The following is a 288,358-nucleotide window of genomic DNA, read 5'->3' on the forward strand; positions in this document are numbered from 1 at the left end:
ACTTGGTCTTCTGCTGGCTTCTGAAGAAAGGTATCAGGGCCACTGAGCAAGTGCCAAGCTAAGTCATATCCCAACATTTCTAAGAAAGTCCAGTACTATAAACCTTAACTCTAGAACAGCCACAAAACTTTGTCTGAAAATGTTAGGAATAACTCAATGTTAAAAATTGAAGACCTCAGGACAGCCTCAGTGAGACAGACGTGTAGCCAAAACAAGCACCTTAAAAAATGAAGTTAAATAAAATTCAGAATCAAAGAGTTAAACACATACTCCCCTCCACTGTCCCAGCTCTGCTGACAAAAATGTCAGAAACCCATTCACTGAAAAAATGCCCTCTGTCCTCTAAAGCAAGGTAACAAGCTAGATATGGAAGACTGTGCCAATGAAGACATCGCATCCATATTTCAATTATTTTCATGACTGAAGATGAAAGGTCCTTTCCTGGCTCTGAGCAGTATGTGGGTGGGCCCCAGAGGCTGGGTTATGGGAATTGGTTGTTTGTAGAGCTAGAGTGGTGTTGATGCAGTAATTTTTAGAGTTGGTACGAATTCTGGAGCTGTTTGGTTTAGTGGGAGTGGACATGTGTCTAGACAAGGTTCTAGCTCACTTGAGGGTTCTAGAGCATGTTCTAGATAGGATTAACAATATATTGAAGGTTCTAGAGCTTGTTCTAGACACTATTCCAGATCACATGAAGGCTACAGATTTGGTTCTGGATCACTTGAGGGTTCTATATTTTTTTAAATCTTCTAGATTGGGTTCTAGAGTGGACATATAGTTCTGGAGAGGGATTGTGTTCTGAGAGTTAGTTTTAAATAGTATGAATATTTTCACAATGTCTTTTATCACTACTCTGAATGCAAACACAAGCCCTTAGACCTTCTTGGTAGTGAAACCAAACAATGTTTTGGGAATGTCAAATCTCTAACTGAAAGACAGCATACAATTATTTTGTCATTGTTGTTCTGTGGTTGGTGGTTCTTTTTTTTTTTCTTTTGTTTGTTTTGTTTTTGTGAATTTCTGTGTGTCTCTGAAATGCTCTGAGGTTCAATTGTACAAAAAAAAGTGACCCATGCTATTCAGTATGGAGGCTTTGGGGAAACATGGGAGTCCAGCAGACATTGTCCACATAGTTCTTCTCCAAATAGGTTGTGAAGTTGGGCAAGCAGTCAGAAAAGCAAAGGGAAACCTTTTTTAGCTTCCTCTGAAAGATACATCAAAAATTATGTTTTCATGGAAAATCTTCCTTTTAAACAAAGAGAAGTTTCTTTATGTGGGAAAGACCTTCTGTTAACTAGGCTTATTATATTGTTGAAATTATTATATTAGCAAGTATCATGCTGACTTGATATCATGAAGAGAAAACCAGACATAAAGCAATTTCCTCCTATGACTGTAGGTCAGGTCTGCAGATGCAGCGGGATGCTGAGGTCCAGAGGTAATAAACTGAAAACTCCCTTCAGTTGTTGGAATTCCTGCTGTACGGGGTGCCACTGAAAAGTGGTGCACAGCCTGACAGTACGGCTTCAGTTTTAGACTTGTGAACTTTTTGTTATCTACCTGTGGCAGTATTTGTACCACCAAAACAGCAGTTAACCATGTAATTTAGATAACTGTCTGAACACCAGGGCCTATTGAGAGTTTTCCTCATGTTGTTTTTTGGAGAATGTACAGCATTTATTAATTTACTTGTTCAAAGCTGCTCTGGATCATTTTGTCACTTTGAGATAATCTTCACCCTAACTGAGCTAAAAAAGGTTTATGAAAGCTGAAATTCCCAAACAATGCAGGAAAAGTCATGATAGTTATGTTGTGTATTTATTTTACTGGATCTGTGTTGCCCCTCTTAGCTCATTTCTTTTTTTTTTTTTACTTAATTCTGTTTTCACCTTCAGTTTTATTGCGAATAGTATTATGCCTGAACATGCCTCCCACACCTCTGCAGCAATCTGTTTGATACATTTTGAATGGATATATTTTTCAAATATTATTTAACCTCATCAACATGCTTAAAGTGCATGTCTTTTCATAGATGACACTGTGCCATCTGGGTTTCTGTTCAGATAATAAACGCCCCTTTCTTTGTTTAATCTAACTTCCAAATTTGCTTTTTAATGGCTCACCACTATTCTTTCATCTTTGCCTAATTTCCTATTTCTCTATGTGTTGACTCATTAATGTAAAAAAAAAAAAATTATATATATATATAAAATATGAGGCCAATTCCTTATGTTGATTATCTCCTTAGCAAAGAATTTGATTTAAGCTACATCAGTTTGACTTTCTAAATTGATTTATTGATCCAAAAATAAGAAAATACCACCCGACTGGTTTACTTTTTCATTTTTGCTTGTTTGTTTTTAAAAGCAGTGATATGGAATATCAACATAACACATGTATGGACTATCTGTTGTTAGTATTCATTTGGAGTTGTGTGAAGAAACAATAGAAAAAAACACCAGAAGCTTATGAGGTCACCTAAAAACTCTTCAAAGCCATGAGGATGTTTAAGATGGTTCATTGTAATGAAAGGTAGATGTTTCAGCATAAATAAAGCAGGACTTACAGCATTTTAATTTACAGCTGCAATATATTGAAGTAGTTTTAACAAGCACACAAACTATGTTAGAAAACAACAGTGTGACTATTACTATGAGTATAGAAAGCTTTTTTTTTATAAATAGTGACTTACCTTGACCTCTGCATGTTTACCTGCCAGGCAAGGACCATGATACTCCAGTCCTTCTGATTGGAGGATCCAGTTTAGTATAGTTTCAAGAGCAGCTTTTATTCACATACCCTAGCAGAGGGAGAGATTCAGAAGCCAGGCACTTCTCTTTGCCTCCCTGGGTTAGGCCTTTCAGGGGTTAATTTAAATATCTGTTGTCTCAGATGACAGTGTATTTTAATATTCCAAATAACTTACACGATGCTTAAATAATTACACAAACTGTAGAAGACCTTTTGGAAAAATCTTCATTTACAATCTCTCCTGGTCATGATTTAACATTTTTCTTTACTAAGTGGAAAATTATTTGGAAGCCTCACTTTTTTACATTGTTTGAAGATAATAGTAGTAGGTCAAACACCAATGTCATTTATTAATGTTTTCTTACAACTGAATGAACACACAAAAGATCAACTCATTCTGCAGGAGGAAGAGCTGTTGTTTTCAAGGCTGAATTCAAAATAAAATAAAACCTTTGCAAAAGCATTGGAAATGTTTCCTTTGGCATCCTCTTGGAATACATTTATTTTCTTTGTTGTTTAAAACAAAAACCACAACTTCATTTTCAGTTAACTGTGCAGTTAACCTGCAGCTTTGTAATTTCAGGAATTTGTCACACATTAAAAATGTTGAGTATGTCCTTTAGGGTAGAATAAAAATTACTTTCTCACAGAAGAGCGCTCTTTCCTACACAGAAAAGTACTGTATTAAATAATTCATATTTCACAAATGCTCCACAGACTTTCTTTTTTTAATCAAGGATTAGTGAGTGGAGTTTGTTTTTTGTTTGTTTGTTTAACTGTTTTCTGTTAGAGTGAAATGAAAACGCAGAAGAGAAAACAGACTTGTGTGTGTAAATGCGTTACAGCATTTTATGGTATGTCTCAGGTCATATAAAGTTGATTGAAGAATTCTGTTTGAATTTGCTGCCTTGGGCACTCTGACAGAAAATCAGCTTCTATAGAACAAATCAAAGGATGCATCACATCACCTGTAGCTCCTAGAATGTGAGCTTAGAAGCGCAGCACTTTAACTGGCTGCTTGTGTAAATAACTGCTCAGAAGGAAAGAATTGAACTTTGGAGAAATGTTTTGATATTTTTAGTTGTCTTTTATAATGAAAGCTGAAATACTTTTCTAAATAGACTTTTATGCAGTATTTTCTTCTAATTCTCCTTGTGACTTTTGTTTTTTTAATGTTAAAGTCTATGAATTCATATTAGACAAAATAAGATCTAAAATACTGAGCAAACCCACAGCCTCCTGTACATCAGAAAACAGTTCAATGCCACAGATGAATACAACTTTACAGTTGTTCCACTTACAAGGGCATATTTAGAGCTTAATAAACATGGTGTGCTAGTTTCTATTATGGGATAAGTTTCCAAATAATAACAGAAAATTAGGTTGCTGTTAACATATGATGTGAACAAGCTGCATTGTAGTGAAGGCTCTAGAATGAAATAGTCAACTAAAATTGAATTTAGGGCTGAAAACCTGTACTGTTACTCATCATTAGTTTATCCTGCCCTCTCCATTTTAATTCTGTGGTGATCTTTGAAAATACAGCTGTCATGAGAATGTCAGATGAACAGAAGTACATGATGCACCATTCCACTGAGGACACTGAAGACAATGGCCTTCTTTATGTAAACCCTTGTTCTATTTCAGTCAAATATGCCATCACACCACCTATATGTTTACAACAGCTTCATAAAAAATCAGTGGTGGCATATATGGCATATTAGACCATCCTGCTGAGTCAGCTTACAGTGAAACAGGACTCAAGTGTGGGTGAAAATCATCAAGTGATAACAAGCATATGGATTGATTAGTTTGCAATATATTGATTGGGGAACAGTGCAGCTATGGAAAGTCAGTATGCCTGTATAGTGTTTTTCCAGCTGGATAAATGCACCTAGGGTCTTCTCGTTACTGTAATTACAAAAGTAATCAGTTTTAAAAGGAGACCACAGCTACCCTGTAAATGGATGTTGACTTTAGCAGAGCAGCACTGTTATAGGAAAATAGGAAATTAGGATTTCAGGCCTATATCAGTGTTATAAGCTGTGCTGCTAAGGCTGCAAGTCTCAGCCTTGTCTCCTGTATAGCCCTTTCCCAGAACCACGAGCGTGGTTACCTTATGCTTGCTTTGTATCCTTAGACATTGATAAATGCTATTCTTAGGTTTACTGATTTTGTACTAGATTGATTTTTGTACTAGATTGATGAACTATGGATAACAAATGAGGCAGGTGGAACTTCAAAGCTAGCCCTGTAACCGAGGACTTTCCGTTCGGTACTTTCCGAAGTGGAACATGAAGAAAGAAGTGAAACATGAAGACCACTGGGACGGAAGGAACCTGAAGACATCAATAGAAGACATCAATAGTGATAGACAGTGATAAATTTTGCTTAGTTGCATAATACTTGTTAGAACCCTATATAATGACTAGCTGTATTACTGTATGATTGTCACTCTCTGAGGAGGTGATCCAACCCTGCTGTTCCTGCGAATCTTCTACAATAAATACTGCTCAGAGTAACCCACGAGAGTTCGAGTCTCTCTCCAGCGCCTTCCTAATAACCTTTTTCAAGCACCATTTTTTACCTTCTCAACATAATCAGTTTTGCTACACAAAGCAAAACCAAAAAATTCTATCAGGAAGGCTGTCCTAGAAGGTTTGTTCCATAGAAGTGTTTAATAATACAATATTAAAAAAAAAATAAAATTAAGGAGTCAGTTTCAGAAGGGAAGCGAAATAATACAGAGACACAACTACATCTGCCAAAACAGGTATATTCAAGAAGCATGTAATCCCAGTATTATGGCAAATTCAAATAATCCTATTAGAAACATTTCAGGTTTGAATTAGAAGACTTCTCGTTCACCCAAAGTAAACAGAATTCTTGACAGTGCAATTAACCTTCTTAGAAAAGCAACAGGAGAGGGTGAAGTGGTGGTGGGAACAGAACATAAGCTGTTCAGGTTTACAGCATCCATCTCAACTTCTGTTGGGCATACTACAGATACTTCTGGTATGAAAGAAAAGTTTATGGCTTCAAAATGAGTGCAGCTGAGAAAATTAGTTTTGCTCTAGGCTTGCTCTTACATGTTTGTGGCAGTATCAAGAAGAATCTCTTCTAACAAGACTTTTTTTTCAGAATAAAGTGCATTCCACCATCCTTTTAAAAGATTCCCACCTCTGTTCATGCTCTGATCCCTACAATAGGGAGGGTAAAAAGCCTGCCTGATGCTGTAGTGACATAGTGTATGCTGTTTCAGAAAAAGTGGTAATAAAATCCTTCATAATGAAGAAGGGATTGCACTCTAGAAGGCAGTTTCCTGGCACAGGAAAAAATAAATGTGCATGTTTTTCTTTTTTTCAGGTGAATTTTTTTTGGGGTGATGTTAATTCATGAGCATAAAAAGACATTTCAGCCTTTTTTTCCACAGCTAAGAAAACATTTTGTATTTTTACACTTGTTTAAAATAGTTAAGTGGATTTTCTCATCAGGCAATGTTCAGTTTTAGGTGGAAAAATATAGGGATGTCTTAAACTCAGAGGAATTTTTATGAGAAAGGTAGTTTCATACTTTAAACATAGAAAATACTACATTGAAAATAAAAGCAGCTGTTTAGAACAACTGCCCTTATGTAGGTAGTGGACATTTTTATTAGTGAATAAGTAGGGCAAAGGGGAAACTCAAAAAATTCCTTACGTGACAGCTTTCCTCTCAAGGAAATAACATAATTAAAATTTTCATTATTTTCCTTCTCACTGCATAAAAGTATATATGCGCATGTACGCCAAGGGGAGGCTGTCTGCACTCTGAAATACAGACCTGGCTGCTCTCATCAGCTCTTCTCCAGCTCTAGTCCTTCTCTTTGCAGTGTCTCCCATTTCATATGCACCTCTGTGCTCCTTATATTTCTCAGGACGGGCCAACACACAAACCCTCCCTTTCAGTTTGCATGAGTGACACAGAATCAGCTGAGACAGAGAAAGAAATGCTGGTAAAACAGAATAAAGAAAAGAGATAAGACTAGCTATGAGAGTGAGTAAGGGACTGGAAGAGATTAAACACAGGAATAAAGAAAGCTGCCCTCAATGTTTTCTACCTGAGATTCAACACCCAGGCTTAGGCTTGCACATTAACTCTGGGCAGTGCTGTATGAGTTCCTGCGCTTGTCATAGGTTAAAGCTGCTTGATGATATTGGTCAAGTGGCGTCTCCTAGCAGCTTTTGAAGCTTCTGAGAGTGGAGATGATGGAAAGCCAGGGACAGTTTGCCTTTGGGTTCCCATCACATCCCCTGAAGAGGAGAGCTTGGGTACTCCTGTCTGCACCCTTGCTCATGCTGCTCTTACATAGTGTAACTACATGAATGCCCATCAGGATACTCTGAGCTGCCAGTCATACAGAGGAGCATAACCTGTCTCTTCTCCTCCCAAAGGTCTGATAAACTGCACTCAGCTGTCCAGGCGCCAGATACAGGTAATCTTACAATAGTGGTGCCATGTGGGTTAAAATCTTACTTTCTTTTGAGCCAGCAACAATCACTGGAAATGTAGAGACACCTCTTCATGTTTACATAGTACCTGAAAATACATTGGAAGGATTACTGTGCTAGATCTTCCAGATCTCATTCACGTTAATGCGAGCTGTGTTATTATTGCATTCACATTCTCTCAGAGCTTGAGGTCTGATTTGGAAGCTGGACTTTTCAAAGTGTCAGGTCTATCTGTATCACAGATTAGTCCCTTTGCCCTAGTGTATTAGTGTAACACTGAAAGTAAATTGATAATAGGTATAATAACAGGTAAAATACACTGGTCTGTACTAGGTAAAATGTTTTGGTTGGAGAAACGTTATGGTATGAATCTGAGTCATTATAGGATTTGCATGCAACTGCATGTGCTTTTATTTTCTGGCATGAGATGTTACCCCCCTTACCCCCTGCCCATTACAACTACATGAAGTGTGTGTCTGTATGTGTAAACAAGATAACAGTACTTGGGACTCCCTTTTGTTAAACTATATTCTGTTACCTTTAAAGGTGTCAGTGTTATATGGACCAAATATATGCTTAGTGTGTATTTTTACAATAGTATCTGCCTCTCAGGATTAATTACATTTGTAATAATACTTGTTAATTTTTTCCTTGGCTCTTGGTGATGAGGAAGGTTTTATAAAGAAAATTATTGTTCTATCTGTCGTTATATCATCCAACTTTGCTTTCTCTGGCCTGTCTTATTCCACCTACTATAGTCAGCATCCCTGCTCCTGCTGGTACAAGCTGTTGTCCCAGTCTGCTCCAGACTTTTAATTTGTGAATCTTGCTGTTTATTCTAAGTTCTCCTTTGCTATAGTGTCCCTATGAGTGGGGGGCTACAACTGCTATTGACTTTTCTGCCCAGTCAGTCTCCCAATTCCTTTCCTTTTATTCCCAAATTTCTATTCTCCTGCTGCAGCAAAGTAGATTGTGTTGCTGATGTTACTAATTTTACTATTTTTTGTCAGCGGCTTTATGCTTTTTACACTTTTTATTTTATCAGTTAACCCCAACATGGTTGCTGCTGCCTGATGAGATGTCTGTGCTGACCTAGTACACAGCAGCAATTCTTTCTCCCTCGTGCATTGCTAGTTTTGTCTCTTGCCATTCTAATCATTACTAGTTTGTTTTGTTTTGAATCAGCTAATGCTCATTCATGTAATTTTCTTCATTACATCTCTGTCCTAAGCATCTGCCACATTTGATTTGCTCTGCCATTTATTTGACTCCTCAGGCTTCACATATGTATATACACCTGTTTTATGTGGACTTTTTTCTTTTCTCCCCAAAGACTTTTGCAAATGCAGGCAGTTTCAGCCACACCTTAGAGAAGTAAAGTTATCCATGCAAGTTAAGTTTCTACTTTTTCTGTGAAAACATATAGTATTGAAAAAGAGCACCACTGTGGGTGTTCTCATGTGCATGTTGGACACTACAGCTGCCAAGCTGCAGAGAACGCTTTTGAAGGGCTCTAAGGAAAGGCGCACGTATGATGCACATGTATGTGAAACAAAACTGTTTATATTTGTTTTATTTGCAATTTGCATTACTCTAACAGAAGGCAGATTTTAAAGAAGTCTCACTAATGTATGTCTTTTTTAGTTGCCTTAGCTATGGAACTTGTGTACAATTGCAGAGGAAGATTCACCAAGTTTGATTATACACATTTGTTTTTTAAAAAAATATATTTACTATGGTGAAGAATGTAAGATATAACATTTTTTTCCTTGAAGACCTGTTTACTTGACAGACTTGTATTTCTGCCTTTATTGCACGTACTCAAGAGCTGCTTTTGAGACCTTTTTTGCTTTCTCCTTTTTGGGCTTCACAAGCTGCTGTTGGACAATTTCCTGCTGTCATAAATGAATCATGCCCATACTTATGTATTCTGTATGACTTTTTTTTTTTTCCCCTGCATTTACCATGTGAGTTTATTTTTAGTCTTTATTCTTTTGAAAGTTGCTGTTTGAATGGAATGTCTCTTCTTTGACCCTATCTTTTTTGCCAGAGGTTATTCTACTAAGACTGTCAATGGAAATGCGTGAAACCAAAAAATCTGCAGCAGCAAGGATTGCTGTAATCCTTTAGTATCATTCCACAGTCGATGAGGTCTTTTAGGGGTAAAATAAGTTCACAGTTCAGTCTCTAACTGTAGCTATATCATGTATCATCCTTGGGATATGTTAAAGGATTATTTCTGTTTAAGTATAGATTTCCTGACATGGAGGGTTAAGTGTTGGTAGGGGTGAGAGCATCCGCTTGATGGCTGTATTTCTGATTTCTGGAGCTCTTCAAAATAGTTACTTTGAGAGTTTCTGATATGGAAATTCATATTTTTGCTTTGCGTCATCCAGACAAAATTCCCTCTATCATCCCTTACTTTCAGTGATGATTATCTACACAGAAACTCTAATGTATGAGTTAGAGCCTCTTTGAGTACAGCTGATCAAAATAAAATAAGGCATCAGTGTAAGGTTGTGCAATGAAAGGGCCATACAATCCAGGGGTCTTGCAAATGGAGGAGATGATGGCTGGCAGGGGGTATGATGCTTATGAGGAGCAAACCTTATTTCTACTACTAGGCCTAGGTGTTTTTAAGTGGTCTGTTTTGTTCATTTTCCTTCTCCTCATCTGTGTTAGGAGCAAATGAAAATACATGTCTTACAAGGTTTCCCACTTGACATTTCAGGCAAGAGTGAAGAGTTTGACATGGTACCTGCGGTAACACGTTTAATTGTCACTCCCTGCCTCTGCCAGTCCATACCTCAATCCATGGCCCAACCACTGTGTTTAACCTGTTAGTTGCTTTCCTAGCTTTGCCTCTTTGGTGAAAGATAATCCGCCATTACTGAAGATGGGACCTTTTCAGGTGAAGTGAAATAGTGGACACTAACAATTAAGTATTTTCCGAATTGTCGATAAAAACATAAGTATTCTTTCCATCTCATGTTAGGATGCTTTCTGAAACCAGAGAATTGATTGAATAGGTTCTTCAGAATTATTGTGCTGGAGAGAAAGATAAAGATGCCATTGAGTGACACTTACCTTACCTAGCTTTGCTAGGTGCAAATGAAGGAGCTACTTCCCCTCCTCCCAGCCCCCAGTCTTGAAACCTTAACATACTTATAGTTAGGCTGTCTTTCTTTAGGAAAGGAATTAAAGAATAAAAATAAAAGAATATAATAGGTAGCACCTGACAGTGTGACTTCAGACTCTCTGAGAGGGATGTTCAAAGACTCTTCAATGAATAATATTAATTTTTATAAATAATATATCAGTATTCTACATTCTTCCACTAAGTAGTATGGTAGAGACCTAACAGATATGTTGACCACTGTAAATCCTGTTTTCCCAATCAACAGCTAGTTGCAGATAAGTTCTTGATGTTATGACAGACAGCTTCCAGCACTGATGCATTTTGATCCCCAGCAGCTGATTTGGACATGAAGTTGCTCTACTGACAGAACTCCTGTGAATGGCAGTCACCTGCTGACTTGGCCCAGTGTTTGAAGGCCACCTCCATTTGACTGGCCACAGGTATGTGGTCTGCTAAGACCTAAGAATGCTTGTCTAGCTGTGCCACAAGGATGAGCTGATTCATGTTGAGGGTCACACATGAGAGAGTGCTTTGGAGTGCTAAGCAGCAATAAGGATATGAGGACCAAATTAAGGAGGTAAACTGAATGTCACAGGTTCTCTGAAGAAATTCCTGGTTTTGAGAGAATTATTTTTGTCCTATGCTGTAATAAGCAAGCTCCCTGTTTAGGCCTGGATACAAGTTATACTCAGAGTGTTGCAACAGCATTGTCCCAGCTGCAGATACAACTTAGTTGGCTCAATGGAAGAAAGCCAGAGCACTGAGAAGGACTCTAAGGTGTGGAAGATTCTTCCAGGCACTCCCATCGAGTGAGCTATGTGTGCTGTGAAGGACTTGCATATTATTGCTAAGTATTACCCAAGAAGAAGCAGACTGACTGTGTCTTTGGGTAACCAAGAGAACATGTAAAAAAATAAGTTGCCAAATTACAGCTGAAAACTTTCACATTAAAAAAAACCCAAACCATTTGTAGTGTGTTATGTGTAATTTGAAAATAACTCTTTGAAATTGAAATAACTATTTGAAAATAAATCTTTGTCAGGATTTTCACTGTATTGTGGTTCAAGAGACAGCCAGATGATAATTAAGGGATAGATGGTATTGAGTTGCAAGGCTGAAGAAAGGAAGCAGAAAACCACTTGATCAGGATGAAACAGCTCATGGAGCATGGAAGTAACCCTGCAGCATGCAACTTGCAACCCTTTTAACATATGATAGCCAGTTTTTGTGGTTGATACATAGGGAAACGAAATGATCTGACAGCGTATCTATGTGTAAGTAAAACTCAGTTGAAATCTAATGACTAGGATATGTGAACAAAATATGTATTGGTGGTTCTGCAGAAAAAAAGTAAATATGGGATGCCTATCTTTTGGTAAATGCAAAGTCAGCTGAAGCCACTTACTCTTCTTTTTTCTTTGCATTAAAATATAAGCTACAAGTAAGGAAGAGCAGGCACATGGCTAACTGGTTTTGTGTAGCTGGTATGCAGCAGCTAATTTACATTCTATTGTCTAAGCCCTATCTGTTTAGTTCCAATATTTGAATCACATGTGTAACCTAAACCAATTTTAATCAAGTGTTTTAAATTACTTTAAGGGGTTGATATTAGTATTTTGTATTTTTTTAATGGATTTATGATCAATGTTTTTTTAGTATAGGGAAAGCCTTGGTTTGAACGCTGAGGTTCTAAAGTTCCTTTTATTATCCTTGTTGATCTGAACCTTCCATCGAATACTCAAATACTCTTTGAATAGTATTTGGTTGTGAGAGAGAAATGAAGTAATTTGACAGAACTGAGGGAGAATGTATCACTAGTGGAGTCGCATAGTACACCAAGACGTACAAATGGTATTTCTGAGTATGAAATTGTTTTGAGAACAAAGAAGCTTCTCATTTTGTCTTGAACTTTGTGTTGACTGTCAAAAATATTTCCCAGTGCATTAAAATTGATACTTACTGGCAATGGCTTTAGTGAATTAATATTTTTTTTTAAGATTTCTCCCCCATCTGCCCCGAAACCAAAGAGAATGCAGCCCAAATATATTTTGTCAAAAAAATCATGACCACATCAATCTGACATAAATTGTGTTCAGGAACTGATACATATAAACAAACGTTGATATCATTGTCACTGAGCTGTTTGAAAACTGGCTCAACATCTGTTACTGTTTGGCAGAGGGGCACAGAATGTACAGATTAAATTTTTAAAGCCTTGTAAAATGCTTTCATATTTATGTAATGATTGATATTTCATTGCAATTACTAACCTGATAAAATTCTTCACCAGAGGTAGGAGGATGAGAGAAGTTAAGAGACAGGCACATCTGCTAGTCTTTTGGAGATCCAACAACCTTCTAAATGAGATTCAGACTTTGAACTCCTTTCAAGTTTATTTTTGGCCTGAAACCCAGAGAGGATAGTAATGAGCTGAAAGGAAGCACACTGTATTGCAACAGAACCTGTCCCAGAAGAGCCTTTGTGATAGGTCTCTAACCAGTTTCACTAGTCAAATGTTTTCCTTGGGAATATGAGTGAGAGAGAAACGGAAGCTGGCTGTTTTCCTAGCAAGTGAATACCACTATGTCTCTGACACTGCTAAGCTTCTAAAAATTATGAAAGGATACTTTAAAATATCCCTCCTCACAAATGATAGTAATTGTGTAGTATTAATTAGAATGGAATAAGACTTCTGAAAACATTGCCTATAAGTACCATGAGCAAGAAGAATACTCAAAAAAATATAGTTTGTTAAAGGGCATAAAAGTGAAATTTTGAAATGACTGAAGATGACAGTTGTGATTTTAAATGTTGAAGTGACTTATTAAAGAAATTCTGAATTTGTTTAAGTTTGAGATAGGTCAGTCTTTAAAGTGAACATTAAAACTATAGTCTGACTAGATGTTACCCTCAATAGGTTTTGCAATATCAAAATCTCTATGGGCACATCTGTGCTGTACTATATGATGCAAAATAGGTATCCCCAAGCTGATGTTAAAAGGGTTAGAAACAGAACAGTATAGTCACTTCACTTGCTGCAGTCAATTTGTTCCTTAGCCTGGAAGCAGGTGTTTTAACATCAGTATATTATTATGATATGCATATCAGTTTATAAAATCAAGCAACCAAAACTGGAAAAGATGGAAGTTTAGGTTGTCTTTGAGCTCTCATGTACATGTATCTTCACACTATCTTTGCTCTCCATAAGACCTCTCAGTCTCTATTAGTCCCAGTAAATTCTTTTATGGTTTGGGCACAAATAATTGAGCAAGCAGCAGAGAGAATCATTCTGGTTTCCTTTTGTTGGAACAATTGCAGGGGAATTACTGTAAAAGTCTGTGCTAGAACAAACCCAGTATAAAGCAAACTTATTGAGAACACAAGTGCCAGGCAAGCCTCTGTTAATCATGTGTTAATTATAGTGTGGTGTGGGCATTCTTTTTTTTCTTCTTCCCTGGGATGCCCTTAATTGTACCTATTTGAATCTGTTTTGCTATTATATGTGTTTCCTCTGTTTTAAAGAATAAATGTCTTAGTGAATTATGATACAAAGCCTTCCAGTTTGAGAAGGTTGTAGAAACATGGCTTTTCAACCTTGTTCTGGAAAACCACAAAGCCTCTCTCATAAGATTATCCTAAGTGAAAAAATAAATTTTGACACGAAACAATAAGCAGAGTTTGAAAATTTTGGTATTGCTGACCCAAATTTTGAATAATTCAATGACTGAAAACAGAAGTGTTGGAGCTTTTTACCAAGCAATGATATTCACACTTTTTCAACCCTTGACTATATCTGTTAGTAGAAATGCTATTTAATCTGTCATTCCTTTCCACAATCAAATTCTTTAGTAGAATAAAACTGAACATTCGCTAGATATTGCCACTCTACAATGAAATAAAAAATAAAATTAAATTGGAATATTCTGATTTCAAAAGCAGACACAGTTGGTGTTAAAAGTAAGAATCATCTTTCCCAAACATGGCACACATCAATTTAAGTTTAATTAATGGTTTCAGCATCAATACCATCTTGGTGTTCGTCAGAGTATTTAACAGTTGTTGGCAGATGTCTGGCAATACAGCAGTAGTTATGAATCTTACTCTGTTGTATCATTTCTATTTAATTCACTTTTTTAATGGTATCTCAGTTTATAGGCTCTTCAGGTATGTTCAAGTCCACAGTCTACGGTGCAGACACAGCACAGCATATGCCAACCTCTTAGATTAAATCAATGCAAGTCTAAAAATAACTACGAACATATGTACTTTGAGGTAACCTTTGTTTTCTCTCAACATAATGTAATAAATGAAAACTGTAGATCCACGCACATGCTGTTGCAGTTTCTCTTGCACAGTCATACATCACTTCTCCGTGCAAGAAGGAAATTGTGGATATATATAATCTGCAGAAAGTACTTATGATAGGATTTTTAAAAGGAATGTAGTATTAGAAAGGAATTTACCCTCCACTACTATTTCTTCTTCCTCAAAAAAACCCTCTAAAAAATGGGATGGCTGATAGAAGAGTAACTTTCTATAGAATTTTTTTACCATTTTAAGGTCTTTACACTTACAGATCACCTGCTGGGTGATTACTGACTGTTCATTATCTTGTGGTTTGTGTTAAATGAGATCAAGGGCTGTTCTCCAGAAGTCTGTCTCAGAGCACCTTGAATAATATATGGATCTCACTCACATACTTGTGGGTTTTCCTCAAGACCCAGTAATTGTTGGTGGGAGCTGCTTTTATCATCTGAGGAGTAAAGCACATTGGTATGAAGCTGAAGAAACATTGCTCTGTTTCGGCATGCCACGTGTGCTCTGTTGAGTGGGAAAATGTTTTCAGATCACGACCCACAGTTTTTACAGTGTCTCAGTCATTTACAATGTGAAAGCAAATTACTCATGGAAAAGAAACTAAACTTGTGACTCTTAAGAAACAAACAGCTCAGAAGGGCTATGAAGCTGGTGAAGGGTTTGGAGAGGAAGCTGTGTGAGGAGTGGCTAAAGTCACTTAGTTTGTTCAGCCTGGAGAAGAGGAGACTAAGAGGAGACTTCACCATGGTTACAGCTTCTGGTTACAAGGGGAGGAGGAGGGGTAGTCGCTGAACTCTTCTCTTTAGTGATCAATGAACGGACCTGAGGGAATGGCAGGAAGATGTGCCAGGGGAGGTTTAGGCTAGACATTAGGAAAAGGTTCTTCACCCAGAGGGTGGTGGAGCACTGGAACAGGCTCCTCAGGGAGGTGTCACAGCCCCAAGCCTGACAGTGTTCAAGAAGAGACTGGACAACACCCTCAGACACGTGGCGTGAACTCTGGGGTTGTCACATGCAGGTACAGGAGTTGGACTCAATGATCCTTGTGGGCCCCTTCCAACTCAGGACATTCTATGATTCTATGCTTCTATGACTGGACGGAAGGAGGAAGGGATAAGGAAGCTGATATCAGCAGTATAGAGAAATGTCAACAAGGCAAAAGGAGAGGCTGTACATGGAGGTTTACACATAAGCAAAGCTGACAAAAACAGCACCTAACCCTTCAATGATCTGCATCTCTCTAATTAATGAGTATTAATAGATCTTAGAACACTTAGAACAGCAACACATAGTTTGGGAAGGGTGTTATCTTTTTTTCTGCTTTGTGTGTTTTGTTTCTTGGCATGGTAGAACTGTGTGGCAAGGTGACATTCAAGCCCTCAGTTATTTCAGTGGGGTTTTGTCTGTTTGTTTGGAACTGCTTTAGGCTCATGCAATGCCCTTTCTGATAACACCATGTCTTTGTCAATTTAAAAAGAAAATCTAAATCTACGATGTGACATTTTTCTGTGGGTGAGTGAAGGAGCAGTCATGTAATTTAGATTTATACCTTATAGTTGGTTTGCCTCAAGCCAGCTGAATGAGATACTGCATTTCCTCTTAAGTTTCTTAAAGATAGTGTTTGTTCTCAGTGTATTTTTTTTTTTTTTTAAACAAGGTATTTTTATATTACTGTTTTTGGTTATGAAATGCTTTTGCCACACTAGTGTTGGAAAGTATGGCTTATGCTGATAAAATACAGGTAACTGAAAATTCATCAAGATACATTTTGGATAAAATAATTTCTAACAATATATAATAAAATAAATAAAGGCATGATTTATATTCTTTGTATAATGATCAGCCTGCAAATTAAAAGTTTTGGATCATAATGCATATATTTGAACAATGGTAAGTCTTTGGTATTAGACTGATTCAAAATCTTGTTGTGTGGGATTGACATTGTGCAGGTTTTTTTGGCTCACCTTCTCGTTAATTTATTAATTCTTTGGTTTTCCAGTATCCCTAATATGTGTGGGGTGGTGTTTTTGTTTGGGTTATTTTTTGAGAAGGGAAATAGCCTTAAACATTTGACCACTGAGACCTCTTTTTTATAAACTTTTTTAAAAACTTTTTTAAAAACTTCCAAAATACAAGGTTTCTTGTTATCATTGTTATTATAATGTTAAGTGAAAGCAGTCAGAGTTGAGCAAGCTGCTCGTATCACTTAGATTCTCAAACTGACTTTGTTTCTGGGAGTTTAGAGAGACTCCTGTGAGGGAACTAAAGGTAATGATTGGTAATTAACTGCCCATTGGTTTGTGGCAGTCCCAAACAGCCTTTTCAGGTTGGTTTTCTTATGCTGGATTCTGAGTTTAGTACATACTCTCAAGTGGGGTTTACTGCTAGTCTGAATGATGAGGCTGGTGCCTTGAGGCCAGGCCAGATCAAACCCTGCTCATTTGCTTCTGGCTTAGCGGGGTGCACAGAAGACAGAAATATCGTGGGGTGAGACAGACTTTTTACCTGTGTGTAGTAGCAACTGAAAAGCATCAGAAGATCAGTCTTTTGCCTCACCAAGAGCTTTGACTGAAGGCTTCAGCTTCCTTAACCAAAGCAAAACACCCATTCTTGGGATTGATTTTTAGTAAACCCTGGTCAGCAAGCAAATAACTAGGTCCATGGTATAATAAGGAAGAGGGGGGGTTTTTAGCTTTATTGTTCACCTGTTGGAAGAGTTACCTGAAGGGAGATGAGAGTGAAGAACCTTGGTGCGGTCTCTTTGACAGAACTGCTGCTGATCACAGATGAAGAAGACAAGCCATCTCTATGGGGAGTGTCAAAATTGGCAGGTCTTTTTGTCTCCTATGAGAAGGTCACAACGTAGTGGGTGAAAGTATTACGTACAACTGCCATATGGCACCACTTGAAACACTGCTGTAATTAAAAATAACACCTGAACACTGTAAGACTTACTGTGGATTTCAACAGTATGTGCTTTTCAATCTGTCCTATTTGTAAGTTTCCCAACATGTTTCATCTGACTACTTTCATTGAAAAGAGATGAGCTATGCTTTTTACAATATGTACTCTACAGTAAATCACTGGAAATACTCAGATACCAAAATCAGAAGGTAAATAAACAAACATATCTCTTTTTATACAGCAAATAATCCCTTTACTGTAAATGCTGTCAAGCATAGCAAGAGACAAGGTATTCCACTCAGAGTATTTAATCCCTTTCAAGATGCCTTTCTTAGGTTAGACTTAAATGCAGTATGTAAAATGTTAATGCAAGTAATTCTGCTTTTGTTGCCTGTGAATTATTCAGATCTGAATATCTGTCATGTGTAGTCTGCAATTTCACAGAAGAATCTTATCTAACTACTTTCACAGTCAATCATTAGAAGGCTTGAGCAAGTATAACATGCTCAAGTACTGTAACTCAGCTGATTATGCTAACACAGCTCAAAGAGAAGTGTTTGCACTACAAAGGCCAATAAGAAAAAGGCAGTTGTGTGTTGTCAAGAAAGGGATGTTTGCAAACCACAATTACATGCAGTAAAGTAGATTATCATGCAAAATATATAGTATTGGAGTCTTCTTTCAGTGATAGTTTTCTTTGTCTCACATGAAACAAATACTTTTTTCAAATGGCATGCAGATTTAAAAACCACTCATCAACAAGCAGTCCTTTAAGAATTAGATAGTAATGCCTAGATGCTGTACAAAATTATTAAAAGAGTTTAACAATCCAGGACTTGACTTGGCCCAAGAAGAAATAGTTGGGTGGAAATAGAAGTGAGGTGGTGTTGGCTGGGTCTTGTACCACTTGGTGAGGCAGTGTGTTTCAGCTTTCCTGTCTTGAACTCCCTTTGTCTGCTTGTAGTTTTCTTTGGTATAGGCACCATCTACAACTGCATGTGTCTTGTAGTAGATGACATTGCATGCCAGGGTCTTGGGGTGGGGAATGCATGTTAAGTCATGCCCTTGCAGTAAGAGTATAATAGAGATAGTAAGGGTGCTAAGTGGATATGGATGTCATAATGTTGTGGAGGGTTGTTTTTTTTTTTGTTGTTGTTGGTTTTTTTGGAGGTTTTTTATGTCTTGTAACAGTCATTTGTATAACACAATGACAGGAATAATTTGGCATGTGGATGGATAGATTTCTAGGAGAAAGATGTGAACGGGAAAGAAAAGGCAGAGTGAAGAGAAATGTAGGTTATAAAAAAAGAGCAGACCTGATACAAGGACTGTGTTTCACATGGAAGGAAGAATGACCCTGAAATTTTAAGGAAGTTATCTTCAAAACTTTTTCATATCATTACTCCATATTAAGGATGGGCCAGCTGAGGGGGAGAGCAATACCAAGTTGGGGAAAGATTTCAAAAAGAAACAAATGATTTGATCCACTTCCAAGCCTAGTATCTTAAGTTTTATTTTGAATACATCATTGCAAGTGACATGCTTATAAAAGAGTGTGGTCATAATGACTTGTCTCAGAGTAGGAAACAAGCCTTTTGGGCAGCTCTTGAGACTTCCAGAGGTCTTGTGACTCTAGCTATTTGAGGTGGCTCAGCAGTCTGGTTTGCTGCTCTCTTAATACCGCTCTCCATGCAAGCCTGCTACAGTCAGCCCCATTATAGCAGGGTTCAGCATATTATGAAGGCAGAATTTATTCACTTTTCAGTACAAATGAAGGTCTCAGACCTTTCAAAGGGTATACATACTATTTAGTGGCCTGCATCCAAGCCTGCCCCTGCTTCTCTGGAAGCATGAAGGTGTTTTGGTTAGTCAGCAGGAGACAAACTTCAGCCTCAGAGAGCTGGAGAGGCTCCAAATATGAAATATAGATCACATTGTTTGAAATTGCATTCAGCAGTCTATTAAAAATATAATCTGTACACAAACCTTGTTTTCACTGCATCTTTAGTTTACTGCAAGAACCTTTCCCATTAATTGTACACAGTATATAGGTACTGGATTCAGCTACCAGATTTCTATTTCTCATGTGTTACCATACACAAATCTCTTTATGCATGCAGGCCCAAGTTTCTTGGTTGTAATTTCTCCATTTCTGAGTCTCTATGAATAATTAACCAAGGCAGCAATAGGGGAAGAGAACATCGCAACTCTGTATGAGGGCTTTTTAAATTCAGATACTAAGTAGCTTGAATGTGTTTTCTGGAAGCTCCTCATTATGTTATGTTGCTCCATCTACTGTGCATTTATGGTTCATGTAGTGATTTTATGTGTTGGTTCTCTTGGTAACTGGAAGTAGATCTTCAGGAGCAGATTAAAGGTAAGTAAAATTATCAGAGAAATATGCAGTAATTACTTTGTTCTTCAGAGAGCTTAAGACAAGTGGCAGACAGTTAAAGCAGAATCTTCTTATCCAGAATTTCCTATGAAAGTGGAAGATGAAAAAAGGGAGTAAAATAGATAAGTTCCCTTTGAAAACCACTCAAAAATGCTTCAGTGCACAGTGTTAATAGAAACCACTATTACAAGTCATTTGCTAGGGATGCATGAGCGAGCTAGAAGTGTTTTAGGACCTGAATTATTCCTCTTGGTAGCATCTGCTATTCAAAAAATATTGGACAGTATTTGGATGTGATAAATTTATAATGAAATACAGAAATATAACAATATAATAAAATTGTAGTAATGGTGTAGCAAAAGCGAGAGAACTAAAGGGAGGAAAGGTCATGGAGAAGACATAGTTATTATTTTTGCTATTTTTTTTAAGTTTAAAGCCTCTCAAGGGACTGACAGAAACATACAACTTCTTTAAACCACAACATCATCCCTCTAGTACAAATGAAGCAAGAGTTTATTGTGAAAATGAGCGTTCAGTTGCATAACTAAAGATCGCATGGATGTGGTTTAGACTCTGGATGACTCTTGTAATGTAGTGCATGAGGGTGTATAAGGTTTGGAGGACTTGAGGCTGTGAAGAGGGCAGAAAGCTAACAGCCACCAGGAGAGGAGCAGAGGCTGGAAACTTGTGTCAGGGTGTGTAAATCTTCTGGAGTATGAAATGTGTGTAAGTTTTCTTCTGCAGTGTCAACGAGAGGCTGTGAAGTACTATCTGAATGTATCACTGAGCAATCTGTTTATGTTAGGCTGAAAAAGAATCTTCAATGATAGCTTTATAACTTTAATGAACTTAGTCTTCATTTACAAAAGAAAAAAGTTTGAGCTTAATAAATGTGATATCACCAGTTTTTGTACTTCAGTTAGTACTCACATAAGCTTCTGCTTCTGCTTTTCCTATCCCAATCATCAAACCCATATACCCCATGAAAGAAGATGCTGTCATCTTACGTATTCTGTGGTATTAAAAAATAACAATACCTGTCTCTAGATATATTGGACCTTGTTAAATACGCTTGTTTTATTTCAACAGTTCTTATCACTGTGTAGCTTTCCTACTTTTTTTCCTAGTATCTATGTATTGATAGAGACACAGCCTCCACCTTGAGTGTCATCTGGCACTCAGTGCTGTGATCTGGTGCGCTTTTCAGCCATATCACATAATTCTTGAGCAATTTAATGGCTTGTACAAACTAACAGGGGAGTGGACTGTGGGTGTTGGTGGCCAGCCAGTCACTCAATGAAATGCATGATGTAACCTTGTACCAAGGTGGGATGAGGCCAAGTTGCTATGTTAAGTACTTGGCAAAGTTTGAGAGTCAGTTTGGGCTGTTGGAGGGGACCTGGCCCATGACTCTAGAGATCTCCTGCCCATTACCTGTTTCACTTTGGGGAAACTATCACCAGCAAGTCACTTTTCCTGCCTGTGCGGCTGCTTCTTTGACAGTGTATGTACCTGCTCTAATAAAAGGGAAGATTTTTGAGGTTTGGATTGTCAGAGACTATGCATGTACACAGTTCATTTGTGCCTTACTGTCAGGTCCTGTGATGCTGTTAGCTGTCAAAAATCCTAGGGACTTTTAAACTGTCAAAACCTCTTGTAATTCTCTGGCAGAATAGGCAGAATACTTTGCTGTGACCATTCCTGTTTCAGGGCTTCTGCCTGTTTCTTGCCATTCCCTGCAATTACTGGCTCTGCTGCCTCATTCTCTCATGAATGTTTGTTTTACTGAGTCTCACCTGGTTTTCGTTTCACCTCTCCTCTTGGAGTGGAAGTGTCTCCCTAGAGGTTTGTTGCTGGTGCTTGCTACCTACTCCTGTGGCTCTTCTTTTGAAAGATTATCACAATTGAATAGAAACCTTTTGTCTAGGAAGCAAATCAAAATGGTAGCCAAAGACAACCCAGGGCATAAAGTCCTTCACATCCAGGTACATCCACATTCCAAAGACAAAATCTGCTGTGTTGGGAAAGGAGCTGTTGAGTCTGAGTCAGAATAATTTGATGGAAGTTTGATTCAATTGTTAATGGGCTTCCTGAGGAAATTTAATTTGGGGGATGGTTGTCTCCTTCATGAGTGAAATGGAGTGTGGTGTGAAATGGAGTAGACAGAAGCTAGGTAGGAGAATAAGAAGAAAGTAGGAAAGAACTTCAGCTCCAGCTGAGCAGCTTGTTTTGATTTCACTTTGAGTTATCTTCCCCTGCACCCTCTTCGGTCCTTTCTCTCCTTAGGTTGGCTCAACTTTCCAGAAGCAGATTTTACTCTAATCTTGCATTATTTGTCATTTAAATGTATTTTAGTCATCATCAGTTGCAGAAGTACATAGAATACAAAAATAAATAAATAAATGTGGTTTAAGTTCACTGATAATGTCAATGCTGGTGTGGGGACTATCTCATTTTGAGCAAGAATGAATTAGTTTCGCATTTTTGCTGAAATGGAAGTTCGAAAATAATTATCATTTGGGTAGATGTGCAGTGTTTTGCTTTCAGGCTTTTAGCACTTGATTTTAAAATGAATGGAAAGGAACTGTTGAAACAGCAAGAAACTTGTCTTAACAGCACAGCTATATGTTTGGTAAAGCACTGTAGACTTGGAAGCCACTTCTCTCTTGTCGGAAATTGTAAATCATTCATTTTACCTGAAGTGGTGAGGAGTACCTCAGGAAACTTTAGATTCCAGTTATAATGCCATTTATTAGCTATTCAAGTGACTGCTCTCTCCATTTGATGCTTAATGCTTCCCTAGAGAGTTCAGGGACAAAGGTGAGAGGGTTCAAGTTTTTTATTGTTGTTGTTATGGGTCTGCCAAGCATGGAATCTGGTTCTTTCCTTAGCTAATCAAATACTCTGCTGTGACAGTTCAGGCTTCCCAGGGAACTGCACCTGATGGCAAACTTATTGTATAAACAGACAAGCAGAAAACTGCCTGCAGGTTGGAAATCTGTGTTGCTGTCCCTACAGCACACTGCTACAGAAGTAAAAGGCAAGGGATAATTGATGGAAAGAAAATATGAAATTGATAATAACACCCAAAGTATTAGAAGTATTTGAAAACAGTTTTTCAGAATCATATGAAAAAGTCTGTTCTGGCAGCATGTTGACGATATGTGTAGAGGAAAGAGAGATTACTTACATATTATAAGGCCTTAATTGGCAGCCATCTGAGTGAAGTATTCCATTTAGAGCTAACAGGTATAAAAATGTCCCTCCATAGACAATGGGTTAATAAAACATTTCAAGCATCCTAGAAAAGTTGCTGCTTGTAGAGTGGGCTGGTTATGACTTCTGTAAAAGACAAAAATGCATTCTCCTGCTTGGACCAGAAGTTAATAGGAAGGTGGTATCTGTGGTGTGCAGGCTGGCTTCACTTACAGAGTGAACGTGTCCTTCCTTGACCTTCAAACACCCACCTAATTGAAAGTACTTGCAGGAAGAAAATGGTCTTTTCACAACAGATCAGGCAAGGATGGTAAGTATTTTGCAGTCATTCTGTAGTGGTTACTAGTGGAAAAATAACAGCTCAAAAACAAAAAAATGCATAACAAAGAGGGACTCATGCATTTATTAATTTGTTGAGGTAGTATCATAAATTACATATTATTAAGATACTTGACCTACAGTGGTCCAAACCTGGAATTCTTTTTTATGGGAAACCTGGGGAGTTGGTGTTTGAGCTGTATCTGAAGCATACAGCAGATTTTTTTGAAAGCTTTTTGAAACCTTTTTTTGTTTAGTTACTTGAAATGAAAGCATTTAATAATGTACATAGAACATAGGTTTTGAAACTTCAAAACTGAGTTAAGAAAGTCCTTGAGATTAAGAATTAAGGTTTAGGGTTCAAATTTCCAGAACCCCCACAGTTTGGTATCACAAAGGTGGAAAGCTGTGGTATTCTGTACAGCCAGGACTGCCATGGAAAAGCAGACTTGTAAAGTCCAAAGACTAATTGTCTGGGAGCTGTTTGTATTTTGTTAAACATCAATGGCAACTTAGATATTTTTAGAAGGGATTTCAGGTTCAATAATTCCAAATTTTCCAGTTAAATCTGTTTCACCTGATAATTCCCAGTGAGCTGTACTCAGCATACTTCTGTAGAATGTGAGTTTGTGAGAACTTCACATTTTATGACTACATAAAATAAATTGCTGTATCTGTCTTTAAGTTATTAGTGTACAACTTTTTAACCCACCAGTTTGAGTGGAAATCTGATTCTGGTGTTCTGGAAAGTTGCTTATAACTATTTTTGAGGCACATCAATTACAACACTGTTTCAGCCTAAATAATTACAAGTCAAAATTTTCTCATTATAGGAAGCAGAGGCTTTAACATGGAAACCATAAAGCCTGCTGATGGATAGTGATGTTCCCTCTTTGAGATGGAGAATGTACAGTTAAGCAACTTTTATTCTTATGGGCAACAACTAACACAAAGGAGAAAAATGCACTGAAGGTGTGGAACAGAATAACTCAGGATTTAGGAGAAAATGTAGAAAATGCACAAAACTACTTTTAGAAAAATGTAAGTTAACAAACTGGAATGTGAATTAAGCTTGAAAATAGTCTAATAGGCATGGATTCCTCCTGAGGAGCTCCAAGTTGCCTACAGGTCTCTTTAGTTCTCACACTGTTTTGTGGTAGGCATTCTTACTAAGGCAAGTTGGGCTTTTTACAGGAGAAAAACTTTCCTATGAAGATTTCTAAAAAGCACTTTAATATAGATTTAGCACATAGACTTGGTGCCTGTTCAAGGGGAATATATGCCTTACAGATATTTGAAAATACTAAACAAAAATAATAAAGAAAAAAATACTAGAAATAGATTATAAATAGGATTTTTCTGAAATGAAATGATAGCTGAACACCAGCAATAATTTTTCTTTATGGTGACCACTACTAGACAGTGGCATAATTCAAATGAAAATAGAAGAGTAATTACTATGGAAGCTCACAAAAGCATTCTGTCTCACATTTAGGTCATTGCACTATGGTGGTGATATTTACACAGTAGAACTTGTGCAGAAAAATAAAATGAGGATCCAAGATCAATAAAATGACAACCTGGGGGGAAGAATCCTTTTCAAGTAGTTGTATTCTAATGCACCCTAAACCATTAGGCAACTTAAGGTGGGTCCTGGTTTTCTATCATTGCTTTCCTGAGGGTCATTAGCTGAAAACAAGGATGTTGGAGTTCTTGTCTGTTCAATTTTTTGTTACCAATGCTAAATAGAAAAGAATTCAGCCTTAAAAACTTAAGTCCTGAGGTTCATCTTGTATCACAGAGAGCTCTTGTATCCATCCCAGCTTCAGGATAATGTGCACAGATCGCTGTTGAGCTTTATAGCTACTGGGATTTTACACTCCTCTTCCCTGGGTGGTGGTGATTCTTTCCCCTCCCTTGCAGTTAGTCTCTGGCTTTGGTGGTTGTTACATTGGTTTTTCCTGTTAAATGTTTCTTAGCCAGCAATGAATCATCATGTGCTACTTGTTCTGCTTTCCACTGTTCTGAGGGCTTCTTTATTTATTAATAAGAACAATAGCAAACAGAAATGCATGGCTTTTTCATAGTCATTATTTACAGAGCACTTTGTTCCAGGCTACCTTGCACCTGTGTCATAAATTAAGTCTGTAACAGACACTTCACATACATACTATAAATAATAAAACTAGTGTTCTCTTGGGGCCAATTTAAAAATAATATATTTACATTCTGTGTGGATCAGTAGCTTTAATATTTGTCTGAAGCTCTGAATAAGATAATGATATCCTATTATTTTGTACTTAAGCCATTTATTTTATGTTGATGTTACTTACATGACAGAATTTACACAAGAAAAAACAAAACAAGCTCAGGTTCAGAGAAGCTGTCCCTGCAGAGAGGAAAGAAGTTATTTCTAACTCACCACATTCTGATTTAAACCAAACAATTGCAGGAGAGTAGAAAGTGAAAATAGATTCACATCAATATTAAGAGTTCACCCAGGAAAGTTCAGGCTGGATGAAAGTCATAGCCTGGCTAGAGGACTACAATAAAACTGTAGTTAAGGAAAAAAAAGATTTGTTTCTGCCACTGACATTTATGACTGCAAAAAAAATTAAATGTTCTTCTACTCTGCAAAACTCAGAGCTGGCAAGGGACCGTAGAAATATTGGGAACATGTTGTAAACTCTCTAGGCTAAACTTTGACGTAGCTGGAAAGTTCAGTGCTGTTATTAGTGATACAGAGAGAGAGAACTGGGAACTGTTTCATTGTGGGAAACTTTCATTTCCCAAATATAGTTTGGACAACAAATGCCACTAACAGTGGTAGACAAAAAATGTGCTGGAGAGATGACAGCTGGCAGATTTAATCACCAAAAGGTCTCTGAAAGAACAAGAGGGAGGTCCTGTAACAGGTCTATTTTAGACTTTTAGTAGGGGCATTGCAGAAGGTAACCTTGGACCAACTGACCACATGTAGGTAATTTAAATTAGACAGAAAATAGAATTCTGAAAGGACTTGCATATGACAGTCTGAAGTTAGTTGAACCTAACCTGACAATGAATATGAATACAAAGGAGGCTTTGTTTTTATTCAAATAAAAAAGAAATTATCTAAACTCCATATTCCTAGAAAGAGGACAATGTTTTAAAAGAAAAGTTCTGCAGTATTAACATCATTCATTTGTACAATAAATTCTGAGTCTATTAGCCTATTCATCACCATCAAGCAAAATAGATAAACAGTGAATTATTAAACAATATTGGATTTATTCAAATTGTAAACATGAAAGTTGGCTGTAAAAACTATAAAGGACCTGGAGGGAACCTGCTCCCATTCCCAAGGCTGCCAGCTTTTCCTTATCCAGGTGAGTGCCTTGATGTACATGAAATCATATGGAGGTTAAGCTCTGAGGCAACATTGGACATACTCTTCTTTTTTCCCAGTCTTTCAAATTCTGACTACAGTATTTCCCAAGCTATAGATTGTTTTTGGTTTCAGATAGGTCCTGGGGTCTTCATGTTCCTGCTTGTACAATGACTGGGGGAGAAGCTGTGGATGAAGTAGAAGTGCAGGATGTAAAATGTCTCTCAAGGTCTTGACTGCCATTGCTTGGAAGGTTGACTGTAGCAGCAGTGAGGCTTGGGCAGCTGTATGTGCAGAGTCAGCAGGTGTACTATGTATTGCTAGAATACGCTGTTGCCTTCTTGCCTCTGACAATACCTGACTGAGGCAAAGTTTATCCTCACAGGCACTAAAATGCACATGTATTGTCCAGATGTGATTTTTATGCCTGATAGCAGGGTAAGGAAAAGGGCTGCTCCTGCTGAATTAGTCTTGCAGGTGTGGTACAAAGCTTACTCAAGTTCTTCAGAGGCTACATTTTTTTCCAGCTTGCATGGATGAAAAGGCTAATTAATTATCAAACCAGCTGGCATGTTTCAAGCACCTGCTCTCAGAAACTTCAGCACTCTTAAGGAAAATGCTGTGCTATATAGCTCAGACCACAGACAACCCTCCCATATGTCGTTTGTAGTTAACTTATTTTTGTACAAAGCATAATGCTGGGAATCCTTCAGTGTCAGTGCTTGGAAACAGCTTTTGCTTCCTGGGGCTCTGTTCCCTGCTCTCCTGCCTGCTGCTCCCACGCTGCAGAGTCACAGGGCAGGTGGGGAGGCTGCTCCTGCCCGGTGCTGCCAGGTCCCTGCCCAGGCAGCCAGAGACTCTGCTCCTTCCTCCCCACAAGCCATTGCCAGACCTTGGATAAATTTTTCATGCTCCTTTTTCTCCCTTTTTCTCCCCATAATGCTATTCGTTGTTTTGTTAGGTTGAAAGCTCTTTGAACTTTGTATTGTCCCCGTATACTGTGATGAATACAACAGACCCCTGAACTCTTTTGGGTACTCCAGGTTCTACCATGATGTTAATAATTGCTTAACTAAGCTCCCTAGGATGCCACTTCTTTTCCAATACAACTTCCTTATTCAAGTGAAGAGCCAGCAATGCTTCAAAAGACTGTGTGCTATGGCTCTAGTGAGCATATTGTTAAACGCCCCTGAGAGTTTTTACAATTCTCCTGTTTTGTTGTTTTTTTTTTTTTGTTGTTAAGTAACTATATAGAAACAAGCTTTTGATAACAGCTGGTTGCTGAAAGGCTCTGTTCTTACCAACAGTCCAAAGAATACTTATGTTTTCTTACCGGTTTGCATCAGAAATAGGCAGCTTCATCCCTTGGGTGCTCTGTAAGTCTCATATTGCTGCCGTTTATTAAGATAATTTAGTCCTAAAAAGGCATGAAATAAAAGTATAATGTTTTATGAAAGACTAACCAGCAATTTTCTTTTTTTTAAAAAAGCTTTGCCTGTTATTAGAGAGATGGTGAATAAGGAAGATTTGAGTTATCTCTGATATGGTAGAAGTGCCAGTAGCTATTAGTGCACTGTATATATAAATTCATCAGAGGTTCTGTGGCATAATCTGTAGTGCAAACTGGCAATTTTCTATAGGGAAAAATAAGTGGGTGATCACATTTCTTTAAACCCACAATAGCTGTTCGACAAGCATGACCCAGTAACATTTTCAAATGCTATTGTGTAGCATTCAGAAAACGCGTGTGTTAATTTATTTCTTTTTCCCGCCACATCTATTAGATTCATTGCAAACAAAGGAGCAGAAAAGAACTTTGCCATTTGCTTTTGGAAAACAATTTCAGACTGATGTAAGAGTGAAGAAAAATATTTTCATTTGTCTCATTATAATTTTCCTTGCCTATAAGCAAGTTTAATACAAGAAACCCATACATTTATCGCATACTAGAGGCTTTAAGAATCTGTTTAGCAGCCATTTGCATGGTTACTGAAATAATGCTGAAATTTTCCTTTTAAGAATTTGAGCTGTAATTCTGTGGATCATTGCTGTGCAGGGGTGGAAAAAAATCCAGCAGCACTAAGATATATGTGTTAAATTACAATATTGTGGAAGGAAACTCAAGAAGTAAATGATTGACAATGCTGACCTTTAAGAAGGCATAGTTAAACTGTAAAGTTACTGCCTATTGAGACTTGTGGTTCCAGTTTGTCTCATGATGCTGTTGTTTTTGCCCTGTTTCTGCAGAGTTAAAAAGAAACTGGTATGTGGGATTTGATTGTTTGTACATAGAGGGGTTAACACTTTTTTTTTCCTCTCTTTTTTTTTTTTTTTTTTTTTTTTTTTTTTCCCCTTGAAGGAAGCTTAAGGTGCCTCATGAAGAAAAAATTCTCCAAATATGTGGATTTGAAGTAACTACACAGTTATTTTCTACTAGGGCAAGCAATGAACTAACTAGTCCATTTAGTTGCACAAAGAGATCAGAGGTAGAATATACCTAAAGTAATCAGAATAGTTACTATGTAGGTCAGGATGAATATATACATATCCTGTCACCTCCTATATATGAAATGTTGAATTTAAGTGCAGATAAGATGGATTATACATTTAGAAATTGCACTGACTGCCCTAAATCCTTAGGATGTGTGAACTGTTAAATGTGAAGTACTGTGAGTTTTTAATTAAAAAAAAGTCTTTATCTTTGCAGGTCTCCCTGAGAAATCTTCTGCCACTTTTTGACTTACTTAATAGTTCCAGTATTGTTTATTAGGGCCCTAGGATTCATCTGCGGAAACTCTGGTCTTGTGTGTTTCTGAGCATCTTCGTGATGACCGAATGTCCTTAGTGCAGTAGTTCCTACAGTTGTGATTTACGATGGTGTTAAGTAACTCTTTTGCACTGCTCTGGCCCTTATATTTCTTGGGGAAATAATCTGCAATGAGTCAAAGGCAAGTTAAAAAGAGAATGAATTTAAATAGTTCTCTGAAGCTGTAACTTTTAGGGACCTTATCAGAGTATTTTGAATATGTGAGGTTGATAACATCTAGGATAAAAAAATTAGAAAACTGAGGAAACATGTTTCTTTTCAATGCTCCTCATAAGCCAGTTAGTGGAAGCATTTATTCCATGTGAGAACAGTTTTGTTCACCTTTAATCCTATGGTTAGATAAATACCAGCCACTTACTATTATAATATATCATTTGTATAGTTCTGTGTTATTGAAGATGTTTACTATTCTTTTTTTCTACCACATGTCTGTTATACTGGGCTGTTTCTTTGTTGTGGTTAAGACCTGTTAATTTTTGCCATGGTAAATCTGAAGGTTTCTGAAGAGCTGTGGAAAGAAAATAGATTCAGATGTTAATCTCTTGTACATAAATGCAAAGACTTAGAGCATACCATCAAGATGTAAGTGTAAGTTTATATACTAAATCTTGAACATTAAAACAACTTGGGAGAGAAAGGGACCACTTCTCCTCTTGCACAACTCAGAGGTTTTGAGTTCTGATTGAAATGAGTCTTTCAATTTTTAACGTTCATTAACTTGGTTCTTTGAGAGATTTCTGAAGTCTGGGAGACTTGTGGCATCAACGTATATACAAAATAAAAATATATTTTCATCAGCCAGTTTCTCTGAACAAAAGGATCAGATCTGTGGCATTTATTTGTGTTTTAGAAGCAGGAAATTGCTGTTTCTTGTCATTGTTGCTACTGACTGTGCATGGTAGGAGAAAGGCAGGGACCCTGGGAAGAAAAATCTATGCAGTACCGAGGAGGTCAGTGATTGGTGTGGGAATGATGAAATAACTTTTATGCTCATTTTGGAAGTGATAAAATTCATTTTGTCCATGTAATCATCTAAAAACCTTGCAATTATGCATTTTTCTTGATAGGATTTGACTGTTTTGACTACTTACAGATACTGAGGGAGATGGCCTTAGGTCTCTTGTGATATTTTATCTGATTTTCTGAGTAAAGAGTCAATACCATGTAGGCTGCTGGAACAGGTGACTGCTGTGCAACTTCCCCTTGCTAAGTCAAGAGACAGAGCCAGGAAACCAAGCACCAGCCTTTTCACTGTTCTTGTTGTTTGCTCTATTGCTGCCTAAATTTCCAGCTACAGCCTAATTCTTTTAATCTTGTGGTAAATTGTTAGAAGCATTTTTCTGGAAAATGGGAAAGTGACTGTGTACTTTCTGTGGTATGCCCAAGAGCACTAAATATCTGCAATGTGTCCCATCTAGAGGGGTGTTGGAAGCCAGTACTTTTAGGTTAAGAAAAGAAGATGCAGAAAATGCTGAGAACAACATTTAATTTGCAAAACACAGGATCTTTTACAAACTATCAGGTGAGGTTATTGACACAGTGTGTTACAAAATCACTTCATAAAATAAAATGTTTTGAAATCTCATGTGCAGTTAGCAGATGGACTAATTAGAGAGTGAATTATTTGTGGTAGATAACCAACTGATGGGTTAAAGAAAGGTTATCACAAGAGCTGGGTATGACTTGTAAAAAAATTTTGAGTATTTTCAGATTTTGTGATAAGCTGTGTTTCTTAAATTGAATTTAGTAGTTACCATGAGCACAACACAAATAGATGTCTTTAAAATATAAAAGACGCCGTCAGAAGAAAATTAATCGGGGATCCTAGTTTTTTTTTTTTTCTCATTTTTACTTCAACACCTTTATTCCCATTGTCAGTGGAGGCAGCTGCAGCATCATGAGCAGGTAACAATGCATGAGATTCTGATTAGAGACTGGTGGTTTACTACCTGAATCTTGACATAGACACAATCTTCTGTCCTGCCTCATGACTCAGTTCTGTAGCCATCTTATTCGTTAGTGGCATGCCTAGGATGTTTCTTTATAGGGAAATGACCAGGGAATAAGGAAATAAATGGTTGGGTTTTATGATATAAAGGGGATATAAAAGAGAATGGATGAGGAAAAAAAAAGACAGGGAAAATAAATAAATGGAGATTACAGTTACTGTACAGGAGAAACTATCTGTGTTGGAAAATACAAGAAAGTAAGAAAATATATCAAATTTAAGAAGTAAACTGATGCAGAATTAGATGGGAAGAACAATCCTGAGACAAAAATTAATTTTATTTTTTATTTTTGTAAAGCTTAGTGCAAAAAGAATACATTAAACTGTCTGAGCTGGGCTGCTGGAAGTCAAGGTGTGGGATGCTTCACTGATGTTCATAATGAACACATTTTCAGGGTAACGCCTGAATTTTACAGTGTTTGTTGCTTTAAACCCAAAAATCCTCAATGGCCACTCTGTATGTAGAACTATTCTGCTCATGGAAATCCTGTTTGGAAATTACCATTCTGTTCCAAACATATGTGCCTTCCCATTTGTCCCTATAAATTGTCATTTTGCCTGCAAAACTGAAATCAGTTGCATCTGTTGCTAGACACTTTCCAGCAAAGGTGCTTGAGAGATTCTTTTCCTGAGGTTTTCGTAACATAATTGTGTCAGAGAGTTTAAAATAGAACCACTCTTCAAATCCAGATTTCTATTTTGCTGACCTTCCCCTTTCCTTACTTGAGTTTGGCCTGGAATTAACTCTTGTCCTGTTCTAAGTTCTTTGAGCTTTTCCCTGGGAGGCAGCATGCTCACCTGTGTGATGTCCATCTTACAGACACTCTACAATCCTGGTAATGGTTATGGATGTTCTTTGCCACTATAACCAATACAAATGCATAGTGTTTGCCACTTTGTTTAGGACATATTTGACACTTGCAGAAACTACTTAGGAGAGATATCTTGGTGCTATTTCTTCTCAATTGCCACACATGCATTTTTTTATTCAATAATTAATTGTACAACAGCAAATCTATGGCTGTTTCTGAAGAGTGGCTTTTTGTTTCCATTGACCTTTTTATACTCTTATATAAAACTAACACACAAACTCCAAAACAAACCATTCATTTTTAATCTCATGACACCAGTGTTTATACTGCAAAAGAAAAAGAACAATGCCAAAACTTTAAAGCATATACATAATTATTTATGTATTGCTTATAAAATGAGAAAGAAAACATGCTCCCAATTTATATACATAAGGGAAATTATTAAATTGTATTGGGAACTAGGCACGGTAGACAGATAGTGTATTTGTGCAGTCCCAGTTGAAGGCTGGGGTACAATGATCTTAGACTAGCCTGTGTATTTCATTAATACAATAGTTTGAGGGCAGGTTACCTTGTGTGGCATGAAGAAGGTAGCAGTGGAGAGTCAGGCCACCAAGCTTTTGGCTGCTCTGTCAGGAACTCATTCCCACCAGCCTACATTATGCAGCTCCTGACTTCTGGCAAGTGGGGCTGCCCTGGGTGCGGGTGCAGGCAGCTGCAGTGGGGTGGGCAATGGAAGGTTGCTAAAAATAACATAGGTCTGTATTTGCTAGTGTTTGTTATTGATACTTTTTATTTATTTATTTATTTATTATTCTTTCTGGGTTATTCCTTATTTAATCATCACTTCTCTACTCAACCATAAGCTAAATATAAACTGGAAGAGAGGGGAAGTAAGGAACCTTGTATATAAACACTCAGGTTGAAGTTTAGACACTGACAAAATTCAGGCAGCTTAAAATGAGGGATGAGACTTTGTCCTTAATTTGTACCAGTGGGAGAAAGGATGTGAAAGGATGTAAGTTGGGCACAGAGTATCAGCTGGGATTTGTGTTCCCATGCACATCCAAATGTTAACAATGAACTTAGTCTTCGAAGTTTTCAGAAAAAATAACTCTTAAGGAAGTTAAACAGAAATCTGTTCTCTGTAAAAAATTTAATTTGATAAATATCATCAGCTTGCATGAATTATTAAATAACTTAATTTACTTCTCCATTTTAGACCATTTATTTTGGGTTGTAAACATGCAAATGTGATGCATACTATGCATCTTTAAACATATAAATCAAAATTCCAATGCAAATCCATAGCTCTGATTGCACTGTAGCAGTATAAGTTTCTAATACATTAAATACAGAAAAAAGACCCTTAAAATTTGCTTTGGTCATTAAATCATATTCTGAATTAAATAATTTGCTAAACCTATAGTCTATTTTTTTTTTTTTTTGACCAAAGGTCAAAGCTAGTTTTTACATATGTAAGCAAAAATCATCAGACAAATAAATTTAAATTAATTTCTTTGATTCTGACTAAACCATTGTAATTTTTCTCTTTTAATATTCCTCAATTTGCTCAATGGTTTTCATCCTTCTTAATTTTCATGTCAAGATACAAAATCCCAAAACAAGGATTGTGTAGTAAAACGTTGACTTGCTCTTATCAATAATAGTGCCATACTTAGACATAAACCAAGGGTACTTAATGTTATCAGTATAACATTTCACTTTCAAAGTAGTAATAGCTGACTTAGTATAGGATTCAACATTCCAGCTGTTTTATTTTTTTTTAATAAAATAATACCTTAATTTATTTGTATTCTACCAGCATGAATACATTCATTGCAAATTACATGCACATAAAAGGGAATAAATTTGTAAACTACATAATATCTTAACAATAAATAGTATTTGATCTAATACATGATGGTAGTGCACTTCTTGTTAAAACTGCAAGCTTTTGCCAATATGAAAACAAACTCTTCTTCTCCTTATAAATATTTTAAATAATTTTTAAGTACATGTTTCATACCAAGTATATAAAAATAGCATTTTTAGATAAATTAAGAGGTTCCATTTACATGACAAATAACGTGCAACAACTAACCACTCTCTACCAGCTCTATTTGGTTGATTGTCTAGATGACATGCAGCGATAATTGTCCCTTTGCCTTCACAGAACTGACAAACACACCAGCAGGACCCACAATCACCTGAAGCAAACAGTGCCTTACATACTGTTTGAGAACAACAGTCAGACACTCGGGGAAAACCTTTGCTTCGATGAACAAAAGCCACCCATGACAGTTCTTTTGTCCTAGGCTTCCAGCTGCTCTGACCCCCAGGGTCTTTGGACTATCACAAGAGTCTGCCAAACAGAACAATAAGATGTATCTGTATACAAAATGCTTTTCATCATGCTTTTAGAATCTAGAATTTTTTTTTTCCTATAATATGAACTGGCACCTTTTCTATATTATTTCTTCTAGAAATCTGAATTTTCATGTTTGTAAGTCTCCATGATTGCCAGAGAAAGGTCAAATAAAGCAGTCATGTAGTACTCTCTGAATTTAAAACTGACAGCTGTGGAACGTGCTTTGAGTACCACTTCACTGTTTCTCATTAGACGTCTATGGCTTGGTAATCTTTATCTTTAACATCCCTTGTGCTTGTCACAATGTGTATCGGGAAATCTGGGGTCTGTGCAGAAACTACTCCCGCTGTTCCTTCCGGGTCCCACGATACCGGCAAGTTCTCCAGGCTTAATGAGCTGATTGCTCCTTGGCTGAAGCTACCTTCCTCAGATCTGCTGGGGAGCACGAGATGTAATGATGTCTCTGATGAAGAGCATACTGAAGAAGAAAGAGTTGCTGAAATAGACTGAAGAGGAGTCAAGGTAGTGTCTGAACGGGGAGAGGTGCATCTTAAAAACTGTGAATTGTCTCTCTGAATTACCTGATACTGGGAGGGGGAATTGTGAAGGCCTGGTGTATAGTAAAATTCACCATCTATAGAATTTTGTGGGTTGGGTTCGGTTCTTTGGGGACTACTGCCCACAGAGGACAGATCCGTATTCCAAATGTCACATAATGTGTTGCCGCGGCAAAGTTGTGCTTTGGTGTAAGTAAAGTTGCCAGCTTGCATGTGTGTGCAAGGTTGATGTGTAGTCCAAGCCATTCGAGACTGCAGGCTTTCCAGGGTAGGGCTTTGAGATATACCGTGCACGGCACAGAACCCGGGAGGCTTCTGGGATGTGAGCAGGTTCTCCAGAAGGTGCAACACATTCTTCATATCCTTACTTAGTTGTGAGACTTCTTGAGTTAAAGTTGTCACCTGTTATGGAAGGGCAAAATATCACAGTATTTCTTTGTGTAGTTATGCTTGAAATACACACATATGTACCTTTTCTCCTTCTAAAAATATCAGCTTTCATCTGTGGCACAGTGTCTTTACTTTAAATAAATATACTCTACTAATATATGCCTGAGAAATGGTCCATCCATCTGCCTTATCACAGCTACATGTTACACTTCCTGTGGCATATCGAAATAATCAAACAATTCAATAAAAATTTATGAGGGGAAACACCATAGGCATAGTTCTCCTGTTTTTAAATCACAGTCTGTTATATAAAGAATGGCCAGGGTCAGAACTGAGATGATTTCCAGTGGCAATATGACATCAATAGCTTATTGATCAATCCTTAAATAGCTTAATGCATACACTATTTTTATTAACCAATTTTAATAGATGAATGATGTCAAAATGAGTTCTTGTCGTATCTTGTACAGAAATACACAAGTGAAATATTTTGCTGTCTTCACAGTAAAATACAATAAACCCATACCCAAACTCAAAAAAACACTTGTTACCTCTAAACATTTAAACAATATAAAAAGCCTGTGAAACAGTTTGCTTCCATGTAGTTAAGTTTATGCTTGACAGGTATTGCATTATAACACTGAGATAGTAATCCATAGCATAGAATACTCTGCTGTGTGTGCAAAAAGGAAGAATCATGTTTCCTTTTAGGCTTTTTTTTTTTTTTTTTTAAATGCTGAAATCACTGACAGCATCTAATTAATTAAAGTAATTACACAAAGTCTTAATCTCGCCAAAACTGCTGGTTTGGTTGGTTCCAAATTTGTGTTTTAAAGTAAATTAATATACATTAAGAATAATGGTGACATTTGTTAGGAGATTATAAGGACATTTTGGGAAATGAAAAGCCTAATTCAAAACTAAAAGTGACCCACTCACCATTTTAAATGTGTTTGTCTTTCCTGTTTCCTTCTTGAGGAAAAATTTGTTGGAAGTTAAGATCAGTCAACTATTTTTAATGAAGAGAAATGAACTTATCAAGAGATAGAAATGAACTATGTCTCCATGGTAGCTAATCAATCTATTTTAGGCCAAACCACTGTCATTACTGTTAGTCATTACTGTTAAAACAGAGTTTATCATACTGATGCTAGTGAAAATACTCAGAAAAAAAGATGACTGCACATTTATCTTCAGAAGAATAAACCTCCTGTCAAAAAGAAAAAAAGGCTAATTCAAGGGGCCTTTCTTTGCTGTGAAGACACCATCAATTAGATGCCTTACACAGATTAATTTTAAAGTAATCAGAAATAGAAATACAATTTTCAGTTTTTCTGACAGAATAGTTCTGAAGAAATCTCCTGAAAAGACATTTGAGGCCAAGTTTGACTGTGTTACTACAGGCACAATAATTTTAAAGAAATTGAGTTAGAAGGAAAGTAGGAAGCTCCAGTACAGCTCCTATACATTTATTTGTTCCTCTCTGAGCTAGGAGTTCAAACCTCTCATATTAATAGTTCTGTAATGATCACACTACCCTGGAGGGAAAATGTTTAAAGGGAGGAGAGTCTTGAATGAGAAGTTACAGGATCTCTGCTTCTCTTTCGCCACCTTCTCTTTCTTTCTGCCTTGTTTACCTAATTAAGTCACACTACATAGAAAATAACCATGGGACCTCCTTCTGTCGGCTGAGATTAAGCTTTGAATGCCCGGTAACTCATTTGGATTTCAGCTAAGGTGAGGCATTAAAATATCTTAGCAAAGTGATTTGTCAACAGGCTTTCTGTGGTGTCAGAGTAGCCAGAGAAGGTTCTTGGTGCTGTCAGACTGTAAGGAGACACACTGTGGGATTTCTGGAGAAACCAGCCATGCAAGAACTTCTCTGTCCCATCAGGAACTATGAGATGGCACTGCAAAACCTCTGAAAGGTTCTTTGGGAGGAAAGGGGAAAGAAGGACAACCAAACCAGTGACTACATAGATCTAGCGGTCGTCAGCTCTTTTTAGGATCATCAGTGGTCCCTGCTCCTAGCAGACAAAATAACTGTTTTCTGTGCCAAATTTTCCAACTTGCTTCCATTTTACAGGTCTTTCTGCAGTTGTGCAGATTGATGTTACCTTATGACTATGCAACTGACCTGAACTATCAATACTGTGTGAAAATACCTGCAACTTTAAAATATCTTATTTGGCTTTATCCGTTTCTGATTACCTCAGGCTTTTTTAAAGTTTCATTTATTCTTTAACGTGTTTCTTTTGCCAGTTCATTAAGACAACACAGCAAAAAATCTCAGCATCAATACACGTGGCAGTCCTGAATTTCTTTTAAATACAACGTCCTCTAGTGCCCAGATACTATTTTTGATATGTCAGCTAACTCTTGGAGTGCTGTCTTCTCATGAGCTTGCTCTCACAGAAGCACAGGAACTGACCTGAAAAACCCACCTTTGATGTACACTTTAGTAGCTTCTAGCAGTGTGATAGTTTAAGATCCAAAGTAGTTATGCCCAACTTCATTAGAAATTGACCACCATTTAGTGACATCTATTTGGACCAATACTGCTCAACATGCAGACAAAGCAAATATATAATTTTCTGGATAATTTAAGAAACTTTTTCTGGATTTTGCAAACTGTTAATGTTACCCAATTAAATCTCCAATATCTGTACTAATATTAATTACCATCTATCTCTATATTATTACACTTATATACTTACATAGTATGCTGTTACTATCAATATTATGCTGTTTATGCTATCCTTTCTACACCTTACAGAGATTCTTGAGCAGATGCAAATAAGCAGGTGTAACAGGGTACGGTTTTATCAATAATGTTAAGAATTTACAGTGCTCCAGAAAGTGCCGAAGAACAGAGATTAAAAGCAAAAGAATTTTTATGGCTATGAAACAGAAATTGAAGGCAGTACAGTTTTCTCCTGAGCAAAAGGACAAATTCCTTGCATGCTGGTAAGGCTATTATCTTTTCAGGAGTTCAGTGATTATTGCTAGGCTATACAGCTAGTTGTACAAATGGTTCCTGCTGTGCTAGGCAGACAGCTTTAAAATGATCTGTGAGATCCCAAATATACTTCAAAAGCTGCCTTAACAGTTTCTAGGACTTGGTAAAGATACTGCAGTATCTTGGTAAAGATACTTCCTGATATAGAAACTGGGGTTTGTACAGATTTAGCATGAATTAGCAAGAGGTGCTTCTCAGGCTGGTCAAGAGCAATGCACTGGTACCTTTTTAGAAGACTCTGTTATAAAAAAAAGAATACCTTTCAAAATATAGGTTAAAAATAGTGTGGGCTTTTTTTTTTTTTTTTTTTTTTTTTTTAACCCCATGGACTTAAATAATATTTTCTGATGCTCTGAACAATATAAGTTTCAGTAAATGTATTTTGCATTTTCAAATTACTTTTACAGTTTCAGTAGAAAGAGTATTTTTCTTTACTACCACCATGAAACTGCTGTGTAGTTTGAATACTGTGTTCCATGTGGTTAAGTTGGAATGGAGGTGATTGTATTTAAACCTTTCCATGAAAGTGAGGAAAAGTTCTATGTAGTGCAACACGATGACGGTGATCATTATCTTGTTTAAATTGTATTGGCTGTATAGGTTTCTCTGTTTTTTTTCATTGCATATTCTGGCATTTAATTTTTTTTAATGTTAAATTTTCTACTAGAATGCTTATGTCTCATCACTGTTCCTGGATAAATCTGGAATAAACCTATACACCTCAAAAAAAAAAAAAACCCAACAAACCCCCCCCCCCCTCCGGTTTTTGTTTTCCTGCTAAGAAGCCTAATACAGTGGTATTTTTTCCTCTCTGTGCTTTACTCCCTTTTACAATTCAAACTTCACCTAGACCACTTCCTACCATGACTCTTTCTCAACACTCAAAGAAACAAAGTAGAATATTTGCTTATTGAGAAATGGAAGTTGCATTTTGGCAACACAAGGAAGCTCCCTGGCTTGCACTGCATATGGCAGCTTCTCTGTTCCCTTGCTTGGTGTTTCATTGCTTCTACTCTTCTGGTGCTTTAAAAAGCCAAGGAGACTTTCAGTCATAATGAGATGTCTTTCAAGGCTCAAATTAACTAGCTGCCGATCCTTTGTTTTCCACCAAGTGTATTTTTGAATGAACAAAATGAGAACTGAGAAATAAGCAAACAAGTTCTATAAGCACATAAAGGAATACATAAAAGAGAACAGGAAATATACATTTCTCAAGGATAAATAATGGCAAAGCAATGTAATTCTCTTATGTAACTGAAAAGCTCATTTAATAGATAAGAGGAAACTGCAGGTGTAATATATATATATATATCATGTCAGAAGAGTTCTCAAATATTACTGTCCCCATGATGTTCTTCTAAACCAACTAAGAAAATAAGACCAAGATTTGATCACTGTGAGCTGGATTAATATGTGATTGGAATGGTTTATGATAAACAGTTTGCTGTCATCTGTGGACATTTCAAGCCATTCTTTTTAGCAGCCTATCTTAATATGTTTTTATTTAATGTTTATTTTAAAACACTAAATGGAATTTGAATTCACTTTTAAATATCAGTAATATGAAATTCAACAAAGATAAATGTTAAACATTGGATCTGAAAAGCAAATGTCAGAGGCATGAATGTAAGTATAATATTCTTCCTATGCAGAGTATTATAGAAAAAAGTCTGTGGAGTTTTGTTGAATCACACTTTGCAGACATTAATCATGCTCTCAGAGTATATCAACAGCATTTTTTTAATTGGACACAGGAAGGAGGATCTCTTAACTAGGAATTACTTAGGTGGATGCAGCTTGAAATCATGTACTTTGTCAGTGACTTTAAAGATCTAACCAAAGGCAATCTGAAAGAAAATGTTACCAATGAAGAGTTCTAGAAAACGTGAGGGACAAAGAAAGACAGACGGAAATTGGTTTGTTGAGATCTGCTGGAACAGTATGTTTCCAGTGTAACTTTGTTTTAGAAGGAGAAGGCAATCAGCTTTTCCTTATATCTTCTAGGCATAAGAGAAAAAGCAGTGAACTTGCATATCAACAGAGATTTACATGTAGATGTTGGGAAAATAGGTCTTTTCAGTGCAGGAAGGTTTTGAAAGGCCTATTAAAGAGTTAACTGGATAGTCATCATAATCTGTCACTACAGTAATATTTTTTATTCAAATATGAAGTCACCTTTTGCTGTCCAGTTGATTTTTACACTGCATGCTTTCCTCTCTTCTTTAATTTCTTTGTTTGAGATGCCTTTCCACCAAGGAAAAGTTCAACAGAGACACCTGACATAGGACTTATGCCACATATGTGCCATATGTCCTGCTTAAAAAATAAATTAACCTAAGCTTTAAAGCATCAGCTGTTCTTGTTACCTTCATCTGACAATAGTTATTAAGCTAACATTAAAAAAAAGAAAAAAAAATAGCTGAGAAGGCTAATCTACGATCATCAAAGTACAAAAGCATAGAGAGAGACAACAACAAGGTAGGAGTTCTTTGGAAATATGAATGTCAGTGATAAAAGCAAAATATGTGCTTATAAGTTTACAAAGCTTCTATTTCTTAACACAAATGATACTAGGTTGCATGTATCGACTTTTGTGTTTAAATTTACATAGTTTAAAACCAAAATGAATAGTATAGTCTTAATTAGTATTAATCATCAATAAATGTCATTAGTTCACTTTTGGACACATTTTCTTGATTGAAGGATGTTTTCTGAAGTGAATTATTGAAGTACCCTGCAAAATAATCTCATGTGATAATATAGTTATGAACTTGCTACAAAGAACATGTTTTTGATTACTGTAAGTCAGGGGAGTTCTTCATTTGAGTTCTCAAAATGCGAATTGAACTTCAGCAGTTCATCCTCTATGTAAAACTGGAAGCCTGATTAACCAAATTTTCTCCATTGGCACTGATTATAAAATGACTGTTTTCATCACGTCCATACATTTTTATTATTAAGGAATATTTTTTGCTTAAAAAAAAACAACCAACCAACCAAACTTTTTTTCCTGGTCTGAGAGGAGAATGAGATTGATTTTTGGCAGCTGGATGTGAAATATGTCTTAAAATAATCTGTTTATAAAATTTCTTTATGTGATTTGGAAAAACAACATATTTATCTAGGATTGTTCCTTTTGTTAGATGAAAGTGAAATATCCCTATGAATGCATTTTCTCTCTTCTGAATAAGTGCCAAATGCTTAGAGTATTTTAAACACTTGCATCTAAAAACCCTAAAATTAAAAATAGCTCAATTTGCACTTAGCACTCCAACATGCAGCTAAATAGAAGGCAATTTTCCAGTACAGAATCTGATGCTATTTATATTTTGTCACGTTCGTTTGTGTTTCAGTTGAATGGGAGAAATGTGAATACTCTGTTCATTATACTGTTTTAGTACCGTAATTCTGAGGTCTACTGATGTGGCAAAGAATGAAATCAGTCCCCAAATTCTGAAGCTGAATTAGGCTGCAATGGACCTGGGTCTTATTTGGGAAAAACATGGGACATGCAAAAGTAATCTCAGTTCATCCACATGCACTGTGCAAGATGTCCTGTATAACTGAGCATGAAATCCTGTACCTGTATATTCAAATGGAGAATGTGTACATGTGCACTCTGCAAATTACAGGAGAAAAATAATGACTAAAATTTGTGTATCTTCTTATTTTTAACTGATCTATGTTTTAAATAATTCAGATTTGGGTCTTTCACTTTGAATTAAAATAGAAGTATTTCCATGGTCTTTTTGTACAGTTGCATTCAAATGATAGAGAGCTAAAAGCCTATTTTGATACTGACAGTGGCAGAGTGATAGGCGGGTGCTTTAATTTAGACTTATGGCCTTCTGCATATCTCAGAAAATCTGCTTAGTGTTTTCCTGGTTTTACTTCTGGGCTCCTTAATAGTTACGTATGATTGTACCAAATAAATGGTGCCTCTGAAAAAAATCTGAATGTTTAGATGCGCTCGTTTGATCAGTATCTGCAGACAAATGCATTGGAAAGAGCAGGTTGGGTGTACAGATGTCTGTAAAGGAAGGATGCATACTTGTAAAGCAGAAGACCTATTCCTAAATTCCCTCTCTGCCTAATTTGGGACAGGTCTTTGAATCAAGCCTTCACCAGCTCAGAAAATGTGCCATGCTGTTAGGTATTCAGTCACCTAATCTTGAAACTGTTGCTTGAATAACTGTGTTTTTACAGGAGCAAGAACCTGAACCTTAACTCTCTTGTCTGCCACACACTGAACTATAGTGAAAGTCATGCCTTTTTTATTCAGTGATTATTTAGACTAAGCAAAATGGGCAAATTGGGTAGGAGATTAAGCAGTCCTATTCCACCCCGGTTTACAATGCTGAACCAGAGGGAAATTCCCTTTTATCAGCTTTGATCTCATTCAGGCTCAAAATGAGAAGTGAGTTTAGGTAGAAGAATGAAGAAGCGGGGTAATCAGCTGAGCAGCCAAACCAAGCAGCTAGACAAGAGGAATCTGGGGTGTGTTCAAGTTTCTCTCATGTTACCTAATAAAGTGTCTGTGCTCACTTTGAAGCCTGTCCTCCTTAGAGGAAGTCTGTGCATCCATTAGTCCTAAAGTTTATGCATAATGAACTCTGAGAAGTGAAATCAAGGCTCTGTCTTCTGTTTGTCTCATTCTTAGGTAAAAGAACTTTCCTTTGTATTATGTAGTGAATGTTACGCTTAAAATACTGCCAAGAGCTCCACTAGATATCTAAGCTGCGTATAGCTTGTTTTGTAGATTTATCTCTGGGGTAACTCTTTGTTTTGCTTTGCTAACAGACTGTATTGACTGTCTGAATGGGAAGATGCATGTCTTTGTTCCCCCAACGAACAGCTGAAATGTTTTTAAGCTAACTAGTGAACTGTTGTAACACAATTGCCTTTTATGAAAGCAGTTATTTTTGCATTTGTTGATAGACTACACAAAAAAATGTATTAATGATAGTGTTTGCTGCTGTTGGCTACTTATGACCTGTTTTCTCATATTTTCTTTTTCAGGAGGAGACTGCATGTCTTAATAAAGAAATTTGTTTCTAACTCTGCCAGTATTTAAACTACTGCTAACTGTCTCCTGCAGCGTCAGTCATAATTTTCCTTTAATGGTCATAATTGAGTGATGGAATGATGAAAGCACTAGGTTTACTAGTGTTGTTCAATACTTACTGTAACAACAGAAAACAGCTAGTGTATTCCAGCAAGGATACTCACAGGCTCATCTGGGTAAGTACCAAGTCAGTACTGTCAGTTCAGAAACTCCAGATGGGGCATATTCAAATACATGTAGAATACCAATTAAGCAGCTTTATAGTCATGAAGTTTTTCCAATGTAAATTTTGATCAATGGGAGGACTTGGAGGATACCTATCTGTCTCTGCGATTTGAGCTCAGAGTGTTACCTATGAAATCTAAATCTATACCCTTTTAGAATTGCTCCTGACGCCTTTTTTTTTTTCTCGTCTAATATTTGTCCATATTGTATGCCCATGCATTGTCACATTGAATTGAGAATTCTCAATTTAAATGTATTTAAATGTTTCTGTTTAAGACCCTTGCTTAGTCAGAATGTATAATGCTGTTTTCTTTCCTAGGGGAATTTTTAGACAGGAAACAAAATATGATCTTGGAAAGCAGAGAATACTCCTTCCAACTACTGCAATACACCAACAACAGTCTTCATCTTAGACATGTCTATATTAGTGTAGATGCATTCTATGTAATGTACTCTATACAGCATGGAGTAAATTGATCTTGGAGATACTGTGAAGATTAATATAAATGTTCCTTTAGGTTCCTAGGCTAACTCTGGTGTGATTTCCAGAGTGCAGGGTTTTCCATAATCCTTCACATAGTCTCATGTAGCTCTATAATCTTCTGTAAGTTCTTGGAGGTCCTGTAATCAGAGAAAGGTATCTTTTTCTGCTATTACTAAACAGTAAGTACAACTGCTCTCAGAATTTTTCAACATTATTGTGTTATTTGTATCTCCTGGTTGCACTATCATTAATGTCATTTTATCACTAGCAAGACTACATGTAAATCAAATCAAATGTTGCCCAAAGATGTCTAAACCTATCAAACCTTTTTTGGCTTCCAGTTTTAGTACTCAGCATTCCATGTTGGTGCCTGTCTGTCAGCTACACAGCATGAAAGCAAATTCTGTCTCACCCCCCTAGTAAGCTAGTAAGACTCCACAAGTTTCTTGAACAGTTTTAAAACCTCCAGAAATTTTCTTCCTCTTACTCACAGGACTCCTAATACCTGCTTAACAGACAGAGACTATAGATTAACCAACTTCTGTCACACTCCTGTGGAAAGAAGTGAAAGACCTTCTGATGTGACTTCTTTTTGTCTGACAATCTAATGGTTGACTTATGAAGTCAAGAATTAGTGGTTCAAATCCACCTCTGAGGAGACATTGCAGAAGTCTTAAGAGGTAAGCACCTCTTATTTCAAGTGAAGTCTCACAGGTAGAATACTATGTTAAAAAATGGACTGATGCCTCTCCTCAATTTTAAAATTAGAGAGTTAACCACATTCAGAACAGTGAAATATTTGTCTCTGGATTTTGTATTTTGTTTTTCTGTATGAAAACTGCAGTGTTTTACCACATGTGTTCACATTTCCTTTTTTTTTTTTTTTTTTTTTATGATAGTGTGAACAAGCAAGCTGCATAACATTTTGTTTATATGGTGTTATGAGGGAAAAATGAAGATTGTGCATGAGGGAAATGACCTTCATCATGGTGGCTTTTTTTTTATTTTTTTGTTTCTTTAACTGTTCTTTAACATGCTGCTCTACTCCAAGTTTTATTTATTGCTTTTCACTAGGAAAGGAATGACAAACCCAGAATTGTTGCAGTTGAAATATTTGGTTAATCCCCAAGATGCCTGCCTTAGCACATCTGCCATCACGATGTATTTTCCAATTGCCTCTAGCAGATAACCACATAATACATCTTTGTATTTTAGAAATACCTGTCCTCTTCAAAGTCAAATGGGATGAATCAATATGGCTTGCCTGTTTCAAAAGTATTACACTGGAAATATTATTTTCTATCACAATAGTGGTGTCAACGAACATCTTGGAGATATTTTTGAGTTCTTTGACCAAGCTTTAAAAAAAACTGTCATGAAACTTTTGTCTGAACTCTACAGTTTGACATAAAAATGAGGTTATGCATACATAGTGTCTAAATAACCATGCTTGCACTCTTAGCTTAGGACATTTATCTGACAAAGTTAACCTGACTCAGAAGGAAAGAGGTTTACAAGCCAAATACTTCACATATGGAAATAAAGAATAACTAGATTAATAGTACACAATATAGAAGGAAAAAGAAAATAAAACTTGACATTTCTGGTAACCAAAGCAAAAAAGAAGTGAAACTGTGTGGTTGGACTTATTTAAACGTTTCCTCATGTGGAATCAGAAGAAATTGTCTCTGATCTCTTTATATTGAAAGACAGATTATGCTAGGAACATATTTTTGTCTTGCAGTATAACTGTGAGCTAAAGTTTGATGCTTTCACCTTGTTAGCCAAAGTACTGCAGTAGCTGGAAATATGAAACAGTTTAGCCAGAGAACATCTCCTCTTTAGTGTCAGATTGATAGCAGATTACACGTTTGAAGTTATTGGAAGGGAAGAATACGAAGCACCACTGAACAATATTGGCCCTGTATTCCTCAGGTCATATGGCTTAAGCAGGACTGGATGAGCTTCTGTTTCATTTTAAATAGGCACAGGTAAAGTGATCTGCAATGTTTGGCGTGAATCTGAACATGACTGGATTCACATCTCTTTCAAGGAAATTCACCAAAATCATAACATTCACCAAAACAAGAAAAGTTAGAAGAAGGGACTTTAGGAAAGAATGAGAGAAATAGATGCACATACAGAAGAGGATAAATGCTAAGAAAATGAGATACAGTAACTATGCTAAACTAACTTACTTTTTAGCTTTAGCACAACACTAATTTCTATATAGCTTTCACGCAGAAATTAATGTGGGAAAGAGTTAACCCCAAACTGCCTTAAATGTAGGAACCCCATCGAGTTCTGCAAACTTGTTAATCACACATTTATCATATTCTCAAGTTATCTGAGTTTTCTACAGCATTCCTTGAATCATTGTTAATATCCTCCAACCCCCACAAAAGCTCATTACCTCATTATTAAGCTTGTTGATCTGCTGTTTGGTCTCTTCTGCTTTGATAACAAGCACGGCAGCACCAATTTCAGCCTCTGAAAGTAATTCAAATGCATGTAAATGAGAGAAAAGGTGGGGACAGCTTCTTCATAAAAGAGAAGACATTTGAAACAGTCTGAGCTGCACTAGTTGTGCCACTTCAGCATGAGTCTACCCTTCAGCATGAGGCATGAGTCCACTGGTCTCCCCCTCTGTGTCTGTCTTTCTCTCATTGTTTTTTTCTTCTCCTCCCACATGGACATGCTCTGTTCCTCTGTGGTGCTATTTTATCAATGTTTTCAGGATGTAAATAATTTAGGGTTTCCTAAAACCTCTTTCTATTAAAGGTTTTCACTCGTGAAAATCTAGGTACTTCCACACTTCTCAGCTTCTATAAATAACAAAAATTGAAAGCTAAGTTTGCATATGGAACTTTTTGTGTGTGTCAGAATGTTTTTATGTTGAATTTTGTCCTTGTGTTTAGTACCTTACATGCTCAAAGGTTTGGGAGCATGAGGTTCCAGGCTGATCCTACAATACTGCTGGTAAAATCTAATACATGAAAATACAGTACATGTATCATGACTGTCAGGAGGAAAAAAATAAATGGCCTTCAGGACTCTGTAGTATTTTTTTTGCAGTTCTAATTGTGGTACTGAAATGGTACTGAAAGTATGGATATATGTTAAACCCATTTATGCTACTTCTGAGAATCGAAGGAACAAAGGAGATTATGTTATGAAAACTGTTTTCTCTAAAGAGTGATTTTCCCAGGCAAAACTCACCTCCAGCTGTAGGAGATAACCTGGAGTCCTGCCTAAGTTGATCAGAGCTGAAGTCAAAGGTTTGGCTTTCCTCATTATGATTTCCATCTTCAATCCCATCAACAATTCTGTTGAGAAAAATTGGTGTGATGGAGAAGTTTCATAAACAGTTTAATAAACATCAGATTCATAATTATGTTGTCAAAATTACTCCTAAAGGGCACATTTTTAAGTAATGATAAACTTTGCACAACATTAAGTTTAGAGAAAAATAAAGACTATTATATTGGTATAACTTCTTGTGAGTAACTAAAGATTAAACTTACTGTTAGAGGAAGGAATGTGAGGCCAAACATAATTAACTGAAGTTTCAAAATTTTAATGACTTCTGCAATATACCTCTATTGAATATAGTTTGCTCTTCATATATCTAGTAATCTGTTGCCATTCTATCTTTTACACAAGCTAAAGATGCTTCATTATGCTCTTGTGAAGTTTAAATATCCTTGCACATAACACTCAGGCTCTTATATTAGGCTTACTTAGGCAAAGCCTAGGCCTGAACATAATATATGTATTATATGAAAGCATCTCTGTAAATCACAGTCAAAAGTGTTGTTGCCACACAAATAGCTGTTTTCAGATTCATTAAAACTAGCTCAGGCAGAACAATCTTGTTTGCAAATTTGGTATAGGAAGATGCATAGACCAGCCTGCAATGTCCCAGTTACGTTAGTGCTGATATTGGATCTAAATACTAGAAAAGGCATTTTTGTCATTTATTTCCACTCATGCATTGCAGTTGACCTGCAATTTGCAGTGTTAAGAAATCTAAAGATAAAAAAAGGAAGCATTTGATATAGTATTCAAGTTCTGCATAGAAAAAATAGAAAACTAGGATCAGATGGGCGAATTCATACACATTATTAATATATATAATTATGATTTTTTTTCCTCATTTATAATAAATTGTGTTGTAAATAGAACTGTTTTAGAGTAAATGAAAGTGATTCAGAAAACTGCCCATTGGCAGACATGGAGCATAAATTTGTTGTTCTGTCGAGGCACAAGATTCAGAATTTGTCTTATAGTGGGCAGATGAGTTAAATGTTAATCTGGAAGGGCTAAAGCAGACAGTTCTTGGCCTCTCAGTCAGTGATGATAACTTTGTGAGATGGAAATTAAACTTTCCATCTAATAAGGATATTCTTAAGCAAACCTCTGACTGGAAATGTTTGGAGAAGGGAAGAACAGACAACATAGAGATACCTGTGATGTATTTGGCTTCAAAGACCCATGTAACTTAGAACCCTGTGTGCATATCATATATGAACTTATACTTGGCTCTTCATGTGGGTTTAGGGCTCTGTGTCATGTCTGAGTGTTCGTGATGCCAGCTGGATGTTAGTAGACTTGACTCTAATTTTAACGAGTCTCTGGGAGATGAGAATCAAACGTGGTGCTTGAGCTGCTCTGGCCTGTACTGTTATCTGCAACTGAAAACCTGAATCTTTACTTTGTTTGAAATTTGCTATAAAACCTATTTAATGTCATCTGGCCTCACTGCTCCAAAAAGCAAATTTTAAACACCGATATCCCTTTTGTAGAGATTTTTAATTATTTAAAATGTTAACATTTTAACTGTCTTTAAAGCACACTGGGGAAAACCTACTTAGACGTGACTTGGAATTTATAGACGCTATATTATTTTAATTGTTTAAAGATTCAGACTAAAAAGAAACCATATCAGTAAAAATAGCTAGTTCTGGAGAGACACAAGCCAGGATTCTATGTGGGAAATATTTAACAGGCAAGATACTTACTCATATACAAGGAACTCACTGTGGAGTGACATAATCTAATGAGTTGAAAACATGAGGGGAAAGTAGTTGGTAAGTCCCACCCCTTTCTGAATTAACCATTGTACAGCCCTGAATTTTCTCCTGAAGACAGGCACATCCACTTATAGAAGCCAAAAAGTCAGAGAAGATTAACCTGTGACCTCTTCTATCTACTCAATCAGATCTAGAGTGCACTTGTCCATGTCAGTCTGAGGAGATTCAAATGCATAACTGCCTCTTTCCAGAACTGCCTTTGTTATCACTTACACTTTCTCCTTTATGATGCTCTTCTACTTCATAGGCAGTACCCAAAAAATGATTGGTAAGTATCCTAGAAGTTAGGATGCTGGCTTCTATTCCTTGTGCCAGGAAGTATTTAAATATTTTACCCAGTGTCTGTGCTTTATTATCTTTACTGTGGTGTACAAGGAAAGAACCTGAAGCACCATTGAAGAGTTCTGGTTGGCTTACTGTAGGGAAAATCCACAACAGAACAAGTTTCTTAAGCAAACAAAATATATTCTCTTGAGAAAGTGTGGTTATACACCTCACAACTGCACTGGCTGGACATTTCAACCTGAGTCTTGCCTTCCCCTTACAAACGTGAGGATGCTAATTAAGGTCTTATTTTCTCTTTAATATTTACTAAGAAACATTAAAGGCTGATTCTAAAGTGTTATTAATTTGTCAGTTTTAATGTTCTAATAATATAAACTCATTCTGGGAAATATGAAAGTGTTTTGGTTGGAAAACAAAGTCTGAAAAACATGTATGTATTGGGCCAATTTTCAAGCCTATTAACAGGATTATTCTGTAGTTATAAAATTATGAATGAAAATAGGACATAATAATATATTTAACAATACTGGTTTCACATTTTTCTCTTGCAGCCTTGGGTGCCAATGTCTGGCTGCATATGTTCAGAGCAATAATGATTAAGATTACATTTCAACAGAAAATATGAAAGTTAGCTTTTCCCTGAATTATCACTTGTTAGGCAAATGATGATGACCTTTACTCATAGCTGCTCTGAACTAAATTCACATGAGATCTATTAAAGAAATAAGAAAATATCCACTATGCATTTCAATTTTGCTAGCCTAGAAGCTGGTTTTCCACATATTATCTTCCCTTGTATAGACAAAACTAAAATCGGTTTGTATCCTGCCCCCCTTTGTAATGTAACTGTGCCAATCAAATGATAAGGGCGAAAGATTTCTACATAGTCTTTCATGTCCTTTTTATGATTGCATCCTTAGGGACATGTACCTTGACAAAGCTAAGTAAACATTTTTCACACTGTGGCTATTTCATGTTTGCAATGGCAAGTTGCTGAAACTACCACTCTGCCTCTAGTGAATAAAGGAAGTTCTTGAACATGTAAAATACTTCATATTTTAGAAACTGAAACTTGAACTGGAAGATCAACTGGTACAGCTCTTCATGTGTGAAAAAAGTGATTGTGATTTCTGTAAAGAACTGATCCCAAAACTCTTGGTTTATAGTTAATTATTACATTGTAGCAATTTAGCAATAACATACATAAATCAGCTTACAAGTAGCATGCAACTAAAAAATAAAATATTAAAAATTAGATACTATTAATACCAAAACAAACCATTATATGACTCTTGTTTAAGTCAAAAGTCACAACAAAACAGATTTTGTCAACTCCATATTTACTCTCTATATAACTTGCATTATCAGGTTTCCTTTCTGTAATCTAAAACCCCTTATTTTCTAAAATTGTTAGGCAATAGTTTTCCATTATTCCATTATTCCATTACTTGAGTCCTCTACTCCAGTAATTTTTGTATTTGCACAGCTATGCTGCATTATCATCTACTTGCTATTTAAACTACAGTCTCTCTGATGGACTCCGAATATTTCACAGTGCTATGGTAGGAATCCACATTATTTTGGACAGAGAAATGGTACCATAAAGCAAGACTGTTAAAATAGTCATTTTCATGATTGTTCAATACTTTTCCTTTTTACTGGTAGAAATACTTTATTTCACAATTAAGTCCTAAAGTCATAATATTCTGCATAGTGTGTAATAGTTCCTACAATAAGGGAACTTTTCCTTCTCTGTGGGATAAGCAAAAGTATCAACTATTGAAAAAACATAATTTTTGTACAGCATATCCTAGTAATGATATTTTTAATAGGTGTTACATGATAGAGAAGAAAGTAACTGTTGACAACTACTACCTTGGGCTCAGGTCGGGTGGACCACTGGTGGTCAGTGCTGAAAGGTGTAACTTAAGGTTTTTCTCCTTCCTTCTGGAGTAGTAATGGAGCTCCGTTTCATGTTTGGTTCTTGAAGGGTTTGAACTGCAAGCACGGATAGGTGAATGAAAGGGCACTGTTCCTGAGGCCAACTGCTTTAAGTTTCTCCCTAGGTGGCTTTTGCTTCCAGCCTTCTTCTGCTGAGAGCAATTTGTGCTTCTTGTATGTACTGGTGAAAGGGTGCTGCTCTCTTCTTCTCCCTCCTCATCCTCATCTTCATCTTCCACAATTAAAGGGAGTCTCTTCTTTATATTTCCATTTCCCTTGAGCTCTGTCTAAAATAGATAATATGTACTAGCATAAGATTCAGAGCCTGACATTGCAGAAACAGAATTTCTTCTGGTGTTTATCCTGGAATGAACCCATATCTAGCACAGCTTTCATTTCTTATTAGAGACAGCTCTTTTGAAACTCTTTCATGGCTTCCCTCCTCAAGTATGGCTATATGTGGATATGTGAGAAAAATATAAATTAAAAAAGGTCACTAGCGACATAGCCGGTGAACTCACTGCAATATGTTTTGTTACCAAGAGTACATGACTGGTTCTTACAAGCCATATGCCATATGTAGAATTGAACAGATGAATCTTGCTTTACTGAGACATTATTTCTTTTGAATTTTACAATCTCTGACTCCTGGTGGACCAAAGGAAAGAACTGAGGCTGGTAGTTCATATAATTCCACATTTTCACATGGAACTATCTATCATGTATAAATAGCATTTACACCAGTTCAGCTTAAGTGGGATTGTCCTCTGTATCCTTCTTAGTTGTTGTAACTGAAGACACTGCTGGGGTAGTAGGTAGATTTTTCAGTTTATACAAATTCCTGTTAATGCACCAGTGGTGTGGCAGTGTCAAATTCAGAATGGAGTAATTGAAAGCTACATCTGTGTTTGTTTTGAAAAAATTCAATTTGAATGCTTGATGTTGGAACCAAGGCAATTTAGAGGCAACATAGACTGGGATTTTGTGCTTTATGTAGTAATTAAAGTACAGTCTAAGAGAGCAATGTATTGTTTGTTATTGTTTTGTGGTAACACAATACACTGGTCATGAGTGCTGAGATATGCCAACATAGAGCTCTTGTCAGGAATAGGCCCTAACTCAAAAATAGTTATATTTAATCCCATGGTACAACTTACTGTATATGTTGGTAGAAGGTGAATAGGCAGAATGAGGTTTTAGGTCAAATTAACAAACTCCACACATTTCAGTAAGGAGTACAGACAAATGCAACTTCATGGTTTCAGAAAAGGTTGCTATTTTTGTTTTCTAGGCTACTCCTTTGAATCAAGCTTGATTAGGGCACTGTTAATTTGAGATAGCAAACCTCAGATAGGTTTGTATAGTCAAATTTCCCATATTCAGGCCCAGTAAGATTGGCTGGGTGGAAATGCAGATTTGGGGATCTGATCCAAATGTTCTAAACCGACAGCACTATCTGTCTAAATGTATTGCAGCATAAGTTTAATTTTGCTGTGTGTTACAGCACACTTCCATTGAGTGAACGCTTTTATCTTAGTACGCATTGACAGATTTAGTGAACTAGGTCCTTTCCATCTGACATGTATGAAAAGCTAAGAATTTAAAACAGTGGCAAAAGACATGTCTGTATAAAGTACACCATCCATGTTGTCAACCATAATAGTCACATGAAAGCTGTCGTGATGACCAAATTGTACAGGACTTGGCACTGATGCAGCCTGTACTCCACAGATAATCAACATTACCCATATTCAAAATTTTGGCTTGAGTAACCACGTATTTAAAATGCAAGTGCTATAGTGGGATGTCCAAATCTGGCACCTGGAAGGAAAGATCATAAACTGTTACTCATAAAATGGACAGTGGCAAAACTATCTGCAGGATGCTATTTGAAGTCCTGTTCTGAAACCATAGAAGTCAGTTGGATTTTTTCCAGCTTTACTCTGGCCATAACTGTGTGCATGTTTTGCAGCTGAGCTTGACATATTTAAAAATGTTACTAACATACCTGAGATAGCGTAGACTTGTTTGATAATTTTGATATTACCTGAAAAACAAAACAAAACCAAAAAAGTAGCAAATATGTGCATTTGCACAGTATTGGCTTCCAAAAACACACAAACATCTAAAGCAAAATATTTATGGTGATATGAGAAAAGAATCTAATGACAAAACAGCTGTATTAAAATAAATGGTGACATAGCACTGAACTAAGGACACTCCTTAGAAACAGGTGCTGTGAGAAAAACAGCAGCAACAACAACCAAAACCACAACCAAAAAATGTCCCCAAAATCCCCACCAAAACCTGAAACATTTTATTTTTATTAAAAAAGATAGTTCCTGCAAAAATAACATTTTACTTTAATAAAAAGTTGGGTCAAAGCTTCAGACCAGTGAGCGAATGTAGGTGAGCGAATGTATGCCTGGTAGGTTTCAGTATCGGTTTGATGGAATCCCATGAAGGAACAGTACTCTCCTTGGGCCCTTTCTCTTTGTAGCTTTAGCTCCTGTGCCAGCCTAGTCCTTACATGCAGGTGATTTAACTAACTGTAGCATCTTTGGGGAATTTTCAAAGGCAGTGATGGGACTGAAGCAAGTAGGACTGAAATAACCCTGAGGGAGATATATTCCTAAAAGCTGTTCAAGGCCATGATATTTTCTTTTCTTGGATTAAATATAAAGTAAAACAAAAGAAAAGGAAGAAGAAAAAAATCATACAAGCTTAATGTGTAACTACCTCTAATGAAATCCACTGGAACTGCTGAATAATATCTGTCATGAACATTCTGTTGTATACTTGAATGTCCACATCTTGATGACAGGCAAGTCTCTGACAGTCTACATGCTGTATTTATAGGAAAATCTTAGTCCAACAGGTAGAATTTTCAGAAGTTATTTTCAGCTTTCTCACATGTCAAGGTAAAAAGTGCTTCACACGTGTCAATTGTTAATTTGTTACTTTTTTTTTTTTTTTCCTCCAACTCCAGGTAGAAGTTAAGCCTTTCTGGAAGTTATAGTATAGGGACTTCCCTGTTTATTTGATAAAAGTCTTTAGAACTCCTAAATACACAAATTCTAGGCATGGATTTGGATTATTTTTTCTTTTTTCCTTCACAAGCCTTTCAGGTTAACCAGAAAACTTCTGTAGTTGCTCATAAAACTGAGGGTACTAGTAGTGGTATAATAAACGAATACACAATATTTAAGTCTGTGTAAGCAGAAATTCTACTCCACAACAGCCAAGCAAGTAGCAGGTGTACCAATAGATTTAGCAATAACACACTAATAACTGCCAAACAGAACAACTGCAATAATTAGCCTATGTAAATAAAATAACTGCTGTGTTCTTCCTGAATTATGTAAAGTACTCAATGGTATTAACAGGAAATGAGACCTAAGATACTGAAATCTCCCAGCTTGCACTGTAATCTATGCTGAATGAAGAAACACCGTCTCCTTCAAGATTCAGGACAACAGGAAACCGGTAATGTACTAAAACATAGCAGTCAGAACTAGGAAGTACTAGTGTCCCACTTCGCATGTACGTTTAATTAGATTAATTTAAAATAATGCCCAGAATTGTGGAGCATCAGTTTGCTTGGCTTCTAGCACAGGTGCAGTATGTATTTTAAATAGCATCCTTAATTAAAACTCTAAGCTAATCCCAATCATGCACAGCTTCACAAAATAAATCTTAGAAAGTATGAAGGCCTTAGAAGTGACTTGTCATTTGTAGTTTCTAATGTGGGTCAAGATTTCTCCTCACTTTTTTTTTTTTTTTCCTTCTCCCCTGAGCACATGTTAAACACAATTGTACATTTTGAAAACAGAGACAAACAAATCATTATGTGGGTGTCTACTAGATGTCCTGGTGGCATTTCCCACAGCCCTGCTGGAGTCTTTCAGCTGGGCTGGGCTTTCAGCTCTGTGACCAGTTGGTAGCACTGTCCTCTGGCTGCAGCAACTCTCTGCTGACCATCAACCCAGTGGCCACAGCCACCCATTCATCCTCCTCTGCTCTCTGTGCCACCTTTACTAGTGACTGCAGCAGAGACAAACTGGCTGCAGAGGAAATGGAGTCACTGGCAACACTTTGTTGCCTTATGACCTTACCAAGAGAACAGTAAAGGGGTTTTTGAAGGCAGATTGTTTTTTGCAGGGAGAGGAAGGATTGTACTAGGGAGTAAAGGGTGGCAGTAAAGGACAAATTGGAACAGGAAGCGTATGATGTGAAGAAAATACTCATCAGACCTTCTTCTTGTGTTTTCCCAAAATGGCCCCTTTAAACCTGCTGGGGATAATTTCAGTCTGGATAAATTGATATCTTTAGGTACAATCTGGACCTATAAACTATCTTGTCCATCACACAGAACCCATTGTAAAGAATGTTGTAATTGCTTCAGTATTAATACACTGTAGCCATATTTATTTGTTGTAGCTTCAAACACTGTATCTTGCACGCATAAAGTGGGGTCTAGATTTTATGGCTTGGTAGTTGAAAGCTGGTAGAATAAACTATAATTAATTTGTGACCAGAGAGAATTCTCAAGAGTTTGGCTTTGAAATCTCCTGCAGCAACTCCCCTCTCTCTCCCTGCAAAAATACCAGTCTCAAAGAGAAAAGGAAAGGTGAATGAGAACATGGACAAAGCTGCATATCTGTTAAAATGCAGTATCAGAGTAAATTATGAGGTGGTGTCCTGGTTTCTGATCTGCTAAAACCTTTTATTTAGGGCAACACACTGGTGTAGCCTTCTATAAAATGCATAAAATGCCTTTTTTTTTTTTTTTTAATATGTAAAAATAATGTGCATACAAAATAGCTCACATGCTGGTCTTTTAAAAATGAGTAGAACTCCTGAAAGATAAGAGCCACTGGAAGAAAAACACTGGTGTTTCCCTTCCTATGCCAAAACACCAAAAAGACTGATGTTAGCATGACTTATGTGAAATACTGCCAAAGATTAAATCAATTTTTAATTTCAGTCCTGGTATCTCTTTTTCTTGTGAAACTAGCTATTAAATTTAATTTCAGAAAACAAAACAATAATAGATCATGTACCAAAAGCAGAATAATAAAATTCTTCCATGTATGTAATCTCAAACGTACAATCTTCTAATCATTTAATATATTAATATATAGAGCTTAAAAATTAGGTAAACTTTATTATTACTTATTACAAGTACAAAAAGAACATTTCACCATCTTAAAATGATGGTGATTTGCTATCAAAATCCTGTGATCTGAAGATTTTTCAAGGGTCGAGAGACAGTAGTCTTTAATAGAAGAATCTCTACCAGGAATTGTGGCCAAACAAGGTAATTAGCTGTACAATAATTCAAGATGAATAAAACCCTCAAAAGAGAAATATAGACATGCAGCTAAATTTGAGCTTAATATATTAAATATCCAGGTAAGCAACTTTCTATTTTTGGGCTCAAAAGAATGTTACCAGCTTTTACTGGCTTGATTTCTGTCACCTTCATGGGAAGTAGGAACAAGAATAGAAACATAATTTTGATGATTTTTGTGTAAGTCTTAGGTCCTAAAATATATGAATAATTCTTTGTGTCTGGGTAGTCAAATGGATAAAATACACTTTCAGGAAAGGATTTGAAATCAAACTAGAATATTAATGTTCTTAGTCAGAATTTGGAATGGTCCATGGAAAAATACAATTCATGCCATATGTTCTATTCTTTGCAAATTTACCATATGGTAATGGAAAAGATACAAACACATAACAAGGGATTACTGTACTGCTGAAAAGCTTAATGCCTCACATGTGTTCAGGCCTCAGTTTTCCATAATCAGGAAATTTTTCAATGAAATATCACAAATCCTTTAAATCACAAAGGATTCAATCACAAAGAATTTGTCAGGTTAAATATAATAGTTTTATATCTGTATTTAAGGAGCAATTCATCTGCCTGCCCTTTTTAATTATTTTTTAAATACTTTCTGTAGTTCATTGTCTTGTTCCTGTATTTTTTCAGCTTTATTCTTATCTATTCTCCTGGTTTTGTGGAAGAATATACTGAATTAGCAGCTGAATTTAACAGCTGCTCTGTCACTGGTATTATATCCTAGATGACCAATAACTGTGTATTGCTGTGAACTCTGCAATTTTAAGTCATTTTCCTACATAATTTCTATCTTTTGAGAAAATTATTGTAGCCTGTGAAGTTAAGGACAAGTGTTCAGTAACTGGCTGTTTGTGGTCAGCTTTAGATAAGTTTTTTTGCAAACGAATACTATCTTGGATTCAAATTTTTCACACGAGCTTTTTTATTTGATATTAAAACTTTTCATATATTTCTTTAAAACCTGGATGTGAATTTCACAGAATTAATCAGGAGAAGCTTGTAATTCTACTTTGATTGTTGCATTAACAATACAAGATTTATTGCATTTCATGTTAAAAAGTTGTCACGGAAACAAAAACTAGCCTCTCTGTCACTTGTTCAAAATTATAATCAAACAAATGGTAGATGTGGGTGGTATAATTTGTAATTTTTACCTCTATATTCTTAACCCCTTTCCCCAACCCCAAAACAGGAGAAGAAAATAGACTGCTCTGAACATACATCTTTCATAGCAAACCTGTGTCAACAAGAATTAAAAATTAAAGGACACTGTCAATAAGGTCAAAAGAAGACAAAAGGAGGAATTGTTAAAACAGACAATATACCTGACACTGACTGTATGTTGCTCTAGCAGGTTGCATTTTTGGAAAAACTAGTAGATTAATGCAGATAAAAGATGTGGTGGAGAAAACTTTAATATTCCTACAGTTTGATTATAGTAATGTAGAAACTTGCATAATATTAATAGAAATTACAATGCACGCTAACAGCTTTCAAAGCAATAAAACTTGCCTGCTTAACTTTGTAGAATTCAACTTTGAGTTGCTTTCACACAGACTCATAAATATTTGCAGGACTGGCCCTGCGTATTACTATCCAATTAGACTCCTCAACTCAAGGTTATGGGTACTATGGAAGAGTTGCTTTTAAGTTTGCATTGTTAGATTTATCTTTAAATGAAACTTCATATTTTTTTTTTACTAAATGTATATATGTAACTTGAGAGAGGCTCTTTAAAAGAAAAGAGGAAGACAATTAAGTGGAATTTGAAAAATATTCTCTCAATGAATTTTATTACTTGCATTGCCAAGCATCCCCAATGATGCCCTGTTGTTTTGCTGGCACTCAGAGGCCAAATCCTTGGGACTAAGTGTTAATAAGAAATGTCTCACTGAGGACAGCAACATACCTGTGGAGAATTTTTAAGAAAGTTCAGCTTTGTCTGTCTTTCAGGGTATACCTTACTAAGCAGAATGCAGAGACAGGCATAATCGGTTTCCTTTTTATTTTTTTTTTCTCAGTAATGAATATTTTGCTTTTTCAGTGGCAACTTGATCAGTATATTAAACTCTATTCAATTCTCCCAGAAGGCAAAAAAGTGCAAATTGAACACACATCTGCCCCATAGATACATTCAGAGTTAAAACTTTGGGAAAGACAGCAGCTGTACAGTAACTGGAAAAGAAATTCTCATGATTTCACCTCAAGGCAAGAAACCATGTCCTGGCATGTGAAGATATCAGCAGAAGTCTAAGTATAAACCTTGTTAAGTAAGAAAGCCATCATAATTTCTGGACACTGAGATGCAATTTGTGTTTACTATATACACATAATACAGAAAAGCTGAGCTCATAGCTTTTTGGAGCTCTTGTCAGCTTTGTTAATCAAGAAGTTCTGTATAGGTTAGAAACCAAGGCAACATAGACAGTCAATAAGTAAATATAGCGTGATTATCAATGGACACTGTCCCTGAACACTTACTATACATGCAGTACTGTACTGTATATACTGTATGTATATATTTGTAACTACAATCATGTTACTTATCACAGCATTGAAAAAGTGATCTTTACCATTTAAGCCAGTCTGACATGCCCATTACATCTCAAGGTAGTCTGTGCCATCAGAATTAATGTTCTTATAGAAAAATTGTGGTATTATAATTTCCTTCACAAATAAGTTTTACAGAAGAATAAAAGGATAGGTTACTGTAAGAATGCTTCTAAATTTAAGGCCACTATCTGGCCATTGCTGTATCAACGAAAAATAAAAGCAATTCTGATTTTAAAAACAAATTCACCTTCTAAATTAATACCATTTTAAGTTGTATTAGGATTAATTTTATTTCTATTTTTCCAGTGTAGAGAAAAAGATATAATATTAATATTGTAAAAGTTATATTATCAATTTTCCTCAGGCACAATGAAGCATATTGGAAAAGGTTATCATCTAGCATCCCTGTGTAATTAAAATAGAAATATAGCTATATTCCAAGGCAATACTCTCTCAAAGTCATGAGCTTTTCCTGACTAAAATTCAGTTTGACACTGTGTTTTATACCCTTCTCCTACCATAGTCTGAAAACATCAATAAGCTGCTTTGCTAGCCTGGATTTTTTTTTTTTTTAAACATGTAACCCCCTAGTTAAGCTTTATAATCTGATGCAGAATGCAGTAATCCCAGGAAGTGAAATGAATGAGAATAGAGAGTGTTCAGAATGACTCAAGAGCTAAAATTAGAAGTAAATTTTTTCAAATATTTATATGTTTTAATTCTAGTTATAATGAAAATTATTTGTCAAGAAAGTGCTAAGGTCCAAATGTGAAAATCCGAACTACATATATGCGTTGAATAGTCTTAATATAAATAATGTATAACTAATAATTGTGCTTCCTGACATTTTGGAATGTCTCACATATATGTAACATATTCCCAGTCAAAACTAAACGGGTTATTTTGCTCTCCTTCCCTTTGGCCTCTTCTACATCTTGTGGGATTAATCCTTACAGCAAATTTAGGACTTGTAAATATACAAGAATTTATGAGAAAGAAATGATTAATTGCAAAGATGACATAATCGCAGAAATAAGTTGTGGTGGGATGAATTTCCTAACTGGAACATGACCACAAATCAAAAGAACAAACTACTAGAGAGACAAAACCCAAACATTATAGGTGGCTGTGTGTGGTTTTTTTTTTTTTTTTTTATGTTAGAATGACTGGAGGGTGCAGAAATGAAAAAGGAGTCTACCAGAAAAAAATATTCCTCAGCTAAAGATGCTAGGAAAGCAAATGAAAAGGCCACCAAACCTGCAAGAGAAAAGGCATAGCAGCCTGTCCTTTTTGAATTACATGTTTCTGTATTGCATTATTTCTCAACGGTGTACCATATTGAAGGATATATTAGAAACATGATAGTGAGATTATTATCTTGAGGGGTACTGGGTGAACTGGTGGCTCAGGGGCACCACACATCATGCTCACCAATGACTGCAAGGAAACCAGCTTTATGAGTCAGCAGACAACAAAAAGGAATGAAACCTGACTCGCACCATAGCTCCAGGTCAGCCCTGCTCCTATGCTGAGTGCAGCAGGTAATTGCCAGGTTGAGGGGGTGGAGGAAGGACTGACTGTAACACTGCACAGGGAGGATGATATTGCAGCAGAATCAGTTGTCTGAGGCTGGCATCTGCCTAAAATAATCAAAGAAAGACCTACCAAAACCATGCTGTCATGAATACATCAATATATAGGAGAGATGTGAAATACACCTTGCAGACAGCTAGATGACAAAGCTTTTTTCCTAAACTGCTTCTCATTCATTTAAAATCAGAAATTAAGTGTAAAACAGGTGAAGGAACTGCTCTGATTTTTTTTTTTACTGGTGATCATGCCCTTCTACAGCTGCACAATCCTGGTACTTGTTCCATAGAAATATAGGAGTTGAGCTGTGTAAATGATGTACGAGTGACCCCTTGTTCAGCAATAGGGTAATTTATTTTGGGAAGATGAAGAAGGAGAGAGGGAAGAAGGAAAAAAAATCCATATGGTCCCAAAAGCATGAAAAAAATGTTCATAGCTTGTAAAGTGTGAAAGAGCACTAAGTAATATTTCACAGCAGCACTGATTGCAGAGTAGTTCATGCACAGAGGCAGGTAAGAGTTCACTCCTGTGAACACATCAGAAATCACATCTCAAAATATATGTTCACACTTTAAAAAAATATTTTATTTTTTGATAGTATGAGGAGCACATTCATTCCTATACTATAATTGCTGAAAAGATCAGAAATTGGCAGACTCCATCTCATACCCAAAGAAGCACAAAAGAGAAATGTCAATATAGTGACTGGCAGGCAGAAAACAGTGGATGGACAGCCATCAGTCGCTTAGGGTCTCTAACAGAACAATGGGAAAACGTTCTGTCTTGCTGCCAAGCTCTCAAAGATAATAAAGATAATAAACAGGAATTTAAGTTAGTGGTTGATTTTTCTTTGTTTATTCCCACCCCCCCACCCTCCCACCCCCGAATAATCATGCATATAAAGTATTAGCCTTCTTTTGCTTTAGGTGATTTATTCACTGCTATATTCTGTCTGTTGTAATAATTCTTGTATAGAAACACAAAAATTACCATTGACTGGTCTCTTGTTTTGCAGAATTTATACCTACTCTGCCATAGACAATAAACATCAGTGAGTTACACCTGCAGTAATAGTAGGTGTTCTTCTGCCAGACAAGCTATTGACAAAAAGTGATGTTTAACTGCATGTAAGTTTGTTTAAAAATTGCATGTTTTCCTCAAAGTTACCTGAGCCCACTCTAAATGTCAAAGTATGACTTTTAAACTTTTCTAAGGTAAGTCACTTCTTTCTACACAGCTACTGGGTAATGGGGCAAAACCCTCTTCTCTGTTAAAAAGGTGACTGGAATTATTCAGGAAATCTATAGAAATTATTTATGATGAAAAAAATTTTGCATTTTGCCCTGCAGTGTACAGAATGAGCTATGGTATAGGCTGGGGTGGAAGAATTATGACTGTGTCAGTGTAGTAAGATTTTATTTGGAAATTATTTTTTTCAATGCATAGGTTTTGTTACAAACACATAGGTAATACGTGAGAAATAGGATTTTTTTTTTTGGTTCTGGAAATTAAACATATCAATATGTAATTATGTGACTGAAGTTTCTATCAGGTTTTTCTTAGCTTACAACACTTGCCAAAATTAAAAGTAACAATTTTTTTTTAAAAAGCTTATTTTTTCCTTAGTAACTCTAGAATTGCAAATAGGAGAACTTTGATTTGTTTCTTTAAAGCAAAATACTACGCAGAAAATAAAGACACACAAAAAAAAATCAGAAATGTCATGCTATTTCCATTGTTGATTCATAATAGATAATCAACTATGTAACAGGTAGAATTATTTCTGAATAATTACTATATTGGAAAGCAGCATTCATAAATTCAACAGACTTATATTAGAATTTCTAGAAAATGCGTGCCTAAAGAGGCAAGAATTAATGTATGTCAAATACAAAATATACTGGCTGAAAAACAGACAGTGGCTAGACAGATTTTCACCTGAATTTTGTGCTTGCATCCAAAATATTTTTGCTTTTTTTTTTTCCTACAGAAGTAATGACATCAGTTGTCACAAATAAATATATAAGTCTAGAAATAAATCAATTAAAAAGAAATAAATTGGAGTTAAATATACATTGTTAAAATACTTAATGTTTAGCTGGAATGAACCAGAAACGAACATATTTTAGATTTTAATTCGAAACCCTTTTTCTTCCCAAGATGTGCTCTCTGTTGTTTGCTCCAGAGCTTAGAGCTGTTTTCACCTTTGTGAACAATTGGTTTGGCCAGTTTTCAGGTTTTCTGGTAGAAAATGAGGAGCATCCCTTGTAATTTGTTTGGTATTGCTAGTAGCAACCTGAGCTTTATTATATTAAAAATATCCTGCAACTGAGTCATTAAAATTTAATAAATTCTAAACACCAGCCTCTCCAAAGCACAAGAATTAAGCCCCATTTTGTCACACAGTGCCTTTCTGCAGGGAAACAAACAAAAAACCAAACAAATATTTGTTTTTATTGCTTCTTGCTTGTCTTTTAAAATTTATTTGTTTGTTTATTTTATTATTGAGAAGGCTGACTAAGCTGCAGTAAGAGTCAATGTTCCCAACTGGAGGAAGAATCTACCACTTGTGCAGTCTTTGTCACTATGTGACTTTGTCACATTTACACTGCAGATGCACTGAAGGAAGCAATCCTCCCCCCTGCTTCATAGACTGAGTATTTTCATTTTGAAGGAGTAGCTTCTCCTCCTTTGGGGGAAGGGGGAAGGAAAGCTCTTGTAGGAGGCAGAACACTACTTCTAAGTCTGCAAAAGGAGAAGTTGATTCTTATAAATTATGAGTCCTGTCTACAAATGCAGATTTTTTTAATCTTCAGGTATATCACCTTTTCTTTTTAAAAATGACACATACTGATAGAGCTCTAGCACATCAAAGATTGTGCCTGAGTGGGTCTTATCTTCCTTTGGGACTTCATTACAGCTGAAGGGATGGCATAGGCATCAAGGAGGCCTTTTGTTCTTTGTATCAGCCTGCCTGTAACCAGCCATCGGGTTTTTTTTTTGATGAATAATGATATCTACACTGTAGACACAAAAAATAATCGGAAACAATAAACGCTTACCAATCCCACAAAGATGCTGTGCAAATATTGACCTATTCTGCGTTTCTCATAAGATTATCCAGAATTATGAGCATCTGCTACTGCTTTCTAAATCCATAAAATAGCACATATATTCCAGAGCTGGTGGGTAGCAAAATAATTTCCTGTTTCTTTCATGTAATTGTATTATATGTTGTAAGAACTTTCTTATGAGTGCTCAGCTTTTATCAGCTCGTATCTGTCTCTCTCACTGCCTGCTACATATGCAACATGTAATATATAGTGCAAAATTATATGGGTGGGGTGAGGCAGGTGTCAAAATCTGTGTCACTTAGCAATCTATTTCATGATTATGACATCACAGTCACAGACCTAGAAAAATTGGGTGAAACACCTGAATGGCTGAGTTGTTTTAAGGTCATGACTCCAGCTGTGAAACAAATTAGCCTATACTATCCTCAAATAATTGAACACTCTTACAGAAACAGTTATGAGTTCCTTGAGCAAAGTGCAGCAAAGAAAGTAAAGGGCAGAATACATATAATCAACATAAAGATTTTTTTCCTAATTTACTTCTCACTGTGATGGGAATATGTAAAAAGATGGCATAATAGCACTGCCAGTGTGTTTGCACACACGTTAATTGTTATGACCATAAATCACTTAACAGTTGCTGGGTTTAGAGCTATCATGAGGAACCACTGAAACTTTCTCACCCTGTTTTTGCATCTTTCTGTTTATCTGTTACTCATTAAACACTGAAATAGTTACACAATTGCAAGCATCCGTACTTAAAATCTCCTGAGCTTTTCTTCCAAGATTGCTTAAAAACCAATTTCAATCTATAACCACACAGCTACAGTTTCTACTTATTACTGGGAAATCTGGTTACAGCTCCTCCTTCTTTTACTAAAAAGTGACATGGGTATGGAAATCCTGGAGCTTTTTCTACTATTATGCCTTACTTGAATTTTAACGCAGACAGAATACATCATTATATACACTCTTAGACTTGCAAATGAACCAAGAAAACAAATTTTAAAAGTTTTCTGAGAGATTTCTGTGTGGGTGGGATAGTTACATGATCTAGTGCTAAGTGTACAACTTTGACACTCTGGGATCAGGAAACTCCCAAAGACTTTTGGCCATTTTCGGACCACTTACTTTTAATAATTCAGTTCAAATCTCCTATTGAATTTTGTGTGCAATGAACAGTTCAAACAGCACAAGGAAAGGGATAATGGATCACTGGGACTACATCTTTCTGCAGCCTCAACCATTTAATGCTGGCTTAAAGTGTTAGAAAATCTACAACATAAGGCAGTTTTGGTAGACTGTGACTGAAAATGAAATAATATTTTAGGTCAGGACATAGAGGCACTTGACAAGTCATAGTGGGAAATTCATGCTCTTTCACCCTGCAGTTCACCTAAATGCTGCTACCGGTCTGTTTTCAGAAGCATTACATTCATATTCAGCTGCAAATTTGCAGTAATTTAAAACATCCAAGAAGAAAGACCAAGAAACTGACTTATTCAAATGAATCAATCTACTCTTTAATTATGGAAAAGCTCTCCGAACGCAAAATGTCCGTAAAGCTGCAGAAGTCATGGACACTTGCATAAGTAAAATCTCCCTGTCTTAGGGAGATATCAAGATGCAGTGTCACAGCTGCCAAATTCTCCCCATAGCACCATTTCCAAGAAATAATGCTATGTGTATATATAGTCATATTTTCATGCCCGTACGTTGTACTTCTGAAAACCTTCTTGCTCTTCTGATAAACCATCAGATGACTCAGATTATTTCTCTTGCCAAATTATATTCATGAAGATATGAAATTCTCTAAGTGAAGCAGAGTGAGTGGTTGACCAGAAACACTTGCTACTGACATAGATATCTTCCCTCATTTTATGAGCCCTCTTTTTATACAATTTTTGGCCACCTGAGTCCTGTTCTTTATCCTGATTTACAAGTAAAACAGTTGGATAAAAGAGATGCACATGACCAAGATTAGTTCTGTTACAAGAGAAATACTAGTGGAGGATATAGTTAAACCAAGGCTGTAGGAGAAAGTGACACTCAAATAATCTATCTTGAGTTCTCTATATTTGTCTGTGACACTAGATGCTACTCAGTGTCAGTTTTGTTTTTTTTTTTCCCTGTAATTTTTAGATAATGGATAACATGAAAATACAGTGTATATGCACAAATGCTGTAAATATTTTCCTTTTTAAAGAAGAAAGGGTGCTTGGATATATCCTGTACTTCTTTAAATTCCATCCTCCACAGTAAGTGTGAGGAGGTGTTTTTTGTTTTTTTTTTCCTGTCTGCACTCTCACCTTCAAAGCTGGTGTAGGCTTGCTTTCAGCAGAGAGTCTACACATCACCCAGCCAACTCTAATTGGGAAGAGTTGTCCCTGATTTTATAAAAGCTAAATGTGTATGCAGCTGAGATGGTAATCCCCAGAGTTGTCATCATACAGAAAAGCATGAAGAAACACATCGTGGGGGTTCATCAGGGTCCATAACAAAACTGGAGAGGAGAATACAATCACTGTCAAACCCTACCTTTTCATGGAGTTAAACTCTTTTTCAGATTAAGCATTCCTCTCCAAGGAAAATGTGTTGGTTATACAAACTAACCTTCAAATTCTCAGAACAGCTGTGTACTCTCTCAGCTGCTATCTTCAGCAGCAGGAAGTTTGGGGACATTTCAAAAGACAAACAAATGAGATTTCCTGATTATTTTCCTCTCTACAAGTTTGCATTTATATATTTACGCCTTTCTACAGCCACTGTTTACAGACCATTGCTGTAGAAACACTGGTGCCAAAGTATACCTAATAAGAAATTTATGTGGAAAAATCAGCCTATCTATGGCATTCATTGAGTGTTTAAGCTGAGAAGGGACTTTGGCCTACTGTTCTTGCATGTATTGAAGCTGTTCAGTCAGCCCAGAGGTCCCTCAGGCAGGTGACATTCCCCATGGGTGACTACTGCAGGGCAGAACTGGCCATGACCTTCTGCACAGGAACATGTGAGTGGGCATGAGCAGAGAAGCCACAGTACTAGGATGGTATGCATGTAGGACATGCATTAACACTTTTCTTCGTAAATCAGCCAAACAACAGGCCACTCTATATAACAGAGAGTGCCTGCCTACACTATATGGAGGATAACAGCCACACAGCGTGTGGAGTTTTTAAACTCTGAAGGTCTTTGTAGTGTGTGCCCAAACAAATAACCTTTTTTTGTCCTTTATGCTGCCTTAGAATTACATGCGTCCCCTGCCTTGCTAATATCCTTTTCGCCAGTCATGAGCTTTCGATATTATTTCTCTCTGTGTGTAAGGAGAAGCACAATACAAAGACAAATACCTGAATGGTTAACTACCCAAATGAAAGTTTGGCTGTCACTATCTTTGTACAGTCATATGGTTAAGTCAGAAAAACAGAGCTGTCAGAAAAGCTTTTCATTATTAAAATCTAAATATATGTTTTTGTTACAAAATATAAATGAAAGTGCTTTGGTGAGTCTATACTGATGTCTTGCAGCAGTGCTTTATCTGGAATTTTTTTTTTTTTTTTCCACATTAAATTGCTCATTTAAATGGAAAACACAGTTTAGTTGCAGTGTGATGAGAAACAACTGTTTCTCATTTTGAATGTGTGTGAAAATCTTCTTAACTACAAAGTAATAATCAGTGATCTATGAAATAAATGTTAATTAGGCTGGCACACGAGCCACTAGAAAAGGCATAGTTAAATACCTTTATTTGGACACATGTTTTACTTAACCATGAATTATTTTTAAACATAACCAACAATAACAAAATATTAAATAAAAATGTTCTTCCATAGATGATATTTTCTATGGAAAATGAGAAATGGAGAACATGTTCACTACTTATGATTTGATAAATTGATAAACAATTAATGTAGGTAATGACTGAATTATCAAACAAATGGAATGAGTGGTCCTTTTAACACAATCTGTGTATTATTTCTTTACTATGGCAAAATTATGAGAACTGGTTAAAGTATCAGTAAAATCTCAGAGGTAGCAATAACTGCAGAGACCTTTAAAGATACTTACATCACTTTCATGGCCTTCTCTTAGATTGTATGTGAGATCATGCTGTATGTCTTCAACAAACTTGTGAGCATACTCTGGGTAAAGGTCGAGCACTTCGAAGAGACCTTTGAGGATAATGCATTGGAGGTCACAGTATGTGAGAGCTTTAACATCTGCATTTGTTTTAATTACTTGATCCCTAATAGATAGGTTTGCTCCAATCAAATCTCCTTTACCTAAAAGAAAATATGAAAATGATAATCTTAAAAGTATGAATTCTTTACCTTTTTTTCTGAATCCTGAATCTGTTCAACATAATTACTAGATCTTAAATCCCATTGTCACCACTGCATTGTTTAATTAATAACTTTCTAAAGGATCTTTGAATAAAAGCTGCCTTTTAAAATGTATTTATATATTTATTTATTTATTTTTTCAGGTTCAATCTTATATGTAGTTTGCTAGAGGTACAAAGACTGATTTCCAGATAGGTAACTACCTGATTTAAGGGAGCAATCAAGTAGATATGTATGAAATTATGATCTACACCAGTAATTAATAGCAGGCACAATTTTCTTTTTCAAAAAATTGAACATTAAGATAGCATTTTAGCAAACATATGATTAAGCATAGATTGTCCATTCAAATTATTGATGTCTTTAACAGCCTAATGTGGACAAGTGTAGAGAAAACAGAGATAAATTCATTTTCTGAGTACACGATATGATGAGATGTACTGGGAACAAGCTGTAACAACAACCAAAAAAAGTGATTAGAGATCAGGAAATGGAAGTCAGCATGAGGCTGGGTCAAACACTGGGACAGGCTGCTCAGAGAAGCTGTGGATTCACTGTGACAACATTGTTCAGAATGTGTGTGGACATGGTCCTGAGGAAGCTAAGCTAAATTGGCCCTGCTTTAAGCACCCTTAGGTTGGGTGGCTTCCAGAGGTCCCTTCCAATCTTATATTATTCTATGATTAATAAGTAATAAGTGAAGACTATAAAACCTGAAAATCCACCCAGCATGTGATTCCAGCTGGGTATTATACAAGAAATAGTGAACTTGAAGGGTAAGTTAAACTAAACAGCAAACCATTCCTGAAGCTGCTTAGATAAGATAATTTTATACTTTAAATACTACTCGTAAATACTACTCGTAATCTTTTCTATCTACATGAAGTTTGAACAACTTCCTCAAAAGAGCTTGCCATAAACCCAGCACAGGGTTGGTATAAATGAGAACTGGTATTAGGTTTAGGGAAAGAGAAATCTAATAGATGACCATAACATTTATTATTTCTTGTCAACTGATGTGATGTTTATGTAAGCTAATATGATGTAAAGCTAAGCAAGAATTTACTTTTACTTTTTACTGTAAGTATCAACAAGTCTTTAGACAGTGTTGGGCAATGTTAATCTATTGCTGGCTGTGTAACTACAGACGAGAGAAAAAATATTTCATATATGCCGAAAATGATCTTTAAACATCTTAACTAGAAACTTTTTTGGTGTATAAACTGTATTAGCACCAGTAATGCATAAATACTTTAGAAAATATATTAGAGTGCTACCTCATCATAGTTACAATGTTTAATGAAATGATGTCAGCCTGAAAAACACTACAATTGATCTGATAATGCTAAAATATGTTTATTTTCAAATGAAAATGAGGTAGCAAAAGCTGTTATAGGAAAATAGGAAATTAGGATTTTAGGCCTAAATCAGTGTTATAAACTGTGCTGCTAAGGCTGCAAGTTTCAGCCTTGTCTCCTGTATAGCCCTTTCCCAGAACCACGAGCGTGGTTACCTTATGCTTGCTTTGTATCCTTAGACATTGATAAATGCTATTCTTAGGTTTACTGATTTTGTACTAGATTGATATTTGTACTAGATTGATGAACTATGGATAACAAATGAGGCAGGTGGAACTTCAAAGCTAGCCCTGTAACTGAGGACTTTCTGTTCGGTACTTTCCGAAGTGGAACATGAAGAAAGAAGTGAAACATGAAGACCACTGGGACGGAAGGAACCTGAAGACATCAATAGAAGACATCAACAGTGATAGACAGTGATAAATTTTGCTTAGTTGCATAATACCTGTTAGAACCCTATATAATGTCTAGCTGTATTACTGTATGATTGTCACTCTCTGAGGAGGTGATCCAACCCTGCTGTTCCTGCGAATCTTCTACAATAAATACTGCTCAGAGTAACCCACGAGAGTTCGAGTCTCTCTCCAGCGCCTTCCTAATAACCTTTTTCAAAAGCTGTAGCTAATAAGCTGCATTTGATGTAGAATTAGTGCAGGAGTGAAATGATTGTACCTTAAATATAAACATCTTTAATATAAACAGAATCATGTAAGTTAGTAGCTCTTTTTCATTGGAGGAGAAACTTTAGAAATGTTTATGCAGATGCTTCTGTTTGTTACTATATCTGGGACATGCAGGCAAAGGTATAAATTGCTTGTCTTTCTGGATAACTTTTAAATTACTTATGGCTAATATATTTAAACAAATCTGTGTACTCAAACAGTACATAACTGTTCTATTAAAACATATTTTCCTACAAAAGATATCCTAACCATCATTATTAGATATCAAGTAATAGTCTCAAGAGATAACAAACAGCTGTATTTAATTGGAGCATTTAATTGTATTGTTTCTGTATTGCTTGTTAGTGAGAATGGTTTAGTAAACAAAAACTAATCTGCTAGAATTAGAATCATGACAGAATTATAAAATAGTGGACTGGAAGCTGTAAGTAACCCAGCATTGTCAGGAAAAAACTGCTCTCTTGGATTTACTTTACATCAGTAACATGTTTTCTCATAGGGACCCACAGTTTTGATGCATTTACCTTGTGCTGGTGTTACTTAGGTTTAAATGATGGAGCTCACATTCACTGTAATGAAGCATTATTTCATCGTATTATGTTTATGTTTTTGCATTACAATTTCATTAACTTCTCTCAGAAATCCACTAATCTCTTTCTGACTTTTTTCATTGTCACCATTACACAATGATGTTTTCATTAACATTTTCAGAAGTGCCTGAAAATGGAATCATGAATGAAATCATAGATCCAATGAGGGCAGCTTTCGACCTTTTGATATGCTTAAGCTTATGTTTTTTTCTGAGACATTTTATATCTTTGATCTGTCTGATCCAATAAAATTGAGGCATTTGAAAACTTCGTTGGTACAAATGAGCGACAGAGGGATGTAGACTGTAATGGAATTAAAGAGTTATGAAAAAACTAGGATGTGTATCACATTTATATTCTAAAAAAGGACCAATCAAATGCATGCTAGTGAAATAAAGGAAATTCAATTAAAGAAGACCAGAAGCTTGCATTATCAACAGTCTAGTGCAATCCCACAAAACAGGAAGGAAAACAAAAAAGGGAATGTTATTTCAAACGCTGCTTTGCAAGAATATTAAAAGTTATCAGAAAGAAGAATGCACTTGAATCTAAAGAGATATTAAAATAATAAGAAATTAGTTATTTACATTTAGGGTAAAATTTTATATTTTACTTTCTCAAAGTACTTTTAAAGCATTAACTATTCATCCTTTAGCTGAAGATAAAGGGAAAATCTTTGCTAGGAATTGGATTGAGGCCAATCACTGAAATTTACAGATAGAGATGCTTAAGTTAAAGTAATCATCTAGCAAACAACAATTAAACAAAATTTATTAGAACAGAACTTCTGGCCTTTCTCTGTTCTTATATACTCAGATGACTTCTGGCAGCATCCGTTAGCTTGAAGAAGTAACTCTTTGGGAAGCAGAGCCAATGATGCCTGGTTTTAGTCATACAGATGTCCTGCAAGGGCTGTTCATATGCATGCAAAGAATGAGAGTAGTCTCGCACCACCTTGCCACTAATTTTCCTGAAAGATTTAGGAACTAATAACCAATGTCCCTTGAGGTATCAATACTATCATCAAGCTCAGTTGAAAGCAATAATTTGTATCAAAAGCTAGCAAGTACCTCCCTACATGCAAAGCAGAGAGAATAAGAAAACCAGGATACAAGTGAAATATTGCACCGTTAACATTCTAGCAAGTGAAAGCTCCTTAGGGCAAAAAATACAGAAGTTTAAACTAAAAAGTAGGAATGTCCATTTAGTGTAAACAGCAGATTAAAACTGGAAAAAATTCTTATCAGCCTACTAGGACACACTAAGTCATCAGTTAGTATTGAAGGTCCTCCTACACTGGAGGACGATTCTTTCTCTTTGAAGCTATGATTATGAACATACCAAGAATTGCCAGCACCGTGCTGTCCTTCAGGACTTCCATGGAACCTGAGCACACAAAGTAGATCGCTTGCAGGGCATCTCCCTGCCGGAGGAGGTATTCCCCAGGAGCACAGAAGGAGGTTTTGATATGCAGAGACAGAGACCTGAGGCAACCACGGCTGGCACACTCAAAAAGGGAGAGCTGCAAAATCTCCTTGTTCAAGTGCATGGTGATGTCTGAACGTAGCTCATCCGGGAAGTCTTTTAAAAGCTGTCCAAAAATGAGAAAAAGGGGCCAATAAGAGAAAAAGTGTAAAATAATCTGTTTCATCTTTTGCGGAAGTTATCTGATTTAGTAGTGCTGCACATGTACTGATTTTACTCATAAAGATTTCCCTTTGATTTTTCTTATTCCCTTGATAAGATATGTACGATGATTTAAAAAATGTTTACACTGACATATACTGAAATTTAAGAAAAAAAAAAAGAATAAAAACATGTTTTTATAAAAAGAACAAGTTTTGACAACACTGTGTGTAGATATTCCCCCTAGTGCACAATTTAATCTTGTCTAAGTTCTTAGCTGTTAGAACACTGTATACAGTGGCATATACACTGAACCCAGGGGAAAATTAAATTAGTTTAGATCTTTTTTTTTAAATTCTTCACCAGTAGGGTATATTGCTGCTTCTATGGTAAAACTGCTGGAAGACAAATAATTCGAAAAGCCTCTAGACTTTTGTTTGTTTTATTTTTTAAAGGTGCACTTGGACACTGAAGGAGAGGAGGGAAAGGAATGCAGGCAAGGTGCCTGTTCAGGGGAAGAACCTATGAAAACTGAAAGACTATAAGGTCATCCTGTTTTGACCCAGTCTTAATTTTAGGCAAATTCCCATTGTAGCCTGGCAAACACTTAATGACATCTATATATGTTTGACAGAAGATCTGCTGCAGGATGACAAAATTGAGACGAACATCTTTCTGCTCAGAGATAGTCTTCTGAGAATAATATACAACTGCTCGAACAATCTAAAATTTCAGGCGGAGATTGAAAAAAAATAAAATATTTAAGTGGTTTCAAGTATCTGTCCTACTGATGCAAAGTACACTGCCTGTCTATGGGCAGAGCTCTGAACCATGCAAGCTGCAAGCCTATAAGCTTTGTTTTCCCTGTAGTCTGAGGAGATCTGGCATCTGAGCAATGCAATCAGCCAACATGTGCCCAGGTAGGCTTAGACAAGGCAGTTTGTGGATGGGAGACAAATCATGAAATATTATTGACCGTGTCTCCGGAGGCTGCCCTTATAATACAGCAGCCACTCATTTTCAGTGGGACTAAAGATAGAGAAGCTGAAGGTGATCCTTAACCAAATCTAGGAAAGGCTTGACATAAGGGTTTTTTATACCTTTGTAAATCTTATTAGTTTCCTTCTGTTGCTAGGATGCTGTTGAAAATCCCATTCTTTGTGCTGTGCACTCCGCAAAAAGAATTTATCACGAAAAGAATGTTCTCAAAGCCAAATCTTTCTGCTTATTTTCACATTATCTTTAGAGATCACTGAGTTTTATAATGACATATATAACAAGAACTCTGAAATGAATGGTTAATTCAAAGAGAACTCCAGCAGAGAGAAGACATTATTCCTCTTGGAACATAGTAACATATAACCTGGACAAGTCATTTAAAACAAGCAAGCAAAGACATGTCCAGAAATCTCTCTTTTGATTTCACTTTCATGTTACATTTCGCAAGATTTAAAAAGATAGATAAATGAATAACATAAAAATTAAGCCCAAACTACTTGCTTACAGTATTGCAAAGAATAAAAGAAAATTGAGGGAGGAAAGGGCACTAGAGAAGTGCCTCCTTTAAAAAACGCCAGAAAAAAAAAGATTAAATATTTTGTTTGGTGAAAGGCAAAAATGGAGTGTTTCTGCTGGCATCATCCAAAAGGTTTCTAAAGAATGCCTCTTCAGCATTTCAGAATTCTGGAGAATTTTGAATTTGTGATATATGTTACGATGTTCTAAACCAGATTTTTCAGTAGCATACCCTCTTCCTGGGACAACCCAGCTTTATTTTTAAAGATGCTCTTTTTTTTAATATGTAATTTTACGCAAAACACAGCATCACAAATGGAAAATTACTGCCCTGCCCGCCACGCCCCACCTCCCCCGACTCTAGGTCCATAGTCAAAACCATCAAACATACAACCTCCTTCATTTGGTTACCTCATTGGAATCAATTCCATTATTGACGGACCACGTGGTTTGAAAATATTCAAGCATCCTTTGCTTTAGCTGCTGTGGCAGGTGATGGACCCGTATAAAGTCCTTCAGATCCTTCGTTCTTGTGTGATAAAGGGACCATCTGGAGTACATCCTCTGAATTATGGCAGTCACATTGCCAAACACCAAGGCATGCATCAAAGCTAGGGGGGACAGAAAGTATGTGCAATGTGGAGTGACTTGTTGATCATTAAAATTTAACACAGAAAATGAAAGGATCTTCACAGAAAACCAGTTTCCTGCTTGATAGATATAGTAAAGATTTTGGATACAAGATTCCATGAGTAATATACAGTGGTATTCATATAATTAGTCAATTCTGCTTTCTGTGTCACCAGCAGGCACCATCATGGGAAAGGACAGAATTGCATTTGATGGTATCTAGTTGGGACGCCAAGCAAAAGAATCCCCAAGCCAAGTTAATTTTATAGTCTAAGAAAAAAGGAAATGGATGAATGCTGGTAGGCAGGCATGTTCAGGAAACAGAGGCTAATAATGAGTATGAAAACTAGACTCAAGTAATCACTTAGTGACTACATAGCATGTAATAGATTTCATATAAATAGAAACAATTACTAAGAGGGACCATGCATAGTGGAATAAGTTTGCAAATGACATTTAGAGATGCATCATATTCTGGGGAATAAGATGTTAAAAAAAATGACAGAAAAAAACCCGACATTGTAAAGCAGAAATTCAGGTAAAAAACAAACAAACAAACATTCAAACTGACAATCTGATTTCTTATGTTGTTTGAGAAGGTCAAATATGGTGTGAAATTGTTTATCAGAAAGTTCTGACATCCTGGAGTTTGTCTTCAATTAGAGACTGGTTTGGGAATAAAAAAAAACAGAAGCAAAATTGAAGAAATGCTTACAGATACAGGTTGTCTGGGATTGTCTGTGCAGAAATGTGCTTGCTGATTATCAGTGGGAAAAATCACTGCAAGATTGTCTGTCATGCAGTATTGATCTGAGTACATAATATACACATTTACAAACCGTTTATTGAAAAAACTATTAAAAAGCTGGATTATTACTCTTAAGGGATATCTATCTCTACAGTGCTTGAAGGGAGGCATACGGACTTCTCCAAGTGGCAAAGGAATTTGTTTATAAACAAGAAAAACTAGATGTTGACCTTGTATGGCAATTTACAGAAGTCCAGTGTGAGTGAGGAGAGAAAAAGCAGAACAGTAGGAGGAAAGGATGCATTTTCATGCTTAATAAAGCTTTTACATGATAGAAAAAGAAAATTCTTTAGTTTGGAGTGTTGAAAATTTTTATAGGTTGAGTAAAACACAAAAGAGCTGATAACAATATCTATGTCTTTATTGTGAAGGGAGTGCAGGAAAACAGATAAAGCACTAGTGTGATGTAGTTTTACAATAAAACATGCATTCTTGTTCAGGTGATCTAATGATATAATTAAGTCAATACAAGTCCATTAGTAAAAGAAGATGAAGGAAAAGTAGTGCAAAAAAAAAAAAAAAAAGGGATCAAATATGAATATTAGAAAGAAAAATAATTGGAAATTTATTTCTAAGAATAATCCCCTGGATCAACTGGATGTTGTTCCTGATGATGTGGTGAACTGCTAAGTCACTGATGTCAGAAGCTTGGGAAACAAAATGTGAGGGACTGGAGTAATTCTAGATACAGGATATTAAAAACAAAATATGACAGCTAGGGGTGAAACAATTCTGCAAGATGTAGCTAAACAGGCTAAAGAGATCGCATAGCTTTTTTAAAGATGTGATTATAAGTTTAAAAAGGGGTGAGGGATAAAGCATTAGGTGGTATATAGATACATGTGATGTAAGTCTCCCAAGGTTACGGGATGAACAGTGTGGAGATGTCCATGATGTTATTATAGTCTCAAATATAATCAAAATTTTATTGTTATGGAAGAATCTATCTACATTGGAAGACAACTGTTACTGATGATGACAAGCTATTCCCAGCTGTGAGAGGCATTAGCTTTCTTTATCAAATAATCACATACCCACCCTGCTTTCTGTAAGAAATCTATTAATCCATTCTCTAAAACCAAGTAAAAGTTAAAAAAACCCAAACTTCTAGGAGCTGTATTTCATAAAGTGGTCTTGATTTTAACAGATATTCCAAATAACATTATTTTTCCTTAGGAAAGAGAGGAACACTTCTGATCCCAGAAAGAACTTGAGCTACTAGAAGGACATCCAGTCTCATAAATACAAAACTGCACATTCTTTGCTCAAAGAACACAGGGAATACAAGACAGCACGTTGTATGGTCATTTGCAGGAGGACAGACCTGACTAATATTTTACAGAAGCTATGTGTCTTAGGAATTGTGGTTAAATTTTAATAAATAACTTCTCTTTAAGAAGAAATACTATCTAGAATAAGATGGTTCATATCTTCACAATATTACTTTTCTTAAATTATAGTTCCAAATTCATGCAAAACAAAAATTAATACTAAGAGGTAGGTAAAAATCAAACAAGTTATTTACTTGTTAAATTAACAGTTGATTTTTTTTTTTCTGGCTTCAACTTTCTTTAGGGTTGCAGTAAGTTCATTCTTTCAATTTGTATTGGCACACATTAAAGAGATACAGACAAATTACTGATAAACTAAATCATGCCATCCATTACACCTAGAATTTCATAAAGTAATGGCTTGGTCTAAAAACTGTAAAAAGATTACATTTTTTTTTTCTCAAGACATCACTTTCCACTAGAGAATTTTAAAATTAAATATCAGCTGAAACTATACATCAAAACATGTTTTAATAAATGAAAACATATTATGCCCTAAACTATGCAGACTAGTATTTTATTCCTACTAGAGTTTTCTGAGATGTGTTCACCAGTCCGCACTTTATGATCCTAATTCCTCCAAGTTTCCTTGCTCTGGCTATTTTTTTAAATAGCATCTAAAATACAATTCCTCAAGAAAATATCTGCAAACCAGCCTGCTCTCCTTTCTTACCTGCTTTATCTTGTTTACTGGACCCTCCCAGACATAAAGTCATTCTTCTACCTACTTGCCTATGAGTAAGTTTGCCTTTCAGTTTTCCATTCCCTCTTCCTACACTCAGTCGACTAGTTCTTCACAACTTATTCAGTGCACAAGCATATTAGTTTTACCGCTCAATAATATAAGAAATGAAAAAGAAATTTCTATAACTGAACTGAATAAAAGTATAGGATAATTTTACATTCTACTCTATTAAGTTTGTGAAAGCTCGGCCATATCAAAGTGAATTAAATATTCATCATCACCTTACACAGGGTATCTCTTGATTTTTTGATAGAAATGAAAAATCCTTCCTTCATTCAAACACATTTTATGTAGTGAAACCCACAAAGCACAGAGGCCACACTGTATTTTAAAACTATAATTTTATGCTACCACCAAAAGCAATCCATAAAGCTGCTTGTGTTTTTGTGATATTGTCAAAATCAAAATGATAACGTTCTTGGATCAGATGATTCATTATATTATTGCCACTTATTTTCAGGACAGGGAAAAACGACAATAATTCATTGAGAAATTTCTATATCACTTAATGCTGCAAATATATATTTTACAGGTCATTCATCGTGTTCCCTGGCTTTTGAGTGTCAAGTTACCAATTTATTTTTGCCCAGGAAAAATTATGCTGCAAAACTGACAGCCAGTGCCTTACTGACTAGCCCTGGAGAAATACCTACTAGTATTTAGAGAAAAATTACACAAGCATAACAAAAGATGAGGGGGGCAGCTCTCTAGCAGTGGTTTGCTTTTACCCCTCATACCCACTGTGGCATCTTTGAGTTGTGTGATGTACACACTGTGAAATAGTACGGGTGTTTTTTGGGGGAGGAAGATGAAGGTAAAGAGAGAGCTGCAGGTACTTTCCCCAGTAGCTTTGGCTTACCAAGCTCTGCACGTGCCATCAGCTTACAGGTTGTGCCCAGGTGCCTCAACAGAAAGAAGGTGACCAAAATTGAGTACATAGTTTTCCCCAACAGTACGAGTAGGTAATTAATGTAAATAAAAATAATACTAAGAGCTCCAAATATGACAAAAGCATTGCATTTTGATTCAAATCTGAAGCAGTGGTGTGTTAAAATTTACTCAGTTTTAATTAAACTGCTTTTTGTTTATGACAGAGTCAGCTATGGCTCAGCAAACAGACCTCCTGGTTCTGTCCTGTCTCCATTGCCTTCTCGCTGGGCTGGTCATTCAGATGTGGATATGCACCAGCTCACGGCCCAATACACTGGTGGGCTGCCCACCTGCCCTCCCCATCATCCCCAAGGATGCTGTGGGGACTGAACTGGAGCTGAACACCCATTACTTGGCTGACTGGAAAAGTGCCTGGCATGTAACCAAAATGCTCCCCTGGCACACGGTGGGGCTACAACCACTGACAATAATGTGAGTTTGCATTTTACTCTGTGAGGACTGTCTTTTGTCACCATAAGTGATCAAAAGGTTTGAAATATGCCCCTTTAAGAGAGTCTATCTAATGTAAAACCAACCCAACAGAGCCTTTTTTTTTTTTCCCATTTTAAATTAAACTTGCAGTTGTGGTTTTTGTTTTAAATAAACTTACCAAAACTTCAGCTTTTATTTTACTTGTTCCTACCCCCCAATAACGTTTTACATGATTTTTAGCATTTGTACCAACCTCCAATCAGCATTGTGCAAATGGAGAAGATCTTTTCAGCATCGGTGTTGGCTGAAACATTTCCAAACCCAACACTGGTGAGGCTGCTGAGGGTGAAATATAGGGCAGCTATATAGGCACTTCTGATTGATGGGCCTCCTAGTGTATTATTCTCATAGTAAGGAGACTCAATACGTTTTCCTAACTCATGAAGCCAACCTGAAAAACAAAGCATAAAAAGAACTATTAAGAAATACTGGCACCATGAAAACTATACATTCTGTAAAGCAAAACAATGCTAAATATATATATATATTTAGAAGACACTGCATTCTTCACATGATTATAAGAATAAAAGTAACATTAAACTGCAGGAAATTTTACAGCACTTAAATTATTGTGTCTCAAGTATTAATTTTTATGCATGATTATTTATGATAAAAACTGTATTTCTGTATGGAAATCAAGTGGTTTTGAATTGCATATTACAGGTCTAATTAGATAATTCACAAAATCCATTAAGGAACTGAAAAGAAAAAAAAAATCATCACCTAATAACACTGTAACACTGCAGCAAGAATGCAACATTGATTTGATTATTTTGATTAATTAATGCTTGGAAAGCTTTTTGAGATTCTAAGACTAAATTGTTATAATAATAATTACATATTTAGAGCTTTCTACATGTTGTTGTTGTTTTTTTTTTTTTACAGTAGAAAAGACTCAAACAACTAAACATCACTTACAAAGCAGAATTAATTTTCAAAAGGTGCTTCACTAAGTATTTTCTAAATTGTTCATTAAATCTTTCATTTTGCTAAATGAGTCTATGTGTGCTAGAGAAAGTAGAATTAGCTACTGCCTCATAGATATTTAAAAAGCAACAAAAGAAAAAACAAAAACACAACAAAAAAACCCTCAAAGCAACAAATCAGGAAAAAGTATTCAGTTCCTGTTTTGGAAAAGGAAAACGAACAACCGGAATGAATTGCATAAGCACAATGCTTCACAAAAATCATTATGGGAATAAAGAAGATGGTCAATTTGTGTGCCGAGTTTTGCCTGTTAAGTAGTTTGCTTGGGAGAGTGGGAATTTTTCTTGGATGCTCAGTGAGAACTGCCAAAACAAAATGTTATTGACAGACAGTTTTATTTTAGAATGGGTTGAGGGGGTCCTCTGTTGAAAACAGAGACCTGACAGTCTGAATCACCTCCTGAATCACCATCTCTGCACTTCAGCCAGCATCCGTTTCTTCATTTTGGATGAACCCAAGTATGAACGGGGGGAAAACCTTTTGTATAGAATTTCTGCAAAAGTAGGGGGCAGATTTAAAGTATCTGTCCCATCACTTCCAGCTAATTTGGGGAAAAAGTCTGTAAGAATTTATCACCTACAACAGATTTGTTGAGCCATGGCTGCCACCCTCTTCGGCTCCATACTCTCTTGCACGCTCTCCTCCAGAGAAAGCTAAGCCAGAAGGGCTGGGTAACAACAACGTAAAGTGCAGCCATGACCCTGCCAACCCACTCTATGCAGGCCAGTGTAATTAATCAAAAGCATAAATGAAAGCACTCTGCACTGTCATAAGCTGGCAGTACTGAGTGTGATTGTTTACCTCACCAACAGAGAAGAAAGTATATGAAAATCTCCTTGATTTTTCCTTGATGCAAATTATTAATAACATAAGGCTATTTTAAATTAACTGGACCAATATCAGTATCCCAGTCCTGGCTATTTTAAATTAACTGGACCAATATCAGTATCCCAGTCCTCTTTCTGTGCACTACTGTTTTCCTCTGCCTGGCAGAGAGGAGACAGAGTGAAAAAAGGTCTATCTAAACCTAAAGTAAAGAAATACAATCATAAAGTTCAAAATTAGGTTTTGAAAGTATTCTATTTATATGAAAAACTACAAAACTGAAACAAACTAAATAAGTTGTTTTAAACAACTGTAGCTGATGTCCCAATACTGAAATGATGCCTTTTAGGAGCAAATCTCTTTCCTGGAAGTGTTCTAAAAGACATTGATTCTTGGCCTCTGTATTCCCATCTTTCTGCCTTTTGTTAACTAAATGAATTTCACATTAATTGTTCCTGGTTGTCATATTGCATCTGATTGCAAGTTTCTGCATCTCAGTTTCAGCTATCAGACAAGCAAAAAATAGAAGAGTTTACCTATTGTAATTTTACATGAAACATTACAGACTTCCCTTTCAGACTAGCACATTTTCAGTGCTATCCAGAAAAGGTGGATGACTTCATTCTTAAATTGATAGATATGTGTAAACTGGTTGCTACTTTACACTTTAGTTTCAAGGTTACAAGGCAAAACACACAGCCTTACTGAAACATCATTGTTCCTAAAGGGTGCTCTACTGCTAGTAAAGGTAAGGTACAAAAATGAATGCCTACACTGTATCAAACAGTAGAAGTCCCTGTGATATGTATAATATAATTCTACTACCAAAGTACCAAATAAAATATTAGCATTTTACAGGTGCTAATAAGAACTTCTGGCCAGGACACCTGTATCTGAGATGAGTTGAGCACTCTGTGCCCAGTTCTGTGTCAGAAAAATGATCTTAATCATTAATATGAACGTGCTATCACTGAGCTACAACAGCAGCAATCAATTATTAGCAATTGTTAATAATTGCTAAAAAAAATGCCTACTGCATAAAGAAAAGCTGTTAGGTAACTTTAGAGATGGACCGCATGATTTGGAACAAAAGATGTATATTTGAAAGTGAAAAACCAATAAATATGTTCCTCTGATTTGCAGATAAGGACATGTTTACATCTTATAATTTCTATTTTAGCTGTTAGAGATGATCCTAATAAGGACGTTTGAAGAAATTATATAGGATGTGGTTTCAGTCAAAGTATATAAAATGCTGTGAGATCTTTCAGATCAACTATACTTCTCAGATTTTTCTTGATGGCACTACATTTTTTCCATTTGGGGATAGAGAAAAGATACTGTTGGCTCTAAATACTTCCATTAGCCAATGGAAATAGTTGTGAGATAGCATGATTGATTCATGTCTCTTATTTTTTGTTTCTTGTAGGTAACAGCTCCCAGCAGATTCTCTAGCAAACTTGAGTAATTAATTCATGCCCTCAGTGAATAAGAGAAAAATAAATATAACTTGTAGTCAGAGGAAGCTTCCTAGAATGTAGCCTTATGAATCCTGTCTGGTTCTGAATTAGCACTACCTAAATATAGCTCTCTGACTTTGAAAACATTTTTAAGCAGTGATTAGCATAATTAAGAGGAAGATTTTTCAAAGGAAAGAAGAGTACTTAAGTAATCAAGTCCCTTTGGAAAAGTCAGTAGGTATTGGATATCTAGCTCCATTAGGCTACTTTGAAAATCGCTTGAAGAATCTGTATTTACCTGTATCTGGGAAGTGCCCAAGCGCAAACATAAACAAGCATTTAAGCATCCATAGATGACAGACTTCATAATTGGATGTTAAAACACATTATCTCATTCACTGGACATGCAGAAACTCAGTCTTCCCTCAGTGTGGTGCTTGCACTGCACTGAACATGTATATCACTCCCTATAATTTGCAGATTCATTCTGTGCTACGACTTAGATTTTTCTTATATGCCAGACATTTAACATACCAAAATCCTGTCTGGTACTTCAATAACTTAGAAAATAGTTGCATTTTCTAATGCATTAATTACCTACAGCGTTTATTCTATAAAACAGACAAACATTTTTTCCAGTTAAAAAGTAGACCAAAACGCTCTGGTTTATTCTGGGCTACTGTGTCAGGAAGTACAAAGAGGTGTGTATGACGAGTACCTCTTAGAGCGTTCCTGAATGACTGAAAGGAGGAACAGTTCCCCAGCAGACCAGTGGTGATGATGTTGGAAAAGAAAACATGAGACAAAGATCTACCTTCTCTCAGCTGTGGTTCCACATCAAATTCAGGGACTTTAAGTATTCCTAGGGGAAACGTGAAGGTAGAAAAGCCTATCTGCTCACACATCATCCCTTTTTGTGTTTAAACAGTGCTTGAACTTCATTTAGAGCCGTACTTGGCTTTTTTGGGCTAGTGAGGGAAGAGAGTAATCAGTGTTATCCTGATATTAGGAAAAGAAAATATGTACTGAGTAAAGCTGTTGTAAACTAACAAACACTGCCAAGTATGGGTTATCTCTAAGGGCTATGTTTCAGGCTGAGTTTTGTTTTTCTGATTCATTTGAAAAACTCTGGAACTCTAAATGAAAGTACAAAAGATGGCAATGGCTTTATTAGATTCCATGTCTTCTTTATACTTCTCCAAAACCTAGTGCTGTACCTTATGAAACAACAGGTAATACAAAACCATCCAAAACCAAACAAAACCTAGGAAGGCTGGAAAACAAAAGTCAAAATGTATAACCAAACACTGATTATTATTTTATCATTATTACTATTTCAATATAAATTATTATTATTACCAATAATAATAATAACAATAACAATGACAATAATAATGGTCAGTTCTAGTCACCTGTTCCATCCACCCCTCCTCAAACATGCCCCTCTCATGACAGAATATGAGAAAAAAATATGCAGGCAAAACCTCAGAAAAGTACAGCCACCTAGAAGAACTTAGCTGAAAGAAAAATCACTAAAAGGAACTGGTCTTGTTTTTAACAAAACCAGGACAAATAGTAATAATAATGATGCCCTGAACTGGAGCACATACAGTTTTCTGATATAAATAGCTTATAACTTTTAACACAGAACTCTTTGTGTTTTATGCCTTCTACTGTGTATTGCAGTGAATGGTTTAGGCTCATTAAGGAAAAGATAAAAACTATGTAAGAGAAATTAAATCCTTTGTCACTGAAATGCATTTTTAAATGAAGATCACCATGTGCCCTGAGAGCTATGTTGGCTCCCACTGCAGCAGTCCCTGGTCACTGCTGATAGCTCCTCATTTCAGATCTAGAGTCAGGCAGGAGCTATAGCTTTGCATGGGGTATCACACCACTCTTTCATTACACACACGTTTGAGTCTGCAGATTATCATCTTGTATTTCCATTTTAAAACTGTTGCAAATGATCCCACTCATCTCAAGCCAAGATTTAGCTTGTATTTCTCTCTACTCTGTTTCCTTGAAATATTGACCTCCAAAAAATAAATCTTAGGGTGAAACAGCAGCTAAGATAGAACAAGTAAGAACAAGTAAGCATTTTTTTTTCTTTTTCTCTTTTTTTTAATTTTATTTTTCTGTGAAAGCATTCATGATTACACTCTGTGAGATAGATTTTACATGTCCAAATCAATTTCATCAACTGCCCATGTTGCTTCTTCATAATGCATCATAGCTAAAGAACATTTGAGGAGGGAAGACCAGAGCTAATGTTTTATTTGAAATGTTATCATCATTTTGTATAACAGTATAATGAATGTATTCTACCTTATCAAACCCTAATTATAATTCATTAGACATTAAAACATTAGCTTTTATTTTAAAATTTCTTCAAAATAATTTTGCACAGTTACTCCCTAGTTGTTTCTGACTAATATAGTTCATTCAAAATTTAGAGTTGGATAAGAAGACTAAATAATTTTGCATTTTCTAGTATGCATGACTCTGCATTATTAAATAATCATTGTCTCTGTTCTCATAGTGGTTATTTATTTAAGGTATTCAAGTGCTTCTGAAGATCCTCAAAGCTGCTTTAATCTCTGTCTAGCCAAAATGTTTTTTCATCTGCAATTTTTTCCTACTAAAACATCTGCATTTTTTCCCCAGACTATTAATATACTAAACGCCTCCATTCCTACTACTTAATCCTGTGGAACATTGCTGTTACCCTTTCATTGTTACAAAACTTGATCAGGTTTGATTGATGATGGAATTTTGCCTGTAATGTCAGGAGAAGCTCTCAGGTACCAGAGCAGATGGTTTAAGGATTAAAGTTCCCCAGAGATGACGGGAACAATCATACTTTCAACCACTGCTTCTGGAGGATTGTAAATGTGGCAGACATTATTGCACGAGGTCACAAACAAAACATGAACCAGGCTTTTCTTCCACACAGATTAGAAAAAAATATGTACTAAAACCAGAAAAACTCACAATCCTGAAAGTATCATCCAGCTGCAGGTTCTAGGAGTCTGAAAATGCAGCTCCATCATGTGTGCTCAAATAGCGTAATTATGTAACAGTAAGATACAGGATATGAGTCAATACTCTTTTCAAAATGAAGACAATAAATAAATGCTACATGTGTAAGAGGAAACCTGAAGTGCATCTATATGGCATATCGGCAGTTACAGGCTACAGAGGAACAGACCTGGCCTAGAGGCTATATTTGAAGAAAAGTATTAGCTGGCATTCAAAATAAGTAAAAGTTAAGTGGTAGTGTATGAAATTTAGACTAGAAACACTTCAATATTAGTACAATAGACATAAGCATAATGGTTGCATGACAATGAGGAAATGCTGGCATTGATCTACTCCCCTTCATCTTTATTTTGCTAGCATACTTGCATGCAAACAGTAGAGATCTAAAATGAGAAAGAAAAAAAAATGATAAAGACATTAATATTTTTCTCAAGCACTGAAACTCTGCCTATAAATATTAAAGTCATTCCCAAAATAATTTATTCTAAAAATGTGTTTTCTTATTTTTGTGTTGTAAAATATGGTCCTTCATGGAACATATTCTTTATGATGACCGATTTAATTAATTATAATTTTCTTTGTTAAACCGGAATGACATGTTACATGGGTATGCATGAGACTCATAGTGTGACAGAACTAAAGGAACATCTTCACATGCATTAAAAGAAATAGACTTAACTAGGACTATATGAAGTACAGTTTTATCTCAACTGCCTGTGGCTGGAGACCTTATGGTAGGGGCACACAAAACCACTCAAGGCTGCCCTCTGTGACCTCAGGACTGGAGCCCATGCACATTACGGACAATAAAAACCACCAAAAATTCCTTTAATATGTAATCAAAGAGGAAAAAAATTACTCTTTTTTTTAACAAGTACTCTACGTCTCTTTCTATTAAGTAGATAAAATCTTTAGTGGGGAGAGTACCAATTTTACAGGAAGTTTTATTTCTTCATATCTGAGATGTTAATATTTTTAAAGTCTAATACATTAATGAAAATAAAGCCTTAATCTTTGTGAGTACTATATATATAATTTACACCTGTGAAATAATGAACACCAGAATTTGAGGGAGTTGCAAATGATGTCAATGACAAGAAATGTTATGTTTGAAAAATAAAAGAAAAATATTAGAGAGTTTCAAAAACTCTTTGTTTCCTTCTCAAAAACAAAGCTTAATGAACTCACATCTTCTCTCCAACATTATAGATGAGGATTCACGAGCAGCAAATTTTAGGATCTGCTCAAACTAACAAGTTAAGGAGGAGATGGGCATGAACCAAAATCCAAGATACAAACATGCTGAGATCTAGGCTATATCTTTGCATCTAGTTAGTTTCTTTATTATAGAAAAAATAAAGAAAAAAACATCAGGATTTGAACCTATGTCAGATGAAATTGCAATGCTCTGTTGAACTTTGGGAATTCTATCACTGATTTTCAAGCATCTATAACATCATCCAGAGAAAGTCTGAACTTGGATATAGTGCAGTCAGAAAAGAAAAACAAAGATAAAAATTACAGGTCAGTGTATGCCTTGCTTGTATGGAGCTTGCACACTCAAGATCCATTAATTTCTGTAGTCAAAGGGATGTAAGTGAACTGATTATTTTCACATCTGGTTCCTTTTCAATGCTTGCCTTAAATGATGGAGTACGCTTTGCAGATACATTGCCTGTTGTTCTTCTTGGACACTGGTCTAGAGGAAATGATAACTTTTAACTATCTAGAGACAGAATGAGACAGATGTTTTGAAGACTTTTAAAACCTGTGGAGTTTTCCAATCTAAATGCATACTCCCTTTGATTAGAGCATTTTTAGATACAAAGCTTAACCTTTGTCAGGTCTACCAAAACATGACTGAATTTGAAAAGCGACATCCTTCATAATTCTTTTGTAAGGCTGACTAATACTCTTTGTAAATAAATTGGCTGTTGTATTTCTATTTGAATATATACTTAGAAGCTATCATAAAAATAATTACATTTTGTGGAGCCTTAACTCATGTAACTCGACAAAGTCATAACAAGATATTGACCCATTCTGCTCACTGTAAGCGAAGTTTTCACGGTGCAATAAATATTCAATGAATTTAGTAGTTTCAGGAAGGAGAGTTGCTGAATCAAGGGATTGAAAAAGAAAGAAAATCTAAGATCTAATTGTAGTGTTGCTGACAACAGCAAAAACACAGCTGAGCCCGTAAAGTGCTGAAAACCTGACAATTAAGCTCTAATTATCTGACAAAACAATTCCCAATTACAAGTATCACTGCTTAGAATAAGAGAGTAAAATTTCTATATTCTCATGGTAAAATCTGTGTCCTCTTGGATGTACTGATGAAATTCCTTTCCAGGGAGCATTTAATTTCTTTTCATCAGCAAGGTGTGGTTTGTTAAAAAATTTATATTTTCAGTTTGTAAAGTCACCAGTGCAAGAAGAGATACTTTTTATCCCATAGGAAACTTGTAATCCACCCCAGTGAAGGCACTACAGATGCCAAGTCTTTGGTTGATCACTCCTTGTCATGTTCATGGCTTGTAAGTGGTAGAGCAATAGGCTCAATATTAAATACTTGTAATGTTAACATTTTCTTAGAAAACAATGTTGGAATTATATATTTAAAATATATTTAGTCACCAGTAAGAACAGGGTGGAGTTCTGCACCTCTTCCACCTAATGCAAAATGCTACATCAACAGTCCCCAAAGCACAGCATCTTTGAATAACCAACAGCTGCATATGTTTCAAGCCCCAGTTTGTAGCCAGAACCTATGTTCATGCATTAAACATTATAATTTCTAGATGAAGTCCTATTCTCTTTTGTCTGCAAAGTACTTTAAATTTTTCTTCCAGTGGGTGGAAAAGTCACTAAGGACCAGCCCAGACACAGTTCCACAGTCAGAACCCCAAATATTTCTTAAGATGGTATTTAGTTCATGTAAATTAGCTACTTACATTTCTCCTTCCCCATGTGGCAAAAAACTCCCTTTCCAGAGAAGTGATTTCATGTCTGCAACTACTGTGTATTCTGGAGAGGAAGGAAAGGGAGTGGTAGGAGCAAGATGTGTCCTTTTGAGTGGAGCTCCAAGACAGTCTCCAAAAAAGCTAGCTGGTGTTCTGCATGACCGTAGAGGTTATTACTGGAGGACTTTTCCTCCAGGACCATTTGTCATGTGGAATGGGAAATGAATGTATGAATTGTCCTGTTTGATGGGCCAGCCATGCAGGATGACTGGGCAGGATTTGAGTGATTCGTCCCTCTCACCCCACTGCTGTGTAACTACCTTGCTGTCACATGAGGCTGCATATTGCAACTCTGAGACACACAACTGCTATTCCATAGATGTCTAAACAAATCAGACCGCTGCACACCTCTTTTGTTTATATTGGTGAGGAAGCCTCCAATATGCCTTCACAATAGTCTCATAGTTTAACACAATAAAGATTTTCCTTACAGTAGAGATACGTTTATTCCAAGATAGACATCTGACTATATTACATACAAGAGCTATATATAAGAATTTTAGGAACACATTCCTTTTGATATTTTATGATAATTCTCTAAACATTTATACACACTCTTGCATAGAAGCTCCAGTATACATGATAAATGCACCTGCATACCTGCAGAACTAGGTCATAAATTCCTTCAGTCTCATTTATCAAGGAGTAGATAAATTTAGAAAAGACATGTACTGGAAACTCTCCTTATTTGTGTCAAGCATGTACAGCTCTTATGAACAGTAATTTCTCAGATGGCTATATTTGGAAATGCGGGAGATTTAAATCCTTCCTGCTTTTGCAAGTCAAAAGTTTTTTTTTCTTTTCCCCACTTAATGGAAAGGACAAGATGAGGATATTTGCAATATTAACCTTCCATGGCTATGGCAGTCAATATATACCAAGCGCTATATATAGCTAATGATTTTAATTAAAATTTTTCTTTTTACTAGAAAGAGTTTATACACAGCTCTAATGTCATGAATGTATTTGTAGTGAAGACAAATACCTTCTCTCTCTTTTTTTTTTTTTATTCCCCCCCCCCCCAAAAAAAAAAATACAACAACAACAACAAAATCCAATTTTTTTTATGGTTCTTAAACTAAAATAAATAAATAAATTACTAAGATAAGTACATAAACTTTTTTTTTCAATGTCACATATTATTAATTTATTTTTTTAGGTTACAGGCAAAATATACAAGTCTAAACAAATAGATAATTTAAGAAATAAAATTGCAAGCATATCATTAGAAGTATATAAACCACTTGCAAATCATCTCCTTTAAGGAGGTGTTCACACTGTCACTTCACAAAGAGTCTCAGCATTTAACATTACTGCTCCCTAACAAAACTGGCTTGTACTGTCCTTTTCCAGGCTACCAAACACCTTGCAGCTAAGCTTGGAATTAGAAACATTAGTGCTTCTAGTCCATTCAGTGCAAAGAGCATGTCTGTCTATGCCCTCTTTGCTTCTCTCTTATCCATCAGTCTGTACCCATCTGTTAGAGTTTTTCTTATCTTATATTTAGAGTGTAATACCCTTTTTGGCAAGAGCAGCCCTTTTATCCTGTGTTAATTCAGCAATGAAGACAACAGAGTCTTGACGCATAACTACGATCCCAGGTGCTGTTGCAATAACATTAATGGTAATGACTTTTCTTTTTTATGCTGTCAGCTAAAGCGTTAGAAATCTGCACTGCAGTTTTAGGTGTTTGGAGTCCAAATCATGGCAAAAAAGGTTTGAGCTACTACAGGTGATACATTCCTTTCTTTTTTTAAGAAATGAGTACCGTTTTCCGTAGATCAATATATATTATGTTAAAATTAAAACTTTATTATCAAAATAAGCAAAACCCCCCACAAACCAGAACCTTGAAGAATGTCAGTTATAAGGTTGCTAGTAACATTTTTGGTCTGCATTACCTAACTCCTGTGATAGTTGCTAAATTAATCTCACCTCTGCCTGATGTTCTCACCTGGTCAGGTCTCACCATCAGAAAAACTCAGGCTAAATTCTTTCACTGCTTACACAGCAATTTCTCTGTCCTATCAGTGAGTATATTAACAGTCCTGACCCAGAATCAGCAAACAGATTTTCCTGGGGGCAATGACAGTGGTGATCAATACCTTAAAATGTCTGTAAAAGAAAGTATTATTTATTTGCAACAGCAAGATATCAAGGACTATTTTTTTTATAAAAGTATTGAAAAATTCTACATTTATTTTCATACTGTCTAACTGCCAGCAATCTGCAAGAGTGGGGTTGTTTACTTCTGGACTCCCCTGGAAGAGTCATCTTTGTTTCTCATAGCTGAGTAATGAAATAGGTGGACCTTGATGGTGAATACCTTCCCCTTTTCTGCCATCTCTCCCACCCCAGCAATCAAGACAATTTTCGGCATCTTCTATCCATTCAATAGCAGCCTCCCACTTGGTAAAACAGGGGCAGATGCCTCAGCACAGAAGCTATTTCCTTTAGTGGGTCTGGTTATAAATGCTTTCATTTCACTTCATTGCAGAATTGCAAGAAAACCATGTTAGTTTTCATCCGACTAGCCTGTGTAATCACACAGGGTATGGAGTTCAGTTGGGTCAGTACAGACTGCTGCAGTCTACATGACATCTATTTCTCCTTGTCTTCTATACTAATAACATCCATGCTAGTTAGATAACAGCTAAATATGGTAACCCTCATTGCAATGTTCTCCTTGCTTAATCCATAGATTTCACAATATCATCTAAGTCATTTCCTGCACACTCTCATTTAAAGAGCCACTGTGCTGCTTTCTGGACCAGGATGATGTCCAAGTCAGGTAGCCTTGTGAAGGCTTGATGCAAAAAAGGAATAAAAAGTAAAAAAGAAACCTAGTGTCTAATTTGGAAAGCACACTACATGCTTAAAGTCACAGCAGCTCTGAAATAAAACGTCTGTGTCTGAAGACCTGACAGATCTTTATGAAGTGTATGACATAAGGAAATTCTAGGCATTAGAATTTTTTTCCATAGGTATCTTAGATCTGACAATGGAAAATGGTTTAGAATAATTAGGTATAATTATTTTCACAGAATCTGATTTGTGTAAAACTTACAGACTGTAAAGTGCCATGACATACTCTCACAACTCCATATTAGTTTCTTTTGCTGAAAGTAGTTACTAGTTAACTTTGGACACTGTTGCCTGGAAGTACGAAAGAGTCATGAACATTTTCCAGTGTATGTGGAAATGGAAGAAAATCTGGAGAGAAATGAGTATTGAATAATTTATTCATTTTTGTATTGAAATGATTTTCCATTCTGGTAGCAAGAAAACCCATTTTTTATAAAGTACCTGCTCTGTTAAAGGGCAGGAAAAAAGGATAAATAAATAGAAAATACACAAAGGACATTTCTAGATTAAAAAAGTAAACCATGTTTGTGCTATAGAAAAAAATAAAAGCAATTTTAGTCTTTATGGAATGTCCATGGAATGCAATATGGCATTCTAATACCCTAGCATCTTTACCTATGTGATGGGGCTGAAAGAGGCAGTCCAATCAAATACTAAAGCAGCTGCTGAAAAGATTTCAAAATACATAGCAACCCTTTGCGGGTTTAAACTGGATTGAGACATTGTAATTTGAATAGCCAGGCTGTGAGCTTTGAAACCAAAAGTAAACGCATCTGGGAAATCCTAACAAAACAACCTATTACACCAAAGTGTAATAGACACTAACATTTTAGCAAACTGGTACAAAGCTCTCCAAGGAGGGTAGTGTAATAGTAGAACAAGTAACCCAAAGAGATGGCAGCCCCTCTAGCCTTGCTCTTTTTCAGGACTTGCAGGGAGCAAGCTGTGTCTTACTCAATTTAGTGCTGGTGATAGTCCTGCCTCAGCTGGCTTGCTGGACTAAATAATCCCCAGAGGTTATCTCCAGTCAACATTTCTACAATTCAAAGTAGAGTTAAAGGGTTAAAGACACTGATGTAATTTCTAATTGACTAAGCAAGGTTTTTATGAACAATATCTGCAACTTTCAAAAGATTATGCTCTACAATATTTCCATTACAGAAGCCATGTGAAAAGATCATGGTATTGTTTTACCTCTTGGGACTATTCCCTCTTATGGGGGCTACACTGAGCAGATTTTTCCCCCTATGTGTAGCACTGAGAACTTCTATTACAGCTGTAGAAATGGGTCCAGCTTTTCCACTGAGATAAAAACTGCTTTGTGGAATTAATGAATGATGTGTAGGTAATCTACGGTTAGACACCGCAGGACACTTTCAACTTTGTCAAATCTCAGGGGCTTTATTCACACACCAGATTTTTATTTTTAACTTATAATTGTCTAAAAAATGTTGTACTAGGTGCAAAATCTTGGAAATATATTAATAACTACATAAAAACTTCACAGTCTCTTTAATAAGGTAATTTCATCCCTTTTTTTTTTTTTTCCTCTGGGCTGCAATTCCAATGGGATATCAAAGTCCTGGGGTATTTTGTGATTGCTAAAAAGGTTCAATCTGAAAGTAAAGTACCATGCATAAAGGAAAATATAGCTTAATCAAGGAACTGAGCTTGTAGAAAAGAACAGCAGGGAAGAATGGCTGAATAAGATCTACTAAGGCCCAGAGCAGCTGAAATACAAATTAATGTTAAACTAAACGCAAGGGAAATGTTTCAGTTCAGTTCAAGAAATGACATTTTGGTTTGGCACAGCTCCATCACAAAAATAGTGGTTTGGATTTTCAAATACAAAACTGAATGATTTCCACAAAATTAATTTCTATGGATATCTTAAAATTTAAGTTTTATTTTAAAACCTGGCAAGGTCTGGTATACATAGGTCTCAAGCAAGGGTTGTTAATAAAGAAAACTTTTCCTGGAAAGTATGTTTTACGTATAAAGCAGGCAGAAAAGTAGGACCAGTTTTTCAGATAAACCTTTATGAGACCTTCATTCGTGTTAGTCTTTACCAAGTGCAGATACGTTTCCACACACATTTCCAACACATGTCCAGGTGATTACAGCTGTGAATATAAAACCTCCTTATAGCAGTTAAATTTCTCTGTGTCTATTCTAACAGGTTGACAAATGAGTGAAAAACTATGTGCCTCTGCTGATATTATGCTAAAAATTGTGCATAGCTATGATAATCTACAAATAGGATTTCTTCTTCAAAGACTAAATGAACTTTCCCCAATTATGCTTAATCAAAACTGTAACCCAAGAAGATAAAAGAGTAAGTTTTCTTTCATAAATATTTCACACTATAAGCTTCTCCAAATTGGGCTTTATATATAGTATTGTACACCAGAATTGTTTTAAGCATTCATATGAGATATCCAGTAGACTTTAAATAAATATTTTGTAATTATTTTGAAAAAAATAACTACGTTTTTTTCACCACTTTCATTATTTTAATAAATTTATCTCTTTTAGTTCTTACAAGGTTGGAAAATGTGCACGTGAAGCATTAATTCATAGAAAATGTACACGTTGCGCATACAATAAAAGCATCATTTTTACTGAGAGGTAAAAATCAAGAGGATTCCAAACCACTTAAAATATTAAAAAGCATCTAGTGTAAAGCATTCTCCTGGAGTTTAAAATTTCTGTTTCAACTGCTTTAGAATACTTGATCGCTGTGAAATGCTGCAATGTTGTGGTACCTTGTCTCTTTCAAAGGATGTACAATGTAACAAATGGAGTTTGCAACTATTTGTGAGATGGGTGCTTTGAAAGATTCATAGCTCCAAAGTAATTGTCTTTGCCCATTTAGTTTATTCCTAGTTATTATTCATGTATGACAGTCCAGGGGCTAATTATCTCATGAAAGTGCTGCAAAAAATAGTCCAAACTAGTTGGCTGAGTCTTTAAGATACCAATGCCCCTAAATGTTTCACAAGAGTAGTAACCATAAACATTTCCTTCATATATTAATTAGAAATTATTTTTCAGCCAGATTAATTCACACCCCCCCAGATATCCAAATAGACAGGTGAGTATATGGGTGTGTATGTTCCACACAATAATGGACCATTGACACAGATACCCCACATCAGCAGAGCATTATGATTCATTTTACTAAATTGAAGATGTCAACACTCATGCATGATATATTTTTAAAAATCCCTTTTCTTAAAGTTGTCTCTTGAAAATCAGAAAGGATCATAGTTCCAAAGTAACTGGTTTTGTTATTACCAATGACAAAAAATTAAGACAATAAAATACAAATTTATTCATTATCTAACAGAAGAAAATGTGCAGAGACAGAGCTGGAATGATCTGGGATCATTAATAGTTGAGATAATTTATATATATAAAAAAATAAAAAACAAGCCTCTGTCTCTGCTTCGAGACCAACTCTTGTGTCACATCTAGTCATTTAAGTCATTAACCTGCTTTGCAAAAAATTCATGACGTGAATATTTACCTGCTTCTACAATACACTATTAGGATTAATATAATATGAAAATACTAAGAGTCAAGAGTTAACTAATTATTACTTTAACAAATTACATACTATATTGAACAAGAACGGGAGTGATAACACTGATTTTTCCAATATTATTTCTACTGTTACTTATTCCATGGTTATGCTGGGTCCAAGAGCACCAGAAAATTATATTAGTTCACTAACATACATTTTTGGGGAAGAACTAGCAGATACGTGTACCTAAAAATAGTCTTCCTTCTGAAAAGAGGATAGTCTGAGTTTTTACCTGAATAAATATAGCAATGCCACAAGTATCTATCGTCAAGGATATGCTTAAATTTGCAACTTCAGAATTCCTGGCAAAATTGCTCAGGACCTTAAGAAACCTAACAAAGGCTGCATCAGGTTTCTTAGCATAAGCTTGGAAAAAGCTTCCCAGCACTGAAAACTTCCCAAGCTGTTGAAACACAAGAGATTTACAGGCCAATTACTCTCTTTATGGATATTCCAGCTTGATGTTAACTTATGAAATTCTGACAAGCCTGAATCTTTAGAGGACCCACAAAGGACTTGGACAAGATTTAAGAACCAAAGCTCAAGAGCCTAACCTAAAGATGACATCTGAGACATTAGACATCTACATTTTGGATAGGCCATATTAGCCAACTTCTGCATCAGGCCAGAAATGCCACCATGATTAAAACATGCAGAGAATCTCTACTGTCTGCACCCAGTGAGGATCATTCATCCACTTTGCCTTCAGCCTTCATCTCTATCTTCACCTCAACACTGGAGACTCTGGGTAGAAACTCAGGCATCAGCCATTCTGTTAAAATCACATCAGTTTGGGAAAGAAAAGAACAACCAGAAATCAAGGAAGAGACCTGACCTGGGAGAATGTTGAGGATATTATGCTCTCTTAAAGAGATTTTCCTTCTACCTATATCTTCCGTACCTTAATAGAAGTTCCAGTACCTGAACTCCATGCTGAAAAAAAGTGAAATTCAGTAACAATGCTTCTGCCTCCTTCCATGGGCAAAATAAATCGGAGGCCTCTTCTTTTGTTTTTCACCAGAACAACTCACTTCACACCTGTGATCTAGATGGACACAACCCCAAGCTGCTTGTGCAGACTCACAGGAGTGCAAGAAGTGCTGCAGAAAGGAGAAATCCTCACTATCACATGTGCAATGCTGTGCAAACACAAATAAACTTACAGAAAACTCAACCTTGCTAGAATTAATAGCTTGTATCAACACTAATTGAGGGATTTCTATGTTAAGTTCCATCATATGAAACACACGTGTGCTTCAGTACCTGTGAAAAGGGGTTATAACTTTACTGCAGCCCAGGCTGAGGCATATAAACCTCAAGTGAAGGGGCCTGAAGGCAAAACCTTATTTTCAGCATTTCCCACTGGTTCTACTCAGCTGTTATGCTCCTCACTCTGCACCTAAATCTGCCACCCATTGTCCTGAGAGCTACTTCAGGCTATAAATTCTTCACTGGGAACCAGGCATCCAGTCACTTTAAAGGTTCTGATTGCAGGTGTGTGATAAAGTGTGCAGGGGAAAATTTGCTATTGCAGAGTATGTCAAAGTACACTGATTCAGTCATGATAGAGCTCTTGTTTTCAGAAGTGCTGTAAATTACAATACAAATAGAAAATGAGTAAAATCCTGAGATATGAGTAGAGGTATGTTATTGAAATAAATATTTGAATAATTGAAGAATTAGCTTTACAGACCTAATTTTAAAGCTTCTCCCAAAGTCAACACATAAGCTTATTTATTTATTTGATAACAACTCCTCCTTAGCCAGAATGTTGTAAGTGATACTGTGGGTGGACTAATAAAAAGTTGCAGCTGAATTTCTGATAGACAGGAAGGAATATTTTTTCAAGACAATTACACAAATTACTCCTGACAGCTTTGACTATCTAAGAGAGCCAGCATCCTGACTCTTGGCCTTCTCCTAATCTCCTCACTACACTCAAGACAGCTGAATTTCAACAGCTCATATGGTTTTCACAGAATGATTGCCTTTTGTAAGAAGAAACATTTTCAATATTATCTGTTTCCCATAGAGACAGATTGAAAAGTCATTTCTTATATTTGATAAGAACTTGCTCTATATTAATTCAAGACAGCAGACAGCAAATAAAGAACTTTTGCCTAGATGCAATACCAGTTAAACTTGTAGAAATGAGAGACAATGTATTGAAGTCAATGGAATTACAGCGGTAGGATCAGCCAGGAACATCACCACAGTCTAGCCTCTACTCCGTGTCATCTAATGGAAAATTAATCTTATTTTTACAGGTTGCTTAATATCATGCCATGTCTCAGGGAAACATCTGTTTCACTGATGAGAACAAATGAGGGGAGCAAGGTGGAATGTAACAGAGAGAGATTTGAAAAAGCTAGAAGGGAAAAGCAGGACAAGGAGTGTTCCAGTGTCTCAGGTGAGTGGGAATGACCATTTTAGGAGTAATGTTTTTATCAGACGTTGGAGTCAAGCTGCTACATGTGGAACAACTGTTTCCTGGGATGGGAGAACTTACTGAGCTAAAGATTTCCAGCACCTGAAAACAGCACTCATGTTGCATATTTTCCAAATATCTCATGTTATCAGTTAAAATATCAATACTAGAGCTAAGCAAAAGATCCAGATTTTAACATTGTACTGGTAAATGTTCCAATGCCATGGCATTGTAACAGTTCATGAATAATATTCCCAAATACTACATCTTTCTCATTTTGCAATAATGTGGCTAAATTTGTGAATATAACATGTTTTAAAAATTATTTGGAATGAGGATAATGTCTGAATAGGGACTGAAAAAAATAAAACAAAGGGGTTTGAATATAAACTATTAGGCCCAGTAAGAACAAAGCAAAACCACTTTTCAGTTCTGGGAATTTTCATAGGGAAAACTTTAGCACTCCCATCACCCCAATCCAAATGCAAATTAAGCACCTCATTCGTTTATATTAGCCAAAGAAATAGATACACAGAACCAAATGCTATTCCCACTAAAGTCAGTCTTGTGAGATCTGGGCTATGGAGCATATCTGATAGCACAGCAAGGTCCAAAGTGCTATGTTAACAGTACTACAGCTTTAAAATGTTTGCTCTAAGTGTTAGGAAAACCTCAGTCTTGTAATCTGTGTCGCAGGCTTTCTGAGGAAGCATTAAAAGGAGTAAGGAGGTTGCTAAAAGCTCTTTTCTCCCTCTTCCTCTCCTAAAAAAAACTAGAAGCAAATAAAAAGCAAGGAAATCTATTTTTCATTCTTGGCATGGTTTTCCTTTCTTAGAACAAACCCATCCCTGTATTTCAGCTGTTGTATGCATTGGAGTATCTGTACCCATAGTACTAGTTCTTCAGGCACATACCGCTTTAGACACTACAGTGAAGAATATAAAGTATTATTTACAAGAGGGAGACACATACTATTTAATAAAAAAGTACAGACATTCTAATATTGTTTTGTATTCTTTTAATGCTACCAGTTAGAAAGCCTCCTAGTGCCTGGAATGAACTTTGAGGAAGATCTATTGATGGAAACTTGAGTGTCCAGTTTTGGTATTAATGTAGTAAAATTCAGAGTTTAGAAATATAAACCTGTAAATACCAGACTAAGGTTCATACCCTACTGCTTTGCCTGCAGTAAGAAATCTCTTTTACATGCTCTTTGAAAGCACACAAAAATTTCCAGTTGAGGCCTTCATACAGGAGGACAAAATAACCTTGTCTTACAAGAATACCACCTTTATTATACCCCGAGCAAGATTTCTCCTGTGTGCATCATTTTTTGGTGATTAACTTCAATGTGTTTCACCAGCAAGTAGTTTGCATGTAGAGAGCAATAGGATTTGCATTGATTGAAGGAATTACATTATCTTATTTTTCTGCTCATATATGTGACACAGAAGCTTAAACAGAAATTTTACCAGTGCTGAAGTGGTCTTTGCAAAATAATGGCTTCATGTCAGGAATCTGGATTATTCTGAGCTCTTTTTTAAAAATGCAGTTTCTAATAGTTTAACATTTTAAAACTGGTTCCACCCCCCCAAAAAAAAAAAAAAACAACATAAAAAACCTTCATATTAGAGAGAACTTAAGAAATAACCTTTCTGACAGATATATAACTAATATCTGTCTGAGCTTTACAGAAATCATTGCAGTGTAATTTTTTTATTACACATTAATAGCTTCTAAACATTTTAGAGACCATCCGCGAGGGTGGCAGAACAGCTTTCCAGATAAAAATACAAAAACTAAAGTAAAATCAGGTTGTAAGGTCAACAGCTAAGCTGTTTTGCTAGGTAGGAGGCTAAAGCCCAAGAGTATGCACCACTAAGAAGTGCCTTGTCCCATCCAATGGGGACATGCGTTGCCTGCAGCTGTCTAGGGAAGGCCACTGAGTCTCACATGTTGAGATGAGCCAGTTGTGAGAGGCTGATAAGGAGCAATTCCTGCCTAGGAAGCCCCCTAGAAGATGATCATTGCATGATAACCCAGATACAACACTCTTCACTGACCTGCAAATGAGACTTCTGTGAAATGGCTCTGTTCCAGTTAAACTGGGATTGGTTCTAATGTGGTTGTTGGAACATCTGCTTATTACTGACATCACCAAAGAGAGGACAAAACTAAGGGGTATAAATTAATGTTTTCATAGCAATAAATGCCAAGGGCTCCAGGGAACATGAAGAACATTTCCTGAATGCAGCCTCTGCTCAGGCAAACAGGAGAGGGCCAGGCTGCATGGGGAGCACAGCCAGTGGCCAAACCTGGGGAACAATGATGCAGCCCATCTTCCTCAGTGGGACTGCAATGAATGTTTTCAAATTGCCTATAATTTGTGGCCTACATAAGCTGACAATGTATCTTCATAGCTACTTCCTGACAGGGAGATTCATATTTTTACTACTACTATTATCTGAATTTGTTTTTCTGTTAGCAGTATTTGACCAATTTGTTCACAGTGGGCTTTCTTTGTATATCCTTCCCTACAGCTGCAGTCTTTTCTTTGAGAAGTTTGCACTCTATGAGGAGTTCAGCAGCAGGTCACAGACCTGGTTTACAAAGGGAAGGAGAAGTAAACAATCAAGTAGAAGAATAAAAATACTCCACAAAGCTTTCAGTAACCTATGGGGAAACTGGAGAGATATATTTATTGGACTTCTTTTCTTCTTTTTCTCTTCCTGAACCAGCACCCTCACCTCATCTGAGGTCATACTTGTCATTTTTCCTTCAGACTTATCAGTATTAGATAGATGAACAGATAATAATGGGGTTAAGAGAGAAGTGAGAAACTACAGGAGATAAGAATAGAGCATACTGCAGCTTGAATGCACCTCAATGAGCCTTTGGTCACAGATATTTGCATTATTCCCCCCAACAAATATTTTTCTGTTGAGAAACTCTCTCACCTTTAGATACTATTTGTTTATGAAAGAGACACATGTGCCTTCTTTTCCTCTCACAGATAACATACACATGCTAAATTATTCGTATGCTTTTTGTGTCTTTAGTGCCTAACAACACAAAGAAAACTAGCAGGGCTTCCCCTTCCAGTTAATTTTATTACTGGCCTTGTTTTCTCTCATGTTTCACTGAACACACAATAGATGTAGGCTAAATGTGAATACAAGTAGAATTAAAAATACAGAGCAAAAGGAACCAGAAAGAAAACGGAGAAAAAGGCATGCTCAATATTGATATGGAATCTGAGAAAGACCAAAAAAGAAATGCAATTCTACAATAAAGCCAGAATGACCCACATTGGAAGATGTAATTATCAGCTGTTGAACTAGAGGGTAACACACCTTCAAGAGTGTACAAAGTACCTGGCGATGCCAGGCTCATCTACAAGATATATTCTTTCTTCATTGTACCATCACACACAGGTACGACCCTTAGAATTAACAATAAACCTTAAACAAAAAAGGAAAACCTTAAAATCTAAAAAGTCAATCTGAAACTCTCAATGAAATCAGAATGAAGGCAGGGTGGAAACTACACATTGGATCAAAATACAGCATTCTAAAACCATCTCTCCACTGATAAACACCTCGTCTGCTGTGCAAGAGAGCAAAACCTGCAAATCCACTAGACAAACTTGAAGGCATTCCAGGGCCTATCTATTTCAATGTATAGTGAGAAACAATCAGCACACTCGAGGGAATGTCTCTGTCGAAGAATTTGCCTGATTTGCATAACCAGGATGAACTTTCTCATCTACTTTTCTACACAGTCTATTTAGCCCTTTCCTATACAGATCCTCAATTCCCAAAACATTGAAACACTCTCAAAAATCTCATTCTTTTTCTACTTTCCCATTTTCTTTTCATTTTAACCCTCTTTTTCACATTGACCTGAAATTCAGAGCACCAATCTCTTCCTTTTCTCTACAAACAATGTTAAATAATAGTATACGATTAAACAAAAAAGGAAATATTGAATGACTTGTACATGTGTTTTTATGTATTTACATATATATATGCATATATACACACATGTATACATATATATGTATATGGTGTAAAGAAGAACTTACCTATGTCCCAGGTAAGGGGGTTATTCTGTTCCATCTCCCTTTTCCCTATGACATACCAAATGCAGGCCATCCAGTGAGCAAGCAAGGCAAACATGGACATGAGAAGTGTGAGAACAATTGTGCTGTGCTGGGAGTAACGATCCAACTTCTGAAGGAGACGCAAGAGGCGTAATAACCGGACTGTCTTTAAGAGGTGGACAAGGGAAACCTAGGAGAACCAGGAGAGAAAACAACTTTTCAGCAATTGACTTCTATCTTCTATAAGTTCTCTTATTTCAATGAAAGGAAACTCTATCTGCTAAAGCTCTACAAATTTTTGCCCACTCTTCATTCAGTTACTCTTAGACTAGATTTGAAGACAGCAGAGAACAGCAAAGAAAATGGTTAAAAAAAAAAAAAAAGTGTTTACTTTTGCTGTGTACATATATGTTTACTATTTCTGATTAAAACCAAAGAAACTTGAAATACTGCGAGATCTTCCATTTTGTCTTTTTTTTTTCCATGCAAAGTCTTCTTTCAGATTTAACTTAAAAACGTGTTTGTGCAAAAATGCATCCTTCCCTGCTCTAGAAGAGAAACATAGTTGTCAAACTGACCAGTGTTCATTTAATTCCAATATGAAACCACAAAATAACTATCTTCAGGCACACAATGATTTTCAGTTTCTGCTAACAGCCAATCTCAACTATGTATGACATGAAACCAGCTTAATAATTAAAGCCTGGAAGAGGCAATAACATATAGCAGATATTTTACAGAACAAGGAAGCAGAGAACTGAGTGGAGACTCAGATGTTTTTCTTCAGATTTAAACCTAGATACAGGTTCCTGGGCACATTTTATTGCTCTGTACTAAGTTGAAGTCCAAAAAAGGTTGTATTAAAACTTCTGATACTACTGCTTAAATTCCTTACCTAAAACTTCATTGCCTTTCAACTTTGCACCTAGTTTGCTCAGCACCCTAAGTGTATGTCAGTTTATGAAGTATATGTGCTCTGGCCTCAGAGGAGATGCTCCCATGCAGCAGCCAGCAGCCTCTGGATGACCCCATTGCCTCCAGAGCATCCTCCCACCTACATCCACAGAGCATGCACAGTTTCCAACTTTGCATGGAATATACTTGGGTCATGTTTCAGCTGTTGCGTAGAGTTAGCAAACAATACACAGGTTAAGATCCCAATTTTTTTTTTTTTTTTTTTTAAGAACCTTGACATTTTTTTCTCAGGTACATAGCAGGGGAGAAAAGAAAATCAACAAAAACATGACACTTATTTAAAATAATTTGAAGTACACTGCTGTCAGGAATAAGATCTAACATGAGATCACACAAACAACTAGAGTCTTTTTTTTTGTCTTACATTTCTTTCATTCATCTTATGTCATTTACAATAAGTCAGTGAAATTAGTTACGTCTGTGGCCTTAAGCACAAGAATATCTACAAGTCTGCGGCGGAAGGCTGTAAAATATTTGGTTGTATTAGTACAACCATATAGCTATTAAAATATAATTATTCTAATTGAATGCCATGCCACTATAGCAACTGCCTCTTTCTCTGTGGTAATTCATTTCCCACCAGAGTTCTCCTTTTCTTGTCTCTCATCAACTTTTTTGAACCAAACATGGTTCTGTTGCACTCTTAACATAAAGGGGTCCCTATTCATGACTGACTCTTCAAGGTGTTATAATAATAGATATACATATATATATATATAAGGATCATATATGTGCTATGGCCTTCACATTGGAGCTTTCAGCTTTACTGGAGTTCTACCACATCACAACCAAATAGTGATAACTCAGGTTACAACAAGTGTGCCTTGCCAGTTATCACTTGTGACTGAATTCTGACTATTTTTTTAAGTTATAGAAAACTAATAGACATAAAAACAGCAAATCAGATATCATAATATTTTTAATGTGAAGACATGCTTTATTTTAAGCCTACGCCTCATTTAGAAATAATTTCTGTATAAATTTGAACACAGATGTAATTAATCATAGTAATTGCACTGAATTTTCTCATTAGTCATGCCAAACATTTTTTTTGTATTGTGTCCAATCTGTCATTGGAAGACCTGAAATGCCTTCAGGCAGCTTTCTTTTCTATGCCACAAATTTAGAGAGACAAAATGAGGAGTCAGCACTCATACTTGTGCCTGCATAGATTTTTGTCTTGCCCACAAATATAAAGCCATCTAAATTTTCCGTTTGGTTAATCATTTTAGACTAGCTCGGTTAACCTTTTTCTGTCAACATAACAAAGACAGAATCTTATCTCTAACACAAACTCAATCGTAGCATAGTGCTGAGAAGTACTGAGAAACAAAGTTGCTACAAACTAGGGATGAAATTCTCTGCTTGGAAGAATCATGTCCTATGGCAAAAAGGTATTATTCAGGAACATGATACATTTTAAGAAATGACTAGTGGTAGGGATCTTTAATCCTTGTGTCTACTTCATTAGCTGCTTTCCTTAAAAACTGATACTCTCGCTATATAACCACCAAAAGTTACCCAGAGAAGAGCAAATTCAATCATTATAACTGTGCTGTTTTTCACTTTGGCAGCATTTCATACCACATTTCTATAGATTAAGGGATTGTTTATGTTAGATAATTACAAGCATGGAAGGGATTAGGGTCTCAGCAGGGGTTAGGGTCCCAGCAGTACCTCAACATCTCCCTGATGTTAGGCAGGAATGTGCCTGAGGTGTCAGACCTCCTAAGAATCACCCATTTAGTGGTGGGGCAGAATCACTGCAAGGTGTAAAGACATTCGAGCCAATTTATACAGTTTCACTTTTTTTCTTTCAAAATATCTCCAAGGATGGCAAGAGACTCCACAGCTTTTTCACACACTCTAACTCGACAAATCTCCAACTGGACGATGACATTCATGTGCCATACATACACATGTATGTATGACACTATACCTATAACTTGCAGAATTTAGAGCATCCCTAAAGATTTGGCCTTTGTGCCAGGACCTGAACAGCAAAGGAGTAAGATGCTCCCTGATGCCCCTTCTCACCGTTCTGTTGAGGCAACATCTGAGAGTCGATGGAGTGAAAATCTGAGAACAGACATGAGGAAATGGCTTATTAAATCTTAAAGCCTGAAAAGAGTGGAATGTACAACAGACAGGAGATGTTTATTAATCGTATTATAGTAGCGTTTTTAATATTATGACATTTTAACTGTAAAAATAAATATTGGGTAATGCTTTGTTTTCCACAATTCAGTATGGAAAGCATACCAGTCTTCCCAATTAAAAAAATGAAACAAAACAAAAACAACCAAGATAAATTTTGTGATACCATTTTGTTTGGTTTTGTTTATTTTTTGTTCATTCAATGAAAAATTCTTAATGAAAATTAAACCAACATGATTATACTGACTGTTTAGTTTTAATGAATGGGATAAACTGAGATAGTAGTGTATTTAAATAGATTACCACCAGTTATTAAAAAACAAAACAAAACCAGTGATTGAAGAATGTGATATGATTAACTATCTGGTTTTAAAAGCTACTGTGCTACCATCAGATTGTTCGTTTGTAATGTATAAATGGAGTGAAAACGAAGATTATTGAAGGAAATGGAACCAAATTTAAAATCAAACGTGATACCTTACATGGGAGGCTTCCCGACCAGTGTTTTTCTGTTTTGTTTTGGTGTGCTTTTTTTTTTTTTTTCTGTTTCTTTATTTTTTCTTCCTGAAATGTGTCTACCCTATCCTCTATGTAATTGTCTGTAATTCACATTTAATGAAAATGAAATTGAGCATATCTGTTTACAAAAGATCAAAATTCTGAGAATTAGAAAGTGGACAGCTTAAAAGCCTAAGTCTCTATGTGAAAAATCCACATAATTGAGAAACATCTGCCAACTTTTTTTTTTTCCAGAATTAAACTTTCTGATTCAGAGGGGGTGGGGCTTGTTTGTTTGTTTTTTATTTGCTTGTTTTGGGGTGGAGTGTTTGTTTGATTGTTGATTGTTTCTTGTGTTTTTGCTTAGTAGATTCTTTCTCTACTAAATCTAATAGTGCTATCAGAAGAATACCCTTTGTCTTAGACTAAGTAAACTAATAAAAATGTAACCCCATCATGAGTGTAACAACACCAGACCCACACGTTTTTCAAAGCCATTTAAGCATTTTGTCATTATATTCCTAAAAAAGATGAGCCAAAGTTAATAACAATTGTAAGTAATACAAGTTAGAACACACAAGATTTAGTGGTCACACTGCAATTTTTGCACTAGAATGTGCAGAGAAAAGTGAAAGAGAAAACAAAAGAGAAGGAAGATTCCTAGCTGAGAAAAGAGTTCTGACCATACTGACGAGAACAATTATTTACTTTACCACAGTAAAAATTTATGAGTGTTGAAAAAATAAGGACTGAATTTATACAGCATAAGAGAGCAAAAACCATAAGGAACTGTATGTGAGTATTGCAAGTAAAAACGAAGCTAATTTAGGTACAACTCTTTACAAAGTAAGGATAATTGAATTAAAAAATAATGGTACATATGTGTCTTTCATTATAATGACTGGTGGCTTTGACACCCAATCTTGTAATACTTTCAACCAATATGTACCATTACATTGTAGTCCTTCCTTCAGCATCCAATGTGAAAATACACTACAAATCTGAGAAAGACACCAATGTATTTTAGTTCATTGAGTTTTAGTCTCCAGATTTGAACAAAAACCCAATCAACAAAAACCTCTTGAAAGAAGACAGAATAAAAAAAAGATAGGTTAGTACTTACCACAGTGACATTGAAAGCGTAAAGAAGATCAAAAGGAAGTGCAGCAATTAAATCAATGATAAACCAGGTAGTCACGTAGTGGATACAAATAGATCTTGCTTCAAATATAACTTGGCCAGACTTGCTGACATACGTTGTTCGGAAATTTAGAATAATATCTGCTTGACAAAGAATGAACAGAATCAGAGATATGGATTTCTTGATTCCTGGGGATAAGGTCTGAAATTGACCATAGCAGTGATTGTTTTTCTTATGTATGGGAAAAAAAAAAAATCAAACAAAACAAAACCCCCAAAAATGTAATGCAGAAGCAAATAAAATATAGTGGTAAGAGATCATATACATAGAGTTAAATCAATTGATGCAAGAAATTGCTCTTTGTAAGGAGAAAAATAATGTTTAGAACATTTCAAACTCTCTGATTTCAAAGGGATCTTGAATTAAAAAATAAAAAATAATACCAACCACAGACTCACATTGTTCCATAAACAGTACCAAATATCGGTATTTTTCTTAATGAAAAATGAGAGTATTATCACTGTGCATTAAACTTGCTTATGTTTTGAGATAAAAAACAAAAAATTAATCACTTTATTTCAAAGGTATAATTGAAACTTACTTTTGTGATAGCTGTCCAGCACAGAGAACAAATGCCATCCTCAAAGATAATAATTTTTTTATCAACAGAAAAGTGCTGAGCTCACTTGAAGAAAAAAAAAAAGGCTTGTAGGCTATGGTGGAGATCACAAAAGTGAAGTGAATTGCTTGGTGGCTTGTGCATTTTGTATGTTTCTATCTAACATTCCAGGATGAGTGTCTTTCAATAGGAGATATGCTTTTGACATGTCTTGCCAAAACAAATTAACACTCAAAAAAACCCCTCAGGTCTTGACAACAGAGTCTCAATTATTTTCATGTCTTACAACACAAAGACTATAATCTGTCCTGGAGCTATATACCAGTTTCCACTAACATTAGTGAGAACTACTTGTATAACTTTTACAAAGTCAGAAAAGAGTGCAGCCAACCATTAATTCTTGGTGGTTTACAGCAAGATAATGAGCCTGCTGCCTTGCAAATTGTAATGCCTCATGTTGAAGACCATCTCATAAAAGAGAAAGAAGTTATCCCAAGTGTTAGGAAGACATTCATAGTATGACTGACTTTTTTCTCATTAAAAAATAACAACTGTGGGGTGATGGTCTTGGCAACCTGAAAGCCAGTGGACTTTCTTTAATATCCAGACTATGATAGGCAGCTTTCTAGATGCTAGTCCAATGTGCAATAGACTTGTCAACTGTGTTATTTGTAATCTAGGTAGACTATTATTGTTACAAGGAGGGAACTGCACTCCCTGTGCCATCTTATGTCAGCAATGGCAGCACAGACTCCTTTCTGTATGCTGGTGATGGACAAGAAGCTACACCTTCAGCTGCCTCTTTTACATGCTGCTGTTGTATGGAGGTGGTTTTATGAGGTGCATGGCTCCACATCTTGAACAACATGGAGTGTGCAGATGTTTGGGAAGGGTTTTCTGCCCAAAGAGATGTTTCTTACAGCCTGTGGGGAAGGGGAGGTAGAAATGCTAAATGGAAGCACCTACAAGTGAAATTCAGCCTCTTGCCCATGAACAGAGTGAAGGTACAGGAAGATGATGCCTGCCTCACAAATGGAAATAAACACAGAATATAGGTATTTCATAGTGTCAGTTTATTAAAGGGATTTGTTTTATCTTTGGATGCAGACATTTCCTTTCCTTATAGCTAGTTTATTGTGTGTTATATAAATCTGCTCCAATTCAGAGCATTCCTGGGGAAAAAAAAAAAAAAAGATATGAAGTCCTAAAAACTGAGCACACCTCAGCTTTCATTTCTTCATAATCAAAACATAATGCAAAATAACCATTCTAGTATTGTAACTTGGTTTTATTACAAATCAAATTAGAACTAAAAAGTAGGTAGTAGAAGGATTACTAGGAGGAGTAGTAGATTCATCTGCCCTTGGTTTTGTAAGCAGTTTCTGATGCCTGAGAACTTTTCTTCCTGCTATATACACATAAGAATGAATACTTAATTTCTGATGTACCTTTTATGCTGCATTTTTCATTCAGTGTATGGGAAATGTCTGCAGACCAGCATGTATGAAGAGACTACCCTCAGAAAGCAAAATCAAAGGATAGATTTTCCAGAATATGACAAACAAAGCATTTCTACCACCAGACCTATAAAGAGTAGTGATTGATCTTTGTCCCATTTGCAAGCTTTCATACAATTTAGAAAAATGCAAAAATGAGTACTGACAGGTTTTTGCCCTCATGATTTGTTTGAAAATAATGACAAAAAATCAAACCCTTATGCTTACATAGAACATGAACATAGAATAGCAGAATAAGTAAATATTTATGCAGTTCTCTTTAAATGAGACAGATTTTATTAGATTCTGGTTGTCAGGTATTTTTCCTATTTCCTGACTTTTCCTATTTATCAAATACACTATTTTTCACTTTTCTCCCATGTTTTCTCTCTTTTTTTATTGTTTAATTTTTCTGTGCCTTTACTTCTGAATTAAGGCAGCATTGGAAATGGCACATTTCAACAATTTTGTTACTATGACAAAGACAGCCAACACATAGACTTGATGTGAAGGAGAGCACTGTAAAGAGAGCAAAAGTATATGACCAGGTACACCTTAAATGAGTAAATCAACTTGAGATAAAACAATCTGACACGTTATAAAAACTCAGTGGAAAATGCTGCCTCATTGAGAGGGCAAGGATCACCACTAGTCTATATTAAAGAACTTTTCCATTCTAGAATTTTATTTTAGAATCTTTTGGTACTGAAAGGATATTATAAATGGAAATTGTTTGACTCTCACTATACCAGGATAGCATTGGAGAGTGGTACCTACAAGACTCAAATGCTTAGGTTTAATGTTGTTTACATTTGACCAGGCAGATCCAGTATTCTATAGCAGCTTCTTATGAACATAGATACTCAAATAGAGCAGCCACATAATCCATGCAGAAATTACTTTTGAAGTCCTACAACAGAGTTCACATTGTTGGTTTTGCAACAGAGTTTGAAAAATAAATCTATGTACCTACTAAATTTACCCAGTTGCTCACACTCCATTTTAAATATAATGGAGTAGCTGACACTCTGACAAATTGCTAACTCTTGTCCAGGTTTGAGCAGGAGAACTGTTGCGGTCACTCAGTATCCATGACAGCATTTCCATCTTAAGAAAAGCAATATGAAACGTTCTTTCCTTTAATGTACTTGTAGAGAGGCTTTCCTCTGCAGTGGTGTACTACTTGCACATGGTGGAACCTATGAAGAATCGGAGCTGAAGACCTCTACATTTTTGGGACACGAGGTATAAGAATGTCTAAGGCACTGCCAAACATTGGTATAATGTTTCACAGAAGTATCAATTTTGCCATTGTGTTTAATTCTACCCTGATTTACATTGAGATACCCATTTTGTGAATTGATACTTTGTTAGATGATCCTCTGAACCACCAAAGGACCTGATGAATTTCATTACTGCCAAGAAACATGTCAGTTACAAATGTTACAAATGTTACAGATGTTACAAATTCAACTTTCTTGGTTTAGTCAGCTCCAGAACACTGTCAGGAGCACTGACTTCTACTTGTTTTCATCCACTGACAGGCTGCTTAGGAAAGACAGGCTACACTGGGCAGACACTGACTTTAGGTACAGTCATTTTGGAAATCAAATGTGGCTTAGCAAATGAGATGATAAACTCACATCATTTAGATTCATGTTAAACACTCGTATTCTGTATAGCACAATGTCATACAAAAATATCTAAACTAGGTTCAAGCATAAAACACATGTATATGTAGAGGTGCTAGGGAAAAGAAAGGTGGGTTTGACTGTCATGATGATCCCTTGCAGAATTTAGTTACTCTGTTTTTCCTTTCATTTCACAGCTTCAGGGAGGAAAGATTGATTTGCATTTCTCCCTACATGTTCTTTAGGTAGGCTACACTAAGACTAGGTAAAGTAAGATCTAGCCTGTTAGCCATTATAAATAAGAAGCCAGGAAGCAATTTTTTCCCCTGCTGACACTCTACTGAGGGCAAAGGGAAAATGCAGAGACAGCAGAAAGAGAGTATCACATTGGACCATTCATTTGACGTATCAGAAAAGAATTCTTTAGGATGTATTTCAATCAAATGCCCAGTTCTAGTGCCAGACCTGTGTCTGGAACAGAATTACTTCCCAGGTTTCACTTGGAGAAAAATTTTATGTTTCTGCAGAAACCGTCTTCTGCAGTTCGAAGCTAGGCAGTATGCTATGATAATTTGACATATACTAGTTAACCTACACACTACTAGTAGTGGATCTATGGTATTTCTGGCATTTTGACCTCTGCCATTAGATTTGAGTCTCTAAAATTAATGAAAGCTCTGAGGGAATTCTTGTTGTTTTGGCACAGTGCAAGATCCTTTGAATTTTTCAAGATATAGTGCAAAGCCTTAACACAAAGTGAGACACACATCTCAGAATATCTGGTTTTGTGCATTGAGGTCTTTCAGGTTGTAATTGGTTCATGCTTTAAGAACTACTGTTTTCATTCAACAAAATCCTCAGGCTGAACAGAACGTATAAGTAAAATGCGAGATATAAACATTTTAGATTATATCACCAAGTAGTCTCAGCTGGCCCTGCATTCTTAAAGCTACAAAAAATGTTCTGTCATTTTCAGTAATACAATTAAGATTTGAAATGAGCATAATTTCATATGGTTCATAATAAGCAAAGCTCCATAAGTGCTTAGTAGAGTTAGGTGGTTACTATTCACATATACAAATCTGTGTGGTAGCACCAGCCACATGCATAACTACTTCATGCAGATTTGGTTGACATAGCTAAGAAAGAAAGATATAAGGATATTTACATTTGTCTCAGAAACCTCCAGTGTGTAGTTATCAAAGTTAGAAAAAAGGATTTTCTTACTTATTCCACATTAGCATTTGTGAAGCAACCAAAGCTTTAACAGAAAAGGAGATTAATGCTTGCTTTAAATTCCCCTAGCGATCCAGTACACCAAAGGCTTATCAGTGTGCATATGGAATTCACCATTCAAGATTGAGGAGATTAGAGGTTTTTCGGCATAGCACCCCTTTCTACTTATTATCAAAACAATTTAGGACAACAGCCCCAGATAACACTTATATATATACAATTGAATGGAAAATGGTAAGTATTTCTTTCTGCATCCAACTCATTAGCTAAAAATCCAGAGGGAGGTAGGTGAGTGTGATTCATCTTTTATTTCTTGACAGCTCTCTGACCTGTGCTTAGGTGTAAGAAGTTTCTTCATCTGGGCAGTCTTATTTACAGCTTGACTGCTGTGCTAAAGTACTTACTGAGAAAGCTGTAAAAGGAAAAACAAAAACAAACAAACAAAAACAAACAAACAAAATCCCCCAAACTAAAACAGAACTCCTGAGGCAAGAAACTTCTAAAAACACTAGAAAAATCTTTAATACAAATTGAGAAATGACCAATTCTCTTGAGAGAGATTATTATTATTTTTAGGAACTACATGTTCTACTTTTGGGTGGGGGATCACTGTTTAAAAAGTGGAAGCTTAATTTTATATATGTATATATATATTTTATTTTTTTTCCTCATTAAGACTTTGAGTAAGTAGGAAGGTAAGAAAATTGAGGCAGCAGAGTATTTAAAAAAACTGAACAATAACCTATTCTGAAAGTACTTATGGAATATTTAACATGTTATAAACTGTTTGTGATTCTTAGTATGTACTAGCTTCTACCTACCAATGACACTAGCTTATCAAAAAAACATTGAAAATTCAACACAAGCATCAATATTTTAAAGCCTTAGAGACTCCAGACAACTACACAGCATCAAAACTATTGGTTTTCTTCAGTGCTGAATTTGTGTTCCAAATGCCCTGAGATGAGGTGGGCTTTAAGCATTTTCTACAGGAGGAAGGGCAAAAATTTTACAGATAACAACTGTAAAACGGGCAAGAAGGATATTTAATCTGAGCTGATTGTTAAAGCAACTTTAATATATTTGGACAATTAGTGGATCACAAGTTTTCTACAAGAGGTATGTTTGAATATATTATCTTTAAGTATGCCCTAACAACAAACTTCAGCCTGTGCAAACTTCATACTTGAAGCTTTATTTGATATGTATGTTTCAAACTGGGACAAGATCTACAACCTCTATTCTGTCTCAGCAGCTCACATAATACAAATCATTAATAATAAGCATTATTACTACAGTGAAAAATTCTGAAGTCACCTCACTGTTAATTCTTTCTGTTTAGGCTGGAAAAACATAATTTTCAGTGGTTTTACAAGCTACATACATCACACCAAGCACTCTGAAAAGGAGAAAAGGTGATGTAAATTGTGTATCTGACATAAGCAATGGTTACCTACAACTAAAGCAGAAGTAGTAACAGATAATATCAAATTAGTTGACTCACCATATTCTGTGCTGAAACACAGCACACACATATCTAAAATATCATCTTTATACTTGATGTAGAGAGGAAGGAAAGGGTGAAGACTGTATTCTTGTCTTCACTATGAGAAAAGTTAGATAATTCAGCTTCAGTTATAATAAGAAAAAATCAGAGTTCAAGTGAATTGAAGATCAAGAAGTCTAGACTATTCCATTGACTTTAAAGAAGGTGCCCACGTTCTGTAAAAACTACAAAGTGCCTTTTTTTCCCCACAGATTTTTGCCATGTTTTAGCACAGATATGTCTGTTTTGTTAACAAATACCCATGCATTTTAAGACAGCCTTGACTGGTGTTGCAGACTTTTGCTCCTTCCCCACTTACTGCTCTGCTGGTGAGCCTGTAAGCTTAACAGAAGCAAAGTGCATGAGTCTGCAAAGCAGCAAATAGTTATGTTGCTGTCAAAGGTGGACTTGACCTGGCAAAGTGAACTGACTTGGTGGAACTCAACAGGAAGGACTCAAGATCTCCAAGTTCAACAGGTTTGGAAACAGCAATCATATCACCTATGCATTCCTCACTCCTCACCTCCAAAGATTTAAAAAGAGCTTTTTTTTTTTTTTTTTTTTTTTTCTATAATTTCAGCTCTAATTTCCACACCCAAGTAATGCAGAATCACTTCATATTAAGCAAAACTCAATGGCAAATCAATGGTCAATCACCCTCAGAAAAACAACTCTGCCTAGTCTCTGTAGGCAGATTCTTACTTCTGTATCCTCTCACTTTCTTTTTCATATTCCTGATGATTTCAGCCCACGTTCTCTGACCACAAGCAGCTGCTGATGCAGTTCTTTTATGCTTTTCCCATGTTGCTCCTTCTTCCCTCCAGCCTGCAGTCGGCCCTCCCCTGCCAATCCTACACAAAGTAAACCAGAAGCTCCGTTAGGCACTAAGTACCTAAGAAGCATGCAGGAAAAATAAACAGGGATTGACAAATCTCATAAGAGCATTTTGTACAAAAAACCTCAAACGTAAACCTTGGCTCTGATTTATCTAGTTGGATCCTATCGCTAACGAGCTCAATCTGCATGGCTTCTCTCAGCCTATTATTTCCACTACTGGTAAGATATGGGCACACATCCCTTTCTAAAGAAAAAAAAAAAAATCTTGTAAGAAATGTGCTCTCTCTAAAACTCTTATGAAATTACACTGAAAAATTAAAGAAAATGAATTTGTACAAAAAAATGAACTCAGTTGTTTCAGATATGAAAGTGTCTACATTAAAAAATGTGAATCTACGTGCAGTTGTAGTTCCTAATTTATTTATATATTTTGCTCCAGTTAAGCTCTTACACAGTATCCACAACACTAAACATTAGAGGGTTGAGACCAACATTACCCTAGTGTCTTCCAAGTTTGTAATTACCATGTCTACATGCTTTTGTGATATTTTCATTCAAAATTTCTAAAGCAAATACCAGAATCTAACTGAAAAACTCTTATTCCTTTCCTTACTTGAGTGATCTAATGGTTTTTACTCACCATTGATGACCCTTTTCCTTTTCACAAGTTTCCAGCATGAAAATCCATGCCCAAGCTATGCTCAATTCCTATAAAAAGATGACTAATTTCATAGCTGGACATAAATGAGCTAAGAACCCTCTGCAAGTCTATAGGGTTTTGGAACCATTTGGTGATCTCTCTTGAACTAAAGCTCTGTAGGACATGTCACATCCTTTCCCAAGCCATCCCTTTCTAGTTATCTGCCATACTCACATGCATACACAGACACATGCACTCAGTGAACGGTATGAAAATACCAATTTAAACTGGTGCTCAACAAAGGGCAAAAATATGGAGGTTCTACTTAGTGCATTTGCAGGTTGTAATTCTAGATGATATAAAAAGAGTCTGAGATTCAACAAACTATTCTATTAATCTTTAAAATATTTTCCAGAATAATACTTATTTTCCAATTCTGAAAGCACGATATGTGTTATATATAATCTCGATTTCTAAACCCTGATAAAAAAAAAAAAAAAGAAAAAGATAATCCAGAGATAAAAATTTATCTGGTAGCCATCTGAACCCCTTTATCCATAAACGGGATTATTTTACCTGAAGCAGTTGATTTTCCTGTGCCAACATTTTTTTGCTTGTTAGGTTTGTTTTTTTTTAAAACTAAATCCTGTGGGGATTAGACGTATGATCAAGCTACAGTAGAATATCAATTTAAGATTAATCAAATGATTCAATCACTGCCCATGGCACACTATTATATCGCGGCAAATTCTAGGTAATCTAACTCAGTTTACTCTCTTTCATGGTGAAATAAATGAAGTTGAAAAATCCTGCACCTTTAGGGCAAGTAGTATACATATAAGCAGCAACCAGGGGACTGGGTGATGCACAATTTCTTATTAGACTATAGTAATTCAATCCTGTGCTTGAGACCTAGATGATTTAGGTATATTAACCCCATTGATTTTCAGAGCAGACAGTTTTCTATACCACTTCCCTCTTCCTGACTGACTCTTCTGCTATTTATTTTTTTTTCATCTTCCTTTATGTGATTTCACATTGATTGTCTTTAGCTAGCAATACTTTCCTCAAAGTCCAAGCTCTTTGATCTATTTCATTATTTGAGTCAATGTTATTTAATTATATATGGATAATGGTATAAAAATCTGGCCGGAGAGCTTTTAGGAAAGATTCCAGGAAATGATAGTGTTATATTGCTTGAAGAACAATTTATCTGTCCTTATAAAAACTCTTTTTTTTTCTGTTATAATACTGCTATAAACCTAGAGGTTCCTAGTAAATCTCCAAGGAACAATTTATTCAAATGGAAGTGTGATTTCTCAACACAACATATCCCTCCAAAATGTGTGTTACCATGATTAGCTTGATGATTTTTCTTTTAGATGCTGAGTGATATGGTGAGGGAGATGGTATTGGTTTTATACAGGAAGAGAAAGTAATGCTTATTTTATATCTGTTGACTAGGAATCTGGACTACTATGAAGTCAAATAAAGTATATAAGAAAAAAAAAAACCACACCAACAGAGATTAAGTAATAAAAAAAATGAAATGTAGGGGTTTAATATAATAAATACATAATATATAATCAATTAAATAAACAATAATATATAACAATATAATAAGTCTTTATAACAGCCTACCGCAGCTGCTGAAAGACTTTTTTTTCTTTATAAGAAAGAAATAGCAAATGGTGAACAGATATTAAGTAAAAATCAATATAAACTATGGAAAATTTGATGTTGAAATCTAGACCTGTTTGAGAAACAGAAAGAAAACACTAGCAGACAGTATGAAGGCAAAATAGAGTTTTAAATGTATTAGGAAAGAAATGCTAATTGGCAACTTTAGTTCCTTTGTACTTGTGACATCCCATTATGAGAGAAGCTATTAATAATATTGTAGAAAAATATATGTGTTCAATAAATGCTTCTTATCTAATATTGCAATGAAGCAGCAAAGCAGGTTTGTATTATATCACATGCTAAATTATAATCCAGTGTATCCTAAGTAGGAATCAGCAGGTAGTAAAGTTTTAAACCAGTACTACTAAACACTTAACAAGATGTCACTTCTGCACGTTGATGAAAAAATTAAAAAAAAAAAAAAAAGCCATTTACAAGCAATAGTTGAGTAGAGTTTTGGGTTTTCCTTTTTCTGAGATCTTTGAAGAAGAGCTGATGTCCTTCAGGAAAACATGTCTTAGCCATACACAATTAATTTGAATTAATATTAATACCTAGACTAAACACAATATGTTATATTTAGGCTTGAATTAGATGGTCCAAATTTTTCTTATCAGAATCCTTATGATCTGAAAGGTCATATAAAGCTACATATAACTGAAATCTCAGACGTGTCATATTGACATAAGTAACAGAGAGAAGGAAGAAGCCAGCTCAAATTTTATACTGCTAGAAGTTAAAGAAATGACATATCCCAAGATACAAACTGCAGTTCCCAATGGACTTGAAATCTAAACGGAAATATCAAAAGCCACCATTGTACCACCAAGATGGCACTTTGTTAAGCAGAAACATTTGTTCCCTTCCACATCTTAAAGAGAAAAAAATAGTCTTATTGAGGAGCATTAAAGAAAATGTTGTAAAAGAATTAGAATTAGTCATTAAGCAAAAGTACATTTAAAATGGTAAAATTTGGCTATTTTTCCTTGGGTGCAACCCTCAGTAATGTTTTATCCTGGCCATTAGCACTTTAGAACATTGTGGAAACAACCTTATTTGGTTTGTGTGGCTAGTCACAGAGATTGGGAACCTCATTTCAGTGACACATTACACCTCCATCCAAAGAAGCTCTTTTTTAGGGGCCTGTGGCTTTAGCTGGGTGACTAGCATTCAGATGAACAATGGAAAAATAGTTTAAAGCTACAAATTCTTAAAATCCTCAGCACAAGGATATGGCATTCATGTAATATGATAGACCTCCGAAAAAGATGCTCTGCTAATGTAAAGTGTATATGATTCTTAGGGTTTGTTCTGTTGAAGTTACCATTGAATTCACTAAGTTATTTTGCCCATCAAATTTCTCCTGCGAAAGGACATTTTTTAGTATGGGACTTTAAGATGCCTGTCACTATACAGCATATGGGGAGTGCTACAGTCCCTGTTCTAAGGCAGGGCTGTGATGTATGTTCTCAGCCTCATTTCATTACAGTTTGACAAACTGACAACTAGTTTAGTGATTTTGATGGAGCAAGATCTATTTTCAGGTATGACCATTCATAGCGGAACTGATTCCGCAAATCCATCTGTAACTGACAGACTGATTTGCTCTTCCCTACTATTTGTTCTCACAGTGGAAGGTAATGGGATATTGAAGTCATACCCAAGCGGAAATACTGTTTTACTTGGGTAAATCGTGCATTAATTTAAAAAACTGAAATGTGAAGGCATTAGTGGTTCAAATGGCTATTGTGGTAACAACAGTCACTCACTCCAGGAGTATAGTACAGTCAGTGTTAATGCACTATCACGGTATGCTCTACCAAACACCATATTTAGGCTGCTGTACCCATTACCGTGGGCATCCTGGGACACACAGAATAGCCAGCATACTAATGTTAAAGCAGGGGATTTAACTACAACTCTGTGCTGAGACCCACAAATTTAAATCCCAACATCATGAAACTGAACAAAAGACCACAAACTTGAAAAATAAAAAGTTAAATTATTTTATCTGCTGCCTTGATTTCTAGCCTTTTGAGTTCACTGTTCAAGTGAACCTTAACTATAAAGGATGTTAAACAGACATTAGCTAATCTCAGCTCTACAGTAGCTGATATGCCAGAAAAACATCACAAATAGTGACATTTGTAGTAACATACTGAACACTGGAAATATTTTATTTTCTATAAACTATAAACCTTTTAAAAACAGACTCAATCCATTAATATATTGACTAAAAAAAAATGTATTATATCAACTTTTCTATGAAAGAACATACAGAGTTTGGAGTCTTGAAAGAAGAGCAAAAAACTAAAAATATTCCTGAAAAATGAACTACTACCTCTGCTTTAAAAACAAGCTAGTATTTGTGACTGAAGAAGTGTGACAGTTTCTACATGGGTAATTTTCTTAATAGAACCTGCAGAAATAAGGAGAAATAAGCTATTCCAAAGAGTGAAGAAACATCAATCATATGACTTAACTTTTCACTAAATTCAATATGTGTGAAGCAAATGTAGTTAAGTATTTCATGAACGCAGTTCACTTTACACAAATGCTGAAGACAAAAATTAGAAGATTAAACAAGTCAAAACATTCAGTGGGTAATGGGACAACTGTTTTTTGCACTTAAAACTTTTGACCAATTCCAAGGGGGAAACTTGAAATATTTTTCTCAGAAATTACCTCATGGAGCTTGACAATTCACATACACAGGTTATTATCCAAAAATCATTAAAAAAAAAAAAAAAAAAAAGAAAAAGTCCACATGAAAGCTCACAAAAAATATGGTAAATTGTTAGGCATCTAATCATTCCTTGGAACTGACCTAGGTGGTTAATTAAAATATGGTAATCCTATTGGAAGACAGAGTGTTGTTTTACTATCATATTGTAGGATAGTAAACCTAAGTACAAATTTTGTCTGATTGTAGCTATAATGCAGTCAGTCATATTCTGTATAACAGGATAGTATTAACTTTGTATGCCTTTTGAATGGAAACATAGTGGAGTGAAAATTACATACAAAACTATTACTACAGCCTTTCTCAATGTATGAATTGACAATAGGTGCTACAAATGATTTGTCACACTGCTTTCTTCTTTGTTTGTTTGTTTTACAGTAGCACCACAGCTTAGTCAAAAGAGATGAAGAGTCAGTTCTTAAGTGCTCTTAGCACTCTTAAGTGCTCAGAAACCTGTCACTCCTATGTTATAAGTCTCATTGCAAAATAAGTGGTAGGAAAGAAAAACAATCTGTCTGAAGAGATTCATTTAGGACAGCCAAGAAGTGGAACAGTAACTATATTTGCCAGAAGCACAAATGCAGAATATCTTGACCCAGTTATAAGCTGCCTACAGACCTCTCCCCAGAATAGTAAGGAGTTATATATGGTAAATGTTGTGTATTTCAGCCTATAACCATGAAGTTCCAATCATCCTACATGTGGGATTTTTTTAAAAGGCCTTTATCCTGCATGAATCACTTGGTTAGTTTTAGGTATTCCTTCACAATTTCAGAATGGAGCCTGTTCAGTACTTCTGTAAGTAGTTATTTCTTGGATTTTACCTTTAACTTTGATAGTACATGGCACAATACATAAGGATTCCTTCTTGTAACCAGTCCACCAGTAGTTTAAATCATTTGTTTTGGCTCCAGCAAAAGCAGGAACGCTCAGATGAGCAGTGTTCTTAACTGTTAGGTACCTCTCAACTTCAGGAGTAGTAAGCAACATTTTGAGGCAGTGATTTCTCAAAACTTCAGTTAGATCTACAAGCTTCTGTGAGAAGCTGGCTAATGATGTGTAAAATGGCGTCACACCTCTGCAGATGAAGAGGAGTCAGCAGAGCTGATGCAAAATTTTCTAGGTGCCTCTGTTATAACATTTATCTGCATCTACCTGAAGATACAGAAATATTTCCATGGAAATAACCACTTTGAAATTATTTATGTCCAGGTGTATATTTTTGTGCTTGGAAGCAGCACCTTGTGTGCAGACTAGTCTTTGTTCTTAGAAGGGTATATAAAAGGAGGGTTATTGGAAAAATTTCTAACAATATATTAATAGTGGTCCTGTCCACTTCAGTGTGATGCTTTAAGTGAGAATCTTTAGGAAATTTATTATTGCTTTACAACATAAACATTGTGTACTATTTGTTTACCTTAGTAGGTAATCCATAATCCATGAACAACTTATTTTGACCTTTCCACCCTAATATCTGGTGTATCAACAATCACTGTATCCAGTTTCATATTTTGTTCATATGGATTCACAGATGAGACTATTTGATGCTCAGAGATAAATTCCCAGGGACAAATTCAAACCAATCACTTGGTGTAAGACTGAATATTAGCATATTAGGGGTCTGAGAGCAAACTTTCTAAAACACAGTACAAAACATTGCCATTTTCATTCAAAATGCACAAGACTTAGAAGTAGGTTCCTGTGACACAGGTATTGCTTTACATGACCTTCTGTGCACTTGCAAAGATATGAAATGATAGACCTATAGAAAATTAAAATGAAAAGTTCACATATTTTTATAGCTCCTCTCTTTACAGTTGTTCCTAATCACCTTAGGAGAAAAAATACTTAGACATCCTTGATTTTATCTAGCAAATAATGTATTACCATTACCCTGAAAGCCTATAAATATTTTCTCTGAACTATCTCATCGACTTAACATCCTATTCAAATAATCCTATGAGTCTGAGAATTTAGCAATAAAGTATTGATAATTTATAATTTTTTGAGTAATGTTACTTTCTTCAATTAAGGTGTTCAATAACAAATTAAAAATGAACAACAACAACAAGACAATATCTGAATGAAAATTGGAATGAAACAGTTGCTGAAAGAAAAGCACTACACTGGATAGTTGTGGAAGAGGAAAAGTTAGGCAATCAGGAGGAAACTATTAATAAAATTGATTGAACTTGGAGATTATCCCAGCTTTCCTGTCTAAATGAGAGGAAACTTTACAAATATTATAGAAATATAGCCAAGATCCATTGTGCTTCTTAGAAATATTGCAACTTTAGCCACCCAGACATTCCTATCTACAAATGGAGTCAGCTACTACCTATGCAAAAAGAAGGAGCATAAATTTTGAAGTAAATAGTGCAATAAAACAGGTAATATCACTCACCAGCTGAAACACTTCCTAAGACAATTTATGTGCTTGCTTAAATACATTAATGTTAAACTTTTTATCTCCACCTCTTTATGATTTTAAGATACATGAAACAGTAAAAACCAAACCAAACCAAACAAACAAATCCAAAACAAACAAACAAACAGACTTAACTAGTTCTACACTATCATTAGATAGAAGAAGCCCAAGATTTATTTACAGGACAATGTAGGAGAGGTTTGCACACATTACAGATGAAAAGAAATCTGAAAGTACACTCAAACATCACATCACACAACTTATCAAAGCACTAATGTATACAGAAAACATCAAGTGAAAAATAATCATAACCTAATTTGAGAAGCCTTAATTATGTTCTCTCTCTAACATCTTCCCCAAAGACATCACAAAATGTGTTGTTATTATTATTGTTTGTCTTCTGTTTATGTTTTAGAGAACTTTAAAGGCTAAAGCAGCTAAACTCTAGCTAGATATGTACTTTTGTCATTAATAATTTAATTCAGATCAACACTTTTACTTATAAGCACCCCAAGTCAGGAGAACACTTCCATATGTATTTTTATCATGCTTAAACATATGCTAACTCACAAATTGAATAAGCCTAAAAGATTTTTTTAACCCCTCTTCTGCTTAAAGAAAATCTTTAGCCTCTACCCTATTATGTCCCTTGAATTGATCTTCAGACATCTCTTCCTTTTAATGTCATATCTTCACTCCCTTTGATGACAGCTAAAAACAAAGGCTTTGTGAAGTCCAAATAAGGGTTTATGCAAGTTATGTGTGTAAAAGGAATATTATGAGAAATCCAGATAAAATGAAAGAAGATAGATTCTTTTTTTCCAGTCCATGATTACAGAGTTGTGATATCTAAATCCAGGATTACAGAGCCATCACACATCTGTAGCCCCATCTCAGACAGATGTCTCCACTGACTTTCTGAGATGGCAGCATCATAAAAAGAATTCTACTCAACTTTTCTCATTGACACTTCTCAGAGCACACAGATCATCAGTCAAAGTTGTGCTTGTCAGAGCCACAATGCTAAAGTGCCCTGAAACTTGTGCTTAAAATTTATGCATGTTGTCAGTCTTACTACTTTCAATAGTTACACATGTTCTGAGACATATTAATTCAACATTTTAACAAACAAAGGACCATTGAGAGGTGACTATAAACACACTGTTTTCTTTGAATTCACTGCAAAGATTTAAATGCAGTACAAGAATGTCCTGAAAATACTCAATAAATCTTTCACTAGAGACAGAAATTCAAAAATAGATAATAATTGTAGAAACAAGAACTCCATGAAAAATTGAGCCATTATTGAAACTGTGGGGGAGGAATATTGGTATGCTACAGCACAGCGTTTGTGATTACCAGTAACATAACTATGCAAAGGAGTCTTTTCTAGTACATTAGACACTTTTCTTTGAATGTATTCAGTTACAACCATAGTTTGATTTCCTGGGTTATAGACCTAAGAGTCTAACCAGAAAATACAAAGTCAAATTTACAGAAAATCTACTTCATTTTAGTTATCTGTTGATCATAGAGATACCATTGCTTTTTACTCACTGATATAAGAAGTGCATATTTCTTGCAAAGAATATAAACATAAAAGTAGCACTAAGCAGTATACCATCTGTCTTGCTTCAAATGAATACTACAGTACCTAAAACAGTTTGATACAGATTATACTCTCTTGTGTTCAGATTCTGATAAACACATTCATAACACAAACTAGGTATCTACACCAGTGTGGGGTGAAGGATACAGTCATTATCAAAATATTGTAACCTCAAGTCTACCGTTTTTATAAAGACACTCGCGTTGATCAAGTGGAATTTTTCAGTTTGTATTCCTTAAAATGGAACATGGAGACATTTATGACTGACTAGGAGTCATAACCTTGCTATTTTAACACAAGACAAAAGCTGATCCTCCATGATCTTCATCACAGAATGCAGTTTTCTTATTGCAATGCTTGAGTGTCATTGAACGTTAATTGCTTGCATCAACATGAAAGAGTCCACCAAGATCCAATAGTAAGTGTAAAAGAGGAAGATTAGACCTTAAACCTAACGACAGATCAATGTCCAAAGGTGGAAACACAAATATTTACCCATCATAACATCTGATTCTTCCATCAGCCACATCACTTGTTAGTCTTACTGTTTACAGTAAAGCTGTCAGAGAAATGGAATAAACTTCTCAAATTTTCGTAAGAAAAACTTCTGTTAAAATAAAGACATTTTGGGTTGTTCCTACAACTAGAATTTATTTTCTTTAAAATCCTGAAAGTGACTATTATTTCCCTTTCTATAGTATACATTGTGTGAAAACCTTAAATGTTAAAAAAGAGATCCCAAACAAATCCCCAATTTATCTTACCGATGATAAAAAGAATTTCCACTGCAATGTCACTGACAGTTGTGCTTCGAGTCGTAGACAGCTCATCATGGCCAATAAAGCAAACATTGTAAGGTACAGTCACAGCAACATAAAACGTTGCCAGTAAAATAAGCCAGTCCCAGCCAGCTTTAAAAGTGCTAAAATGCAACAGTATGAATTTGGATTTTTTTGCATCTGAAACTTTGTATTCTGGAAATGCTGGTTTATCTACAAAAACATTCTGAAAAAGAGAGAAAAAAAATAAAATAAGACAAAGCAATAATTTGATCATACAGACGCATTTCTTTCAATGGAGCCATTAGCTGTTTTGTTTTTCTTTTTTAAGCATAATGAAATATGACATACTCATATGCAGGCAAGAACTAACGCTAATTTTTTTCTAATGTAATCCTTGCACTTACTTAGACAGATGGTTCTGTTGATGGAGTAACTTTTGTGAATGTTGGGGCACGAAAAGGATTAATAAGGAACAGATTAAATATTAATAGAATGAGGACCGGACTGAATCTGGCAAACTATTTCTTCCTCTGTTGGGTGAATTCTGATTGAAGAGCAATGTTTTTCTGCTGGACAGATATGTTAAAGCTTCGTATACATGAGGACATAGTACTGCAAATAGGAATATACATATAGAAAGGAATAGATGGTTATGAAGACAAAACATCCTTCCTATACATACTTTGGAGCTATAAGGAGGTGGTTTCAGACTAACTCTCGCCTTGTCCTGCCAACGGAACAGCTGTTAGTACCTGGAGCAACTCTCCTGGTTTAGTTTCAGCTGAGGGAAATCCAGTTCATGTGCCCGAGACTGCTATCAACCAAAGCACTATTACCTGGAATAACTTCATGATTCTCTTTAAAGATGAACTCTTTACCTAAATCAAATACTAACATAGACTCACTGTAATATGGCTTCAGAACAGACTGCCTTCACTGTTAGACTATATCTAGCTTTGTCACGTGTCTCGAGTCTTTGTCATCTAACCATCAAAGGTCTTTGCAACGAAGACTTCAGTCTTAAGCATCAGTTTTGTAAATGCTTAGCTCTCATCTTTCAGAGTTTTAAACAAAACATCTACCCTCCTGAAAAGCAGCATGTGGTACATGAACTGTCTTGTAGTATTTACTAAGAAAATTCTTGCTCACTGTCATTGTGGTCCTGGTTAATGCTATTCCAGTAATGTAGAGCCTCACAAAACCATATCATGTATGCAGCAAGCTAAGATTACTTCTGATCTTGAATATAAAAAGGCAACAACTGCATGACTGCATACTTAATTACATTTGCTTTGCCTGTCACAGGCTTTCTCTTTGTGTGTTTCTTTTGAAATAGTGACATCCTTGCTGTCTCCATTCTTGGTTCTCATTCATGAATATTAGGGACTAAACTGCCTTTGTTGTTAGCATCAGCTTAATTTTAATCACAGAGAAGAAAATGTTCCTCTTATGGCTTCCAATTCATATCTCAAAAAATCTAGGTGCTAAAGGTAGTAAACTAGTCTGACAACAAATATTTTAAACCAGTATAATATCATCTGCACTAGGATTTTGACAGCGCAGGAAAGTCACCAAAAGCTATTTAAAAGTCACCTCCCTAAAAAAAATGTACTATACTATAAAAATATCACTTGAAGACCTGGTTAAATTTTGCAGACTCTTTTTTGTTAATTTTTTTACACTCTTTCAACATGCAATATTTGTTACTATTTAGTATTTATATTCAATGCAAGTGACTGTATGCCCTCCGAGGCATATACCTGCTGTGTATTTTCATGTCCTTAATCTATAACAAGTTTTTCTGCTTTTAATTTGTAGAGTAATAATATGCCTAGGGGGATGTATCTACCCTGGTGCTTGATTTTGGTAATCAACAAAAGAAACATGCCCAGTGGTAGATCACCTCTGTCTTCCATCCTTCCCCTAACCACATAAAAACAAAACAGAATCAACCAACCAACCAAAACAAAAACCACCACCACCACAACAAAACAACAAAACCCAACCATTTTCTTCTTGTGGCTCTAAGATTTTAGCTTTTTGATGCTAATGATATAGAATAAAGAAACTAAATACTGTTCCGAGATTTTAAGAAAAACTGTATCTCTTTGCTCCCCTGCTTCAAATAATTATTTATAGGCTCTCTCTGTTAGGAAACACTCTTACATATTATTCTACAAAATTTTTATATGTACATATGGATTTCATATCTCTAGCTTTCCTCTGCGTTAACTTTTCTGCTGCTCCATAGAGCAGGAGAGGTATTCTTTCTCCTGAGCATATTTCCTTACAAGTCTTTCTGCTGCTGTATTTTTGGTTTTATCTATTGTTCGATTTGTTTTTTTGGAACATTCACAGGGTGTTTATGAACTTACTCATTAGTTATAGTTACTATAGGAACACAGAAATAATTTAAAGATGGAAACTTTACTCCTTCAACTAGGACATGAAAAGATATATTTACTCTCCACAAAGTTGGAGGCAGTCACATGAAAAGTTGCCTAAAGGAAGTGTGACATTCTGGAGCTTACACAGCATAGAGATTTTCAGCTAGAGTAATACCTTTAGTTTCTTCTTCTTCTTCTTTTTTTTTTTTTTTTTTTTTTTTTTTTTGGCAAATAGTAATTATTGGAATGAAATAATTGAGATGGTAAGGTAAACTGGAACCTAAAATTAGGTTCTGAGAAATTCTATAATGTTGCTTTCCTGGGATTAAATAAATGTCTGTTTACATTATGGCTAAATGCACTGTCTTGCTGTATGAAGAGTAATAGATACCATAGTAGGCAGAACTGCACTTCAGTGGACTGAACTTTACTGCTTTTGTTATCATAAAATTACGTCTAGGACATATCTCATGTACTCACTGACCTTCTACAGCACTTAAAAAAATGACCATAGAAAGACTACACTTTTTAAAGAATTACACCTACATTATTAATTTTTAATTTGTTCTTCTCTCTTCTTTGTAGATGTCCAGAGATATGATAAAGGACAGCTCTACTCCGTCTTCGTGCTGACTCAAAATGTGACCCCGCTCTTCCTCTTCCTTTCCATTTTTCTGCAGAACAGAAGTGATAGTACATTAAACATCAGTAAATGGTACTTTAACCTTTGGGAGCTGAACTACTGACATTTTAGACTTTGGCAGAAGCAGGGCTACATGTAAAGATTATACACACCTTTTCTTAGTTTTGTTTAATCTTTTGCATTTAAGAGAACTAAATCCCTCTCCTGAAGGGCAAGTAAAAATCACTGTTTTGTTTTAATTGTAAAATGCCTTCACACAACTTGGAAGTAATTAATTACAAGGTATGATTTCATAGATAAGAAAAATATACTCTTTGCTGTTTCAGAAAATGAAATGATGATTACTGATCAGAGGCAAGCATAGCTAAGAACAACCACTTAAAGTGTCCTTAAGGCGTTCCTCCGTTCTCTTTTATTTCAGGGGAAAAAAAAAAAAAAAAAAAAAAAAAATCTCTTGTGGAATACTTTTTACAAGAAAGAATTTGACTGGTACTAGGCTTCCATTATGTCAGAAAATGCTAATTAGCAAGCTTGCTCATTAGTAATATCCAATTCTTATATTCATGCATTTAGAATTCTTTTCCCACCACATGGTCACTAGTATTATCACTTGACACATTCCTTGGTGACATGAAATTCATTAAGAGTAAAGACTGAACACTGTTTTGGAAAGGTTTGTGGTTATTCCCTCCATTCAGACATCTGTAATTATCAGTCATGGGAAGAATTTTTTTTCTTGCTTAGGCAGTAAATTTGAAGTAGCTCCATTGACTCTGATGGAATTACACTCAAGTGATGCCAGAGTAAAAGAAAGCAGACAATTTGTGATGTGTCAGGATTAAGAAAAATAGGAATTATGGGAATAAAGGAAGAAGCAGTTTGTCAAATAAGGTTAATTAAGGTCAATTCAATGCATACAAATTAAGGGGGCAAAAAAACCCAAAACACAATTAGCAGAGCCAGAAATTAACAATGAGAAAAATAGCTACATCTTGAAACTTGCATAGAAAAGCAAAAAAAAAAAAAAAAAAAAAAAATTACAGAAAACGGACATATTTTTGGCTCTGCAACACAAAACCGTACATAACATGTACAGTTGGATGTGGTCTACCTTGACTTCAGTAAAGCCTTTGACACAGTCTCCCACAGCATCCTCACGGCTAAGTTGAGGAGGTGTGGTCTAGACAATAAGAGTAGTGAGGTGGGTTGCAAACTGGCTTGAGGAGAGAAGCCAGAGAGTGGTAGTCAATGGTGCGGAGTCTAGTTGGAGGCCAGTATCTAGTGGAGTGCCTCAGGGGTCAGTACTGGGGCCAATATTATTCAATATATTCATTAACAATTTAGACGAGGGAATAGAGTGTACTATCAGCACGTTTGCTGATGACACTAAGCTGGGAGGAGTGGCTGACACGCCAGAAGGCTGTGCTGCCATCCAGCGGGACCTGGACAGGCTGGAGAGTTGGGCGGGGAATAACCTAATGAAATTTAACAAGGGAAAGTGTAGAGTCCTGCATCTGGGCAGGAACAACCCCAGGTTCCAGTATAGGCTGGGAAATTACATATTAGAGAGCAGTGTAGGGGAAAGGGACCTGGGGGTCCTGGTGGACAACAGGATGACCATGAGCCAGCACTGTGCCCTTGTGGCCAAGAAGGCCAATGGCATCCTGGGGCGTATTAGAAAGGGGGTGGTTAGTAGATCGAGAGAGGTTCTCCTTTCCCTCTACTCCGCCCTGGTGAGACCACATCTGAAATACTGTGTCCAGTTCTGGGCCCCTCAGTTCTAGAAGGACAGGGAACTGCTGGAGAGGGTCCAGCGTAGGGCAATGAAGATGATTAAGGGAGTGGAGCACCTCCCTTATGAAGAAAGGCTGAGGGAGCTGGGTCTCTTTGGAGAACAGGAGACTGAGGGGTGACCTTATTAATGTTTATAAATATACAAAGGGTGAGTGCCATGAGGATGGAGCCAGGCTCTTCTCAGTGGCAACCAATGATAGGACAAGGGGTAATGGGATCAAGCTGGAACACAAGAGGTTCCACTTAAATTTGAGAAAAACTTCTTCTCAGTAAGGGTGACAGAGCACTAGAACAGGCTGCCCAGGGAGGTTGTGGAGTCTCCTTCTCTGGAGACATTCAAAACCCGCCTGGACATGTTCCTGTGCAACCTCACCTAGGCGTTCCTGCTCTGGCAGGGGGATTGGACTAGATGATCATCTGAGGTCCCTTCCAATCCCAAACATACTGTGATAACAAAAAGTGTAGGAAGCTAAACTTTGCAAACTTCTTGGTGAAGAAGTAATTTCAGGTAATGCCTGTAAGATCCCCCTCTGGCTGAGGATATTTACATATCAGTAAGGAGAAGAAGGGGAAAAAAAAAGAAAAAAAATAAATAAAAAAGGAAGGGAAGAATGTTGCACTGCAAAACTAAATAGCTACTCCTAAGCTGTAGGAGGTAAATGGAAAAGCCCTGTACTTCCCCATCAGGCACTTGGGTACCTGTAGGTGATTTAAAGAGCTGCAGCAAATACAGGTACCAGCTACAAAGACAGGTAAAACAAAATTGACTATTTCAGATAATACTCAATGAAATGAACATGTTATTTTTAAATTTTCATCTCTCAATCATTAAACCATTAAAAACTCAAATGGAATTTTAAAGCTGTTCTTAAATTTGGAGCAAGAGCAAAGTGCTTATCTGTTTCTCTGAGCAGAAATGAATTTAAATCTATTGAATCAGGTATCCATTGTAGTATTGGACAGCTGCAATAGTCTGTTTTTGTCATATGACTTTGAAATTGTCTTTATAATTATTTACAGGACTCCCTTCCCTTTTGCAACCTAAAGTGTCATGTTGGAAAAGGCCATCCAGTTTACTGCCTCCCAAAACAGTGAATAAAACATGTTTCAGTTCTCCTATGTGGCATGCTGAGAAAGTGGGCAAATTACCTTTCTCAAGTTTCTGGGCAGCAATGCTTTCAGGACTCTTTAGCTAAAGGCTTCACCCTCATGATGTCTCACATCTATTACCTCTCCATGTCTTCAATCTACAAAACACAAGATATTCCATCCTGGTAGGTGGCAGATGCAACTCCTAACCTCAGATTTGCCCTTTTCTTACATGCTGAGCTGGAAGCTGTCCATGACACCACTTCCTTCCAGAATAGCAATAATTACTATGGATACAGTTGATACACATGCATTCACTTAAAGTTGTTTCTTTTCTCCTATACGTATGTTGACATTGAATTTTTATTTTTCTGTCCACTCTTTTTTAAAAAAACAAGTTCCTTGTAAGATTCGAAATTTTATATGCCACTGAACTGATAAAGTTTTGCTTTAGATGGATCCCATCTCTCCTATGTAGGCTTAGCATTTCAGCCACTAAGAATTTTATACTCATTGACTTGCTCAGTCTGTGGGGCTTGAGAGAGCACTTAGAATCATACTAGTTATATATTTGTACAGCCAGTGACTTCAATCACATGCTGATTCCACTATTTGCAAAGGATTAATGCTACCTCTATGTTAATATTGGAAGTCACTCAGCTCCTAGGAACAGCAAAGCACAGATAAAAAGGGAAAGCATGACATTGATTATGAAGTAATAATAGTTTGCTTTTTTGAACAAAATGGTGAAGATTTTTTTATTGTATTTATTAGCAGTGAAAAAAATTATGAGTTGCCTATGCAGATAAGATACCATCAGACAATGCCATCACTGAAGCATGTGTCAATACCTTATAACATAAACCATTGAATGACATTAATGAATTGTCCTGCTTTCTGATCTTCCAAAAGCTTTTAGGAAAAGAGATAATCCTGATTCTTACTAAACTAGGTTGTTCAGCTTGTATTTGTGCGATTATTGCCTTTAACCTTCATTTCTTTCCTGTCATACTCAGTTTACAGATTGTTTCTTTCTGGTTCTTAAAAAATACTTGAGGTACCCGACAGACTTGCTTTTGTCTTGTAATGGCTGTTCTTAACAAAAAAGATACAATAGTAAATCCATTCATAAGAAGAAAGTAACTTTAAATACAGCTGTTTTATTTTTATCCTATGCTTAAAATCAAAAGCTTTTATCATCTCACCAAATACTGTGAGAAATCATTGTGCTAAAAAAACCACAGATTTGGGGCTCTATTTCCTGGTGCTTCTACACACTCCTTCCTATGTGAAGATAGTCCTCCCCAAAAAATAGCTCTTATAAAGGATGCTTTGTAATTTAGTCTTAGCTTCCCTTTTCTTTGATCAGAAAAGTGATAACTAGTTTTTTTAACTCTTCTTGCTGTTCTTCTGTGTTGCTTTTTCTTTTAAGTGAGATCAGGTATAGCACCACAACCATCACACACGACAATCTCAGAATACTTTTCTAAGAAACTAACAACACCTCTTTGCCAATCTTAACATTAGTTTCATAATGGCTTAAGAGTTCTTACAATCTTGTAGGGGAAGGTTACTGTAAAAAAGCACAATCAGACAGAGATAACTTTGTAACTGTTGACTTTTCTATTTGTGGTTTTATAAGAACATGGGGCATCAATCTTCCTCTTAAAGTTAATGGAAAGTGGAAGCATCAGTCTTTTCTTGTCCCCTTGGAAAAAAAAAATGAATCTACTCCTTAGGTATAAATCAGAAGAATAAAACCTGACAAATTCTGATAAGCTCTACTAGGTATATACTGCCTTATCAATGCTAAAGAACTGAAAACTGGCCAAATTAAACCCAAATCTATGTATTTTTTTTCTTCAAAGCATAGCAGAGTAGTCAGAGCATAACACTGGATATAGTCTAGAATACTTTATGGTTTATAATGTTCTCATTCTCCAGATAAAGTATGACACATTTAAGTCCTTAAAATGTAAAATAAAGTTTGAAATCATCAAATGGGAGGTCAGACTCATGCTATTCTTCCAGTCATGAAGTTCAGGTGGTAACAAATAAAAGATATCACAAGTCCTTCCTGAGGAAGAGCCAGACCTGGAGGAGGGGTGCTCAACACATGGTCAGGGAGCCCATTGCAGCCCGACTGCTCTTGAGTACCTTCCTTCTCAGGACAGCTGAGAGTGTGACAGGAACCAGCTCATGGTCCAGGAACTCTTCAATGGGCATGAGCAGGTTGCATGTGAATACCAAACTGCTGTTGTTCTGTCTCTACCCCTGTGCTTGGTTTTAAGTGTGAAGGTATAGGAACTTCCTTGAGAAGCAAATGCACCACGTACAAGCAGAACCACCATTATCTTCTTGTGCAGTGGGTTCAGACTGTCTACACTGAGTAACTCTGATGTGACTTGGAAGCATTATGCAGACTCCATAGCAGACAAGCTAATGCATAAGTGAGACCATGAGATGCATCTTTCTCCAAATATCGAAATAAGCTAACCTGCTCTGGTCAGAATGTTTGCACATTAGTAACAAAAAATCTCACAGCCTTGGTATATTTCCTCATTTATGACAGCATTAATTTGTATCCCTTCGAAAGAACTGCTGTCACTATTTTCTCAGGTTATGCATAATCACAACTGAATATGCATTAATTAAAACCCCTACCTAGATTTCCCCCTGGTGTGATTAAATGTCCAACATGCACTGTACAGAATCATCTCCATCTGATCATGGATCATTAACACAGAAAGTTTTCTATTCAAGTGTGTGGATGCAAAAAAAGGAAAATTAATAACTAGCATCTCATTTGTATTACACAGGAATATCCACACTTTATTCACAGAAAGTAGTTCTACCAAAACCCAATGGCACAGAGTTATCCTAAAGGCTGTGAGGCTGTAGACTTGGACCTCATAGCAGTATTTCTGCAATTTTCAAATAGTATAAATAGGACCAAGTCATGTCATGCAGCAAACCTGACTGTCCATGTGGACAAAAGTAGGGAAAGATAATCTTTGAACACTTTGCAAGGAAGAGTTCTGAAGAAAAGCAGTGTGCTGCAATCAGATGGCTCCAGATCTACTTGGACAGTCAACCCTACAGTACCTGCTGTCTAAAAAAAAAATAAAAATAGGTTTATTTAATAGTGTAGTATATACTTTTATAAGTAGGTTTGTATAAAATGATGAGATAACTTCTTCTTAGCTCTTTCAAGGTCCAGGAGCAAGTGTGAGGAATAAATAGGCAAAATTTTTATTCTACTAACATTTTACTGAGAGGACTGGATAAGTTAATAGAGTAGCTAAGGACATTTTTATTTATTTCATTGTTTATTAAGCTAAAGTCAATCACAACATGAAATGGCAGGTAATGCCAGCTCCCACCTAAGAAAATTTGTCATAAAAATAATATCCTTCTGAACTTATAAACTAGATTTCCTTTTGAACAACAACAAGAAGAAAGAACAGGACAAATGGACTTTCTTCGTTGCTAAGAAGTGTCCAGATATGGGCAGACATGAAGAGATCCATGATGCTGCTATATGTAGGTTCTGGAGCACTGTGAAAAGGGGTAGTAACTGGGCTAACACTCTGACTTTGTACTACTGATGGCTGGACCCTCCAAACACAGAGGAAGTGGCATATTCATGTACCTACAGGATCTCTCCTATGCTGTACTGTGAAATCAGGCAGGGAAATAAACCTCACCCACTACCTTTCCTGTATAATTCTGGGTGTCATAACCCAGCCATTTAGCCCAGCTGCACAGTGGGATGATGGTACCTGCAATATAAGTACTGAACTGTTCCTTTTTGATCCTGACTTCAATGAACCATTTACTAAATAATTTCTCCATTATTAATCTTACAACTCTGTCTATAAAAAGCTCCCTCTATGAATTGCAATCAAGATTTTTTTGTCCTTTAAGTACAAGTCTTGAGAAACTCTCATTACTTGCATCATATGGTAAGGAAAACCACAGTAGGAAGTGTGATCTTTGCATAGACACCCATGAATAGCCCACATGACATAAAATAAATACAATGGTGTCTACTGGAAACACAACGGTAATTAATCATATCAAATATCATTACATCAAAATACATTTCATATGTAGCCCTCAAAAAACAACAACAACAACACCAAAACTGCAAAACAAAACAATCAATAAAAAACCCCACAAAAAACCACAAACAAAACCCAAACCAAAGTAAAATCCAAAGGAGAAAATTGGTGTAAAGCAATGCATAAATATTCTGAACAAATAGAAAAAACTTCAGAAACAGATTGTATGGAAGTCCTGCATGAATTTTTCTAGGCTTTTAAAAACCCTTTAGCTAACTTTCAGAAATTATTCTCTGGGGACAGCACACCAGCAGTTGTCAGTAAAGTGACAAAAGGCTGCTTTGCTGTTAATGACAGAATAAAAGCACTACCGTGGGCAACAGGCTGCAGGAGGTCTGTTGGTTGCATGACACATTCTTTCTGTCGACAACAACTGAATATTCGTGGAACTATTAGCTGTATGGTGGATCCATCTAGCCTCTAGCCTTTTTTTTATTCTGTTAACTGATTAACTGATTCAATAAGAAGATGTACTTAACGCCCATACCAGATGAAAAACTGTAAACATTATTACAGAATATTTCTTAAAAACCATACAACAGAATCAGTTGTATGGTTTTCATCAATTTTATATTGTGCCTTCAGAGAAAATTCAGCTGTGAACAGGCAGACAAAAGAAGCAATAGTATACATTAGTACTACTGTTTCATGGATCTGAAAGACCTTTAAACATGGTATGCTTATAAGATAAGAAATCCTTAACCACATTTTAGGCTGCTAAGTCTTCTCTCATTAAGAAAAACAGGTAGGAGGAAACAAACGAAGACCAGAAGAAAGGTTCTTTCTCCATCTCAGTGGCTGAGGGGTGAACACTTCTAAATAAATAAATACATCTTCTTTTATAGATGCCAATATTTGGGCCTGTGTCATAAAATTCAAAACTAAAAAAAAAAAAAATCCAGGCAGACATCTGAAGGTGAACTGACTTTAAGCTATTTCCCCATGTATTAATACTGCTGACTTCTTCCAGGTTTTACCTAAAAAGTTAAAGAATGTAAAAGTAAATTAATTATTTAGTAAAGTAAAATAGTCCAACTAAAAAATAACTACTTCATAATTGTTTAAAAATAGTTTATTTACCAGCTTATCACTACACAATTATAAAGAGTGGTCTCAGAAAAGGGAAAATTGGAATTTTCATTATGCCACCAATTTTGAAAGGTGTCTATTGATTTAAATAGAGTGGTTGCATGTAGTTCTTACAAAATAAAATTTAGTGTTGAATTTAGAGCTGGGTCATCACTTATTCTTTCAGGTTTTTTTTGTGTGACTTATTGCCTGGAACAGGTTGCATTTCCCACAGTGAATGTTAGCTCATACCAAAATTATAAGCTCATTTACCATTATAAACAAAAACTGTAACTGTAATAATACAAAGAATACTGGAAATATTTTTAAAAGACCCTGGAGCTTAAAAATTTCCAGTTATTTAAGTCACTGAGAAAATTTTGATTGACTTAAGCAAATATTAATGTCTGACTTTCTGTGCAAGGATGCAGTATTTAAGGACATTATCTCACTGAACCTCAAGGTTTTCTTCATTCCTTTAATTCCATTAATTTAATCACATACTTTATTTACTGATATTTTGTCCTCCAGAATATTTGAGGAAGGTTATTTACAATCTGAGTTGATAATAATTTCAGAATAATTCTTCTTTGCACAAATTACTTTAAAAAATTTCACAGAGGTTGATGGTAAAGTGTAACTTTACTCACTTAAATGAAAATAGTAATATATACACCTGAATAATTTCTATCCGGTAATGAAAGCAAGTCCTCTGATAATGAAGACTTGTTTTCTTGATATATTTATCTACTATTCAGAACCAGATCTGTCACATATAAAAATGCTTTGTAGTCATTGCAACTTGTCCAGAAGTAAAACAGAGGGGAAATAGCTTTAATATATAGAGAGTCAACATTTATATAAGTTCAAAACCATAAAATGTCTGTATATGTTTTGTGTGGTTATTAGAACAACCAGAGAGTATCTCTGATTATCTCTCAAAGAATGAGATTTTCAGACTATGAAAGTGACTGGTCATAAAGCAAAACTCTTTTACAATCTTAATTATACAAGGTAGAGTGGATGGTTGGCAGTTACAAGACTGTTGTTGCTACAGGTAGGCAAAACTCACCTGTAATAGGTCTTATTTGCTGAGTTTTTATAGGAGTTTTATAGGAGTTTTATAGGAGTTACTCTGAGGAGCTACAGCAAAAATTGCCTTCAATATAACTACAATTACAGGTGAATTCTCAAATGGTCCAGTTCCCTTTATTTGTGTTTCTGAACACAAAGTACATGTGCAATATGTATTCTAGTCCTAGTCCTCATTGTCTCTTAACTAATAAAATGTAAGACATCAGATTGTGTCTAGGCCTGTGAAAGTCTTTAAAGACATTTCTTCCTTTTAAGATTTTTTTCCACAGAAATAAGACATTTATGTACAAAGGTTTGCATACCCTCTACCTCCTCAAAAACACCCCTTATTCTCCTCAAAAAATCACCTACCATACACACAACTCTGAGGAGCTCTTCTAATTGGCAACACACATACTGAGTATATTCCCTGCTTCTTCCATACTTTTTGTTATCAGTCTTGCATGGTTGAACTAGCAGACTCTAAAAGGAACATCTTAAGATATTTTCCAATAAGTCCACCATCAACCTAGTCCAAGAAACAGAAAAGAACCAAACTGAAAAACAAACCAAAAAACTCTACACAAACAACTTCCCCCTATTTGATAACTTGATTTCTAAGGAAAAGTGTTTGTCATCCACTAACCAGGAAGAAAGGAGTTTCTCTATACTGAAGGCAGAAGAGATGCAGATCCTTCCTGATTTGATGGTCAGCCAGAAGTAAAGTCATCCTAGACAGGAGGTAACTGAATCATTGTAGAATAAAGGCTTCCCCAATTCATTCTTCCTTTGAGTAGTGGAAAAGTTGGGGTAAAACTGTGCTTCTATTCCACCTCCTCCATTGGCAGAACTCATGATGCTCCATGCATCTTGAACAATTTTATCTGCATTGAATACGTACATCTAGATGACTATATGCCCCCCTCTATATTTCCTGCCTCCTGACAGGTGTACGGAGCTTTAAAATGAAAAGTTGTTCCCTGAATATTCACTGCTGTAGCTTGAGGAATCACAAAGTAGCTGAGACAGTAATTAAACAGAATAAATCAAAGTGCACATTACAGAATTTCTTAGAAGAAGAACCCATCCCTGCACCCACCAGGCAATTTTACATAAAAATCTGGAATGCAAAATAGTTGGCACATGGTATTTCACTTCTGGCACACTGAAAAGAACAACCTCCCCCTCCAACAAATGATGTTTAATCAAAATAAATCTGTTTTCTTAAAAATTCTTATAGACCTAAGGATTAATAAGAAGCCAAAAAAAGCTAGCCAGTTAAACCATAACACTGTAGCTGAGTTAAATCTGTGGTGGGAAAGGGTGTAGTCCAACTTTTATTTCACATCAAATAGAAGGATAAAAGCACCTTTGACAACAGGCAGGCCAATCTGGTGAGGAGGCCTTCAAACTAGGAACAATGTGGGAAGAGAGGATGACTGATAAACAAGTAAGGAGGTGGTGAGTTAGACTGACAACTGACTGAACTCCTGAGCTCAGAGGGTTGTGATCCAAAGCATGAAGTTGGAATATATTCATCAGTGATTTGGACGAGGGAATAGAGTGTACTATCAGCAAGTTTGCTGATGACACCAAGCTGGGAGGAGTGGCTGACATGCCAGAAGGCTGTGCTGCCATCCAGCAAGACCTGGGCAGGCTGGAGAGTTGGGCAGGGAAAAATTTAATGAAATATAACAAGGGCAAGTGTAGAGTCTTGCATCTGTGCAGGAACAACCCCAGGTTCCAGTATAAGTTGGGGAATGACCTATTAGACAGTAGTGTAGGGGAAAGGGACCTGGGGGTCCTGGTGGACAGCAGGATGACCATGAGCCAGCACTGTGCCCTTGTGGCCAAGAAGGCCAATGGCATTCTGGGGTGTATTAGAAGAGGGGTGGTTAGTAAGCCAAGAGAGGTTCTCCTTCCCCTCTACTCTGCCCTGGTGAGACCACACCTGGAATATTGTGTCCAGTTCTGGGTCCCTCAGTTCCAGAAGGACAGGGAACTGCTGGAGAGAGTCCAGCACAGGGCCACGAAGATGGTTAAGGGAGTGGAGCATCTCCCTTATGAAGAAAGGCTGAGGGAGCTGGGTCTCTTTAGCTTGGAGAAGAGGAGATTGAGGGGTGACCTTATTAATGTTTACAAATATATAAAGGATGAGTGTCAAGAGGATAGAGCCAGGCTCTTCTAGGTGACAACCAATGGTAGGACAAGGGGTAATGGGATCAAACTGGAACACAAGAGGTTCCACTTAGATTTGAGAAGAAACTTCTTCCCAGTGTGGGTATCAGAACACTGGAACAGGCTGCCCAGGTAGGTTGTGGAGTCTCCTTCTCTGGAGACATTCAAAACCCACCTGGACACATTCCTGTGTAGCCTCATCTAAGCGCTCCTGCTCTGGCAGGGGGATTGGACTAGATGATCTTTTGAGGTCCCTTCCAATCACTAACATTCTGCGATTCTGTGATAAAGTTGAGAAAATCTGTCTTAAAATAATTGTTTTCAAACAAAGAGATAATTTTTTTCTCAAATTAAAAACAAACAAAAAGCCCCCTATTAACAATAAAGGCTGAAAGAATCTTTTTTGAATGAGTTGTATTCAACAGGTGAATTTTAGCATTGATTATAACAGTAACACTCTACATGAATAAAACAAAAACTATTACTTATTTGCATAGATGTTACAGATTAAAATAGTTGCAGACCAATTTAATTTATTTTCCTACCTGGATTCTTGTAATCTTACTAACTTCCAGCATGTGTCTGGTTGTATTATGGACATTTCATATACAGAAATGAAAAAACACTGACATAGCCATACCATATTGGAGTCCAGATTTGTAATTTGATGTTTTTGGCTTAATCAGCTTTCCTCCAAAGGGACGATGGAACTCTTAACCAATTTACCAAAATGTACCTCTTCATAGGTTAGGAGAGTAAAACATGTTTCCCATAACACTGTTTAAGAAACAGTTTCTGAAGGAATTGTTTTGTTTTTTGTTTGGTTTTTTTTAACCCAAAACAACCAACCAAACAACAAAAACAAACAACCACAAAAACCCTCCACAAAAAAAAAACAAAAAACAAAAAACAAACAAACAAAAAAAAAACCCACAAGAAACCCTTCAAAAAACAACAAAAAAAAACCAAAAAATATCTTCCTGTATATTGGAAAGACCATCAATTTGATTAAAGAGTCCAAATTTAGGAAGAATAGCTGCAGAGTTGCCTTTCACAACAGCAAATGATTATAAGTATTATTAAGCAGATGGAAAGAAGAGTGTATTTCTACAATAAACTTACAGGTAGGGGAAACATATTGTTGAAAGCAAATTAACACTATCAGAAAGCTGAGGCGTCTAAGAACATTGTAATTAAAAAGGGTGTGGAGGTGAAGGAGAAGGATGGTAAATTAACTCGAAAAAAACAAACCAAACCAAAGAAGCCATATAAGAGTTACTGTCACAGTATTTCTCAAAGACTGCCAAACTTCTCATGTGTATTTTTTTCTTTTTTCCTATGAAAGTCTCAGAAAAAATCTGCTCTTCCCATTGGCTCATAGGGCTGATTTCACTGGAAACTTTTATACAGAAGAGAAGAAGAAAAACTTATTTTAAATTTGTGTTTAGAATGAGCCTTTCAAAAGAAAAGGTCACAGACGGCATCTGACATTTGGGCTGAGTAAAGGGAAATCAGGCAAAAAAGTGGACTTTGCATGATGCATTGGCACAAAGGAGCAACTGAAGTTGTGTGAACAGATGAGATAAAATAGATAAGAATAGGTATGCAGAAAATCAAAGAAGGTATGAGCTCCTGAGGTCTGTAAAAGTAAAAAAACAATCCACAAGGAGAGAGGCCATTAAACCAGGAGAAAAAGCTCAGGAAGGTGTCATCATACAAGTGCAAGGAGAACAAGATTTTACAGATGAAATGAACAGTATCAAAGGCAGGAAAGACATGAGGGCGAACGAGTCTGGAGAAGACTTTTGGAGGTACAACCAGTGAGAGTGTATTACTGTAGACTGTTGTTGGAATGTCAAGTCCAAAATAGACTTAGGAAAAAAGGAACATGAAGAAATTCTGTTAGATAAGGTTTCTAAGGAAGCTAGAAATTAAAAGGAAGTGAAATGTGGCTATTTATGATCTATACAAATTATAAAATCCTGTTCTTGATAGAACAGTGCAGAAACAGACTGAAATGAAAACGTTAATATTACAGCCTTCCATGGGCAGAAGAGCTTCACACTGAGCATATTTAAATCTATATTCTCCTTTCCATACACAATCTTACTGCAAGTGATATGCCAAAAAGGCAATAGAAAACAGTATAATGGCAATTATATTGCACCAAGAGCTGGCTTTCAATTCCAGGTTTATAGGTTGCCTGATTTTTGAAAAGACAAATTCAGTAATCTTTGAAAGAATAAAATTATCTTTTAATGAGTATTTACTGTAAAAATAAGATCTGATAATGTGTATCAATCACTTTGCAACACATGTTAACCACTGAACATCAAAAAATATTTTCAATACCTTTAATCAAAATGCAAACTCTTTTTTTCTGTTAATACAGGGTGCATCCTACATGCCTGGCAGTAGCTGCAGTCTAAGCAAAGAAGAACCAAATACTTCTACATGTTAAACATTCTGAAATGTCAGATACTGAATCAGTTGTATAGCTTATACCGAGATTTCTTTTATGACAACCATAAGATGATGTTCACCAGTGGAGGACTAGCGAATCACTCTGCACAGGAAGAATTTGAATGTCACTTAAAGTGATAATGTATCACTAAATGTATTGTCATACAGCTAAGAAGATTTACATAAGATTAATATGCTGGAATTGTTTGTAAATATTTTGAATAAATGGTTAAATCCTGTTTCTTATCTCACTTTATTATATAAAACAGTGTATTTGGCAAAGCCCCACACAAAGTGCTACTTTCTGTCACCATGATGCAAACAAATATCACCACAGTATAAAATGATTGTAATGGTTTTAAAATTAGTATAAAGGGAAGGAACAACCAAGTTTTGGGATTGTGCTCTAGAACACATAGCACAGACAGCCACATGTTAATATTCATAAGCTTATAGCAATTGAATGGGCTAGTGTAAGGTAGCTATGCATAAGTGTGTTCCTCTGTCAGTACACAGTAGAAAGAGTATTGGTTTTTAAATGTGCAACAGCAAACATGAGTTAAAATCTACTTAGATTTACAATTTGACATGAACCCTCATCAAAAGCTGAAGGTCATTTTAATCCATCCTAAAATAAGTATACAGCTGTAAAATGTTTATCAGATAACCAATAGCTGTCATTTTACAAGTAGTCAGTGATATATTGTACCTATATCAAGTCATCACTGGCATACTAAATGCAATTTCTCATTAAGCATATCCTGAAAATGTGCATGTTTCGTAAGGTAAATCATTAGCCTTTGAAACACAGATGTTCTGACAATGTCTCTTCTACAAGGCCCCACATTTGATGTTTTAACTAAATAGTTTTTTAAACTTTAATAAGTGAAATGTTTTCTAATACTTAAGGAGAAAATAGATAAAATATGTTTTATATTTTATTTTTTTTTACTTTGAGGGGACGTGATTAGTTGAAACTAGATGTAAGGAAAAGTTGCAAAATGTGCTTGTGTATTACTTCAAAGCCTTTCTTCAATCTTCCAGCTCAGAAATTCTCAAATATATTCAGTGCAGAAAGTGAAGGATGTAAAAAACCCTCTATTATTAAAGGCTTCAAAAGTAAGACAAAGGTGAAATTATTTGCCCAAAGGTACAGAAGAGGCAGACATTATTAGCATAAATGTTGATTTAAGAATATTCTGTAGCTCTTTCACCTTCTACAGATAAACTTTCTCTAGACAGTTCCTTTGACACTAAAAAAATTGCAACCTTAATGTCTTAGTTCACTATACCTTCAAGAAATGTAAACCTAGAATAAGTTCACTGCCTTTGATACACAACATGGGTCAATGCTGATGGCATAACCTCCATTCCTCCACTCTGTCTTTGCTCTGTAACACTGTGTTACCAGAATTTAGCACAACTTGACTATACTATAGAGTCCAAATAATTTTATAGCAACTGTGAATCATTAGCGTAACACAATGTTTTTCCAAATTTATGAGAGAATCATTGCACTGTTTCCTTTCAAAAGCAGATAAAGAACATATCTCTCACAGTATTGAATATTCCTAAAGACATAATAATTCTTAATATTTCATATAATGTAATGGACATTAGATAATACATGAATAGTCATGTTTCTCAATTGGTAAAATAATTTCTAAAATTGTATGTTCTACTTAGAGAAACACATTACAAAAATGCATTCATTCATCTTTCAGCTATGTTGAAATCAGATTGTCAAAAAGAATGCTTGGAAAGGTCTAGCTTTTCCAAAATGTACCTGTGAAAATCCAGAAATACACAAATTAAATCACAACGCATTAAAACAAATTTAATTTTGAGGACAAAGTAAGCTGTCCTCTAGATTCCATGCTTACAGAATGTGGGCCAATATGTAAATTTAAAACAAAATTACAAATAAGAACTGCAATAAATTGTCCTTCCATGTCATAAATTAATTTATTCTTTTGAAAGCTAGGCGTTTGCTATATTGAAAAGTGTACATGAGTGACACAGTTCATATAGGTGTGACTCTCAAAAAAGTTATCAGTGTTGGTTCTTATCAACGTTGTTGCAATTCACACAAACCTTCCTTTTTGTCTTCTGCAGCAATCTTCACTTTTGTGTCTGTTATGTCTTTGAAAGAGGCCAGAAAGAGTACTACATCTCCTTTTTCATTCTTTATTGGAACAATATCCAGTAGGCACCAGAATGAAGACCCTGCAAGGATAAAGAATGAATTTAATTCAAACAGCTGTCTTTCAGCAGGGGAAGGCGCAGGGGGGAGGAGGGGGGCACTGGGGGGAGAAGAAGTGAACCACTCAAACTAACGTAATTCAGAAAAAAAATTCTTATTTAGGAGGTCAGTATTCAGGGAATCACAGATGTTCAGTCCACTTACATCTCCTTGCATCATTGGTTGAAGCTCAGTAATACTGCTGTCTCTAGAAGCAAGGCATTAATTTAAATGCAAAATCTAACTACAGGGATCATTAATAGAGTTTAATGAAGCTGCTTACTCTTCTGAAACCATGCTTCCTTTGAACTCTCAAGTGATGTTTCTTATTTTACTGGAATAGCTTTCACTTTGTTAACTTGACATCTGAAGCTTCCATGTTTACTACAGAATCATTCTACCTTAATCATCTGACTGGATACTCATTAAAATCTCGTGACAGACAACCTGATAGTCAGAGCATCATTCCACTAATTCAAAGATACTTAAACTAATCAGACATCAGACTTAGTATAGAAAAAGAATTAACTCTCTGCATCTTACAGATGGTGAGATTTATAATGCCACACATCATCTGTAAAATTAATACTAGCTGTCTTCGTTATTGTCTATAATGTTCATCTTGATAAGACTTAAGTTAGACAACACTGAGTTTGACAATATTTTTAATTCATGTCAATCTTTCTCTGCCCACACCTGCTACATAATTCTACTGCTTAAAAGAAATGGTTATCATCACTGATTGTGTCACATGTCCTGTTTGCAAGGTATGTTGTTCAATTAGAGTTTGTCATTAATGCAGACTACTCAGAACAGAAGATAAGGAATGTCTAGGTGCTGATAATACACTGGAAGTATGACAGGGATCTCAACAAACACCCAAGATCCCAACCCCATCCATTCTAGGATAATTCTGCCCATTGCCAGTCTTTTGTGTTCAATTTGGGGGTATCAACATTAACTACCTCCACCCACCATCAGCCTATTTATATTATTTATAACATACATAAGTACTGCTACAGCATTACTTTTTTAGTTTTACATTTCTTTTTTGGACATGTCTTTACACTTCCATAATTGTGCTCCTTCCAAACATACTTTTTTTGGCATTCATAGACAAGCCACAAGTCTACTTTCATTCATAAAGCCAACAGGAGTAGTTCTTTGGACCACGGCTGTCACAATTGACTGCTGCCAAGTGATCCACTGAACTTTAGAGGAGTCCTTAAGAAGAGCAAGCAGATTAGTCACTTTCCACTCTATTCTCTTTCTTCTCAACTCTGCAGTCCTGAAAATTAACTGGATGCACTGAGCTCACAGTTCAGCTTTCTAATTTAAATTTTCAACTGGAAGTTCTCTGACTGACTGTTGAAGGCTGCAGACAAGCATGGGATGACAAACAGCAGCTTTCCTTTTGAAGGACCACCACAGTTGAAGGTTCAAAAGTATGCCTCAAAAGCAATTAATCTGGTCCTCTCCTTCATGGTCAAAGTGTCCAAGAGGCAGACAGGCAGCTCTGATAACATTACTAGTTCAGTATTAAAATAATGCTTGCATTTAAGGTATTTTAAGAAGGGAAAGGGGGAATTAGGAACACAAGGAAGGCTGGAGGAGAGAAAAGTCATAGGAAGCAGCAGACTGGCTTTATATTGGATTTAAATATTCACATTTTGAGAAAGAAAAGAAGCACTTTTAAAAGAAGGTAGAACCGATGTCAGAAGCAAGATGTTTCTGCTGTTCCTTTTCCCATTTTAATTTTCTGTCCTTAATTAATTTTTGTACAGATTTAACTATTTTTATCAAAACCTCTGGGAAAAACTGCTCAGTGCTGTTATTGTCAAAATGTTAGAGAGCCACCACTCTATCAGTCTGAAGTGATGCATTCAAAGAGAATAAGTATTAAGCAATTTTACTTTCCTGCTTAAAAATGGAATCAGAGATCTCTACAGAAAATCATTATAACTCCTAAACTGGCCAAATGCTTCCTTGCAAAGTTAGGTTCTGTCCAGCTACATTCCAGCAGTAGTTTCAGTTGGACAAGAAATCACTCTCAGCTTCCTCATCAGCCATGTTCAAATAAACCTAACTCAGTTATGCTAAGCAGCACACCTGCTAATATTATCTGAAATGATAGATTTGTGGGTTTAAGGAAGACATTGTAATGTGGTTCATCATTAGAAATAGAGACAAATCTATTTATACCTTGATGTTTTAATGCAATTACTCTTTTGTTTAATCGAAGCATATTTGAGTTCTTTGCAGGTGAACACTGGTTACTGAGATCATACCATGTCCTGTCATCATTTAATGTCATCTGTTTCTCGTCAATCACATTTTCTGTCACTATCTGTCCTTGTTCTCCTCTTCTGCAAACATGCCTGAAAATATTTTAACTAAGCAATGCAAGTAATGATAAAAAAAAATGGCATGCACTACTACAGAAAACACATACCCAACACATGCACAGCCTACTTCTCTTCTGAAGAGATCCAGGCTAACGCCCTGCAAGGTAGGGCTGTCGATCTTGGCACTATTTATACACTCAATCTTCAAAAGCACTAAATTAAGCTGCTTGATTTGGTTTTTATTGTTTTTTGTTGTTGTTGTGGGTTTTTTGTTTGGTTGGTGGTTTTGGTTTTTTTGGTGTGTGTTTTTTGTTTGTTTGTTTTGTTTTGTGTGGTTTGTTAGTTTGTTGTTTTTTTTTTCCCCTTGCTTGGTTGGTGGTGTTCGTTTTTTGCTTTTTTTGTTGTTGTTGTTGGTTGTGGTTTAATTTGGTTGGTTTGTGTTTTTTGTTTGTTTCTTTTTCTGTTCTTACTCTGTAAGAAGCAGATGAATATGAAGTACTCTTCAGGACTAGACGAGATGATCCAGTATTTTAGGTCAGGACAAGGTCAATATGTGCTTGCACTCTGTCAGGAACAGAAGTGTAATATCTTTCACAGTTGAGCATTCTTGAAAAAATACACTGATCCAATGCAATCAGTTACATAGCTATTACTGATAGCTGGCATAATATAATTCTGTAAGCCAAGGAACTTTCCACTCATCAAAAAAAGTAGTACCCTGTTTTGTTACAGTTCTTTTGAGTGCACTCATCTGTGAAACTAAAATTCCTTCCCTGCTTCAGATGGTGCATACAAAGGTTTTCTGTATTGTCAAGAGTCTATCAAATACATTTCTTCTGGAGGTTATATGTGTATATATATATATATATATATACGTGTACATATATATATATATATATGCTCTCTCTATTGCTCCAAGCCACCACTCTTGAAGAAACAGTCTAATCTTCCTCTTGCCTTATGAACTGATGGTTCAAAATATATTTTAATATCCTCAAGGCTTATAGAAGAACATCACAGGAAAGGAGAAAAAAAGACTAAATGAAGCATAATCTTATCACAAAGTAATTTAGTTATAGTCCACCTTTTTATATACATAAAAAAGAGAGTGCTTTATCATCGCTCTCTCAACTACTCTTTCTGTTTTTCCTCACTTGGACAGCTAGAAGTCTGTTCTCAGACTGATATCAAAACAAAGGTCAACAGACCAAAGAATTTGAAAGGGAGATTTTATAGAAAACCATGCCATCAGAATGCCAATAGCCTTCAGAGGGAAGCATTTCTTTCACCAGAAAATAAGGCCTACTTAAACCGAGGAACAGATTCAGAGCATTAGGCCTATTGATCAACTATATGTACTCAGTGTACGGTAATATTTAATCTTTAGTTATGCCCACCCTAGACAATGATCAACGAAATACTCTTTGGTGGGTATTTAGGTATTGCAGAGGTATCATAATACAGAAATGGGATGGTATTATTGACAACCAGCTTATTTAATTCTTTAATAAAATTATGAAATTCTGCATCCACCCCCTCAAAATTTTAATTGAGATTTTTCTGCAGTAACTATCTTCTTAGCCACACATATTACTATGATTTACTTAGAACCAGTGATAATGATGCAAAACTATGTACTCCTATTGCTCTAGGTAACCTGGGAGTAGTTTTATCCAGCAATACAAGCTTAGGTCTTCATTTTTTAGCCATGAGTGAACCATCAAATTCCAGACCTTCTTGCCGCACCACCCTCCAGACAGACGCTGAGCCAGCTTTTATTGCTCCTTCCATCACTCAAGGGCAGGAAATAACAAATGAACAAATTCCTGTGATTTATCTCTTCCTTTCTGTAGTGAGAAGAATAAGGATTAAGATGCAGAGCTCTTTCACAAAGCTCTGCATCTGCACATAACATATCAGACTAACCAAATGAAATCTTTGATAAACTAAGTACCTTAAGTTCAAGTACCCTAAGAAAAAGTATAAAGTGTAAATGTTTTACATATTAGATATATAAGTCTTGTGGCACAAAAAAAATCCCTCTTCAAGTTAGAGTTATCATGATGTATATGCATAACAGGGCAGAATTAAGTTGCACAAGATATCATAAATTTGGCGCAGTTCTCTACATTTAAGTATATGACTTAATAGACTCAATATCCTTTTAAGCAGAAGCAAAAGAAAACTTAAAAAAGATATATTAAAAAACACCACTCTATTTCCAGGGATTTGTTATGTAAAAGACAAAAATATTTTCATATAGATAACTGTAATAACTTGTCAATAAGGTTATGATAAATCTTTAACATTACAACACAGTCTCTTTTACAGAGTTACTAATTCCTAGCAAAATAAACGTGCTGCTGGATACATGAGAGAGAAGTTTTAGCTTGATCATTTCCACTTATCCACTGCAAAAAGTGTGAACTCCAAGACTGACAGATCAGGCTGCCAAAGATTTTGCCTGGGGAAACTAAACTGACTCTTTCATTAGCTCATTCAAATATTTCTGGCATCATTGATAATATTTGGTTTTGAATATTCTGTGGTTTCGACAAGATGTCAACATTTTGTTGAGGAGAGCAAAGTACAAAGAAGAAAACAATGCTTTAAAATTGCAACTGAACTAAACAGAAAAGGAATGGAGCTGGAAGAAAAAGTAAAGCTATAACTAGAGTAGTTTCTCTCTCATAAATAGCACATATTTGACAATGATCAATTAACACAGCTAATGTAAGGTTTTCCTGCTTTAAGCAAATAAGCCCCTCATTCTTCTCCATTATCTCTGCAGAAATCACATGTATGTATTAACAAAATCTGTCCATTTTTTCCTTGAATTCTGCTACTGTGGATGAGAACCTGTGTGCTGTAAACAGGCGAGTGTCTTCGGTCTGATGATATTGCAAGAGAACTAACATGATCACACATAGGCTATCAGATAATTGACATACATCGTCACTGATGGTTGTGCTAACACTTTCACAAGAGTTGTAAAGAATACTGTAGAACTTATTGACCCAGATTCTGTGTGGCCAACACGTCATGCTTGTATCCTGCAAGTAACTCTGCCTACAAGTTTTAACAGTCAATTCCAAAATGTCTTAAGCCAGAATACAATGGTATCCTAAGAACTTGGTAGAAGAAAGTTACAGTCCTGGGGAGTTGATTTAGAAACTTCCATTAAAAATATCCCTGGATCCCTCTGCATATTCTGTGGAGTACCATGTGAAATTATTCTAATCTATCACACCTTATCAGAGAATGTGCAAATACCCCCTACCTGTGTTTCCACTCTCTTTTTTGTGCCCCTGTGCTCTGCTCCCTCTACTGCCAGGTATGTCATTCTGCCCAGTGTGTCTGACTTGTTCTGCCACTACTGCTGTGATGGAAAGAGGGAAAGGAGACACTTTTCTGCACAACAATCTTCTATCCTTGCCTGTCCTTCAAACTACTGGTGTTAAGCAGACAGGGGCTTAACTTACCACCTCAAATTTTCCATTTCTTGCTATGTGGACACAGACTGCCTCTGTTATGGCAGATCTTAGTTCAAGTGCATGACTTTTCCATCCTTAGTGTTCTTTACATTTTTTTTTTTTATTTTGTGCAACTTCTAGTACAGCCTGCAGTGCACATTTTAAGCAAACTGATTCATGGACTTCTGCACATCTACATTTGAGCTTAGTTTACTGAGCTTCTCTGTCTCTCCTTTAAATAACTCCATTATTTTTCCTATTTAATAAAATATCATTTCAAAATCCTCTAGTTACACTTGAGTTTTCATTGAACAAAACCAGATAAGCTAAGCAATTCCTTTTAAAGTCATACAACATTCATTATCCTTATGTGTACTACTTACTTTTTGTCTGCTCTAATTTCCTTTTCCTATCTTCATCCAGATTAGAAAATAAAACTGCATTTTAGGAAATAAGTACTTCCCTGATGTAATACATTTGCCAGGTTACATTTATAACACATAGCAAAATACACGGGATTATCTAAAAAACTCAGTGAAGTCAATGAAATGCATTCTATTTAAATGTAAAAGGCTTCAGAGCAGATTCATGAATATTAGCAGTCTGCAACTTAACTTTCCCTCCACCTCAAAGATAATTACTATGTCATGGTCATAATATTACAAAACTTCGAGCATTTGCGAGCTAACTCCTGTGAAAGTCGTATTTGAGGCAATCTATTTATATAATTAAACATCCAACATCTATAGTTAAAGTGAGAAAAACAAAACAAACACCAAACAAAAAACACAAAAATACCCACAAACAACAACAAACAAACAAACAAAAGTACTCTTTGTATGAAGAGTTTCAGAACCAGTCAGACTCAGTTCTTCCAGAGCAGTATAATCTTTACTTTCTTCCATTGAACTCTGCTTTTTTCATTACTTTGAGGTGAGCAATCCCAAAATGAGAAGTTTGCTTTCCCTTGATTACTGTATTTTTGAAATCTATTGTTAAAATTGTTTTTACAGCCTATGGTACTTACTCCTTTTGGATTTTAAGGGCCCCTAATCCAACATATAAATGTAATCACAGTAGTAAATACAATTTCTCAGTCTACTGAGGGGTGTACTTTTGTGCCTTGGAAATAAGGCAAGAATTTTTTTTTAAGCCAGTATGATCTCTTACATACATGTATGTATGTATGAGTGCATATATATTTACATATATATCTGAAAAAAAAAATATATTTATACACACTGTAAAAAATTTCAGTTTCTGCCTATAAGACACCTAATCTTTTCAAAATTGCATCTGATATTTTGACACCTGTGTGAGATGTACCCCACATTCATCTGAACACAACCATGTTCTCAAATAACATTACTGTGCTTTTAAGCTTACTATTTCATTCTCTTAAAAAGAACCTTCAAAGATGACAAAAATTTTCCTGTAAGTGAAAGCATAGCAATACCAAAACATATCACTGCCACTTATGATTTTCCAATTTTCAGTTCACATAACAAGTGATAACAATATAAACAAAAATATTTTTATGCAAGATATTTTTGTGACCCTGATTCTGATGTCTCTGGCAGTGGCAACCCCTGGAAACAGAAGGTCTGAAGTCTGCAGAATGGGAGGATTCTCAGTGTTGGGAGAGGTGCTGGTCACAGCCACATGCTTATTCATAAAGTTTTCAACAGACATCACATGGAGAAAGAAGAGATTCTGCTGGTTAGTTGTCCGTTTACATTGCAAAGCGCCACTTCAGAAACTGATCATTTATTTTCCATTGCCTTTCCCATAAGGTTATGTTGGAGGAGTTTTTTGCTGAATAAGAATATCAGTGCCTCTATAGTTCATGTATATTATTTTAATTTCACCATTAATATTCACCAGCAAGTTTGACGATTTTCTGTTGAGCCTGTGATTCAAGAACTTTAACCTGCATTTGACATGCTGCCCACTGGCACCTTTCTGGTAGGAAGGAGCTACAGGTGGGACCCTGTAGAAGGGGTCGAGTTGTAGATCTGGATTGATACCTCCATCCTGTCAGGTTTATGTTTTTTGTACAGAAGTGTTTTGAAACAAACACTAAGGAATTACATAATGCCGTAGAAAGGATTAATCTTCCCAGTTCACCACTTGAATCCATGTGAGCACATGTTCTAAACAGACCCTGAGCCTGCCAGCTGAAAAGAACTACAGTAATCCCACCAGTTGTTGGTGGTAGGTTTTAACCTTTTAATTACTTAACTGCTCTATAAAGTCAGTCTGCTTTTGCAATTCCTCTAGCCAAATCAGTGAGAGGGTTTAATAGATAGTGCTAACATGAGCCACCTGCCACTCTTCCAAAAAAACCACGGAGCTAATGCAAGAACTCATTGCAATTGTCAGTACAGGAGGTGGCAATTAGTCTGCACCGTGTTCCAGTGCATGGATTTGTGGATCATGAACAAAAGAAGGAAATGTCAGCAGAAGAGAGGCAAGTAGTCATCAGGAGAACTTGTAATTCGATCTTTCTTTAACCAAAGAAGAGCCCAACTCATGGTGAAGCATAGTGACACAAGTCACCTTGGAGCTAACACCTGATTGAAAGCTCATAAAAGGTAGCCTATCAGCAGCCTCAGAGTGACCATAAAATTGGGAGAAAATTTGAAGAGAAGAGTGACTGGTTCCATGTAGTACAAACATTCCACTGCAAAATAAATTTCTACATATCTTCCTAAAAATGGATGTATAAAAAGTAGAGTAATGAAATATAGCTTAAAAAAAACCCCAAAACTTAAAGTGCATACAGGATTATTAACAGCCGTTCATATTAAGTGCAGCTGGAAACCCAGTGTGCCTGTGTTGGAAACACTTATCTGTAAGCATCTGGAAGCAATGAAGAGCCCAACACTTTGTGAGAATGCAGTAAGCAGCAGGAAACTCTCATACGGATTTATTTACTTATCAGTGTGCTTCTAGGAGAACAAATCTTTTTTTCAGTGAATTACGCTTTTAATAAATTGTGTTGCTATTGAAAGCCATTAGCCAATGTCACCACGAGTGTCACCAAAACAAAGTCTCAGCACTGTCAGTTAGTAAGCAGTAGTCTTGTTGAAGACTCATCAAATTACAGAAAAAGTTGTCAGATGTTTTATATCACATTGCACAGAAAGAATTTTACTGCCTTTTTTTTGTTTTTCCTTCTAACTGAAGTTCACCCCCTTGTTTTTTGTCCTCACAGGCTTTCAATGACTGCTTCACCTGAAGCTCCCCAGAGCCGTCTGCCCCATCTTTCTCTTCTGCTGCAGAAGCTGGAACTGTCTCGAAAACACCTGTACACTTCAAGGCTACACATTACCTTTCATGGGTCAATCAAGCAAAGTGTTTGGACAGAAAAAGAGGCCAAAATTCCTTTTTATGTTGTGAAACAGAGGAAAATAATGGCATGCCTTCTGTCTACATCCACAACTATATTGCTTTTTAAGAGAAAGACTTTTCAAAGATTAGTGAAACTTCCTAATGCTTACAGAGCTATATGGAAGGGGAGGAAAAAAAAAAAAAAAAAAAAAAAAAGAAAAAAAAATGAAAAAAAGAAAGGAAAAAAGGAAAAAAAAGATGATGTTTTTATAAAGATACAAATTATTGTTTATGGCACATGTTACTGCAATTAGATATTACTATCAGATTAATTTTTCAGTATTGCTTGTTCTTTTTATTCCCCTCCTCCTGTATTTTGTAGTATAATTTAGATAATGTGAGCAAACCAACCACAAAAGCTTTTTAGCTTTCTTATTTTTAAGGCCACGTTTTTAAGGCAGAGCAGCAGTGGAACAATAGTGAGGTCATGTTGCTATGAACTATCCTTCCAAGCAACTTGTCAAGAGACTTCATCTACGGTAATAACTAGACATCACTAGAAAATCAATGCTTCTGTACAAAATTTTTTTTCTATTTTTTTCCAATTACAAAATTCTAATAAATGCCTCTTCTCTAACTTCTGGGTTTAATATTTCCCAAACACATGGTGGATTTCAGAAGATTTGTTGAAACAGGGAGTCAGTTCATATTGAAAAGGTACCATACAACTCCTGTGTTTCAAAATGCCACAGGATATTTTCAGAAAACAAGTAGGTTTTTAAACTTCTTGATGGAAAAAAGGGATATAATTTCTGCAGTGAGCAAAATACTTTTTGTAGAGTAGGAAAGCTTTAAGAAAACTTAATTTTCTTTCATTTTAAAGGAAGTAAATTTTCTTTACATTTCTTTGTAATTAATTAAATCTTCTATAATTTGAAGATTGAACTCATAATCTTAAAGAAAGCTTTCTTTGTTTACTTAATGCAAGTTACACATTTACTGCAAATGATGTAACACAATCTTTGTTATCCTGTAGCCATATTATTCAACGGCAACCATGGCAGAGGCAATAGATCTCTTGGCTTGAGACATATTTCATTTGTCTGTGGCTGTCATTGCTGCTGACATGAAAACATTGTTACACCTAGACTTAAAATTACCTTTTGTCTGATGGTATCGCCTAACATAGTAAGAGTCTCTTTCACCTTTTCTCCACTCATATGAAATAATGTAATACCTTGGTCCTGACCTTCTAGGTAAGGATTCAAAGTTATTAAAACACATGTTCTCCTACACTGATGAGAAGAGCCAAAATACCTTGATATAATCATATGACTCTTAAAATTAACATACGCAAGCAAACAAACAAAAAATCCCCAAACAAAACAACAAACAACATCAACCACTCAATAACCCCCCCCAAAACAAACAACAAAAACCCTTACAAACCAAACCAAACCCACACCTGCATCCTGCCTGCCTTTACCAAATCTTCTTGGGCCAAGAACTACGAGGCACATACCTAAGACATACCTCAGAAAGAGTTTAAATCAGTTTATGTGTAGAAGATGACAAGGCGCCCCTTGAGTCCCCATGGTCTATCACATACAAAGCAAGCTCTCCTTAGAGCCAAGTCTTAAGGTAACTTGTAATGGTGGTCCCAGCAACACCCACTCACTCCAGTCCTCTTACAACAGGGATGTTTCATTGTTCACAGAAGCCTGCACAAACATGCCTTTTGCTGTGGTGCGCAGATACAATGAATACCAAGGTGAAGCCCCTCAAATATCCATAAATCAGAAGTGGCTATTGTTGATTACATAGCATTTCACACAATTTACACATACAGAGGAAGAGGCCAATTTCCTTATGATGAAGGAAGGTTGTAGGACTACCACAGGTCTTAAGAAGGTGTGTGTAAGAACAGATCTCTTTAAATACTACAAAATCAGTTTTGAGACATAGAAAATGAGTCTGATGGAATCATAAGGGAACCAATGTATGACCTTGGAGAACTTAGACTTGACTAAGTAAATCATTATAGGGTTTATTGTAGTATCCTCTTAGGCTGCAACAGAAATGGAAAAAATCCACAATGCTGCTAGTTTGTAGTTCAGTCTGGGAGGTTGCAAATGCCTTATTTAACTACATGTACTTGCTGTTGATAAATTTCTGCAGTGGTCTGGCAGGCAGAAAAAGAAGGGTTGGTGTAAACGTAGTTCCTCAGCATAGTGTCCATCTGCTTTTAGATGACTCAAAGAAAGAGATCCAGTGAGCGAGTTATTTTCTCATAACTCACTTGACTTCAAAAAGGTTAGTTTGCATTCAGTTGTCATAACTGACAACTTAATTTGTTGCAGATGTTTTGAAGAAAGCATAGAATTAATAAAAGAAAAAAATAATTTAAAAACTCAGCTCCTAAGCTATATATTTCTGAAGAAATCAACAATCATAAAAATCCCTGTCTTTTAATAGTTTCCTTTTCTGTTTGTCTTCAATAACCCAATACAGCTCTGATGAATAAAAAGTTAGAAACTGAATAAAGAATCAAACCAAATACTGAAACTATGATGAAAAGTGTATTTTGAGTGGGATTTTTAAAAGACATTTCTTTCTGAACTTGTTGGTGGTGGTGTCACAGTTCTAATACTGCTCTGTGCTAACATAGCAGAAAATATCCTGAATGAGAAGGTACAGCCAGTTTATCCTATGCCAAGGATTTAGTAAAATGCCAAAAGGAAAACACACATAGAGAAAAGTTCCTAATCATTCCACTTCTAGTCATTCCAGGAGGATTGTTTTCTAGTTTGTTCAGAGTACAACTGTTATCACCCTCCTGCTAAGATCCAAACCCAAATGACAAAGAAAATGAAATCCTGCATTTCATCCCACAGACAAGTAATCCATTTTACTCATGTCCCTACCCAACTCCTTGCACACCACTCTTACTTGCGGCAGTGTCAACTCGGAGCAGTTTGGAACTTCCATGAAATTGTATGTGAGGTGCTGGAGTTGCTTTAGTTATAACAATCATTCCTTTAACTAACAGTTACTAAGTATAAGTGCTATGTGAAGTCTTAAATGATGGTTAAGTAAGTGTGAAAGGCCCCATATTCAAGCTTACTAAATTCAGATCAAAACTAGTATGAGCTTTAAGTCCCAGGCTTGAATCACTACTTGTTTAGAATGAACAGTCTAATTTAATGATAAAAAACAATATCAGTTTTAAACTGAGTTTAAATCAAATACAAAATACTGAAAAATGTGGCAATTAAGAAATGAACCCAAATTTAATTTTGGAAGCTTGAATTTCTGTCTCAGAAGAGGAGACAAATATAGGGGTGGCGGGGGAGCAGGGAGGAGGAATATTATTTACAGATTTCTAGGTTCTACATTTTAGATCAAATCCAGAAGAAGAAACCAAGAATAAGTTATGTTCATACATCTATTTCCCTCATAGTCATTTCTCATCATAAAGTTGAACTCACTTTTAAGCTTTTAAGAAGTATGTTAAGGACATTTCAGTCTATTCTGTGATCTCAGAATTATCCCTGAAGCTGAACTTATATACCTGAAGTTATCCCTGAAATTGTACATTTGGTCTTGTAGCTAGGATTACAGAGCAAGGCTGTACCTCTAAATATTGGACTAAAGCCAGATATCTAGTTTCACTTTGACACCCCAAGGTCCTAACAAGACACTGAAATGTAACCCTATGACAACTAGACCTTGCTAGTTACTTGTCTTTCATTGAGCTATGTTCTTGGCGTTACAATGGGCAGTAGCCCAATTGACAATTATTTTCAATATCAGGTAAGCCTGGAGGTATTTATGCAGTCAGCCTCACTTCTGTTCCTGGCAAAATTATGGAGAAGATTGTTCTGGGAGGTATTGAAAAACAGCTGAATGACAACGCAGTCACTGGTCACAAGCAGCATGTGTTCATGACGGGTAAGTCTTGCTTGTTCTATGACAAGGTTACCCACCTAGCTGACCAAGGGAAGCCTGTCAATGTGATTTTTTTGGTTTTCAGTAAAGCCTTTGGTGCTGTCACTCACAGTATTCTGCTGGATAAGATGTCCAGCACACAGCTGGGTAAGCACACAATGCAGTAGGTGAGTGATTGGCTGATGTGCCAGGCTCGAATGGTTCTAGTAAATGAGGTTATGTCGAGCTGGTGACCAGTCACAAGTGGGGTTCTGCAGGGATCCATCTTAGGGCCAGCACTCTTCGATGTCTTTAATAAATGACTTAGATCCAGGACTTCAGGAATTACTAAGTTTGCCGATAACACATAACTGTGAGGAGCTACCAACACTCTTGAGGGCAGAAAGGCCCTGCAGAGGGAACTGGACGAACTGGAGAACTGGACAATCCCCAACTACATGAAGTTCAACAAGAGCAAGTTGAAGGCAAGTTGAACACAGGCCAACAGTGTGCCCTGGCAGCCAAGAGGACCAACTGTGTCTTGGGGTGCATCAAGCACAGCATTGCCAGCCGGATGAGGGAGGTGATTGTCCCACTCTGCTCTGCACTGGTGCGGCCTCACCTGGAGCCCTGTGTATAGTTCTGGGCACCACAGGATAAAAAAGATATAAAGCTGCTAGAGAGTGTCCAGAAGATGGCTATGAAGTTGGTGAAGGGTTTGGAGGGGAAGCTGTATGAGGAGTGGCTAAAGTGGCTTGGTTTGTTCAGCCTGGAGAAGACTAAGGGGAGATCTCATTGCAGTCTACAGCTTACTCACAACAGGATGAGAAAGGGTAAGTGCTGATCTCTTGTCTTTGGTGACCAATGACAGAACCCCAGGTAATGGCAGGAAGATGTAACAGGGGAGGTTTAGGTTGGACATTAGGAAAAGGTTCTTCACCCAGAGGGTGGTGGAGCACTGGAACAGGCTCCCCAGGGAGGCAGTCGTAGCCCCAAGCCTGATGGTGTTCAGGAAGAGACTGAACAACGCCCTCAGACACATGGTGTGAACTGTGGGGTTGTCATATGCAGGGACAGGAGTTGGACTCTATGATCCTTGTGGGTCCCTTCCAACTCAGGACATTCTATGATTCAGGGCCATTATTCCCAAAGTTCTTGTGTCTTAAAATATTTTAAAAACATGTTTCTGCAACAAGGCCTTTTTTTTTTTTTTTTTTTTTTTTTCCCCCTGCCAATGTTGACTAAGCTTAACTGCTTTGGAAGCTCAATTTCTCTTCTAAAAAAAAAAACCCCAAACACATCAAATCCAAAACATGTAGGTAAAATGGATGATTTATGAAATTTGATGCCCACACTTTGTAGCTCTGCTGAAAAAAACAAGGTTAAAGATATTTTTTTTTTCTTTTATTCAAGAACAGTCTCATGTTATTTTAATACCTATTCATTTCTGTTTCCCAATAGTACAGGAATACATGAAAATGAAAAATATAATACTTGAAATGGCTTCCAGTCAAATTATACACAGGGATGCAAGTAAGAGGTTATTGTGGGAATTCTTTCATCCTAAACAATTTCTCTATATCTATTTATCTGTGGTTCAGCTAAATCATTGATAAGCAAACTGATCTGAAATTTTTCTTTCTGCCTGTATTAATCATACCTGTTATACATTTGAAGCACCTCTTCAAAGTGAAAAGGAATCACTATTTATCATTCAGGACCAAGCAGTGAAATGAATATGTTAGCTTTGCATCTTTCATTTAGATTAATTGAAATCTCTTCTCACTGTGCCCACTCACCACTATACAATACTGGAGAAAAACAGTTCTTATTTTTTCTGGATTATTTTTCCATACATACAGACATGATTTACAAATTAGAAACTACTTTATTCAAACAACCTTCCTGAAACATGAGATCAAGGTACTATAGGAATCTCTTCTAACTGCTAAAAAACAACAACCACACCTAGAAAGATAAGAGAAGGAAGATTTTAGCAGCATCTTCAGAATAACTTCAAAATTTCATACTGCGCAAAACGGCAGTCATCAACACAAGCCAGCTAAGCAACATTTCTCTCTTTTGTCCAAGCGAGGGAAAGTAAAGCTGCCTTCTCTTAACACCCTAAATCATTGACTATCTTGTCAATATGTCCCTTTTACTCTCAAAAAATAACTTTTAAAAATATTTAATGCAACAGGAATAATACTCAAGGGGAAAATGTTTCATTAGCAGAGACATAAATAGGATCTATGAGGAAAGCACATAAGCTAAACATATGTCTAGAAATTCTAGCCTGATATAAATGAAACAAGCTGATGAGTATGTATTGTAGGCTACTTTCTTCCCTTGCTCACTCATCTTGACTATGAAATTATAAATGCCTGATCATAGGAGTGAAAGCTTTGGCAGTGCAATGTAAAATTTAGTGAAGTCATAATTAAGTATAAATTTTATAGTAGTTATAGTTTCTGAAAATCATTATTATTGTATTCAACCACTGTCTTCCTTATGGTGATTATTAATATCAATGTTTGAATTACAGTTTCAGCAATCAGGGGTAACTATTTCAGTATAAGAAAAAGTAGAAAACAGTGTCAGTGCAGATAGCACTGTATCTCACAATACAGCTTAAGACCCCGAATTTCTTCTATGCAGCTTTGTAACTTATATAGTTATATAAAATCAGTAACACTAATATAAATGTAGTCTCAATGTGTACCCAGCTGTCTTTATTCAAACCTATTACTCTAGGCCTGACTATAGGCATATAAAATCATTACACAGAAATGCATACTGTATATTATATGCATTAATATTTATTCTTTGAGGCTAAGAAAACGGGAAAGAAAAACTTACCATTCTTCTTATAGAACATTATTTCTCCCTTGAATTCTACCTTTTCCTCCAATGATTTCTCAATTTGAAGAATCATCTGCTCATTTGTTTCACCACCAAGTAAAAATTTACAGCTGCAGCTCTTCTGCATGACTTCAGTTCGAGCAAATCCAGCAAGCTCACAGAAGCCATCTGAGCAGTAAACAATAGGGAATCCTTTAGCCACCTGAGCATTTGCAAGGATGAAGTTACTATCTGTAGAAGAACACAAAAGGAAAACTTGAATTACAGTCTGAATTCTGTATCATTCAACATAATACTTCCTTTAGCTTCATGGGAAGGCACAACTGGGTGTACATTTAAAAACAAAGTCCCAATTGCCTGCAAACAAGAATGTAACTTCTGTTTTTAGATCATTAATCTGAAATGAAACCAAGTCTAAGTCTCCACAGAACACCTTCGTATGATGGGTCCTCATGGCTACGCATAGCTTACCTCATTACATCCTAAAGAATTATTTACCAAAAATGCCTCTGGGATGGATGTTAGCACAATAAAACAACCAATTGAGCAAAGACTACTGATGAACACAAAAGTCTTGGAGAAATTTCAAAGATGCTATATTATGCTGCCACTCAGACTCCTCTGCAGTCTCAACAGACACAACTATGTCATAAGAAAAGTCAACCTCTGTATGCTCTTAATAAGCTAGAGGTGATATTTGTCAACAATTAAATGCATTTATTTTATATAATTTTGCAAGGGAATCCTTAAAAGTAGAGTTGAGGGACATTCTGGGGCTACATGGAACATGGAATTATTTGTCTTTTTATTTATTTATTTATTTATTTATTAGTGTGTGGGAAAAACAATTCATTCAAAAGCACTCTCAGCTGCCTTCCAGAGCCCCACTGTATTTCAGTATGAAATAAGCACATGAAAGATTTACCACCATGTTTTAACTTAATGTGCTTTATATTTTTTCAGTGTATTTAAGATGCAACTAACATGTATGATAAAGTCAAGAACAGTATATCAAGATGGACATCAATCAACAAAAAATTATCTTCTAATTTGAATTCAAATCTTTGGAAAGTCTTGTCACCTAATAGCTCTTTTCTATCCCTTGCTAAAATGTCTTCGTAACTTTTGTACCTTAAACTCTCACCTTCAGGTTACATCAACAGCTCTAGCACTTTACGGTCTTTTTAACTTAGCATCAAGATTCCTTCCAGATAATTTATGAAGTTCTCATACCATTTTTCTTGCCTGTGTTTCCTTACCTTGAAGTGAAAAAATAAACAAAAAAAAAGTTGATGGGAAGAATCTGTCTACATTTCACATTGAGGGAAGAAAAATATTTTTTGCCAATGCTTATTAAGGAATGTTTACCTTACAGCTTGCTAGAGGGAGCTTAGGAGCAGTCTAGTCCCAAGACTAGACCTCTCATTTTTCAGAATTATGTGCATGTGAATACATGTGTGTGTATTAAAGGAAAAATAGTATTAACTAACCCAGAATCCCTTGACAAATATTCATAAATTTAAAGAAAAAATAATGAACTATTTTCATGGAAAACTCAGGTTGATATGCCTAATCCCCATATAATGATATATTATTAATAAATGTGGAAGGAGGTACAGAATTAATAAACTAAAATTGAAAAAAAAAGAGAAGGTTTGGTTTAACCTTAACTGTGACACAAGTTCTACAACTATGAAATTCCAACAATTTCAGCTATATTAGTCTTTATTTATCCCAGAGATAAACTACTATGGTTGATATTATTAAGATCTCAGTATTTTAAAGACAATCCTAAGGTTTTTAAGTGATCGATTTGCTCTTAAGACTTTGCTTCAGTTACTCACCTTTTCCTTCAGTCTCATTAAAGTCTTTCAATAAATGATTGCTATATTAAAACAGACTTTTCTCCTTTACCAAATAATGCGATTTAAAAATGTATTCTGGTTCAGTGCAGTGCTTGACTTAGCCTGTCATTTTTATTTGTCTAACTAGGGAATAAGTATCATTACCATTCATGCACTGACATACTGCTCCCCCTGTCAACACAAAACTAAATCCCAATACTGTCAAAAGAATTAAAATCATATGCTTGCAGTGCAGTTTAATGATGGTGTTACAGTTTAAGACCTGCAGATCATACATTCCAAATGCATCTGTAGCTATCAAATTAATTTACTCCTGGGTTTCTTATTGTTTAAGATATAATTATGTGATGTAAAGACTTTTTTTTTTTTTTTAATTCTAATTGTTGTGAATTGCATAAGGCAGAATATAAAACACTGAAAGGACAGAAAGGGCAGGGAGGATGTTCTCAGAGTGCAGGAGTGTTTGAATATCATTACGAACAGGAATATACCGGAGTTTACCAAGCATATAATGATATTATGGAAAATTTAAGATGGCCAAACTCTGCTGTCATTTACATCAAAATAAGCTGCAGGAAAATACAACCAGAATTATATTTTCTGTTTTTCTGGAGCTTGAAGTTTAAATCAAATTGTGAAAGATATGCCTGCAATCTCAAATTAATAGACTAAAAGACATATTTAAATAATTTATTGAAAAAATTGCTTTTAATGTTTAAGGATCAAGCAACAAAATTTTGCCCAACAATCATTTGTTTCATTAAATTCTTCAGTAATACTTATTAAGTGATAACTAACAATTCCCTATTATACAAAGTAAATTTAAAAAAAAAAATCTTTAAATATTTTAGTTAAAAGTTTCTTCTATAACTTATTTTCATAGATTGGAGTCTTTAACATCACTTGCTATTCCTAGTGCACATAAAGCACCACAAAATATTTCAAAAAACAGGAACCAAAGGTGAAATGGATATCATTCAGGCCTTAATGTGACACAAATAACAAACTCAGAATTTATTTCTGTGCTCTTCAATAATAGCTACCTAGATCTTAAAATCAAGAGTAGGAAGAATGACATTTTATTCAGTATAATTTATTAGAAACCTATGGACAGCACTTTCGCATATCTTTGAACTTAGAGCAGGATTGTTGCAATGAGTGACGAATTTATTAGTTTGTATATTTTGTCATATCTTTGTGTAGATGGAGATACTTCCAATTTGCCCGTGCTTATTAAGGAATAATAATAAATAAGAATAATAATAAAAGATGATGTTGAATTCCATATTGTTCTTTCAGCACATCAGCCTGAATATTCAGTCATTTTATTAAGGATGGTTGATAGTACTAGATTACTGGTATGATTTTTTTTTAAAGACAAAAAACCATATCCAAGCGAAATTCAAGATCTATTGAGAAAGATGTAACCCTGATCCTTTGGGACTTCTGGGACTCTTTAGGAGTACAGGGCATTTACAGCAAAAGAGTAGAACTGCTGCAAATCTCTGTACAACCTGAAAGAACAAATTTTGACAAAACCACGAGTAGCAATCTTCAGCTCAGAAATTTTTAAGTGCTGTTAGTCTGTGCAAAATAAAGAAAAAAAAAATCAAATTTTGTATTTGTATACTTAGTTGTATGTTCAAGGCTGCGTATGTTATGTAAAAGTGATTTAGACATGCTTCTATTAAAGATGGGACAAGAAGCCTAGACAAAAAAAAATCCAACAACTTTCACTAAGATTTCCTTAGCAACAAGTCAGCAGAGATGATCAGTATGACAGAGGTATGTCACAACAATTCAGCATGATTTAAAAGCATATTTGTTTCAGCTATGCTTCTTTTCCTTTGCATTAATTTTCTATGAAGATCAAATTACTTTTTCCTGTGATAGTTCGAAGGGAGAATATTGGAGCTTGCGTGCCTGGATTTGATTTGGAAACAGGATATATTGGAGTGGATAGGACATTGATCAGCAGAAGAATGACATTATTTCCAGAAACCTCTGGCAGACATATAGAATAAGCCTGGAGACAATTAAACAAACTGAACTAGAACCATACTAATTACACCTCCAATCACAGGCTTACACACCGTTGTCCTGTGTCAATGACTATACTGATACCCAAACATTATAACTTAAGAAACAGCACAAGTTTCTGTTACATGCCATCTGATACAGAGACAGCTTCGTTAAACATCCCATGACAGAGTTTTATAACTCAGATGATTAAAGGAAAAGACCGTTATGCAATTCTCTCTTTGTAATTAATGCTCACGACTTATCTGACTGTTTGTAATAAGACCACATTATAATTAAACTCAGCACTCCCTTGACAAAAGGCTTTTTGCTTTATTATTGTAGCTATGTCTGCTATAAATCTCATTGTTGTGCTTCCCCAGATCTTGTAACAGTTCTTTTCAATCAAAGTCCAAATGGTTTCTGCAAGTCTTCATATTTTCAGTGAACATCTATCTGACTTCTTGTGCAACTGAGCACAGACAACCACCATTCTAGTTTTAAATATTAAACTATTTATGAATTTAAAAGGAAGAAAAAAAAAAAAAGCCCTACAAAGGAAAAAAAAAACCCCAGCAAACAGAGAAACTGCATTATGAAACAAATGACTAACATAGTTACTCTACTGAATGGAGAACAGTCCGTAATTCTGGATGAAGTGATTTACTGCATCTAGATTTGATTCCACAGTTCCTACATGGACAACTTAAAAAGAGAAGTCTCATTCCAGGTTCACGTAAATTACTGTTACAGATAACAGGATCACATTAACAGTTACAATTGCCTAACTGAATGATTAAAAACAGCATATGAAAATATTTAGAGCTTTATGTCAGTACATCTAGACGGAAGTCGGTTTAATTAGAGTTCAAGCTCATTTACCAACTACTATACTTTGAATCTGATTGAGACCAAAATTATTTTATGATGCATACATTTCCAAACTTGAAAGTTCCTCTTGAAAATCTCAGTGCTGTTAACTGGGTCACTAATGTGAGGTTAAGATTTACTCAGATCTAGGTGAGCTGGGAAGAATGTATATTGATTATACTGGTACCTCTTCCCATTCTTCTCTAAAAACCAATGTATATTCCAATGAGTTTACAGTTCTACAACAAAAGGTAGAATTATTGCAAATTAACCTGCAAGTATGGACTAATGAAGGACCCATCATTGTAAGCTTTATAATTAACTTAATTGGTCAAGTCGTTTCAAATAAAAGCTGACATTACCAGGAAATATATTAATAAAATTGGACAACAGTTACAAATTCGGAGTACAAAACAGTATTTGAAGTACCTAGCTCTATGGGCTCAGGTCAAGGGTGAGCTGCTGCATCTCTCACTTAAAGAATCACAGAATCATTTAGGTCAGAATAAAACTTTAAGATCTTCCAGTCCAACCGTAAACCTAACACTGCCAAGTCCACCACTAGAGCACGTCCCTGAGTGCCACATCTACATGTCTTTTAAGTACCATCAGGGAAGGTGACTCAACCACTTCCTTGGGCAGCCTGTTCCAATGCTTGATAACCCTTTCAGTGAAGAAATTTTTCCTAATATCCAACCTAAACCTCTCCTGGTGCAACCTGAGGCTTTCTCATCCTATCCCTTGCTACTTGGGAAAAGAAACTGAAAGACACCTCGCAACAACATCCTCCCCTACTGAGCCTCCTTTTCGCCAGGCTAAACAACCCCTGTTCCCTCAACCCCTCCTCACAGGACTTGTTCTCTAGATCCTTCAGCAGCTTTGTTGCTCTTCTTTGGACGTGCTCCAGTACGTCAATGTCACTGTCATAATGAGGGGCCTGAAACTGAACACAATACTCGAGATGGGGCCTCACCAGTGCTGACTACAAGGGAACAATCACTTTCCTAGTCCTGGTGACCACACTATTCTTGATGCATATCAGGATGCCATTGGTCTTCTTGGCCACACTGCTGGCTCACGTTCAGCCAACTGTTGACCAACACCTCAGGTCCTTTTCTACCAGGCAGCTTTCCAGCCACCCTTGCCTGAGTCTGTAGTGCTGCACAGGGTTGTTGTAACCCAAGCACAGGACTCTGCACTTAGCCTTGTTGAACTTCATACAACTGGCTTCAGCCCATTGATCCAGCTGGTCCAGATCCCTCTGTGGAGCCTTCCTACCCTTGAGCAAATCCACAATTCTGCCCAACTTGGTGTCATCTGCACATTTACTGAGGGTGCACTCTATTCCCTTGTCCAGGTCATTGATAAAGATATTAAATAGAACAGTCCCCAGTACTGAGGCCTGGGTCACTTGTGACCAGCTGCCAACTGGATTTGACTCTCTTCACAACTCTTTGGGCCCGTCCATCCAGCCAGTTTTTTATCTAGCAAAGAGTACATTCATCCAAGCTCACAAATAATTTAAAGTGGCTTGGTGACTACCTCCGCCAGCTTTCTCAGTATCGTTGGATGGTTCCTATCTGGCCCCATAGACTTGTGTGTGTCTAAGTGGTGCAGCAGGTCACTAACCATTTCTGCTTGGATTGTGGGGGCTTCATTCTGCTCCCTGTCCTCTTCTTCCAGCTCAGGAACTAAAACTGCACTGGCAAAATAAATTCCTGTTATGTAGAAAACTTCTGAATTCAGAAGCTGAAAAAAATCCAATTTCACTTCCCATTTACAATAATATTTAGTCTCACATAAATACTTTACTGGGTACAATATTTATAGCTACAAAAAGAGTTTATCTGTAATGCACTTCTATGTAGAGACATCCAAGCAAAACTTGGACATCTGGATGCTAAATCATTCCCTAGTCTTATTGATAAACACAGATCGTAAGCCATTTAGGAGACTCAGTGTTTAATGATCTCCAACCCAGCCTTCAGTGCCATTAGTGCATCAGGTCAATACTAGAATAATGACCGCAGCTCTTTTTTCATGATCAAAGTACCCATTCCTAGAACAAAGCAGATCAAAAAACAGTATAGATGGAAACAAAACTGAAAACAAACCCAAAAATAACCCTTAGAGTGAAATGGGCTCCTTGGATCCCAGCCGGGGGCGGGGGGAGGGGGGGGCACAGAAAAATCGCTCCTCTGTTAGAAATCTCTGTGTTTTCTTTCCTTTTCTAATCCCAACCTCATTTATATCCACCTGAATTCTGAAGTATAAGGACTGAGAAGGACTTTGCTAGAACAGTAACAATGCTGTTACTGCTAATTTATCACAGACCACCTTCCAAATAAACAACCAGTGCAATTATAATGCGTAAACTAAAGCAAAGGAACCTTGAGCAGAGATGACTTTGACATTCTTCAAAATTAAACTCCACTAGCAGTACCCCTTTGCCTCAGAAGGAAATATCAGCTAGCTTAAGATATGTCTTTTTTTTTCTTAATATTCAGCTGGATTTACTCATTCACATTATACATATTGTGCAACAACAATGAAATATTTCTTTTACCACACTTAAGCATTTCTGATTTTGAAAAAATTCTATTTTTCAGTAAAAAAATATTACATTCTATTTAACCAGCTATATTTATTATCGATTGTGCGGTGACTGCCAGGATATAGTGCTGGTATAACTTAAACTGCATTGCAGTAGTCAAATATTTACATGCTAGCGTACAGTTTCATATGCATTGAAATGCTGCAGGTGAAAAATTACTTGCCAATGGAAAAGATAGAAAAAATAATATATTAACAGTGAAGAGACGCTGCAACTCCTGAGTTGCCAAAGCAAGGTAACAATGTGTGGTGTCGTCCAGAAGTTTCTCGATGGGAACTGAAGGTGCTTGTTTACTTGGCAGAATTGAACCCTCTATCCCTGAGGAGTTAAGCTGCTGTTTGGTGTTTTTTGTGGATGCCCACTGGAGAGCAGAGTGCACAGATTCTTGCTTCCACAGGAAGCATGTTTTGCAATTTCTCCAATAAAATACATGGAAATTTTAAGTCCACTCACCAGTCACAAGGCCCATTTGTGTCACCCACTTATGTTTAATTTTCTGCTTTTTTCAGACTGTTCTGTTGATTTAAAGTTCACCTGGAGTGGTAAAAATGGAATTGCTATAAGTCAAACTAACACACTGAGTTCTCATATGCTTAAATCATATGGCCTAATGATTTAAGATCCTGGGATCATGATTTAGTTTCAAGTGTTCAACTGAAAGGTTTGCAGATGACCAGTCCTCCTGAATAGAAACATTTTCAAAGACAAGAGACACATTATTGTCAAACATTTACCAATGTGGTACTGTCCATACATTCCTTCATCACTTGTCTGAAACAGGAACAAAATAAGGAGTAGAAAGCTGTTTTGTTTACAGCTGTTTTAAGCATTATGTCACCTACTCTCAATTGGTGTTCACTTTACAGACATACCTGACTTTCACCACTGCACAATATTTTGTGTCATTAGTGTCCTATACATGCTGTTACTAAGCATTACACCCAAAGAGCCTGCTTATAATACTACTGCAGTGAACAGCTCTTTGGATATTTGTCCTCAATGTATGTACTGCTACTGATGTTGCAATATATTCAAACAGCCAATGTTACAGATGCTGATAACAGAGATAGTAGAAGGATACAGGAAATAGATTAATGATCTGTTATTTATACACACCTGAGGGGAATAACTTAACCTAGACATTTTGAACTCAGTGCGAAATGCGTTTAAAAGATGATGTTCCTACCTCTTTGAGATCTAACACTCCATTCTTCTTATGAGAGTATTTTGACTAAGGAGTGGCAGCTCAGAGGCTTGAAAAATATCCTGATGAGAACTATACTGTGTTGATTTATATCTATAATTATTATACTTCAATATTACGGTTCCAGGACTCTGTGGATAGAAGTACCCATTTTGAGCCTTTGCAGTTTATATGATCCTCTCAGTCTCTTAAATTAAAGGGTAATCTCGAGTTAATTTTAATGTGGAGAAGAAGCAGACTCCCATGTGCCTATTCCAGTGAAATGAGTTATCTGTAAAACTGCAAGAATTTCCGCATGCAGTTTTCTCAGAGAAGTAACACTAATCTAAAATGATGCTGTGGAAAAGAAAGTCTGTTCAAAGAATGTTCTTCTGACAAACTGACAGAAATTATGTCAAAATAGTTCAGAAAACAATGAACAGTGTCCAGGAAATGTCATTTCCAGAAAAGACAGAATTCTATACCGCACTGTTTACCATAGCAAAGAGTTGCACTGTGTATCTCAAACGCACGCTTTCTGAATCAAAATAGTTCCCAGCATCTTAATATAGAGCTTGATGACTTTCTATTCTTGAGCAAGATACATTAAAACCAAAAAACACATGTTTTTGGGGTGGAAGAGGATGAGAGGGAGGTTACAGGTGAGAGTAACTAAATGATTGTGTCCAAAAGAAAATGAACTGTCTTGTAGTGGATTTGCCAGGAGAGAATGATCTCAGAAAAATCCAGAGGAAAAATGCTGAAAACTGTGAAAGGTCCAGTGTTGTTGTTGAACAACCAGCAGAATAAACTTAATGGAAATGTTAAGTAGATGCCTGAAGCACATAGACTATTATTTCTTATAATGAACCAAATATGGACCTCCTGAATGATTGACATAGATTAGAGCAGAAGCACCTGAGTATAGATCCAGTGATTTATGTAAGATATCCACATAATCAGATTCCCCAAGCAGCTTCTCCCTTGAAAGACTTCAGGTGAACATCATCATAAAGTGATCTTCTGGAGAAAAATCCAGATATTGGCTAAAGGAATGGATATGGTCTAGGAAATTCAAAGCATCTGAAACTTCCTTGCAGTAAGAAGTACAGATATACACAGCAAAATTATCGGGGTTTTGATTACCTTAGAAAATGTTAACAATAATTCGGACTAAGTATTGTCTCAGGGAAAGAAAATCAGGCATAGGAAAAGATTGCTAAAAACAAACAAAAAATAATGAAAAACACCCAAGCCCTAAATTGAACTTCAAACAAAGAACTTGAATAGTGCAGACAAGAGAAGAAACACACCAAAATCGTAAAGGGACTGAAGATACTTATTTACTCAAAAGCTAGGCCTTTTTACGTCTGCTTGTTCTGTTTTATTTCTAGTTCTTTTTAAAGGAAGTAAAGAGGCTAACACAGAAGAATCTTTGGTATTTCCAATTGCAATTTTATTTTCATTCTGTTGTGGAAAAAAAACCAATTCCCCTTCCCATCCCTTTGCCCCCAAAACACTGCTTGAATAAAACAAAACTTACAACAGAAGGAGACTCATATCAGAACAATAAGCCAAAGTTCAGTAACTAATGCATGACCCAAACACCCAACATCCCAGGAAAACGTTACCTATTAACTGTACTGACATGAATCAGTATCGATAGGGAATCAAGTAACTTTTCTGAATTTTTTTTGGTCAAAACATACAAATTACATTTTGGGTTTTGACTAAATCCCTCTTACTGGCCCAAAACAGTTTCATGTTAAAAGAAAAACCCAAAACCAAAAAATGAACAACCAAACAACAACAAAACAATCAACCCCCCTCAAAAAAAACCTTGCACGACAGTGCCAACACTATTTTTGTTCCACAGGAAATAAGCTTAAAGATGCTGCAATCAAATTACAGGGAGGTAGTTTAAAGTCTTGCCTTGTTTCCCCAAAACCCAATCTATGAATGGCTCAATCAAACAGCAGAAAATGCTTGTAGCTGGTTGCAAAGTTTTCATGAAGGAGAGAATAATCTTATCCATTCCGACAGTTTTGAAGTAATTTGAAAAAAGCCAGGTATTTACACCACGGATTGGTCACCTGTCTCACCAAATAGAAGTGGCACTGAACAAACAGAGAATAATACTAAGAACACACAAAAAACCCCACAGTTTTTAGCACAAACTATGAAAGTTTCTATAAATTACACTTACTGAAAATACCAAAAGTAGAAGAAAGCCATAAGTTACAACACAATTATACTGCCACATTTCCTATGCAACCTGATGCCATAATTTTGGAAATTCGCTGTTGTTCCAGATACTGTTTTGAATGTTAAAAATAATTCAGGGAGACTGTAAGTCAGTTGGAGAATTCAACCAGCAGCATCATATACATCAGAAGAAATGCCTTTGTCTATTTCATAACCTTTTGCAATTCAGGTGGCCACAATCTTGAAGCAGTGTAAACCTCTCCCCTTTAGCCAACTGAACCTCAATATCAAGCTCAGGAGCCTTATCTCCACAGGAATGGCTGAAAGTGACTTCTTCCAAGGGTTACTCAGAATAAGAACCTATATTTATCATATGAGGAGTTTATGTGGACTAAAATCCTTCATGTTTAAGCTAGGCTGAAGACTATCTTAAAGTCCAGCAAACAAGTAGTGAAAGAATTCAGAAGAACCCTTCCATACTATGTGTATGCAGGTAGGTTCTACATGTTGAGTACCTGCACCTGACCTTGCCCTGTCTTGTCTTCTTAAAAATAAAGGGCATAGAACATCTGTAAGTGAATACTATAGAACTAATTCCTTAACTGGAAATTAATCTAAGGAAAGAGAAAGTGGTACAGTGCTTGCTTTTTTTTTTTTTTTAATTTTCTTTTGTTGTTTTTATCGGTTTTCTTTTTATTCTAACAAAATAAGGTGCATGAAGTAGGAGTCTAACCTATTTGTGGTGCAGGAAGATCACTCCATTTCAGATCTTCCCATATGTGTGAATGTGAGTATCAAGGGCCATTATACATATTGTGCATAATACCATAAATTAATTTTCTTAAGTTACAATAGCAATAAGGATAACTTTGAAAAAGTTGGGTGAATACTTGACAAAATCTACAGTTGTTAGTTAAAAATAAAAACAAGAAGTGTGAAACCTGACCTGTTAAAACAAATACTCTCATAGAAGCTGAGAAAACATATGGTATAGTAGATTTACATCCAACAGAGTAACAAATATTGTGCAGTGCCTTAGGTACCATGGTACCTAAGTCTTAGTAATGCTGTGGGACTACTACTTGCAACCCCATAACCCAGGGGCATCAAATTCATTTTCAACGGGCACCATATCAGCCTCATGGTTGCCTTCAAAGGGCTGAATGTAATTTTAGGTCTGTATAAATGTAACTACTCCTACATTGATACAGTCCTAAATTTACATTTGGCCCTTTGAAGAAAGCCAGGAGGCTGATGTGGTGCCTGTTGAAAATGAGCTTGACACCCCTGCCATAACCTTTACCTGTACTGCTGAGGCAATGTTTTCAGAGCCTCTGTAGTATTATTTTTTCCTTTATTTTTGTTATACTCTTGTTCTTATATTGTTGTTCTTGCAGCCTTGCACCTGCAAGTCCAAATAGTAGTGGTCTCTCACAGGAAACACCTATCACCATTTTAAGAATGATCCCTTCAGTCCCTGGTCTCCTTATCTTGCTTTGTAGATTTTAGTTTGCTAGAGAGAACCAAAAGACTGTGCACAACTAAGTAGAGAATAATAAGTATAATAATTAAGTATTCAATAATATATTAAATATTAACCCAAATAGGTGTACACACAAGCTTAACAAGCAACAAATACGTATCACTGCCAGCTAATTCACATATACCCATCAGCCCTGTTGTGGTTTAATACAACCACAACAGCTGCTCGCTCATTCCCTGCTCCTCCCCCCAAATAGGGTAGAGAATCAAAAGGGAAAGGAGAAACTTGGATTGAGGTAAACCCAATTTAATAAAACAACAAAATACTAATACACTACTAGTAAATATATATATATATATAAATATATAAATATAAATAAATATATTAAATATATATATATATAAAAAATAGAAATAGAATATAAAATAAAAGATTCTCAATGCAACTCCTCAAGAACTCTCTCCACACCAAGCAGCCAGCTCCAGGAAACACCACCTGGTCCCAACAGCTGATCCCAGAGAGATAAAAGGAAAAAGGGGCAGGAGTCCTCTGCAAAATTGCAGGATGGCAAAAAAAGCTGAACTAAATGTCCTGGGCAGAACTCCTCCATCTCTGGCAAAAAGAGCAAAGAAAGAAAATAAGTGAGAGAGAGTGAGAGAGACTGGAAGATCCTGCAGTCTCCTTAAATATGAAGCATGACGCTAATGGGATGGAATATTCTTATTGATCAGTCTGGATGTCAGTCAAACTCTGCCCCATCTCTGCCCCCCTTTCTCACACCTGTGGGCAAAGTGCTCAGAATGTCCTTGGCTCTCAGAACAGAGCAATTAAAAACATTAACTCTCTTCTGGGGTGTTATCTTCTGTTCTCAAACTAAGTCCAAATAATGACCATGCTTGTTATGAAAAAGGAAGGTTTCTAACTGCATGAAGAAAATTAACTCATTTTCAGTCAAACCAGCACAAGTGCTAATGCCATCATTTAATGGGAACAACCTGTGAGGAGAGTGGGAGACTGTAGAGGAAGTCCTGATGAAAGTGTATAGCACCAGGGCAAAACAAGGTAAAGAATCATCTTCCTCACTGCCACCCACTACACTGCAGAAATGCCCTGAGCTCTTCTAGGGATCCAGTTGCTGCTTCTCCCATCTGCACACCAGGGAGAATTTTCCTTTTCCCTTTGCACCCTCAACAAACTCAGTAAATAAAATCTCTCTCCATTTTTTTTTTTTTTTAACTTGATTTTAATTCCTGCTGACTAGCAAGCTGAATTCAGTAATCAGATGAGAGAATTTTAGTGCAAGGTATGGGGGGAGGAGGCAGCACAGGGTCTCCCCTTTTAGAGGTCAGCAGGTAGTAGGTCAGCTTGGCTAATTCTTTGTACAGTAATACGTGTAACCCACTTTGGGTCAAAGCTGCCTGTGGTAGGGAGCAATTTGGGGAGCAACAGAAGGACACAATATTCCAGAAAAAGGGTTTCTTTTAACAAACCTGTCAGAACCTGAATGCTGCTGCACTCTTTTCTATATTAATATGGACTCCTGTGTGGGAGTCAAGTCAGTGGAAAACTGAGCAGCAGGAGCCAAAAAGAAAATATGTTTCAGGGAAAAACGAAGTCTCTCATCAAGGCAATCATCCAAGCAATAAATAACAAGCCAGCATCTGACGCAGTAATAAATTGGGATTCATTCAGAAGAGGGATAGAACTCTCCCAACCCTTCTAGAACACTTTCAGTCTTTTTTTTTATAAGTATATTTTTTCTATCTCTTTCTTAAAACTTTCAAATAGTTTTTATCCTCATAATAGATGAAAAGACCTTTCAGAGGGCTGCCCAAGAACTTCTCTTGCTTCAGAAAAAGTTGATCAGCCTTCTCTCTCTCAGGAAAGACAGATAATCCGTTGCCATTCTCTTAACAAAGCCTTGAATATTAAAGTAAGCAAGACTCACTTCTTTTCACGCCAGGAGACAGAAGAAATGGAGAGACAGAACTTCGAAACTTGGTTCTGTTTTCCTTTTTAATGGCTATTTATTTCATTCCTCACTAGTTGGTAGTACTGGCATAATTCTGTCAGTATTATTAACTACCTGCATTTTGTTAGACTTATGATATAGGACATTTTATGAGCATTTGTACTTAAAAAAATAGCTCTGAACTGCCTGAATCAGGAAGCAAAATATAACTTAAGAGGTGGAGAGACAGTTGCAATCAGTATAATTAGCTTGCCATTTCTAGAGGATGCTGTAGGATACAGCTGTCTGCACAGGTCAGATCATTAACCTCTTTGCTTTGCTTCCTCACTCTACTTCATTAAAGAAATTCCAAAGGGAAAATTACATAAACAGTGTTTTGTTGATATTACTAAAATACTTTCAGTATCAATATCATTATGAGAGGTAATTTTTTTTTCAAGAATATCTAGAAGTTTTTTTTTTTCCATGTATAGAAATTTTCAGTTGATTAAAATCCTATAAAATTAATTTGATTACTGTCATAAGACTAAATGCTGGGTTTTGCAAACTTTTCCATGGGCAATGATTCCCCATCTTTCTGACCCACCAACTAATCTGCCATATGTCAAAGGGTTCTTAAAAATGGGAAATGCATTAGTTATTTATTTGGAAGTACTACTAACTAGCTTTTAATTAAAATTGAAATCTGCCTTTATAAATATCTTGTTCATATAACCTCTGCTTCAGAAGGGCATGTTTTGAAAAAAAAAGAATTATCCAAATAATTAAACATGCATGAAATGCAACATTTAAACTGATTTATCAAAATTTCAAATTAAAGGATTTTTGTTAAATATTTTTGTGGCTTTATAAGAAAAGAAACCAGAAGTAATAATGATAAGCTATTTCTTTTTACAACATCATATGACATGGTAATAAAAATGTAAAACAACACACAGGGAAAAAAACAATTAAGAAAAGAAAGAAAACTATTTCCCAAAGCTTTTGTTCTTCTCAGGATATAGCCTCACTAGTACATTAACCGGCATTTTTGCGGCATGTAGAAAAAGTAAATGTGCTTGGACCTCTGGAAAGTAATATACTGGTAATATTTCAGGAAAGGATTTTCAATTCGGCTTTCCCCTTCCCACAGTTTTCATAAATGAGTGTGAATGGCATTGGAGGACCCAAATGACATAGGCCCTACATTTCCTTCTTCAGAGGCACTCTCAGCAATTGATTTCAGCTAGAGAGGTCATTCAAGTCCCCTACATTAAACAACTGAGAATCTTATTTCTCATCCATTTACCCACCAGATGTGGCCTCCACTGCAGCTGTAGTTCCCCAGATCTATCACTATTTCTTTGGGCAGTCTGGATCCCCAGGAAAGGTGCTTTCTGATGATTTTTAAGGTAGCTGTCTCTAACTGGATTTAGGGAACAGGAACTTATTAGAAATACCATTTGCCTCAAACTTGAATTAAGCAAGGGTCTGAGATTCACATATCTTTGATCTTCAGTCTACTGTACTAAAAGGCTGTAAAACACAAAGGTTGGTCACACCAACACCTGCCTTTGCAGCATTTAACAACTACTCTTCCTGGATGATTTTCTCTTCCACTTACACTTTCCTAGAAAAGAACAAGTAGACTTCTTCACAGTTTGGGCTCTTTGATCTTATCCCAGTCTTCAAGAAATATGACAAAAACATAATCCGCTATCAGCTATATGCCCACAGTAGAAAACTGAATAACCTAACAATCATCTGTACTAATTTCAGCTTCCACAAGAAGTGAAGGAAACTATACAGCAAATGTCTAATATGTTCATTTGTAAAGAGAAGCAACCTTAAGAATTTGACTTTACAAATGTATTCCTGTACCACATCACCATTTTTTCAATTAAAATCTGGACATGTTCACATTTTTCAATATTGTATGCAATAATTTGGATGTTTAAGTTTTGCTAATTAGTTGTTGCTCCATTTCTTACTATATTAACAGGCCAGACATTTTCAGGCACTGCTCTTAGTTATGCTGTTTCACACTTGAAGAAGTGGGAGCTGATGCTAATTGAGACAATCCTATTCAACTGGTAAAACTAATGACTGAGTCTCACTTCACCTTATGTAACTGAAACCAAATTAGAAGAGACAAATGACCCATTTTTTCATTTCTAAATCCACTATGACTTGTTTCTAAAAAAAAAAAAAAAAAACTTGAAAAAAAAGTCTATATCTGGCCAAACAATTATATTGTTACATGGACGTGTATGCGAGATTTGTATTGATCATGGCATGATATTTCTGTAACTGAGATGTTAATTTCCTACAGGATTTTCTCTCTGCAAAATGACAAGTAAAGAGAGAACATATTCATAACAAGATTAATATGCAATTTATAAAACATTTCAAGAATATTATAATTCACAAGAAGCCTGTTTCTCAGCCATGAGACAGATGTGTCTCATTGATATCCCACTGTGTTCAGCATCCCATCTCTCAGAACGCAGAATTACTGATGGTTAACTGACACCATTAGTGATGTGCTGCCTGATGCTTTCACCTAAATAACATTCAGGCCAGCTTTGTTTTGAAAGAAAGATTAGGTGCATGCATGCTTCCTGCTTCAGACTTGTGTTTGGTGTATTTGATTTCAAACTTCAGAACTATTTGCAAGGAGAAAACAATTCTAAAGAGGACTTTCACAAAGGAGTTATAGCAAGTCTACTATAGAAGCTCCTTAACTATTAGCCGTGGGGGAAACAAAGGGTTTTTGTTTGGTTGGTTTTTTTTTAATAATGGCATTTGCAGCTCCTAGCCACTGACTTCTTAACTGCAGGCCACCATGACAAGACCATATTCATAACTCCTTTTCTTATGCTATGGTACTTAAATCCTCTTCATTACTTACTGCCTATATACACCCCTCAAAAATCCTCCAGTTCCTCCCTTTCTTCTTCAGGTCCCTAGCTATTTTAATTTGCTTTCAGTTCTCACATGAAGAGGCAGAGAACATTTTCTTGGCCTGGTGAAAAGTTGACTTCAGTAAAGCCTTTGACACAGTCTCCCACAGCATCCTCACAGCTAAGTTGAAGAGGTGTGGTCTAGACAATAGAGTAGTGAGGTGGGTTGCAAACTGGCTTAGGGAGAGAAGCCAGAGAGTGGTAGTCAATGGTGCGGAGTCTAGTTGGAGGCCAGTATCTAGTGGAGTGCCCCAGGGGTCAGTGCTGGGGCCAATATTGTTCAATATATTCATTAACGACTTGGACGAGGGAATTGAGTGTACTATCAGCAAGTTTGCTGATGACACTAAGCTGGGAGGAGTGGCTGACACGCCGGAGGGCTGTGCTGCCATCCAGCGGGACCTGGACAGGCTGGAGAGTTGGGCGGGGAATAACCTAATGAAATTTAACAAGGGAAAGTGTAGAGTCCTGCATCTGGGCAGGAACAACCCCAGGTTCCAGTATAGGTTGGGAAATTACATATTAGAGAGCAGTGTAGGGGAAAGGGACCTGGGGGTCCTGGTGGACAACAGGATGACCATGAGCCAGCACTGTGCCCTTGTGGCCAGGAAGGCCAATGGCATCCTGGGGTGTATTAGAAGGGGGGTGGTTAGTAGATCGAGAGAGGTCCTCCTTCCCCTCTAATCCACCCTGGTGAGACCACATCTGGAATATTGTGTCCAGTTCTGGGCCCCTCAGTTCAAGAAGGACAGGGAACTGCTGGAGAGGGTCCAGCGTAGGGCAACGAAGATGATTAAGGGAGTGGAGCACCTCCCTTATGAAGAAAGGCTGAGGGAGCTGGGTCTCTTTAGTTTGGAGAAGAGGAGACTAAGGGGGGACCTTATTAATGTTTATAAATATATAAAGGGTGAGTGCCATAGGGATGGAGCCAGGCTCTTCTCGGTGGCAAACAATGATAGGACAAGGGGTAATGGGATCAAGCTGGAACACAAGAGGTTCCACTTAAATTTGAGAAGAAACTTCTTCTCAGTGAGGGTGACAGAGCACTGGAACAGGCTGCCCAGGGAAGTTGTGGAGTCTCCTTCTCTGGAGACATTCAAAACCCGCCTGGACATGTTCCTGTGCGACCTCACCTAGGTGTTGCTGCTCCAGTAGGGGGATTGGACTAGATGATCTTTTGAAGTCCCTTCCAATCCCAAACATACTGTGATACTGTGAAAAGTGCATGGTGGTTGGTTTGCTGAGGGGGGGATAGGAGCTGGACATCTTCCACTCAAGAGACATGGGTAAGCCAAGTGGAACTTCTTTTTAGATGTTGAAAGCCCAACAGTGAACTTGAAATACTTTATATGGGTTCTGGTTATTTCTTCTGCAGGCCAATTACACAAACTTACTATTTCTTAAATTATTCAGCAAATTCCCAAGTTTATTTTCTGGGGAAGGGGAATTGAAAGAGTATAATACAGTACACATCTTGCTTTCTTGGAACCAGGGCACAAAGTAGTGATTACCATGATCATAATTAGTTTTAATTCTTCTCCCAGAATTTTAGGATGACACTATATTAAATAATGAAAATAGTGAAAATCTCAATACAAACTTAGTTTTCTTGATATAGGTTTAGATCTGTACAGAATCAGCAAAAATAGCATTCTGATCCATAGTATGCATGTATGCTTTTTGCTGAAGTTGTTAAAATAACCTCAGGTTTTTTTAGTCTGAAGGTGTTTGCTTTAGCTCACCACTGCAAAGTATTTATCCACAGTGTAAGAGTCCATTATACATACTTTTGTAATTTTACTGGCCAGAAGAGCCCAGATGAGATATGACTCTCCTCAGGGTATTTGTCCACAAGCAGATACTTACTTTTCATCTTGTACATGTAAACTATTTCAGTTGCTGGGCTTTTTAGGTGATATATATATATATATATTTTTAAAGATAAAGAGATGTGGGTTTTAAGCCTAATTCTTCCTTTGGGATATTAATGTGCTCAAAATTAAATGCCAGTCTTAATGGTTCAAAGGCAACACATCTATAACTAGAAAGTAATAGCTGAAATAGAAACTCTCAAGCTTGCTACTGACTGGAGATTCCTCATTACATTCCTTCACAGGCTCCATGCAAGAGCAGCGAGAGCACTGATGCTGAAGTGCTCCTTTGTTCCCATTATTATTATTTCCCCTTCTCCCCCCCAATCTTATTTTTTACTTTGATTTCAAACTGCTGCAACACTTGTCTCTAGACCTATCATCGCATATTTCCTGTCACTATATACATTAAAAATGTTTACTCTTATATGAATTAGCAGCCTAGAATTAAACTCTGCACTTTTGCTTCCCACAGTTATCTTCCATGTCATAGACGCTGAGTCTGAAAATCTTCAGAAGATAATAAAATCTTGTTCAAGTGAAACCTGACTGGCCTTTCCTAATGTTTCTTTGGAGTCATAAACATGCATACACAAATCGTGATATAAAAAGAAAAAGAATAACGCTCTGCTATTACTGATCAAATGTTTTAGCACTTATTTTAACGCTAAGAAGCAGGGTGGAATAGAGGGGGGGAAAAAAAAACACAACCAAAATTTTGTATGCATCATAATTTCCTCTCTTGATTCCCTAAAGAAACAAGTTCATAATGAGAAGGAATTAGTGCCATTTTAATCAATATATGTTTTTTCCACTTTCAAAAACAGCTTTATCATCTTCAACCTTAGATACATGTATTTAAAATCACATTTTCCGTGCTTTCAGTTACTCTGGTACATCTCCAGGGCAATTCATTTGACAGTAATAAATATATCTTACTCTAGAAGAGCTGGAAATCTGAAAACTTAGATTAAGCTTCAGTACTTTTGAAAAGTATTTCAGTTCCATTCAGCACTTCTTTTCCCTGGCAGCTGGCAAATTAGATTCTGATTTCAATAATATTAATTTGCATCTCATAAAATATTTTCTGTGGAGACTCAAGGAGAGACAATAATTTTAGGATCACAATCTAGCAATTTACCAATTTTAATAAATTATAATATTGTTATCGAAGAAAAACAGTGAAATGGTAACTAAGGCCATAATCCTTTCAGGCTATTGTTAATTTTAGTGTCAATAATAAAATTTGTTTCTAAACTTCCACATCCTCTCTTTTATAAACTGTTTTCTTCTATTTTAGAACAGATGTTACACTATTTATTGTCTTACTATTTTTGGCTTGTTGTTTCATTTTTTAAATCCCTTCTCCCTGCAAAACCATGGTGCCGAACAACATTCATCTGTCAATCAGAAAATACATGTCAAGCTTAAAACATGCATTGATAGGCTTGTCATATCTGTCTGTTCAGAGGAGAAAGTACAATACTATCAAACTGTTTTGTAAATTAATACACTTTGAACATTTATAATCTCTAAAAGCAAAGCAACACCATGTCACGTGTAAAAGTGCATTAATAGACAGTCCAAAATATTTTTTCATTGAAAAGATATTTCAAATGGACAAAAGACTTTTGAAACTATTGCAATTTATATGATTTTTCCAATCGCTAAGATGCTGAGCATTACATAAAGTTCAGATTGGAGTGTTTGTGTCTTTTGAGATCTCCCCTGCAATTAACTCTCTGTTGAAATTCTTAAAAATTCCTATTTTTTTCTCTCTAACAACTCTAACTAAATCAACATTTTATCTGGCACCAGACCAGACATAATTCAACTTCTTCATTCTTAACAATTGTCACACCTCTGCAATATTGCATCTACAAATCACTACCAGCAGAAAGAAATAGAGTTTGGAGAGCAAGGCCATATCCATCACAAGTAGCAATGGAGCCTTTTTACATATAGGAGGACTTTTCATGGCTTTTTTTAAGTGACCTGTGTCTGGTTGAAACTGTGCTGTCTGAGCTGACTGTGCTCCAGCATATAAGGTCTGCTGGATGAAACTGATTATTTAATACTCAGCTCACAGGCCTGATTATCAAAGATTATTTTGTAATTTCGGCAGCTGTGCTTTCACCAGCAGCTAAGTAAAATATAACTGAAGCAAACAGAAAATTCAAAATTAATCAAAACACACAAGCATTTATAATAGATTTGTCTTGAGAATTGGTACTCAGACAGAATTACATCAAGATGGATTTCAGTCTTCCCAAATAAATCATTGCATTGCTCTGGATTATTATATTGGGGGTGGGGGTGTCACTTGGATTTTTTTGTTTTTGTTTTTGGGTTGGGATTTTTTTTTTATTTCACCTGGATAGACTGATACTTCTTTTGCTCTCGTGTTTCTTTTGCTTTTCTAAATTATGGTATATCTCCTCTTTGTTCCTCACTTCCTCCTTAATTTTTCGCATTTTGTCTAATTACTTTCTCCAGCTCCATATTGCTAACTCAAGCCGTTTTCCATTCCCACGTTCACAGTCGGAAGATTACTGAAAGAGGACGCAAAGGCACTGCCTGCAACTGACCTGAAAACTGGAAGATAAAGACTGAAGTTAGTGTTTGTGGACGATATTTGAGCTTTGAAATTAGTTGTTTGTGACCTATTCCTGCAGCCAGTTATGTTGTAAATTACAACAATTTCAGAGAGCAAAGGGTAGATAACCTTCCTGACAGCCAACTGTTTCATTCACTAACAAAACAACTGTTCTGTACTACGCATACAGGACATGAGGCAGCTTTCCTTTCCAATATTTACTCACTCATCTGTCTTGCAAGTAGATTGTCATCTTGAAGAGATTCATCAAGACTGGGGAAAGCTGAACAAAGTTAATAGCTTGCTTTAATCTACAGGAAATGAGACATTGTGTTCAACCTCAAGATTAAAAAGAATAAGTAGAATAACCTTAACTGAAGTTAGATAAAACAGAAAATGGGTTTCTTACATTTCTTCAACCACATAGAGAGATAGAAGAGCTAATTAAGCAGTCATTATGTCACTTGCAGCAACTACATACTAATTATTGAAAAAATATTTGCCAAGTCATCTAATAAAAACTTGTAGGAATGCAATTATTATTTGCATTAAAATGAGTGATATGAGCAGAGAAGTCAATAAACTGGTTAAGTCTGATATGGCAGATCATTTCTGAATTACCAGACTCCCTATATATGAAGAGATGTAGCAGACAGGATTATATGAATAAATTAAATTAGAGTTGTTCAGTCAATTAAGTATGCATTTATTACATACTTCACCTTGACAGTTCCTATTTCAAAACAATGCCTGTGGAGGGGCTGCATTTATCAAGTGTGGTTTGAAAGTGGTCTCTAGATACAGTGTATAGTTCAAGTTTATCACACCATAGAATCCTAAACCTGAGTGGCAACAGGAGGCATATAGAAAAGAGTCACAGCAGCGGTTGTCAATTTTAACTCCAACAGTGAGCTTGAGACAAGATTTAGACTGTAAGCTCACAGACAAAGGCCTGCAACCCCATGGGATGGAGCACCCTGAGAACAGAGAGCCAATTTTGCAGGAAATGTTAGAGTCTGGAAGTACAGATTTTGTTCCACATGAGAAGCCTCCTTGCCTGACCCCCTTGCCCCCAAAGGAAAAGGAGACTTACATATGTCTTCACCATTTTTACCTTCCTCCTCCCACTAATCAGAATCTGAGAAGACAGAACACTCATGTGGCATTCAGGATTGATCCCAAATGGGTTGTATCTATAAGTACCTAAATTATCAGAGTTTGTGTTCAATTTCTGTTTCTCAGTCTCGTCTGTTCCACACGAAAGGCAATATTCACTGAGTCAGAGAGAGACTGAGCCAATCACAGCTGTCAATATCCCAAGGCTGGTGTGCATTTTGGGTCTGAGTCACTCCTAACTCTTCTGATTTATCCAGAAATTGTATGTAGAGGCTAATGGACTGACTAAATTGTCTCTGGGAGTTTTCAAAGCCCAGCATTCTTTAAGTTGTTCCATACAAACCTCCCTATTTTGACTGGATTTTATTGTGTTGTCCCAATAGTAACACAATAATTCAGGGTGGTAGACATGGGCGTTTTTGTTTGCTGAGGTCTCAAAACAGAAATTATTCCCTCCAACTTCAATCTCTTCCTGATATTCAGACTTTCTGTAAAATGCTAACTACATTTAAAAGAAAAATTAAAACCCCAAATCTCCATAGCCTAACATCACTAACCTTTTCCTCATTATTTTTGGCTGAATATTTTAACTGGAATGAAACAGGTATCACTTCTGCCTCTGTTAATATTTTTTTTCAGAGATTACACAAGAAGAACCTGACCTCTGCATATAATAATATGATTTTTAAAAACAATGACATCACCATTCTTTCAAATGTTCTAATAATTTGAACAAAGGACAGTTTTGGCTGTCTGCTTTGTAAATGATGTCTTTCTGTGGCATGGCTGCCACTGTAGACTCCTCTTCGTTCTGAACAAGATTGATTCTCCAGACTTCCAGAGAACAATGGAATATTTATTAGTAGGTTACAAAATTAATTAGCTTGTATTTATATGGTGTTTTGAAAGAGAAAAACATTACACACATATTGATGTTACATGTAATTATGAATAAAACCTATCTTTGTTAAGATCTGATGTTAATTCCCTGATACCTGGCATGCAGCATAATTATTTCTACAAAGTTCAAGTTTTTCATAGTGTGGAGAAAAGAAAATGTTGCCAAAACCAGACTTGTATAGTACTGTATTGTTTACATCTTCTAGACCTCTTCTTCTAGACAGAGTCAGAGATAGGCATCTCCTCAGACTTGATAAACACATGATTTTAGAAAAAATAAAGGCAACAACTAATTATAGACCAAGCTTTCTTAATCACCTTAACAGTGATTGAGGCATACCTCAAAGTTTGCATCTTTATTTTTGAAAATGCAAATCAGGGACCGTTCTCTGGCCTTGAGGTCAATATCTTGGAGAGCACATATCTTATGTACCTACCAACTATTCATTTAGCTTCTATCCAAAAAAATATAATAAATCCACAAACAAAACAAGTAAACAAACAAAATCCCTAGGCAACAAAGGCAAGGGTAACCTCATTCTAACTGCCTGTTGAGAACAAACCTTTTCCCTCGATCTTTCTTTGGCACTACATGTGAAAATAGCGGTTGGATTGGGCCAAAACCATTTTATAAAGCATATTAGCTATCATACCATATGGGATAAAAGCTTTCAACTTGGGTCTGTTTCAGGAATTTTGACAAAGTTTATACTAATAGATAGAACAGCTCAATTAAAGGTACAAATGCCAAGTACTAAGCAGTCAACGATAACCACAAATTCATTGCCAGCCCTATCAGTTGTTTGAATCAACAACCATTGATTGCAGCTAGCTAGATGTCTCTTGATATGAAGATTGGATCTATAAAGAGAGTGTTTATTGTATAGTTTACATTCTACAAATGCTTAGTGAGTAAGGTGAATCTTTTACCACACTGGTTTGCCCTTGACTTTTCTCTCACAAAGCTCTATAAGTTCTGAATCATGTTAGAGCCATGTTGTGAAATTTTAGTGAGGTAAGGAAAGATGGGAACTACAAAAACATTTTGTCTTTATTTATGTAATTTATTTATGTAGTTATGTAGCACTCGGAATTTTATCCTAATTTCTATCAAAAATCAGGCTCCAGAAGAACCTCAGTGTGTGTAAAGGCACAACGTCCTCCCTGAACCAGAATACCACCTCCCTCACAAATGGAGATGGAAGATTAAGCTAAAAAAAATTAAATTGCATGATGTGTTGTCTGCACTAGGAAGATACTTTGTTTAGTTACTCAGGAAGTTGCTTCTAATTCTAAACTCCTATTCATTTTTGAAGCTGTTAAATACAAGAAGTTATAAACTAAAATCTTGTTCCTACTGAAGCAAATGTAATACAAGAAAGGGGTGCTGGAGTAATTGGCCTTGGTATGGGAAAACTGGGATACTTTTAGCTGTCTTTCTTGGATGAACACTGAAGGGATTCATGCAGTACTCTTCTAATACCTTATTTTGAATGAGACAAATAAAACTGTTTAACTAACGGCTGGAGGCTGAGCTACCTATTATTCATGGAAATCTCTTTTTTAGAACATTTTCACTGAATTATTTCCAATATCAATAAAGACTTTCACGTGGGCAGTATTTTTCCATTTCAAATTTCTTATAATGCCAGAGAAAGACGTTTCTCTCTTGTCCTCAGTTGCCATCAAAACCATCAAATTTCAAAAATACTTTCTTGATAGCATTCTATGTTAGTTTCTACTCATATCTGTTCCACTATCACCTTTTCTGACATAACTAATTTTAGAAGAATGAAAACGAACCACATTATATATTAGAAGCTTTGGATATATAGTCTGTAAAAATACATACAGTAATGACTTTCATCTACTTCACTGCTGGGTTATCAACAGCCTTAGCTTTTAAGACCATGAATATTTCATTCCCATAATTTCCACTGTTCCGTTTTCATTAATTGCTGAATTCCCATATCTGCAAAGTTGCGTCAAGTGTACATTTTCATTTACAATGGCATTTAGAGATGATCTACAGGGAGTGAAATAGTTTTGTGCTACTTTATTCACATGGCAAGAAAACCCAATAATAATCATAATTTTCCTTCTAGATGCAAAAATAATTTTGCCAACTTAGTCTTCAAAAGCTGCACTTTTAATATGCTAGATTATCTTTAAGCTTTATAATTTATTATGCAAGAATGACAGACAAATTCAAAGTACATCTGTGTATAAAATAAATTTCTGGCTTCTTTAGGAAGAAAGAAATAATTCTGAGAAAATGCTAGTAGTTTAGGCATGTTCAAACCATTAGGACTAGTTTGAAACCACACAGTCTTTTAAGTCACTAGAGATTAGAGAAACAGGGATTTAACAGCCGGATGTTTTTAGTTACGGTGAACAGGAAAGTACAAGGTAGCCTAAAAAAGTACTTGTAGAGTTTTACTTTAAATCCTTCAAAAGTTAAACAAGCATACCAAAAAAATGGAGACTTCAACTTCTATATAATTTTTTATAGGAATGTCTCTAGTTATTAACATAGGGGGCTTGTTCTCCTTTATAAGCACCCCTTGACAAATGTACTTATTCTACACATAAAAGCAAGGTCTGAAAGTATTATGAAATTTATTGCAAGAAGCAAGACAGTAACAGCAAACATTTAAAAGTTTATTGGGTTTGAGATGAATTACTTCCCATATCTGTGTCTTATTAAATAAATACTATAGAGAGACTTCAGGCTTGCATGACCTTGTCACTAACATTCTGACATACATATATATATATATATATCTCAGAATATTTAAAGCTATTTTTTTCCCCAAATTATGCCTGAAACAACTGATACTAAACCATATAACTGACTGAAAAGGCAGGCTATATATATTCACTGTACTTTTGAAAATGTTAATTCCTCAAACATTTGTTAAGTCTCATCTGACTAAATGTACTTCATATCTCAAATAGACATCTTGTCTTCCTTTATAGTTGGAAGGGCAATGGGTATTTCCTGGTCATGATTCATCTCTTTTAAGGTAGAGGTCAAAAATAAGTGATCTGAATCATGCCCTAAAGTTGTCTGTTTCTATCCACTAGGAAGAGAGAAGATGGGGGATAGAGTAGTTAGAGATAGATAATTAGAGATAGATAAGAGTAAAAGCATAGTTCATATACTCCAATAAGTCATGGAAAGCCAGAGGTCAACTGCCATTTATTAATCTTTCCTCTCTTTGGAAAAGCTAAATGAAGGTCTATGAAAATCTTGATTATGACTTAAAGTAGGGTTGATGTGGTAGAGATTTGTTTTGTTTCGTTTTCTTCTGCTAAGCTATTTTGTCCCTGTAGGATCTCACAATGTAAAATACTATCACATAATATTTTTAAAGCCCAATATTAAAACATGGTATCAATGTCAATACCTATGCCCATAAATCCATAATCCAGAAATGCTTTACACTTTTTTGTCATTGAAGACCAGTTTAACTTCAAGCCTTTGAAAAGTTAAGCTCAATTCTATCCTGCTACTAACAAATGTTTACAGAGCATACCTACATAAACATTGCAGCACTCCTCTATTCCACTATAAAATCAAAAGGTGGTTCAAACACCCCATGATTCAGTGGCACCCGTGACTTTGTCCTAGAACAAGCATTCAACACAGTCAGGAACCAGACTCTGTTGAGGAGCATCAGCTAAGATGCTGGCTTGTTCAGAGTAGTTGCCTCATGTTGTTAAGCGCAAGAAGGACACCTGTCTGCCCTGGACACTTGATGCCTCTTCTTCAGGGGACTCCACACAAGCACACCACACAGCATGACATTGACAAAGAAGCACTTAGGTAATCTACAAATTAGGGCTTATTCTTCAGTAAGAATCAGTAGTCTGACCTTACCCACTACTTCTACATACTGTTATTTTCATGAGTCATCTTCATGATTCATGTTGTTTATAAATAGGGGGCAGAAATTCTGAATGTGCACTTCTGTAAAACTATTTGCAGGGAAGGCCCAGAATAAAATGTTTTCTTACAGACAGTATCAGACATGACAAGATAAAGAACTCAACTCTCCCTATATATGGCCTAGTTTGCTATGTACTGTGATTTATTTTGACAAAGTTTTCTGAAAACAATTTAAAAGATTGACTTGAGTGAAGCTAGGGTTTCTGATTTATAAGTAAAAGGACTTTTCCCATGTATAAAAAACAATATATGTATAAGAAGGATGATTCCAAGAAGTTAGATTGATAGACAGGCACGACACAGAAAAAAGATGACAGGAGAAGAAAAAAAAAAAAAATTATTCCATTAGCATCAAATGTTCTATTAGTAATACAAGATCAGATTTCTGCCTTAGCTTCCCACTGTCTAGAAAACAGTAAACCTCAGGTTGTGCTGCACTGACAATATCTTGGCTTTCCCAACAGTCTTGAAAGTAGGTTGGCTTTTGAGAACACATTGGCAACACATTTCCTTTTCTGTCTTCAAGTACTTTCAACACCTATGGACATTCATGAGATATTCCAGCAGCCAGAATTTCTAAAATTTACTCATTAATGAGCAGACTGAACATACTGGTTAAATAATTTAAAACTAGTAATAGAATGTAAAGCTTTTATGTTATTACTATCTAGTGTATGTTTTCAATATTTCTTATGAAATAATCAAAATACCATGCAGTTTGAAAATTTCCATGTTTCTTTTAAATTATTACCTTTACATTCCAAGTTCAGCTACCTACCTCTGGATCTTACATTGCAATCTGCAACATACTTACAGTCCTTAGAGACTAAGACACAACCACTTTGATGTGTATTTGCAATGCTCCTTGACATAGTCAGAAGCATATATTTAGGTTGCTTCTCAGCTGCTTGATTTCTCATTTACAGCAACAGAATTTATGGCCACAATTATATGATGAAACGAAGCAACTTCATATCACTACAGCTTTGTAGAGATGTTACTAATATGCTTAGGCGGCCATTAGAGGCACTCCCAGGTCTCTAAAAGATGACCTAGAGGAAAAAGACAAAATAAACTCTCTTTCTTGCAGTTGGTACAGGGATCACTTCAAAAAAAAAAAAAAAAAAAAAGAAAAGAGAAAACATTGACAGGTCCCTTCTGTCAGGCCTAACTCAGCTTCATAGGAACATGTGCAGAATTTACTAGTTGTTGACATGAACTGGAATAACTTAAAAACTGTACCTTTTATTTTTTTTTCCCCATTCCTTCAATGCATCTAAACAGCAGTTGAATATTTAGAAATCTTTCAACATTGTGTCTATACAATTAAGTCAGAAATTAAACATCTATGTGCATATTTGGCATAATAACATATGTATTATTTTTACATATATTCACAAATAATATATACTGAGTAATTTTTGCTTTTTATTCCCTTTCATTTCTCATCCCGCTCTGAATTCTTACTAACTCCTCACTGCCACCAGAAAAAAAAAAAAAAAAACAAAAAAAAAAACAAAAACAAAAACAAAACAAAAACTAGAAGTCATGCTTAGAAATGCTATACAATTAAAAAAAGAATAATAAGTGTGAGATTTCTCTAGCACAAACTGTCTGCACCTACAAGTATAATACATGCCAAAGAGAAGGAAGAGCTTGGATGGATCATGCTCTGCAAACACCTGACTCCTCAAGTATGTACCATCCTCTGAAATTACCTCTTTGCACTAATGACAGCTTTATACCTTTGAGATGTTTGCATGAAATAAATTATATCTTAAAATCCTAATGATCAAGCTTTAAGCTTGTAGTTTGACTAAAATATAGGCGGGTGTTTGTGGTATTTTGTTTGTTTCATTTATTTGTTTGTTTGTTTTTTTTTTCCGGGTGTGTGGTTGGTTTTGTTTGTTTGTTTGTTTTTCCTCCTTCTTCAATCTGGAACAACAACAACAAAAAAGTGAATGAAGAACTGGAGAATTCATGATTCCTACATGATTTCATGGAGATAATACTTCAGATCCATTAAATTCACTTTGGAAAATTTCAGTGTGGTTCCAGTAGGTTATTCTACTATAACGTAAGATTACAATGAAAAAAAAAAATTCAAATCTTGCTTATTATAAGTCAGTCTTGTTTTAATGTCACCATGAGCCTAGAGTTATAGGGAGGAAATTAATTCACTGCAAGTCCACACTTGTTGCAAGGTAAGAGTACAATTGCAATAATAATCTCGGTGGAAACCTATAAAGAATCTCCTATAATGAAATGCCAGCATAAGGTATATTACTGTTAAAAAATGCAGAGGAAATTAAAGCAAATAAAATCCATGTAAAACTTATTATTAGGATCCACAAGTAAATCTGCATATGTTATCAATCCCTGTTCTTCTGGTTATATATCATGAATCACAGCTTTACTGTAATGTTAAAGAATATACATTCACAAACTAAACAGGAACCTTCTATATCACCCCCTTGATTGTAGGCTGTACCCAAAAGAGGAAAACTTGATTAGGTAGCAGTAGCCAAAACCTTTAACTCTCAAGTCCAGTTAATATTTGCTGTGATGTCAATATATGTGACGTCAATTTTCAGCACATGTTGAACAGCTAACAACATCCATTAAACTGCTCTGATTTACATCAAGGACACAACGGCAGCATTTTAAGAATCAGGAGGATACATATGGCTTTTAAATTGTAATGTCTCCATCTCCAGAATTGACTCCCTATGAAACAGATAAAAATGTGATAATTTACTTCCCTTAATTCACCGCGAATATTTGGTACCTGAACATGTCTGACACTTTCAACTACGTTTCTGGTGTATATACTTTCTGGTGTATATACACTTACACCTATGTAGTTGTTTTATACGATTTCTGTTGATATGGAAAGCCAATGTATTACTTTAAAAAAAAAAAAAAAAATCTCTTCTTCCCATGAGGACATCACAAAGGTACACTCTAGAAATCAGTCTGAGATGTTCAATAAAATGTATTCTTCATTCTATAACAAGAACAAAAAAGACCCAGTCCAAGAATCTACAACATTTAGTCTCCCCTGACAGACTTGGTCAAGAGTCGCCCAACAGAAGTTGAAGTGGACCACAGCAGCAACACAGGAAAACAGAGCAAGCACAACAGCATCCTGATCACAGTATCACAGTATGTTTGGGATTGGAAGGGACATCAAAAGATCATCTAGTCCAATCCCCCTGCTGGAGCAGGAACACCTAGGTGAGGTCGCACAGGAACATGTCCAGGTGAGTTTTGAATGTCTCCAGAGAAGGAGACTCCACAACCTCCCTGGGCAGCCTGTTCCAGTGCTCTGTCACCCTCACTGAGAAGTTTCTTCTCAAATTTAAGTGGAACCTCTTGTGTTTCAGCTTGATCCCATTACCCCTTGTCCTATCATTGTTTGCCACCGAGAAGAGCCTGGCTCCATCCTCGTGGCACTCACCCTTTATATATTTATAAACATTAATAAGGTCACCCCTCAATCTCCTCCAAACTAAAGAGACCCAGCTCCCTCAGCCTTTCTTCATAAGGGAGGTGCTCCACTCCCTTAATCATCTTTGTTGCCCTATGCTGGAACTGCTCGAGGAGTTCCCTGTCCTTCTTGAACTGAGGGGCCCAGAACTGGACACAATATTCTAGATGGGGTCTCACCAGGGCAGAGTAGAGGGGAAGGAAGACCTCTCTCAATCTACTAACCACCCCCCTTCTTATACACCCCAGGATGCCATTGGCTTTCCTGGCCACAAGGGCACAGTGCTAGCTCATGGTCATCCTGTTGTCCACCAGGACCCCCAGGTCCCTTTCCCCTACACTGCTCTCTAATATGTAATTTCCCAACCTATACTGGAACCTGGGGTTGTTCCTGCCCAGATGCAGGACTCTACACTTGCCCTTGTTAAATTTCATCAGGTTATTCCTGCTGCCCAACTCTCCAGCTTGTCCAGGTCTCGCTGGATGGCAGCACAGCCTTCTGACGTGTCAGCCACTCCTCCCAGCTTAGTGTCATCAGCAAACTTGCTGATAGTACACTCTATTCCCTCGTCTAAATCATTAATGAATATATTGAACAATATTGGCCCCAGTACTGACCCCTGGGGCACTCCACTAGATACTGGCCTCCAACTAGACTCCGCACCATTGACTACCACTCTCTGGCTTCTCTCCTTAAGCCAGTTTGCAAACCCACCTCACTACTCTATTGTCTAGACCACACCTCTTCAGCTTAGCTGTGAGGATGCTGTGGGAGACTGTGCCAAAGGCTTTACTGAAGTCAAGGTAGACCACATCCACCACTCTGCCATCATCCATCCACCTTGTTACATTACGTATGATGTAACGTCCTGACTCATTAATGGATCATACCTGCCTTGATGTCCTGCTCTCTCCACTTAGATACAATGAAACACTACCACTAGCCTAATAGTTGGAGTTTGTGTTGTGTTCCTCTGATGGCCTGTGACAGTTCTGCATATGCAGACTTGTATAATTTCCTCAGCATATGCTGTTCGAAAATAAGGTAAACCACCGTAAATAGTACACTGAAAATTAACTGTAGAAATGTAAGTTATCTTGGAAATTCCGTAACATCCTGTAAAATTTGCCAGTCTATGGCATGTGGAGAGCATTTCACCTCAGAAAATATATATTGCCAGAAAAACACAGGAAAGTTTAAAGTGAATGTTTTAATAACTCTTGAATCCTTTCAGTTCTTTGCCTAGTGCATAAACTCAAAACGCATTTGATACGGTGGCATAGTGGGAGTTGGACCATGAGCTTTAATGGGAACAATATTATGCACTATCCTTTTAAACTAGGACATCTATAATGATCTTGATTAGGAGAAATGTATGCATGTAGCTTTCCTTAAACAGTTTTCTTGATCTTGTTAAGCTTGTTATTTAGAACTCAGATAGTAGTCACAAGACCTAAAGAAACAGTTCAGAAAAGTAACAGTGCCTCTGTGACACCACAAAACAATCCATAATAGTAGGGAAACTTGATCTTAAAGAGAAAAAAATCAAAAAAGGATAATGAAAGGGCAAATCAGAGGAAACACTAATACATTAAAATGGATATGCTCAGACATATTACTTCTTAACCTTCTATTTCAATAAGTTTTAAATTTTAAGGGAAAAGTTTTATTCAAGATTATGTTTTCCTACAATACACCATGTGATAATCAGGAAAGCAGTAATCGTACATAAGGGGAAAACTAGAAATAAAATGAACCTATTCTTTAAACTCAGTAGAATCACAGTCTAATTCATGTAAAAGCAGATGGAAACAAGATCCCGTAAGCAAGCATCTACAGACATGCATTCTCTTTCCTTAGCACAAAATAGGGTGAAAACAAGAGCAGCTTTGTTGGAATCAGGTGCTGAAAACCAAACATGAAACTTGGCAGGTCTTGGGAACTCAGCAGCACCCTGCAGAATTTCCCATTCAACAGCAAATGAAGTATGAAGTGGGTGGCAATCATTTCATATAAATAAAATGCAGGAGTCTTAACAGTGAATGTTATAACACTATAATGGAATAATGAATACATATTAACACTGAAGAAAATTTCTGTCTCGTTTTAAAAGGCTGGTTTTTCTCTGTTCCAGAAGAGAAACTTATTTTTAGAGACAACGTTGATGGATGAAGCCAAACTGGAAAAGCAAGACAAGAAGGACACCCACTGTCCCATTATGACCAATTATTTTTTGTGTTGATACATGTCAGTAATTTCATCTTTGTTCATAACACTGTTTCTTTTCCTTCCAGTTACTTAAACTACAAGTTTCTCAGGGCCCTGCCAGTTCTTTAATACATGCTTTGATTGTATTTACCGCAGTGGGTTTCGTTCCGATTTTATTTTGCAGCACTACTGCAATATATTGCTGGTATTTCTCTCCTGGATGCTCATCTGATGGTATAGCAATGTCATAACTTCCTAAGTTTCCTATTTGAGAATACTAATGTAGTCTTATTTCCCACGAGAGTTGGAAAAAACATTCACAATAATTATCCCTTTAGAAATGCCTCTCTAGTCACAAATTGTCTACTAATAAGCATAGTTATTTTAAACCACAAATACATGAAATCGTTCATTGAAATGTAATGCAATTTCATATTTATTTGTAGTTCATTAATGACTTGCTGTGACTGCGTAGCTGCCACTTATGTTAACGTATCTCAATTCTATGTAGTGCTCCTCACCTACAACATACACTAACTTGCTACTAAGGACATATGAGCATGAAAACGCGTTGCACTTCTGATACTTGGAAAAATTAGAAACTTAGAAGAGAAGTTTGAATTAGAAATGAAAAAAAGAAAATTCCAAACTCAAATTGTAAGTCTCTTGATGAAATAAATTCAAAATATTTTTAAAAGAAATTGTCATTTTTTTACTATTTAGAAACAATACAGAAAGTAATTGACAAGTGTGTAAACCACAACTGATAGACAGCAAGGGTGACAGGCACTATTGTAACTTAGTGATGCAAACTCAATACTGTTTTAAAACCTACTCTTTGGCTTACAGTAATATAAGTTATTAATCTATAATTAATGTATATATAGACAGAAGTGATTTTGTCATCTACTTCAAACACAAAACTTTATTTCTAATATTTGTAATCTTGAAATCTGACATGGACCTTCATCCTTATAGTTTAATTTTCATTCTCTTGACTTAAGAACAGATATGTTCACATACTGGAACTGCAAAAAATGTACCCATCCCTCTTCTTTTATAAAATTGAGTATTTCACTTTCTCCTTTTGGCTCCCAAATTGTTGTTATTCAATATGACACAGAGGGTCCTCTTCTTGAGCATATGCACTCTTATAACTATTCAGCAGTTATACAGGGGTCCCTTACTTTTTCACTTTTACCTGATCATTGCCATCAAGAGCGATAAGGTGATGAGAAGCCTGGTTTGGAGACATTTGTGATATGAAATGAAGGAAAAACAATCAGAAGAGGGGAAAAAAAAAAAAAAAAAAAAAAAAGACCTCTCTCCTGCTGTGTAGTTTATTAGTGTGTTTGCTTGTTTGTAAGTTATTTTCCTTAAAATAACCACAAAAATGCATTAAACTTGGGCTATGTAATCTTACACTTCTATAAGGAAGCTGCTAGTAGCATTTAGAGAGGAAGAAATGTGGGAGTTTGATAGACACCAGAATAATCTCTAGTAGATTAAACCAAATGCTTTCATTAAAAGGGTCGCGTTTTATTAAATTGTATACAAAAGAGAGGTGTTGGTTCAAAAGAAACCTTTTTTTATACCTTTATAGGAAAGAACCTCAAAGATGTGACCTGAAACTTTTGTCACAAAGCTTATGCCTAAACCCAAATTCTATCATGTATGGCATGGAAAAATCCATTACTGGGAGGTGAACCACAGTGAAGGAGTTTGCCTCAAATTAATAAATTAATTAAAGATCTAATTATACAGCAATTTTCCGCGCTGTTCTTCCCTTCTGACTGGGACAAGACTGCAACATTCAGTTAGCCTGATCTGATCCTGTTCTCCATCTTTGTTAAACAGATATATCAGGACTGTGTTGACACATATCTCCCACATATTTCCTCAAAGGCAGAAGGGAATAAAAATAAAATCCTCATAGAAAGCTGCTTATTCAAATGGGTAGGTTGGTGGTGTATTCCCTTTGGTTCACAGCCTAACACAGGCAGTGATGAAGGGTCATTAGCCACAGGCTGAATCAATCTGTTTCACCAGCCACAGGAGTTTTTAGAAATAGCTTGATTTGTCCAAGATCAGACTAAATCCCTTTTCTTTCAGAAAGTCAGCACCTCTTTTCCAACAAGGTCTATTATTCTAACAGAAGGGCATCAGGGAAAGGCTTGACACTTACAATCTCATCTAGATCAACTATTGTAGGTCTTTCACTCTTTCTACTTGAACCTCTCTAAGATCACTTCCAGTTGTTTAACCACAGTCATTCATAGTGTTTCATTCAGTTCCCATGCCTACATGTTAAATGTATCCTTTTCCGATCAACAGCTAAAATTGATCAGGCTGTCAGTATTTTAGAATTCTTAAAGAATGTCTTTGGGTCAAAGCCTCCACCTAAATATTTCATTACACAGAAACTACGCTATTATAATTGTGGCATCTAATGTTTTATACATAGGTAAGAAGCAGATGCTGTAGTTCCCTAAGCATTCCTTCTCCATACAATAAGGCAAATCTTCTATCATCTGTAATCCACATAATAATATTTCTTCCTCTTGCACAACAAAATCCCTTAAAGTCACTCTTATTTTTTTTTCACAGAAAAACATACTCTCAAAGTCAAACCTAGGAAATTTTTATATAATGTGAAAATTTTTGAATGGAGTTTTCCTTCCTTTCAATATATATGTGGCAATTATGGAGTTTCTCAAAGACTTCACTATCCTTCAACTGCAAAGATATTAAAAAAAACCTCAAACCAAACAGATATATGAAGATGGAACATTACAGATAGCACCTCACAAATACACATTTAAAGGCTGATAGTGAACCTTAACTCTGTGGGATTCTGTTTATATTCTTTGTAAAACTTAAGTCTATATAGTTGTCTCCTGTCATATAACATTTGTTATATTAATTTGCACAATCAGTGTCAAAAAATAAAAAATTCATACCAAAAAAAAAACATTGCATAAGAACAATAATGGAGTGACTATGAACGCTTGCAGAGTTGGAAAGGCGATGCTTGAGCCTACTGAACTTCTGAAAGGACCTATATAAGCAAAACCCAAAACAGCCTTCCCTTTGCTCTGTTTGGAACACAAGATCTCATAGTGACACCATAACAAATAGATATTTATCTGACACTGTGATGTAAGCTTCATGTTTAGCACGTCTATTCACTGTTTGTCATATCTCAGCTGCTAGAGTGGAAGAGCATATAATCTACTCTGAAGGTCAGCATTTCCTGAATTCTTAACTGCTCAGAAGACATTTTTTTTTTTTTTGACATCTTTCTAAGTGGTTCTAATACTGTGACAGAAGAAAATATCAAAACTCAAGTCTGTCTGTCCATTGTTCCTTGTACTAACACAACCATTTTTCCTGTCAAACTGTATAAGCAGTACTTTTTTGCTCCACAAGAATTGGCTGATGATGTTGTTGATTAAAAGATGAGGTTTACAAATTTATATTTATCTTCCTTATTTAATCTTGCATGCTTCAAGAAGATGACAAATATGGATTTAGCAATTTCTACTAAATAAAAATATAACAAACACCCTTAAATACTAATGCACTTATCTACAAACCCCCTAAAATCCAGCTAAATTGTAAAGCTAGTAAGTTTTACAAACCTCAAAATACAAAAACTTCTGAAAATCTTTTAGAAAATAAATGAATCCAGTGATTATGCCCTAATCTTAAAGCTTCAAGTACTACTTTAGGCTCCACATGATTCTCTTCTGCTCTGTATTTTACCAAAGCAATTTCCCATAGCTGTTTCTTCTCCATGGCAGCCAGTGTAAGGCCACTCCAGTTGCTACTCATTTCCTCTACTTATGCCAGGATGCGGGAGCACAGAGCTTAGCATTTGAAGAGAAGCAGAGACTGATACCACTGCCAACAAGCAAATAAATGAAATCTGAACAGGCTAAATCCTGCTACTAGCACTAGACATATTTCTCATGTTCATCAATGGGACTGTGAATATCTGTGCTTTGTCTAGTACTTGCATTCATTGTATTTGCAGTCATAACTACATATGCTGTACATCTAAGAATATGTGGAGAGATGTTTATTGTGAACTCAGAGCCACAAAATCTTGTTTACATGACTATCTTATGTGTCAGTTTGCACATTTAAGCTTTTTACTCAGTACTCAGAATTTTAAAATAAATTTTATTCAAAACCTGCGTAAACAATTTTCACGGAAAAAAAATTAAGTTGTACCAACACAAAACTGGCATGAAACATTAATCAAAAGCCAGTAATTTCTAATGTCCATTGTTCCTACTTTATCTTTTGTATCTAAATCATCGCTGCCATTTTGCTATTCATTGTAACAGATGTGTCAGTGTCCTTATTTCCAGTTAGTAATTTGAGAACAGGCAGGTCTAGAAGAATCTGTGCCTTTAATTTACATTCTGTACATCTCTGGAAAAAAAAAAAAATCCATTTGAGATGATATGGAAAAGCAATGAAAGGAGGTAATGAAGGCAATGGAAAAAATCATAGTTGCTTTCTGTATCAAAATGACTACTTTTAGAATATATGCAAAATACTTTTATTTTAAATGAGAGGTTTACTCAGCCTAAAATTACATAACCAGCTTTGTTTTGTCCAACAAAATAATTTTCAGTAATACTATTTTAATTCTGAACATATCTTTAAGTCTAGAGAAAAAGTTACAAATTATTTAAATAGGAAGAGTTCAGATGGATTTGTTGTTTGTTTATGACTTTCTACAGGCAGATACTTCATTGTGACCACATATCCAAATGGTTGAAGTGAAAATTAGTTATTCCCTTACTGATCCTTTTAAGTTCCTCACTATGCCTTTCATTCCACATTTTCAATTTCCTTTAAAAGAAACTCTTACAAGTTTAGCTCAGTAGACTGGGACTATACTTTCTTCACAAACTCAATTTCTCAGTTACACCTTTCAGTTATCAGTGATCATAGTGACAGGTCACAGACTTATAGCCTTTCTGCTCAAAACTGATGAAGCCAGAAGTGAACACTTTATGTACCTTCCTAAGACTTACAAGCATGATGTGAAAAATTAATGGTAAGTTCATACATTAATATTTATCCACATATTACTCCTAGAACCATAACATTTCAGTTTTAGACAATGTATTATAGTAAGAAAATGAACACCATATTCCATCTGTTTTATGATCACTTTACGTATATCCTGTCAGATAATCAGAATGATTATTTTAATTTACACCGAACATGCAAATAGATCTGGCAATAACTACACTTGAAGTGTTCTGTGTTGTAATTAGATCAGGGTGAAAACCACAACAGATTTGCTTTAATTATTTCCTCAAACTTAAAAATAAATGGCCACATTCTGCATTCCTCCATCACACTGAATCGGATTTGCACATTGCAATTCACAGTTCCACTTAGGTAACAGGCAGCAATAACTACACCAAGTAGATCACAGCACTTAATATGTGTTCCCTCCAAGACAAAAAGTCTGGTTTCCACCATCCCTTGTCCTTGGGCTTTAGGAAAGGGAGTACAGGAAAGGTGTGCTAGCCCCTTTCCTTTTTTTCCTCACAGTCAGTGACATAGGAGAGACAATGGTGCTGTCAAAGCCTCAGTTGCTCCTTGCGGTTTTCTTTCAACTACCTGCCTGCCTCTGCAGAAGAAAAACAGCACCACAGAAGCAGCTGCTTTTCTTCTTCCAGTATTCTACTGGGAGTACTGGAAGAGATCAAAATGGGAAGAGAGAGAGCTCAATATAGATAATTTTGTACCATCACCCATCCTCTTAATTTCTGACTTAACATACATCTGCTCTGTAAATGGCTCCACTGAAACGAACAGAATTATTAACAGCACAAGGTATTAAGAAGAGTCATTGTAAGATGATCAGTACTAAGTTGTTGCCTTCTCCCTGAATCTGTCTCCACCAGGTGAAACCATGACTTCTTGTCTCAATCAGCACCTGAGCACTCTTTAGAGCTTCACATCACAAAGTTCACAGAAGGTAGATTAAGCTATGTTAGCTGATTTTGCACAGAAACATATCAAGAACACTAATAAGATCCATTATGTTGGCTGCACTGTGAAGGCACTAATCACCCCCAAGAGAGTACAAACACTGTAAATCTCCATGGCTGTTTGTGCAATAATCATTAGACCATGGCTTAAGAGAATGGTTGCAGACTCCTGCCCTGTTGTTATTATTTGTGAAACCGAAATTCATTCAAAATCATTATCTAGCAGATTTAGCTTGCTAGAATTATACATGAAATACAGACTCTGTTGACCTGAAAAAAAGGTTTTTATCTCCTTCTACAGAAATGTCATGCATGCTTCAAGGAAAACGTCTTATTCCACCCTACGCAGCTGGAGCTGTGAACATAATGACTGAGAAGCTGTGAATTCCTTAATCACACTGATGAGCAGGTACTTGGGCTCTGCACTGGGACACAGATCAAAATTGCAGATAAGTTAGGCCTGATCTTGCTAATCACTGTGCCTCATAAGGATCCTTCCCAGAGCTGCAATCAAACTCGGGAAGATAAACAAAATAATAGGCCCAAGTGTGGAACTTCTCAAGTAATGAACGTGTGTACAGTGAGATCAGATCACAGGAGTTTCACATGCAGTTTAAAAACAACAAAAGTTGTGCTTGCTAGGTTTTACTGTGAATTGTTCATCCAGACAGTTGTCTATTTTGTTATCACAGTATTCCTGGAGAAATAAAATGTCTGTTCACTGAACTTGCAACCAACATTGTCCTGACATAGTTCCTGCTTCTGCATTTTGCTGGAGAAAGTTCCATGAAGAAGCTTTTAAGAGCTATCTTGAATACTGAAGTAATTAATTATTGCAGTGTTTAGTGTGTGGATCAAAATCTTGACCGTATTGAAAGGCAACAAACAAAACAAAATAATTGAAAGCACACTCGCATAAACTAATTCTTTTTTAAAGGCATCTTGCTCTGAAATGGGAGAATTTCACTGAATTTTAAGTGTTCAAAAATATAGAGAATCACAGCAACATATAGATAGATTAGAAAATAAAATCACGTTAATCTCTATTAGCATTTAGAACTTACCAAAATATATGGATTTATGAGCCCTATTAATAATTGCATTGCTTAAAGTCTATTTTCACAGATTTTCTACCTTCTTTTTCTTAAGATGATATACCAAAGCAAAATACTTATGTGATAAATTACTTTCTGTTAAATTTGTTTTCTAAACATATATTCATAAAAATATAATCTAATGCAAGTTATGTGTTTGTAAGTACACATAATCACTTTCCAAACGAATATTTATATCCGCATCTAAATAAACCAAAAATAACTATGCAACATGGACTAAAACCCATCATAGCACTTTTTTTCTTGTTTTGGGACTCCTTGTTGTTTAAAACCCCTTTAGTTCTATATCTATTAGATGAATGTGAAGTAGAAAATTACCATTCTGTTATGTATTTATATTTAACACAGATTCTTCAGCTTCACAGAATTGCTAGCATTTATTATGATACATCTAACATCTATGTAGCTCTCACGGAAAAGCTAACACACTACCAAGGGCTTCTCTGCTGACAGCAAGTTGTCTCTAATTTCCACCTGCTATACTGTATTAAAATAGATAAGAGAGTATTAAATACATCAGCAACACTGCTTAGTGTAATTGCTGTGGGGATGTTATTTCATCATTACTGACACATACCACAGTGCAGAAGACAATCCTAGAATACAGTGTATGCTAGGAAACTGGTTTTGACATATTCCGTAACTGAAGCTAAGCCTAGCAAAAACTAAACTACACACAACAAGAAGAATGAAGAGTAACAAGTGTCCCCTGAGACACTTTGGATAAACTTGAACTAATACCATACACTGGTTCAATTTTGTGGTTGGTTTCATCTGAGACACTGTCACTGTAAAAGGAAAATATTCTTCAAAATAGAGTATTCAGTTTGAAGGTGAAAAGATTTAAAAATAGACGCAGTATTTTAAATTTTCATAAAAGTCCTAAACAATGTGTTTGAAATCTCTTTTTTTTTTTTTATTCTGTTAAGAACCCCAAATTAAAGAATCCATTATTTAAACAACCTAATTTCAAATGTTTCATACAAATTCCTTTATACAAAATGGAGTACTGAACTGTACATACATATACAATGCAGATCCAATAATTAAATTTGGATCTTAGTTGAAACAATACAAACACTGAGTAACTCTAACATTCTTTCACTGAAATAGCAGGAAGCAATATCTATATTACAAAGGTCTACATTTTAAAAAAAATAATTAAAAAAAAAAAAAAAGGTAAACAAGGTGAGTAGACATAATTTACTAAACCAGAAGCTTGGGCCACAATTGAGAGAGAAAAAAAAAAATCTCATCCCCTAATGCAGTGCCCTTCCTTGTCCAGTCAGGTCAAAATAAAAGAAAATAAGAGGCGCAGATTTTGACATACACTTCTTGTCAAGTTTGTATATAAGTCCTTTCCTGAATCAGGGCTTTGGTAAGCAATTTAAGCACAAGAAATGTAGTTTATCATCCCTAAGATGTCCTCTTTCTCTTGGGATATGAAATACATACAGAAACTCATTCTAAATCTCCCTACAGACAGAAGAGTGGTAAGATACTCTGCGTGATGATAAAGCAGAACAAAAAGAAAAACAACTTTGTAAGAGATGTCAGGGCCGATAATGAGGCCACTTATCAAAGAAGCAAATTGCTGAGCAGAATTTGAAAACCAGGAATTAAGACACAGGCTATAGGATATGTACTCTGACAAAATAATCAGAACCCCACTTTCTTTTCTAAAAATGCAGGATTTTACTATGATTTTCAACAAATATAGTAAACAAATACTATTATATTCAAGAACCATGCGTACATCTGGATTTTTTTTTTTAACTGCAATTTTTGGCAACACTTAGAAGGGTAATTCACTCTATTGGTGGTACTTGTTACTACTTTCACTGTTGAAAAACTCTTAAGAAATATCTTTGCAATGGTTTTTCTACGCTATAATTAAACTAAATTGGTAATATGACTGTACAGGAAAGTAGAAGATGCATGGTGTACCTTTAATTTCCCAAAGCATGTCTGACCTACCACACTTAAAGATACGCATGACAATGAACATGAACGATCATGTAGTGATAAATAGTTGGAGCATTTGGAGCCTTGCATGTCATTCAAGTGAAAGATATGCCACCATCTTGGTTTTCAGCAGTAGTATACCATAAATTAGACATAACATCATTTGGTGATAACTGCAGTTGATTGAATAAAAGCATAACATGTGCCCCCTTAATGACATACAGGCTGTAGGACATCTAAACATTTTTTGTTCTCTATTAAAATCAATTTTCTCCATGTCATTTAAGAGGGCTGAAAGACTAAGACATGATAACATGTGATATTTAGGAAAACCTGACTCACAGCCTTGTGCAAGACTTTCAGCTTTATTTTGGTGGAATTTTTTTGACTATAGCATAATGCACCTTTCAAACTCCATTATTCCTAGTTAAAATTAAAATAAAAAAATAAAAAAATAAAAAATATAAAAATTAAGGCATGAAATGGCAGGCAAACAAGGGGAAAATGGCTTTTAAATATCTGACAGCACACATAGATTTAATAATAGTAAACATTAGACACAAATAGCTGTACGCACTAAATATAGGCATGTGGTCACGACAGTTCACATACTTGATTATCTCTGCCTTTTCTTCTATCTACTGTCTTTTTTCCTTAATTCTGCAGTATCTCTTCTAGACACTTCGCCTAATTTTCCCCTGCCTGTGTTGTTTATAATAATTTGTCATGCACATTTTTGTCTCTGCCTCTAGTTTGCATTCTTTTAAATGATGTATAGTTTAAAACAAAAGTGTGAACATGAAGATAAACTATTGTAAATATCAAAATATTTTCAGGGAGAACATGTTATAGTCTACAGGATTTCACAACTGAATGGAACATAATATCACTGGAAGAGATAATATGCAAAGGGATTTTTTTTCATTAAGATGATCTACATATAAAATATACTTAAGAATTCTAAATAGTGATGAAGAAGTACTCAGGATTCATATTCACAAAACAAAATTAAAATTATCTTCTATGGTAAATCAATAATAGTAAGAATCAAGTTGCATTTTTAATCTTTCTGTTCACATATTGCTTATTTTAAAAAGCTATTTTTTGCATTTTGATATGTGTATCATCTGGCAATAACACACCCAAAAATTTTACATAGAACATTGCACAAAGCACTGCTAGTCAACAGTGTGATCTCCAGAAGCAGAATATATAGCATTTTTTTCTGTAAGTTAACCCACAATTAGTGTAGTTATATTCTCACCTAACACCCCACTAGATTGAAAGAACAATTATAATTACGGTCTGCATTTACAAATTTACAGTGCCTGAGAATACTCTTTTGTTTCTGTGTATTAAACTTTTATTTTGTCTTGTTACTACATCAGTGTGTAGGTGTTGCAAAGGTGGGAATATTTTTTGTTGCCTATGTTTATCTCTGTTTCAAAGGTTACCATGCAAGTTATGCATGCTCATTCATGTCACAGCCATGCATTATTTATTAAATGCCTGTACAATTATAGATTATTTATACTCTGATATTTATGGCACATACAGATCTGAAAGTCTGGATGAAATTGTGAGAAATAGCAACACATAACACAAAACCCTATTATTAAAAAAGAATGGCAAACAATGCTTCTAGTATTGAGTGTTTAAAATAAATAAATACATATTTTCCCTAGTGCCTTGCAAATAAAAATCTGACTTTAGGGTTCACTATTCAGGGTTTAGTACATATTTTTCTGGCTGTACATGGGCATATGATTTTTTTGAAATATTTCTGTCCAAACGGTAAGCTATTGCTGAGCTTTGGTATCCCGTGGATACTTATGCTTCCACAGAGGGTTTAAAGGTTAAGATTTAAATAAATGTGAACTTCTGAAATTTATCTCTATTAAATAATTATTTCCTCTACAATTACTTAAAATGTTGTTTTTATATGTTTTAAAGGCCTTTTTGGTAAAATCTTAACATATTAAGATAAAGTCTTCCAGTTTCACCATCCACATGTTTTATACACAAACACTTAATGAGTGGGCTTGAACCAACTCATATAGCTCAAAAAAAGAAGAGAAGAGCCTACGTCCCAGCCCACAATGAGTTAGGAGTCATCAGGGTTGAGTATGTTTCTTTATCAGCAAGTAACCAATTAAGTTCTTCCTAAGCAAGAATAGCTGATGTGGTAACAACAGCTGGACTGACAGCAAGCTGTGCAGGTTGAAAGTGTGTGCGTCACAGAAGGCAGCATTTGTAATCCTGTTCTTCACTGCCCATGTACACCCAACCTCTATGCAAAAGTGAAAAAGGCATTATACACATAGAAGGATACACTGAAAAGGATGAAATAGATGTAAAAAAAAATAAAAAAATACCTTCAGAAGTCAAGGAAAGGAAGAAAAAGAAAAATTAGTACTCCAGGGACAGGCCTTCTAATAAGTTCACCATAGTAGGATTATCCACGTTGAGTTTCCGAAGCATGTATGCATTTTCAACTTAAGCCTTGACAGTCTTTAACAAATACAGACTGGTCTTCTATTATATTTTTAAAAATCACTTTGCATTCAAAAAGAATGGATAAATCCAATTGGAAAAAAATGTAAAAACAGAAAATAGAAGAGTATTTAAGACACAAAATGATAAGTAGTAACAGTAACATAGATAAAATTTGAAAAGAACATGGAATTAAACGCTGTTCTACAACCTACTTTTGTTTCAGCTAACTTGGCAATGATAACTGGAGAACATGTAGCTGCAGTAGAAACCAAAAAACTTCTTAAAACAGAAAGGACAACATAACTAAGAAACCCAAAACTTCTGTATAGCTGAAGTTACATAAATGGTACTATACCTTCATTACTGCTCTATGGATGACATATAGCAACAGCTGTAATTGCACAGCTTCACAAACAGTCAGTACTATCTCAAAAGTCACTGGGACTTAGCACAACATTACTGATCTGCCAAATAAGGATAAGACTTGAGGCCTATTGACAATTTGCTAATATTGTGTTGGTGACATCGGCCACTTACTCCAAGAGAGAGCTTGGAAAGCTTAAGTCTAACCAGGGTAAAAGTGACTTTTTTTTCCCTCCAAGTTTTGATAGTTTAATTGAAATCTCTGTTTGAAAAATATTCGTTCACAGCAGCAACCCAAAGCTAAAATAATTTCTCACTTCTGTTCTATTTAAATAATAGCAGTGCTAATGGATTTGGAAAAGAAATAACTTCTTAGTAAAAAGGAATAATAGCTAATATTTTGCAGGGCACTGTACATCTTCAAAATGTTTTATATGCATTAAAAGTTCCTCAAAGCCCCCTTGCAAGTTAGATGTACATGATGTCTCACTTCAAGAACAGAAGAAAATTAATTTAGGAAATTTTATTAATTACTCAGAGAGTCAGAGTGAAGGTATAACTTAGATCATCCAACCTGCTAGCCTTTACTCAAACCTAGAACTACTAGATATCTGAATTTCCCCTCACATTTGTCTTTTTGTTCCACCCAGGCTTCTTAACTAGGAAGAATTGCAGCATTGCAGCATTCCCACCTCTGTCTACAATACATATCCCATGGACTTAATTCTGAAGGAGCAGATTGACTAGAAGGACCATGGGACATCAGAACTGATTGACAAATACTTTACTGATGGACAGACCATCAATGCAACATTACCAGCTTCAGAAAACATGAAGTCTACTGTGCGTATTGCTTTGTTCTCCCTGGACTTAACCTGATATGTTGCTACAGGATGTCACACAGAGTCTTGCCGGTGCCTCCTGCAATTCAAGGCTTGGTGAGCACCTGCTGTAGCAGGTCTCCATGCCCACCTTGACTCTCTTTCAGATCATAGGGATGTGGTAGGTCCCCTCAGTTGGTGGAACACACCTAGGACATGTGAAACACACCACAGATACCATACAGTGCTCACACATACAGGTTTTGTCTAAATTAAAGGACTTATAGACCTATTCAGACCACACCTCAGTGCTTAATGCAAACCCAGTAACAAGAGACATGATTTAAGTTAGTTTGAATTAAAGTAATAATAACATTACAAAACATAGAGATCAAACACTTCCCAGGAACCTACTGTCCATGTATTTTCACAATATAAAATGAAACATCTGCACAGTTGCAAGCAATATCAAGAGAAATGAGGATGTCATCCCCATGGAAAATATTCTAGCTGGGAAAGATCTCATCTATGGAGCTCCACATTCAATTCTCTTACCTTTTCAAATTATGGGCTTGCATGTTCCTGAGGAACAATGATGGAGAGCACGCAGCAACAAGCAGGGGATATTTCAAGCCTGACAGGTCTCACTATGAAAAGGCGTGCACTTTGGTGAGTACCCAGTGGTTTGTTTTTGTTTTTTTTTCTTCCCTGGGAAAAAAGGTTTCTTTCCTGATTAACACTACGTGAAGCACTGTTACAGTGCTGCTCTGTTCCACCATAATCTCCCAACATCCTGTGGGATTACAAGCTAACATGAGGTAAATGGTAAACAACAAGCCAATCACTCCTGACCCACTTACATTTCCTTACAACCTATGGCATGCAACTTCCTACATTCATCTGTCTCTATATCTACTCTATTTATATATCTCTACATTGAAAGACAAGTGTAATACTGGGGTTTTACTTTTCAATTTAGCTTCATTAAGAACCAAATCAAGTTCAGACCTAGTGATCAGTGCAATCCTGTGGAATTCTATCCCTAGCTTTAATTTGGTCAGAAGCTTTCAATACATTGCTCTGCAGTAGATTTAGGTTCAAATATCAATACTAAGTTGGTTTGTCTGAAAGAGCATGTTATCCTTGAACAGTTATTTGAACTGTATCGCTTCAGTGGTTATAACTGGCTGTAACATTTATATATAGATGGATAGAAAATTAAAAAAAACAAACAAACAAAAAAAAAAAAAAAACAACCAAAAAAACCAAACGAACCACAACCAACCAACCAACCAAAAAACCCCAAACCCACCAAAACAACAACAACGAAACCCATAACAAAACAAAACAAAAACAACAACAGAAAATCCAATATTTTTCAATGACTTAACTGGATAATAACAACTACCAACTACCCTCCACTATGGCTATTTAGTCACAAGGAGAAAAGATCAGTTATGTTCCTTTCTGTCCCATCAAACTTCAGGCACTTATTCCTTACTTCCCCGCTCTAATCTTTGGAGAAGACACTTTTCAGATGGAGAAAACACCATCTGGAGCTGCCTGTCCCTTTCCCATGACTGGCAATCCATTTAGGAAATATGTTCATAACAAAGTCACTGAAACATCTGGTCTTCCAGAAGTTTCAAATTTTAATTTAATATTGAATTCACTCCTTAGACTTATTACAGGTAAATATTCACAAGAATGAAGTCACTTATAAAAAATAATGCACTACAAATTATAAATTACATGCAGACTCAGAGAAGGATGACTATGTTTTGAGAACTGTCAGAGGGCTTGTTCCTTATTATCCGATTTCCACACATAAAAGTATAAATACAGGCCAAGTGAACCAAACTCTCCTATTTTTACTCCCCATTGATAAAGCTCTGCCATTCCAATGATTGATTCTGAAGGAAAAAAATCAGAATCCACATCATTATAATATTAACAAGTATTTTTGTGATGTTGATTTTCATGTTATGAATGCATGATGCATCTACATACCTTTTCCTGACAATGGAAAAAAATATTTTAAAAATACTTAATGGTGTACAAGGTGGTTCAGTTTATATCAAAACTACTTTGACAGCATTTTTAACATTGAATAGAACAACAGAGGCTGTAGTAAGTACATGATGTTCTACCACTGCATGCCAGATGATGTTGCTATTTTAGGAAGAAATCATTTTCATGGGAATAAGTCACCAAAGACTGCACGATTGATTAGAAGTATTTTGCAATGTTCAGTTCATTGGTCATTAGATCAGTAATTATTTTAGTATTTAAAAAAATTGCAGGCAGGAACCAGGCTATGATCCCTGTCACTAAACCAGTTAAGTTCATACTCCTTAAGGATATTTTTAGGCAAAAAGGAAACAATATTCAGCAATATTAAAGGTATTAAATAACTCAATATAGAGCCTAATCATGTTTTAACTATTAGAAAATATATGTAATATAGGTAGCAGTCTTAATATGCACATAATGTAACTAAAAAGAACACCTCCCCATACCCAGATGGGTTCAATTTAAGGATATAAATTTGTCTCCTTTCTCAAGTGACACTTGAGACACTATCCCCAGCTGTTTCATTTTGTGTGCTAATATATGATTTAGCTGAAACTGTGTTAAGAATGAATGTTACTAGAGAGCTCCTTTAAGTGTCATTTGTTTCTAAACTGTTTCAAGCAAATAGATTATTCCAGTTAACTTAGTCAGTAATTTCTGCTGATGAAATTAGCTCAAGTTCCATCTGCTTCAGACAGATGCATGGAAAAAAAATGCAAGACAAAAAAACAAAGTAGGCTTGCTTTTGACCACTCTCTTTTGCTCTCTGCATCAGTCCTCTTAAGAAAAAGAGGTGTAATTCTCATTCTATTATACAAGATACTTCCATAAAAGTAGAAAAAAAAAGGTAACTCTAAAGCATATGTATTTCCACTCTTTCCAGATGTGAGAGATCTGAAAGGAGCTACTACAAGATTCTTATCTTGTTTTATGCAGTTATAAAGGGCAGTTGCGTGGTCTGTTTTAGACCTCTAATGTGCATCCAAGAAGCACTAAAGATTAGGAATACAAGACTCCTGATACAGTCAAAAGAGAGAAAAGCACTTTCCTCTCCCCTGCTCCATCCCATAAATAACTTAAACCTGTCAGGAAATAAATAAATAGAAAAAAAACCCACAAACAAACAAGAACAACAACAAAAACCATGTCAAATTCACCATACCATTTAGAACTTCTTTCATCAGGAAAGTGAATCAAGTGAGTTACTCAAAGCCCCCTCCTAAATATCCAATTGACAGAAAGTCCATCTTCAGTCCTTCTACTCACACTTATGAGAGGGGCATTAACAGAAATTTATTAGCTAAAAAGGGAGCAAGACAGTTCTGAGAAAAGGTTCATATTTAAGATAGCAAGAAGGACAACTATCATGTATTACTGTTATGCATCTTATAATTTCAATTGATTCATTTCTTCTCTCACAGCAGTAGACTCAGAATTACTGTAGCAAGCATTTCTGAAACCAAATACCTCTGAACTCAAAAAATGCAGACCCAGTTCAGCATCTGCTTCTGGGTGTTATAAAGGGTGAAACTTCAGCTGTTGTGGATTGCCCATACTTGCCAAATCTTTCAAGAAAGTTTTTATCTGTTGCTACTTTTTGTAATAAAGCAAACAGAATATACATTAATTTGTTCCCTATACATGTCTGATTCCCCCCATCTTTTCCCTTCTCAACACTAAATCCGCTGCCTTTTTTCAACAATATTTAATATGGGAGAAGAGGTCTAAAGGGTACTAAGATGCTATAAGCTTCACAAAACAGCCAGGAGAAAAATTATTCATGCCCTGTTTTCATAACGCTTCAGTGTCACCTTGACTTTGTTGAATTTCAGAAAATTCATATAAGGGTTTGACTGCAAGAGGAAACAAGACTTCATTGGTTCTTTGGCACACAAAATCACTTGTCCCCCCTTCCAACATATTTGCAAAAGCTGAAGAGACTTTTTTGTATCTGATACTTTAATAAATTTTGAATGTTAGAATTCTAGCAATTTATGAAATTAAGCAACAATATACATAATATATTAAAAAGGATTATGCAAAGAAACTTTCTAGATGTCCCTTTAATTTAGTCCCATGATCATAGCTTATTAAAAATGATCACTTTAGGGCTAGGGTCTAAAGGTTCACATTTCTCATCACTGAGTTTATGTTCCGGTTATGGAGAACTCAAGCTAGTGATGTAGTTCCCATGAGACACCCATGAAACCTGCATATTATTCATGGAAATAAAAAGTTTCAGTACCTTAAACAGTTATCTTTGTGAACAAGTAAATAACTGAACATCCCCACGCTCCAAGAACAACTGTCTCAAACTTAGAGGAATTTTTCAACTGACCTGAGCAGAGTCAAGAACTGTCTTGGGAGCAATGCAGGATGGGCTACTGATGCTTAGTCTGAGTGGAAGGAACTGCAAAAGATACCACCTTGGAGAAACAAATTAACTAAGTTCATATGGCTAAAGTGCTAGGAGGTTCTGGTCTCGATGATTTTGAAAACAAGATGACAGACCGTGACACAGAAAATTCATAGTAGTAATATTTTTGTTTTCAGTAGGCTGAAAACAAATACAGCTGTGCCTCAGAAAATTGAGTCAATACCAATGAAAAACACTGTTGACTCCTCATGTACTCCTGATGTTTCATAAAGAACACAACATAGCAGTCCTGAAGTCATGAAACAAACATGTCAACATAATAAAGAACACCAATTAATTATTGCCACGTTTTTATTTATGTTAAACTTGTTTAACAGTCACTTCCCTGGGTTCTCTTCTTTTAGTTTTGGTTTTCCTTTTCTTTTTAAACATTAATGTAATTTTCTTTTAACTTTTTGTCTGAAAGATACATTATTAGAAGAACTGTTTGGAAAGCAGAAAGTACACTTTTATAGGAACACTTTTTTTTATCCTGGACATTTAAAACAACATTTGTATGAAAAGCTTTTTCTTGCTGACTGAGCGTTAATGTTGTGAAAGATATGAGTTGCAAGATAGAATTCCTCTTTATAGACACTCTGTTTCATCCTAGCGTAGGTTGTTACAAATCCTTTGTCATGAAAAATCCTCTTCAATTCTTCAAAGTCTGTGATTGAGAGCAATCCAAGATTAGAAAAAAGAGAGTTACTGTTTTTACCACAGGATGATTTTCTGTGACCTAGACTATCTAGTTCTGTGCTTTGATCCTCTGAGCTCATCGCCAGTATAGTTTAATATTTTCTGCTATTTTATGAGACTAACTTTAGAAATACAAGGTAAGGAAGGAAACATGTTTCTCGTGTACAACAAGCCGTTCACATAAAGTAATTATCCTATAGAAAGAATTAAGGGTGTGAAATACATCTCTTTCATGGCAAGAATAGTATAGATATGGTCCAAATGCAGCTTTTGGTTGTGAATGCCTCATAACTGTAACTCTGGTAGCAGTTTGCACTTGTGGAAATAGATACATCCTTCATTCTTTTAACTTCTCGATTTCTCTTTGGTTACAACTATCTTGTCCTTTACCACTACACATTTAGATGCCAGCAGAGATCCTGAAACAGTTTTGATCATCATGACCTTTCTTGAGTTACAAAATACAAAAGGCTTCTGAAAATTACTTTTTGAGCTTAAAACCTGATAAAATTGTAGAATTAATCCAAGATTTCAGACAACTAAAAACTGAAGATAAATGTTTTGGTTTAGAACGACAGGATTTTTTTTGTTTGTTTTTCATAATAATGCCATATACTTGATTATAAGAACAAGAACAAATTCATTCAGGAAGTACTGGGAACTTAAGAACAAAAACAACCTTTAATGCGGAGTATCAGTACTGACAGAAAGAAACATAATTTCTATGGATACAACTTGTTTTATTTCTGGGTATTATTTTACCATCTTGAGAATTCAGAGAACAGCTCTTGGCTCTTGCCTCATAAATCACAGCATACTGATCTGAATATCACATAGCACAGTACTTCAGACCCTTTCCTGTCAGGTGCCCATGTTGTATGTGCAGCTGCCAGCCTTGATGTTTGATCTACTGATCACATACTAATCTGGCACATGGGTTCCAGGAACAGGAGAGCCACTGGTGCTTTCCTGCAGCAGAATGACGTGCCATGGAGCTGTACTGTGTCTGGCTGGAGAGAGTTTCCCACTTTGCATCCTCAGCCCGATGGATATTTCATGTCACGTAGCCCAATATTTTATTGTCTTATGTACCAAAGACGATCTTGATGAAGTCTGTCAAACAGGAGAGATTCATTTTTTTCTTCACAGCCTAACTATCAGAACACCCACTGCAGTGTTTTACTGCCACAAACTCTGCTTGCCAAGCCTGAAAAGCTTTCAGGAAGCACCTGCTTTCAAGAACAAACTATTCTATTATTGTATTTAGTTTATTGTGCCATTCACAAATTCTCCCTAGAAGCCACGAATTAACCATGATAAATGAACACCAAAATATTCAAGTGCTATGAAAACTGCTACAATACTCTGAGCATTAGAGCAGATGAAATAAAATCACTGTGCTTTCCATGGCAATATATTAAAGTTTAATAGCTAGAAAAACAGCAACTATCACACTAAGGAACACCATTACAAAGACTCTCTCATTAACTTCACTTTAGAAAAATATTTTCATTAGAATAATTACTATGTACATTTAATTAAACATGAGTGATCAATTTTATGTACTTCTGAGCATTAAAAATGTAAGGACACAATATCTTTGTCCTATAAATATATCTATTAAAAAGACCTTTTTCTTTCCATTCATTCTTGCTTATCTTCGAAAGTCAACCCAGCATAGAACAGAACGTGTAAAGGTGGCAGAAAATATTTCATAATATTTAATTGTACCCCTGGAAGTACTTTTTTTCAACAACAGTCCATATAAAATGATATATCAAACACATCAGGCTGGGGAAAAAAAAAAAACTACTGTATTTCCCCCAATTAATTCTGACCTCTTAGCTTCGCTTGTAATTTTTTCACTCATCTTGCAAAATTCAGCTTATTAAGACCTATCCATCACAGCGTGGGTCACACACTATTTCTGTTGTTGGGCTTTCTTTCCTTTGTGTTTCTTCCTTTCAGTGAGAAGACACTGCCTACAAAGAATTCATAAAAGGTAAATGTGATTTTAAAAACAGAAAAAAAGTAAAAGGTGAATGAATTACTATAATTCCAGATTATTTATTTAGGTGGTTAATAATTTACCAAACTCCTGGAGACACTCTTCACTTGTGAGACTACTGGTTGGACAATTTACCTATACTTTGCACCTTGTTTAATGATGCATATATTGTTTTTTTTGTTTCCCTGCTCTGACTGTTGTCTGCATTGGAAGAAATCTTTTCTTTGTCCCATGGTTTTGGTGAATGATCATACTTATTTATACAATGATGTAAACTTATTACTTCAGTAATTTGTTATACTTCAGGTGAGATTGATTCCACATCAGGTTATGACTATATACATTAAAAAAAAACAAACAAAAAAAAACACACACACAAAAAAAACCACCACCAAAACAAAAAAACAAACAAACAAAAAACCCACAAAAAACAAAACACAAACCCAAAAAACCCACCAAAAAGGACAGCAGAAACTAGTAATGATAAAATTATTTACCACAGAAGACACAAACAGAAGGTCTGCCCTGACAGTTCAAGTTGTCATTCGTAGAAGACTCCCCTCAGCAGAAAGTACATGAACTATTTCTCCTAACCATATCATGCTTTCTTCTATAATTAAGGCAAATTATCACCTGCATATGTTTGTGTATTTGTAAATATACCCAAAATACAAAGGGTTGAAAGGTCCAGATAGATAACTGGCTTTTCTAAAGACACTGTTGGAGTCAAGAGAAAGCTTATATCTGATCCACAATTTCCTTTAGTTAGGACAAAAGCCAGGAGAAAAAGAGCAATTCAGATACCTCTGACTAGAGACAGGCAACAAAGTCTCTGTGCTCTTCTCCAAGAGTTACTGCTACCACTGTCTGTTTTGGTAATTAGCACTGAGTTGCAATTGGAACCGAAACCCCAGGTCCCCATCTGGATCCTGCTCAGAGCAGCATGAAAACAGCTTAACAGCTGCCTGTTTTATTTATATAAGAATTATGACTAATGAGTTTAAATGTCTGCAGTTATTTCCACCTGTCCATCCTGACTCTTGCTCATTGTTGCCTCTGCTGCAGGGATCGATCAGCTGCTTAGGGAAAGAGCACTGAACTGCTGTAATTCACAGCCCCATGTGTGGAGTTAAGCTGGGACTGTTCATTGCTAAGACACAATCTGTAGCTGCTCAGCAGCTGTTTGGTCAAATCTGATCTACCCTGAGAGTAGGAGTGGGAAGTTCTGAGAGAGGGGCAGGACAGACAGCAAACATGAGAACCACAGTAGACTTCCAAACGTGCTATATGCAAGTTTATGAAAAATAACGTCATGTACTATCCAGTCATCCACACATAAAAACCCCAAATCAGCTAAAATAAAAAAAACCTGTGGTTCCTCATTCTCTTTATAAATGCAGTCATTTATAACAGTAGTCTTTAATAAAAATGTATTTTTTAAAGGGAAAAAAATAAACAAAACCAAAACCACAAGTTGCCATAGTAAATTCTTTCTGTGCTTTTCATCAGGTCAGCTACCTAACTTACTTTTGGTTGCTTCCTTCCCCCATAGCACTAGCTAGAAGTTACAATATGATGAAGTGAAGACTTCAATTAGTTTTAGTGGCTAAACTTTCATCAAGAAGATAATGAAGACTTGTTTGCCTATGACAACCAAGACTGCCAGATGACTTTCCACCAAGTACTAGGTAGGACCACAGGCAATTTTTAATCTGAGAAGATATGAGATAGTGCTTTTAAACCTCTCTCAACTGTTCTCATTCTTGGTAGCATTTCCCTGGCCATATTCTGCAGCCAAGTGAAGCTTCCCATGGTGCTACAACCATTTAGTTTGCTCCAAAGCACTACCTGCTCCTCACTCAGCAATCCCATCAGTCACTGCTTCTTCACAACTGCTCCCTTCTTTTGTCTTTTTTGGCTGAAGATGACTCATACACTTTACTGCATAAAACTACTGCTTCCCTCTGAAAATCATTCACCACTCCTGTTCATAATGCAAATAAAACTTAAAAAAAAAAATCTGTATTTAAGGTCACTTATAAATAGAGTTGGAACTAGATGATTTTAAAAGTCCCTTCCAATCCAAACCATTCTATGATAATCTATTTTTTTTAATACATCTTAGAAGGAGAGTAGCCTGCTTTTTCAGAATTCACATGTCACTTATGGCTACCGCATGCAGATACAAAAAATAGTTAAATAATCATTTGTAATTGCTAATGAATTTGAAGACAAAAATCACATCTTGAAAGGCAGAAAAGTGGACAAGCCCTTATAGCAATGTCAAAGTCATTGGGAATAGTTGGGTGCAAACCTGTACCCTACCAGAAGAAACTCTGGAAATAGGCTTTAACTAGCACAACATTTATCACACATGTAAATGTGTTTACATAACTGATGTGGGGTCACCAATAGTGCCACCCTTTTCCTTAGAGAAGGACTCAACGTAGTATGATGTAAGAGCCATCATCTCCCTAGTTCCAGGCAAGAATTTGTTGGTAACAGAAACATGGAGCATGTTGTGCTCTAACCACTCTCAGATGCATACTCTGCAAGGCTGTATCAGCAGAGCCACTGTCCTGATGCATTCTAAAAGCCTCATGTAAGTCTACTTAAAAAAAAAAAAAAAAAAAGTTTAGGTGGATATTTCCATAAAAAAATATAAAAAGATAAAGAGATTCACGGGGTCTAATGCATCCAATGCCAATGCAGAAGAATCTCTTGTGCACAACTGAGACGTAACTTGGCCATACTGTATTGTAGCACAGCTCTTCAAACAAGGCCACTAACGCCAATATATTATAAAATCACAAACACTAGATTACAGTGAGGCTTTTAATAGACCCTAAAATACAGTGCCTAACTGCACTATTCTCTCAACATTTTCCTTCCATGCTGTCTAATAACTATATTACTGAAACAGTCACAACCTATAGCTATATATTGTCCTCTGAAAAATCAGTGATCCTGTTAACTTTCCTTATTCTTGGCAAATGTGTAGCTCAACCTCTTCCATTAGTATTTACAAACTATATTTTTCTACTTTGAAATTTTAATTATTGAAATGTCTAACACATGGTTCTATAACTGCAGGTTTTATGAGGTGCATGCTTCTTCCCACTGTTCTTGAAGTGAAAAGTCTAAACTCCTAGCCTTAAGATCTTTCAACTCAAAGAAACAATCCACTTTAGTAAATACAATGACTGTCTGATGTCCCAAACTTAATCCTTATATTCAAGAGAAACAGAGATTAAAAAATTGTGCATTTTTCATTTTAATCATTAAAAAGTCTGCTTATTAGTGATATAATGTGATTATCATTTTAATATTCAAATTCTTTTGCCAACGAAAGAAGGAGTTTGAGCTTACACACACACAAAAAGCGTTTTTCCTACAAAAATATTTTCCTGTAAACCAATATAATAGTCCCATTATTTTTCTTAACATTATTAACTCCAAAATGTGAGAAAAGGCACAATTTATACTCTTCTCAGCACTGGAGATACCTGACATTTAGGTGAGTGGGGAAAAATAAAAATCCAGCCATTTGTCTTAGGACAATTTTGTCAGTGTAAAAATCAAATAAATGACAAAATGACCAGCTTAGATTTCTCTTTCATACATTTAGAATAAGATGTCTAGTCACGTATCATAACAAGCTGTTGAGGGAGATGGAAGGAAAAAAGAAAAGGGCACCAAAAATAGCTGTAGTAATGAGTTTCAGGCCCATGCTGTCCAGATGAATCTTTCTGTATTTCTATAGGTTTAAACTGAAGGAAAAGCAAAATAACCCTGGAAACTTTCAACCTTTAAAAGCCTTAAGAGCTGGAACCTGGACTCCCAGTAGTCATAAGTAATGCCTAGAGAAAAAGTGAATTCGTTGCTGGCACACTAGAAGCTGTTTTCTCTTCAAAAGTTAACAATTACAGCTTTATATAATACCACCTCAAAACTGCCTACATCTCCCCAAAGGTAATACATCTAAATACCGACAATTCATTTACTGCAAACAAGATCTCTTGCATTATTATTTCTTTTAATTTTTACCATAAAGAATAAGAGATTAAAGGTCTTTATTAAAGAACATTGAAGTGAGATTGTGTCATAGTTGTTTTTCTTCCTTTTCTTCTTTTGATGCAAGAAAGGTCTAACCCAGACTCAATGCATGAATGTATTCACATTTTTATTACTGATCTCTTAAGGAAAAAAAAAGGAATAATTTTGCAACAACAAATATTCTTCCTTTTTTTTTTTTTTCCCCTATTTGTTGGATATATTAATATTTTTTCTCCATTAAAACTCCTTTTAACTATTTGTCAAATAGTGTAAATTCTAAAGGAGAAAATTTTCTAATGTTTCATGCTTTGTTCTTAAAAGCATATAAATTCATATTTCCTGAAACACAGACGTAAGGTTTTTGCACTTCTATTTTGTGCTTGATACTAAGGAAAAGTTTTTGTACTTACTGCATGAATATTTTTTGAATACTTTCACTAATATATATATATATATGTGTGTGTGTATATATATATATATTATAGGAAAAGCTAAGGTACTTTTTAAGGTACTCTTTAGAAAGGTCATGTAAGGTCTTGGATCGGACTCCTCTTTAATTTACGTAAATAAGATACTGATATAATTTCAACAAACTCAGAGGGATATATATACACGCAATCAACTCTAAGAAAGAGACAGACTTGACTTGCAAAACTTAAAAGCTATTGCAGGGATTTACAAAATTCTATAACACCATGTTGAAACACCATACCTCAACACTTCTTTTCTCACTCAAGTAAAAAAAAAAAAAAAAAAATAATAAAAAAAAAAATATAACATTAATACATTTCATTTCAACTTCACTGAAAGTAGTGTTAGGCCAAAAAATTTTAAAATGAGGCTTTATTTTATTTCATTTTGGCCAAAAAAAAAGTTGACTTAGCATTTTGCCAGTTTGTACAACATTCTTTGAAAATCTGGATGGTAATGGCAGTTGCTTTACTTGTATTTTCAACACTTTTCCTAATTTCTCAAAGATGGACAAACTCAGCCACACAACCAGTTACATCCTCAATTTGACTTGAGAGGGAACATTTCGGAAGTCTTTCAGGACAGTTCTCTTACCTATCCTCATGTCTCCCTATTTCCTTTCCTCTTTACACAGAATAGGGGTGTTCCTATCAGATTTTACCAATCTTCACAAAGCAGCAGTGCTATTTATGGATAAAAAACAACAATTCTGAATGCTTTTTATGTCATCTGATTTAAAACATTAGTGGAAAATAACTGGCCACGGACTCTCAAAAACATGTTCTGATGAAAAGTGTCTCTCAAAGACCCAGGGACAACTGACTCAACCCAGGTTTCTCTCAAGGGATCAGAAAGCTCTAAACCTAGTCTCTTAAACAGCCACTGAAAATAGAATAGATGTCTTGGGGGCGGGGGGTGGGGGGGAAGGAAAGACAACAACAACAAAATCCCAACAACAGACAAAACACCCTTCCCTGAAAAGAGGAAAAAATTATTGAAACTTCATAAGATAGTGGACCACATTTCTTAAAACAATTCCTGCATCTAACTTCAACAGGGAAGATGAGGTGTTTCTCCATAATGCAATTGTCTTCAGTTGTCCTTGAAATGACTGACAGCCCAGCATTAAGCTTTAGGGATGCTCGGAAGATACATAATGTTAAGTTTGATGTTGAACACACTAGTATTTTAAGAACAACACCTGTTCCAAAAACCTTTGAATACTATTATCAGTCCCAGAAAACAGAAGGAGACAGAAGCCCTTGGCAAGAGAAACTCCAGAAGACTTTTCTTACTGTTGAGGAAATCTCTCTCATCTGCAGTTTGAGAATGCTTTGTTTGTTTCTTTATTCCTCCCCCCTTTCTTTTTTCTCTCATTTATTTTTAGATTGAGTAGGCAGGAAACAACATTACTTTGGAAGCGGGTTGTTCCTTAATTGCTCTTTGCTTCTAGTCACTTTTAACACAAGGTACAAGTAAACTAGCTTGCAAAAATACAGAAGCATGGTAGTAATTGCCTGTGTTCACCTTTTCCAGGCTTTAGTTGATGTTAACACATGCAACTTCTCTTTCAAAAATACATTACATCAGAATAATACTAACAGTAGTTAATACTTTGTAAACCCATACTTTTCCTGATTTATCATGATATATTCACGCATATATATTTGCTTACACTTCTACGTGTGCTTGAGGCAGTGTTTTTGTTGTGTTTCTATTGTTCTGTTGCTCTGAACAGTACTCAGAGCAGGTTTTCTTGTGTTTCTATTGTTCTGTTGCTCTGAACAGTACTCAGAGCAGGTTTTCTTTGTATTCAAAAAGCCTGGGAATATGTATAATATTGCTACCTGCATAAACAAAATAAAAACAAGAAAAAATAGAAGTTGAATGTGTAAATGCAATGATAACAAAAAAATAAAGATATTTCCAGAGGGGGAAAATAAATATATATATATATATATTTACTAACTGAAATTTTATTGGAAGAGAAAATGGTATCATACATTTGGAGAAGAATAAGAGAGTAGATTTACAGAATATGTCTAGTGGGAATCCTGATAATAATCTAAGATTTAGAAACTCGATAGGGAGTGTCTTCTCTAATTCATTGACAAAGTATACAGTCATTCAACTATATGTCACCCCAAATATACAGACTTGTTTTGATCACTGCACTGAGTATCAGGTTTCTTAGCCTCACATACAAAATCCTACCCAGACACAACAGAAGGGATAGTCTTATTATTCAGAAAAAAAAATTTCCTTATTTAATGACTCTCTTCCTCTCTTAAATTTCAAATGTTCATCTTGAATTCTAATACAGAGTTTACTTCTGAAATAACAGCGTAGGTTATTAGTCTAACTTCATGAGCATTAACCTGGAACCTTATACTTAAAAGTGGTGTGCTTAGTAAGTTGCATAGCCTTCTGAAAGAAGTGCTTCAAAACTGTGATTCTAACTTCTTTCTGTCTGGTGAAAAACAATAGACCACCACCTGACAATTCAAATACACCAGTATTTTCTCTAATAAAAAGCTCTTTGAATAAATCATACAGTAATAACAAATTTTCACTATTTTAAAAAATAATCTAGTGACTGAATATTAAAAATGGCACCTGCACACTTTCTGTCTTGAACCAGATCCCCAGCACCAGAACTCAAGAATTAGTTAGGAAATGTGGTCTTAAGATGCCTCTGAAACCCTCCAATTCTGTGTGTTTCAGGTCCAGCTTCTGCTCAAATTAGAACCAGAAGTTACTATAACTGCTGAAAACAAAGATCATCCAAATAAAACAACTTCAAATTATGATATACTATACCCCCCACACTTGTGCCAAAAGAAGAGGAAAAGATTTTTCAAGTAGCTGCTTAATCTAGCCATCTAGCCTCTTGGTTACTTCCAGGGAAGGTCAACAGCACAACACAGTTTCCAACATCTGATCCCTGGTTTATATTCAAAATCACATTTGTCTTGTTTGTTTGTTTTTGTTTGGGTTTTTTTGTTTGTTTGTTTTTTGTTTTTTACTTAAGTAAGAGAGCTGCATTGAGCTGCAACACAGGTCATGTTTAACAGAGACAACTACAAAAAGAAAAGTGTTTGCTTTCTTTGTGCTCTGAGCTCAGAACAAGTGAGATTTTTTTCTTGTGTTGACGGTATACTTTTGCAGTGACAAATACATGATTCATTTAAAACAACACATTATTTACTTACCCAAGGATACAAGCAAAGGGCAAAATGAGTCTGAATAATGGAAGACCAGCTAAATAAGTATTTTTGGAAATTTTTCTCTGGGTAACTTGATCCCTAGCAGAAAGAACTAGACTATCTTCCCTGCACCTCCATTCCTTCAGAGGGAGAGATTGGCAGGCCACCAGCTTTTCGACTGTCATTGCTTGGAAGCCTCCTTATCGTTGATTAGTGCTTATCATATTTTGATTCTTTCACCCTTCTTTGGTCATAGACTTTTGCTTTTGGGAGGTGAACCCCTCTGATCCTGGAGTCTGACAAATACTGTTCTCCCTATGGAAAGTTCAGCCATCATTTCCCTACACCTACCACTTGCAATTCCTTGAGTCAGTTTGGGAGAGAACCGCTGAGTAGTATCAGTAGCCAAGAAGTGCTTTGTTGCTTCTGTTTTTGTGATAACCATGTTATGATTGAAGCAGCACGTTGGCTAGTCTAGAGAGGGTAGGTTCAAGCTGAAAGAGACACAGAATTTGATGACAAAGCTGCAGAAAGTGTTAGTGTGCTGGCTTAACCTGACGGACCTCACCAGTTTCTTTATGAGGATGAAAAGCAAATGATGGGGGTTGCCTTGGGCTAGTGGAGGAGAAATGCAAGCTGTCTGGGAAGATCACACCATACAAAGGCTTTCACTTCTGTATCAACTGCTGATTATTCAGAAGAGACAACCTGTTTCTACCCATGGTGACAATGGATGCCTGTGATTGTCCCTCAGGTTAACTAAAGCAACTGAATCCACATGACAAGAAAGGACCAAGGAAAAAAAAAATTGCTTCTTAGGTATTATACAAATTTCTGTCTGTTAATACTTGAGCAAGTTTTTAATTGGAAAACAAATCTGAATGTAGAAGCTGTTCTACAAATAAGGAATTACCAAATTATCACCATTACAGTGAGCAAGAAGGAATTAACTCAGCTTGATCTTCAGATTAGTCTGATCATACAAGATTGTTAATAAGGATGTGGAAGTACACACTTAATTTGGAAGCTGATCATATTTGATAGACACAAGAGATAATTATAGAACTTCAGCTGTCATTTTATAGTATAACCATACACAAAATTGTCATAGTTTTAAAAAACACAAATTAATGAGGCCATTTGCCGAATCTCCTTTAGCTTTGCTCTCTGGTAAATTATCAGATATTTGCAGAAACAACCACCTCTGGAGTGGACTTATCAATGGGAATAAATAAATAGTGCATACAGAATGTATATTTATGTATATATGTGAGAAAGAAATGGAATATAATTATCTACCATGCAATCAATTCCAGATGCTTCTCCTAATCTAAATAAGGATGAAAAGTAAAAATATACAAATTTTTAATTCAAAAGCTTGAAGTAATTAAATTCAGACATTCATTTTCATTATATTTGGGGGTTTAACTATCAGCTTGTATTTTATATACTTGAAAATTTCACACTTGAAAATAATATCTTGTCTTGAAAATTTAAAAAAAATACCCAAAAAACCCCAAACCCAAAAATGAATAAAAACTGTAACAAACAAAAAACCAAAAAAAGCAAACACATAAACCACAAGTTATTAATTTGGAAATGTGTATGTTTCCTTTTTTTAATAACCACATACGCATACTTCTAGAGGGGGCAAAAACTGTTTTAATGACCTTCTGGTACTTAGTTATCAGAAGGGGAAAAAGTCCTTTGAGAAAGTATTGACTTAAACTGTGATGTCATGAACACAAAAGACACTTCAGAGTTATAAGAAGCAGGAGGTGTAATAGCACTTAGGCAGATCCAAAAGCTCTGTCATGGAAATCCAGGTAAGCAAACCCTTAATGCTGTTCTTCCACATACACAACACAGGTAATGGGAACTCTACAGGATTTTTAGGATCTCCTGCACATCTAAGAGTCACCCCAACATTAATCTAATTCTCTTTGTTTAGCATATTTTCACTAGTTTGATATGAAAAGAATATGTACACATATTTTACACACACATATATCAGTACAGAATAAGTACCATAAGAATTCTGAGTGAGCAGCTGAAGCATGTGTAAAGCAGTTATCTGTGCTTTTTTGAGGTATGCAATTTTTTTTCATAATTTCTAATTGCTAATTAGACATAAATCATTGTAATAGTAAAATTAAAATATTTTTGTGAATGAATTTTTGAGGAGTTCTGTGTGAAGCATATTTTCTAATATTATCTCGAATCCTTTCTTTGCACTGCTGCCCAGAATTAGAATTATCCCTCTTCTGGATTAAAGATGCAATGGTGGATTAGTCTATCACTGATGTCAACATAATATATCCTTCCCAGAGGCTTAAAACGAAAGGAGGTCTGTTAACTACAGAGTATGTTAAAACAACAACCAAAAAATAAAGCCCTTTGACACAAACTGTATTTCTGTATTTTAACATCTAAATATCGTCATGTATGAGGTCAAAGAAGTTTATGAAACACAGCCTCAGGTTCAGTGCCACGTATCAGTTCTATTCCTTTCACGGATTGTAACATCTATAAAATTAGTAAAACATGGGACTGATTCCTGCAAGGATTAGTATTACTTCTAGCTTTAGTCACCTGGACAACCTCTCTAATACCATCTGGACAATTTAAATTAAAACAATTTGCTTTACTTTTGCTACTTGATGCTTAAGTTTGCCTTTTGCAAAATTGTGTTTCTTTATTTGAAAAAAAAGTCAGTTAAAGAATCAAATTTTTTTATATTTAAGTCTATTATTTTAAAGGAAAACATATGTTGTATCAAAGCAACACAGGAGATGAGCTCTTTCTGAAGATTTTAAATTGAGCTATGATGTGGATTGATATACATAAGTTTGTTTCAGAAAAACATCAAGTTGATTCATTGTTTAACACACTAAAAGAGATGTTATGTTATTCTGTAAATTAAGAGACATGCTACCAGTTTCCCATAGAATAGTACCATGCTCCAAACTTTTATTACATCATTCATAAAACATCTTCCCTTGTGAACTTCTGGGAATATTTCATATGCTGATAATCATACAATGATGTCTTTTAGGCCTGTTTAATATTTAAGCCAAATTCTATAAAGTTTTCATCATCTGTAATAGAATATAATGTGCTGTATTTTCTTGAAGTACTTAGACTTCTTTTTAATTACATCCTATGAAAAAGTAGAGTTGTTAGCATTAGAGGTTGCAAAGTAAGACACTGGAGCCTGATTCCTCTTGTTTAAGAAAAGAATGACCCAATTGACTTAATGAATTAGTAGAATTATTGCTTTAAAAGAGTAGCTAAATTTGGCTATACAATTCAGCTAAGCAATAAACTTTATACCACACTTATCTCTTGGTGTCAATAAGAATACAAGGATTAGATATTTTTCTAGTGTTTATTTAATAAAAGACCTCTGTGTCATCTCTAATGTTGCTTCTTAAATTGGATCTATGAAGAATGATATAGAAGTCATTAAATGTTTGGGTGCATGGCTCGCAGGCTGTGTGTTCCATCCTTTGAAAGGAAGCCATTGTAAAGGGGGAGGCTCCTCAGCACAAAGCAGGGAAAAACTGCTTTTCTGGCAAATGACAGTATCAGCAACAAAACCCCTATTAGAGCTGCACGCTTCAATATGCAGTAAATAATATCCATATGCTTTATAGAAATAAAAGGGTGGAGGATGGGGGGAAAAGGACTTCAAGTTTTGTAGTCAAAGGAATTTAAAGGTACATCTAAGTAGTCTTGAGAGGGATCACTTCGTAATGAAGTATCAGTTACATACAGCCCTGAATCATAATTAGCTATGTATCCTCAGACTAACAGAGCAGCTATAATGCAGTTCTGTACTTCTCTGCAATTGATCTTAGTGACTATATCATTTTCTTGACATTTTACAACTTATTGATACCGTAATCACAGTTCAGTTGTCTTAAGCACAGACTAACTAAACCATTGAGAAAATGCCAATAGATACATAATCAAGAAGATGTCAGACCGTTAGATTATAGTGTTTACATCCAAGAAACAGCCGACAGCAACTCAAATCTGAGTTTGTTTTTCCACCACTTTGGATGTCTGGATTTTTTTAAAGGGAAGGGTGTTCATTTTGGCCCAAACCTGTTCTCTCCCTGCTCACCTCCCTTTTTTTCTTTTTTTTTTTTTTTTTTTTTTTGTTAATGAGCCCCATTAAAGTAGAAACAGAACTCAAGATACAGGCAACTCCTAATCCGCAGAACCCACAGCCCTAGGGGAACAAGCCAGTTTCCCCCTCAGGATCCAGCTCCTCACGCTAAAGCAGCGCCTTGCCCGGGGAGCTGCCGAGCGGGGCGGTGGGACCCGCCTGGGGCCCGGCCCCGTCCATGGTGCTGCAGCCGGACGCCGCTGCCAGCGCCGCGCTGCCGCTGGAGGGCCCTTCTTTCTTCTTTCCTCCGCTAACACCCTCCAACAGCTGCTGACACGGCTCAGCCCGACTTACAGGAATTCAGCTTTTAGGGAGATTTAATAGCGGGGCTGGGGGTAATCAAGAAGAAGATCCCCAAGCCTCCTGCCAAAGCCCTTCCCAGTCTCTGAAGCCTACTTTTCCCTCACAGCCTCTCGGCTGCCAGGGGGGCTGGGCGGCAGGGGAAGCCCCAGCCCAGAGCACAACTTTCCTGCAGACATCCTGGCCACAGGGACAACCCGGCTCGCCCTGGTGCCGGCCCTCCCGGAGCCCCAAAACGTGAGGGGTCGGAAGAAGAGGGGATCCAGCACCCTCGTCACCTACAAAGCTGTGGAGAAGCCAGGCAGGAGAGCGGGAGAGACTGGGAGCTCCCTCACCTCCCCCTCCTCACTGCCAGGTTCTGGTACCAAGGAAACCCCCGGAGGGAGGAGGGAAAGGAAGAGGAGGCTCCCATCGTATGCACGGTACCCGCCGTGCTTCCCCTTCTCTGGGCGCCCGGAGACAACGCCCGCTGCCCCAGCCCGGACTCACGTGTGCCGTCAAACCGGGTGGCGATGGTGTCGAGAAAGGTGTTCTGAGGTGCCAGTAATCCCTTCATAACAGGCATTTTTCCAGCGCGGTGCGAGGTTCCCCATCAAAGTTTGCCTACGAGGGTGGTTCGAGAAGAAAGTGCAGAGGGCGCCCGGGGGAAGAGAGGGAGGAGACGGAGGCAGGGAGGAGGGAGGAAAGGACAGGGAGGAGGAGGATGATGATGGGGATGCCGCCGCACCGCCTCCGGCGCCGGGAGCCCCCCGCTTGTCAGCGCCAGCACGGCAGAGCGCTCCCGCCCCCGGTTGCCGGGCGTGGCGGCCGCGGAGCGCCGCGCACAGGTGAGGAGACACCCCCCAGAGGTGCGGACCCCCCCCGGCCAGCAGCACCTGCGCCCCTCCCCTCTCCACCCGCCAAGGAAAGCGGGAGGGGAATGCCAGGGAAGAGTAGCTAGGTTGCTGAGAGGGCAGGGAGAGCAACCTTTACCTACCTGCGGCAGAAGCAGTGCAGCCAGCGCTCTCCTCCACCCCCCATCCAGGCTTGACCCATCCAGCTATCAACACTGGCACATAAGAAGTTTCTTAGGCTTGAAACATATTAACTCACACGCACCCTGTTTTGTGAGTAACGATAGCACAGGACAAAGCTTGAGATATTACCTTGCTGAAGGGAGAAAAGCTATTGACATGTATAGCAAGTGCCTCTATAGATGTTCATTGAAGCACTGGACTAAAACATGGAGGATGCTCCATCAGATGTGTGGTCTCATGAGTTATTTGTCTGTTGAGGCTATTTTTTATTTGTTGGACAGGTATTTTCTACTTCATTGTGAATATTTCCTAGCTATTTTTTTAGAAATTCTTCTCTGAAAAGTTTCTGGAAGAAATACATTATTATTTTGACAGCCAAAGAGAGAGTCAAGACTAGCCCAGCAGGTCTGATGTGTAAATTAATTTCAAAAAATTAAAAAGCAGGCACACCAGCTGCTCCCACATTGGAGTGAGTAACTTGCTCAGGCTGGTACTGTGTCTCTTTGAATGCTGCCAGATAATGCCCCAAGGTACAGTCATTTAACTTATTGCAACAGCAATGGCAATACTACTCCAGGTTCTTTCAGGACTCAAAGACACTGGAGAAAAGTGCAGGTACATTCCCTAATCTACAAAGCCACTGTGCATTATGGAGGGGAAGCCTGTTCGTCTCTTGCTATTTTACAGTATTGCTATTTTTCTTTCTTGCTAATCCTGTTTATTTGCACTTCTCCCTCTCTCCAGATGGATAGAGTACTTTGCTTCCCACTTTTTAGGATAAGCAGCACAATGAGCACAGGAGGGACAAAAAGTGGCTTTCTTTATGTCGGATAATTAAAACCAACCAAACAAAAAACAAATAACAAACAAAAAACAATAAACCAAAACACATACACACATTAAAAAAAAAAAAAAAAAAAGACACCAAAACAAACTACCTTAGGAAATGCTGATGCATATGTTTTATAGCACAATATAAAGTCTACCCGCAGTAACCCCACCTTGGCTTTGAAGAAAAGCAGTATTTACTGAGCTCATGAATCTGTCCAATTCTCCTTGTACTGGAATCCTGTACAAAACAGTTGATGTAGAGCTGCCAGCTCAATTTTCACAGGTGCCAAGTGAAAAGGGAGACTGCCTTACAGTCACTATTATTTTGGAAGTCCAAGATCTGAAAGAACTGCCAGTTTCTTAGTAAACTTCAAATGCATGGCAGGCTTTTACTTGCCTTGGAAATAACTAGTCTTGTCCTTAAAATGTACAATTTTTAATATTTTCTTCTTCAAAATTATTCTCATGTCTTCCAGTTCAACATAAGCAGAGCCCCCAAATTAATTTCTCTTTCTACTTCATCTCACTGGCAGGTATCAATCTCATAGGCAGGTCTCATATAGATATTATGAGCTACACCACACTCCTACTTGGGAAATAAAAAAAATCCTGTTCCAATATTGCAAAATCCAGAAGAGCACAATCAGATTTTTCATTCTGACAAAATTCTCAGCAAGAGAGGTTATTAAAGTAAACCTGAACCTCTGAAATTTGCCAAGGGGTTCACATATGTTGTATCCTATGTGCTGTGGTCAGTTTGCACTCTTTTCCAGGACCTGCCCCAAATACCCTCTAAATAGGGATATAGTGAAGGAGAAAGGATATATTCTCAATCTTACTACAGACAATCAAGAGACAGTAACCTGTGTACACAGCTAAAGATTTCAATTTTGACTCACCAAAAATCATCATAAAAGGGAAAAAGTGCTACTATTTTCCAAGGGAGTCAAACTGCCATCTAATAACTCTTCCAGCCCATAAGTGGCTGATACTGTACTTCCTTACATGCAACACAGACTCTGAGCTGTAAAAATCATGTTATTTTGAGGGCACTATGTCATAAGAGCTTTATTAAATGCCCATTGAAATTCTTTAACAACCATGAGAGAGAAAATGTTTATATAAAGCCTTAGGGCTTAACTTGGGAAAAACAAACACACACTCAAACAGTCATACAAGTACACACCCCAAAAAGGGATGGATAGGTCTCAGAGGAGTTACATGATATGTTTAACATTGACAACAGTGAGCACAAGTTACAGTTTTTGAAGTGTATGCAACATAGCCAGAAGAAGGTCATGGCAACTGCAGTGAAGGCTCTGACAACAATGAAAACCTGCTGATGCACAAGAGGGAGAGACAACACCAAATTGTTTATAAGGAGAGCATGCTGAAGGCCTCTTCAACTGTGAGAACTTCAGGAAAGAGGAAGTTCATTGTATTTCACAAATAGTTGCAAACATCACATACTGTTATAAATTGGTTATGACAATAGCCACGTACTATGACCAACTGGTAGCAATTAGGCTTTTAAAAAAACTTATGTTTCTGTTCTACATACCACAAAATAACCACTCAAACTTTTCTGAAGTAGAATGAGGTGTTTTACAAAAATGATACACACAACAAATAGCCTCAAACTACATAAAAGAAATTGAAGTGTAGCATCCTTATTTGCACTTGAATTTGGCATATTCTACAACCTTTTATTCACAATAGTAATCTTCTTTAATACAGATTGGTACTTAACTTCAGAGAGACAGTTGAAAACACTGAAGCAGTATGTCTGGAGTAGTTCAAAGCAGACAAATTTAGCAGGTTGAAATTTCAGTGAGAACAAAAAGTTCAAGAAAGCAGAGACTGAACATCTGAGAATATTTCAGAGAAAGGTGAAGGAGTAACTGAAAATTTGTAGTCAAGTACTGGAAAATTAGTTCTTAAGATTTTAGCAAAACAGAAAGTAGGTACTCTGAAGAGGTTTTTTGGTTTGTTTATTTGTTTGTTTGGGGGTTTTTTGTTTATTTTATTTCATTGTTTTTTTCTCCTCCACATGTTTAAGGAAAGAAAATACAAACCTGGATGATTTTAATCTTGTTTCAGGAAATCAACTTTCAGTCCTTTAATATTAATATAGAATTTGAGTATTTCAGATACCTAGACACGCTCTATAAGAGATTACTTTTTTTTTTTTCTTTTGCTGGCAAGGACAGATAGAAAAGCATTGAAGTCTAACTTTGATTTTTGTATATAAATCTGTATCCATTCTAGGTAAATAGCCCACTCCACATATTCCTCTCTTTGTTTGCTGTGGAGCACTTCACTGAATGTAAAATATTTATAGCAAGGCAGTACCAGAGCTGAGAGACAAAGGAGTAATAGCACTGCTACTACATTTCAAGTTGCCATTTAGCATCTACATTGCAAACAAAATTTAGTCAGGGGTTATGATTTAGACCAGAAGTACAAGGTTTGTTGTTTCAAATTACTCAACAGTATGTGCAATATAATCTCGGCTATACGTTTCCTCCCACTTATCCACTGCTATTTGGGCATTCAACATAGCACATTACATTTTGAGACAGTCTATAATCTTTCTAGATATTGCTAGTTACCCAGAAATGAGGGCATGGACAGAGAGTTTGGCACAGAACATCTGCAAGAAGCAGCATGTTTTAGCATTTTTGGTCAAGACTGCACACCTCCTTTTCTTCATTTATGATTTAACTGAAAGCACATTTTCCAAGTTTCTTGATTAATATTCCACAGTACCACAAAACATCTCATAATAGAAGAAGTTAGGAGCTGCTTATTTCTTCCCCGGCATAGGCACTTGACCTCAACTCACCTGCTACAATTATGTAAACGAAAACAGTTAGTGAAAAATCAAATTAACCATCAGAAAGGACTGCCTGCAGCTTACTTTTGTACTTGAAATTGCCACCCACTTATTTGTTTGTTAACCTGGGCATCCAATGGGGAAAAAAAAAAAAAAAAAAAAGGAATTATGAAAAGTCTGAAAATACTAGGAAAAGACAAAGAACGGCAAGCTGCTGTTCATCTGCCACGAACAGGCTAATTTAGTCTGAAGTAGTGTGCGTGAAGAGTATCTTCCTAATAAACGATCATTAAGAAATGCTGTCCCCTTTCTTTTGTTGTGCACAAACCAACAACAGAATTTTTCAATAATAAAGGTGCATAATTGAAGCTCTGACAAGTGATTGACAGTTTGAGTTGAAGTTTAGAAACAAAGATATCACCTTCAGCTTAAGAGGCTGTTAAGTTGCTGTAGACTGGGAAAGCTTGAAAAAAAAAAAACAAATTAAAAACACCCAAAGAACCCAAAAAAACAAAACGAACAAACAAAAACACACACACACAAAAAAATCACACCAAACAAAACAAAAACAACAACAACCACACCAAAACAAACAAACAAAACAAGCAAAGAAAAAAAATCACAAAGGGGCAGGGGATTACAATACTAACCTCGTTCATATACTCTTCCCCAACTATCTGCTACTAGTCACAGTGGACCCTTGGTCTGCCCCAGTAAGTGTTTTTCATATATTATGTGGGTTACAGAGACCTACATGTAATTACACACCTGCCAGCAATTCCTACTATAAGACCATGTTTTCTATTGTATAATATTTTGCCAAACATGGCAATCTACTTCAGACAGAACATATCTCTGGAACATTTCAGCTATCTTAAAAAAAAAAAAAAAAAAATATATATATATATACACACATACACAAATATATATGTATGTGTGTATATATATATATGTATGTATGTATGTATACACACACATGTTCAACCATTTTCAAGATTCAAGTGAAGAGGAAAAGTACAGGTTCAAAAGTCTCAGAAAACAAAGGAGAAACAAACTGAAACATGTACAGGAGAAACCACACTAGCCTGAAAACGATTGGTAATATTAAGATGAAATGGGTGAGGACAAACAGGAATTAGATGTTGGAGTAAGGGACAGAGCTCTGCAGGGAACCTGGAAACCCTTTAGCCCTTACCCAGAAAGCAGAAGTCAAGGGAATCAAAAACCAAAAAGATCATTAGGAAATACAGATCAGCTGAATCAGACTCAATGGGAACGAGACAGAAATGAACAGCAGGAGATGAAGCAGAGCAGCTCTGAAACAATGGGGCAAAACACCAGGAACAGGATGAAAAGTGAGAAAGGAAACTGGAGCTGGCTAGCTAAAAAGAACAGCATGGGGGAAACACAGGATTGCATCATGGACAATTTGGAGAGGAAACTGTTGAAACAAGTAAAGGACTGGGGATGAAAACAGAAGAATCCATATATGAAAGTACCCGTGATGAAGTTAAAGATTCAAACCTCGCTTTCCGTCTGCTGCTGGCAAATATTTATAAAATGCTTGGCAAAAGCCTCATTTCCTTTTTTGTGTTGGTGTAAATAAAGGCTGCAAGCTTACCAGTGTTCACAGACACATCATTCACTAACATACTGAAAAAACAAACAAAAAACCTAACAAAACAAACAAACAAACAAACCACACAAAACCCTCAATGTAGTAAGTTGAAAAGGTTCTAGTCATACTGATACCATCAGCATTTTAGGCTGCAATTTATGTATCTGTATATATCTATATATATGCTTATATATAGGAAATAAAGTCAGACACATCATAACCACTAATTTAATTTTTCAGATTGTTCAACTACATAGAATTATTATGGTCTATACAATCTTGATTTGGTCTTTGATTAGAAATTCACATACCCAGGTCTCAAGCATGTATCAGATTTGTATAAAGAGGAGATGCTGCCTCTTGCTTTCTGGAAAGTAGAAAGTGAATTAAAACCTGAAGATAATCTTCTTGTCAAACCAAAATCAGTCAATGGTGAATAGATTATATCAGATCTCAAAATAAATAAGGTTATAAAATTGCTGTTTCTATCCCCATTTTTCTATCTGTAAAAGCAGGATTGTAGTTCTCAACTTAAAGGACTGTGTAGATATTGTTAATGTTTGTGTAACATAATTTTACAAAAACATCTGATAAAGATAGAAACAAATTAGCAGTTTCCATTGAAGAGATGTTCAGGTAGTGTTCAGAAAGTTGTGGAACCACATTTCAAAAAATGAGAAATTAACAAGGCACTGAATTGTTTTGTCATTAATTGAGCACCATCATGTGGGAAAAAATTATCATTGTTGTTTATATGAAAAATATTGCCTAAGGGAGAAAAGTATTTCTATAGACAGAATTAACATCCAAAGCTGAAAAAGTATTATCTAGTTTGAATCAAGTTTGTTTTTTATCAGAAAAGGAAACAAAAAAACCTACCAAACTAAGCCAAACCCCTCAACAAAATATAACAAAATTAAACACAACAACACACCAAAACAACAACACACAAACGAAATAATCAACAACAAAAAACCACTAAAAAAAAAAAAAAAAATTGTGCTACACTCCTGGAGATTAAGCTGAAGCTTATGGTTAACTAAATGGGAATAGACGTTTTCTTCTCAAAATCTATGCAATAAAATAGAGAGTATGTTGGATTTAGAGTACGCTATTAGCTTATTTGTGTATTTCCTGGACATGAAAGACATTGCATGCCTGTTTACCCCAGGCTTTCAAGGTAATGTTGATGTTAAACAATTTTGTAGATTATTCTACAGTTCACAATAACTTGGCTGTTACAGTTCATCTGTTAATGATGAGTGTTATTTTTGTTCCCAAATCTTTCCTTTAAATACTCAGTGCATACAAATGTAGCTGTTGAGAATATTCTCTGTAGTAATATCACAACTTCATTTATTTATTATTTGGAGTTTAAAACTATTTCACTATAAAGAAATCTTTTACCCACTTGAACACAAGTAGAACAAAACCAGAATTATTTGCAAGTTCAGATCACGTTCAGTGAAAGCAAAGGAAAATTCAGCCTAAAATAGGTTGTACTGCTTTATAGAAGCTATGGTAGTATGTTTTGAATAGAGACAGTACTCAAAAGCATCACTCCAGCTGTAGTATTTGCTCTTAATCATGATCTTTCCTAAATGCAGATGTAAAAAGTGGTTACTTTCACAGATCTACAGAATTTGAAATTATACTACCATATTCCCACACACATATCCTCTGAACACTGGGAAATAAGCACCTGAATTTACTGTCAGCGGAATTTCAGTTTAGCATGGTCACTTTCCAAACACCATGATTAAAATACAACTCAGAAGACACCACAAATTCCTTCACAAATACACCTATTTTTAAATTATTAAACTGGATAAGTGGAAAATAATTTATTCCATTCCCTGATATTTTTAGAAGACAATTTACATAGGGCTTAAGCTTCCTCAATATCACTAAAATAACTCACATGATTCAGAGGTATTCTTTGTTACTTGCAGCAGTGCAATGAAGAGCAGGATAAGACCCACTGGCTGGTTTTACTGTAATAGTACTTCTGACTTGCACAGCACCACAGGTAATTCTGAAAGTAATAAACAGTACAGCTATGCTGGTCCTAGAAGTGCTGTGGCACTAATTCGAATTAAGCTTTTGGTAGCCATTCATGAAGTGACACGAGAGCAGTAAACGACAGCAACATTGTTTTTCATAAGCCTCTGCAAGTCACAAAGACTGCCAAGACACAGAAAACTCAAAGAAACAGAAACTGTTATTTCACTAGATGTCATATTCAATTTTGTTTTCAGTGCAATTGCTTTGACAGAGGATTCATTAATAAAAAGCCTGGGTGGTGCTACTGGGTTTTGTTCCTTCTTCTCTCTCAGATTTTACTGCATTTTAAAAAGTGAAAAATCTCATCTTAAAAATGTAAGATTGATTGTTAAAACATGTTCAATAGCATTCAGGACCTCCATGCTTGTGAAGTACAAGCATTTCCATCACTTCATGTCATAAAGACAGAAAAATTAGTGCTACAATGATGGATGCATCTTTAATAGACTTTTAAATTACTACAGAAATTACACGTGGCATATAGGTTTTCTAAAAAAACCCATCTTTCTTGCGAGGCATAGGTCCAAGACCTTAGATATTTGGGCATTTTTTAATGGTAAATGTGGATACCACTCAATTATATGGTTTGGTTGTGAAGTGAACAGTAAAAAGATATTTTCTCAAAGCTGCAACTAGCAAGCTTCAAAGAAGTCAACAGCAACATTTGAAGTCAGATAAGTTTTACTTTAAGAAGTTCCCAACAAGGAAACTTGAGATTTCCGCCCCCCCCCCCCCCACTATATAGTTACAATTAATGTATTTTGTAGTATCTTTCATGACATCTAAACAATAACTGGACTATGTTTGTGAACTTCAGTTCTTTTATCATTGTTTTACACAGTAAGAATGTGGGGTTAATACTCATGGCAAGTCAAACATAACTTCTACCTCAATACACATTTTAGGTGACTTTAATGGATGCATACTTTAAAGGTACCCTGAAGTCTTTAATCTTTATCATAGAAGACTGTAAATATAATGATTACAGAGATCAAAAAGTGTTGATGGATCATTAAAATGTCATAAATAGCAGCTTAAAAGCTTCCATAAAAATGTTAGAGAAAGACATGCTTATCTTTTTGAAATATATTGCCATAACTCCAAGATACCTGTCCAAAAAGCCAAAATGCACTTAAAAAGACAACCATTTATTAGTAAAAATACAGCCTCACCAAGATCAAATATTTTGCCAAGAGTTAGTTTCAAATTATTTGCCATCTTGATGTCTCTGCTGAAAACAGAGGAGTGGGTGTTTGTGTCCAGCTCCCCACACTCTCCCGAACACCCCATCCCTTTCCCATTTTCAAATACAGTCTAAAGTTATTTACCATCTTATTATCAGACATTATTGTTGTAATTCTTCATTAATGAGACTGAGTATGGGTACCAAAGAGAAATCCACAAAAAAAAATAGCCATCTGTCTTAACGGCTAGATACCTAAAATTGAGCAATACCAGTATTTCAAGACACACAGCACAACAGATTAACTACAGTGTGTTAAAGCTATATAAACCAGAGCCAGCTACATCCCACACATACACAAGTGTTCTTTAGTCTTTCAAATTTACCAGCAATGCTGCATACTTATTTTACATCTCAGCTCCTTTCTTGATCCCAAAACACAAGTATTTACACACATACAACCCCCCCACACCACAGGTATTATGGTATGTATGCTATTAAAAATATTTATGAATATATATATAGTTTATGAATATAAGAGAATATGTGTGTGCATAGTCATGTATAAACCAACTTGTAACCAGAATGGTGTAAATAATTTATTGTTAGTTAATTGGTCAAGCTGAAAAGTTTGAAGACAAAGCAGGGAGGGTGTCCTATGACAGTCTTTCATGCATCTCATTTAACTAATTGAGGTAATAGTAAATTTGTCAGCACACCAAATGTAATAACACCTTGTCTCCAAACAGGAGAAGGAAAAGAATGAAGAGAAAAGAAAAAGAGAAATGCTAATTTTAAAATTACTGAAATGGGTTAGACTTATTTCATGAATCCTTGTGTCAACCGCAATGGGTAAAATTGGTAAAGATATTGCAACCTGTATATCCTTTCTGAAAGATGGGAAAAGCAATAGGAACAATTTTCCATAGCTTTTGGAAAGAGTTTTCTTAACTACAGTTCAGGTTACATTACCTCCATATTATACCAATGATCATCACATTTTTCCCATTTTAATCAACCACTTAATAGTTAAATCCCAAACAAACAAACACCCACACAACCCACAAACCTAAAATCACAGAACCCCTTGTATATGCATTAAACGCTATTTCTACATTAGAAGTGCTTCAAAACAGAACAGATAAACTGTAAGCAATTAAGGAACAAGAGGGTAACCTTATCCACCAAGTGTATAACAGATCAGCCTTAATACTGATTGATCTGCTTTTTAATCTTCTCCAACTCATCAACTACTTTCCCATCTTAATAAGAGTTTCATTAGTTGTTCTTATGAGGCTGTTTAAACATGAGAACTTGTAAAGATACTTCAGCAGTCATATTTCATGTTTTTCTGCCTAGAAGATGCTCCGTGTCTTTACAAACAAATTAAATTAATTACCTCTGGTTTCATTCTTATTAGAAAAAGATATACCTTACTCTTACGTATGTGTCTTCACTGAATGTACTACTGAGTTAGACATCTGTGGAAAGAGACACAGCAAAAGGATAGAGAGAGAAAAGGAATACCACAGAAAAAAAAAAAGCTCATTTTTATTTTGGACAAATGAATATGAGCATTATTGTCAAAGAAATCATAAGCAGAAAGTTAGAAAAGCAAAATTAGAAGGAAACATCTAATACATGAAATTTATCATTACCAGCACAGAAATAACCTTTAGACTAAATCTACGGTGCAACACTATGTGACATCAGGCAAAAGGGATCTAAGTAGGAGATGGTATCCAGGGAGAGAAGAGTGGGCAACACAGCAGGAGATTCAGGAAGTGCTTAGATGTGCAGAGGCCCAGGAAAAAAGTACAGTACAGAAACAATTGCAATAATATGCAATTCAGGATTAAGGTCAGTTTTACGCTATAATCACATCTACTTATTTTCGCATGCTCTTCTCCCAGGTAACCCCAACAAGGCTGAAACAAAAAAAATATCTTTGGATTTCAATCTGTCTTGAACTCCAGTCAGCCCCAAAATAGGTTGTACTAGTACACATGACACTTCGAGCTTGGACAATCCTAATTTTTAATTCAGATTTTGACCTTTCTCTATTTTCAATATTTCTAAGAAAATGGGGTCTCAGGTGTGTAAATCATCTGTTAGTTTATCTTCTGTAAAAAATCCTCTATATACTTCTATATGTCCCATCTATAAACAGTGCGTCTGCTCTCATCCTGCAATGGATCCAAGCAAGTAAAGCCTCATGTATCCACTGCTTGCTGTGCATAGCAAAATTAGTAGAGTATAATAGGTAGGTGCAAGGATTAGACTGGGGATCACATTACAGGATTAGAGCAAATATACATGCAACGGATTTGGTAGAAAATGACCAGACTTGCAGTAGATGCAGTCTCAGTCCTATTTATAGCATAATCTCCTCCCTAGTCAGGTTAAATTAATACCCTGATTCTTTTTGCATATACTAGTTGGCATATTTTGGTACAATTTTCAAGAAGAATATTTTATCTAGGACGACATTTGCTGTTACAGTGCAGTTTAAGACACGATACAGAAATTGTGTCAGCACTTTTTGTCCCAGGAAGAGTTGAAATTAAAGTATTAAAACACAGATAATGCAGACATTGTCCTGAGAAGACTCAGAGCTTCTTCCAGTCTCATCATAAACAAGCACACTAAAATCCATGGGCACTTTATAATCATTTTTGGGAGGTTTTCTAGCCATATAAAAGGTTTTCCATGTTCTTCTGAAACACATTTATTTTCCAAGAACTAGCAGGTTATTTTTCTGCTTGGACTAAAAATCTGTTCAGATTATTTCATCCCAAACTTTAATTGTTTCACACTAAGTGACAGAAATCTATGATCACCTTGATCTTGCATTAAACAGCAGGGGTGAGAATCATTCTATCTTTAGCAATAGAGTGGGATCAAATAACGTGGAATCAAATCCAGGGTGGGCTGAAATATGTAGCTTGGAACTGAAGATTTGAATAGAATTCATTTTTCTACCTTTCAGTACCATTTTTATAGTGAAGCTGGTCTACCAGCTTATCTGCAGAAAGCAGCAATCAAAAACCTTACAAAAATAAGGATCACAATGTTACTCAAATGAACTAACAAATATATTAATGTTAGGAGCAGGTATGTGTGTATATATATATATATATATATATATATATATATCCCCAACATCTGATCATTTCTCAGAAGAAGACGACTTCCATGATTAAAAGCTAGTTACTGTGGATTTCTATATCCATCATCTGCTTTATTTGAAGTTGAATATATGTGTAAACACATAGCTGCAGGTTTATGGTGTGTGTTTTATCTGAATGGTATTAGCTTACATTTTAATAATATTACAATTTCTATAAGTAAATTTATCTTCCAAATACACTCCTAAGCTCCTAAAAATCCTAACAGCTGTTTTCTCATTAGAAATTGTGGTCAGATATTTACTAGACAGGGTAGCAGATATTATCTATGTTCTGCAAGTGATTGGGAAGAGATTTTTAAAGTTAGAATAGCAGAATATTATAGAAGTTACTGCTCTGGGCAGAGAATAATTACAATAGTTTTGTTCAGACATTAAAAAGAGTTTTAATTAGCTATATTATTTTAACATTTGAAAGAAGCACTTTGCTATTTTCTCTCTTACATTCAAACTACTTTGTAGTTTATACTTTATGATAAACTGTATGGATGATGAACACTTGCACAATTCGTAAAGAACCGATATGTGATCATAACTGTTTCAGAAACTAGGGTCTGAGTGGTGTGTTTCAGTTACCAGAAAAAAAAAAAAGTTATTATAACAAAAAAATAAGTGATTAGTCCACAAAAATGCCTGCTGTTAAAGTCCAAAGATTGTGTTAACATCTGGCAAACAAACAAAAAAAAAGAAGCATTTGGAAATCAACAGGCCAAAGCAGGTTATTAGACAAGTAAGATGAGAGTCTACATGTCTTATTCTATCATCTTCTTTTAAGCCTTATTGGGGTATCTAGAGTTCAATCTCAAGAGTCACAGCTACATCACTGTGAGATCTTATTCTCCAAATTCTTCACAATTCCCTTCACATCACCTGCCCAGCCTTTTCATGTGGACCTGGAAACAAACACACTCTGCAGTGCTGAGATAAGACAAAAGACCTCACCTATCTCTGACATAGCCTAAGAAAGGAAGATACTATATTTACCCAATAAGATCTCCCAGACAGGAGCAGAGCAACAGAGTACCTGCTTGCAACCAGTTAGTCACTTGTGTGAAGAACTTCAGCCAGAAGTCATGTTTCCTCCTCTGCTCATTTCAGCTACGTATTTCCCTTCCTTCTCTATGCCCTCATATTTTCCTCAGAGCCTAGATTGCCATTCACAATTTCCTACAGAATTAATTCAGCCTTCTTTGGCAAGACAACTTGGCAAAGTTAACAAATTGATACAGTGGCTCTCAGAGAGATTTATTTTAACAAGTTTTGACTAATCCTGTTGTTCTTCGCAAACATTTAATTTCAAAACACTGAATAAATCTTCCAAGTTTGGGATATTTGCATATTTGAGTACATTTCCAGACTCTGGTATGAATATTCTAAATTTATCATAGCTGCTAAATATTGACGTCATTATCTTGAAAGTCCAATTTCATTCAGCTTCACATGGGAACAACGTTATTCTAACACCTCTGATTTCTGGGCCTCTTGCCCTATCTAAAATGGCACAAGATTGCACTTGGACTTTAACATCCTTTAAACTAGAACAGAAGCCACCATGACATTTCAGATTAAGTCTTACCTTCTTATTTTCTCACTATGAAGAAGATACACCATAATTTTTGCAATTTATTTTTGGACTTTTAGTACCTTTATTAAAGCATTTTGTGACTAATAGGAGAGAATTATTAGATGGATTTTGATTCTTCCCTCTCCTTATATCACTGTTTATTGACCAAAGTAAAGTACAAAGATCAACTTCAGCCTGTTCAAACTTCAATTAAGTTCAATGTGCTGACAGCTAAAGACCAAATTTACAAAGGTTTTTAGGTGCTCAATGAGGAAGGCGAGAAATGATTTTCAGAAATGTTTAATTACCTTTTATAATTTTGCCTCCTGAGGGTCACCTCATTTTTTGCTGTAAATACCATTGGATGTGTGAGAAGATGTTTTCACTTTCTCCTCCTCTGTGCATGAAGAAAATTATTTACAGCCATTGGGACCCCCATTCTCCTTCTTCTGGATCTCAATATTTCCCCAATTCCACCACAAAATTTCCTCATCTTTACTTATTCAGGCCATTTTGACAAAGATGAGCGAGGTGGGCTGCTCCCAGGACCACCTTTCAGGGCAAGTCTGAAGAATGGGAAGTTTAGCAGACAGTAGGAACTACTAGTTAGAGGCAATAATTTTTCCAGCAGCAACAGTTGAAGGAGAATGCACTCAGACCCTAAACATTTTAGAAGTCTGGATCCTGAGTTGTATGTGACCTGGGCCTTTCCTCACCAATACAATAAGGCCCCTAGAAGAGCAGCTTTACCATAAGAAGAACATTAAACATTTTCATTGAGAATAAAAGAAGTGTGTGAAAGGTTCTGGAAAGAATTAACTTAAAAAAGTTCTGTGAAATATTTGGTCAAAGTGTTTCCTCAAGTGAAAATATAAGCTAACGACCTGCTGATTGATATTAATTGCATCTTTCACATACTTTTAGATTATGGAAGTGTGGTACAAAAGGTTGGAAAGCAATTTCACAGCTAGCCGTGCTTCCATTTCCATAGCTTAATTGGGCAATGTGGTACTATGAATCTTATAACTAGGAAAAATTTATTCAAATTATTATTTTCATACAGTTAGAACTACAGGAAAACACCTTGCATATTCATATTTTGGCCCAAACACTTCAATACAGTGATATACATAGCTGTTGCAAGTATTCCGATTATAACTGATCCGCTAAAGTGCGTGTGTTTGTTTGATTTTTTTGTTTTGTTTTTTTTTTTTCTTTTGTTGTTGTTGGGTTTTTAACTTTTTTAAAAAATAATTTTGAATCAATGCTCCAGTCCTATAAGCACAAGCTTATGTTCTGCACAGCTGATCCAGCAAAACACTTTAAACATATACTAATATAGGACTGGTAATATGCTTAACATTAAGCTCTGATTTAGTGAAATGCTTTTAGCACTTGCTCAAGTGTATTTTGTAAGATAAGCAGACTGAAGTATTAAACTCTCACCATGCATTTTTCCAGGACTGTGGTCAATGTTTGCCTCTAGCCATAGCATGACCTGGTTACTTACGTGTTTGAAAGCTCCTGAATAGACAAAAAGTCCAGCTCTCTGCTGGTGTAATTGCACTGATGGCACTGGAGTTAGAGAGCTTCTAGACCATGGCTCTAAACACAGCACAACATACACATTTTGTAAGTTTGCACTGGATCTATTTACTATTGCTGTCACTACAGGTGTCATGAAGTCAAGTCAGATGAACAAGTAAAAGTTTCTAGTATTGGTTTGGGTGGGCTTTCTGAACCAGAGCCAAAACCTGAAGAGAAAATTAATAATAAAAATAAGACAAAAAACAAAGGAAAGAAAAAGACAAAACCTAGCTGCTCAGACTCGCTTGGTATATTCAATTCCTACCTAGAATAATTATGATCCATCAACTTATCTGTAGTTTATCTCACTTTGGAAACTAGTAATTTCTAGAGGTAAATGGAATTACTTTTTTAGAGAAGAGGGATAAAAATTTCTTGGCAGTTTTATATACTGTTAGTCCAATAATTCATTCTGTTTCTTTAAAACCTTAGGGAAATTGTTGCAGCAACTGTTATGTAGCAGTTGAATTTGTAAAAGGATAAATACAATACTTCCAACTATAGTCTGTACATAAAATTGACTCTAATGTTATTTCTTCCTCCTTTATACACTTTGCATTTCGTCTCATGACAATCCATTCCATATTTCCTTCATTATTATTCTCACCTTCTATACAGCCTAGGTATATGGAAATTCCCATGTTCCATTTCTAACTATATTTTCTCTTATTTCCTAATTATATTATGTGTGGTAAATTAGTAAGGACTAAACATAAACAGGAAGATATTATTTCATTTGAGGAGTGTTGTTCTGATTACACAAACACTGTTTATAACATTAGCAAGGCTTCATCTACAATACAGAACAGTATGTAACTCAGTGTTACTTTTTATTATTGAATGTGCAACTGATATATTTCACCAAGGAATCAGTAATGAAGCAGATTGGAGAGACAACAGTATCCAAGATGCCTTGGCACAAGACCAGTCATTTTACAGTAGCACTTTCTTTTCAGAAATATAAATACTGTGATAGAACTGTGTGCCGTATAAATACTTTCATAAAGCTTTCTCTCCATAGCCCAAATTCAGGTAGCTACACAAATATGTGAATCACATTAAGCATGTGAGTTATTATAATGCAGTTAAACACAATTTATATCAAACTAGCATTTAAACATCCTTTATGCCTCTGTATGTTTTCATGTGACATTTAACAAGGCTTGAATCTTTAACCACCTACTAAAACAGAGCTGCTGTCATATGCAAAATCTAAGCAATCAGCTTAAAGAGAAAAGATTAGACAATGAATGAAATATTTTTATGCTGAGCACCCACGTGATTTTGAATATTACAAAAGCTGCTTATTTGCATCACAAGAGCCAGAGACACCAAAACATTTAAGCACTGTGTATTCTTCCTTTTCAGCATGATACAATTATTGTATTAGAAAGAGAAAGAGCAGCTGTTAGGTAAATCTCTCCTGGCACAAATCCATACAAATAAATAGATACTAAAAATGAATAAATAAAAGATGTACCTCACACAGTTCACGTCACTGAGTTTCAAATGTCACCTGTTCCTGGTAGTCCCCATTCAAACCTGAGTGAGCACTGGTATTTCGAGAATATTCATACAAAACTCTTAGGGGTTCCTACGCAATCTATACTTAATTTCTGCTGGAAGTGTATTTCTACACATACCACCCCATTAAATGAATAAGTAAAAGGGAATTTTAGCAACCTCTTTGAAGGCTGCTAAATGAGCCCTCGATACTTCTGTTGAATCTGAAACAAAGATCTCTAATCAAAGACAGTGGAATATGCGTGAAGTATATTAAGATATTAAAACACCAGCTTCAGTCACTGATCTGATTTCTCTGTCATCCACTCCCCAAGACTCGTACTCTTTACAACTTTCTTCTGCATTATCACTTGACTCCATCAGGGTCTCTTCTCCTTCCACAAGTTTATTTTAGATTCTTTCAATTAAAAACATCTGAGGTGGTTTTTTATGGTGTGTCCCCCCCCCCCAACTTTTTTTCTACCTAAGCACATAACCTGAACCTTTGTGATATTGAATGTGACAACTTAAGGATAGAGTATCAATATTAACAATGAATTTCCTTGCTTTTACTGCTTTGAATCATAACTTGAACAGTTTTCATTCTAGTTTTCAGGTTTAATTATTTTTGCTTCCCACTGACCCTGTAGACAGAATACAATGAGTATCTGAGAGACCTGGAACCAATCCAGATTCTAAGAAGTCTTGAATAATTTGATTTTTCTTATCTCTCCCAGTTTATAAAAGGTCTGCTTCTAGTCTTGCAAGACAAATTCTGAACTCAGATTTCAACCAAGATATTGGGTATATAGTCCTCACAGCCTTTCAGCATATAGTACTTGCATCAGAACTCACACACATTGCTGTTTACTTTCAGAAAAAAAAAAAAAAAAAGCTTCCTTGATTATACTGCACACCTACAAGTAGAAAAATTCTGAGAACTTTCTAGACTATGTGATAACACATGCTAGCAAGCCTTCAGTTCTCTATAATGTTAAAGTAGGATGCCACCTACTGCTTAAACCCTAAATTAAAAATAAGACAAACCAATTTCCTAATGACATAAAATAACCTGAGATCACTTGTGACTAAAGTTTTGTAATGCTGTTGCACTAGTCCAGTTGCCAGTAGAGAGTTTAGCATCTGGCTTATAAGGTTAAAAATTGGTACTGTATGATTTCTACTGCTGGAGGATTTGTATTCTTCACAGTTAATTAAAACAAAGAAACAAAAGCCACACACACAAAAGGTTACATTTTCGCTTTGGAAAGTAGCATTACTTTGTGACACAAAATTAGTTTTTAGCTGCAAGTTGGCTAAGTTAGCAGAGGAAATAATTGGCTTTGGACCAAATCCCTACAAACAGTGGGCAACTTGCTGCTTGCTTTGATATTTAAAAGAATGAGAGGAAACACAAGGGAGAGAGGGAGCCAAAGTATATCAATTCAGCCTAGGGAGTTTAAGTTTCAAAAGACAGCCAGCAATATATCTGGAGATGTAAACAAAAGTTTGCAGTATTCCTAACCACACAATTTTCTGTAAGACTTTGCCTTCACTCATAACCCAAGAAAACAGAAACAATCCATTACTAGTACAGCCAACAAAGAGAAAACTAGCATAAAGCAAGCAAAATCAGCTTAAGATGTTCCTGGCTTGGGTTTCCTTCCCACTTCCCTGGAAGAGTTTCAGCCTCTTCAGTCTTCCCAGTAGAATTTGTTGAGTAGCTGCTCAGTAAACCAGATCAGCAAACTCATCGAGATTCAGAACAATCTTCAAAAACCAGTTTTCTTTTCCCACCTGTATTGCTCCTCTGATCCACATTTTAACCCTGCCAACATCTGTGTCAGCACAACTCAGGGGGCAAGGATCCCTAGAACAAGATTTGTCTGTATGGGGATTTCTGAAGCCACCTTTGCTGCCAGAGGTAGCGCACAATATAATTTCTCAAAGTTCTCCTCTACATACAAATTATAATAAAACAGATGTTTCTGTCACTTTTTAATTGCATGCAACCTTTTCTATTCAGAAAAGAGCTACAGCAATTGGACAAACATTTTATATCTTTTTACATGAGAGCTGAGCAGAGTGCAGAACCCCCACTTCCATTTGCGAGTCTGAGTCCTCAGCACAGAATTTGCATATTTGCCAGAGATGAATGATAGTTTATAAAGGAAAATAATTTCTAATTTAAGGGATGAATAATTAAATAAAGGATTTTCCTAGGGTGTTGAGACCATTTTGAAGCTTTCCTCTTGCTGGCTTTGAGGTGGGCATGTGCGCACATGGAAGTATTTTGTCATTGGTTTCAACTAGTTTTAAATCAGGTTCATGCTACATCTGTAACAGAGTCATAACTTCTCTTATTTGAATAAAAAATAAAATCCAACAAACAGTGCATACTGATAGGATGGCTTTAATCCACCCAAAAGTTCTGTCACTCACTGCATGAACTGACTTACTAAGAGATACAACAGGCTGGACTTTCATTCAACTTCACAATGTAAAAACATAGCCAGTTAGTTTTGGGTTATTAATTAAGACCTTAAGAAAAGGATACAAAGCCTCTGTTGTGGGAAGCAAGGCATTAAGTTAAAGACCTACTATAATGCCAAGTACATCCTAGCCATTCAACAGCTTGGTTCAGAGAATCCAAGCAATGGCTGTTCTTCCTACATAATATAAAATCAGTTTATTAAGCATATCATTGTGACCTTCCATTTATCATATGCTTTAATTACCAAGCATGCATACAAGTTCAAAAATCATCCAACCAAATGTGTGAGGATCAAGTTGTATCACAATATCTTTAACATACCAGAGTTTGTAAATTCTCCAACAATGAACATCAGCAGCTTTCACTTTGAAACTATCAGCTCATTAGGGAGCCAAGATATCGTCATCATTAGTCTAGCATCTAATCACCTACCACACTGAATCCTCAGTCCCTCAAGTCATTCAGAGATTTCTTGTTTCAGTCACATAATTACAATAATTAAACTTCATATTTCTGGTACTTTATAGCTTTGCTTTAGCCTACAGTGGATTCCTTCAGGGATAAAGTGAGAACACCTGCATAATCACATTGCTTACTCAGGACCAACCTGCTCACTCTTATGTTGGATGGGGTTGTCCATACAGGTTTCCTCAGAACCTACCCAAAAGGGGACTTCTGATGATATTATCAAGAGAATACCATTATAAGCACGTGTATAAAGGGTCCAGAAGTGATAAACAGAAAAACAGTGCGAAACTGTTCAGTGAAACAAACTTATCACTCAGCTGTGCAACAGCAAGAGTTGGCTGAAAAGACACGATTTGGTAAATATGGGAGTTCAAAAACTCAGGGTAGACCTCCTGTACTTCACCAAATTTTGTGGTTAGTTATGTTAACCTAAGGAGTAAACTTTAGTAGATTACTAGGGGAAGAATTACAAGTAGTGACTGTCAGATTGAAAAGTATGAGGAAGAAATCTAGTAAGAAGCTTAATTAGCCAATCCTAATTACTAAATAGAAAATATGCACAATGAACGGATGTATTTACTTCCAATGGACAGGGATTACAACTTTTCCAGTAAAGCCTGTTTTTTCTTGTCTGGAATCCAATTTTCTGGGTGAAAATCCCAAACCTTTGACATCTTGCCTCATTACCTCAAAAATTATTTTGTTTGTCCCCAAACACCTATTCCTTTTCAGGATAAGTGAGAAGTTTAGCCGTATCTAGTGCTGGATGGTTTCCCTTGTCAAAATTAGGAATTTTGAACACTGAAAATATTCCATTAAAAACTTTAAGGCTTAAAAGGAGATTTTCAACATTATTGCTTTTCAGAGACAGAATACTTAACTGGCATTTGTATAATACTTTGAAGGTTTCATTCATAATGCCTTTTGAGGTTCAAAAGAATGTGTTGTGGGATTTTTATTACAGTTTATTAATACTCTCACTGCTTTATTCACTCCTACATCTACCCTAACTTTTATTTAGCATAAATTTTCATGCGTCCTGCAATCAGAAAGGATGACCCCAAAATGGAAATCCACATCTAGACTACAGGAACAGCATTCAAACAATGTAAAATATGCTTTGACCCACTCCAGGCATGAGGTAGCGCTGAGTTAACCCTGCCAGCATTTGATTTTAGATCAAAGGGATGGACATTTTAATTGGGTTTGTTGTATCATGCTCTTTGTATGACTCATTTGATGAAGTGCAAGCCTTATTTGTTACTCAAGGATCAATAAGTTTTATTTTGCACTGTAAGTGCAAAAATAACACAGTAATAAAACCAAGCTGTTCAACAGAAAATTGGCAATCTTGCACATATTCAAGTCTTCCACTTGGAAAACTTGGGTTATATATCACAACTCCAAAGTATTAACTGTCTACCACACATGCCTAAAAGACTTTTTTTTTTTTTTTTAATAACCAGGAACACAAGCAAGAACAGATTGTTGCAGTATTATGGTTTTAGTAGGGTTAACGAGGTTTGGAAAAAAGAAGCTGACCACATATTTTTATTATAACACTGCTACGGGTGTTCTGTCAGCCAGAATGAAGACGTTCAGCATCTTTTTCCTGCTGCTCATACCGCCTTTAGGAGCGACATTAAAGACAGATCAAAGTAGGGTTTCGCCTGACACGTTACGTTCCACGCCGCGGCGGATGGCGTGGCACGACCCCCACCTAGCGCACCCCTACCGTACTGCAGCCATGTGCCTCCGCCAGGCCAGGTGTCTTACCGCTATGTACATACAGGCATATACATATAAATACACACGCACAATATATTCCCTACAGCTGCCTTGTGACAATGCAAAAGAGGCAGTTGAAAATTCAGCCTAATTTGGCTTTTTAAACATCATTTCTAGTAAATTTATCTAGCATCTGATGTGTAGGCATCAGATTATCTTTCTCCTTCTCTTTATTACGAGAAGGATGAGGGGAGGTACAAAAAGAAAAGAACTGATTTTAAGGTAAGATTAGTGGGAAGAGTGACAAGAGAACGACAGCAAAATCTCACAATATGCTTCGCTGTTACACAGCTCAGCAGTTAGATATAACAGAGGAAGGACAAAACAGATGTATTACATTAGTAAAGTTTAATAGTTCACAACAGCAAAGCTATAAGCTACCTGTGCAACGCAACTGCAGCCCAAGTGTTTGCATGCAGTGGTATTGAGCAGGGCTTGCTTTTGATCTCTACAGGACACCACGTAAAATTGGTGTTTCTTGTTTCAGGAAAATGAGAACAGGAAAAAAGACCCTGAAATAACTAGACAAGCAAAGATCTTTCCTTTTTAGAGGTGGCTTAGAAACTTACAGGGGAAAAAAAAAAAGCTCAAACCGTGAACACTGACACATGCCAAATAATTGTGTGTACGTCTCTGTATCAGAAACTGAAGTTTTGTACCCTCAGGATCAAGCCTGCCTCTTAGGATTGTAATCAGAAGCAAAGTCCACTTGGAGATCAGTCACTAGTGGTGTACCCCAGGGTACTGTGGCAAATACTAGTTAACCTCTTAATGATATGGGACAGAGTGCACCATCAGAAAGTTTGCAAATGGTACAAAACTGGGAGGAAAGGCTGATACACTAGATAGTTGTGCTACAGTTCAGCAGGACCTCAACGTGCAGGGGAAGAGGACAGGAACACCATGAAGTTCAACAAGGGGAAATGCCAAGTCCTGCATGTGGTGAGAAATAACCCTGTGCACCATTATAAACTAGGGAGTGGGACTGTGTGTTTACCAGCACCAGCCAACTGGAATGCAGCTGTGCAGAGAACCACCTTAGAGCATTGGTGGACAACAAACTGACCATGAGCCAGCAATGTGCCTTCATATCCAGGGCTAACATTATCCTGGGCTGCACAAGGAAAAGCATTGCCAGCAGGCTGAGGGAGGTAATTCCTTCCCTCTGCTCAGCACTGGCGAGGCCACACCTGCACTGCTGGGTCCAGATCTGGACTCTCAAATACAAGAAAGATGAACTTAGCAGAGCAAGTCCAGCAGAGGTCTACAAGCAGTCAAGCTTGGAGCATATTACATGTGAGTAAAAGGCTGAGAGAGATGATGCTATTCATCCTGGACCAAAGAAGCTTTGGGAGGCAGGTAATAGAGGAGCGGGAGAGGAAATCTTGTCAACCTGTATGAATACTGGATAGGAGGGAATGAAGGAGAAGAGCCAGACTTTTCTCAGTACACAAGGACAGGTCAATAGGCAACAGGCACCTAATTAAGCAACATGGAATTCCACCTGAATAGAAGAAAATTTTAAGGGTGGCCAGACCCTGGAACTGATTTCCCAAAGACTTTGTGGAGTCTCCTTCCTTGGAGATATTTAATTAAAAAAAAAAAAAAAAAAAAAAATCTAACTCCATGCTGTCCTAGGGTAATCTGCTTTCATTGACCTTGCTTGAGCAGGGAGTTTGGACTAGATGATCTCACGAGATCACTTCCAGCTTAAACAATTCTGGGATACTTGCTAGCTGCAATTGATACTGGCTGCTTCTAAATGTTGATAACACCTGAACTAACACTTAAAAAAAAAGTAGCACCTCCCCCAGTAGGAGGCTGACTATGTCTTGTACTTCTGCACATAGATTATTTAGATTGGGAAAACAGGGGCTTTGGAGTCCAGAGTGAAAGTGAAGAAGGTTCTGACTGGAGGAGAGATCCTGAAAATGAGGGAAGATTCTGGAGATCAAGGAACTGATGGCAACAAGTGCCACAGGAATGGCCTCTGGGACCTTGACTGGTAAGGTTCAGGGCTGGTAGCTGTAAGCAGCTGCACAACACAAACCAGCAAACCTTTGTACCTGACCCATCTGAACCTGCAGCTAGCTCTCTAATGAGAAGTGGAAGTTAAGACCTGTTGAACATAACCTAGGGTGGGGGAAAGTGAGTGTCTGAGATATTAAGTAGGATAAAAGCTCTAATCTCCATGGCTCTTAATCTCTTTGCAGCCACAGCACTGGCTATAGTGTTCTGCATGGGTGAGGAGTGGCTCATGACTACATATCTCATTCACTACCAGATGGCAAGCAATATCTGCATGGGACCTAGGAAGGTCTCTGGTACCTTGTGGTCACCATTCCAATCTGATACCTCTGCTAAAGTAGCAAACAGAGGCCTAGCACTTCCACACTACAGGTAAACACATTTGAGGGTCACTCCCTATGGAGGCAGGGTACCTAATTTTCACCCTCAGAATAATATGTGATTACATAGAGTTGGCCTCCACCAGTGTCTCACAGGCAGCTGAGTCTTCCCTGGAGTTATTTTGCACAGAATGGGAAACAAAACATCTGTCATATTTTTCTGTCATTTCCTATTGTCAAATAGGTCCAATCCACTACACAAACCTTCATTTATCGATTCTATTTCCATTTCAACCTCACTTAAAATGTTCCCTTACAAGTGTCTCTCTCCTCTGCAACACATTTTTCTTCTTTCTTGTAACACCTCCTATATTATGCAGCACACTTGCACACATTTGCTGCTCCACTAATGACATGTCTTGAATGCTCCATTGCCAGCTCCTCAAACACTTCCAAATTTTTCTTCTGTATTTTCTCACTATTATAAAATTGACCACAAAACTATTCCCTTGGAAACAGACCCCTTTTAAGCATCATGACAAAAGTAGGTCCAGAAGTAAAGCCCAGCCAAATACAATTGGCATGTTTGTGCAGCAGTCAGAAATAACAGATTTTATTTACCAATTAGTATATGACAACTTCAGAATGAAGAGAAAATATCACAGGAACATAGATAGCAGCAGGATCCAATTTCTGTTATCTGCAGATTCTTTTCTATTCCTCTTAATTACTTGTACTTTGTTCCATATTAGACTATGTTTCCCTTGGAGCAAGAGTCTTTATTTATCTAAGTACTTATGAAACACTTGGACATGCAGATTAGAATCTTCATGTGTGCATATAAAACAAATAGCAGATAATGAAAACAATAGTTAACTGGTTCCTGACTAATGGCCCATAATTTTAGTTTAAGATTAATGAATGCTGTAAGGAATTATATAAGCTTCATAATTAGTTTGTGGGCTTTTTTTTTTTTTTTTTAGGGCAGACTGGCAGATTTAAAATAATTTTATTTTTTAAAGTGTTGATTCTTACTATTTGACTCATTATGGACATTTGCCTCCTGTAAAATCAATTATTAGTCTTTTGATGTAAAAACTACTCCCAGAAAGAGCTTCCTCAGGATGCATACACACAAGTGTTACCAATGAAGAAAAGGTACTATCAATGATGCTTACATTTTAGGGGCACAAAGTAGTTCTTGCAAACTCAGCCCTGCTAGTTGAGTGGTTACTATGGCTACTTCAGGATTGATTTTAAGCATGAGTCCAACCTTATGCTTGAGCTCACACTCATCTCATACAAGTTATTTGGACAGAAGCCCAGACTGTGGCAAGGAAGAAATCCTGTTTCCATGGTACCCTGTAACACAGGTCCAACCATGTGTTTGTCTACACTGAAGAGCAGTGGCACAAGAACGGTAGTACTTTCTCAGTCCGTGACATCTCCAAAAGTGCCCTGTGTATGATTGAGGTAGTAGCAACAAGCTTGCCTGATCATCTCTCTAGAAGCATGTGCCATTAGGTCCTTCCAAATGACACTCCACAGTACGTATTCCACCAATATCTGGACATCTGTGGGTACAGGTCCCAGAGTAAGCCATAATTCCTTCATTCTCGCGCCTGTTGCTTTAGCTAAAAGGCATACTTATTTACCAAAATGGAGTTGCTCAACAGCTGCTTGAAAAGACTTTGTGGAGAAACTACCATAGAAGGTTATCTGGAAAGTACAAGATAAAAGCATGAGGAGGTGAAGTATTAAAACATATTTAAATCCAAGGAAAATTTATGAAATATATACATTACCAATACTTATCCTGACACTAGTGGCAATTAGGCACAACAGGAATTAGTGTGGGCAGGAACAAGGAGAAAACCACACTTTTGCTAAAGCCCATTGAAAACTGTAAAATGAGGCTTCAGAAGTCTAAAGGATAATGAAAATGTCTGCTGTTGTTTCTTCATATTAAAGGCTTACAAGCCTTCAACCTTCCCTTTGATGCTAAAGGCATGCAGAATGGTTTTGACACACTTAAAATCACAGGTGTATATGTGGAAAACAACCATTTTAATTCTAATGAGACAAAAAAAAAAAAATCCCACTATTAGTGACATGTGGCCTGATAGGAATCATATTGTTCATGACTGGAAGGCACTCAAACAGGTGCAGTGAGAAAATAGATATCTCATTTCTTCATTTCACACTAAGATAAAAGGCAAATTTCACTCTTATTTGAAAATACTGGATTTTTTTTATAACTTCTGTAGCCATGAAAAGTGTGTTCCTCCCCCACCACCACCCCTGCACCATCTCTACCAAGCTTAGCATTTGATTTACATGAGAGAAATCCAAAAAGAAAAAATAACATGCTACCTAAAATACCTCTTTGAACTCTGTAAAGCTACAGGGAGAAATTAATCTCTTTAGCTAATTCAGTAAAACACATCTTCCTAAATGCTAATCTTTCTGTACCTTGATGGTGGAGGTTTGTGGTGTTTTTTTGTTTGTTTGGGTTTGTTTTGTTTTGTTTTTCTTTTTTCCAGTAATCATTTTCATACCAATGAACTCTTAACACATGGCATACACACACCTAAATATTTAGTTCCTGCTATGATCATGTCTACACAGGTGTTCTTAAATCTTACAACATTATTAAACTGAAGTGTTAGTTGCCAGGACAAGAATACCAAATATTCATCCTGTAATAAGAGTTCCTGTGAAAGTTGTGAATGAATTAGAGTTAAGCCATGCCAGTTTGCTAAATTACCTGCTTCTCACCAATAGCTAGTTGAAGGAATTTGTAAGAACTGGTTTGACAACTCTGGCACAAAGCAGGAGTAAGAGCACCAAAGAAACCAATATGAATAGCACCAACAATTAGTTTACAATTTAAATACAATAGTTCCTACAAAAGGTTTAAACCCAGCTTCTAGTACCACTAATAAAAGACATCCTTCTTCTTCATTATAACAATCAAATCAATAATTTACCACAGTGGCCGACTCAACTGATGAAAAAAGTTATGCTCACCTTTATTTGTCTTCATGTTGAAAAAAATAGGATGTTTTAAAAAAGAGAGACCCAATTTCAAAGCAAAACAATTTCAAATTGGGTCCATCCTTTTGAAATACCCTGTAGTTAAAGCTGCTGCTTGTCTGCCTCCATAATGTTCTCTGCACACAACCAGCTAGAACTGCAGCTGGTGGAAATTAAACCAGCTGCACTGAGGCAAATGGAGCCTTATTGTTCTGCAACAGGTGAGGACCATTACAACCAGGAAAGGTATAGTGCCAAACTCTGCTGAGAAGCCTTCTCTGCCATCGCATTATGACCAGAAGCAAAAAACCTGTGGAAGCACACTCTCAGTCCTATCCTTTGAGTCAAAAGACTTCCATTACTGAAGAACAATTGGATAATAAGTGAAGTTTTTGCTTTGTCTGAAATGGAGTCTTCTGAAATATAGACTTCTGACACTTCATACCTTCTCAAAAATCAAATTTTACTGCATTCTTAAGACCTTTCTAGAGACTGACATAACGGTATGTACAGTGAAGCAGCATAATATATTGTGAACACACAAAAAAAGATCATTAACAAGTATAATTCCTGAGTAAGCTTCCTTCTAGGAGTATGTTGAGGCTTTGACTAGTATTTAGTATTACTTAACACATTTTTAAACATCTCAGCACAAACTGTAAAGGCAGTCTAAAAATCTTAAAAAAACCCACACAGCAATGTTTTCCATAGAGAAGAGACTTGCTACTGCACGACAGTCAATTTAAATGTCTGTCTGTATTTTTTTTTTCCTCTTTCATTAAGTGGTAATTCAGCTCTTCATCTTTTCCGATTTTCTTTACTCACTTTCAAGCAATTACTGTTGGGGGCTCTGATGTTAATGAGTTATACACAGCATATTTAGAAATGAAACACGCTTTTAGAGTATGAAGTTAAGTTAATGGAAGCATCAACCTGAATAGATGCAAAAGCCAGACATCTTTGATATCAGTGCTTGATTGATTTTATAAGTCAGGTGTTCACATGAATAAGTAACCCTTACTTAACTCAAGGAGCATTTTGACAAGAAATTTGCACTGATGAGCTATAAAGGCAGCCTTTTTATAAGACTCTGCTTTGCATTGTCCCTCATATTTTTGATCTTGTTTGCTTTCACTCCTAAGCAATTTAAATCCTCAACATCATAGCATATATACATATTACCATAAAAGCGTTCATACAGCCACTTATAAACATCTTTAAATATTAAGAAACATGAAACTACTGATGTGAAAACTGTGACCTTACTTCTGAAAATATTATACTTCATTTATGAAGGATTCTTTATTGTCTTCCCTTAATCATTACTGTGAAAAACGGCTAATAAGTGTTGATCAACACTTCTCCAGTGAGTTTATCAGTTTACATTCAAAGTAATCTCATTTTAAATACTCTTCTATCCATTCTTTATTTAAATTGGCTAAAACATTATAAAATACTATTTTAATAATGAAAATCAAAAGTTATTTTAAGTAACATAACACATGAAATCTTGATCTATTTTACTAAACATATAAGCTATCAGACTTTTAACCACATCAAAACCCAATTAACTAGATCTTGCAATTTACCCTCTTGGTTTTGAGCTGCATTCTCTTCTTCTGATTAAGCTAAATCCCTAATCTGAAATTTACTCTGTCCCCAGTGGATATTTATCTACTCTTAACATGGAAGAGACACACATAAGGATGTGCTTTGGGTGTACAGCTACAAAGACTAAACATGAATAGGAAAAAAAAGCCAAAATTGCATTTTATTACAAATTCTTTTCTCATACTCTAAGCAATTCTAGTCTTCACTGGAAATGCCTATGAAGTTCTTCTCCCCCACCTGCTTCCCAGGTCCTTTAAAGGAAACAATATTATCCAAAAAACCTGACATAATCATATGTATGTTCCAAAGTTATTAGCCAAAATTAGAAAATTTGTGGAAGGAGAAAACAAACAAGTGAGATACATATATTTTTTAACTACAAGAGTATATAAATACCAGAACTTACCCATGAAAATTGTAGATTTTCTACCCCTTGAAGCCTTTAATCAAAATTATCTCTAAAAAGAAACTATGACAAACAAACAAAAATGCAAAAAGCAGGGAGCCAAAGAGGCAAGTAGACATAAGGCTACATAAATTTAGCTTATATTATTTTACTGAAACACTTTAACCTCTTGAAGACTCCACTAGTTTTCCAAGCAATCAGTGGCAACAATTCACTAGGGGTGTGTTAGATAAGAATCACCTGATGAAAAGGTAAAGTTTGTGCTAATGTGCAGGTGGCTCACATTAATAGAAGAATCCCTCGGGTTTGCAAATGTGTTAAACTATCACAACGTGTGTTATCAAGACAATCTTCTGTGCAGCCATCAGGTGTCACTCTATGTAATCAAACATAAGAAATGAAAATCAAATATCTGTCTCCCAGCTTTCAACTTTAAATTGTTGTGTTTTAAAAAATATTTTAAGGAATTCCCTTAAGCCCAGTTCTTGTGAGGCAAAAATGAAGATTTTTATATAATACCAAGGATTCTTGAATTCAGCCTGACTTCTGGCAATGGTGGGTTACACAAGACTAGTTCATTGCCAAAGGCAGGGAAGGGAGGCTGATTTTCTAGATTATGGCTTTGCCTTTAATCTTATTTATTTTATTTTATCTTATATGATATAGTAAATCAGGTTTCAGAGTACTTCAAAGTGGAAGAAAAACACCGCAGCCACAACGTAAAGTCCTAGACTACAATATGCTTTTACCAATTATTCATGTTTGTTCAAAAAACTGTGGAAACAAACCTGCCAGCCAGACTTCATTGATAGACTAGGTATCACCAATCCACAGTGCTCCAAGGTTATGCTAAATCTGATTCTATCTTTTTCCTCACAACCAATATCAACACTGATTTTGTACTCTAAGCAATTCAATCCTAACTTCAGTTAAGTGTACAACTGTGGTGTAATCCCACATTTCACAGACCCAAACATGTGACCATGCAACTGCAGCTGTAAACCACGTATAGAAACTGGGTATCGCAAAAGGAAAACCAGTATTTCATCTAATTCAATGGCAGATCATCCAAGGTTTTGTAAATAAACACCTAGGATTTTGGCTCTGTCTGCCACTGTATCAAAAGAGAAAAAAATGATTTTAAGTTCTCATGCCATTTAAATCCATCCGAGCTCCATCTCACAAAACACAGAAAGATTCATCTGCAAGATGCAGGTTGAAAATACTTTCACTTTGGTAATAATGCTAATTATCTCACTGGGTTATAATACTCAATTCCAAGGTGTTTCTTGCTCTGTTTATGCATCAACCAATACATCCTACCCCACAGTTTAAAATAGACAGTGTTCCTGCGGTGGCCCTGGTATGGAAACCAGCACAGACAACAGCCTAGCTGTTGTGCTTTCGTAACAGTCCAGGTTCAAAAAGAAGCATGGTTAGTGGCAATCATTATCAAGTTTCTACCTGGTAACAACCCCATTACACCTCTGTCCTTCCTCTAGCGCAATATCAGATGATTAATAATCTGGAAGACTTTTCTTGGCAGAAGACAAATATCCATAAAGGGCCAAATTTTTAGAGCCCAGGCATACAAAAGTCTGAATTCATATATATCCTCTGATGCAGGAAAGTCTACACAGTATCTGTTATGTGACCTCAACATGGGAGAACAAAAGGATAGCTGAGCATTACAAAAAGAGGTTGCTTCTCCATCTGCATTGCCTAGCAGCAGCACCTGATGCAGTCTCCAGAGCAGCAACATTGCCACAGTTCAGCACTACAAACCAGGGTGAGATGCTGGCACATCTGAGTCTAGTCGAGCTCTGACTTCAGCAAGGCCAGAATTCAGCCCAGGTTCTTGTTGCCTCAAGAGAAATGAAAGTGTGCTCACAGATATGAAGTACAGACATTTGTACTATCACAAGCTGTAGTTTGTGTTTTTATTTTGAAGGCAGAGTCTTGTGGAAACCTATTGGATGCTCATGCATTATTAATTTTCTTCAGCTATAAAAATATAAAATGGAATGTACAATAACATGTTGTTTATTGCTTATGCCTGTGTGATGCTCAGAAACTCGGATCTCCTGCCAGACACTTAAAAGCAGAACTGTTCCACTTCATGCTGATGACACTGCTCCATCAAACAGCACTAATCAAATTGCCCAGGGCCTTCCAAACAAACTGTTAAGCTGCATCATCAAAAAATAGTCAAATGGTACTGCCCATCTTAGTCTTATACTGACAGCATGAATTGGAAAGTCTCCAAATATATTATAAAAATATGATAGGTTCTGCAGATTTGCTTCTGAAATTCCAGCCATGTTACATCACTGTCCTTAAATGAACGGCAACTGATACCTATCACAATATTTAGAGGTTTATAAAGAAAAATGTTCCACTTTAAAGGTAGCAATGTGTTAGCATCAGATTTTAACATGCTTGATGACAAAGATTCCTGTTTATCTAGGAAAGCTGCGAATACCGGTCTGCTGGTTACTCTAAACATTTCACAGCAATTAAAAAAAATTACTTCATTCCAAAGAACAAATGCATTCTGGTCTTCTCAGTTCTGTACCACAGAAATACTATGCTTTGTGCTAACAGAAGATCATCTTTGCGCTGTTAAGGTTTTTCATTTTTTTTTAGTTTTCTTTCCAGCAAACGTTTCAGTCAATAACTCCGATGTAGAGGAGTGAAATTGCCCTTATGCACCTGTTTCTTTCATTGAGGAAAAAGGGTGGTTTTTTTTTTTGGATTTTGTTTTTTGTTTTTTGTTTTTTTGTTTTTTTTTTTCTAGTTAGTGGCTCATCTGCCTCTTGGTAGCTGTCTTACCTATGTCTTCTGCTTTGCCTCCCAGCTCTAGCAGTGTTATCAAGAAGATTAAGAAGGAGCAGCTGGTAAGATGATGGCACCGGAGGCAGGCAGTTTTCAGAGTGGAGAAAGGCTCCGGCTTCACAAGCTGTACTCCAGGAAACTGTGAAGTGTTTAAACACAGGGGAGATGTCATACATGTTGTCTTCTCAAGGATCTCTAATCACCTTGAATAACAGGAGAAGATTAAGAACTTTTATAGATTTCCCATTTGGAGTGTGTTGCAAGGTTTTGTGAGGATGACATTCTTATTTCATGCAAGGTGAGTATCCACTTGTTAGCAGATCCTCTGAGATATACTTTTAGCCAAGTCTACATGGGCAAATAGTGTTGTACGTTAGGAACAGATCTGTGGAACAAAACAATCGATGCTAAACATCTGACATTGACACTATATGAATTTCAGAGGGGGTTACTTGGACTAGGTTTGGTCTGTCCTGTTCTGAACATGTGATGGGAGTGCATGAGGTGCACATCATAGAGCATAGCTTCCACTTTAGTTCTATTTGAAAGAACGAGCTGCTACAAAATGCAAACAAAAGCACGGTAAGTGGGGGTCATTGAGTGATTCGCTGCAAAAACATGCTCCGGATCTGAACAAAAATGCTAGTGTATTTGTACCCTTTGAAAGCCTCTTCATGCCTCCCCAACTCTGTAAGCACTCAAAAGTGAAATAGATGTCTTAAAAAATGAAACAAATGTATTCTGTCTTTCAGATCCACCAGCTGAGAGTTGCTGACACACACATTGCCAGAGAGAACTTCCCAAGCCTGAACTTACTTGGCCCTGTTTAACATTCAGTTCAGAGCTTTGTTTGAATGTGGTCAGTAAACCAAATAAACATATCAATATTTTGATAGTAGAGTGTTTCATATGCTGTAAAATAGTTGCAAGTACACCCAGATTTATCACCATTTTAACTCTATTTTCCTAGGTGAAGTTGATGAATGCAAAACAAAAAACAGCAGGAGATAGGTCTAGCTAGATCCAGCCATACACACTTGGGCATGTGTTGTGGATGTTTTTGCAGGTAGCTTTGCCAATGCACCTTGATCCCTCTTTGCAAAACTTCAGTTCTTCTAGGTGTGGACATGTCTGACCAGAGGCCGCCATCTAATCTACTGTGTCATGGTGTGGATACATGAGGAGTGCTGAGAATCATGTTCTGGTGGCAGACAGTGATGCATGGATCATCAGTTTCAACACATGCAAATTAGTATTTTTTTTCTTTTTTGTAAATTTCAGCGTGTTGGTAATAGATGCAATTATTAAAAAGCCATGGGTAGCAAAATGATAGTCCATCAATAGTTATTTGCCTTCTGAGTCATGAAATGTTGCACCTGGGCTAAGCTCTGATTTGGAAACTCCCCTAACATATCTTTAGTAACTCAGACATTTTTAATGAAGCACACATGATAATTATCTTTGCTATGCTTACTGACAGTTTATTTTTTTCTTATATAAACTATGCCTTTAGACAGCCTTTTATTTGAAAACAAGAACATCAAGCTCAGAATACTAAACTGTTCAGATGAAAACTTGACTTTTTCTTTAGTACCAATATATCAACAGTTCAGCAGAATCATTGGGAAGTGGTGAAGAAAAAAATAATAATGAATTGAAATCTATTTAAGAACATGGCTTATTCTGTATAGACTCTTCAGGTCTGTCTGTTCCAGGTTTGTTTTGAGTGTATCTACAAATGTCATGTGTTTTCTAAGTACAGGTTGGCATGACCAGACTTCCACAGAAAGTAATGAGGTTCCTAAAGTTTTAAGTGTCCAGCAAGACAGGGGCTACTATTAGTGTCTGCAAATGTTCTTTATCTCTGCCTTTAGATATGAAACATGAAATAAAACAAGAAATACAGTCGGCATTCCCATTGTGGCAGAGAGATAACAATTTCCCATTTGAATGAAATTTGGTCCAATGCTTTGAAAACTGAAACTGTTTCTTCATCTCATTTGATAGACTTGGGCCAAGGCTAAATAAGAATGTCCCACAGTACTGTTATGTGAAGCTCCTCAGTTTCCTGCATACATATATTATCTTACAGACTAGGTGAGAAAATCAGACCCTGGACTTACATGTTTCTCTGAACAGCCATAGTTCAGCAATACTACAGAACTGCTCTATTGTCCCAGACTTAAGTATATACGGTGCAAGTTTATTTTCATAGTGATTATTTGTCCACATTCCTCAGCCTTCCTTAAAGAGAAATCACAGCCATGCGGCAACTGTACCACTATACAATGCGATTTAGTTGATATTAAAAAAGCCAAATCATCAGACAAAAATGCACCAACAAAATCCAAAACAGTCTCAAATGTGTTTGCTATCTGTACATGTTGCTTAGTAAATACTTATATACAGATATGTATGTATGTGAGGACAAATATGTAAACAACTAGGAAGTAGAGGAAAAGTTGAATTTGCAACTGATGTAATTCTCAGCAAATAATTAAACATCCAGTTTAATAGCATAAGTAACAATATGTAACAAGCATTTCAGAACATTCAAACAACAAAAAAAATCCAAAAAAGCCCCCTGTATTCATAGTGACAATTCTCTTATGACAACATTACAGGAAAAGGTTGTAATTAATGCAAAAATAAAGCGGACAATCTATTAACATAATCTGAATAAAATCCTTCCACAGTTAAATGCAGACACTAAGTACTAGTATAATACTTTATTAATTAACAAAGTATTTATCCACTGGGAAATAAGGATAAAAGACTGTACACTTAGTCAGACTGCAAAAAAATGTGTTAGCTCTTCATAAGAAATGCATAAAACTCAAACAAAAGAATGATTATCTCTTTAAACCAATTACATTTAATCTCAGAAGAAAGAATGAATAAAACTGTTCCTTCATGCTAGTGTGATACACCACCAAAATTAGGGAGCTCAGTCCTGTATAGTTTTCATTGCTAGTATCAAGCTATTCTCTTGAACTGTTGAAAGTATTAGTATACCACATGGAATTTTAAGTTATAGGATTTTTTTAAGAGGAGAAATAAGTCTGTAAATGTATTACTTTAAGTGGAGCTGTTTTCTAGGCAAATGAAAGATAGGGCGCTTTCTAGTTTTTTGTAAAAGTAATCCAAAAGATTATGGTCTTGTACAAAAACTAATAAAGATTTATTTGTAAAAGACAATAATATTTTCTGTTAGGAGTTCTAGTTTTGATTCTTCACTCTTTCAGACCATTTGTGGACTCATGTTTCAGCTAGACTGCATCTCCATTAATGTAATGAAACATCAGAGGATTGCACTGTAAAACAAAAAATCTGCTCACAGCACAAATGCTTCAGGGCATAACTTCATCATCAATTTATGAACTTTAAAGCGTAAAAATAATTTTCATGTGGAGAACATTCTATCACGAATGCGTACTGTAAGAAGACTTGTTCTTTCCTCCAAGGCAGTTTTTTCTACCTGGTGGGGCACTTTGAATACTACCTACTGTGACAAGATGCAAAGCATTCACAATCAATAAGAGATGAATAATTTCTTTATTATTTATGAGTGTGTGTTGACGTCATATTATTATAATTTCTCCTTTATGGGATAAAATTATAGAAATGAAAGGATAAAAACAAAGACTTTCAGACAGGAAAGATAAAACTTTCCTTAGAATGAATCAATGCTGATTTTTCCATTAATGTTTCAGTAAACTAATCAAAACTTGTTTTTACAAGGTCTCTTTAAAAAGTAACATATAATGCAGTGAATAAATCAAGTAACCTCAAATTTCTCAGATTGAATGAATTTCTATGAAACTCAAGGTTGTCTGATTTTTTTTTCTCATGTATTCATAGAAAATGCATATATTTGAAATTATCGATCTAGTAGATAATTTGAATTTTTCTGGTTTTTGTTCATCTCATAATCACTGTTGTTCCATTTCACAAAATAAGAAATTTCCCAAATTTGCAGAACATCTCTTGCTCAGAACCAGAGCTAGAAGTAGAAGGGTCCTAACTGGTCTCAGTATTTCACATGTAAAATATTTGTGGCAGCATCAATGAAGTACAGAAGAGACTCTTGGAAGTTCAGATCCTTATGGAAGTTATGAGAAGGGATTACTTCCTTTGCCTGAAGCCTTAATACAGAACGAAAACCTCTGCCTGTTAATACCTGTTTTGTGTCGTTCACAGTTATGAGCATGTACTACACTCTTTCTCCTAATGTCTTTGCATTTTCAATATCTTTCTGATGCACTTTTATTACGTACTTAATGTTGTTACAGGTGCAAAACTATAATTTCAATCTTGAATGCTGTTGCACATGTGCACTGAAGGCCAAAACTCTGCTGCTAACACAGATTGTGGGTCAACAACATTTTTCTTTGCTTGCTAATGCTTTATTGTCTCTTAGTATACATTGAAATAATAATGGTAATTTATGCAGATATTTTGTATTCATAGCAAATAATGAGAAACACCTGCAGAAATTTCCCTCCTTCTCTGAGTTCAGCAACTAATTATATTTTTAAATAATGGCTACCATTGAACACAATTATCCAAATCACTTTGAGTATTGGAATCTTTTAAAGGTGTTTTTGAAAATTTTCACACAGTTTTTAAACAGTCTTTTTATATATTGGATAGGAGACAAAGAACATGGTAAGCAGCTCAGTAACCCAAAAATGTTTTGGCAGATAAAATCACAATGAGATATTTATTTTTTTTTTTTAGTCTGTAGTAGCTAATATTTTGCTGATTTATAAAATACTAGGATTTCTCCAATACCTTCCCTTCCTGATTAACATTTATGGGTGCTAAATATTAAAAATAAACTACAGAAAAACCCTTCCTGATTAACATTTATGGGTGCTAAATATTAAAAATAAACTACAGAAAAAAAGTAAAGTACGGAGCCACTCCACTTAAATTGACTGATTCAGCAAATCTTGCCTTCCAAAGGTGAGATTTGAAAGTAGAAGCAGAGATGGAAACTAGCAACGTTATGAATAATGAATGAGGGGCTAATTTAAGGAGAAGAGTAGTTCAAAGGTCTCTGAAGAATAAAATAACATCAATTCATCCGAGAGATACTCACATATTCGTACCTTGTACACTCATCGTTCTTTCCAATTCTCTAAATAAACAGGACAGAAGTATGTTTTCTTGCTATGCTGTCAATTGCAAGTAAATAAGTGAAAAAGAGCAAAAAAATTCACATGACAAATACTGCAATTGGCTCAACTGCTGGATTTGATTCCTGATGTCTGCTTGTAAAATAGAGAAATGAGTCAGTTTTAATGCAACACCTCTTTCTCCTGTTTTTACTTCCAGAATGATATAACAAAGAACAAAACTGGTTTCAATACATCTAAAACCAAAACAACCACACACCTTGCCCCCACCAACAATAAATGAAAACAAAGGATTACTCCAAATCTCTATAGCATTTTCTTCCTCGTATTCAGATGTCAAACCAGAAGTTTCCTGTATTTCTCAGTACCTGGATAAGCACGTAATTCTTAAGCACCTCCTTGTTCACACCAGACCCACCACCAGTCTTCTCAGCAGTGAGTTTTGTAACCTCAAAGATGACTGATCAAGATTAATTCAAAGCCAGGATGCCCTGCATGGAAAAATATGCATAAGGGTAAAAGCAGAGGTGATCAATAGGATGGGGAGAACCCTGTGTAGTCAAAGCTGTAGATTTGCCACTGCTGTGGAGTAGACGTGACTGCTACAGAAAAGTCCACCCTACAGACACCATCTCACAGGTCTTAATTTAATTCAAAGTGGCTTCACAAAGCCTGCTGTCTTGTCTGGTGCTGACATCAATGATAGAATCATGCCACTGCTTGCTGCTGCTGGGACTCCGTGCCCTAGGTCTACTTTGCGTCAAGGAGTAGCAGCCAGTCCCTTACTGTATAGCACATGCTTTGCTGTTCTAGTTTTGTGATTCTGGTGTAGATGGGTTTATGTTTTGTGTTGTAAACATAGCTTATACTTTAACAACATTGCAATGCACATGCAAATCTCACAAAACACACAAATTTGTGGCATCTAACTTCAAAAAGTTGAGGAAAATGCAGCAACACCCTAAAATTGAAACATGTCAGGTAAGTTCTTGAATTCTAAAACTCAGTAGGGACACTCCAGCTTGGTCACTTGGGCAAGATCATACCTACATAAAGCATGGCTGCCCCAGGTTTGTGAATCATCCTTTTCATTTCCTGTTGCTAGTGGAAACAGACATGATGCTCCTGGAGGTGGACAAGGATGACAAAAATTACCACTACAGCCTCAAAGAAGCCTATTTATCTCTAGTATTACAGGTGCACAGTATGGTGAAATGGGACAATTAGAGTTAAAAAGGAGATAAATTAGGATTCAGTTATATGTATGATACTCCTGTGTGAAATGAGTTGCTATTACAAATAATTTCCCTGAAGCTAGACATCCACATCGTATAAATGTGGGAACAGATACTTGCAGTTCACCTTCTGAAAAGAAGCCAAGAATTAACTTCTAATTTCGAGTTAATCAGAATAAGGATAAAGCAGTTTGGAGAAATATTGGAGAAACATTGGCACACCTTCTTCCATGCTTTATAGACAAACAGTACAAATTATTTGTCAGGCCTTTGAACCAGTGTCTTATACTTGCTCAAAGCTCCACAGTGTGACTTGCAGAATCATGGCTTTTGCATTATTATTTTCTTATTTCATACATGCAATAAATTTTTACAAACACTACATGGATTTGATAATGACATTACATTAAAAATGTCAAAAGCATTAGGGACTAATTTTAAAATTATATCCATTACCTGAACTTTGAAATTCACATTGAAAAACCATACCTTTTTGTATGCAAATTTCTTACAGTTTTGAAAATTAACAAAATATTCCACAATATGCCAGAATGGAATCCCTCTTGAAAACAGTCTTAAATTGATTTGAATAGTTGCATTGGATCTTTTACAGTTTAAACCTTTTTTTTTTTTTTTTCTCATTTTTCTAAAAAGACTGATTATTGTGCTCTAGACTGAAAGAACAGGAAAATTCACCACAGGATCTTGTCTCTAACAGTAGGCAGTAACAGAAGCCTAGGAAACCTGTAAGGGTAGGGCAAGCACGCAACATACTTCACAGGATGCTCCTTCAACTTCCAGGAATCTTTGTTTTTTATTTCTTAACTCTGAAACAGTTTTTTAATGTAGTAGCCTACACATTTTATTAGCATTTCTGTAGTCTTCCATCAGCAGAATCTTTACAAAACATTTGAGGATGCTAAAAGATACCAAAATAATTAGATAAATATTTTAGGTTTCAAATCTAATTCTAAAAAATTCATTATGACCTTTGCAGTCCTGAAATCAAGATGAATTTTTGTTGACATATGTGCAAGAATGACTTGTAATAAATTTGTAGTGTAAGGAACAGCATATCCTCGTTGTTTTGATGTAGGGTCAAACCTGGAAAATCATGTCCAGGAAAAATGCCATTTGTCACCTGGCCTCAGTCTTTTGTCTATGCATTTGCTAACCGGGCAACTTGACCTATGCTTTCTAAAAGAGAGATAACACAGAGTTTTTGAAACACATCTGTCCAAGAGTGCTGTTTCAACCTAGTCTTGATTTCCAAAACAAAGAGAATGTTAACACTCAGAGCCCAGATAGATTTGTAGAAGATTAAAAGGAATTTATTTAAGAACAAGAAGATACAGAAAATACACTGATAAGTTCACTTTTACTTCATGCAGAGTCCTGTGTGTCCTGACTGGAGAAGGAGGAAGCAATATGACTTTACAGAGGTAGTCAGCATGAGAACTAAATAACATCACTTTTAAGGAAGACAAAAGTATATAAGTTTTTCACAGAATATAGCAGTGGGCATCCCAGGAAGACAGAAGATGACGCGGGAATAGAATTCACAGACCCAGTGCAGAGGATGGGAAATACTTTCCACTTCCAAATCCCAAAAGGGGAGTCAGGCTTTTCTGTCTTACAGGATCAAACGCAATCTCAAGATGTCAAAAGCTGATGTTAAGTATAACCACAAAACACAGTTACTTATGTCAACTTGTACTTTATTGAAACAAAATGCTAGGTTTTTCATTTAGGATCAGGACTGAATAAAATCTTTCAAACAATACATAACACTATTATAATCTTCCAGATAGGAAGATTATAATAAAGGAAAATTATAATAAAGGAAAAGAAAAAAGTGCATCTCCATGTAAAGTGTTGCAGAAAAGACCTTGCAGTTCCAATTGCATTTGCAAGAAAATTTGAGAATGGGCAGTTTTGTAGGACCATCGTTTCTCCCCTCTCTCAGCAAATATCTTAAGGTTGGTACGTGGAAGAACTAAAATGTCTTTTTGTTTCAAAAATGCTTTTACTCTCCAGATGCATTTCACAAGCTGCGGTAGCACATAGCGTCCATGAGAGGGAACTATTGTTTAACAGTTGAAGATTCATATCACCACTTCATTCAGTGCGATTTCCCTCTGCTTATCTGAACCCTGCCAAATGGGATGTTCAGAAAGTAAAAGGGCAATCTCGATCCTCATTAGAATGCTATTTTTGAAAGCTAAACTGGTTTAACTTTTAACAAGAAGACTACTAAAGATGGTGCTACTAATGGGATTTGGTGTACTCTGCAGATGGAACCAAGTGACAGGCTCCTGATACCAAACCAGAGACATGAAACTATAGACATCACAACAAATAAGCATTTGTTACATTTGGTGCTTTCTAAGGAAAAATAAAACTTTTTATGTGGATATATTGATTTTAAAACATGCCACTGTAAAATAAAGCAAGGAATAAAAGTAATAGCTTGGTATTCATCAGATCAGATTCCTTCTTGACAAGTGAAAACAGTGATCTGTAACTGGTACAATGCAAACATACACTGTGAAGTGTTCTTTTTCACAATCTCCCAGAGCATTGCAACTAGTAAAATTTAGACAACTGTGGCAGAAGATATATAGAGTGGAGTCTTGGAGATTACATGGTCTCCTGCTGAATTCTGCACAGCTTCTGCAGTGGCAGAAGTACAAAACAAGTTGGAAAGAGATATGCTTATTTAGGGTTTTGGTTCTTTGTTTGTTTTTGTTTGTTTGGGGTTTTTGTTGTTGTTGAGATTTTTTGTTGTTTGGGGGGCGGGGGGGTTGTGTTTGTTTTGGGGGTTTTTGGGGTTTTTTTTTGTTGTTGTTTTTATTTTTTTTGTGACCAAAGGAGAAGACGAACATTTCATTCATCTTGAGAGTCGCCTGATTTATTAAAACATTGATGTCCATTCCTTTTGTACAATTTGGCAAATGCTCAATAGAATTATCCTTTGTGCAGGCAGTCTCAGATTGATCGTGGTAGCAGGTACAAAAGACATAACACCAGATTAGGGTTTGGAATGAATTAGCAGTGTAAAGTGACTTCACTTTTACAGACTAGATTGAAAAGCAGTAAGTAGGCTGATAATGTGGCAGAAATTCACAGAAGCAAATTATTTTTGTGAAATTTGTACTGTTAATATTTTTTCTTAAATAAGCTATATGGAGAAAAGCAAAATATAAATAGATTTTTTTTACCAATATCTATAGGAAAACTGGTAGGCAAGAGGAAATAAGGTTATAGACTCTATTCTTTTTTATCTGCCTAACTTTATATATGTGAGTAGTCCAGCTGAATGTAGCGGAGGTAACTTCTTTTATTAAGTTGCCTCTGAAGTTAAAAAAAGCTTTGCAGGTTCAAGTTATGTTTTTTGTGTATTTCGATTATGCAGCTATTTTTCTGGTGTATAAAATGACTCTGAAATAAACACAATACCTCCAGAATTATTTAAATATATGTTGATTTAAAATTCCACACATTTCCTGGCCTTAATTTTGCCCTTTGTCTGAAACTAATAGTCATCAAAATTGCAGTTGCTTAACTGCTGTCTTTAAACAAGAAAACATTCCGCATTTGATTAACAGAGAAACCTCCTCATCAAGATTTTTTCTTTTAATATTCTATTTTTTATTCCTTCATTAAAAAATGCAACGAAATAAAATGTCTTAAAAGTAAAAAAAAATCACAATTAAGCCCATTCTTAAATTAATTAAATAGCACTGTCCTCCAAATATTTTTTTTCAAAAATATAAAATCCCTCAACTTAAAATACTGTGAATTACCATTTATATTTTGTATTAAAAAGGCTCAGCTTCTCTCTGTGCTTTAAAACTGACATATTGTGCAATAAACAGCAATCAGCCTAAAGATGCTATATTAAACAAACCAAGTTTTGTTTTGCTAAACTAAGCAAAATTAGTTGAATGCCCTAAGTAATAGTTGCTGGTATTTTTTTGTAAATTATTTCTCCACTTGTTTTTGTGTCTATGCATAAATTAAAAATCTGCTGAAATTTATTATTCATCTGAGATGTAATTAATATGCAAAATTATGCAAATTAAGATGCAATTAGGCTTCAATTCTCTAGTGGAATTTTCCATTATAATTTAATACAAAGTAATAGAGTAATTGGTGTCACGTGTAATTACGGTTACTCACGTGTACTTGCAGACGTGAAAATGGTGTGGTATATGTTAGTTATCCTATGCAAATGGCTCTTAACACTTGGGAACTAGGTAAACAAAGATTGTCTTAAAAAGAAGTGAGCAACAGTGACCCTTCTTTCTTGTCATGTACTGTCATTTTCAATAACATGAATAATTGTAATTAATTTTTGCTGTGTTTATTCCTTAGAATTTATAAATAGGTAGCCTGATGCAATACTAGGCTTTCTGTTTTTAATGTCTTCATTAGGAATTTGTCTTTGGTAAAACAAAAAATAATTATCAAAACGACAAAGATTTGGAGGATCAGTGATACACATAATACCAATTTGTCAAGTTTTTAACATAAAATATATTTCTTATCTTAATGTAATGTATAATGAGTTTCAGTTGCCTTATAATTTGCTGTTTCTTAGCCTACAGCTTTGCACTGCAATTTCTAATGTAAAATCAGATTCATACAGTTTGGCTGGAGCTAGAACCTACAGACAGTCGTGGACATGAGTACACGTACTAGGTGAGCAAATCACACTGAACTGAAGTTTTCTGAAGTGTTACCATCTGCAGGATCAGCCTCTGAGTTCATATGAACTGTCGATACAATTGGCTATCTGTGATACCGCAAAATAATTCACAATACTATTTAAGTAATTTTCCTGTGCTGAAGTTTAATTCTTGCTTTGCACTTAGAGAATTTTGGTCATAGCAATAAACTGCTCAAATCACACAAGTAATCAAAATTTCATAATTTGCCAGAAAACTATATATCCAGCTGTATTAAAGGGACATATTACTGTGCTCTTGGATTCACAAAAATGCTAAAGAAATAAAGACAGAGAAAAAACAAACAAACAACAACAACCACCACACATACACACCAAAAAAACAAATAAAAAAAACCCAGAACAATGCTTTCCAAATTTTATGTTAATAAAAGAAGAAAACTGAACAAACACAACATGATTTAGTTCTTAGCTCTGACTCCTAACTCGTCATTCTCTCACAGCAGCATACACCTTGCATCTTATAACACACTAACAGCAGCACACAGAAGCCAGTAGCACGTGTGCAAAAGAAAAATACTTATATAATTCCAGGATTTTTGTTTTCTGAGTGCTAAGACATTTTGTACAACCACGTTTTTCTTTTAATGCTATCATATTCTGAAAACCTTTTATTTTCCGCTGCAGGTTAAAACTTTTCTGTTGTTCATGTTATAGCTTTAATGCGGATGGATCAATAGGTAGGTAGGTAAGGCGAAGAGAGGGAAATTGGAATGATTTAATATAATGAGTACAGAGCTTCAGCGTGCCAAACTAGTCTTCTTCTCTTTCTTTTCATTTGCTTCTACTGCCGCTGGCTAATTATTTAAAGGAAAAGGCATCTATGTGAGAAAATAAAATCTACCATTAGTCTCTTGTGCTGCACCCTTCCCCAGCCCCACCCATTCATCCATATGTAGCTTTTCCATTCACTCCCATAATAACACCAATTACTATGCAGTCAGGACCATTCATATTCATACTCACATCTCACTGTGGACATTTAAGCTACACTCTGAGCAACACTCATACCTTAAACTACACCTATTATACAGCTGTTGTACAATTACTGTAAATGAAGTATACAATATGGGGCTCAGCTTGTATAATAATTTGTAATCAGTGATAGGGGAAGAGGGTTTTGTGTACTTCTGCCCTGTGTACCTTTTGATCTCCTTCTTTCCATCATTCCTTCCTTCCTCCCTTTGGGCTTGGTTCAATAAAGGCTTATTCTGAGAGACACAATAAAGAGATTCTCATTGCAGGTAAAATAACTTAGCCCTTCTGCAACTCCACCAGTTTATGCCAGCTGAGACAGTCAGCCTGTCTGTCTCAGCACACAGTACTGATCTCTTTTGTATTGTTCTTTACTTAAATAGACTTAAGCTTGATTTACACCAGGCATCGGAACAAAATATGTAACCTATATGTGATAAGATGACCAGAAGAAAGGTCAAACAGAATCATTACAGCGAGCACTAGTAACTAAATCAATGGCCTTTTGTTTGGCTAGTTTTAACTGTTTAGAGGGTGTTAGCTGCTCCTACAGGCAAAAGATTATAGACTTGATGGATCAATGCTCTGATCCAGTGGCAAATCTCAGACTGATAACAAAGGAGAGGAAACTCAGTAGAATATCATATATGTTGGTCAGATATCTCCTTGGTGAGCTAAAGTTTTCACAACCTTATTTTTTTTGCAGTATTTCCATACTTACAATTTTGTCACTTGAAGTTCATATGGATTTATCACTTTTGAGAACAAAGCCATGTGCACAACATCTTGAAACATTTTCTGACTGCTAACCAGTCTATGGTCAACATGAACTGTATTTTGCAGAAAACATAAAACAAGAATTGTTATGTAATGTTTAACATCATTTATTCAGATTGTTTCCTTTGTCAGTTTGCAAATATACTGTAATAAGAACAAGTTTCACAGTTGTGGAGTCTTGACATCCTTTGGAAATGTTCTTCAATAACATAGAAAACTATTTCAGTATCAGTAGATATTTTAAAACCACAGAAAAAGTTTAAGACTTCCTACTTTATCATCTTACATACAGTGTGACCCTCAGACACCATCTGATATTTTCACAAATACCATATTTTTTATGTGTGTTCCTTCGTCTACACTTAGCATTACATTATTATGTTCTCCTGCTATGTTTTTTCTGACATACAAATGCTTCATATATGAGTAACTTACTTTTTGACTGTCCTCACAAGACTGTGAATTGACTGTATGGGGACTATTCACATACATTCTCCTTAGTAACTGTTTGCAACAGTATAGCCTTAAGATAGGCAGTCTGTCTTAGTAGTGTTGTACAAGTCCTGCCATCTAGCATGCTATGTTATCAAACAGAATAGCAGTGCTAACAAAATTTTAATAACATTTTAATAGACATTACTGTTCCAATTAGAGCAGGATTTCTTCCTTTCTCCCTTAAAGCAGAAGGTCACAGTCAATATTTCTTGTGCCATGCCATTGGGTGACTTTTAACTGAGTTCTTCTTATGGGTTTTCAACTGTATAATAGTTGCTTTCCATGCTACTGTTTCTCTCTTAAGTGGATTAACTGATAGAGAGGTACTGTAGATCTTTCCTTCCTCTCATGTGCCATGTTACAGGGCAGAAGCTGCACCACTGCCCTTTCATCAGCATTTTGTTTAGGTACAGCTTTGTCTCTGCTCCCCTCTTTCTCTTTCAACTACTCTTGCTGTTCTCTGTCATAGAAGGGAACAACTGCTTTCCATTAGAGGCTAACAAAAGCTCAGCCTTTCCATTTTTTCCTGTCACTCAAAATATTTATTGTGTTTCCTTAGGAAGGTGGTTTCTCTCACAAGATAAAGGACCAAACAGAGATTATTGTTGCTGCTGTGGTACTTCTTCGTTGAGACACATAGTGACTGCCATTCTTATATTCGCACACAGATACCAGACGGTTTGCTTATTTCTTACAAACTGGCATGTTTCTGCAGTGAGGTGGGTTAGTTGTCAGCAAGACAGAAAACATTGTCACTTATGGGAAATGAGTACACATACCATTCAAGCTGTTACTGGTTCAGAGTTGTTGCGTTTGCTGGGTATATCAAAAGATATAGTATGAAAAGAGAAAAAAACCTCATTCTTAGGTTATCTTGTAGAAGGCAGGTGTTCCAAACATTGTATGTACCACTGTATCTGCTGCAGTTCAGTTATCTCAAATAATTAGAACCTCATCTATGCCTGTAGTAAGATCTCTCTAGCCTAAGTGCAAGATACAGTTCTACAGAAGATTTACTTACTCTGTAGATTAAGAAAGGACTTCAGATAAAGAAAATCACTGCTGGTAAAGACAACTCCTTCTGCAAGTACCAACAGAAACATTAACATATAATTTTTATTAAGAGCTTTTAATGAGCTTCCCAAGAACTACAGCTATTCAGTAAAAAAATTTTCTTAACTGGAGAGATGTTTTGCACCCTGAGTTCTCATCAAGTGATTTATCCATTCCAAACTGATCCTCTGATCCTCTGTCTCTCTGTGTAGGTGCAGTGAAGGAGAGGTTTTTAGCTCTTTGGTCATGGAAAGAAATGTGGACTGCATCATGGCACTTAGAAAAATCATAGTCTGATGAGCAGTGGTCTTGGTAGCAGCACCATTTTAAACAGCCTGACTCTTCCTTCTCATCCTTCTTGCCCCTGGCTTAATGTTCCCACACCATTTCTTCAGCTGTGCACCCAGCTGTGCACCCAGTACCAAGGGAATGTGCTGAACAGACAAGGATTAAAAATAACCAGTTACAACTAATTTGCTTTAACCTGACTGCACTAGACATACTGCTGCTAAGAAGAATGTCTCAGACTACATTGCTGCTTTCCCAGGCTCTGTCCCTTTCTGCTGTGTCCTCTAAGGAAACCTAGATAGTAGACTTAATTTGAAGTCAGTTCCGTGGAATTCAGAAGGTGATCCAGCTCTGGAATGCTCAGTACAGGAAAAACACGAAACTGTTGGAGAGGATCCAGAGAAGGCCACCAAGATGACCAGAGGGACAGAACACCTCTCCTATGAGAACAGACTGAGAGAGTTGGGATTGTTCAGCCTAGAGAAAATAAGGCTCCATGGAGACCTTATTGCAGCTTTTCAGTCCTTAAAAGGGGCCTATAAAAAGGATGGGGACAAACTTTTTAGTAGGGCCTGTTACTATAGGACAAGGGGTACTGGTTTTAAACTAAAGGAGAGGAGATTCAGGCTAGAACTGAGGAAGAAATTTTTTACAATGGGGGGTGGTAAAATACTGGAGCAGGTTGCCCAGAGAAGTGGTGGATGCCCCATCCCTGGAAACATTCAAGGCCAGGATGAATGGGGCTCTGAGGAACCTGATCTAGTTGAAGATGTCCCTCATTGCAGGGGGTTGGACTAGATGGCCTTTGAAGGTCTCTTCCAACCCAAACTATTCTATGGTTCTATGATTCTATTATACAGATCACAGTTGCCTCTTTCCTCCTTCCTAAACAGCACTACATCTTGCTGTTCTTCTATTCATATTAACAAAAGTCAGGTGCCAAAATGTCTTATCTGCAATATTTTATTTTTACTTCAATGACCTCCTACTCTTATTTTCTGTCTAGGAAGCACTGTCTGTCTTGTTAGTCATTCATTGCCATAAAATCCCTCCCTTCATCTTCCCCAGCTTCTGTAATAGTCTACGATAGAGGCATAACCTCTACTTCCAGTTTTGTGTTATAGCCTTGGTGACTTGTTTTAAATTACTGTATCTTTTAACTCGGTCTTTCTGTTTTGGCCTCCCATGAATAGTCCACAATTCAGGACTAGAGTTACGTAGGACTCTAGTATTATAATTTAAGTTTATAAGTTTAGTTAAAATTTCCTGGAAGTTTCTGTGCATTTTTAGAATAGGAAATACAAAGAAAAGAGACAAAGAGAGATCTCAGCTACCAACAGAACAGCCGGCGACCCATATTTACAATGCTGAAAGAGGATGAGAGACTGAGCTTCAAGTACAACTCAAATCAATATTTAATTACTGATGTAAAGTGGAATAAGTTTCATCAGGCAATTCAACAAAAATCTTCTCTTTAGATATACTGGCTTGGTGGAGCTTCCCTGAAGACAGAAGTTCAAGCTATGTCTGGTGTCAGTTCATAGGATATTTAACTGGTGACTGCCTGCTCTGTTTTGTTATTTATGGTTTCAGAGCAGGACTGTAGAATAACAACTCTTCTTAGAAGTCCATCCTTACCAAAACTGAACCTTGTATTTCAGGTGAAGAAGGGACATTTAGAAAGCAAAAACCAAACAAACACCAAAGCAAAACCAAAAAGTTTTCCCAATCCACTGGGAAAATTTTAGTCTGCTTTATGTAAGATTTCTCTTCCCTTCTCCACCCATAACTAAATAGTATCTAACTTCTATCTGAGGCCATTTTATTCATTTATTCTGCTGAAAAAATCTTGATTTTACCACATGCTCAAGACTATTTCCTCCTCCCTAACTGCTGATCACCACTACTACTCTAACAAAGATGCCATATAACAATTAGTTGCTTTGCTTTGTATTATAGCTCATCAACTTGTTGGGAGCTAGGAAAAATGAAATAATGGGGGTCACTTCTGGAAAAATGAGTTTATTTTCATGCCAGCTGCAGAAAATGAGCAAGGCTGGCTTCATGCCAGTTAAAGGGATGCTGTAAGAGGTTTCCTTCTGTTAGACTGAAGCAAAAATGCCTGTTTAAAGAGTTACACATGCACATACACACATGCATGTACATGCATGAAATCTAAAAGAGATATTACTGTATAAAATAGGCTAGATTTCACATCTCTTGCTAACTTCTGCCCTCACTTTGCCTCCTTTATTTTTGTAACTTACATAAAACCCTCTTTTCCTCATGTATTTATCCTTTTGAAAATGGTTTACAAATTTAACAAACATACTGTTGCCTTAACCAGTCAACAAGGGTTTTACAGCTACATGACATGGAAACTAAATATTATTAGGCTAGTTTAGAGTTTGCTTAGACTTTTTAGCCTTTTAAAAGCAAATCTGATCATCTGCTTCATCTATTTGTGAAACATTAAATGACTAAAAGTTTGATACAAATGGAAGGAGCTACATAGATATTTTCAAGCACTCAGCACCCATGTACTAATATTTTGACTAATGTGTCTTAAATCCCCAAGAAAGCTGAGCTCTATAGACAGCAGATTACTTAATGGCAGTATATGTTAAGGTATAGCCATAAGTCAGTTTGGAAGTAACTGATGACTGAACTCATCACTGAGGAGAGAAGATACCATCTCTTTCTATCAACAATACATCTTTGAAAATAATTTCTTCACTGAGACACAAATACCTGTGTAGCACTTTACTTGGACACTGCACATGGCAGTGCCCTTAACTTCCAGATTTCTACCACATACGAAATGCTTGTTTCTTGTTATAATTTCAGGAGATTTTAATCAAGAAACAAAATTACAAGAAAAGAAAGAAAACCTTTATAATATTGAAATGTGTGAGCCTTAATAGCAAAGAAAAAAATAGAGAGTGTAAGTGATAAATAAATGAAACAAGGTGTAAAGAAGCATTAATGTTTTCATTATTTCATACTGTTTCTACTCTGTTGCAACTGATTTCCATAGTAATATAGTTAGCTCAAAATCTGTCTTTCTATATAAGGTCTCCATAGAAAAAGCAAATGTGAAAATGGCAATATTTTCAACACTTCTTTTCTTTAATAAAACTAACATTTTGAAATCTGCTTTTATTAAAACACAATAAATATCATCAATTTTTGACATGAAATCTCATTACACACTGTAAATATTTATCACTTTGTAGAAAGAAGATTATACATTAGCTGTATTCATTCAATTCAAATCTGAGTAAGAATGAATTCATGTTTTATTTTTCTTCATCCATTTAAAAAGGGCCAGTTGCTGGAAGGAAATGAAAGGAATACTTTTTGTTGCTGCTAACAGATAGGCACAGAGAAAAAACTCAGATGTAAGTGCTCTGACACACTGTTCCTTGACCCTGCAATTACTCCCTGCAAATATCATTTGTGATTCTCACAAAGTCCCGTTGATTTCAAACGGAGTCAGTCCATGAGGACCTCTGTGGAAGAAGAAGATACTGACCTTTCTGCTTCTGGAATTGGGCTTCAAATGTGGACTGTAGTCACAAGGGAAAAAAAGAAAATCTGATTATTTTATTCTCCTTTTACCTTTGTAACAGAATCACTATTATATTAACCATTAGAGTTCAGAACACAAAAAAGCCTCTGTTCACAAAGTTCAAAATTGGAATAGCAGTGGTGTAACACAGCAGGACAAGGTGAATAGGCATAGAAATTGTGAGAGCCTATGTTATGCCTGTCTGTGCTATCCAGCACTAGGACTCTTCATTAAATCTAACTCTAAGTATTTTAAATCAATGTTTAAGCTTCAAATTTCTAACTCATGTAAGTAGCATATTTTCTGAAAAAAAAAAAAAAAATTCTTGCAGATCTTGCAGATCAGTTGCTCTTTGAGTTTATGGTTTTACATAGATAACAATATAGACCATATCCTGTTGTATAGTCTTTGAAAGATTCTGCAAGTATCATCATTTCTTTGCACTTGTCCCGTCAGTCTCATTCAAATCCTTTGAAGAATGCTTTTTCTAACCTACATACATTTAAGAACAGAGAAAGTGGGCTTCCTCCCCTTTTTTGGGTCACAGCCTTTGCAGAAGAAAACAATTTCATTGCAAGTAAAGAGCATTTGACACACTGCTCAAGCAATTTGAAATTCTGCAAAAGCCATCCAACCACTCTGATAATAAACAAGCAAATAATTAAATAAAATTGAGGAGCTTTCAACCACAAGTCTGATGCCAGGCATGAGAATAAATTGCTGGGCACAAGGCTAAAGTGGGAGAGGAATGGCTGGAGAGCAGCCCTGCAGAAAGGGATCTGGGCGTGCTAGTTGGCAACAGGCTAAATAGGAGCCACCAGTGTGTGCCCTGGCAGCCAAAGTGGCAAAGCATATCGTGGTGTGCATCAAACAAAGTAGGACCAGCTGTTCAAAAGAGGTGATTGTCCTGCTGTATTCAGCACTGGTGCAGCCTCACCTCAAGTACTGTGTGCAGTTCTGGGCCCCACAATTGAAGAAGGATGTGGAAGTACTCAAATGCTTCCAAAGGAAGGCTGCAAAGCTGGTAAAGGGGCTGTAAGGCATGTCCTATGAGGAGTGGCTGAGGACAATGGATCTGTCTGGTCTGGCGAGGAGGAGGCTGAGGGGTGACCTCATTCCTCCCTACAGCTTCCTGAGGAGGGGAAGTGGAGAGGGAGGTGCTGAGCTCTTCTCCTTTGGATCCAATGACAGGATGCTGTGGGAATGGCTCAAAGCTGAGCCGGTGGAGGTTCAGACTGGACATTAGGAAGCATTTATTTACTGAGAGGGCGGTCCCTTCTTCTCAATAACACTTCTAAGTAGAATTTCTTTACTTGATAATCATGAGAGTATCAAAAAGAACTGCGAATGAGTTCAGTCAGAAAGATAACAAAATCTTTTAGCCCATGACTTCATGAGGATTACAGAACTTCTCCAATGAAATGGGGCAATTCTTTTACCGGGATAGAGAACAGGAATTTTTTCAGTCATGAACTTCAGTCCTCTGCCTGGCTATTTAGTCTCATAAGGTTGTCAAGATCTGTCTCCAATTTGTTTAGGTCCTCTTTTTCATTTGTCAAAAGCTGCTCTTTGGAAGATATACAAGCATTAGAGCTATTTCTGTCTTTTAAGAACAGGTTGCAATGAGAACAGAAAGAGCAAAAGATAATTTAAAGATTAATAGAGTGAGGATTTCAGTACTCCCAAACTCCACTTTTGGGCTAATGAGAAAGTGAAAAAATTCCATCATATTGACACCCCAATTGTCCTTTATCTTGACACAAAATCTTAAGAATTTGGGGTTTTTTTTTGCCAAATCAGGAAGAGATGTAAAAGTTATACATGAGCAATCTTCCCTACAGAATTTTCCTCTTGCAGTTCTTGTCCACCTAAATGTGCATAGTCATGTTATTTCTATGACTTCTGTTGCCATGAATAAGGAACAGAATACTATGTATGAAATGTAGACTTCTGTAATTCACCTGTCAAACAGTAAAAATGCTGAAAAACATATTTGAAATATACTAAAAATATATAAATTCAATGTTCTGATGGGTGTTCCAAACCCAGAAGAACAAATCACCTACAATTTTGTGTTGTCAGTTTTTTAAGACATAGTACCCAGTGTTTTACCATATTTAAAAACTAAACTTATGCAGGAAGTGAAGTCTGTCATTACTATTTGAGTATTTCTTTGAAATGGTGCGGTTTTTTTGTGGAATCGTGGCTTTCCTTTCTAAGCAAGACTTAGCAATGCAGAAATAAAGGAAAAGCAATTAAAAACAATAATTAAAACAAAAACCTGAAATGACAATATTAGAATCTTCCAATTTAAGTTTGGGGTTTAAAAAATGGATGAATATTTATATATAGATGGATGAGTCTGAATTTTATCTGAAGAAGTCTGTCTATCCCCAGTTCTTACAGGCTTGGAGAAAACCCACCTTCATTATTCGTATACCTAAACAACTATGTTAACAAGTACTTCTAATTGCCATATGGAACTAGAACTCTGAGAGAGATATTTATATGAAACAGAAACTGTAGAAAAGGATATTCTCTGCTTTATTAATCTGATGCCAACATTTTGCTAATTAAACCACCACATGTCTCATGTCACCTCCTACGTAGGTCACTGAAAGAGGAGATACATTTGGACAACCTTAAGGATGAATCCCAGGGGAGCATCCCACAAACGGATGGTATTTAAGCTTGCAAGTTTATTAAACAAGTCACAGAATATATTCCAGTCTAAATCACAGACGTGCCATGACACAATTAGAAGATTTATTGATTCTTTGGGCTAGAGATCTCACAGCTTGCACTGGGGGCTCTACACCCACCAGAACCAACAGATTTGCTTCATCACAAGTAATCTTTCTGAACTAGTGCAGGGAAGTTTATGAAGTTGAAACTGCCTGACTTTAAATTGCTTATTTTCAACTTTGCTTCTATTTTAACCTAACTATAAACTGAACACATTTTGTATTAGTCTTATGTGTCACCACCCTGAATCATTGGCACCCAGCCTGCAATACTGTATGAAGCAAAGAAAAAAAAAAAAAGAATAAATAATATTTTCTTCAAACTAACTACCATCTGCTTATATTAGAAGTTCTTACCTCTTTATGTAATCCTTCTTTGCTTATTGAGCAACAGTGATCATAGTAATGGTCAGGATCTGTGCCCAAACACAAGGTTCTAAAAAGGTTGATGATTAATGTACTGGTGCACCTCACATATAAGGAAAGGCTGAGAGAACTGTGACTGTTTAGCCTACAGAAGTCTCAGGAGGATCTTATTAATGTATATACATATCTGAATGGATGAAGACAGGCTCTTTTCACTGGTGCCCAGTGACAGGACGAGATGTAATGGACACAGGAAGCTCCATCTAAACATAAGGAAACATTTTTCTAACTGTGAGGATGACTGAACTCTGGAAAAGCTTTTCAAGAGAGGCTGTGGAGTCTTCATCCTTAGAGATACTAAAAAAACATCTAGACATCGTCCTGGGCAACTGGTTGTAGGTGACCATGCTTGCGTTGGAAGGTTGGACCAGATGACCTCCAGAGGTGCCTGCCCACCTCAACTATTCTGTGATTCTGTGATTCTGTGATTCTGTGATTCTGTGATTGCATGCTAACACTTGTTTGTAGCGGAACAAACTGGCTTCTTTAGGCTCCCTCTTTGGATCAAGAGATCCCTGTCAGCTTTTCACAGGCAAACAAGTAACATTATCATCAGTTTGTCAACTATAAATCCTAAAGGCTCACACTAAATCTGTGGACCGGTGCAGACTTACCTGGCATGGTCTCATCCACACCACTGGCCCACAAATCACTCCTTAAGCTCTGAGAATAGTTCCTGTGATGGATATAATTTAACTGAAAGAAACCAATCGTGTCCACCATGTTCCTCTTACACAAAGAATGAAAGTCATAATTATTTAGGTACTCCAGATTGGTAAGCTAGATGAACCAAGGTCACTTAAACGATAAAATTTCGTGGCTTAAAGCTGATACCCGTTAAACAGCTTTGTGATTGCAACTGACAGCCAGAGATGGGCCATGAAAATGATCAGAGGGCTGGAACACCTCTCCTGTGAAGACAGGCTGAGAGACTTGGGGCTGTTCAACCTCAAGAAGGCTTCAGTGAGACCTCGTAGCAGCCTTTCAGTACCTAAAGGGGACCTACATGAAAGCTGGGGAGGGACTTTTTGCAAGGGCATGTAGTGATAGGACAGGGAGTACTGAAATCTACTACCTTTAAACGGAAAGGTAGTAGATTTAGATTAGATATAAGGGAGAAACTCTTCACCATGAAGGTGGTGATGCACTGGAACAGGTCGCCTAAAGAAGTTGTAGATGCCCCATCCCTGGAAGTGTTCAAGGCCAGATTGGATGAGGTTTTGAGAAACCTGTTCTAGTGGGATTCGTACCTGCCTATGGCAGGGTGTTGGAACTAGGTGATCTTTAAGATCCCTTCCAACTCAAACCATTCTATGGTTCTATGACATCACGCATAGCTGGAGTGTTTGTACTGCGATTTTATTCTCTGTCTATAGATTTGGGCATTGTGAAAAAATGTCACTAGCACAGAAAAATTAGAAGGGCCAAGGACAGTAAGAAAATAATTAAGGAAAATTTAATCCTTTTACTTTCCCTTGCTGTTTAAAAGTGAGGTATCCTAGAACCAGGGGGAGATCTAAACAATTTGGAATGCCTGACCACCTGATCCATTTATATCAAGTTTTGACCTCAGTCTCCACAGGATACTAATACAAGGAATAGCATCTTATTCTTAGGCATAAGAGACTCTCTTGACTTCATCAGTGATGAAGGGATGCTGCTCTGGATGGAGCAAGTACTTGTGAGTATGCTTAATTCTAAGCACTCAGGTAATTCCATTGCTTTCACTAGTGTTCAAAATTAAGAATATGCTTGAGTGCTTTATTCAAATGGATTTCACCATAAAGTTTCTGGTGGTTCCCCAAAGTCATAATAATGGAAATTCTGAAAGGAAGAGAAGGATAGAAGATTTATCAGATTTGTTGTACTTTAACTTGATATTTACTTTGCTCAAACTGTTATCTGAAATAATTGTTAAGCCAGTGTTCATTCTCTTTTTTTAAGAAAGAAATATAGTATATCTGCACTGGAGGTTATTTTGTTACTACATCAAAACAGAATTTGATACATGTGTTTGGAAGGATGACATTAACAGATAATTTATTTGTTAAATTAGTGGGGCTTCTTGATTACATTTCTTTTTTTGAGCGTGCCAATCTTCTGAAAATATGAAGTGGCCATCTTCTCAAAATTCATTTGAGCCTTTCCCTTTCAAAGTGTTCAGTCTATGCAACAAATATCTTGCTTTCTCCTGGGAAGCTTTTCTTTTTAAGATGTCAAATTACATGTGAAGGGCTAATTTCCATCTGGAGACCTTATCAGTGAGGATCTTTCTTCTACACAACCTTGAGAGGGAAATATTTTCCTCTTGAATAATTTTTTTTTTTTTTTTTTTTAATCAGGGCCAGCCTCTAGAGCTGTAAGAAACTGTCTGATCCAGACTGCAAAAGCATTTGCACCCATCCTAGGTTAGACTTTAAGACAAATCTGCAAAAGTGGTTTGTTCATGTTCTCTGAATATTTGAGAATTTCCTCAGGGCATTTCTGAGTTTTCACAACACATTTTTGTGTGGGAAAATTTTCAGCCAGTTTTTTATGGTATATGGTATATATGATTAAGCTGCTTTTGTCACAAAACAGTAGTTATGCCATATGGCAGAAGTCATGTCATATTTCTTCTCTGTCCTCAAATACTTAAGACAACATATCAGCCCTAATCAGACAAAAAAAAAAAAAAAGTGGCTCATCAAAAACATAATTTTAGTGTAATTCTATAACCTGAGCTTTTACAGATAATGAAACACGTTCTTTTACACCCTCTTTTTAGCTGATTAGACTGTGCTACAAAAATATCTTAACAAGTGATTTTGGTCATTGGATTGACAACTAACTTATGCTGCCTTCTAGAAGTCACTTATTCACCAAGATTTTTAAAATCAGCACCTCTTTCACTCCATTTGCAGTACAGCCTATTCAGCCTCACCGTCTTCCTTCTCTCATACTCCTGCAAAAATAACCCTCCACTTATTTCCCTGCTATAGAATCAAACTAATCCAAATTCATCCACAGCAGACTCTCTTTCTAGCTCCCCATTAAATTAAGTTCAGGAAAAACATAACACATACTGTCATTTGGAGTTTAAGTACTGGTCAGTATATTAATTCTACAGTGCTTTCAAAGTACCTCTAAAAATGCAGTTTGAAAATCTTAGTTTTGGGCAACTAAATTCTCTTTGTACAAATGACATGCTGACTGAAAAGGAAGAAAAAAAAAATAATTTCTATTCAGCTGGTTGTTTACACTCCAGTGTAATGTCCAAGTTTGAATTTTCTACTTTTGATCCACATTTATATTTGCTATTAATGTTCTATAACATATGCCTTTCAATTTCCAGCTGCTAGCTCTGGTATTTCAAATAAATATGTGACAGAAGAAACTCTGTGGTGACTTTTCTTAGCTTGTTTCCTTTCAGGATTCATATAGTCAAGACAAAAAATGACAAATATATATATATATTCATATTTGTAGCATGAATCCTGAAAGTTTTGAGGTATTATGATAGCCATACTTTATGACAGTATTTTTTTTATTTAAGTCTTTACAAAGTATCATAAATGAGGAAAAAAAAACAATCAAAGGATTTTCTGTAACACAGTTTCCAGCTTTGAGTTTCTAAAACTAGCTAATCAAACAATGACCTTATTTTTTAATAGAGGGGGCAATTGAAAATCATTGAACAGACCTACCCCCTAATGATTTTTTTCTCAGACATAATTATAATAATTAGCATTATAAAGTGCTAATTATCTTTGGACACAGAGGACTTACACACTGGAGACAGAGGTCCACATTAAGTAAAGAGGATTTTGCTTTCTTCTGTCGCCACTTTTTTTTCCTTTTGTATAGAGGTAGAGGACACTTAGACCATCAGGCCTCCTGTCTGAATATTCACATTTTGTTCTTGTTATATGATTGAGCCCAGCAAAGAAACAGATCTGTTCTTAAAAACAGTGTGGATTGGTCCATCAGTCCATACATCTAATCTGTAAATCTGAACTAACCCAAGCTTATCTTCTCATTTTATTGGACCTCACACTGTCCAGAAGTATTGCAAAGACCTTGGATAATTGCAAAGGGTTACTTCAGTCCTACTCAGCCCTGAAGGGACTGGATTAATTTTTCTAGCAGGCAGTGTCATTTTCTCAGAAGTTTTTCCTTATTGATACAGCAGAAGGAAGGTCTCAGTCCCCTCAAGAAATATCAGACTGACATTTTTAAGAAGGACTGTACAGCGAATTGTATATGTTTGAAAATCAGGAATGAGATCATGAGAATGACATAAAAAATAAAAGATTGTGAGTTATTTTTTTCTACTTCCTATACTGCACCTTACATCTGTCCCTGGCTAACTAATCTTTCTCCTATCCCTCTCACTGGATATCTTTGCCTAAAGCATGAACCATTTATCTCTTGCTTAAATCCTCACTCTTCTTTGCTCCAACATGCTATAAATATTGTTTTATCTGGATTTTCTCCTGCATGTTGGCAGTCCTTCTGCAGTAAGCACTGCTACTTCATTCAGATCTTATGCCCAGTCATCAATCTTCCCCAATTTTTTTTTTCAGGGCCTGAAGAGAGACTTTGAGACATAGCTTGGTCTCGCTCATTCTCCCTCAGAATCTGAGCCGCACAAGTATCACACTAATGGGTGATGTTCATATATGCAGATTTTCTATGGATATCTGGATGCCTCACTTAATCATCACAAACACATTTAAAAGGTTATTCTTACTATATGTGCATTTGAGCTGTCTTTAATGATGACTTTCTCCATGACATATCTATAGAATATCTTCTCTTCAAACATAAGCAGGTTATATGTTCCAAAGAAACTGGCAACTGCTCACAGCATATGTGACACAGAAAGATTTTTTTGGATATTCAAGGTAGCAAACAGAATGACTTTAAGAGGTTGCTTTGGAGAAATATGTTCTGATTCTGCTAGATGACACCTACTATCTGCCTCTTATATTATCTGGGCTGTCAGTAAGGAGTCAACCTTCTAGCTAGGATGGTATGAAACCACTCCCTAAACACTAGCTGAAACATCCACCAACAGTATTCCTCAGGCAACCTTGGCTAAATTCCTTCAGAAAAGACTACTCGTTCTTCAGATTTTTGTGTTGTTTCCCTGGGTGTGAACCAATGAACTCAAATTCTGTGTGAACTTTGAAAGTCATATCTGGACTCAGATGAGGACAACTTTCTCTCTGGAGCATAAACTTTTCTTCCATCTCATCTCTTTTTTGGTTACAAGTTATTGCTCAACAGTGATCACTTCTGAAGGCAAAGCTGATGAGGAGCATAATTAGGAGTTCCTGCAAAACTGGTACCAAAAATATTCTCATACTCTCCCACAATAGGACTGGCAGAATAGTTTTGCCTGGCATCATATAGCTCTTCGGGTTGTATTGCCTTTAAAGTTTATCATCAAATCAACTGCCCTGGTAATTTAAAATCACTGATACTATTATAGCTTTTGATTTAATGACTATGTAAGTATTTTTGGTATACATATATTTGTATCTTGAAATTTAAAATTCAGTTTTGTTAATAACTAGATTTTCTCTAATACACAATCTTTCCTTGACTCTTCTGTGTGAGAAACAGCTTTAGGGAAAGTAAATGATACAGTGAATGGAGTATAGCCAAATGAAATTTGTTAAAAAGGTCTGCAAAATCTCTACTTAAAACAGTTTGCATTGCATTCACATTCTCTTTAACATATGCATCCACTTTTAAGTTTCTTACTCTGGATGTCTAGTGAGTTTACAAAGAAACTGCGTAGCAGTTATTAGGAACTCTGAGTACTGATTGCACATTGGATCAAGGTTTAATATCACACAGTAGAACCAAAAAGTCATCTTCTAATAGCTAAGGCTCCCTTTTTTCATATCTCTGTCATTTTTTTATTTTTTTTTTTTTCCCTAGTGCCTTACTTTTTGTCTTGATGGGAAGGTTTCTTCCTTTTAATAAAAATATATAAGTAGAAACTTAGGGATAAGAGGGAATTAAAGTAATACGGTATGAATAGAATACATCACACCAAGCATCTCAAACTGTATACACTCACAGGAATAATGAAAATTAAGCATAACGTCATCATCTACTTCCCATATGAACAATCAAGGGAGTCAAAATCTAGCTAAACCAGCAAGAGTAAATAGTTTAGTGATGAAAAATTGATATAAAAAGTTCACTGAAAATATAAATATCCTCTGGGCTGTCAAAAGCAATCGGTTCAGCTCAATCTGGTAAATCTACTTTTAATGATAATGGCAACAACTTTTCCTTTTTATTACACTTTACATAAATTTATGAGCTTTATCACTTCAAACCAAATAGAATATATTTGTCTCTGCATCAGGGTTTAAAGTTACAATGTGTCTTGGAAACCTACCTAGAAATACAAGAATACAACGGTGGTATTAACCCATTTCTGCTGGGTTGGAATTATACTTCTTGTACCATATTACTGCTGCTAAATAAAAGCAAGGAAATTACTATATAAAGACTGCAGCACTTTTAGTGGAAATTACTTTTCTTAGATAGCTAAAAATACTAATTCATCACAGTTTATAGCTATAGGAAAAAATACTGTTTAGAACTGTGATTTTTTTTTAATTAATGAATTCTCTAGTAAATTATATATTTTCAAATGACACCTGGTGAATTGGCTGGGACCTTGTCAGTTCAATTCTATAAGTAATCAAACTTGTTAGACCTCTGCAGTAGATGCTGAAAGGTTATTTGTGGTTATTATATTCAAATATCTGATTTTTTTTCCCCAAGAAAACTACCAAACTACTACTTGGTATATATCCCAAAAGTGTGGACCTGTTAATCCATAGCCATATATAATGCATAATACTGCTGGTAAAACTACTAAAGCCACTTGGTTTTACTAAAACACAAAGAAAAATGTTGGTAAATATTATATACCAATAACAAGCCAATACTATTTAATAACTAAGCATAGTACTAAATCCAAGCCAGTTCACTTATTTTTTGTGGCTATTTATCTTCTAACAATTACATTTTGTCGGGACTTGAATGAAAACTGATCTGTCCGTGATCTCATTGACTGTCACACAATTATTTTACAGAAAGCATCAGGTACGTCTGAGACTGTAGATATTTCAGCGCACATTGCATCATGTGCAGCCTGAAAATTTACCCTATATTATTTTTTGTATCACCTTTGACCTGCCAAGGTTTACAGACTGATGTTTCAAAAATGCTACTGTTTTGCTCTTCATAACGTTTCTACTCACAAAGAAGATTTCTCTGGTTTAATTATTGCCTGGAAGAATAAAAGCATGCATTCCTACTACATTTCTGTCACTATTTCTGGAAACTACAGATACATCATACAGGCATTATATTTTATACAGTCCTAGGTTATGAGAACTAGCTTAATGCTTTTCTGCTTCTGTCTCATTTCTAACCATTCCAACCAAATCCAACTGTGCTTAATTAGAAAGCTACCTTGCATTAATTTCTCATAATTTCTTAATTTTACCAGCCAAGAGTTTGTTTTGTTTTGTTTTGTTTTGTTTTTTTCCACTTGTTCTGTTTTTATCCAGAAATCTATTTTATAATACACCCCTGTTTCTGTTCAGCTACATATTGTGCAACTTCTTTCTGAATAGACTTCTGACTTTCCTTTGTATCCAGATTATTTACAGTTAATTTTCACTCTTCAGATAGGAACCTCTTTTTCTTGCTTGCCAATTGTAAAAATCTTTAAAATGAATTATTATTGCCCAAGGTATTTTGTATTTCTTCGTTTTAATTGCTATTACTTATGCACTTCTTCCACTTCAAAATGATTTAAACAAAAAATCCCTACTCGGTGAACAGCAAATCTCACAAAGTTTCAGTTCTGAAACAGCCTGGAAGGACAGATACATAGCAAGAGTAGACAAAGGTCTGGCTGTGGTCACACCAAGCACAATGAAGCTGGTAAATTTACATTCCAGGTAGATATATGAGTGAGAATCCTCATTCAGGATGAAACAAAGTGAAGATTTCTCCTTGTTTTCATGCTCTGAAGCTTATCTAAAGCTTGTGTCTGAGTGCAGCCTGGCATCAACACAGTTTGACTCACAGTCAGTGTGTTTAGATTCATGTTCAGCCACCAGTAATCCAGGAAAACAGAAGCATTTATTACGTGACAGGAGGCTTGCTGTTGTAAGCAACCTAAGAGGTTGATGCCTCAAATTATTTACCAGTGATACTCATAACTTGGTAGAAGACCAAAAAATGAAAATACACTGTGGAAGAAATTTCTAAAAATACAGTCAGGGTGCAGTCACTGCCTGGGAGAATAACTTGAGTAAGTACCCTGGAGTTAGAGGAGGTCAAAGTGTGTATTCAAACATCTTAGCTTTAGGTAATAATTCTGCTTCCACATCCTGTCATGTTGAGGCTCCAGGGGTTTTTTTTAAGTTTATCCATAAGAAAATTTTAAATATTCTAATCTGGGTGAATTTTAAATTAATAATAAAAATAAAGGCTCCAAGAGACTACAGCCTTTTCAGGCAGAAGTTTGATAATACATAAACACGCACCTGTTGTATATGCAGAGATCTTATACTTAGAAAAACAAAACACCCTTAAAATTTGCCAGTTTCAGTATCACATATAACACAGAACACAGATTCAGAATCTGAAAGGCTTTCACTGTGGCAAATCAATACTATGCCTTTCCCCATCTTCTCTGACTTCTTTATGGTGGTATTACAAAAAATGGTCTAAAAATATCAAGGATAGACCATTTTGATAATTCCTTTTTCAGTATTTGTGAAAGAGTGGAGGAGTCGGTGACTGTAAAATAATGTTTCTGTTTTTCTGGAATTGGTAGTATTTGACCTCAGCTATTTTCCCAATGGACTTAAAATAAATTTTCTTATTATAAATCTCATATGTACAAAGACAGTCTGGATAGTTATTTAAACACTGCATGGCAAAATGCCTCAAACACCCATAGAACTTAAGGGTTATATTTGCCAATTAAAGATTTAGGAAGCAGAACCTAAGAAAGAAGTACCAAATAGAATTATTTTACATGGTATGGAAAACATTATGCAATATGGTCAGCCTAGCATTGCTTATGGTTCTTTGTGAGAGAAGAAGGTTGTTTTCTAAATATAGATAAAATTGCATTGCATTTAGCCAATAACTTATGTCTGAGAGGTAACATATGCTATCATAATACAGTAAGAGATGCATGATACAAAGATGAGCAATACCACCTTCTAGAGTTAGAGCTCCTTATTGCCATTATAAAGCATATTTATTGCAAAGGAAAATGCAATATTTTGGTTGAAAGATCAGATGAAGGTACTACATCAAGTGAAATTTTTCAGGGCATTTATATTTACAACTGAACAAAACCTTTCTATATGTATCCTGCTGACCTCATGGTCCACTAGAAGACAGCTGTCTGAGGGTATCCTGCTTGACATACAAGGCAATGATCGAGTGACATTTTTAACCTCAAGACAGAGCAAGGATCTTAAATACATCAGTGCACAACAAGTGCTGAAATTCCTGTTCTCATCTCATCTATCCATTCCCTCAAAATAATTTTGTTTTATGACTGTTTAGTCAGGGAAGATAATTTTACTGTCTGTCACATTTAATTTCAAATAATATAAACTTCTAAACCAGACTCTAGGGCTCAAATTCCTGTCGACTTTAAAGGGAGGGGTATTAGGCCCAAGCTGTTATTCTTTTGTTTGTTGAGCAGAAAGCCAAAAATTCATACCTGGAAATGTTCCTTTGAAATAACGTATGCTTTCACTTTTAAGCTATTTAGTTATTATTTGACTCAAAGTGATAGTATTCTTGCTCCCAACTCCACTAAAGCCCATGATAAAAATCAGTTTTTATAATGTGAACCTGAGTATAGCACATTAATTCATTGGTATTCAAGATCAGCCTCAGGGAACAGCACTGAAGTGTACTGGATTTTTACTTTTAACTAGCACACCTGAAAGAACTCTAGCTGAAATATTTTCAACTCTATCAGTGGGTGGTGGGTTATTTTGGTCATTCCTACCTTTTTTCTGTGTATAAGGCTCTGCATATCTTTAAATGAAGT

At 36.1% G+C, this 288,358-nt stretch overlaps 1 protein-coding gene across 1 annotated transcript; it reads right to left on the reverse strand.

Annotated features, from left to right (window-relative positions):
* Positions 1 to 35,163: 35,163 nt before the first annotated feature.
* On the reverse strand, positions 35,164 to 224,985 carry KCNH8 (potassium voltage-gated channel subfamily H member 8; the record flags this gene model as incomplete). Its single annotated transcript, XM_082044521.1, has 16 exons — positions 35,164 to 35,874; positions 47,069 to 47,145; positions 47,875 to 47,981; positions 51,909 to 52,261; positions 53,983 to 54,021; positions 68,625 to 68,839; positions 72,872 to 73,121; positions 75,083 to 75,282; positions 79,801 to 79,998; positions 101,908 to 102,115; positions 106,679 to 106,836; positions 123,929 to 124,169; positions 126,880 to 127,007; positions 142,861 to 142,992; positions 158,946 to 159,179; positions 224,910 to 224,985. The coding sequence occupies 16 exons, from the start codon at positions 224,983 to 224,985 to the stop codon at positions 35,164 to 35,166; spliced, it is 3,327 nt and encodes a 1,108-aa protein (XP_081900647.1).
* Positions 224,986 to 288,358: the final 63,373 nt, after the last annotated feature.

Source organism: Streptopelia decaocto, assembly GCF_964273445.1.
Source record: "Streptopelia decaocto genome assembly, chromosome: 2".
In the NCBI taxonomy this organism is placed as follows: Eukaryota; Metazoa; Chordata; class Aves; order Columbiformes; family Columbidae; genus Streptopelia; species Streptopelia decaocto.